Raw genomic sequence first — 288358 nt, forward strand, 5'->3', positions numbered from 1 at the left:
TGTTCGCTGAGGGGACACAGGGTTACTGACTTGAAGACAATTCAGTTTCGGCCTTGTTTACATTGAACAGTCTGCAACATGTAGATGGAGGGAGTTAATAAGCAGTTGGATGAACCTATAGGACACTAGACTTGTGAGACATCAATGTTTGATGGGAGTTGAAGTTTTGAAACCAGGGGTCTGGAAGAGATCCTAGAGGGACTCCAACCTAAGGTCACGGGAGGAGGGGCTGAGAGGTGGACAGAGAGGACTGTGATGTCACAGGCAGGAGGGAGGGCCAGCGGGATCGTGGCGATACTGGTGCCCTCCTGTGGCTCTGTTGTGGGGGCAAGGAACTAGATGGCAATACAGTAAGGAATAAGGAGCAGGGAGTGTAGACATCTTGAGGGGGGTGTACTCAAGAGAGAGTGGCTTTATTTTTCAGATGAGGGACCTGAATTTGTTTAGATGCTGTTTGAAGTTTACAGTCAGAAGGGCTGTCCATAGAGGAAGAAGAGAGCCTCCGGGGAGGTGGAGGGAAGGGTTAGGGCAAGCAAGGTCCGGGTGGTCTGTGTGCCCCCATGTTGAGCACCAAGGGGCCAGGACAGAGGATCTTTGGCGGCGCTGAGGTGGGTGGCCCTTGATCTGGAGGCCCCAGTCCCCTAAGCTTTTTCTCCATTGTGAGGTCTAAGGAGAAGGGTGTTGGACTCATCTAGAGTGAGGTCCTGGAAGACAGATGTGATTTTGAGAGTAGAACAAGAGTGGTTGAAGTGAGGGAGCATGCAATTTAAGCTGGATAGGAAAACGAGAGGCCAAAGGGGATTGATGGAGAGAAAATGGAAACACGGATGGACTAAGGCTGAGGAAGTCCCTTGGGTGTAATGGGTGTGGTCGCCAGGAGGTTGAGAGGTTAAGACAAGGGGGTGCAATGTCTGGACTCCCCATGTCAGGAAGAAGTTCTGCCTGTGGGATGGTGTGGCTGAAATAGAGAAGGGTCTTTGGGGCTGAGGTCAAGGGGCAGAGAGCATCCAGAAGCCACCTAGGATGGTGTGGCAGCTGGGCGGGGGCAGGCCTGCCTAGAAGAGCAGGAATCAGGAGGGAAGTAGACACAGGCTTGGGAACCAGGGAGGCTGGTGACCCTGACCTTGAAGAGTGAGAAAATGAACAGCCTGCACCAGAGGGCTGTGAGGAACTGAGTCCCAGGGAGCGCCAGGTGCCTATTTCTGCAGAGGTGACAGCCTGGGGAGGAGGGACGTTTACCAGGGCAGCAGTGCAATGGGAGAAGGCAGAAGAGGGGCTGTCTGGGTTGAGGAATTGAGATGAGCAGCCTGGGTGGCTGAGAATGCAAGACACAAAGTTCTGCAGGACCCCGAGCGGCAGCCAGAGCCAGGGAGGAGCCGTCAGTGCTGCATTTTTCCTGCTCCAGGGGAGAGAATGACTTCACTTAGAAGCAGTTGCTGCTTTTTCTAGAACAAACACCCGAGGAGAGAGTCTGTTTTATGAATGAAGTAAGGCTTTAAAAGCAATGCTCTTTCCTGCCTTCCACTCAGTTTCCATTTCTATGTATATAGTTTCCCTTCCCCTTCTCTAAATGAATGACCTGGAAAAGAATGTACATAACTGGGAGGGCCCTAGGGCCTACACTTCTCGAGGAAAATGAGGCTCATAGAGGTTATTTTTTTGTTTTTGTTTTTGTTTTTTTGGTACTGGGGGTGGAACCCAGGGGCTTTTCTACCTCTGGTCTACACTCCCCAACCTATTTTATACTTTATTTGGAAACAGGGTCTAAGTTGCTGAGGCTGGCTTCGAACCTGTGTGATCCTCCTGTCTCAGCCTCCTAAGTACTGGGATTACAAGTGTACACCACCACGCCCGGCCTTCACAGAGATATTTAACCCAGCTCACAAAGCGAATAACAGGGTAGAGAGTAGAACCTATGTCCTGACCCTCAGCCCCAGGCTCTTACAGTGTTCTGAGTGGTGTTCAGTTAAGGGTGTTCATCCATGGGCCAGGGCATCGCCCTCCCACACAAGATCTCCAGGCCCCTCCAGACCATGAAGGCCTGGAACCCCAGTGAGGCCTGGTCAGGTGGTAACACAGTCCACAGCTGTACTCAGGGGAGGGCCTGGCAGGAAAGAACCTTCTCCCTCAGCACCCGGAATGGCATTAAGACGTGACAGCAGGCTTTATGTGCATGGAGTACAGACCCTTGTACTCCGTATTGATTATTTTTGGTACTGAGGACTGAATCCAGGGGCATTCTACCTCTGAGTTACAACCCCAGCTCTTTTTATTTTTTGTTATGAAACAGGGTCTCTCTAGGTTGCTAAGTTCACTATTTGGTGAGGCTGTCCTCAAACCTGTGACCCTCTTGTCCCAGCATCTCAAATACTGGGATTACAGGCATGTACCACCAAGCCTGGCTGGAACACCATAGCAAACTGTGTGCACGTGCACTAGGGATTGAACCCAGGGCCTCACACATGCTAAGCACATGCTGTACTTCTGTGCTGCAGCCCCAGTCCACTGAATTGATTTATCACTGCTTGCTGGGCGAGTTTGGCCCCTATGCTGGGATTTGCTCAGGGAACATGGTATGTATACAGCTGTCATTGGGACTGCAACTAAAAAACAGCTCACCTAGCCAAGTTTGTTATCTATAGATAAAGATTTTCAAGGTAAGCACTTTCCCCAGAAGAGCCCCCCCCATATATATAACCAACAACCCCCCCCCCAAAAAAAGACCTCTCTCCAGTTGCTGGCTTGTTTGAAAACTGCTTTAGTGGGAGAGCCAAGATTCTTTATTTGATGAGGTCAGATCAGTCTTTATAATGCGATTGGCCCTGGGAGAGGTCGGCTGAGGAGGACATGCTAATCTGCAGTCACTACCAAAAGCTTGTATTTGGTAGAAGAGTGACTTCCTGCCCTTACAAGAAGAGGCTCTGTTTAGTGCCTTTTGAGAATTATTTGTGTTGCGATGAGACCAACCCCAGTAGCCAGCTGTGGTGGGGGGAAGGAGATCCTTCACTGTAACCCCAGCGTGGAGCAGGCCTGTGCCAGACCAGCCACTCTCCTCACCGGCAGCAGCTGCACAGAGCTCTCCTTTCTCCTCTGCTTTTGCTTCAGTTTTTTCTCTCCCAAAAATATACCCACCCACCCAGCCAGGTGTGGTGGTGCATGCCTGTAATCCTTGTGTTTGGGAGGCTGAGACAGGACGATTGTAGGTTCTAGGACAGCCTCAGCTACTTAGACTTTCAGCAACCTAGCAGACCCTGTTTCATAACAACAACAAAAAAAAGGGCTGGGGATGTAGTTTGGAGGTAGAACCCGCCTAGGTTCAATCCCCATCACACACACCCCCAGAAACAAAAAAAATGTACCTACCTTTCTTAACTCTACCCTGCCTACCTCCCCACATTCTTCTGCATTTTAAGGCTTAGCTGACACCCCCCCCCCCCACACACACACAATTTGGTACCTTATGTATCTTGATTGTACTAACAATGCTGGAATCATTGCTGAGTGGAGTAAACAGGAAAGTTATTCCTCCACTACATGCAGAGTGGCCTAGTGTAACTGAAGGAGCACAGGATCAAGGATGCCAGCTGAGCCGAGCATGGTGGCGCACGCTTGTAACCCCTGCACTTGGGAGGCTGAGACAGGAGGATCGCACAGGTTTGAAGCCAGCCTCAGCTACTTAGTGAGGCTCTCAGCAACTTAGTGAGACCCTGTTTCCAAATAAAATAAAATAGGTCTGGGAGTGTAGCTCGGAGGTAGAAACTCTCTGGGTTCCACCCCCAGTACCACACACACAAAAAAAGGATGCCAGCTAAGGCATGATGTAATGCAGACAGACCAACTTAAGAAGTTCTGCCACTAAAGAGGCGATAAAGCCTGGAAAGCCACGGTGGTGCCGATGAGCTGACAGCATCACACCTCCAAGGGACCAGTGGAGTTCAGAGTGACCTCTTGAGACCTGTGGGCTGCACTGAGGCAGTGGGCGGGTGGCTTGGGATGTCCTGAGCGGTCACCTTTCCATGCTAAAGAACCTGTGAACATGGGCAGGACAGAGCAGGTGGAGGTGAATTCTGGCTGATAAGACCCTGATCGCTGAGTTTTTAGTGCCCACTTAATGTTTTGTGCCTGGGGAATGCCTGCGTCACTTTGCCCTGCCTCAACCTTGCTTATTAGGCAGAGGTGGAGCTAAGCGACTGGGGGAAGGGGGTCAATTTATGGGGTCTGAAAAGTGAAGAAGCCAATAGACTGCTATCAAGGCAGCAAGTAGTCAGCACAAGTTCTTGAGCAAGGCATTCTGGGATTTCAGTCATTTTATTTTTAAATTGTTTTGTGGCACTGGTGATTGAACCCAGGAGCACTTTACTACTGAGCCACACTCTCAGCCCTTTACTCTTTTAATTTATTATTTTTTGCATACTATTCGCATAAATATTATTTATATAATAATTATTAATATTTTATTAATATATTACACTATTATATAATTATAATGATATATAATATATTTAATTATATAATTATAAATAATTATATATTATAATCATATAATATAATATATTAATAATTTAATATAATTATTAATATTTTTATTATTTGTTGTCCCCCAAATGGTTGAAACACGAGGAAATAGGTAAGTACTTTCAAGCCAGGTGTGGTGGCACATGATTGTAATCCCAATACTTTTGGAGGCTGAGGCAGGAGGACAGCAAGCCTCAGCTACTTAGTGAGAGCCTCCTCAACTTAGTGAGACCTTGTTTCAAAATAAAGAATAAAAAATAGTTCTGGATATGTAGCTCAGAGGTTGGATACCCCTGGGTTCAATCCTCAGTATCACAAATAAATAAGCCAGGCGTAGTGGTGCACACTTATAATCCCAGCATTTGGGAGGCTGAGACAGGAGGATCATGGTTCATGGACAGCCTCAGCTACTTAGTGAGGCCCTTTGCAACTCAGTGAGACCCTGTTTCAAAATAAAGAATAAAAAATAGGGCTGGTGGTGTAGCTCGAAGGTAGAGTGCCCCTGGGTTCCATCCCCAGTACCAACCAGAAAAAAAAAAAAAAAAAAGAAAGAAAGAAGTAGAATGACCCTGGGTTCAATTCCCCAGTATTAAAAAAAAAAAAAAAAAAAAAAAAAAAAAAAGGTCAGAGACACAAATGTTACTTGTCTCATTTTTGGTAATCACTGATCAAAGTTAGGAATGGCAGAGTTTTCCGCTATACAGGCCACTTTCTTCCCTTTGTAATAAGTCATAAATGGAGAAATACTTGAGACAATTTATTTTCAATAAATAGCATCCAGCTGGGTGTGGTGGCCAACACCTATAATCCTAGTACTTGGAAGGCTGAAACAGGAAGATCAGAGGTTTGAGGCCAGCTTTAGCAACTTAGTGAAACTCTCAGAAACCTAGTGGGATCCTGTTCCAAATAAGAAATAAAAAGGACTAGGGGTGTAGTCAGAGGTAGAATGCCCTAGAGTTCAATCCCTAGTAACACACAAAGACAGACAGACAGACAGACAGACACACACACACACACACACACACACACACACACACACACAGCATCCAGTGGCATCTATTGGTGATCTTTTCCCAAATATTTGTTAATACTCGGGAAATGGTTATTTTCCAATTCTATCATTCCCTCTTTGCAGCTTCCGCTCCCTCCCCTTAAGGTTCCCAAACTGCCCTAACAGGAGCTATAGCAGCCGCAAAGAACTTGTTAGGCCAGTGCTTTCTCTTTCTCCAGGCAGGCAGCTAGCCTGCGTTCCCGCGCCCCCTAGTGGTAAGATGTGGGGTGTGCCTAATTAGTCTCCAGGGGAATGTAATGAGGGTTTGCCACACTTCCAGGCCAAGGCCTTAGGAGTAAGGAGTGTACCCCTCCACGCCTTCCCCTCACTAGTCACAGCCCACGGCCACTGGGGCTTGGCCATGAAGATGACAGTGCTACGGCGAGCGTCAATACATGATGCCACAGGGGAGAGCAGGCCCGCTGCCTGTTTGGGTTAAATAAGGTTTACGTGGAAGTGGCAGCTTTCACTCATTCGCAAGTTACCTGTAGCTGCTTTCACACAGAAAGTGGCAGAGAAGCTAGACAGAGGCTGGTATACAAAACCCAAGATATTTTCTTTCTGGCCATTTACAGAAAGTTTACCAACCCTTGCTCTAGTATAGAAGGCACTTCATAGATGAGAAATGTTAACTCTCACTAAATGACCCCTTTACTTCCACCATCAAACGTATTTAAGACACATCTATGTTGAAAACACCTGACACTACTTCAGCCAATTTCCTGACTGCCAAATTTCAAAATACATGATCTAGAAATGTATAGATACACCAATATAGTCCACCTTTTCCCCACTAGTCTACCTTGTACATTGGAGCCAGATGAAAAAAAAATTTTTTTTTTGGTACTGGGGTTCCTGGAAGCCCTCCTACCTCTGAACTACACTCCCAGACCTATACTTTTTTATTTTTGGAAAAAGGGTCTCTTAAGCCAGCGCGGCTGGCTTTGAACCTGCGCGATCCCCCTGTCTCCGCCTCCCAAGTGTGGGGATTACAAACGTGCGCCACCCGGCGACAGATGCATTTTTTAAAACACTACCATAGCCAGGTGCAGCGGCCTGTACCTGCAATCCCAGCAACTTGGAAGGCTGAGGCAGAAGAATTGCAAATTCAAGGCTACCCTGGACAACTTAGCAAACCCTGCCTCAAAAAATAAAGGGCTGTGCCAGGCATAGTGGTGCGCACTTGTGGCCCCAGCATTTGAGAGGCTGAGACAGGAGGATCACAGTTCGTGGACAGCCTCAGCTACTTAGTGAAGCAAATAGGTAAGAACTTTATAACAACTGGCTTTGCACTTTTGTAAATGACAGTGTTATCAAAAAAGGGAAGGCAAAGGGCCTCTCCTGTATCAAAGGATGGTAAAAAGACATGACAGCAAAATTCCAGATGTGATTCTTACCTGGTCCTGAATTGGGGGAAAACACATTTAAGTGAAATTTGGAGGCCACCTAGAGAAATTTGACTATATTGGATATATTAGGATATAATATGCCAATTGTTAAATTTCTTAGCAATTTGGCATAATAATGGGATTACAGTTATGTAGGATAATGTTTTTAGAAATACATTAGGGGAGGGGTGTATTCATTCGAGTCACCCCTCCATGCCAGTCTGGTATGGAGCTGTACCTATCCTCTGTATTTCTATCTTTCTAATAAACTTCTTTTTTTTAAAAAAAGAAATACATTAGGGGTGAGGTGTCATGTTTCAGCACAACCAAGAAAACACATATGTACACATATGTACTTGTATATAAACTAAGGAAATACGGCACACTGATTAAAATAGTGAATCTAGGTGAAGAGTATATGAATTCTGATTCTACTTTCCAACAGGACAGAGATAGCCAAGGCTAATAATAAGCCTAATGCCTAAAAAAAAAAGTCAAGGTAGTTCAGTGGTTGAGCCCTTGCCTACCATGCTCAAAGCCCTGAGTTTAATCTTTACCACTGCCAAAGAAACCCCCCAAAACTTATTAAATGGCATCATCAACTCTGAACTTTTAGACTTGTATACTGAGAACTGCAAAACATTGCTGAATGAAATGCTAAATAAATGGTGAGAACCCTGTCATGGATCAGAACTTAATGGTGTTAAGGTGGCAGTATTCCACAAATTAATCTACAGACTCAATGCAATCCCTGTCAAACTTTAGCTGGCCTTTTAGTAGAAAATGACAAGATCTTATAATTCAACATGGAAATACAAAAGACCCGGAATATCCAAAATCATCTTGAAAAGGAATAAACACACACCTCCTGACTACAGTAACCAAGACACAGAAGCTGTGTGCGGTGGTTTACGCTTGTAATCCCCAGCATTTGGGAGGCTGAGACAGGAGGATCACGGTTCGCAGGCAGCCTCAGCTACTTAGTGAGGCCCTTTATAACTCAGTGAGACCCTGTTTCAAAAAAAAAAAAAATAGGTCTGGAAGGTCTGGGGGCATAGCTCAGAGGTAGAATGCCCCTGAGTTCCACCCCCAGGAGGACCGCAAACAAACAAAGCATTGGGATACAGATAGCTGGGCATGGTGGCACATGCCTGTAATCCCAGTACTTGGGAGGTTGTGACAGCAAGACTAGGTTTGAGGCCAGTCTCATCAACTTAGCAAGACCTGTTTCAAAACAAAAAATAAGTTGGGCGTGGTGGGACACACTTGTAATCCTAGTATTTGGGAGGCGGAGGCAGGAGGATCACAGGTTTGAGGCCAGCTTCAGCTACTTAGTGAGGTCCTCTGCAACTTAGTGAGACCCTGTTTCAAAATAAAGAATAAAAAATCGGTCTGGCGTAGTAGCTCAGAGGTAGAATGCCCCTAGGTTCCATCCCCAGTACCACACACACACATAAAATTAAAATAGAGCTGGGTATGGTGGCACATGACTGTAATCCCAGTGCTTGGGATGGTGAGACAGAAAGGATTGCAGGTTCAAAGCCAGACTTGGCAACTCAGCTAGACTCTCAGCAGCTTAGACCTTATTTCCAAATAGGAAAATTGGGCTGAGGGTATAATTTGGAGGTAGACTGCCTCTAAGTTCAATACCCAGCACCAAAAAATAAAGTAAAATAAAAGGGTTGGAGGTGTAGCTCAGAGATACAACACCCCTGACTGCGTGCATGTGTGCATACACAAATTGAGATCCAGAAATAAACGCCTACATTTACAGTGGATGCTCTCCCTCCCCTGGTGGTTTGGAGATGGAACCCAGGTGGTGGGGGCTAAGCTCCAGCTCCAGCTCTTTTTATCTTTTATTTCAAGACAGGGTCTCACAGGCTGGGCGTTGTGGCGCACTTTTGTAATCCCAGCATTCGGGAGGTGGAGACTGGAGGATCAGGGTTCGCGGACAGCCTCAGCTACTTGGTCAGGCCCTTTGCAACTCAGTGAGACCCGGTTTCAAAAAATAAAAAGACTAAGTAAGGTGTGGTGGCACACACTTGTAACCCCAGCATTCAGGAAGCTGAGACAGGAGGATCCAGGTTCGCAGCCAGCCTCAGCTACTTAGGCCCTTTGCAACTTAGTGAGACCCAGTTTCCAAATAAAGAATAAAAAACAGGGATGGAGGTATAGCTTAGAGGTAGAATGCCCCTAGGTGCCATCCCCAGTACCGCAAAAAAAAAAAAAAAAAAAAAAAAAAAAGAGTCTCACTAAGGTGCCCAGGCTGCCCTCTAATTTGTCATTTTCTTGCCTCAGCCTCCTGGGTAGCTGGGATTAAGGACATGAGCCACCATGCCTGGTCAGTTTTAAAAATTTTTCTTAAACTGGGCATGGCGGCAGACACTTGTAATCCTACCTCCGAGTTATACCCTCAGCCCAATTTTCCTATTTGGAAATAGGGTCTCACTAAGCTGCTGAGAGTCTCAAGCTTATGTCCAGCTTCAGCAACTTAGTGAGGTCCTGCATCAAGATAAAAATCAAAATAGAGCTCAGAGGCAAAATGCCTCTGGGTTCTATCCTCATCACTACAAAAATAACTTTTTAAAATGTTTTTATTACTTAGAAAAGAGAGACTGAAAATAGATTGCCTATGGTTAAACATCTCTTTGATTCTTGGGAAAGCATGACATATATAAAAAAGGTTATGTGTGTGTGTGTGTGAAATACACAAAATTTAAATATATAGTTTGGTGGCATTAAGTATACCAATTGTTGTCTTTTTTTTTTTTTTTTTTGGTGGTACTGGGGGCAGAACCTAGAGGCTTTCTACCTCCAGGCTACACTTCCAGACCTATTTTTATTTGGAAATAGGGTCTCACTCAGTTGCTGAGAGCCTCACTAAGTAGCTGGGGCTGGCTTTGAACCTGTGCGATCCTCCTGTCTCAGCCTCCCAAGTGTGGGGATTATAAGCGTGCGCCACCATGCCCGGCCCAATTGTTGTATAAACACCCCAACTACAAACCTTGGAACGTTTCCATCACCTCAAACTAAAATTCTATACCCATTAAACAGTAACCCCCAACCACCAGCCCCTGGTGTCCACTGATCTATTTTTTTTTTTGCACTAATCCAATTTTTCTTTCCTTCCTTCCTTCCTTCCTTCCTTCCTTCCTTCCTCCCTCCCTCCCTCCCTCCCTCCCTCCCTCCCTCCCTTCCTTCTGTACTGGGGTTCCTGGAAGCCCTTCTACCTCCGGGATACACTCCCATGGGCTACACTCCCAGACCTATTTTTTAACTTTTTTTATGTGGAAACAGGGTCTCAAGCCAGCGAGGCTGGCTCCGAACCAGCGCGATCCTACTGTCTCCGCCTCCCAAGCGTGGGGATTACAAGCGTGCGCCACCATGCCCGGCTATTCTTTATTTTTGAAACAGGGTCTCATTAAGTAGCTGAGGCTGGCCACAAACCTGTGATTCTCATGTCTTAGCCTCCTGAGTAATGGGATAAGTGTGTGCCATCATGCCTGTTTTTCATCATTCTATTTTGCACCTCTGAATGTGACTGTTTTTGGTACCTCACATAGGAAGGATCATATTTGTTCTTGTGTGTCTGGCTTATTTTACTTAATGTCTACAAGTTTCATCTATGTTATTTCACATATCAGTTTCCATTTAAAGCACAAGTAATATTCCACTGTATGTGTGTATCTCACTTTATTTACGTATTCCTTGATGGACATTTGGGTTGTCTTCACCCTTTGGCTATTATGAACAATGCTATGAAAATCAGTGTACAAATATATTTTAAGTCATTGTTTTCAACTTTTTAATGTAAATATTCAAATGGTATTGCTAGATCAAATGGTAATTCTGTTTAATTTTTTTTTTAGGAAACTGGCATACTCTTTTCCATAGCAGCTGCACCATTATACATTCCCACCAGCAATGCATAAGGGTTCCAATTTCTCCACATCCTTGCCAACATTTGTACAATATTTAAATTTAAAAAAATCTTTTGCTTTAAATGTATTTTTGCCAGAACTTTGTAGTTGCAGAGTCAGGCTAATTCTAATTACAGAATATGTCTACCATATAATCTAAGTGGAAAATCTTCATTGGCAAAGCAAGCAGTCAAAACAGATTTCCCTTCTGTTGGAAAAAGCCTTCATTTTATGTGATTCTACAGAAACCATCTTACTTCTTGATTTTAAGGTAGATAGAGAGCTGTGCCATGAATTTGCTGCCTGGGTGAAATAGAATACTGCCAGTTTCAGTATTTTTTTCTAATGCTCTCTTTGCTTTACTTTCAAAGGGTTCTCTTAGGACTGATGTACTAATTGACCTGCGATATGAAAGAGGTGAGGCCCTGGGTGTGGTGGCACAGCTCTGTAACCCCAGTACTCGGGAGGCCGAGACAGACTCGCAAGCTCCCAGCCGACCTCCGCAAGTTAGTGAGGCCCTGTTTCCAAATAACAACTAAAATAAGGCTAGGGGGTGTAGCTCAGAGGTAGAATACCCCTAGGTTCAACCCCCAGTACCATAAAACAACAGCAGCAGCAGCAGCAACGGCAACAACAACGGCAAAGTCTTTTTCTTTTCAGTGCTGGGGATTAAACCGGGGACTCAGGTGTGGAAGGCAAGTGCTCTAGCACTGAGCTGTGCTCCCAGTTTGTTTTTATATCAAGATCTTACGTTGTGCCACGGGAGAATTGAGATAAAAGAAACTAGTGAAATCACTTTACAAAAACCATACCTGCCCATGTATTTCCCAAAAGTTTTCATTTATCCCGAGGGGCATGTGTATCTTAGTTTAGAGAATGCTGCTTGAATTGACTTCATTTTCCTCTACCAGACATCATTGCTGCTGTTCCATGCAGTCTGGGTTTGCTCAGTTTACGCCACATGCTCATCCATGTCTTTGTTCACTACTCTTGCACTGGAAATCTGCCTTTATTTCTTCTTCAAGTAAAGTAATTCCTTTTTTTTGTGGTACAGGGGATGGAACCCAGGGGCATTCTACTCCCAAGCTACATCCCCAGCCCTATTTTTTATTCTTTATTTTATATCTCAAGCTGTCTTAATTTCCAGCTCAATGCAAATTTTGCAATCTATTATTATGTTTTTATTTTATTGTAAATGTAATATTTTGCCAGGCGTGGTGGCACACGCTTATAATCCCAGTACTTGGGAGGCTGAGGCAGGAGGATCCAGGTTAGTAGCCAGCCTCAGCTACTTAGTGAGGCTTTCTATAACTTAGTGAGACCCTGTTCCCAAATACATAATAATACTAATTAATAATAATAATAATAATAATAAAAACAGGGCTGGGTTGTAGCTTGGAGGTAGAGTGCCCTGGGTTCAACCCCCAGTACCTAAAAAAAAAAAAAGTATTTTAGGTAACATACTACAGTGGAAAGCAAAATATATATTTTTTTGTGGTATTGAGAGTAGAACCCAGACCTGTATTTTATACTTTATATTTGCATGTGTGTATATACATATGTGTGTGTGTGTGTGTGTGTGTGTGTGTGTGTGTGTGTGTGTGAGTATAGCCCGGAGGTAGAAAAGCCCCTGGGTTCCACCCACCCCTAGTACCACAAAGAAAGAAAAGAAGAAAGAAAGAAAGAAAGACCAGGCGTGGTGGTGCACGCTTGTAATCCCTGAGCTTGGGAGGTGGAGACAGATGAGACCCATGTTTTGAGGACTTGCAGGAAGATGGCGACCAAGAAAAGCAGCATTTACAAGTCCTGCTAACACTCAATCTCTATTGCCACAAAATCAGTGCTTTTCATAGCCAGAAAACACTATCAGCAGAGATGTAAACATAAGGGACAGAGAAAAAGAAGACTAGAAGAACAACCAGAGACCAGAAAAGAAACCAGCTTTCATTGTGGTGGTGGACACTGCGCTGGCGCCATCATGGCTCCAGAGAGGAAAGGTAAACAAGGAGTTGAAGTGAGCAGCTACGGACCATTTGGGTATAATTCATCAGTTCTTTCACCGCAAAGAATGTCTAAAACTCCCAGTGGCCAAACTCATCACGCCTTCCAGGGACTCAGAACGGAGCTCAAAACCAGAAAAGAAATACGCCAGCCTCACGGCCGAGGGTGTAGCAGTGGCGCCATATTGCCAGCAGTGGTGGCAAGTTCACCACGCCTGCGAAAGCTCCAGATCAGCACGCACAATAACTGTAAGTGAAATTATGGAACCTAAAGGACAAATCCCAGCATTGCACCCCCAGGGACTTGTGCAGCTTTGATAATCTCCCTGGGTCTGAGACTTTGCAGTCCAACCCAGTGAAGGAGTAGTGGTGGCAAAGATACCACACCCTAGTTGCAGCTCCCCATGGGAAAACGCCCAGCCCGGCACCTCCACGGTTTTAACTTTGCCTTACAACCCAGTAAAGGAGTAGTGGCTGCTGAGATTACCACAAACTCGAGATCCAGAGTATCCTAAGTGAAGTCGTGGTGACCTGGGGAAGAACCCAGAGAAGGCACACACTTCTGAAATCATGGGAAAGAGGAACAACAATAGAGCAATGAACGCCCATTACCCCACAATATCAGAACCTGATAACACAGAAATTCAGAGATCTCCAGAAGATCAAATCAGGAATATAACTGTAGAAATAATAAAGGACCTTCGAAAAGAATTTCTTTGAGAGAGTTTAAAAGAAATAAAGGAGCCGGGCATGGAGCCACACGCTTGTGATCCCTGCACTTGGGAGGCTGAGACAGGAGGATGGCACAGGTTCGAAGCCAGCCTCAGCTACTTAGTGAGGCTCTCAGCAACTTAGTGAGACCCTGTTTCCAAGTAAAATATAAAATAGGTCTGGTAGTATAGCCTGGAGGTAGAAAGCCTCAGGGTTCCACCCCCAGTACCACCAATAAAATAAAATAAAATAAAGCACTCAAAACTGCAATACAGAATAAAAAAAAATAAAGGATGCAATCACTGAAGTAAAGGCATCAATTCAAACTATAAACAATTGATTAGATCACATGGAGAGTAGAATCTCACTCCTAGAATATGATCACTCCAAAAACAAATACATAATTTCTAACTTAGAAAAAAAAATCTGACAGCAGGAATGACATTGAAGAAATATGGGCCCATTTTAAGAGAGCTAACCTAAGAATAACTGGAATAGAGGAGGGAAAAGGTGGTGAAACCAAATGGATCAATAATCGCTTCAAAGAAGTAATAGCAGAAAAATTTCCAAACATAGAGCAAGAGGTTGATACACACGTCCAGGAAACTTATAGAACTCCCTTTAGACAGGATCAGAGAAGAGGATCCCCACACCACATAATTGTCAAAATGACCAATGTAGAAGCCAAGGAAAGAATCTTAAAGGCAACAAAAACAAAAGGCCAAGTGACATTCAGAAGAAAACCAATTAGAATTACTTCAGACTTCCCAAACCAAGTCATGAAAGCCAGAAGGGCATGGAGTAACATATTCCAAACTCTGAAAGAAAACAACTTCCAGCCAAAAATTTCCTCCCCAGCAAAACTATCTATCAAATTAGATGGGAAAATAAAAGGCTTCCATGACAAACAGAAACTGAAGGAATTTATGTCTTGAAAACCAGTGCTAGAGAATATACTCAAAGAGATTAACTACAGAACCAAAGAAACAAGATTTTCTATCCAGCAGACAACTAAGCAAAGAAGAACAAACAGTATTTCAAACAGAAATAAAATCTTAACATGTTAGGAATTAAAAATTATCTCTCAATAATCACACTGAATGTAAATGGTATCAATTCCCCAATAAAAAGACATAAAGTGGCAAAATGGATTAAAAACCAGAACCCATCCATCTGCTGCTTACAAGAAACACACTTTATAAGTAAAGAGAGTAACAAACTCAAGGTAAAGGGCTGGAGCAAGGTACATGTTAAGTAGCCATCCTAACAAATGTGAAGTAGTATTTTGCTATAGTTTTTATTTGTATTTCCTTAATGATTAATTATATTATGATAATGATGAGTGATATTCATGTGTTTATTGGTCATATAAAAATCTTTGGAGATTCATTATTTTAGTCTTTTACCTATTTCTAAATTGTATTGTTTGCTTTTATTGTTGCTAATTTTTAGGATTTCTATTTGGAATATTAATATACCTTCAGATATAGCATTTGGAAATATTTATCCCATTATATCAGTAACTTTTAATTCTGTTTACATTGTCTTTGGATGTATAATTCTGTTTACTTTGTCTTTGGATGTATAATTTAAAAAATTTTTTTATGAAGTTTGTTTGTTTATTCTTTTGTTCCCTGTGCCTTTGGAATCCTATCCAAGATATCACTGCCAATTAAAAAAAAAAAAAAAAAAAAAAAAGACCCATGTTTCCAGCTAAAGTATAAAATAGGTCTGGGAGTGTAGCCCGGAGGTAGAAGGGTTTCATCTCTAGTACCACTAAAAAAAAAAAAAAAAAAAAAGAAAAAAAGAAAAAAGAAAAAGAAAGAAAGAAAGAATAAAAAATAGGGGGTAGAGGTATAGAGAAACAAATGCCATCTATAAATCCAAGAGTAATATTGCTTTGTCCAGCCTCAGGGAAAGTAATCTGAAATTAGGCAGTTTGGTTTCAGGTCTGAATGAGACACCATTGAGCTGGGACTTCTTCCTTAGCTGAAAATGTCTATGGGAAGGCTAGGGGAAGGATGCAGAAAGGAAAAGGAGGGAGAGGTCATGTCACTTGGCCAGTCTGCTTTACCCAAAGAAATCTATTATTATTTAAGGTATTAGATTTCAATATATTGGGATAAGATTTCACATGAAAATACTGGATTTTTTGCCTCAAAAGAAAAAAAAGTTTGAAAACTAAAGGATTAAGACTCTGAAAAGACTTCCAGATTGTATATATTTAAATTACAATGTTTTTGATATGGGTTAACTTTCCATATGTTTTTGGCAATCTTAGGTTTCTGAAAAGATTTAAAAAACAATGAGCTTCCTTCAACATAAAGTGGAAATATAAATAGCAAATGTCTCAGAACTTTGCAAAATCAGGGCACAAACTGTAATAAAGAGAAAACAAATGAAAGAAATAGAAATAAAACAGATGACACATCTTTCTCAAATGTCACATTTAATGTTTTCACCACTGTACTTCAAATCTACATTGTACAAAGTGATCAGAAAGTGTGCCACGGTAATTGACCAACCTCTGAGATTGTACCTTTCACACCAGTGTCTTCTCAGGCTCTTTTGATACTAAACACGTTTCTCATTCAAGTGAATTGAAATGCTTCAGTTGGGTTGATTCTCAGGAGCCTCATAAAAAAAAACAAAGATATTGCACCATCTTTGTTTAGTAATTCAATGTTTGTTTCTTTCACAGCAAATAATTACTTCATTGAAGTTAAAACTTCCAAACATAACTTATTAATAGTCTTCAAATTCAGCTCAGATCACTCAGGATGAAAATACTCTGCTAAATACAGATAACTTACAATAACTTTAACAGTTAATTGTCCATAACACACACCAAGGTTTTTCCTAGACCAATTTTAAGACAATCCATTAATATTCCTTGTACAGGTGAAAAACAATCTTCAATTTTCTTGTCTTTTTATTTTTAATATAAAAGTTGGAAGGGACATTCAAGTTTCAAGTCTCCACATTGAACTTAAAAAAAAATAATCATCATCAGCATGTGGAGGTAAACAAGCCAAGTTGTATAACTCCAGGAGGTAGAGGCCTTCAATTTGTATTCATATATACATATGCACAGAAGAATTCAGTGTTCCAACAGAAAAAAGAATTTGTCAAAAAGTAATAAGTTATTTACTACTGTGACATTTCAAGACTCCCACAGCTTTGCCTAAGGACACAAACACATTTGACATAATTCCCTATGTGCCTTTTTTTTGTGGCTTTAAATGTTTTAAGATTTTGTTTTTGTCTTTATTTATTTTCACTGTCCAGTGCAGGAAAAGTCTCACAAAATTTCACAGACCTAAAATGTGCAAGCTAATTCTCTCTCTATACAGCATTGTTGGGATTCTTTTGAAATTAGCCCAGAAATGAATTATTTACACACATGAAAGATGCATGCTTGGGGTTCTTTTATGTAAGAAAGAGCAGAAAAACTTCTAATAAAAATAGATTAAATATATATATATATATTTATACTGGGTAAGGAAAACAAAAGTTTAGTCTCTCCTAGTCACAAACTCATTCTCTCTACCCACAAAATTGGTTTTTAGACAGCACACATCACCATCACAGCTCTAATGAGAAGCTAATTATAGGGCTTGATCATTAGGTGGCATGCCCCTCCCCCCTTCCCCTCCCCCAGGTGCAGCCACGATCAGCTCACGTGGCTCCATGATTGGTCGCAGGCAAGGTTTGTAGATTTTTTAGTTTTAGAAAATCACAAATCTTTAGGAATGGCTCAAATATCAAAATGTATGACTGTCCTGTGTGTGTGTGTGTGTGTGTGTGTGTGTGTGTGTGTGTTGAATGTATGTGAACAATCTCACTTCATTAAAAAAAAAAAACAAAATAAAAAACCCCAAACTCCAAATTTGGTTCAATTCTCTTTTGTTCTGAGGTGAGCCATAACAGCTGCACTAAATTCATAAAACATGTGCAACTCTGGGTAAAATATTTTTTTCTTCTAAAAGCACAACCACTTTACAAGATTAAAAGTCTAGTAACATTTCTAAATATTATTCATATCATACAAGTAGTGGTTGTTAATTTAAAACTTCATTAGTAAAATTACAGTACAAGCATGATTAACCTCCAGAATTGCAAATCCCAGACTCCAGTGGAAAGCTACATTACACCTTCAGTAGTACATTATCTTCCACTGTCACTCCCACACCAGAGGAGACGGGGGCATCTCAGACGGCTGAGCAACAGTGGAACTGGAAGAAAACGGAGACATGGTAAAATTAGACGTAACAACACAACGGGCAAAAAGACAACTCACTACTGCCTGTTTTCCTCGTTCCCTTTAAAAAGACTTGCAAGAAGCCGGGCGTGGTGGCGCACGCTTATAATCCCTGCGCTTGGGAGGCTGAGACAGGAGGATCACGCAGATTCGAAGCCAGCCTCAGGTACTTAGTGAGGCTCTCAGCAACTTAGTGAGACCCTGTTTCAAAAACAAAATATAAAATAGGGCTGGGAGTATAGCCCGGAGGTAGAAAGCCTTGGGTTCCACCCCCAGTACCACAAAAAAAAAAAAAAAAAAAAAAGACTTGCAAGGCCCATTTCTAGATTTTTATTCGTTTCTTTAATATCTCTAAAGTTGAATTTGTTCCAAATTATTCATTTAAGGATCTGCTATCTATAGTGATGTGATCTGGTATACTGGCTAACACATGGGCTTGAAAACATGTTATTTACTAGCTGTGTGGCACTGAGCAAGTTCCTTAATCTTCCCTCCTTTGGAGCAGGTTCATGCTGCCTACCTCAAAGGATACTGTGATGAATAACTGAGATAATGTATGTAAAGTGTTTTTCATGTTGCCTACATAATGTAAACGGTGGCTATTGCTAAGTAATGTCTATACTCAGTAAAAAAAAAAAAAAAACCAACCTTAAAAGATGCAGGGTTATTAGTTAAAAGTAACCTTTCAGCCAGGCATGGTGGCACTTCCTTGTAATCCTAGCACTTGGGTTTGTGGTCGGCCTTGGCGATTTAGTGAGGTCTTCCACATCTTAGTGAACTTAGATTCTATTTCAAAATAAAAAATAAAATAGGTCCAGGAGTGCACCCCAAAAAAAAAAAAAAAGTAGCCTTTCAAAAAATAAAGTACCACAAAAAATAAAATAGTGTCTTTAGCCAGGTGTGGTGGCACAACACACTTGCAATCCCAGTACTTGGGAGGCTGAGAAAGGAGGACCACAGGTTTGCGGCCATCCTCGGCTGTTTAGTGAGGCCCTTTGCAACTTAGTTAGACCCTGTTTCAAAATAAAGAATACAAAATAGGGCTGGGGTGTAGTTTGGAGGTAGAATGCCCTGGGTTCCATTCCTCTTAAGCATTCTTTTTATCAAATATTAATTAGTATGATAATCATTCAGCATTTGTTATTTGCAGATCTGTTATCAGTTGCTTCCCACTTCTAAGGTTACTAATTAGATTATAAGTGTGTGTGTGTGTGTGTGTGTGTGTGTGTGTGTGTTCACTTTTCCAGGGCCCAGGATGACAATGACTTGTATTAAAGGTTGCTGAAACACCAATTTGACTAGTCGCTGACTCTTAGGGGAAAACATTAAAACAACGTAATTTGAAACCACAGAGAAGTAAAAAAAAATGCAAATTAATGCTTTTCTGCAGAAGAAATAGATGGAAGAAATACTTGATTTTACAGACTTAAAAAAATTCTGATTTTTGGTTCAACAAATCCAAACAATTTCAGTACCATGTAGGAAAGGAAGAAAGAAGAGGGAGAAAGGCAGATGGGGACAGGGCGGCTACATGGTCTTCCAGCTCCCAGCCCACCCTTTGTCCTGCTTGTGAGCAGTACTGGAAGTAGACCCTGTTCCCTGTTCTTGGCTACCCGGCTCAATGTTAGCCATTGTCAATAGAGGGCACTATAGGGGCACTGCCAGGCTGAAGCATTAGGAAGCAGGTTCCCTTCCAGTTTCTGGTGTGTGTCTTTTTCCATGGGGAAGGCTCAGCTTTGGTCTACCCAAACTTTCTAGCAAGTCTCTCTGAGATCCCTCAGGCCTCTTCGGTGACACAGTTTTGCCTAACCTTTTGGCACATCTCTTCACCACTGTCATCTGTGTTCTCATGGCGGCCGTACCCTCTTCAGAGAGGGCCTTGGGTGGAGGGGCCTCTTCTGAGTTCTTAAGTTCTTCCTTATTTTCACTCTCCTTTGGCTTACAGGAAGTAGCTGTTTTCTACATTTTGCTACTTTAGGAGCTTTCAGAACTGTGTTTTATACTTTTGGTAGTTACCCATCATTTTCTTAGTTAACAGTTCTTGTTATTACATTTTCCCCATTTAGACTGCTGGAGAGCTTTCTTTCTCCCAACTGATCCTGGTGAATATAAAGCGTTAGGGAAGGATTAAGAGAAGGACAAAGGGACAGAAGCTCACCAGAACCAAAGTAGGGCTATAGCTCTCCACAAACTGTCCTGGCTTCTCATCTAAACAGGCCACATAGCCGTCCACCTCTAAAAAATACTCTCCTTGTAGTCATGACTAAGGGGTGGGAATGGCAGTGGGACTGAGACGACCACGTCTAACTCCACGCCAAGGGCTGCCATCCAGCTGCTGCAGTAAAACCTCCACGCACGTGCCCAGGAAACTGCCACGGTACCACAGTGAACTGGCACCAGGGCAACAAGGGGCAGGTTAAAGTTCATAACAGAAACTTCTGTTGGCCCCTTTTATCTGTTATTTTGATAAAAACAGAAATAGGCTGAATAACAAAATTGCAATGGTGTCCTTTTCATTGTGACAATAATGTTAGAGTTACATACAGACTGTTACCTAATAAAGCTCTTAAAAGCAGCAGACTGAGGGTTGATGCAGAGAGGCACTCTGTTTCCTTTCTGCTGTTCCAAAATGAACTGGTGAATAATTTCTGTGGAGAAACAAACAAACAATCCATTGCCAATTTGTGGGTCTGGGAACAGTGACATCCAGTCAGCATCGCAACAGAACTTCTTACTGGTTTCCTTAAATGAGACAAAGATATCATCTATCAAGCAGAATCTACGTGAACTTTCCTGAAACCAAAATGATAGTTGCCGCACAGCACAGGCAAGAAGCCCATGGTAGCTTGTGCAGACTGGAAACTCTATCAGTGGGGAGGGTAAAGTGGTCTAAAAATTTGAGACTCCCAATGGCTGGTGTTACAGGTGAACTGTTCTAAATTGCTGTAATTATTGCCTTCTTGAAGATTGCTTATAACACATAATCTGGGCTGGGCATGGTGGGGCACACTTGTAATCCTAGTCCTTGGGAGGCTGAGGCAGGAGGATCGTAGACTGGCAGCCAGCCTCAGCAATTTAGTGAGGCTCTCAACAACTCGGTGAGACCCTGTTTCAAAACAAAGAATAAAAAAAAAAATAGGGCTGGGGGTGTAGCTCAGAGGTAGAATGCCCTGGTACTGGGGAAAAAAAAGTCATTTGAGAGTGTCTCAGTTTTGCCCCTTCTCCAGCATGGCACTCTGTCTCCACGCCCTACTCGCTTCCTCTGTCTGCTTGTAATAAAAATTTGCTCAAGTGTTGCAAAAAAACAAAAAAAGTAATTTGGTGTTTAGGAACATCGTTTTGGGCTGGTTACTTGAGAATCTTACCCTCTCTTCTAATATTTCCTAGAGCTATTCAGAATTTTGGTTATTATTGCCTTCACTCCAATAGAAGATCATGCCAGGTAATTTTATGAGTAAATTATTAAAATTTCTCCACCATTGAAGGAATAATTCCTTTGGTGAGTTTTTGTTTTTATTTTTTGCATCACTGAGGGTTGAATCCAATTCCTTGTGCATGCTAGGCAAGTGCTTTATTATCGAGTTACATCCCCAGCCGTGTTAGCGGACTTTTATCCTTTTTTAAAAAAATTTCCTTTTGAGGTACTAGAGATGGAACCCAGGGGCATTCGACCTCTGAGCTACACCCCTAGCCTATTTTTTATTCTTTAGTTTTTTGAAACACGGTCTCACTGAATTGCAAAGGGCCTCATTAAATAGTTGAGGCTGTCACCGGGCGTGGTGGCGCACGCTTATAATCCCCGTGCTTGGGAGGCAGAGACAGGAGGATGGTGAAGGTTCAAAGCCAGCCGTGCGCACTGGCTTAGGATACCCTGTTTCCAAATAAAAATGTAAAAATAGGTCTGGGACTGTAGCTTGGAGGTAGAAGGGCTTCCAGGAACCCCAGTACCACCAAAAAAAAAAAAAAAAAAAAAGTTGAGGCTGTCTACAAACCGTGATCCTCCAGTCTCAGCCTCCCAAATGCTGGGATTACAATTGTGTGCCACCACCCTGGCTGACTTTCATTCTTTTAAAAAACTTTGTAGGTTACATGTGGTGGCACATACTTGTAATCCCAGTACTTGGGAAGTTGAGACAGGAGGATCAAAAGTTCTAATCCAGCCTCAGCAATTTAGTTTCCAATTAAAAAAAAAGAGGACAAAAAATAGGGCTGGGGTGTAGCTTGGAAGTTCAGTGCCCCTGGGTTCCATCCCCAGTACTGCAAACAAACAAACAAACAAACAAACAAACAAACACACACACACACAGGGCAAGGAGTGTAGCTCCTGGAAGAATGCCCCCTAGGAACTACCCCCAGCACCAAAAAACAAAACCCCCCAAAGCCAAAGCCAAAACCAAACCAAAACAACAACATCAGCAAATCCAAAGCAAACAAAAACACATTTTATATAAAAAGAAACTTGCTGGTTGTGGTGGCACATACCTGTAATTCCAGTACTTGGGTGAATGAGACAAGAGGGTCACAGGTTCAAGGACAGCCTCAGCAAGTAGTGAGACTCTCATCAACCTACTGAGACCCTATTTCAAAATAAAAAGATAGCCGGGCGTGGTGGCGCACGCTTGTAATCCCTGCGCTTGGGAGGCAGAGACAGGAGGATCGCGCAGGTTCGAAGCCAGCCGCGCACGCTGGCTTAGGAGACCCTGTTTCCAAATAAAAATGTAAAAATAGGTCTGGGAGTGTAGCCCGGAGGTAGAAGGGCTTCCAGGAACCCCAGTACCACATAAAAAAATAAAAAAATAAAAATAAAAAGATAAGCCGGGCATGGTGGTGCATGCTTGTAATCCCAGCATTCAAGCATTCAGGAGGCTGAAGGATCACGGTTCGCGGACAGCCTCAGCTACTTAGTGAGGCCCTCCACAACTTAGTGAGACCCTGTTTCAAAATAAAGATTAAAAAAAAAAATAGGGCAGGGAATGTAGCTCAGAGGTCGAATGCCCCTGGGTTCCATCCCCAGACCCGCAAAAAAAAAAAAAAAAAAAAAAAAAAAAGATGTATCTCAGAAACAGAATACCCCTGGGTCAATCCCCAGTAACACACACACACACACACACACACACACACACACACGCACGCACATACGCAAATTCCAACAAGTTTCATTTAATGGAAATGGCACTGAGTTTATACAAAGTAAATATATTTTGAGTGACAGTCATTAACATTTTGAAAATAAAAGCAGAATGTTCATTCATTCCTCTTGTTTCCCTTCCCCAGATGTAGGCTTTTTGCAATACACATAATTTCCTTAGCAATACATTCCCTGGACAAATAGATGCATACAAGCTTGTAAAATAAACACATGGAGGAGCTCATGTCAGCATGCAGATCCTGGGTTTCTGTCTACATAATGTAAAATGTTACTAGTCATCTTGCATGATCAAAGGCCAAAAGGACACTTACCTTTAACCTGTCGGACAGAACTGAGGTTCTTCTCAAAAGTGTCGTCAAATTTGGGATTGGTGACAGGCTCGAAGTCACTGGTATAAACTCTTCCGGTAGATGTGGAAAAGCAACATTTACACATACACGTGTGGTATCTTAGTCGCCCTTCATCTAGGTAGGGATGGGCTAAGGCATCCTTAGCGGAGATTCTTTTTGACTGAAATCAAATTTAGAGAGCAGCACACATCAATGCTACAGACAAATACGACTGCCCATACAAAACCTCTCACAAGAGAGTTACTACTTTACACGGCTTATACTTTTTTTTTTTTTTTTTTTTTTTTGGTGGTACTGGGGTTTCTGGAAGCCCTTCTACCTCCGGGCTACACTCCCAGACCTATTTTTACATTTTTATTTGGAAACAGGGTCTCCTAAGCCAGCGCGCGCGGCTGGCTTCGAACCTGCGCGATCCTCCTGTCTCTGCCTCCCAAGCGCGGGGATTACAAGCGTGCGCCACCACGCCCGGCTATACTTTTTTTTTAATTTTAAATTTTTTTTTGCAGTACTGGGGATGGAATCCAGGGGCATTCTACCTTCGAGCTATAACCTGAGCCCTATTTTTTATTCATTATTTTGAAGCAGGGTCTCACTGAGTTGCAAAGGGCCTTTACTAAGTAGCTCGGGCTGTCCTCGAACCGCGATCCTCCCAGGGTCGCATCCTCCCAAATGCTGGGCTTACAAACATATGCCATCACGCCTGGCTACAGCTTATACTTAATATTCAAAACATTCTGTGCAAAGAGGAATACTTAAGAGGAGGGGGTCATAGCAGTAGATGAAGCATACGACCTAGGACAACAAACTACTGTTATCATCTATTACCATAAAATGCTTAGAAATGCCTTTCTGGAGCCTGGTGTAGTGGTACACATCTGTAATCCCAGCTTCTTAGGAAGGGTGAGGTAAAAGAATCACAAGTTCAAGGCCAGCCTGGGCAATTTAGTGAAGTTCTATTTGAAATAAAAAATCAAAGCGCTCAGTGGTAGAGAACCCCTTGCTTTAATCCCTGGGTATAGCAAAAACAAACAAGAAAACCCAAAAAGTACCTTTCTGCTAAAATACTATAAAGTTTCTACCTTAAATGTATGTATGCAAGCTGGGCGTGGCAGGGCATGCCAGTACATTTAAATATGTACGCTTTGAAGGGGATAAGTACTGGAGATTAAACCTAGGACCCTGTGCATGCTATGCAGGTTCCCATCACTGAGCTGCACCCCCAGTCTTCTATTTATTTTTGAGACAGTATCTCACCATGCCCATGCTGGCCTCAAAACAGAGGTCCTCCTCCCTTACCTCCCAAGCAGCTGGGTGTGCACCACTGAGCCTGGCTAACCTTTATACTTTTTTCTTTTGGTACTGGTGATTGAACTCAGAGATACACTCCCAGTCCTTTTTATTTTTTGTTTTGAAACAGGGTCTCAGTAGGTAGCTGAAGGTCTCTGTATGTTGCCAAGGCCAATTTCAAACCTGAGATGCTCTGGTTTCAGTCTCCCAGGTACTGGGATTACTGGTGTGTGCCACCATGCTGGTTTGTCCATAAACTTTTAAACTCATTTTTCCATTAAAAAATTGTTGCTCCTCAGTGAACATATCTATATTAGTGAAAGTGGGATTTTTGGTATTTAAGGACAGACTCGATGGTAGAACAAAACAGACGCTTTGTCCTACTTCCAGTGTGACCAAGCAGGTCACATAACACAATTTTAAAAGGAATATCATTATGCACCCAAATACAAGAAAAACCCTGGGTCATTCTGACTGGTTTTGGTCTCCCAAACAATACAATGTGAACTATTTCCCATAAATCTGGATTGCCCAAAATGTTTTTATCTATGATTTTTTTTGCTATGCTGATACCCTAAGAGGCATGCCTTGACCTCTCAAGATAAATGCAAAAGCTGATGCTTATCCAACATGAAAAACACAAACTTGATAATTTTTTTCTTCTTTTCTTTCAATATCGGTGTATTTGGTGACCTAGCCCATCTGAAGCCTGACTCACATTTTTAGTAATGTGGGCTTTCTTTCTTTCTTTTTTTGGTCCTGTGAATCGAACACAGGGGTATTCCCACCTTTGAGTTACACCTCCAGCCCTATTTTATTTTTATTTGAAACAGAGTCTCAACTGGGTTGATGAGAGTATCACTACTTGCTGAGAGGCTGTCCTCAAACCTACAATCTTCCCTCATCAGCCTCCCAAGTACTGGGATTACAGGTATGCACCACCACACACAGCGCTTTCTTTTCTTTTTCTAAAAAGTCTGACTTTTCCTTTGACAGCTATTCTTAGAGATATAGATACTGGGATAGAGGTTTACTGTTTGGACCCAAAGAAACAAGTAGGTGGACAGCCCATGCTGTGGGCTGAGCTGCTCTGGTCTTCACTGTCCCCTCCCTTCTCCCTGATCCGTTTCTCCTGAAAGATGGAGAACTCTGGCTTTGGCACACTAACTGTGGCTACTGGCCAGCTGTGTGTGGCAGAGCTGCCGCCCTTGCACACCGGATGGCAGTGATTGAATCTGGGTTTTAACTCTATCATCTGACCAGTAGGTCTTTTCTGTCAGGTGGCAGATGGCAGACACTGGGTCTGTAGCTGGCATCAGCAGTTGGAATCTAGTTCCCATGTTAGTCTTTTTTGTCTGCAGATTCTTTTATTCCGGACACTTGAGAATGTAGGGTTGAAAAGGTTTTGGTATTTCCCTGAGCTACTGATAGCAGGCTCTGTGTGTTGTACATGTACCAAAAGAGGGCTCTTCTTACCTAAGACAAACCTTTGGACAAAATGTAAATCAAATCCCTGGCACGCAACCATCAACTTCCATTACTCCAAAAACATTCGTTTTTTTTTTTTTTTTTTTTTAGGACTTCTTAAATATGGCTAAAGAAAGGAGACTGTCATTTTATAAGGAGTATTAACATTGACATAAAACAACTGTCCTGCTAAATTGATAAAATCACAAAATTACCTAGTTTTCAACATGGTGTTATTCTGAAGGACTTAATGGTATTTAATTACTTCTCTGTTTGTATTAGAGTTAGAACCTGGGAGTATTCTACCTCAGAATGTCCCCAGCCTTCTGTTTCCTTCTTTCCTTCTTTCTTTCATCTATTCATTTATTTATTTGCAGCACTGGAGATTAAACCCAGGGGCATTTTACCTCCAAGCTATACCCCCAGCCCTATTTTTTATTCTTTATTTTGTTACAGGGTCTCATTAAATTTCAGAGGGCTTCACTAAGTACCTGAGGCTGGCCATGAACCTGAGATCCTCCTGTCTCGGCCTCCCAAGTACTAGGATTACAAGTGTGTGGCACCACACCTGGCTTCTTTATTTATCTATTTATTTATTTATTTATTTACTTACTTACTTACTTATTTAATTTTGTGGTACTAAGACTGAGCCCTGGGTTCTACCTCTAAGCTATACCCCCAGCCCTATTTTTTATTCTGTATTTTGAAATAGGGTTTCACTGAGTTGCAAAGGACCTCACTAAGTCGCTGAGGCTGGCCTCGTACCATGATCTTCCTGTTTCAGCCTCCCAAATGCTGGGATTAAAGTATGCAACACCATGTCTGGCTTGTAAATATAAAACATGTTTTTTTTTGGGGGGGGTGCTGGGGATGGAACCCAGGGGCATTCAACCTCCGAGTTAACCCCCTGTCCTATCTTTTATTCTTTATTTTAAAACAGGGTCTCACTAAGTTATGAGGGGCTGAGGCTGTCTGCAAACTGTGACCCTCCGGTCTCTGCCTCCCAAATGCTGGGATTACAAGCATGTTCCACCCGCCCAGCTAAATATAAAACATTTCTAAGTAAACAAATCAATGTACTCTGTATACTTATGTAGGAAAGTATATACCCTGAGATCTCTTAAAGTCAAATAGAGTAGCTGGTCATAGTGGCGCACACTTGTAATCCCAGTACTTGGGAGGCTGAGACAGAAAGATCACAGGCTCTCAGTCAGCCTCAGCTATTTAGTGAGTTCCTCTGCAACTTAGTGAGATCCCATTTCAAAATAAAGAATAAAAAATAGTGCAGGGGGTGCAGCTTGAAAGTAGAATGCCCCTGGGTTCCATCCCCAGTACTGCAAAAAAAGAAAAAAAAATCAAATGGAGTAAACTATTTCAACTGGCTTTTATGTGTGTGGAAGGAGGGTACTGGGGATGGAACCCAGGGGCATTTGCCTCTGAGCTATACCCTCAGCACTTTTTATTTTTTAATTTTGAAACAGAGTCTCACTAGGTTGCAGAGACCCTTGCTAAATTGCCAAGGATGGCTGCAAACTCAAGATCCTCCTGTCTTAGCTGCCCATTCCCAACTGGCCTTTAAAAATAATATTAACAAGCCGAGCATGGTAGCACATGCTTGTAATCCCAGCACTTGGGAGGCTGAGACAGGAAGATCACAGGTTTGTGGCCAGCCTCAGCTGTTTAGTGAGGCCCTCCACAACTTAGTGAGACCCTGGTTTCAAAAAACTAAAGAATAAAAAATAGGGCTGAAGGTGTAGCTCAGAGGCAGAATGCACTTGGGTTCCTTCCCTAGTACTGAAAACAAACGACGACGACAACAACAACAACAACAACAACAACAACAACAACAACAACAACAGTATTAACAGCCCAGTACTTGGGAGGCTGAGACCGGAGGACTACAGGTTTTTGGCCACCATCAGCTATTTAGTGAGGCCTGCTACAACTTAGTAAGAATTGTTTCAAAATATAGAATAAAAAATAGGGTCGGTGGTTTAGCTCTGAGGTAGAATGTCCCTGGGTTCCGCCCTGTTTACCCCGGTAATTTTTGTTATGCTGATGTCTGAAGATACTATGACCTTTGTAGATTGGGTAGTCATGTGAGAAAGCTGCTCTTTTCTCACCAGAAACAGACCAATGTAATCTCAGTAACTGGTAATTGTGTGTGTGTGTGTGTGTGTGTGTGTGTGTGTGTGTGTGTGTGTTTTACTCTTTAAATACCTGCTATATTTTATATTTAGTGACTTCTTTGTGTTCTTGTCAAAGAAATTTTTCATTTCTAAATTTTTCCTTTTTTTCCTTCAGTACTGAGGATTGGACCCAGGGGCAATCTAGCTTTGAGCTACAACCCAGCCCTATTTTTTTTTTTTTTTTTTTTTTTGTGGTACTGGGGATGGAACCCAGGACCATTCTACCTCTGAGTGACACTCTCAGCCCTATTTTTTATTCTTTATTTTGAAACAGGGTCTCACTAAGTTGCAAGGGGTCTCACTAAGTACTGAGGCTGTCCACAAACTGTGATCCTCTTGTCTCAGCCTCCCAAATGCTGGTATTACAAGAGCCACTATGCCCAGCATGGCCCTATTTTTTATTCTTTATTTTGAAACAGGGTCTTACTAAGTTGCGGAGGGCCTCATTAAATAGCTGAGACTGGCCGTGAACCTGCGATCCTCCTATCTTACCCTCCCAAGTGCTGGGATTACAAGCGTGCGCCACCAGGTCTGGCGAATTTTTCCATTTTCAAGTCGTCTTTGACAATAATTACTGGCACAAATATGAGTACTAAATATTCATATTTAGTAACATTCTACCTCTGAGCTATACCCCCAGAAACATTCTACCTCTGAGCTATACCCCCAGTCCTATTTTATTTTTATTTTTTTGAAATGGTTTCACTACGTTATGGAGGGCCTCATGAGGTTGCCAAGGCTGTCCTTGAACCTGCAATCCTTCGGTCTCAGCCCCCCAGGTACTGGGGTTACAGGTGTGTGCCACTCACTCCTCTCAGCTATGAGTAATAGATATTCTTTTGAATGAATGACTAAATAAAGAGTTGAACTAGCCGGGCGAGGTGGTGCACTTGTAATCCCAGCATTTGGGAGGCTAGGACTGGAGGATCGCGGTTCGCGGACAGCCTCAGCTACTTAGGGAGGCCCTTCACAATTCACTGAGACCCTGTTTCAAAAATAAAAAGACTAAAAACTAGGGGGTGCAGCTCGAAGGTACAATGCCGTGGGTTCCATTCCTAGTACAAAAAAAAAAAAAAAAGTGAGAACTTATGGTGCAATTTGCAATATATTCCAGAAGACTCAAGTCCAGAAAGCTCCAATCTTTTTTTTTTTTTTTTTTGGTGGTACTTGGGGTGGAACCCAGAGGCTTTCTACCTCCAGGCTATACTCCCAGACCTATTTTATATTTTATTTGGAAACAGGGTCTCACTAAGTTGCTGAGAGCCTCACTAAGTAGCTGAGGCTGGCTTCGAACCTGCGTGATCCTCCTGTCTCAGCCTCCCAAGCGCGGGGATTACAAGCGTGCGCCACCACGCCCGGCTCAGAAAGCTCCAATCTTGACAACACAAAAGAATAAACATTTCTTTACACAATACAATGGGCACTTTTTTTGTTGTTCTGGGTATCTTAAATTTTGTTCTCCTGATTAGTTTTAGTGTCAAATTCCTTTTACAAATATTGAGGTAAATAAGAACGGCACAATTCCTCATCTCTTCATTAAGTGTCGTAAGCATAAATAATCGAACTCTATGATGAGTGAACATGATAAACATGGAATCGGGGACTGAGGTTTATCATTTGAAGGATCATTATTTACACTGCAAAACTATTAAGAAAAAGATGTCTTAGAACATGTGTAGTTTTAGTTCATTTTAAAAATACGAAAACAGATACTACTTACTGGATCAAAGACCAACATCCTGCAAAGGAGATGAACAGCTTCATGTGTAGCCTGGCTAGACAAGGTATAGAGTACAGGAAGAGATGGCTGTGAAAAAAATAAATTCAAATATTTAAGTGAGTCTTTGTATATGTAGATATGGAATACAGCCAATTTATAAAAAGGTGAGGTCAGCTCAAAAGACGATGTGCAGGGCCAGGTGACACACGCTTGTGACCCTAGTACTTGGGAGGTGGAGGCAGGAGGGTCGCAGATTAGAGGCCAGTCTCAGCTGCTTAGTGAGGCCCTCTGTGACACAGTGAAACCCCTTTTCAAAATAAAGAATCTAAAATAGAGCTGAGGGTGTAGCTCAGAGGTAGAATGCTCCTGGGTTCACTCTCCAGTACTGGAAAAAAAAAAAAAGTCGATATGCACAAATAAGTCAAGTAAGTCTAAACTCAGAGAACAAGTATTCCCCTATCAACTAGTCTATTTCAAAGACAATCATGCCTGACTCCAAGAAGCATATTTCATACTGCATAATGACTCACTGTAGGCCAGAGCACAAAAGAGCCTATGAACAATAGACATTGCTCCTATAAATATGCTAGTTCCTGTTAGTCTTGCGTATTAAGTGCTTTGGTAAGAAGATCAAACATGCCTAGGGGTGAGGGAGAAAGAGAATGAAAAATCTGGCCACATGGAAAGTTAAGCATGTAAAGTGTGCAAATTAAGTGTGTGTGTGTGTGATACTATGAATTGAACCCAACTGTATTCTACCTTTGAGCTATATTATCAGACCTATTTTATTTTAGTTTTTGTTATACTGGGGATGAAACCCAGAGGCTTTCTACCTCCAGGCTACACTCCCAGACCTATTTTATACTTTATTTGGAAACAGGGTCTCACTAAATTGCTGAGAGCCTCACTAAGTAGCTGAGGCTGGCCTCGAACCTGTGTGATCCTCTTGTCCCAGCCTCCCAAGTACTTGGGTTTACAAGTGTGCACCACAATGCCCGGCTCTTGTTTTATTTTTTTTATGGCGCTTGGGACTGAAACCAGAGGTATTCTACCTCCAGGCTATAACCTCAGCTCAATTTATTTTTTATTTGGAAACAGGGTCTTGCTAAGTTGCTGAGGGCCTTGCTAAGTTGTTAGGGCTGATTTTGAATATGTGATTCTCCTGTCTCAACCTCCCAAGTACTGGGATTATAGGCGTGCACCACCATGGCTGGCCTTATCTTTTCTTCTTCGTTTTTCTTTTTGCAGTGCTGGGAATCAAACCTAGGCCTCACACATAGTACTCTACCACTAAGCCATAACCCCATCAGCATTTTATTTTGAAATAGGGTCTCACTAAGTTAACATGCAATGTCCCTGAACCTGTGATCCTCCTGTCTTAACCTCCCAAGTACTGGGATTACAGGCATGTGCCACTATGCCCAGTGCCTTCAGTACTCACTTTTGTCTTACAAGGGGCAGGCATATTCACTATATATAACTGGCCCTCTTTAACAGAGGCAGGGAGATAGATTTGATAATCTGCGAGGTCACAGAGCCTCTAAACCTTCTATGTCACTAATGGGAGTGTCAGGGACAGAGCACGTGAATAATATCATTGCTTTGTTTCTCATACAAGTCAACCCCCCCCCAACTGGGGGTGGAACCTAGGGGCATTTTACCTGTGAGCTACACCCCCAGAACTATTTTTTATTCTTTATTTTGAAACAGGACCTCACTAAGTTGCAGAGGGCCTCACTAAGTAGCTGAGGCTGGCCTCGAACTTGTGATCCCCCTGTCTCAGCCTCCCAAATGCTGGGATCACAAGCATGCGCCACCATGCCTGGCACAAGTCAATTCATTATCTCTAACATAAGTAAGCTAGGAAGAATTAAGGAAGGTGACAGAAAATGTTGAGATACCTTTAAATTCTAAATTCCTGGTTTAATTATTGCAGACATTATTTATAAAATGTTGATGTATTTAATTTTATTTCTGGTATTAGGGATTAACCCAGAAATATTCTACTTCTGAGCTACACTGCCAGCCTTATATTTTATTTTGAAATAGGGTAGCCTTGAACAAAACCAAACAAAATAAAACACAAAAAACAAAGCTCACTATAGGATATTCACTTTCACTATGTTTTGGGAAGTGAAGACTCCTAGAGCCACAAACTATGTTTTATTTGAATCTGATATTTTCCAATTAGCTCTAAATACTTTTTTTTTTTGGTGGTACTGGGGTTCCTGGAAACCCTTCTACCTCCAGGCTACACTCCCAGACCTATTTTATACTTTTTATTTGGAAACAGAGTCTCTTAAAGCCAGCGCGGCAGCCGAGCATGGTGGCACAGGCTTGTAATCCCTGAGTTTGGGAGGCTGAGACAGGAGGATCGCACAGGTTTGAAGCCAGCCTCGGCTACTTAGTGAGACCCTGTTTCCAAATAAAATATAAAATAGGTCTGGGAGTGTAGCCCGGAGGTAGAAAGCCTCTGGGTTCCACCCCTAGTACCACCAAAAAAAAAAAAAAAAAAAAAAAAAAAAAAAAAAAAAAAAAAGGCCATTGCGGCTGGCTTTGAAAATGCGTGATCCTGTCTCTGCCTCCCAAGCGCAGGGATTACAAGCGTGTGCCACCACGCCCGGCTCTAAATACTTTTTATATTTTCTGCTTCTTAAAGCTTTTAGGAAATAATCTCAGACTAGAGCAGCCTTAGTTGGTATTCCTATTTTGTATAATGTCCAGACTGCCTCATTATGATTATATATTAATTCTAGGTTTATACAGAAACCTCAAAATAGATTTCAAAATAGAAGTTTTAATTTACAACTTAATTTACATGGTTTCTCCATAATTTTTTTATTGTACAAAATGACATAATTTGCTATTTTTTTTTTTTTTTTTTTTTGGTGGTACTGGGGGTGGAACCCAGGGGCTTTTTTAACCCCTGGGCTATACTCCCAGACCTATTTATTTTACACTTTATTTGGCAACAGGGCCTCACTAAGTAGCTGAGGCTGGCTCTGAACCTCTGCCATCCTCCTGTCTCAGCCTCCCAAGCACCGCCACGCCCGGCAATAATTTGCTATTCTTTAAAAAAACTTTTTTTTTTTTTTTTTTTTTTTTTGGTACTGGAGATGGAACCCAAGATCTTTCTCTATTTCTGAGCTATACTACCAGCCTTTTTTTTTTTTTTGGTGGTACTGGGGATTGAACCCAGAGGCATTTGACCTTTGAGCTACAGCCTCAGACCGATTTTATTTCTTATTTGGAAAAAGGGTCTTGCTACGTGATGAGTCTCACTACTTGCTGAGGCTGTTCTTCAACCTGGGATCCCCCCATCTCAGCCTCCCAAGTACTGGGTGTACCACCAGTACCCAGCTCTTTATTTGAAACAGGGTCTTGCTAAATTCCAGAGGCTGGTCTTGATGAACCTGTAATCTTTGTGTCTCAGCCTCCCAAGTACTTGGATTTATAGGTGTACACCACCACGCCTGGGCTCCTTTTCACTGGCGTATGCAGGTAGGTTGGCAGCCAAATTCCAGACAATTCGTTTTTGATGTGTGTGTGTTACTGGGAATGGAACACAGGGGCATTCACCTCTGAGCTACATTCCCCAGCCCTGTTTTATTTATTCTGAAACAGGGCCTCACTACGTTGCTGAGGCTGACTGCAAACCTATGATCCTTCTGTTTCAGCCTCCCAAGTACTGAGATTTTAAGTGTGAGCCACACCTAGCTCTCATCTTGTTTTTACGGTAGAAGTATGTTATAGTTTAGCAAAGGAACTACTGATAAAATTCCTGGAAGGTATAGATTTAAATTCTAACTTTGCTATCATTGCAATTGGGTAAGTTACTCCAGCCTTGAATTTCTCACCTATTAAGCAAACTGTTCCAGTATCACAGCTAATCACCTAACACCCACCAAGATGAACAAGCCCTCTCTGGTGGGTAAGGAAGAGAGACAAGCAGTCCCAGACACTACTGAGTCCTCAGTGAGACTCGAGGACAACTGAAAATGGGATGGGGGGTGTGTGAGAAAAATCAAGTTAGTGGATTAAGACTACCTGAAATTCCACCCCAAAATTTCATCTTCTGTGCAGAAGTATACCTCAACAAAAACACTATGAATAAGGCTCAGTATCATTTTATCCTAGAACAGTCATATCAGAATCAAGACTTCTTCAGAAAAATACCTATTAATAATTGAGTTCCTAGCTTGGCTCCACACGAAAAATGAGTACTAAAGGTGCTGTGTTTCTAACTCTTTTTTTCCCCCTCTAATTCAACCATCACGCACCCCTGTAATCCCATTACTCGAGAGGCTGAGATAGGAGGAAGGCAGATTTGAGGTTGGTATGCAATAATTTGGTAAGAGCCTACTTCAAAACACATACCCACACAAAAATAGAGGTGAGAGTACAGCTTAGAGTAAGATCACCCCTGGATTCAATCTTCAGTAAAACACACACACCAAAACAAAACAAAGCAAAAACAAAAAACAAAACAAAACAAAAACAAAAAACAAAACCTAGTCGAGGCCAGGATATCAGCAAAAGACAATTTCTTGTAAGAGTAAAAAAAAAAAAAATCATTTTGAAGAGGTGAAAAAATAGAATGCTTAGAAATATGTCCTAAAGAGCTGGGCGTGGTGGTGCACGCTTGTAATCCCAGCGCTTGGGAGGCTGAGACAGGAGGATCCTACAAGTTCAAAGCCAGCCTCATCTATTTAGTGAGGCTCTCAAACTTAGTGAGACACTGTTTCCAAATAAAGTGTAAAACAGGTCTGGGAGTATAGCCCAGAGGTAGAAAAGCTTCTGGGTTCTACCCACAGTACCACAAATTAAAAAAAAAAAAAAAAAGAAAGAAAAAAAAGAAAAAAGAAATATGTCCTAAATAACGCATTTGGAAATAAGAGCCTGCCAATTCTCCTAACATTCACATATGTGAACTCCCCCCCAAAAAGTACCGGTCCATTTTCTGTTTGTTCCGAAAGTTTCTAAGTCACTCAAGCAATGGAGGAGTGAGTGGGTGCCAGCGCTGAGTCACGGGGACAGGAATGGTTATAAAGAATGATCTTTTAGCCCAGGGTGGTGATGCACGCCTGTAATCTGAGTACCTGGGAGGCTGAGACAGGAGGATCACAGGTTCTCATTCAGCCATGAAGGACCTACTAAGTGAGATCCTGTTTCAAAATAAAAAAATAAAAAGCAGGGCTGCGTATGTAGCTTAGGGGTAGAATGCCCCTAGGTTCAATCCCTACAAAAAACAAAAGACAGAACCCTGCTCTTCTAATGACTATGATTCACTGTCAGTGAAGCAAAGATGAGCTTCTGCACCTGGATGAAAGGCTCTAAGTGCTATCGGTCTTTATAAGCTAAGTGAAGAGTGTGGGTCGCTTTAGTACCCAGATTCCTAAAGTGTAAGGGACACTGCTCCTGGGGAGGGTATGCTGGAACTATCCAGGGGAGAGTAGTACCAATGGGAGACACTGAAAAAAAAAAAAAAAAAAAAAAGACATTCAAATGGGGGAGGTGGCACACCTGTAACCCCAGCCACTTAGGAGGATGAGGCAGGATTTCAAGTTTGATGACAGTCTGGGAATACAGTGAGACACTGTCTCAAAACAACAACAACGGCCAGATAATGTGGTGCACGCTTGTAATCCCAGCATTTGGGAGGCTGAGAAAGGAGGATCTTGGTTTGCAGACAGCCTCACCTACTTAGTGAGGCCTTTTGCAACTCAGTGAGACCCTGTTTCAAAATAAAATAGGGCTAGGGGTGTAGCTTTGAGGTAGACTGCCCCTGGGTTCCATCCCCAGTACGGCAAAAGTAAAAAAAACCATTAACAAATCCCCCAGAAAAAAAAAAAACCAAACCCAAACACAAAAACCCAAACTAACAAGCAAACAAAAACAAAACAAAACAAAAAACTGGGAGTGGTGACAGAGGCCTGTAATCCCAGCCCTTGAGAGGCTAAAACAAGGATAGCAGGCTTGAGGCCAGTCTCAGCTACTGGTATAAAAATCAATTAATAAATGTAGATCAAAAACAATTTCCAGTTCTGGCCGGGCCGAGGAGGTAGTTGTCTACTTTGAAGGACACTGGCTGCGGAATTTGTGGCTACAGCAAGATTGAAATTATGGCAGGTCCAGAAAATGATGCCCAATTCCAGTTCACTGGCATTAAAAAACATTTCAACTCTTATACTCTCACAAGAAGAACGAACTGTGTACTGGCCACACATGGAGGCATTGCTTTGCTTGTCTTATACTTTAAGTTGCGGTTTAAAAAAACTCCAGCTGTGAAAGCAACATAAATGATTCCAAAGCGTCTGAACATATCTGTTAAGTTCCCATGCCTGGAGAAGCTAACATCAACTCATCATGTAATATTCAATTTGTACAATAAATTATGAACCTGGAAAAACAAAACAAAACGAAAAACCAATTTCCATACTAAATGAAGATGCAGCCAGGTAATGTATGCAAGGTTAATCTGTGTTAATGGTAGGTACAGTCCACACTATACAAATCTATCTGGAATAGTGTTCAAAGACTATGAACATCTGCTTAAGGAGACTATTTCCAGCACTGGTTAAAAAGCATCTAAAGATAAAACTTTAAAGTCTGGGTAAAGTATATCCATCTAGCCTTTGAGCAGAAATGATCCTCTAATTTTCACCCTAGCAGTTTTCTCTTCAAAGTTAAGACATTCTGATACCAACACTAGCCAGGGCTACCACTAATTTTTTTTTTTTTTCAGTACTAGGGATGGAACCCAGGGGCTTTCCACCTCCAAGCTATATTCCCAGCCCTATTTTTTTTTCTTTATTTTGAAACAGGCTCTCACTAAGTTGCAAAGGGCCTCACTAAGTAGTAGCTGAGGCTAGCCTCGAACCGTGATCCTCCTGTTTCAGCCTTCCAAATGCTGGGATTACAAGTGTGCACCAACATGCCAGGCTTACCACTAATTTTTATTGTGGTTCTCCCTTAAGGCCATCAGGTAACTCAGAAATAAATAAAACATCAAGCCCTAAGATTCATTACTGTTAAGAGGCTAATTCAGGTAAAGATATGTGAGAAAGGGAGAACACTTGCCTAGAATGTGTGAGGCTCTGGGTCAATTACTAGTAACACACACACACATGTGCGCGCGCACACACACCCCACACAGTGTAAGAAATAACTCTTAAACATGCCAACCTCGTAGACAAGGGAAAACAGATCCAAGTGCCAAATAACCCCTTACGAGACTCAGCTTAAGGTTTGACAAATTCCCAGTTTGTCCTATGGACCTCAACATCAAGAACCACAAGTTGAGAGGCTGAGACTGGAGGATCGCGGTTCGCGGACAGCCTCAGCTACTTAGTGAGACCCGGTTTCAAAATAAAAAAAGAATAAAAAATACGGCAGGGGGTGTAGCTCGGAAGTCGAATGCCCTTGGGTTCCATCCCCAGACACCCCCCCCCAAAAAAAAGAACCACAAGTTGAAAATTTAATAGGTCATTTTGTATCAAAAGGTCAATTATGAAGTACCTAGAATTTTTCAATTAAAAGAATATATTCTCTAGGTTCTGGTATGACCCAGAGAGTGTTGACCATTTTTTTTTTTTTGTACTGTGGGGTTTTATCTCCCCCCCAAACTGGTTTTATTTGATGTACCCACATCTTAAGTTTATCAACAAAGAAAAAATATCTGCCGGGCGTGGTGTCGCATGCTTGTAATCCCTGCGCTTGGGAGGCTGAGACAGGAGAATCACACAGGTTTGAAGCCAACCCCAGCTACTTAGTGAGGCTCTCAGCAACTTAGTGAGACCCTTTTTCTCAATAAAGTATAAAAATAGATCTGGGAGTATAGCCTGGAGGTAGAAAAGCCCCTGGGTTCCACCTCCAGTACCACAAAACAAAACAAAAAGCAAAGAAAAAAATCAAGAAAAAAACCATGGAATTTAAAGTTTTTCCTTCCCCCACCTTTTGTTTGAGAAAACAATTTACCATTTTTTTTTAAAAAATAATGTATTTACAATTTTTATTCAATTGGAAGCTTTGGTGTTTTTTTTTAACAATTCTAGATTTTGAAATTTCTAAGAGAAAAAGGACTAGCTTGCAAGAATGTTCAAAGGAGCACACAGTGACTTGCTGCAGTAAGTTATGCATTTGAGCTGTTCTGGGTAGAGGTCAGGAACTTCTCATGAAGTCCTGCTCTCTCAGCTTCTGTTTAGCAACTCTGACACAGAGGACTGACTAGCATGCAACTATCAGTGATAGCTGGAACTCCTCTGCAGATGAAAACGAGGCACTGGTATCCAAACTGGCCCTCACCACACTGCATTACTCGCTATCTTTACTGGGTAAGATTTACCTCTTCAGGTCAGTAAAAAGGAAATTTATTTTGCTACTTCTAAGGATTTATTTACCATGAGGTACTGACAAATTAGCTTAATGTTCTTGATGCTGGCCAATAAATAGAATGCAGTGGATCTTGTTAGTTCCTTCTACAATATAGAACCTTCTTCTAGATTAAAATTGCTACGCTCTTCTCTGAGTGTTGGACCCTCATATTACATTATAGTTCTAATCTAAATACCACAGAAAGATGTAACTATCAGGAGGCATACATCTTTCTTTACTAGTCTGGACTGGTCTTAGACAAGAATACATTTATCTAACTGCTATTTATTTGTTTAGTTTTTGTTCTTAGTGAGACTCTGTTTCAAAAAAAAGATATAAAAATAAAGTTGCTGAGGCTAGCCTTGAACCTGTGATCCTCCTGTCTCAGCCTCCCAAGTACTGGGTTACAGGCATTTGCCACCACGCCTGGCTCTCAAGGCCTTTCAGTCCTGTGAATATACATGGCTAGAGTCACATTAGAATTAGAGAAAGAACTGCAAGAGGAGACAAGACCTTAATCAAATGGTTGGCTGGCAACTGAGGACTGTGAAACTCAGTCTGTCATTTGGTACCCTCAATCAGATTATTTAAAAGCCCAGGAAAACTAGTTGCCAGCTGTCCTGTTCAAGTCTTATCTGTCTGTTTCAGTTTGCTGTCCCTAGGAAAAGTATTCCTTAAGAATATCATTAAGCTGTTTTGTCCAAAAGAGATTAGGAAAGTGCTTATAAGAAGTGCTGCTTAAATCAAGAGAGCAGAGATAAAAACCATGTTGTCTTTCTCAGCAGCAGTGATTTTGCTGGTCACAATAATGATTACTACAAGTCTGTCAATCTCTCTTCATATTTCTTTTCTAAAAACGTTCACATCTAATTTTATTAGTAGCATGAATATAATAGCAACACCTTCACATTCCTGATTAAAATAAGGGGTGGGGAGAATTGTGGCCTGTATTTGGAAACAACTTTTTTTTTTTTGGTACTGGGGATTGAACCCAGGAGCAGTCTACCTTTGTGCTTTACCCCCAGACCTTTTTTTTTTTTTTTTTTAATTTCGAAACAGGGTATCACTAAATTGCTGACAGCCTAAGTTGCTGAGGCTAGCTTCAAGCCGGTGATCCTTCTGTCTCAGCCTCCCAAGGACTGGGATTACAAGCATGCACCATCATGCCTGGCTGGAGATGACATCTTGATCTACATGAACTTAGGTCAAAGCTCTGCCCTTAATAATGCTGCTTCCTATATGTATAAAAAACTACAAGACACAAAGTCAGGAATCATTTATTAGCAAAAATGCTATAAAATGTATACTTTTTTTCCTTTTTAGATTGTGTGTGTGTGTGTGTGTGTGTGTGTGTGTGTGTGTGTGTGTGTTCCTAGGGATTGGACCCATGGGAATTCTACCGCCTAGCTACATCCCCAGCCCAATTTTTTATTCTTTATTTTGAAACAGGGTCTCACTAAGTTGTGGAGGGGCTCACGAAGTAGCTGAGGCTGGCCGCGAATCTAGATCCTCTGTCTCAGCCTCCCAAGTACTGGATTACAAGTGTGTACCACATGCCTGGCTTCCCCTTCTAGTTTTGGGAATAATCATTATTTTATTCAGCTTGGTAAATTTTGAACACTTTCTTATTTAGAGCTCATAGATACATATATACATACATATATCTGTAAGCAATACTGCTGCTTAAAAATTCTCAATACACTGTTCTTTTGGAATAGAAATTCTGCTCATACGAATAGTTACCATATACAGTGTTCAAGTACAGAGCTCCCCCTTTTACCTGTTTATGAGGACCCCTGAGTATGTGTGCCTTAGCGCCTTCACAAGCCGTCCTCATTGCTTCCAGTGATGGTGTGCCCAAGAGGTCTGTGATCAAATCCAACTACAAGGAAACATGAAATACGGTGGAGAGTAAGACTATGGAAACAACCTTTATATAAGAGTCTTAGATTTGTGGAATATGAGGAAAATTTGAGGAAAAAAACCTTAAAGCAAGTACTAAGTTAGCTGACAAGAGCCCCCTCTTTCACTTTCTGGTCTATTAAAACAGATATTTATTAGAAATCCACATGACAAAAATATAAAAAAATGTTTTGGTAAGCATGCCATTCTAAAGCTAGAGCCATTTTGGAGTTTGCATCTACATGGCCTTTTGGTCTTGATACTAAAGCATTTATGATCCTTATAAAAAATTGAACTGTTCTCTGTGTGTGTGTGTGTGTGTGTGTGTGTGTGTGTGTGTGTGTGGTACTGGGGATTGAATCCAGGGGTGTTCTACTTTTGACCTACACCTCCAGCTCTATTTTTTGTTTGGAAACAGGGTCTCACTAAGTTGCTGGGCTGGTCTTGAACCTGTGATCCTCCTGTCTCAGCCTCCCAATGCCCGCCTGAACTGTCCTTCTGGTGGTGACTAATTACTGTTGTTTCAAATAGTTGATTAATGGATTCTATGCTTCAAATGGATTCAAGCTCATTAAAGAGCTAATCTACAAATCAGACATGTGTGACTTAATACTCAAGACATTTATATCTGAAATGAAAGCTAATCTCCTAATGTTTGGGCCAGCACATACCCTTTACATGCTAGTCATGCCAGAAATCTCTTACACTGGTAGAAAACTATGCTACTTAGAAAACTATGATACTGCATAAAAACATTTAGCTAACTGGGCACAATAAAAGAAACTAATAAATTGGTCTTCTTTCAAACAAACTTTTTTTGTGTGTGTGTGGTACTAGGGGTGGAACTCAGAGGCTTTCTACCTCCGGGCTATACTCCCAGACCTTTTTTATATTTTATTTGGAAACAGGGTCTCACTAAGTTGCTGAGAGCCTAAGTAGCTGAGGCTGGCTTTGAACCTGTGCGATCCTCCTGTCTCAGCCTCCCAAGCGCGGGGATTACAAGCGTGCGCCACCACGCCCAGCATCAAACAAACTTTTATAGATAACAAATTCCCTAATTTTCTGAAGTGCTACATGGTTTTCTAATTTCATAAACTAATTAACTATAAAATTTCATTCAGAGTTCTCCAGGATGGGAAATTCTTATCCAGAGAACAATAGTTTTTTCTGCACTTATCTAAACCGTGGGGAGCTATCAGATCACTGCCATCTAGGATAATGGTGATATCTGAGAAGCTTGCCTTCCACAGAAGTAAAGATCGCCACACAAAGCTTTCTGGGAAAAGTGTGGAGGTGACACTTTTGGGTCTCTAACAACCACTCTCAAGGCAGAAGGAAATGACTGGGTTATGGAATCACTTAGAAAGTTGTCTAAAATGGGTCGGATCCATGGATGGGAAACATTTTTATGAAAATTACTGGTAGTTCAATATTTAGGGTACTTCTTTCTCAAAGATATAGAGAAGATGCAACAAAAATAACTATTTCCATATACAAGTTAGGCTCGCTCTTTATTTTACATCTTGATTTTCACCCCAAACACACTGCCGATATTTAAATAGATATGAATTCTCCACTAGTTGCTATGTTAGACTGGCAGGTGTAAGTCTTATTATTTCTCTAGAAAATGAGATATCTGAATCCCATTTCAGTTGCTTCACTTTTTTTCCCTTTCTGGTACTGGGGACTAAACTCAAGGGCATTCTGCCTCTGAGCTACACCCCAAACCCAGACATATGAAACAGGATCTCACTAAGTTGCCCAAGCTGGCCTTGAACCTGTGATCTTCCTCCTTCCCTCTCTCGGTACTAGGGACTGGATGCAGGAACATCCTAGCTCATGTGTGTATATGTGTGTTTTACAGAGGATGGAACCCAGAGGCATTCTACTCTAAGTTATACCCCCAGCCTAATTTTATTTATTTGGAAACTGGGTCTCACTAAGTTGCCAAGTCTGGTTATTTATTTATTTTGCTGTACTGGGGATTAAACCCAGGAGCATTCTACCTCCGAGGTAAACCCCTAGCCCCATTTTTTATTCTTTATTTGGAAACAGGGTCTCACTGTGTTGCAAAGGACTTCACTAAGTATCAGCTGAGGCTGTCTCCTAGAACCGTGATCCTCTGGTCTCACCCTCCCAAATGCTGGGATTACAAGTGTGTTCCATCATGCCCGGACCCAGCCCTATTTTTTTTTTATTCTTTATTTTAAAACAGGATCTCACTAAGTTTCAGAAGGCTTCCCTAAGTTGCTGAGGCTGGTCATGAACTGTGATTCTCCTATCTTAGTCACCCAAGTACTGGGATTACAAGCATGTTCCACCAAGTCCGGCTCCCAGGCTAGTTTTGAACCTGTGATCCTCCTGTCTCAGTCTCCCAAGTACTAGGATTATAGTGTCTGCCACCACGCCCAGCTAGCATTTTACCTCTGAGCTACACCCTGGCCTTTTTTATTTACATATTTTTAAATTTTGTAATAAGGTCTTACAAATTGCTGAAGGTCTCACTAGGTTGCTGAGGCTGAGATGGATACAGAAGGATTCTTAAACCTGTGATCCTCCTGCATCCATCTCCCATATACTGGGATTACAGGTGTGTGCCACCACACCCAGCTTTCACATGTCTTTACATGCTCTTTTATTTTTATTTTTATATTTTTGTGGGTCTGGGGATGGAACCCAGGAGCATTCTACTTCCGAGCTACACCCCCTGCCCTATTTTTTATTCTTTATTTTGAAACAGGGTCTCACTGAGGTCCAAAGAGCCTCACTAAGTAGCTGAGGCTGTCCTTAAACCGTGATCCTCCAGTCTCAGCCTCCAGAATGCTGGGATTACAAGTGTGTGGCACCACCCTGGCTTACATGCTCTTTTTAACATCAACCCAAGATCTTTGTTCATTTTGCAGTATTTGAACAACTCTTTATTATTGTTCTTTATTATAACTATTGTTTTAATTTTTTTTTTTTTTTTTTGGTACTGGGGATTGAATCTAGAGGCATTCTACCTTCGAGCTACACCCCGAGCTCAATTTTATTTTATTTTGTGGCACTGGGGATTGAACCCAGGGGCATTCTACCTCCGAGTTATACTCTCAGCCCTATTTTACATTTTTTATTTTATTTTATTTTATTTTTTTTTTTGGTGGTACTGGGGTTCCTGGAAGCCCTTCTACCTCCGGGCTACACTCCCAGACCTATTTTTGCATTTTTATTTGGAAACAGGGTCTCCTAAGCCAGCGCGCGGGGCTAGCTTCGAACCTACGCGATCCTCCTGTCTCTGCCTCCCAAGCGCGGGGATTACAAGCGTGCGCCACCATGCCCGGCTTACATTTTTTATTTTAAAACAGAACCTCACTAAGTAGTGGAGGCTGGCTGAGAACCTTTGATCCTCCTGTCTTAGCCTCTCAAATACTGGGATTACGAGTGAGTCCCACCATGCCCAGCCCGATTTTATTTCTTCTTTGGAAACAGGGTCTTGTTAGATTGATGCAGTGTCACTACTTACTTGAGGTTGTCCTTGTACCTGCAAACCCACACACCAACTCCCCAAATTAAACTTAAAAGAGGATCAGAAAGGTTAAGTAACTTGCCCAAGAGGTAACTGACAGTAAATGTTAGAGCTGGACTTTGAACACAGCAATCTGATTCCACAGCCTAGGGCTATTGCTGTTATACCATTTTCATGAAAATAATATTGTTAAAACTTGTGAATAAAAAATACTTAAGATAATGCCAGGATTGGTGGTGCATGCTTATAATCCCAGTACCTGGGAAGCTGAGACAGGAGGATTGCAGATTCAAGGACAGCCTCAGTAAGCAGTGAGACTCTTATTACCTAGACAGACTCTGTTTCAAAATAAAAAAATAAAATAGGGCTAGTGATATAGCTCAGAGGTAGAATGCCTCCGGTATAGGCCAAGAAAATATGCATATTAGTAGGTCAGCATATAGACAAAGTAATGCTTGCTTTTCCTTCCTTCCTTCCTTCCTTCCTTCCTTCCTTCCTTCCTTCCTTCCTTCCTTCCGTTAAATCCAGGGCCTCACTCATGCTAAGAATATACTCTACTATGAAGCTATATCCCTAGCCACAAATCAATCCTCCTTCCCTCTCTCCCTTCTCTCCTGATGGGGATTGAACACAGAAGGCATTCTACCTCTGAGCTATACACTCAGCCCTTTAAAACAAACAAAAAAAAATTTTATTTTGAAACAGAGTCTCACTAGGTTGCTGAGGGTCTCACTAAGTTGCAGAGACTGGCCTCAAAACTGCAATTGTCCTGTCTGGACCTTCCAAGCACTGGGATTAAAGGCCTACCTCACCTCGCCAGGTGGATTTTTTTTCTTTTTCATTTTTTGTTATTAGGAATTGAATCCAAGGGTATTCTACCTCTGAGCTACATCCCCAAATCCCCCTTTTTTTGAAAAAGGGTCTTGCCAGGCGTGGTGGCGCACGCTTGTAATCCCCGCGCTTGGGAGGCGGAGACAGGAGGATCGCGCAGGTTCGAAGCCAGCCGCGCTGGCTTAAGAGACCCTGTTTTAAACCGGGCGTGGTGGCGCACGCTTGTAATCCCAGCATTTGGGAAGCTGAGACCGGAGGATCGCGGTTCGCCGACAGCCTCAGCTACTTAGTAAGGCCTTCTGCAATTCAGTGAGACCCTGTTTCAAAAATAAAGCATAAAAAAATGGGGCAGGGGGTGTAGCTCGGAGGTTAAATGCCTCTGGGTTCCATCCCCAAACCCACAAAAAAAAAAAAAAAAAAAAAAAGAGACCCTGTTTCCAAATAAAAAGTACAAAATAGGTCTGGGAGTGTAGCCCGGAGGCAGAAGGGCTTCCAGGAACCCCAGCACCACACACGCACAAAGAGGGTCTTGATTAATTGCTAGAGTGGCTTTACCCTGTGCTCCTTTTGTATCAGCATCCCAGATACCAGGATTACAGGGGTGTGCCACCAACGCCAGTCAGATTTAAAGGAATCACTAAAATCTATATTCTAAGAGCAGAGTGTAAGTACATAATGTCAGCAAATGCATTTTCAAGTCTGAGTTATTCGGCTAAAAAGAACAGAAGCCCTCTAATAACTGAAAAATATACCTGTTCAAATTGTTACCGCAGTCTGCTGTTATATGCAGGCATACATGTACTAAAGTCAACAGTTCCTCTAACAGGCTCAGAAGTTACAAAATGAATATCCTGCAATCTTCAATTTTACAACTTTCTCAATTTTAAGTGAATCTGAATTTGCTAAAAGCAAATTAGACAATACAATGAATAAGCCCAGATGTGTGCAAGATGTTTTCCCCCTCAATTCTGTAACAGAACTGAAAGCTACTAAAACCTTAAAACAAAAGCATACCTGCTGAATGGGACTCTGTGCCTGAAACAGTATTCTTCGTCCTAGTAGTTCTGCAAAGATACATCCAACAGACCAGATGTCAATAGCATTGCTGTAATGACGGCTGCCCATCAGGATCTCTGGAGCCCGATAATACTGAGTAACAACTTCCTGAGTCATATGACGGGATTCATCTAATTCTTCTACTCTGGCCAGTCCAAAATCACAAATCTAAAAAGAAAAGATAATCAAACAGTATCAGTAGATAGATATTTACACCTGGAAGAACAAAAGATAAAACATAAAACCCCTTGATCCTTGAATTTTGTACAGTTTTTAATGACATGAAGTATAATTGTGTCAATATACAAACTGGTCTTTTTTTGTGGTGCTGGGGATTGAGCCCAGGATGTTCTACCTCCAAGCAACACCCCCAGCCCTATTTTTTATTCTTTATTTTGAAACAGGATCTCACTGAGTTGCAAAGGGCGTCACTAAGTAGTAGCTGAGGCTGTCCTCAAACCTTGATCTTCCTGTCTCAGCCTCCCAAATGCTGGGATTATAAGCGTGCACCACTACACCTGTTTTACAATCTGGTCTTTATCAGAAAAAGGAAAGAAGTCTCAAACTTCAATATTTTATATTATAGTGCATCCTAGCCAGGTGTGGTGATGCACACTTGCAATCCCAGTACTTGGGAGTTCAAGACAGGAAGATTACAGGTTCAAAGCCAGCCTTGCCAACTAAGCAAGGCTCTCAGAACCCTAGTGAGATCCTGTTCCCAAATAAAGAAATAAAATCGGGCTGAGAGTGTAGCTTGGAGGCAGAATGCCTCTGGGTTCAACCCTTGGTGCCCCCCAAAAAAGATGCATCTTAAAAATAGTCTCTTCTTGCCGGGCGTGATGGCACACACTTGTAATCCCAGCACTCAGGAGGCTGAGACCAGAGGATGGCGGTTCATGGACAGCCTCTGCAACTCAGTGAGACCTGGTTTCAAAATAAAGAATAAAAAATAGGGCAGGGGGTATAGCTTGGAGGGCGAATGCCCCTGGGTTCCATCCCCAGACCTGCCAAAAAAAAAAAAAAAAAAAAAAAAAGGTCTCTTCTTTAATCTGTTTTCAACTGATAAACAAAAACAAATTAGAATATAAACATGGCTAAAAGCCTATTTGTAGTTTTAATATAGAAACCAAACTATTTTAAAGACAGGCTTATAGGGGAAGGTATGATTAAAAAAAAGGTATATTGTGAAGATTTTCTGAACTGAGACTATATCTACCATCTTTACAGAGATATCTTTGGGTTCAATCCCCAATAATAATAATAATAAAAAAAAAAGTCAGACAGACTGGTTACATTCTATACAGACCTAGAAATAAATCTTTTCTTTCTATTCCTATTAAACTGAAAAGCAGGCTGAGGTCATAAGCTAGTGGTTCATGTATCACAGCAGGGCCAGGGTAGCAATAACTACTTATCTCCAAGTATTTAGCTTTTCTTGACACTGGGGAACCAACACTAGGAAGATGAGATTTGACAGTAATGAACATGCGAGCTCTGTATTTTCACTGATTAACCTTACAAGTCAACAGTAGAAGTGGTGAATTAACACTTTTAGTGTTTTCCAAGTTGAGTTGTCAGAATAAGATTTTACTTGAAAAGAGGTTCTGGCACTTTTATTTTCCTTCCCGGTACATGTGATTGAACCATGGGACATTCTGCCTCTGAGCTAAACATCCAGCCCTATTTTATTTTTTATTTTGAAACAGGGTTTCTCTAAGTTGTTGAAGCTGGCCTTGAACTTACCATCCTCCTCTCTCAGACTTCTCAAGTACTGGGATTACGGGCGTGTTCCACCATGCCCAGCTCTGGCAGATTTTTTTTTTTTTTCCCCCCAGAATTGGGGATTGAACTCAGGGGCATTCTACCTCCAAGCTATACCTCCAGCCCTATATTTTATATTTTGAAACAGGTCTCACTAAGTTGTGGAAGGCCTCACTAAGTAGCTGAGGATGGCCATGAACCTGCAACTTCCTGTTTTAGCCTCCCAAGTACTGGGATTACAAGTATGTGGCATCATGCCCAACTCTGGTAGGTTTTTGTTTTGTTTTGGTGGCACTGGTGATGGAACCCTTCTACTCTGGGCTACACTCCCAGACCTATTTTATATTTTATTTGGAAACAGGGTCTCTTAAGCCAGCAAGGCTGGCATTGAACCTGTGCGATCCTCCTGTCTCCGCCTCCCAAGTGCGGGGATTACAAGTGTGTGCCACCACGCCCGGCATCTGGTAGGTTTTTAAAAGTTTGAAAACCATGAATTTAGTAGCTGGAAATGGTGGCGCACAATTGTAATCCCAGTACTTGGGAGGCTGAGATAGGAGGACTACAGGTTCAAGAACAGCTTCAGAAAAAGAAAACAGGGAGTCTCTTATTAACCTAGAGAGACCCTGTTTCAAAATAAATATAAAAAGTAGGGTGAGAAGCCGGGGATGGTGGTATACACCTGTAACCGTTTCCAAACCCAGCCTTTGGGAGGCCGAGACAGAAGAAATGCGGTTCTTGGGCAGCTTCAGTACTTAGTGAGGCCCATGCAACTCAGTGAGACCCGGTTTAAAAAAAAAGAACAGCCGGGCGTGGCGGCGCACGCTTGTCATCCCCGTGCTTGGGAGGCAGAGACAGGAGGATCGCACAGGTTTGAAGCCAGCCTCGCTGGCTTAAGAGACCCTGTTTCCAAATAAGAAAATATATAAAATAGGTCTGGGAGTGAGGCCCGGAGGTGGCAGGGTTTCCAGGAACTCCAGTACCACCACCACCACCCCAAAAAAAAAAAAAAAAAAAAAAAAAAAAGAATAAAAAATAGGGCTGGGGATGCTCGAAGGTAGAATGGGTTTAATTCCCCAGTGTCATGGGAGGGAGGACAAAAGAAAATAAAACCATGGCTTTAAAGAAAGCAAAATTTACTTCTATTTTTTTGGCATCCTTTTTTGACTTAAATTAACTGTGTCCAATCACATAAAATGAATGCATATGTGCAAATGAGGATGTGTCACAGTATACCGCCAACATTTTTTTAAAACTTAAAGAGCAAGGAAAAAATATTCCAGACAACACAGAAAAATTATATAACAACAAAGTCTGAATTTATCACCTCTTTCCCAAAGGCTAGTGTTGAAATAATACATACTATTTTAAAAACTCTATTATTTGGCCACGGCTTTTTAGGACAACTTTTAAAACAAAACAAAATAAAAAAAATAACCTATTTGCAACTTATTAATTTATTTAATCCTTATTTGTATTTTATTTTTTTGTGGTAATGGGGATTGAACCCTGGACCATTCTACTTCTGAATGAGCAACATCCCTAGCCCTATCTTATTTATTTGGAAATAGGGTCTCCACTAGGTTGATGAGAGTCTCACTGCCTCCTGAGGCTGTCTTCAAACCTGTGATCCTCCTGTCTCAGCCTCTGAAGTACTGGGATTACAGGCATACACCACCACACCCAGCTCTTATTTATATTTTATTTTTTTATTTTTTGGTGGTGCTGGGGATTGAACAAAGGGTCATTCTACCTCTAAGTTACACCCCCAGCCTGATTTTTTATTGTTTATTTTGAAACAGGGTATCACTAAGTTGTGGATGGCCTCACTAAGTAGCTGAGGCTGTCTGTGAACACAGTTCCTCCTGTCTCAGCCTCCCAAGTACTGGGATTACAAGCATGCTGCACCATGCCTGGCTCTTATTTGCATTTTAGAATAAACAAACACATACAACCAACCACTCAACAAAAAAATGTCTTCTATAATTAACAAATCTCTTGTTAAAAACATCAATCTGATTCCAAGTCTTTTTTACCAACTGAAAAACAATCGGAATTCAAGTTAAGAAACTTATAATGATCAAAACACTAAAATAGAACTGAGAACCAGATTTGGTGGTACATGCTTGTAATCCCAATACTTGGGAGGTTGAGAAAGGAGGATTGTGGGTTCTCAGCCAGCCTCAGCTACTTAGTAAGGCTCTCAAAACTTAGCAAGACCCTGTTTCAAAATAAAAAATAAAAGATAGGGCTGGGGGTATAGTTTTTAGGTAGAATGCCCCTGGGTTCAATCCCCAGTACTACAAAAAACAAACAAACAAAAAACCAAATAAAAAAACAAAACAAAACAAAAAACCGAAAATTCCAGCAAAATTACCCAACTTGTGATTAATAGAAAACAAATATATTGAAGATATGAATGGAAGCCAGGCCTGGTAGTACACACAGGTAATCTCAGCTACTTGGGAGGTTGAGGCAGGAGGATCACAAGTTCAAAGCCAACTTGGGCAATTTAGTGAGACAATCTCAAAATAAAATAAAAAAGGGCCAGAATGGTGGTGCATGCTTATAATACTAGTATTTGGGAGGCTGACACAAGAGGATTGTGTTCAAGGATAGCTTCAGCTACTTAGTGAGGCCCTTTGCAGCTTATTGAGATCCCGTTTCAAAATAAAGTATAAAAAATCCGACTGGGGATGCAGTTCGGAGATAGCATGCCCCTGGGTTCCATCCCCAGTACTGAAAAAAAAAAAAAAAAGAAAAGAAAAAAAGGCTTTGGAATGTAGTTTGCTGTAAGAACACCATCGATTCATCCCCAGTATTGTAAAAATAAGCCAATTTATTAAAATAAATTAAAAAAGGGTTGGTCGTGGTGATGCACACTTATAATCCCAGCATTCAGGAGGTGGAGACTGGAGGATTGTGGTTCACAGACTGCCTCAGCTACTTGGTGAGGCCCTTCCCAACTCAGTGAGACCCTGCCTCCCAACAAAAAAAAGATGCTGGGGATGGGGATGTAGCTCAGAGGTATAGGGCCCCTGGGCTCCATCCCTGGTACCACAAAGCAAACAAACAAATAAATAAAAAGGAGACTAACATAAAAAGGTTTTATTATAATTATCTTCAATAAGCTGGGTGTGATGGCTCATGCCTTCATTCCCACTAACTTGGAGGACAAGAGAGGAGGACTTCATGTTTGAGGACAATATCAACAACTTAGTGAGGTCTTAAGATAAAAATAAAAAGGCTGGGTATGTAGCTCAGTCATAGAATTCTCCTAGGTTCAATCTCCAGTACTACAACAACAAAAAAATAATCTTCAATGAATTTATATGTTTGAGAATAGAGAATTAGTGTCTATTGTCTTGCATTCTTTTCTGGCTTTTTTTTTTTTAAATCATGTGTGCTGCTGAAGCACTTTCTCTGGCTTCTCTGGAGCAGAGTGAAATTTCAATTGGTTCTGAAGTGTGTCATGTATTCATAATAACATTTTCCTTGATTTACCCACTCATTTAGTCAGAGGTTGTAATACCATAATAGACAATTTGCAAAATAAGACTACAAGCAGTAAAAGGCACCAGGTATTACAGGTTCTATACAAAATCCTCTGTGAAGTCTTCCAACCAAAAAATCCAAATAAGAGGCTACCTTAAATTGTAATAAGATGCCGGGCGTGGTGGCGCATGCTTGTAATCCCCGTGCTTGGGAGGCAGAGACAAGAGGATCGTGCAGGTTCGAAGCCAGCTGCGCGCGCTGGCTTAGGAGACCCTGTTTCCAAATAAAAATGTAAAAATAGGTCTGGGAGTGTAGCCTGGAGGTAGAAGGGCTTCCAGGAACCCCAGTACCATAAAAAAAAAAAAATTGTAATAAGACTGATATTTTGGAATAAACAGGACAAAGAATTCCTAAGTAGAAAGTTTTCTTTTTAAATAAAATGGGTTATAGGTTACCAAATCTATTTAAAAAGTTAAAAGTTGTAGGAAGAGGAATGCATAGAAGAAATATTTTAGTAAACTCTGGGGCAATTAATTTATCTGTGGAGACAAAAGAATGAACTATAATATCAGCCACTTTCAAGGAAAATATAAAAAACAAGTTTTTATCTCTCTAACTTGTTAAAATAAGATCAGAGCTCTTCAAGGCTATCATGAAGAATTTTCATCATAATCAGTATAACCCACTGGCTTTTAAAGAGAATTGGCTCACAGTTCAAAGAAAGCACTCCAAAATTTATTTATACATTTAATTTTAATGCTTAGTTTAGCTGCCAACAACTTTAATAATAGTAGCCTTGATTACTTTTTTTTGTATGTGTGTAGTCCTGGGGACTGAACCTAGCAGCATTCTACCTCCGAGCTACACTCCCAGACCTGTTTTATTCTTAAAACAGGGTCTAAGTTGATGAGAGTCTCACTACTTTACTGAGGCTATCCTTGAACCTGTTATCCTTCTGTCTCAGCCTCCCAAGTACTGGGATTCCAGGCATATACCACCATGTTTGGCTTTGATTACTTTTAAAGTAGGCAACATGTAAAAAATAGTTCTTTTCCATTTTGAATATATCATTTGAAAAAGTAAGAATAATTAATATAGACTGAAGCACATATAATACTGTAATAACTCATGAAATAAACTTTTTATTTGCTTACATAGATATGACAACTCTGTAGGAATACCCTTATCTCTAATTTATATGGTAAGGAAAAATAGGAGCCGGGTGTGGTGGCACACACTTGCAATCCCAGTACTTGGGAGGCTGAGACAGGAGAATCGCAGGTTCACGGCCAGCCTCAGCTACTTAGTGAGACCCTGTTTCAAAATAAAGAATAAAAATTAGGCTAGGGGTGTAGCTCGGAGGTAGAATGCCCTGGGTTCAATCCCCAGCACCACACAACCACCCCCCCAAAAAAAAAACAAACACCAGACTTCTCATTATTCAGGAGTTCTACAAATATCTGTATTAGAAGTAGGAAAATTTACCAACGTGAACTTTGCTACTTGTGAGCCATTCTAACAATGAACGGTGGGAGGTGGTGCCAGAAAAAAAGCAGAGCTGAAACTGATGACTTGAGGCTTGGGGATTACTAAGTATACTTAACCCTGTACCCATTTGTTTTCAGGAGAATAACTGAAGAATGGTTATGACACATTGTGGGAAAGCACTGACAGATGCATAATACCTTTTTCTGGTCTAACATTCCACTTTTAAGTGTTTTGGCTTCTGACTTTGCTACCTTAGTCAAATAGCATATAGAAATGTTAGCTGTAAAAAAAAAATGTAGATGGAGTCATCCTAAAGACCATACTTCATTCTCATATAAATAGAAGCTAATTAAGTCTTAAAATATTTCTTCAGATATATACCTCTTTTTTTTTTTTTTCAGTACTGGGGATTGAACCCAGGGGATTTCTACCTCCAAGCGATGCCTCCAGCCCTATTTTTTATTCTTTGTTTTGAAACAGGGTCTCACTGAGTTGCAAAGGGCCTAAGTTGCTGAGGCTGTCCATGAACCATGATCCTTCTGTCTCAGCCTCCCAAATGCTGGGATTACAAGAATGCACAATCATGCCCAGCAATATATACTTTCTTAATCACAAAAGAATCTGAAAAGATGTCAGCTTCTTTATTCTTTTTAGTCACATTATAATTCTAATTTTACTATGTTCAAAACACAGGTAAAATATCATGTAAAAATCATGAGCCAGAACTGTAAGTTAGTTATTATGGCCATCACTGGTGATATTGCTAGAGAAAACATGGTTCTTTCAATTTTGGAAAAGTAATGGATCGTGAACCTATCTTAAGCCTGACATTCTGATTTTTCTCAGATCTTTAAATAAGCTGAAAAAAAAAAATACCTTTAGAACACAGTTGCTGTTCACAAGGAGATTCCCCGGCTTAATGTCTCGATGTAAAATGCCAGCTGAATGGAGATATTTCAAACCTGAAATAACAAACAGATTTAATTGCAGATTTTTAATTCCTTTTATGCAACCCATGATCTGGGGGAAAAATGTAGAAGGAAACAGAGAAGAGGATTTAAAATTGTTCCCTAAATAACTACATAATGAATATTATTAAAAGCCTGACTTGTACCCCATCACAAAACTAATTTTGCTACAGTAAAATAAAATGTGGTGAAAGATATGCATATTCCAGTGTTATGTAGATTTAGGTATAGATAAGCTTCTCAGACACTGAAGTTAGGACTAACCATACCAAAACCCTTGAATTGCTAATACGTGTGGCCATTGGATTTTTGGTACTGACACTCTTAACCAGTGATTTTTAATTGGCTCCAACAAAATAATCAACAGAGTCTTTCTCAGGACAGATTTTTCACTGATATGACAAAATTCAAGAACTTGTGCAGGTTTGTGAGTAGTAGTCTCTACCACTGAGAATCAAGATGGTAGTTAAGTACATTTTAAAAATAATGTTGACATATTGAAGGATTGGGGCTTTATCACTGCTAAAAGTCACAGTCTCGAGGTTGAGTCCTGTTTGAAAAAAAATGTAGCATATCGTATTTTTATAAGCTTAAAAAGAGCCAATAATCTTCATTTCTTCCTGCCACAGAATAGTAACAATTCACTGTAGGTGAACTTTCTGGTTTTAATATTGCTTATGTGTTTTAATTCTTTTGGCACCGCCTTTCAATCTCTTTAAAGAATCTCTTAATTCTATGAAAAAAGTATATTTTATTAGGTAAGAAAGCTGTTTCAGCTTTAAACAATTCTCAACTTGTAACAGAAAATTCTGAAGGACACACCTGATGGCCAGATGAGGTATCCATCACGCTGGCCTAAATGGTTTCCTAGTCAAGTCCATGCTCTTAATGAGCCTGTCTGGAGCCATTTAGCTGGCGGTTTCCACTGGTCTCCTCCATCTGCTTTGTTTTTAAGGGTCATTTTGTTTCTCTAGAGTTACATTCAGTATGCCAGACAAAACTCTGATGGGCCCATCTACTGTGGGCTTACAAGATGGCCATCTCCCACAGGGGACACAGTCACTTTTTAATTTAGCCAACTGATGCCACATACTCGTCTGTAGAGAACAGAGGCTGTTTAAGTGAGTATGTGACAAACCTCTCTGCTATGTACCTTCCTAGATTAACCCACTCAATTGCCCAGTGGATTTCACAGGGCCTTGTCTTCCATCATGAAAACAAAAACTCTTCTGCCACCTTAGAAGCCTCTTATTTAACATCAAATATGAAAATAACGAACCGGACCCTGGTCCAAAGAAAAAGGTCATCAAGGAAGAAGCAAGCCTTGGAAGACCAGATTAAAGTTCAAATAAATACAAAATGTTTTATTTATACCATGATACTGCCTTTTTCTTCATAAAGAAAAATCTTACCTCGCAAAATTTGATAAAGAAAAACTTTGACATGATCTGAGCTGAGTGGTTGAGGAGAGACGATAATTTTATGTAGGTCACTCTGCATCAATTCTGTGACAACATATCTTGAGGTTTTAAGTTAAAGAAAGTTAAAAAAATTCAGCCCCCATCCCCTTAAGGTAGTCATCGGATCTAAAGGGTAACTTCCATTCTTAAGGCTGGAAAATTTTAAGGAAACAAAGCTTCTAGACAACATGATAGAGGTGAGAATTATAGCTTTCATAAAACACTGCAAAATTAAGATTTCACATGTTTAAAATTTAGCAGAAGTAAACAACCAAATTATTTCCTCTGTGTGTGTGTGTGTGTGTGTGTGTGTGTGTGAGAGAGAGAGAGAGAGAGAGAGAGAGAGAGAGAGAGAGAGACAGACAGACAGACAGACAGACAGACACAGACAGACAGACAGACTGACTGACTGACTGACTGACTAGGGGTTGAATCAGGCAGTCTACCTGAGTTATATCCCCAACTTTTTTTTTTTTTTTTTTTTTGGTGGTACTGGGGTGGAACCCAGGGGCCTTCTACCTCCGGGCTACACTCCCAGACCTACTCTATATTTTATTTGGAAACAGGGTCTCTTAAACCAGCTGAGGCTGGCTTCGAACCTGCGCGATCCTCCTGTCTCAGCCTCCCAAGCTCAGGATTACAAGTGTGCGTCACCATGCCCGGCTTATCCCCAACTCTTTTTATCCTTTGTTTTGAAATAGAGTCTTACTAGGTTGCTCTGAGTCTCATTACTTACTGAGGCTCTCATCAAACCTGTCATCCTCCTGTCAAAGCCTCCCAAGTACTGGGATTACAAGTGCCCACCCAGCCAAATAATTTTCTTATTAAAAAGCATTATAAAAGAGAAAACCAAAGGCAAACATTTTAAATAACAACCAGGCTAGGGAAAGCATGAAGACCATTGTCAAGGTTTACTCAGAAATGTAACTGAGGGGTTTGATGATCTTATTCTACGCCACTAAGAGAAAAAGATAACAACTCATCCATCAAATATGGCTTAAATTACTTTATAAAGTATGGTTCTCCCAAACATGTGTTAGCTCAAATTCAACTCTCTCCACAATCTGAACAACTTAATTCTTTAATTATTTAGCTTTGTTATAAGCCCTCTTTGTAAATGTCTTTTAACGCTTTGTACTCTGATGTATCCTCAGGGTTTTATTCAGTTAACACATAGCAGATGATCACAGGCTGGAGACTGGGGAGCCACAGAGATGTGGAATGCAACTGGCACAAAGCACATGGATGTCACAGACACTGAGGAATCATCTTCTGCTCTATCTAGAATAGAGCAGATTCAGGTCCTACCCTGCCTGCAGTTCACAACTCATTAAAAGTTTGGATGAGTTGGGCAGGGCGGCACACACCTGTAACCTGTAACTTAGGAGGCTGAGATAGAAGGATCATGGGTTTGAGACCAGCCTCCAGTAACTTAGTGAGGCTCTCAGCAACTTACTGAGACACTGTTTCAAAATAAAAAATAAAATAGGGCTGGAAGCGTAGCTCAGTTAGAATGCCTACATGAAATTTATGACTCAACTATAATCTTCCCTAAGATAATTTCCAAGTTTTTAGCAAAAGCAAGTAGAAAAGGGGACAACTTGGGAGCTAGGAGAATTAATGATTGGATTTCACACAGTTAAAAACTCCTTCCTGAAGACAAATTTTTTTTCAAATGGCTTTAGGATACCAAACTTCTTTCTTTCTTCCTCATTGGCTGACAGTCTCTTTGTTCTCCTTTCCTCTCCAACCATTTACTGTGGAGCTCCCCCAGGGCTTGGTCCCCACTATTCTCTACCTGCACTCCCCTCCTGGGCATGATCAAGTCCCACTCCTTGAAATCACATCAATGTCCTGCTGGCTTCACACCTGCAATCCACCTGTCGCAGCCTCCTGAGCGCTGGGCTTACAGGCATGTGCCAGCCTGGCTTCAGGCCTGGCTTGAATTCACTGACATTTTAGAAGAACAATAGAAAGGAGTGGTAGTAAACACTTACGGTCTTATTAACAACTGTGTTTTCAGGTTAAAAACCATTTACACATGTTTCTTGGCCACATATATTTATGAGCATGAGAGCTAGAAAAAGAGGAAAGTGAGAGTGTGGGCACAATTTTTCTATTCTTTGCTCAAAAAAAAATTTTTTTTTTTTTTTTGGTACTGGGGTTTAACCCAGGGGCATTCTACCTCTGAGCTATACGCCCAGCCCTAATTTTTATTATTCTTTATTTTGAAACAGCGTCTCACTGAGTTGCTGAGAGCCTCGTTAAGTAGCTGAAGCTGGCTGTGAACTTGTAATCCTCCTGTCTCAGCCTTCCTAGTACTGAGATTATAGGCATGCACCACCATGCCTGACCCTCTTTGCTCAAATTTTCTACTGGGGTATAATTGTTACTTGTAGGGCTGCTTCCCACATTAAGGATCTTAACCCATTTGATACAAACACTTTTTCTTATTTAAAAAATTTTTTTCTTTTCTTTTTTTTTCGTGGTACTGGGGATTAAGCTCAGGACATAATACCTCTGAGCTACCCTCCCCCACAGCCCTATTTATTTTTTATTTTAAAACAAGGTTTCACTAAGTTGCTGAGTCTGGCCTTGGACCTTTGATAACTGTCTCAGCCTCCCAAGTACTGGTATTACAGGTGTGTGCCACCAGGCCCTACTTCACACTAAGAAATCTTCATCACAAGATAAAGATAAACAAATCATTCCTATTTGTACCATTACATTTTTTTCTGGTACTCAGAGACATTCTACCTCTGAGCTACACTCCTAGCCCTATTTTTATTCTTTATTTTGAAACAGGGAGGGTCTCACTGAGCTGCAAAGAACCTCACTAAGTAGCTGAGGCTGTCCGCGAACCCCGATCCTCCTGTCTCAGCCTCCCAAATACTGGGATTACAAGTGTGCACCACCACATCTGGTTTACACCATTAATTCTTAATCTGAAGTCCCAATATCCTTGTGTTGTTTTTGGTCCAGAAATCTCAAGGTACAAGATTTAGGAACATCGTATAGGGAAAAATAAATAAAACCACATACAAAAATAAAAAAATCAAACAGAAAACTTCACAACTGCCATTACTATATAAAGTGTTGTTTTGTACTTCCCAGCCTCCAGAACTCTAAGAAATAAATTTCTGTTGTTTATAAGCTACCAAGTTTCTGGTATTTTCTTATAGCAGCCCAAATGGACAAGGACAGTTGTCAACTTGAGGTTTCATTAAAGAAAGAGAGTAAGAAGCATTCATCTGTAGAGAGTGTCAGTCATGTTTGCTGAGTGCACTGACAATGTTTTGCTACTGCCAGCACTGAAAAGTTCCTGCATGGAAGTGAAGAGCGGTTCAGTTCTACTCTGCCTCACATTCCCACAAAACTGGCAGCCAAGCTGTGATCCCAGAACCTTCACTGTTAGGAGTGACAGTCGGTACGCATGCAAGCAAGCAGGAGAGAGAAAACATCCTAATTTTCGAGCCATCAGGTTGAATTGGTAGTGCAGGCACTTGGGAAATCTTGCTTTGACTTATAAAAGGAACAAACTGAAACAAAAACCAAAAATAGAGAGTAACTCTAAATTAATTGTCACCTGCTTTCTTCTAACAATGACTACATTTTCAAAGAAAAGGGAAAAAGGAAAACACTGTCTACAATAGGTACTACTTCAACCAGATATCTTATAACTAATTATTCTTTTCAGAAAAAAAATTTTAAAACTCCAGCATTTCCTTTAACATTATAAAATATATCAGGTCAGAATGTTGTTCACCCTAGACCAAATGGATTTCAACTGACAAACTGGACTATTTTTTGACCAACACCAATTTCACATGGTTCAACTTAACAGAGAGAAAAGCATTATTAGATATAAAAAAATTTGAAAACTCAAGCTTATAGAGAATGATTATATAAGTCAATTCTTTCATACTAAGGCCATATACAATTATGAATTTCTCACAAAATACAAACTATCAGGTATTTACTCTGCTAAACATAAATCATACCATGTCATTGTCTTCAGGATCCATGAACTTGAAAAAACTTTTATCCTACCTTCTATTATAATATTTAGAAAGAAGAGTATTGCCGGGCATGGTGGCACACACTTGTAATCCCTGTACTTGGGAGGCAGAGACAGGAGGATCCAGGTTCATGGACAGCCTCAGCTACTTAGTGAGGCCCTTTGCAACTCAGTGAGACCCTGTTTCAAAATAAAGAATAAAAAACAGGCTGGGGCATAGCTCGGAGGTAGAATGCCCCTGGGTTCCAAACCCAGTAATACCCTCCAAAAATAATAATAAAAAATAAAAATAAAATAACTAAAATAGAATAGGATAAAATAAAATAGGGCCAGGGGCATGGTGTAACTCGGAGCTAAAATGCCCCTGGGTTCAATTCCAATAAAATAAATAAATAAATAAACAAACATAAACAAACAAATAAACAAGCAAGCAAGCAAGCAAGCAAGCTACTTTTATATCTTTGCTTCTTGAAAAGATGACAAGTTGGGTTAAAAAGAACCAGGACCAGGTTAATAAGCACTAATTAAACAAAAAAGTCTCGAGCAAAAACATATCGAATTACTACCTTTATCATTTTCTGTTTTCCTTTCTGCAGAAATGCTTTCCCTTCCTTTAGTAGCTTCTAAACAAAAGAAAGTCTAAAATAATTTAAATACAAGATTTGTTTTTAACAGTGACTACAACAGCCACTTTGCAAAGAGTAAGTTTTGTCATGCTTTAGTTTAGCAGAGCAAATCCTTAGTGGTAACACATTTTTCACTCCACAAATAGTTTTTTCATCCAGAGAAAACAACCAGGCCAACCTTTTACAATTTTTCTTAATAAAATATAATTCCTGAATTTGAATATTTAACTCTATATTTGCAAAAATTTAGAGGCAACACATACTACTTTATGATAAGGTTTCTGCTTTGCTCCAGCAGAAATCCTCTGAAGTCTCAATCCCCAGCATAATGTCTCCCAGATGTCTCAACTAGTTGCCATGCCAACTATAGCAGCTTAAATTAAATGAGGGCCTGAAAAGGCACCTGCATCACTTCAGGTCTGTTGCGCATTAAATAAAGCTCTCTTGACATGGACTCAGAGGTGCCATTAACTTGAACAGCATCTATCTGATTATTGTTTCTGAGTAATTTAATGAGGGTCTCCATGTAAGAGTAAAAACAGGGTGCTCTTTCCCTGTCCTAGTCTTGCTAAATGGGACAGCCTCTCCAACAGCTGGTATGCCTACTGAGTCAAGGACTTTGTTAGGGTGTTTAACGTTACGATTAGGTGAAGATAGACTACAGAACCAAAGTTAGGGCTTTCAGGAGAATATTAGCAGATTAACCATTATCTCTATTAAAACTCATCATTAAAAATATGATCATTGAAAAACACTGTGCACGGTATGCCAACCTCAAAGTGATTTGAACAGCCCTGCTATAAAATAAATTGCTGCTGATTGCAGCAATTAGTTAAGTAGCTCCATGAAATATGAATTTCAAAATGTACTGATTTGCTTCAGAAAAATGAATGATGCAAATGAACAATTACAAATGTACTGAGGAAGGGGTGTAGTCACTCTGATGCCTCGGGTGCTCCAGAAAACAAAACACTGTCTCTGTGTTGCTTTAGAGATAACTTAGAAGAACGTTAACATTCCAAGTTTCTTTACTGCCTTCTCAAATATTAGTTACTGGAGAACACCACTTAACGGAAATACAAAGGCGGATAGAGAGGGTATATGCCCATCAAGCTGCTTCCCATAGGAGCTTGCCATTCCCATTTCTTACCCAAACATCATCACAGTATGAGATTACTTTGAAATAAAGGACAGTTGAAATCTGTACTTTTAATTATGGGCTATGAGAAAACGAAGAGACAGTGTGTTAATTTTTTAAAGCTATGGTGTGCTTCTTTATAAATCATCTAATTTAATCCTTACCATACCTTAATCTGTAACTATTCCTATTTATGAGTTGAACACACTGAGGTTGGGAGAGGTTCACATGCTTGACACAGCATTTGGATTCAAACCTAGTTTGTAATGATTCAGAAGCCTGACCCTCTGCTTTTCCAGGGAAGGAACGTTACACTGATAGGCCAAATGACAATATCCCCTTTGCCAATAACTGAAAAATACAAAGATTAAAAAATTCTAAGATGCTTGGGAAAGGGCTAAATGAGTGAGGTGTGCATGTATACCTCTACCGTCTTGTATTCCATTCAGATGTATGACTATAATAAGCCACTTAAAAAAATTTAACGCGCTTGGGAGGCTGAAACAGGAGGATCACACAGGTTCGAAGCCAGCCTCAGCTACTTAGTGAGGCGCTCTGTAACTTAGTGAGACCCTGTTTCCAAATAAAATATAAAATAGGTCTGGGAGTAGCCCGGAGGTAGAAAGCTTCTGGGTTCCACCCCCACTACCACAAAAAACAAAACAAAACAAAACAAACAACAAAAAAGTGAGACTCAAGTTTTTCTTTCTTTCTTTTTTAAATTTTACTATCTCTTTTTGCCTCTCTTTCTACCTCCTGAGTATTCACTTCCTTCAAGACTTATTCCTTTTACCCTTCTTTACTCAACTTATTAAATATGTTTCACAATTCAAGAGACACTTTCCCTGCGTGTATGAATCAAATATGGTTACTAGTGTGTGTCCATGTCTGTATAAAAGGAGTAAAGGACTTTAGGATAGTGTGTGTGTGTGTGTGTGTGTGTGTGTGTGTGTGTGTGTGTGTGTGTGTGTGTTAGGACAGAGAGCTGGGATATAGCCCTTGATAGAAAAATGGGATTTTTTTTTTTTTAATTAGAGATTATTGGAAACAGAGGACAGATATTTTTTTTTAAACTGGGGATGGAACCCTTCTACCTCCAGGCTACACTCCCAGACCTATTTTATATTTTATTTGGAAACAGGGTCTCTTAAGCCAGAGAGGCTGGCTTCAAACCTGCGCGATCCTCCTGTCTCTGCCTCCCAAGCGTGGGGATTACAAGCATGTGCCACCATGCCTGGCAGGACAGGCCTTTAGATGGGAGATCAAAGTTTGGGAATCAGCCGGGTGTGGTGGTGCACACTTGTAATCCCAGTACTTGAGAAGCTGACACAGGAGAATTGAGCAGGTTCAAAGCCAGCCTCAGCCAGTTAGTGAGACCGTTTCCAAATAAAAATAAAAAATAGGTCTGGGAGTATAGCCTGAAGTTAGAAAGCCTCTGGGTTCTATCTCTAGCACCATTAAAAAAAAAAAAAAAAAAAAGTTTGGGAATCATTAGATAGAAATAACAATTTTAACTTCCTATTAAATTTGCCACAGTGTGTAGGGATTGAACTCAGGCATTCTACCCCTGAGTTACACCCTCAGTCTTATTTTTTATTTTGAAGCAGGCTCTCACAAAGCTGTAGAGGGCCTCATGAGGTTGCTGAAGCTGGCTACAAATCTGTGATTCTCCTGTCTCAGCCTCCCAAGTACTGGGATTATAAGCATGTGCCACTACCCCTGGTCACAGACAGAATATTAATTTTGCTTTTGGTTACAATGATAGGATATTGATTTAGCTTTTGTTTTTCTTTGCAAAAGACATTTTTTCTTGTATTTATTTTTTCTATTAATTAAAAAATATGGATGCAATGTGTGGTGGTACATGCCTATAATCCTAGTACTTGGAAAGCTGAAATGGGAAGATAGCAGGTTTGAGGCTAGACTCAGTAAATTAGTGAGACCCACAACAACCTACTGACACCCTGTTTCAAAATAAAAATAATAAGGGCTGGGAGTATACCTCAGAGGAAGAATGGCCTTGGGTTCAATCCCAAGTACAAAATTTATAAATATTAAAATTATTCAAACACATAGTCATTAATAGGTTATAAATTCAACCTTAATGATAGTATGACATGACACTGTTCAGAATAATGCAAATCAGTGCCAACAGCTGAGTTGTTAGTGCAAATATAAGCAGGTCATCCTGCTAGACTCCCATGAAGGTTGCTCAGGAAGAAAATGTCTTTGTGGAAGACAGGAAAAAGCCTGAAAGGCAGAGAAAAAAAGAGGGTGTTTAGAATTATAGATTTGTACAATTTTCTCTGATGCAAAAAGATTATAGGCAAGAAGGGAAAACTAATCTAGAGCCCGGCAGCCAAGTATACCACAATGTTAAGTCTCCCATGACCTCCTACTCTAATTAAAACAAATCTGAACTAGGATCAATATGCGTCTAACCTACCTCTATGATGCTGAATCTATTCTAGGAAGTAATTTAAAAGAATGCAGGATAATCAGCCTCACGCCAGAAATCTTGACTACCCCAACTGTCGAAGATAACGCTGCAGAAAAAGCTACACAATCGCCACAGAAACAGCTTTACATACAATTCAGACCTTCAATTCTGAGTAAGATGATTGAGTACTTTTCTGTTTTTAGGAAGTCATGATTACTCAAGTAGTCTCAGAGGCTGCAGGACTGATGCCAGCAACATCTTTGTTTAACCATCATCATTAGCATCAATAAATACTGCCTGGGTACCAAGTGGGTGTAGAGAGCATGCCACACTCAATGACAAGACAGAGGAAAAAAAGAGATGAATGCAAAGCAACAGTCAAGGGGTTAGAAAAAAGACTGACATTAATATATAAAAATCAGGTAGAGAGGACAAAAAGGAAGCAAAATGATTTTAGTGTACATGGACACAGAGCTTGACTGAAAAATAGCTAATATTTATTCCAAGTTTTTTTTCTTTTTCTTTTCTTTTCTTCTTTTTTTTTTTTTTGGCAGAACTGGGGATTGACCCAGGGGTTCAACTACATCCCCAGCCCTATTTTTTATTCTTTATTTTTGAAACAGGGTCTCACTGAGTTGTGGAGGGCCTCACTAAGTAGCTGAAGCTGGCAGCAAACCTGCTATCCTCCTGTCTCACCCTCCCAAGTTCGAGAATCACAAGTGTGGGCCACCATGCCTAGCTTTTTCTAAGTTTTCTATGTGTTAGGCATTAGCTGTAAATACATTTTGCTTCATTTATTCCTAATGACTTTAATAAGTCGTATTATGATCCCCACTATACAAAGGAGCAGAGGTTTAGAAAGGTGAAGAAGCTAGTCAACGGTCATGTTAGCATGAAACAGAGATGGTACAAGATCCCAGTTCTTGTTCTCACCCTGTCCTTCAAAAGATGAAATAGTTAGGTATACTGTGCAGCTTTAGGTGAATAAACAGCCTGTGGCTGTGAACACAGGCCAGCAGGGAAAGATAAAGCAACACTATATACCAGAAGAGGTTTTTAAAAAATGGAACTAGCCTTCACCCTGGGCAATGGTTTTTTGTTTTTTGTTTTTTTTTTTTTTGCGGGTCTGGAGATGGAACCCAGGGGTATTCGACCTCTGAGCTACACCCCCTGCCCTACTTTTTATTCTTTATTTTGAAACAGGTTCTCACTGAGTTACAGAGGGCCTCACTAAGTAGCTGAGGCTGGCTGTGAACTGTGATCCTCAGGTCTCACCCTCCCGAATGCTGGGATTACAAGCGTGTGCCACCACGCCCGGCTTGGACAGTGTTTGTTTGTTTGTTTGTTTGTTTGTTTTTGATCTGGTTGGTATAGAATCTGTTAAAGTTTCAGAAAAGTTTACCTTTGCTTAGGTCATAAGTTCCTTATGTGATTGCTACCTGTAACATCCTTTATTTGGAAATTTGAGATTTAAAAGTACCAGGGTCAGCCTGGTGTGTGGCACACGCTTGTAATCCCAGCATTTGGGAGGCTGCGACAGGAGGATCAGGGTTTGTGGTCAGCCTTGGCTACTTAGTGAGGCCCTTTGCAACTTAGTGAGACCCTGTTTCAAAATAAAGAATAAAAAATAGGGCTGGGGTATAGCTTGGAGGTAGAATGCCCTGGGTTCCACCCCAGTACCGCACACGTGCACACGCACAAGTACCAGAGTCTAGCCAGTTTAAGGGCACAGTGTAGAGCTGAACTTCTGAGTTATTGTACAACATTTTTTTTTCATGCTGTCATTTGTACTATGTTTTGGTTACATATTGTTGTTTAACCTGAAAGTCTTCTTTGCAAACTCAAAATCTGTGAGTGTGGTACCAATTCCAGGTATCACATTACTATCAGTAGCCATACTTATATTTTCTTGTAAAATGCTCTTGAATTAATAAAATATTAGCATAAAAAGATAAAGTAAACCTCAGAAATCTAAAACCACAGGAAAAGGTTTAAGGAGAAGTACTAGGATTGTTTTTTTGGGTTGTTGTTTTTTTGTGTGTTTGTACTGGGGATTTAACCCAGGGGCATTCTATTTCTGAGCTACACACTCAGTCCTACTTTATTTTTTATATTAAAAGAGTATCTCACTAAGTTGCTGAGGCTGGCCTCAAACCTGCAATCCTACCTCAGCTTCCCAAGTACTGAAATAAAGATGAAAATAATTGCTCCAAGAAATGTTTTTTTTTTTTTTTTAAACACATGAGGAGTCAAATGATTTGGCAGTGGGAGTGTCCCGTGGGCTTTGGAATAAAAACAATCATGATTATAATCTTGACTCTGCCATCTCCTAGCTTGATAACATTAGGCAAGTTAACTTCTCTGAGTTTGTTTCTGCATTCACAGAACTGGCACAATGCACTGGATTACTGCCAGGATTTAGATGTATGAATTTAGAATCACATATAAATACCTGGCACAGTGGGAACAGGGGTCAGGTAGCTATCATCATCTTTATAGGAAGAAGGAAGGGTACTGAGTTTATGAAACATCAAACGGGAAAAGAAAACATCAGTGTGGCAGGTGCTTTGCTAAAAGTCCCTCAGACATCAATGTATTTATTCTGTGCAACCTCCTTATGAGGAGAGTATTATCTTCGTTATCACTAACAAAACTGAAGGACAGGGAGGAGTATCAAATCACTTTTTCAAGGTCTAAAGGCTAGGAAGCATAGGGGCATTAGGATTTGAACTCAGGCCTACCTAAAATCAAAGTCCATGACCTTTGCCAAATGTATGACTATGCTCTTATTTCTTCCAACATACTTCTTCTCTCTTGGTGGAGAAAAATTATAAATAAAAAATTATAAATAAAATGAGAAACTGCTGGGCATGGTGGCGCACGCCTGTAATCCCCGTGCTTGGGAGGCTGAGACAGGAGGATCTGCAGGTTTGAAGCCAGCCTCAGCTGGCTTAAAAGACTCTGTTTCCAAATAAAATATAAAATAAGTCTGGGAGTGTAGCCCAGAGGTAGAATGCCCCTGGATTCCATCCCGTACCACAAAAGAGAGAGAGAGAGAGAGAGAGAGAGAGAGAGAGAGCACTCAGACAAGCTCCTTTAAGCCAATGGGATCTCAAGAGGAATGATCAAGCAATCTCAAAAGGAAACAACCACTGAAAGAAAACTAGCCACTTTTTTATTATGCAGCCCATGCGGGTTTGTTTTTTACACTGAAAAACCTTATGTCCATGACAGTCACATTCCTTCAGAGTTCACTCACAGAAGGACAAAAAGCCCTTTCTTAGAGCAAGAGAAGTTTTCCAGAGGATGTATAATTTTTGAGAAGTATCTAGATGGTTGGTTCTGGATGGACTGGAAACTCAAGGGAACAATTAAAAGTTGTAATATCTGCCGGGCGCGGTGGCGCACGCTTGTAATCCCCGCGCTTGGGAGGTGGAGACAGGAGGATCGAGCAGGTTCAAAGCCAGCCACACTGGCGTAAGAGACCCTGTTCCCAAAAATAAAAAGTATAAAATAGGTCTGGGAGTATAGCCTGGAGGTAGAAGGGCTTTCAGGAACCCCAGTACCACAAAAAAAAAAAAAAAAAAAAAAGTTGTAATATCTGCAGTTCTTTGAGATCCTCTACACACGGGATACCTGGTTTTGAGAAAGTTTCTACTAACCTGAAGAGTTTCTCAGCCTTGAGCTCAGAGTGGTAAAAATGAGCTATCAGATTAGTACCTTGTAAGTGATTAATATTCTACATATTTAACAAACAGAAAAAAATACACAAATCTCAAAAATTTGTTTACTCATGCAAGTCATATTTCTTTTGGAGAAATGACATTTCAACCTGATCCTATTTTCTACAATCTGGTTCTCTTTTCACCTCTAAGTGATATATCAATAAGAGAAAAAGATTGCTAATTAAACATGTAATTATTAAACCTACAGCCAACTGTGTAATTAACATGCACAAACTATGTAGAAAGCAAAGAAATATAATAAGCAGTACCTAAATACATTGTACTCTGGCCAAAATAACAATTTGTGCTAGTGTGTTATGGGTCTATTAAGTTTCCTGAGATACTGCTCTCAAATTAGAGTTAAGAGCAGGAGACTCAGCTGGTTTGTCAAGTGGTTAAAAGCCCCACTGATTCTCTATATTCACCAATTAAGGCAAATCTGATATACTTAATGCCTTCTGAAACCTCTAGGCTTCCATGTAACACATGCCTCCTGGTGTCTAGTAACTTAAAAAAATAGAAATAAAGTCAGAACTGTGGGGCATGACAGAAAAGATCAAATAAATACAGTCCCATGAGCATCCTTAAACCTCACACCTGAATTAAATATGTCAAGTGGCTAATAATCAGAAGGTTAACCAGAAGGTTAAGCAGTCCAGGAGGATGATAATGGAGTTCTGAGGCTTTTCAGAAGCTCAAATTAGGTGTGGCTTTGTAGTTATTCAATATTATCCTCTAATAGCTAAGAGCCCTGACAGCATTTCATTCCCACCAGCTGCGACATTTTAGAGATGTATTTATTTTTTTTAATAGAGAGGTGAAAAGATTATAGTCAAGCTTTAGATTTTTTTTTTTTTTTTGGCTTCACCTGGAACACAGGTGTTCCAAAGAGCTGGTGTGAATAAGTTGTTCCAACTATAGTAACTCTCTTCAAAGCAGAGTGAAAAAAAATTCCAACTGAGTTGGAACCTTAAACAGCTTTTATTTAAAACAATCTTAGGATTTGCAATACATGAATGCTGAGGTAATCTTTAGGCAGACAGGAAGGGCTTTCAAAGAAACTAAAAGAGGAGATGTGATGACTACGACTACTATGGGATATAGGAAAGGAGAGTGGTTCTTGAGATTTCAGGCTAAAAGAGGAAATTAGGCCACAAATTTCTCTCTCTCTCTCTCTGTCTCTCTTTCTTTCTCTCTTCTCTCTCTCCTCCCCTCCCTCCCTCCCTCTCGGTACTGGGATTTGAGCCCAGGGGCATTCTACCTTTGAATCACACCCCCAGTCCTGTTTTGTTATTAATTAATTAATTAATTAATCAATCTACGGTACTGGGGATGAAACCCAGGGGCATTCTACCTCCAAGCTACACCCCGGGCCTATTTTTTATTCTTTATTTTTAAATAGGGTCTACGTTGCAAAGGGCCTCACTAAGTAGCTGAGGCTGGTCACAGATGGCGATCCTCCTGTCTTAGCCTCCCAAATGCTGGGATTACAAGTGTGTGTCACCACATCTGGCTTTTATTCTTTATTTTGGAACAGGGTCTCATTAAGTTGTGGAGGGCCTCACCAAGTAGCTGAGGCTATAGGCCACAAACTTCTAATTAATAAGATGGTGTGGCAAAGGAAATGAAGAAAAGGTATACTGCAGATGTAGTCTAGATGGAGGGCTTAGGGATGTTAATGATTTGTACATTAAATATGCCTTTTGTTAGGAAGAGGTTCATAGGAATTCTTCCTGTTTTCTTTAAGCTTCAAGCTTCATGTTTACCTCTTTTATGAGGCCTTTCCTTTCCTTACTACAATTTTTTTTTGTGTGTGTGTGTATGCTACTGGGGATGGAACCCAGGGGCATTCTACTTTTGAGCCATACCCCCAGCTCTATTTTTTATTCTTTATTTATTTTTTGGTGGTACTGGGGTTCCTGGAAGCCCTTATATCTCCGGGCTACACTCCCAAACCTATTTTTACATTTTTATTTGGAAACAGGGTCTCCTAAGCCAGCGCGCGCGGCTGGCTTCGAACCTGCGCGATCCTCCAGTCTCTGCCTCCCAAGCGCGGGGATTACAAGCGTGCGCCACCACGCCCGGCCTTTTTATTCTTTATTTTGAAACGGTCTCACTGAGTTGCAGAGGGCATCACTAAATAGCTGAGGTTGTCTACGAACTGTGATCCTCCTGTCTCAGCCTCCTAAATGCTGGGATTACCATGCCAGGCTCACTACTTTTTTTTTTTGTGGTATTGGGAATGAAACCCAAGGGCCTTCTACCTTTGGGCTAAACCCCCAGGTCTCTTTTATTTTATTATTTATTATTTATTGCGAGTCTGGGGATGGAACCCGGGAGCATTTAACCTCCGAGCTATACCCCCTGCTCTAGTTTTTTTACTCTTTAACTTGAAACTGGGTGTCACTAGGTTGCAGAGGGCCTCACTAAGTAGCTGAGGCTGTCCATGAACCATAATCCTCCGGTCTCAGCCTCCCAAATGCTGGGATTACAAGCGTGCGCCACCACGCCCGGCTCTATTTTATTTTTTATTGAAAACAGGATCTCGCTAAGTTGCTGAGAACCTCATGAAGTTATGGAGGCTAGCTCTGAACCCGTGATCCTCCTGTCTCAGTCTCCCAATTAATGGGATTACAAGTGTGTGCCACCACGCTCTTACTACTTTTATAGCAGTTACTGAGGGTTCATTAAGTACTATTCTATAACATTATTATTCTAATTTTATTAATGGGAGAATTGAAGCACAAGGAGGTTAAAAAACTTTCCCAAGACCATAAAGGCAGTAAGAAAGCCAGATGCACGCTTGTAATCCTAGTACTTGGGAGGCTGAGACAGGAGGATCAGGGATTCATGGTCAGCTTCAGCTACTGAGTGAGGCCCTCTACAACTTAGTGAGACCGAGTTTCAAAATAAAGGATAAAAAATGGGGCTGGGGGTGTAGCTCAGAGGTAGAATGCCTCTGGGTTCAATCCCAAGTTCTGCAAAAAATAAAATAAAGGTAGTAAGTGGCAAATCTGGGATCAAATTTAGGTAATCTGGTTCAAGACTACATTCTTTGTCACTACAATCAATTTTCTATTACCTCAAGCTAGCAGAATGCTGCCTAAATAGGCCCTAATTCAATCATAAAAATTTTGAAATAAGCACAGGATGAAGGTCTTGTTCCTGTTTTATAATATAAGTCATGAAATTCAAGACTTCTGCTCTCACGAAGCTGAACCAAAGGATGATGAGAGTGTGGCAGATAAAAAGGATAAAGGTATTAATTTTAGAGATTGCTGTTAATTATACTTTATTATCAAGAACATCTATTGGAGGAACTACCACGGCTTTGTATGGTGAATAAAGGGAGACATGTGAGCCGGGCGTGGTGGCACACGCTTGTAATCCCCGTGCTTGGGAGGCGGAGACAGGAGGATTGTGCAGGTGCTGGCTTAAGAGACCCTGTTTCCAAATATATATATTTTAAAAAAGTATAAAGTAGGTCTGGGAGTGTAGCCCGGAGGTAGAAGGCCTTCCAGGAACCCCAGTACCACAAAAAAAAAAAAAAAAAAGAAAGAAAAAGAAAAAGAAAAAAAAAACAGAAAAGAAAGAAAAAGAAAGGGAGACTATGGAAATATGGGGCGAAGGTCAATTTTCTACATTCCCATGTTCAGCCTGCCAACCTAATCAATGATTGAGATTTTTTTCAACTTTCATACTAAAGAGAAAAAATAAAAATGATTCATTACACAGCATTTAGAGAATCAATAAGAACTGAGAGTTTATAAACTATTGGAAATAAATGTTAACTATTTATTGATAAGGTGTTAATAAAGCACTGCTAAGTAAGCATTTCAGTAATAGAGAGCTAATTATTCTGGACAGCTCAAGTTTGGCAGATGCCTGAAAAGCTGTGACACTGCCTTATATAACAAATTACCTATCACATTAAAAACTCACCATCTAGATTTCAAAATTACAGCAGGATGGCTTGCCTGTTCAACCAAAGTGAAGAACACACTTAATGTTCTATGTGTAATGAGCTACTTACTGATGTATGAAAGACTATTAATGCTGTATTAAAAGCTTTCAGGTAACAAAATAAGGGTATTTAACTGATTTAGCTGGGTTGGGAGAAGAAATAGAGAATTTGTTGTATCGAATCACTTTTTTTTTGTGGGTCTAGGGATGGAATCCAGGGGCATTCAACCTCTGAGCTACACCCCCTGCCCTATTTTTTATTCTTTACTTTGAAACAGGGCCTCACTAAGTAGCTGAGGCTGTCCTCGAATCGTGATCTTCCGGTCTCAGCTTCTCGAATGCTGGGATTACAAGCGTTCGCCACCACGCCCAGCTTCAAATGACTTTCTACGAATAAATATGAACAGAAAGCTTTGAAAACTCAATTTTAATCCCTAAACACTCTTTGCCAATTTCAGATAATAGAAACTAATCATTCTTTCCCATTTCATATTAGACAGAAACCAACACTAAGCCAGATTATAAAAAATAAATCTTACAATATTAAATATTTATCTAGTAACTGTCCCTATCGCTCAACAGTTCTGCAATCTCTTTTTAAAGAGCCTTCATCTTAATGTGATCTTAATGTGATGTATGTTGAAATGAATATGAGTCAGATGACTTTTCCAAAGGACATCTTAAATTCTTAGTTTTCTGCATACTATAGTTTATTAAAGCCTTAAGCCATGGATTCTCTCATATAGTAGGTACAAGAATGAAAATGAAAACATGCTTAAACTACTTTAAACATAAAATTCCGATTCTGAAATCTCATCATTCCTAGTCAAAAGAGGAAAATTCCACAGCCTAAACATACATGGCTTAATAAAATCTCTTAACATTTTTTCTCCTATAATCAGGTTCACAGGGAAGAAAATTTTAACCTAGATCTGAAAGATAAAATTGTCTGATCTGAAATAAGTGTAGGCATTAAATAGTATGGATAAGGAGAATCTGGTTTGTGACTAGTGTTGATTTCAGACAACACTTTCCACATGAAAGAAAAACAGCAGTATGTCAGCGAGAGAACAAATGGTCAGCTCTAAATCGCATCATCTTCTTTCCAACAGAAAGCACGGACGCCTTTGTAAGTAGAAAGGAAATCAGTGTGTGCTTCAATTAGAATCACTGACCTTTTCTGAAGCATGCCTGTGCTTCTCTATAGAAATCAATGGAATAAAAGGTCATTTTGTTAAAATGTTTGAACACGACAATCTCTTTCCCAGGCAAAGGCAAATTCCTTTTCTTTAAAAAAGCTAACTTTCTGTATAGAATGTCAAAAATTAAAACCACCTCAACTGCAATTTTAAACTAACGCAAAACAATTCCATCACAAAAAAGAAAAGAAAAAAAGCTGCAAACTATCATTCTAATCTGTTATAGTAAGAAGGCTGTCAGAGGAGTCCTTGCTATTCAGACTATAAACATGTATGTATAAAACAAGAAGAACATCTTAGAGGAGATGAGGTTACTTCAAGCCTGAGCTCTTTTTCTTCACTAAGTGCACTGGAGAAGGCAAAGGCAAGCTTTGTGTCTGGCAAATGCTGACGGCAGAGCCTGGTGACCACTCATCTTTCACCTTTACAACCCTCCAAAACAAATGCACAGACAAATCTAGATCAGGAGCTAAGTTTACATTTGTAAAACTGGACAAATGATGTCATTAGATGTCAATAAAATAGCCAAGGATTAGAAGCTAAAATGACTGAAATAGAAATTGTTTTTCTGAATAAAAAAGTTTTGAAGATGGGCATGGTGGTTCACGCTTGTAATCCCCACGCTTGGGAGGTGGAGACAGGAGGATCGCACGGGTAAGAAGCCAGCCTTGCTGGTTTAAGAGACCCTGTTTCCAAATAAAAATATAAAATAGGTCTGGGAGTGTAGCCTGGAGGTAGAAGGGTTTCCAGGAACCCCAGTACCACCAAAACAACAACAAAAGACACACACACACACACACACACACACACACACACACACACACACACACACTTGAAGCCAAGCATGGTGGTGCACGCTTGTAATCTCAGATTACAGGAGGGAGGCTGAGACAGGAAGATTGCAGGTTTGCGGCCTGCCTCAGCAACTTAAGCCTTTTCCAACTCAATGAGATCCTGTTTCAAAGTAAGAAATAATATAGGGCTAGGGGTGTAGCAAGGAGGCAGAATGCCCCTGGGTTCAATCCCTGGTAACAAAAGAAGAAAAAAAGAAAAAAGAAAAGAAAAGAAAGGTAAACCTTTTTCTGTATTAGGAGCATTTCATTGCTACAATTTTTCCCCTCATTTGTTGAAAGAAAAGGCAAATTATTCAACTACCTTTTAATACATTTAGAATAAAGGCTGTACATATCAGTCATGTAAATTGCTCCTAATAAAATGAACACTGCTAACTCTTTAAAGCACATGAAGTGCTTATTCATATTGTAGTCAACCACTAAGCCAAGCATGGGAGGGGGTGATGGGGACAGTGTGGGGTGGGGACTTGGTGGGGGCTGGCTGGGTAATGTGTGCATTTATGTCTAGACAATTTTTTAACCTCATTATGATGTATAAATACAATATGCCAATAAAAATTTAAAAACAGAATATTGTTGGGTGTGGTGGCGCATATTGTAATCCTAGCATTAGGGAGGCTGAGACAAGAGGATCGCAGTTCACAGCTAAACTCATCAACTTAGTGAGGTCCTTTGCAACTCAGAGACCCTGTTTCAAAAAATAAAGATTAGGAATAGGGCTGAAAGCCAAGCATGGTGGTGCACACTTTTAATCACAGTATTTGAGAGGCTGAGACAGGAGGACTGTGCAGGTTTGAAGCCAGCCTCATCTACTTAGTGAGGCTCTCAGCAACTTAGTGAGACCCTGTTTCCAAATAAAACATAAAATAGGTCTGGGAGTATAGCCGGGAGGTAGAAAGTTCCTGGGTTCCACCTTCAGTAACACACACACACACACACACACACACACACACACACACACACACACACACACATACACACACACGAAAAAAATAAGAACGAACGAATGAACGAAAGAAAGAAAAGAAAAAAAAAAAAAGAAAAGATAGGGTTGGGGGTATAGCTCGGGGGTTCTATGCCCCTGAGTTCCATCCCTAGTACTGAAAGAAAAAAAAATTAACACTTTTTCCCAAAGACAATGAGACCTCAAATAAGATCCTGGTGCCCTTAACAGGTCCCAGAAACTTACTTCTTTGTATAGACAATTTAGTTTCAAATGCTGTTCTAATAGAATTAGAGCATCTACTCCAGTCTGACTTATTGTAAAAGTGTATAAATAATGTCATTAAAACCCAAGAGCAAGCTGGGTGTGGAAACACACATTTGTAATCCTAGTACTTGGGAGGCTGAGGCAGGAGGCTCCCAGGTTCACAGCCAGCCTCAGCTACTTAGTGAGGTCCTTTGCAACTCAGTGAGACCCTGTTTTCAAACTGAGAATAAAAATAGGACGGGGGATGTAGCTTAGAGGTAGAATGCCTCTGGGTTCAAACCCTAGCTCTGAAAACAAAACAAAACAAAATAAAAAATCTAAGAGCAGACTGCCATCAGTGGTATAAACAAGCACAACAGCGCTCTGAAGGAAGAGCAGGTCTCTCTCTACATAGCAATCTACAGGCGCTTCCTTATCCATCCAGTGCCACCCATCACCAGTGTCATTCATTTTTGCTTAGAGGTGTGTGTGTGTGTGTGTGTGTGTGTGTGTGTGTGTGTGTGTGCGCGCGTGTGTGCGCGCATTCTATCTCTGAGCTACACCTGTAGCCCGATTTTCTTATTCCTTATTTTGAAACAGGGTCTCACTGAGTTGCAGAGGGCTTCACGAAGCAGCTGAGGCTGGCTGTGAACTTGGATCCTTCTGTTTCAGCCTCCCAAGTCCTAGGATTACAAGCGTGCCACCATGCCCGGCCGTTTAGATTTTAAAATACACACTTGTTAAAAAGGAATCATTCGGAAGGGCAAAGAGGAATCAAACTACATAGAAAATAAAAATGTAAGAGTAAATCTAAGAGAGGTATATCAAAGAAGTCTGTTTCTGAGTACTTTTTACGGCAGTTGAAGAAGAGATGGAATAAAATGATGGCGATCAATTTAGCAGAATCTGCCTCTTCTGTCTAAATATGACTCAACATACTGCTTAATCCATTTGTTTCATAGTACACACTTCTTAAATTTTACAGAATATTTTATTGTGCTCTTAATTGTCATCTATTAGTATTGTTTCACATTGATACTTAATCAGAACAACCATGAAACAAGGACTACATGGACTCATAAATAGGAGTAAATTTGGCTTAAAATTTGCAGAAAAATAAGAACGTGACTAAAAATACAGAAAATATATCCTAGTAATATGGAACTATTCGTGTATGGATTGATATAGGAAGGACTACAGAAAATGTTTTTATTCTATGACAATTTTAAGTTGCAGAGAAGTCTTTCATGCTTTCTTTTAGAGAAGAGGAGAAAAGGAAGGGCAGGTCAATTTTTTATCTGTAGGAAAGTTTGTTTGATAATCTCTCGTAAAATGGATTACTCTGGTATTATAATTATTTGAAAACTATTACCTATCTGTCTTATTAAGCCAGGAGATGGCAATGGTTATTATATTTTATACTACTTACTACTTGTGGATACAACTTTGCTGATGTAAAGTTTGAAAGTTAGGGTATACAATAAACATTATCATAAAAAGAACATTTAAGCCAAATGTGGTGGCATACTCTTGTGATCCCAGTAATTGGGAGGCGGAGACAGGAGGATCACAGGTTCATGGCCAGCCTCAGCTAGTTAGTGAGACCCTCTGCAACTTAGTGAGACCATGTTTCAAACTAAAGAATAAAACACAGGGCTGGGGGTGTAGCTTGGAGGCAGAGTGCCCCTGGATTCAATCCCCAGTATGTGTGTGTATGTATGTATGTGTGTGTGTGTATGTATGTGTGTGTGTGTATGTATGTGTGTGTGTGTATGTATGTGTGTGTATATATATATATATATATATATATGAAGATGCCAAGCATCGTTCTTTTTTTCTTTTACAACTGTCTGTGCACAATAATTCCTGCCTTTCAGCCCCAAAAGTCAGGTCCTTGTTAGTGTTTGGTTTTAATCTTTTTCAATTATGACAAAATATACCCAACACCAAAATTTACCACCTGATCATTTTAAGCATACAATTCAATGGCAGTAAGTATATTCACAGTGTTGTACAACCTCTACTACTATTTCTAGAACTTTTTCATTATCCTAAACAGAAACTTATTAACTTTTTCAAGTATACTTTTTTTTTTTTTTTTTTTTTTGCAATACTGTGGATTGAATCCAGGGGCATTCTACCTCTAAGCTGCGCCTCCAGCTTTATTTTTGTAGGAAAGCATTAGGAGGAAGCAGAGCATACAGGGTTACAAGCCCTGCTAGACTAGATAACATAGATTTAGATCACAGCTCTGAAATTTCTAAATGACCTCAGGCAGTTATTTACCACCCCAAACTATAGTTTCTTCATCTTAAAATAGAGAAATGAGCAAAAGTATTTAGGACAGAGCCTACATATCAAAAAATTTTTATGAGGAGCCGGGCGTAGTGCCGCACGCTTGTAATCCCAGCATTCGGGAGGCTGAAACTGGAGGATAGTGGTTCGCGGACAGCCTCAGCTATTTAGTGAGGCCCTCTGCAACTCAGTGAGACCCGGTTTCAAAATAAAGAATAAAAAATAGGGTAGGGGGTGGTGTAGCTTGGAGGCTGAATGCCCCTGGGCTCCAGCCCCAGACCTGCCAAAAAAAAAAAAAAAAAAAAAGGATTATTCATTTTGTAACTACCATAGAAATTAGTCTAAATGCTTGGCTGGGTAAATCAGCACTGCTGACCAGATACTGACAAAGTGGCAGTCAAGTAAGTAGTTGAGCTGTTCCTTGATTGTTCTACCAACTCTTCCCTAATTTTACCTTTCTCTGCATTTCTGTCCTAGGTGTCAGAGGTACAAAGAATGAAAATTTGGGGGTTTATATTTAAATCATCACATTCTTTTCAAATAGTCCCAACTTGGAACTAAAATGGGAAAGAGTAAACAAGATCACACTCCCAGTGTTTTCAATGATACCTTGGTTCTCTTTTTTTAATCAAACTTTTCAACCTGTATCAGTAGTCATATTTACATGACTATATCTTACATTAGATTATGGGCCTGTAGGACAGAGACTATATAGCTGGGTAATTTATCCAATATTTATTTAATACCTACTATACATCAGGCACTCTTCTGGGAATACAAAGTGCTAGGAATGCAATGGTGAACAAAATAAGACAAAAATTCCTGGCTATGGGAACACAACTGATGCGTATATATGTATGTATGTATGTATGTATGTATGTATGTATGTATTTTTGTACTGAGGATGGAACCCAGAGACATTTCACATCTCCAAGTTATACCTCCAACCTGATTTAATTTCTTATTTAAAAACAGGGTCTCACTAAGTTGTGGAGGGCCTTGCTACATTGCCGAGGCTGGCTTCGAACCTGCGGTTCTCCTGTTTCAGCTTCCCAGTACGGAGATTACAAGTGAGCATGACCGTGCCTGGCTAATACTTATGTTTATGGAATAAATAAAAAGAAATTACAATATGAGAGTCTTAAAAACTCTCAAGATGTAGACTTTCAGTTCTTGCTGGTACTGTTATAGTAGAAAGGGATCACTTATATGCATTTCATTTGTTTGTTCTTAGATGTTCATTGACTCTAAGATTATCTAAGGGTTACAGAGTCGTTTCATAGAATGAAAGACTCTAACTGGCTGAAATTGACAAGTGGGCTTCCTTGCTATCGTTAAGACCTTGCCTGCACTACCCACATTTATGGTCCAAAGAGGGACACTTAAAATGAAGGAAATTACTTATTTTATTTTTGGTGGTACTGGGGATTGAAAAATTGGGCTGGGGGTGTAGCTTGGAGGTAGAATGCCTCTGGATTCAATCCTGAGTGCCACAAAAAAAAAAAAAAAAAAAAAAAAAAAGAAAAAGAAACAAGCCTTTCCCAAAACAAACCATTCCCCCACCCCCCAATTTAGCAAGCATGTGGTGTTTTCTGGGAAGGGGCCCCTTGATGTGTACTATGCAGAATTCAGAATCCTGGCTGGTCTGGTGGCATGGTGACGCATACCTGTAATCCCATTACTTGGGAGGCGGAAACAAAGGGATGGCAGGTTCGAGGCCCTTAGCAAACTAGTTACACTTTGTTTCTGAATATTTTAAAAAGGGTTGGGGGTATAACTTGGAGGTAGAATGCCTTGGGTTCAATCTCCAGTACAAAACAAAACAAAACACACACACAAAAACCCCCCCAAAACCCAGAATCCTGGCTGAAGCAAAATAAATGTCATTTTCCAATCAAATAATTAATACTGCTTTCTCTTAGATTAAATTTCAGTAGATTCAAAGTAGTTAAGTGCCAAACTTATTTCATACATATTTCCTAATATAAATGCAAAAGTACAAATGAAATATGTAATCCTTTAAAAGCTAACATGTCAACTCAGAAAAATCCAGAATATTTACAATTATTAAAGAATATACTTTCTAGATTGATATATTAGATTAAAAACTATGAAAACTAAAGCTAGAAAACACAGGTCATGGTTTTCTAGAAAAGAAAGCTTAGCACTCTTTCCAAATCCCTTATATGTACTTCATCTGTTGCATCCTGTAGGCAGATTCATAAATGGTTAAAATCCAGAAATTCCTATTCTTAGTTCCTTGAAGGAATTATCTAAAAAGGCATGGTATAGCCGAGCGTGGTGGTGCAAGTTTGTAATCCCAGTGCTTGGGAGGTGGAGATAGGAGGATCGCATAGGTTCAAAGCCAGCCTCAACTGGTTTAAGAGACCCTGTTTGCAAATAAAAAATATAAAATAGGAGCCGGGCATGGTGGCGCACGCTTGTAATCCCCGCGCTTGGGAGGCAGAGACAGGAGGATTGTGCAGGTTCAAAGCCAGCTGTGCTGGCTTAAGAGATCCTGTTTCCAAAAATAAAAAAAAGTATAAAATAGGTCTGGGAGTGTAGCCCGGAGGGCTTCCAGGAACCCCACCCCAGTACCACCAAAAAAAAAAAAAAAAAAAAAAAAAAAGGACCCTGTTTCCAGCCAGGCGTAATGGCGCACGCTTGTCATCCCCGCACTTGGGAGGCGGAGACAGGAGGATCGCGCAGGTTCAAAGCCAGCCTCTCTGGCCTAAGAGACCCTGTTTCCAAATTAAAAAAAAAAAAAATTATATATATATATATATATATATATATATATATATATATATATATATATTAGGTCTGGGAGGGTTTCCCGGAACCCCAGTACCACCAAAAAAAAAAAAATGTATGTGTGTGTGTGTGTGTGTATGTATATATAATAGGTCTAGGAGTGTAGCCCAGAGGTAGAAGGGTTCCATCCCCAGTACCACCAATAAATAAATAAATAAAATAAAAAGGCATGGTATGTCAAATCCCAAGCTAAGGTTGAGTTAAGAGAACCACAGGTCTGAGGCCAGTACACATTAACTTAGCTATACCCTGCTTCAAAATAAAAAATAAATAGGAGTGGGGGTAAGTTCAGTTGTAGAATACTCTGGGATGCAATTCCTAGTATCATACCTACACATACAAGCTACATTTCTGGTAGACACTGATATAATAATTTTTCACTGCAGTTTCAGCAGTTTCAGTCTCTCTTGGGTGGTGGTGTTTTTTTTTTTAAATGTAGTTTTGGTGTCTCTTGGGAAGTAGATATATATTAACTATATAATGCGATGTGTTCTTACTGTATACTTGATTACATCAAAGGCTCACTTTAGAACTCAGATTTTCTGAAATGATATTAACTATTCAATAGGGTCTAAGATACCTTCTGGTTTTAAATGTTTATATATTAAACTTGAATATGCAATATAACATTACAATTTTTAAAATCTTAGAATAAAGTATGAACCAGGTGTGATGGTACATGCTGTAATCCCAGTACTTGGGAGGCTAAGACAGGAGGAGAGTAGGTTCACAGCTACATCAGCAACTTAGTGAGGCCCTCCATAACTTAGTGAGACCCACTTTCAAAATAACAAATAAGGTTGAGGTATAGCTTGGAGGTGAAGTATCCCTGGGTTTAATCCCCAGTACAAAAAAAAAAAAAAAAGAACAAAAGAAAAGAAAAACAACCAACAATGATATGGTACAATATGTACAGTGGTATTACTTAAGTATTACAAAAATATATATATTTTTGACTGTATATACTGACCCCTTCAACTAAATATTAAAACTGTTAGATACATAGCAATAAACTCAAAACTTGCCTGAAACAACATAGCATCAAATAAGCCTCAAAAATGGTTTCTTTTTTTTTTTGGTACTGGGGATGAAACCCAGGGGCATTGTACCTCCGAGCTATACCCCCAGCCCTATTTTTTTTTGAAACAGGGTCTCACTGAGTTGCAAAGGGCCTCACTAAGTATCTGAGGCCATCTACAAACTGTGATCCTCCGGTCTCTGCCTCCCAAATGCTGGGATTACAAGTGTGAAAAATAGTTCTTAAAAGGACAATTCTTTTTGAGCCAGATGTGGTGGCGCACACTTTAATCCCAGCATTTGCAAGGCTGAGACAGGAGGATTGCAGTTTGCAGCCAGCCTCAGCTACTTAGGCCCTTTGCAAATCAGTGAGATCCGGTTTCAAAATAAAGAATAAGCTGGGCATGGTGGCGCACGCTTGTCATCCCAGCATTCGGGAGGCTGAGACCAGAGGATCGCGGTTTGTGGACAGCCTCAGCTACTTAGTGAGGCCCTTGGCAACTCAGTGAGACCTGGTTTCAAAATAAAGAATAAAAAATAGGGCTCGGGGTGTAGCTCGGAGGTTGAATGGCCCTGGGTTCCATCCTCAGACCCACCAAAAAAAAAAAAAAGAAAAAAAGAATAAAAAATAGGGCTGGCAGCTGAGCGTGGTGGTGCAAGCTTGTAATCCCTGTGCTTGGGAGGCTGAGACAGGAGGATTGCACAGGTTTGAAACCAGCCTCAACTACTGAGTGAAGCTCTCAGCAACTTAGTGAGACCCTGTTTCCAAATAAAATATAAAAAAACCGGGCGTGGTGGCACACACTTGTAATCCCAGCATTTGGGAGGCTGAGACCCAGTTCGCGGACAGCCTCAGCTACTTAGTGAGACCCTCAGCAACTCAGTGAGACTGGTTTCAAAATAAAAAATACGGCAGGAGGTGTAGCTTGGAGGTCGAATGCCCCTGGGTTCCATCTCCAGACCCGCAAAAATAAATAAATAAATAAATAAATAAATAAAATATAAAATAGGTCTGGGAGTATAATCCAGAGGTAGAAAGCCTCTGGGTTCCACCCCCAGTACCACCAAAAAAAAAAAAAAAAAAAAAGGGCTGGTAGTGTAGCTCAGAGGAAGAATGGAAGAATGTCCCTGGGTTCCATCCCCAGTACCGCAAAACAAACAAACAAGCAATAAAAAATAAAAAAAAAACAAGGACAACTCTTATCTTTATTATCCTATATGCTATGCCAAACCATTCCCTCCTAAAAAGGCTTTATAATCCTGTGGCAACTATAGGTAGAAGTAATACCACCGTACATATGATACCTTATCTTTGTTTTTTTTTTTTTTTCTTTTTGGTTTCCAGTAGGAAAAAAAAGGAAAAAAAAAAAAAACAACCCAACAATGATATGGTACCATGTGTACAGTGGTATTTAGGTATTATGACAAATATATTTGTGACTCTACATACTGACCCCTTCTCTTTATAATCCTGTGGCAGCTAAAGGTAGAATTCCTCTTTATGCTAAAAACATCCAGTCTTTCCAAATGACATATCTGCTGGAAAATGCCTTTTTTTCCCTGAGTGTGAGTCTACATATAAGTGAAAATTACAAGACAGAAAACTTAATATTGAGGTTGCAATTTGAAAAATTTTTCCATCTGTAGCAAGCTAATTGCTGTAAGAGTAACATGTTAGCTTTTTAATCTAAAGCTAAAAAAAAGTGATATGGCGAGACAAAAATACAAAATAAAATATTTAAATAAATGGTGTACTAGAAGGTTCCATGAATATTTTATGACAAAGGCTCTTGAACATTCATGAGCAATGCCAAGGAAGAGGAATTTCATAGAAACATTTTGCTAACAAATAAAATGGGCTAAAGTTGGCTATCAACAGCTACTACACCACCAATGTTACTCACTGTGGCGCACGCTTGTAATCCCCACACTTGGGAGGCTGAGACAGGAGGATCGCGCAGGTTCGAAGCCAGCCTCAGCTGCTTAGTGAGGCTCTCAGCAACTTGGTGAGACCCTGTTTCCAAAAAAAAATAAAATGGGTCTGGGAGTGTAGCCCGGAGGTAGAAAGCCTCTGGGTTCCACCCCCAGTACCACCAAAAAAATAAAATAAAGTAAAAAAAACAAACCCTAACCATGTTAACTTTTCCTCTGTTCTGAAAGAGTGAAATAATGATGAATCAAGGCTCTCCCAAATGCAGTTAAATTATCAGTAATAAGTGATTGAGAACTACCTTATAGAAGCATGCACATTTTTTTTCTTTTTAAAGGAATGACAAATTCGTGCACACAAAATTAATGTTTGATATAAACAACCTGTACTTAAATTATAACATAACCAAAATAGGTATAATGAATTAGATAAGTGCTCAATAAAGAGAACCTAAATATATTTGGTAATTATTTAGTGTACTCATATTCACCAAGGACCTTAAATGTAAACATTCTTTTCACATGGGTAGCCTATGTACAATAACTCAGCAGATATGGGTTAACCAATCCCTGTTCATTCACAAGTTCTCAGGACTGGCCTCTAGGAAATAACCTTTGAGCCACTGGAATATCTGCCCAAAATATGTGTCTTAGTACATGAGGGGCTTTGGCCATGACAAATAGTTTAGGCTAACAATATGGTTTATGGTGAACACCTGCTTTTGTTTGCCTGCTCCTTGGGCTATGGCATATTTGTCTGACCTCTGGGTTGGGGTGCGGGGAAGATTGAGTGGCTATTGTCAGTCCCATGGGTACTCTATTCGTATGTAACTGACCCTCAACATAATCTCTGAACACCAAGGATCAGGTATCTTCTCTGGTGTAACACTTACCCATGTTGTCATACATTATTGCTGGGAGAACTAAACTCTGGTGTCTGTACAATTCTACTGGAAAAGGACAAGGGGAATCTCATGCCAGGCCCTATCAATCTTTTTCCTCTGCTGACTTTAATAAGTAAACTTTTTTGCTGTAATAAACTATAAGTAGGAGAATAATAGTTTTCCCAGGTCATCTGAGTCATTCTAGTGAATCATCAAACCTGAGGGAACCCCTGAGATACAATAACAGTACAATTCATATTGATTGCAATAAATCAATATGATTGATGGAGGATGCAACTCAGGAAAGCATACTAGGCAAGCATTCTACCACTAAGCCACATCTTTGGCCCTAAAATTCACATATACATATACATATATATATATATATATATATATATATATATATATATATATATATATATTCCCCCCCCTCCCCGGGGTCTGGGGATGGAACCCAGAGCATTCAACCTCCGAGCTACACCCCCTGCCCTATTTTTTTTTTTTTTTTAAAAACAGGGTCTCACTGCCAGGTGTGGTGGCGCATGCTTGTAATCCCTGCGCTTGGGAGGCAGAGACAGGAGGATCGCGCAGGTTCGAAGCCAGCTGCGCACGCTGGCTTGGGAGACCCTATTTCCAAATAAAAATGCAAAAAATAGGTCTGGGAGTGTAGCCCGGAGGTAGAAGGGCTTCCAGGAACCCCAGTGCCACCAAAATAAATAAATAATAATAATAAATAAATAAACAGGGTCTCACTAAGTTGCGGAGGGCCTCACTAAGTAGCTGAGGCTGTCCACGAACCGCGATCCTCTGGTCTCAGTCTCCCGAATGCTGGGATTACAAGTGTGCGTGGCTCTAAATTCATAATTAATAAAGCGAATTTCTTTAATTTCAAGGTTTGGTTTCAGCAACTCATTTTCAAAGAGGCAGAAATAAAGCCACACACAAGGAATGCCTTTTAGTATGTAGATTTCCTTCCCACAAACCACGTAAAGAAGGTAGATCCAGGGCAAGTGTAGGAAGGTATTTTTGGTGAATAAAAGAAGTACTGCCCACTACCACCAACACCTTCCTGTCCTTCAATGAAACCCAAGTGACTATGAATTCTATGAAATGGAAAAATTAACACTTTTTCGTCAGCTGTCACTGCTGACCTATACTCGAGAAAAAAAAGAATCTGTTCAATTCTTCTACCTTTAGGTTAATTTTGAACTTTAAAAGAAAGCAGTAGGGGTTTGTTCAAACTATGTGACTTGCTTGAAAGTATCAGATAAATTAGATACTCTTTTCAGCCAGGAACTCATCGAGGTATGGTTCCTTCCTGGAAAAAGTGTAGGGTTAGGGTACTTGAATTTTACTGCTGGAAAAATCCATAAGGAATTTATGGATTAAAATATCATCAAGGAGTATAGCACTCAAGAGTTTTGGTTTATCAGGGCTGGGGATATAGCTCAGTGTTAGAGCACTTGCCGAGCCCGTGTGAGGCTCTGGGTACAATCTTTAGCATTGAAAGAAAATTAAATACATAGAAGAGTTTTTTGGGTTTTTTTGTAGTACTGGGGATTGAACCCAGGGGCATTCTACCCCAGAGCTACACCCCCAGCCCTATAAAAGTTTTGCTTTATCAGATCAAAACACCCCAGCAGTGTGGATCAGTGAGAATTCTAGCACCTTATAAGGTCTCCCAGTTCTCTTGCCAGTTTAGCTGTTCTCTTTCTTTTAGGGAAGCTTTTAATTGTTCCCAGTTTCTAAGGAAATGATAAGAGATCATTGTCTAGTGTGGAATTACCTGTGCATGTCACCTGTGTAAGAATGAGACTTTTCATTTATTTTTCTGCTGAATCAGAAAATACTGGTTTAATATAGTAAATATTAGTAAAAAATAAAATTAAAATATTAGTAAAAACTAAAAGCCAATCATATTAATTTCTATTTTGAAAAACAGGCCTAAAGTATTAACAAAAAGTCTAGTCTGAATAAACTGCACTTTTATGAGCTCACCAAATTTAATGATTTAGCATTCTGGACCTTTCACTGAAAGTTTTATCATGCTAAATGCAGAATGAAAATTGACACTTTGCTTAGGAATGTCAGATGGGCTAATCCATGTCTCAATTTTTTCATGTATAGTCTCAGGAGCTATTATCATGCATTATTTTATTTTATTTTTATTTTTGTGGTACTGGGGTTCCTAGAAGCCCTTCTACCTCTGGGCTACACTCTCAGACCTATTTTTTATATTTTTATTTGGAAACAGTGTCCTGTTTCCAAATAAAAATATAAACCTGTGCGATCCTCCCGTCTCTGCCTCCCAAGCGTGGGGATTACAAGCGTGCACCACCACGCCCGGCTTATCATGTATTATTTTATAGTTCATTATTATGCATGATACCTAACATACTACTTTTAGACATTAACAGTAGAAATATGAGATTGTTAAAGCCTCTAACCTGAGAGAATCATATATATATAGGGTTTGAACACAAGGCTATATCGTCAGACTGCCTAGATGTGAAACTCAATCCCAGTTCTTTCTAGTTCTATGAGCTTATTCAACTTTCTTACCTTTGGGCCTCAATTTCCTCTTCTATAAAGTGGGAATAAACACATACCTTCTCAAGAGAGCTGTTAGAGGGATTAAATAAACTCTTATATATACAGAACTTAGAATTTGACTGGTGTCTAATAAAAATATGCAAGTAACGGTGACTTATTATCACCACTACCATCACCATTATTTGTGAAACACAGGATATTTAACGTACTCAGCTCATTAATTTTCACCTTACCCAAAGTGTTATGAGAAAGGGCAGTATTACTCTTTTAACTCTTTGCTTTAATGGGTTCCACTATAACATGGCTGTCACTGGTTTCATTTAAAATGAAATGGTAATTATCTGATAATACTATGTGAGGATTAAATTAGACATCTATTCAGATGTCTGTTCTATGGTATCACCATACAGGACATGCATATAGTACTGAGTGAGCTCTGCCAGATACGTGGGATTTCAAAATTACCTGGTTCCAGGAACTCAACCACTTCTGGAAGGATGAGATTTAATACAATTCGAGGCATGAATCACAAATGGTTCTAGAAGAACAAATGAGCTTAAAAAAAATTGTACCCTTCTTTCACATTCCCTGGTTAGGATACATTTCTTCAAAATAGTCAATGTGTGGAGGTTGGAGTATGTCAAGGGCAGAGAGTACCTGAGAAAAGGGGAAAAAAAGTCAAATTTAGAGAACTAAAATGAAAACAAAATTCAATGTATATGCAAGTACATACTATTAACTTTTTAATGCTTTTAAGCAGTTACAATTGCCCACTGAAATTAACTAAATTCATCAGTTAAAAAACACTGCTCTAAGCATTAAGATGGATCTGTAACTTGCCACCTAAAAGACAATTCTAGTTAAATCAAAATGAAAGACACAACTGGGTCATAATACCACACGCTACCCAAATCCCTACCCAGAACAGTGTTGGAAAGAAATGCCGTGTGTGTGTGTGTGTGTGTGTGTGTGTGTGTGTGTGTGTGTGTGTGTGTATTTTTTTTGGGTGGTACTGGAGAGTATACCCAGAGGCATTCTACCCTTGAATTACAACCCCAGCCTGATTTTATTTGGAAACAGGGTCTTGCTAGGTTGATGAGAGTCTCATTACTTGTTGAGGTTCTCCTCAAACTTGTTTCGCAGCCTCCCAAATACTGTGATTACAGGCATAAACCACCATACTTATCAAAATGCCATATTTTGTATTTTTTCTTTTTCTTTTTTTAGTACAGGAGACTGAACCCAGAGGAATTCTTTTTTTTACATTTTAATTTTTATTTTATTTTTTATTTTTTTACTGGTGCATTGTACCAGAGGTATTCTACCTCTAAGTTATACTCCCAACCCAATTTTATTTCTCACTTGAAAACAAGGTCTCACTAAGATGTAAAGGGCTTTGCTTAAGTCAAGGAGACTGGCTTTGAACTTATGATCTTCAGGTCTCACCCTCCCAAGTACTGTGATTAAAAGCATGTGCTACTACACCCAGCAAAATTACATATTTTTAACAATGAGTGTTGCTCAAAGAGCATGTAGAATTGTACCTACCATTCTTTCTACCATATCTACCATTCATTCCTTTATTATTCTGTTTAACACTGTTTACTATTTACCTTTTTTTTTTTTTTTTTGGTGGTACTGGGGTTCCTGGAAACCCTTTCATCTCCAGGCTACACTCCCAGACCTATTTTTATATTTTATTTGGAAACAGGATCTCTTAAGCCAGCAAAGCTGGCTTTGAACCAGCGCGATTCTCCTGTCTCCGCCTCCCAAGCGCAGGGATTATAAGCGTGCACCACCACGCCCGGCAACACTGTTTACTATTTATATTCTACCTCACAGGCACTGTGGTAAGCTTCTGGGTTACAGAAATGAACAAAACATTATCATCCTTGCTTTTGTAACCACAAAAGAGGTAAGCATGAAACAAGTAGACAAATAGTTACACAAAATAGAATTATGACATCTATTAGTATGAAAGAAAAATGAAAAGGGAGTAGGGAGAAAAGCTCGCCTGAAGTTAACACTAGGCTAGGATTTGAAGGATGAGCAGACGTTGGTCAGTCAACCAGCAGGCAATGTGAGGACACCAGGGCAGCTTTCAGACAGCAGGCGAATGGACACAGTGAACAGGAGGAGAGTAGACTAGTATAAAGTGGAAGAGGAAAGCAGGGATACATCACACAAAGTCTCTTTAAATCATATTAAATACTGCAGGATTTTATTCTAAGGACAGGGGAAGAAATCATGAGTGAGGGAAAAAAAAAAAGATGTTAAAGCACCTGAAATTCAAGTCCTTCGTAAAAGCAGCACACTACCAGTGTAACAGGACAAATGGCTTACATCCCTGCCAGCTGTCTAGTTATTCTTTTAAGTCCCATATTTGATGTCATACTTAAAAGATTTGGATCTATGTTGATAATGAGAAGTACCAAGATCATAGGACATAGAAGAAATCAACAGAAAATCGTATAGTACATGTTCAGATTTTCTAATCTATTTTTTGGTACTGGGGATTGAACCCAGGAGCATTCTACCTCTGAGCTACCCCCACCCCAGTCCTACTTTTTCTTTTTTCTTTTGAAACAGGGTCTCACTAAGTTGTGGAAGGCCTCATTAAGAAGCAGAGGCTGTTCGCGAACCACAAACCTCCTTTGTCAGCCTCCCAAGTACTGGAATTATAAGCATGCACCACCACACCTGGCTCCAGCTCAAATTTTCTAATCTTTACCTTAGTTTTTTAAGGAAAAAAATTTATTTTACTGTGGGATTTCAAACATATTTAAAAAAACAGGCAGAATAATATAGAAGATATTCACATAATCAATACCTGACCTTTATATATATGGTCATTCTTGCTTTATTTATAGTCTCTATTTCCTCTATAAATATGAAGCATATATCACACATTTTTCAATTAAGTAAACATAAAAACTTAAAACTGTAATTGTCAAATCAAAACATTTAAATGAGTGATGTGTACATGTATGCCTCTACCATCTTGTACTCTCTTAAGATGTGTAACTACAGCTGGGAGTGGTGGCTCACGCTTGTAATCCCAGTACTTGGGAGGCTGAGACAGGATCGTGGTTGGCAGCCAGTCTCAGCTACTTAGGGAGGCCCTCTGCAACTTAACAAGACCCCATTTCAAAATAAAGAATAATGGCCGGGCGTAGTGGTGCACGCTTGTAATCCCCGCGCTTGGGAGGCTGAGACAGGAGGATCGCGCAGGTTCAAAGCCAGCAGCGCTGGCTTAAGAGACCCTGTTTCCAAATAAAAAAAGTATATAAAAAAAATAGGTCTGGAGTGTAATCCGAGGTAGAAGGGTTCCCAGGAATCCCAGTATCACCAAAAAAAAATAAAAAAAATAAAAAAAAATAAAAAATAATAATAAAGAGTAAAAAAAATCAGGCTGTGGGTGTAGCTCAGAAGTAGAATGCCCCCTGGGTTTGATCCTCAGCACCATAAACAACAACAACAAAAAGGGTGTATGATTATAATGTATCAGTTTTTTTTAAAGCATATGCTTGAAAAAAACATCTAAAAATTTAATATTTTAAATTTTAATTTAACGTCGGGCGTGGTGTCACACGCTTGTAATCCCAGCGCTTGGGAGGCTGAGACAGGAGGATTGCACAGGTTTGAAGCCAGCCTCAGCTACTTAGTGAGGCTCTCAGAAACTTAGTGAGACCCTGTTTCCAAATAAAATATAAACATAGGTATGGGAGTATAGCCAGGAGGTAGAAAGCCCCTGGGTTCCACCCCCAGTACCACCAAAAAAAAAAAAAATTATATATATATATATATTCATTTATTTACTTATTTGCAGGGTTGGGAATTGAACCCAGGGCCTAGCATGTGATGTTTTTAATATAATCAAATATTAAGTAAATTTTAATTTTATTATTTAAATAAAGCCTCAATCAGACGCTAAATAAGATTTATATATTATGAGTGATTAACTTATACCTTTTAAGTTTTAATCTAATTTTTCCTCCATTTCTTTCCTTTTGCAATGTACTTATATAAGAAAACTCATCTTTTTTTGGGGGGGGTTGGTACTGGGGTTCCTGGAAACCCTTCTATCTCCGGGCTACACTCCCAGACCTATTTTTTTTTATATATATACTTACTTGAAAATCGGGTCTCTTAAACCAGTGAGGCTGGCTTTGAACCTGCATGATCCTTCTGTTTCCGTCTCCCAAACGTGGGGATTACAAGTGTGTGTCACCACGCCTGGCCTAAACTCAATTATTTTTAATGTTATTCTTTTTTCCAGCCAAGTATATATCACTTTAAATTTTATTTTATTTTTGTGTGTGGCACTGGGGATTGAACCTAGGGGCATTCTACCTCCAAGCTACATTCTCATCCTTATTTTTACTTAGTTTGGTTATTTATTTATTTATTTTATTTACTTTGGTACTGAGGATGGAACCTAGGGGGTTTCTACCTCTGGGATATACTACCAGACCTATTTTATATTTTATTTGGAATCATGGTCTCACTAAGTTGCTGAGAGCCTCTCTAAATAGCTGAGGCTGGCTTCGAACCGCAATCCTCCTGTCTCAGCCTCCCCAGTGCTGGTATTACAAGCATGTGCCATCACACCCAGTTTTCATTTTTATTTTGAAACAGGGTCCTGCTAGGTTGTTGAAACTTGCACTGTTGCCGGGCGTGGTGGCGCACGCTTGTAATCCCTGCGCTTGGGAGGCAGAGACTGGAGGATTGCGCAGGTTCGAAGCTAGCCCCGCGCGCTGGCTTAGGAGACCCTGTTTCCAAATAAAACTGCAAAAATAGGTCTGGGAGTGTAGCCCGGAGGTAGAAGGGCTTCCAGGAACCGCAGTACCACCAAAAAAAAAAAAAAAAAAAAAAAAAGAAAGAAACTTGCACTGTTTGCTGAGGCTGTCCTTGAACCTGCTATCCTCCTATCTCAGCTTCCCAAGTACTGGGATTAAAAGTATATGTCACCATGCCTGGCTCACTTTAAAATTTTAAATTAAAATTTACTGTTGATGACGCACACTTGTAATCCCAGTACTTAGGGAGGCTTAGACGGGAGGCTCACAGGTTTGAAGCCAATTTAGTGAGGCCCTCCATAACTTAGTGAGACCCTGTTTCCAAATAAGAAATACAACTGGGCTGGGGGTTTAGCTCAGAGGTAGAATGCCTCTGGGTTAAATCCCAGTGCCACAAATATAAATAAATAAATTATTATTATTGTATTAAACTAAAACCACCTTTAGTGAAAAGGTATTACTCACTTTAGAAATAGTTAAATATATGTTTCTAAAATAGTTTAGATGATTTCATAAGGAATATCTACATCTCCTTTGGAATTAAAATGTTTATACTTGGAAATTTTTTTGTATTTAGAAAACAATAGATTTTCTAGTTTCTTCAGCGAAAAAAATCTCATCATATACAAATAACTTTTTCATTTCTGTATTTTATAAAACCTGTAATTAGCCAGTATTACAAATTCACATAATTTGTGATAGAAAAAAGTTTCTTTCTCATTACATGATAGAAAAAAATTTTAACCTGCATATTTAAAGCTTGAAAAAGGCAATTAGAAATTAGTGTTTTACTTGACATCTTTCGGACTCTGAACTCTGAATCTGAACAACATACATCCTGTCTTGGGGGAAAACAGAATTCAGTGAGTGACAGTGTCCATTAGACGAAGCTATTTTACACTTCAAATCTATCTGCTATAATTAGAGGTTATCTAGAGGAAAGTGACAGCCATACACTTTAAACCTTGACAGAGAAGAATGAGGCTTTCTTACTCCATATGTGAAAAGGCTTTTGTAGAAAACCCATGTAAGACAGAGTTAGACATTTGCACTACAGCTTTTGGCTATGCTTGTAAGCTTCGGAGGTATAATGTTTTAAACTCTATCTAGAGCTTTTTCTATGCCTGTTGTTTTATGCCTATTCCTTTTACTCTAAAATGTTATTAGAGGATGGCAGGCCACAGTATTTCTAGGTGGTAAAACAGTATATAAACCAGCAGAAATGATCCAGAAAGCTCGAAGTAACATAAATGAGTAAGTGAGAAGGAGTAATAGAGTTTCAAGCTCCAAACTTCATGTCTGACTCCCCATTTAGAAAGCTGGGGTTTCTCTATAACCTCACGATTATTTGAGGGAATAAATTATGGGAGATTAGCCTTATGATGTAAATCGAAAGACTCTTATAAAGACTTTGGCTTGTAAAGAGTCAAAGCATCCCCAAATACCACAAACTTTTCAAAGGATCTCAAACACAAAGAAAGCCGACTTATCCAATTGAAAAATGAATTAAAGTCACATCTTAAGTGATGCTCATTACTAAATAGTATCTCTGCACATTTCTCAATTCTTTTAAGAACTGGACAAAAGCTCATTATGTTAGCTGTTTTTTAGGATTTTAATTTCCATGAGTGACTGCATGATGAACAAATTGCTTAGTTTCAGTCATCCCTTTATCAGTAAAGCAATTAACTGCCATGTGTAATGTCAGTTCCAAATATAAAGACCAGAAATTTAACTGTTCATTCATAGAACAAACATTTAATGAGTTTCTCTTCTGCCAATGATTTAAAGACAAGAATAAGGTACTTATAAAGAAGCTAGTTTAAAATGAAATCCTGTTTAACAAAGGATCTGCCTCTATCCTCTGACCTCTTAATAGGTTCTAAGTTCTTTACTTTTTTTGCTTGATTCAGAATTCAGAGTCCAAAAGATGTCAAGTGATATTCTTTATAAGCTACACAATTATTACTTTTTTATAGAGTTGTAACATTAAGTACACAAACCCTAAGAATATAACTTGAAAAATTTTTGTACACACACATGTCCATTAAGTACTACCCAGATCAATAAATTAAGCATTTCAACACCCTATAAAGCCCCCTTGCAACAAAGAGGAGGAAGAGGAGGGAGGGAAAGGGGAAGAAGGAGGAAGAAGGAGAGAAAAGAAATCCCCTGACACTAGGTTCAGTGGTGCAAGTTTATAATCCTAGTACTTTGGTGGCTGACGCAGAAAGATTTTAAGACCAGTCTGGGCAACTTTGTGAACCCTATCTCAAAATAAAAAATAAAAAGGGCTTGGGGGGGGGTAGCTCAGTGGTAGAGCACCCCTGGGTTTAATCCCCAGTGAGGGAGGAAAAAAGTCCCCCTTTCCTTTGTACTAGTGTGTGTGTGTGTGTGTGTGTGTGTGTTTTAGTTACTGGGAATTGAACCCAGAGGCATTCTACCTCTGAGCTACATCCCCAGAACAATTTTATTTCTTATTTGGAAACAGGAAACAGGGTCTCACTAGGTTGCTGAGAGCTTTACTAAATTGCTAAGGCTGGCCTTGAACCTGCGATCCTCCTGTCTCAGCCTCCCAAGTATTAGGATTACAAGCGTGCGCCACCATGCCTGGCTCTACTCTCGCTTTTGTCACCATAGATTCATTCTGCCTGTTCTTGGGCCTTTACACAAATTGAATCATAAAAAGAGAAATCTTAACTGGGTGTGATGGTGCCAGTCTGTAACCCCAACACTCGGAAGGCTGAGACAAGAGGACCACGGGTTCGAGGCCAGACTCAGCAAATTAGTAAGACACTCAGTAATTTAGCAAGATGCTGTCTCAAAATAACAAGTAAAATGCTGGGCATGGTGGTGCGCACTTGTAATTCCCTGTACTTGGGAGGCGGAGACAGGAAGATCCGGATTTGTGGCCAACCTCAGCTACTTAGTGAGGCCCTCTGCAACTTAAAAGACCGTTTCAAAATAAAGAATAAAAAATAGTCTGGGGGTATAGCTCAGAGGTAGAATGCTCCTGGGTTCAATCCCCAGTAGAAAGAGAGAAAAAAAAAAAGTCAAAACTGCTGGTGGGCGTTAGCTCAGAAGTTGAATGTCCCTGGGTTCAACCTCCACTACCAAATTAAGAAAAAAGAGAAGAGTATGAATTAGGTCTTTCATGTATGGCTTCTTTCATACTGGTATACCTGTGAGGTTTATTCATGTTGCTATGTGACCCAGTGGTACATCGTTTTTATTGATGTGTAGTATGCCATTATAGGAATGGAATATTCCAATACACTTAACTAGAGTACTGTTGGTAGACATTTACATTGTGTTTTGTTTTGTTTTTTGTTTTGGTGGTACTGGGGGTGGAACCCAGGGGCCTTTCTATCTCCAGGCTATATTTCCAGACCTGGAAATATATACTTTATTTGGAAACAGGTTCTCACTAAGCTGCTGAGCGCCTCGCTAAGTAGCTGAGGCTGGCTTCGAACCTATGCGATCCTCCTGTCTCAGCCTCCCAAGTGCGGGGATTACAAGCCACCATGCCCAGCCTTGTTTTTTTATTTCTAGCTATTATTGTTATTATTTGTGGTTCTGGGTTTGAACCCAGGGGCATCTACCACCAAGCTCCACCCCCAAACCTATTTTTTATTTTGAAACAGGGTTTCACTAAATTGCCGAGGGCCTTACTAAGTAGCTGAGGCTGGCTGCAAACCTGCAATTCTCCTTTCTCAGCCACCCAAATACTGGAATTTCAAGTGTGTGCCAACATGCCCAGCTATTTCTATTTATTACTGAAGCTGCTATAAACATTCTTGTACATGTCTTTTGATGGATATAAGTATTCATTTCTCGAGTACTTAACAACTCAAGGGGTTCAATGGCTGAGTCAATGAGGTTAGTGAGTCATTTAACTTTGATGAAAATTGCCAATCTTCCCAAGTGGTTTTACAAATTTCTACTCTCATTGCAACACATGAGTTTCAGTTGATCAACAACCTTGGCTAACACTTCGTATGTCAGTCTATAATTTCAGCCTTTCTGGTGGGTATATGGTGACATCCATCTCATTATAGTTTTTCTTTTGTGGTAATGGGGATGGAACCTCTCTGGGTTTTGAGCTACACCCCCAGTTATAATTTTTTAGTCTATTTTTTGAAATGGGGTTTCACTGATTTACGAAGGGTCTCGTTAAATAGCTGAGGCTATCTGCGAACTGCCATCAACTCGTCTCCGCCTCTTGAATGCTAGGATTACAAGCAGGTGTCACCACACTAAGCTCATTATAGTTTTAATTGGCATTTTTCTAGTGATTATAGACTGTAAACACTATCAAATCTCATTATTATTATTATTATTATTATTATTATTATTATTATTATTATTATTAGCGGGTTTGGGGATAGAACCCAGGGGCATTTGACCTCTGAGCTACACCCCCTGCCCTATTTTTTTATTCTTTATTTTGAAACAGGGTCTCACTAAGTTGTGGAGGGCCTCACTAAGTAGCTGAGGCTGTCTGCAAACCTCCAGTCTCAGCCTCCCGAATGCTGGGATTGCAAACTTGCGCCACCACGTCCGGCATATGTCATTATTTTTATAAAATAAGTCTTTTTTTTTTTTTGTGGTACTGGGGTTCCTGGAAGCTTGTCTACCTCCAGGCTACACTCCCAACAGGGTCTCTTAAGCCAGCGAGGGAGGATAACAAGTTCAAGGTCAGCCTGGGCAACTTAGCAAGATCATGTCTCAAAATTAGGGTATTGGAGATGCTGTTCAGTGATCAGTAATAAGGCCTAGCACTCATATGGCCCTGAGTTCAATCCCCTGCAAAGTAAAACAAACAAACAAACAAAAACACCTTTTTTATTGTGGTACTGGGGATTGAATTTTTTATTGGGTACTGTGGCATTCTACCTCCAAGCCACACCCTGAGCCCTATTTTATTCTTTATTTTGAAACAGGGTCTCACTAAGTCACGGAGGGCCTCACCAAATAACTACGGCTGGCTGTGAACCTGCGATCCTTTTGTTTCAGATCAGACTATACAAAGAAATATGAACAATCCTCCTTTACCTCATTCTACCTTTGCTAGAACACTCTAGAATGGGTGAAAGCACCCAAAAGAAAGATGGCTGAGATCATTACTCTAGACCCTGCATTTTTTTCCCAGTCAATTTCATTCACTCTTCAATAGACTGATCATGTGCTGTACTTGTAGTGCTGCTGCCCAAAGATAAGAAGCCCAAGACTTATATTATGGGTCTCTTGGCAGGAATCAATTGATCTTATGGGGACTCTAAATGGGCCTTAAAGGATAAGTAAAAGTCTACAATGACATAAAATAATGTGCAGGTACTTTTTTGTGTGTGTGTGGTACTGGGGATTAAATCCAGAAGCAGTCTACCAACGAGCCATACTCCAGCCCTTTTTTGTGTTTTTGAGACAGGGTCTTACTAAGTTGCTGAGGCTGGTCTCGAACTTGCTATCTTTCTTTCTTTTTTTTTCTTCTTAGTGGTACTGGGGTTTCTGGAAGCCCTTCTACCCTTCTACCTCCGGGCTACATTCCCTGACCTATTTTATATTTTTATTTGGAAACAGGGTCTCTTAAGCCAGCATGGCCGGCTTTGAACCTGCGCGATCCTCCTGTCTCTGCCTCCCCAGCGCAGGGATTACAAGCGTGCGCCACCACGCCTGGCTAAACTTGCTATCTTTCTGTCTCAGCCTTTTAAGCACTGGGATTACAGGCATGTGCCACCATGTCCAGATGTGTATATGCACATTTTAAAAGAAAGGGTTCGTAGCTTTCGTTACATCCTCAGAGGAGTACAGATTTTTAAAAACCTCAACCATCATTTCTATGTTGATCATATAACAACTATGCATATGTACACACAAGTGTATAGATGGCGAAGCCTTTCAGAAAGAAAGTTCTGCCAGATTTTAAAGAAGTTCAGATTCCAACTAGACATTTGATGTGCCTAAACACCAAGCTTTGAATACTTAAATCCACTTGTTTCCCTGAGTTACTGCATCAAGGAAAGACTATCTTTTAAGATGGTGAGGCAGCTACTCAGATGTGTGTGCGCGCGTGCGCACGTGTTTGTGTGTGTGTTTCAGTCAGATCACGTGAAATCAATGTATTTGATACTTTGAAGATTTCTTTCAAAAGAAAATCCAAAGACTTGCAGGGCTTTGTAGTTGTTCTCTGACACATAAAAAGCCATCCAAATTAAAATCAGACCTTCCTACAATGACCAGGCTAATCTTTCTAAATGTCATTTTTAATATGACATTCCTTTCTTCTTCTTCTATTCAATTAAATCTTATTCTCAAAAGATTCATCTTAAGGGTTACCTTCCTATTTGAAGCATCTTTGAATTTTTAGGTCCACAACAGTTTTTATCTTGTCCTTAATATTATGGTACTTGGCTACCATCACTCAACTGATAAGTTTTAAGAATTACTGACACGTGGGCTTCAATCTCAGAGGCTCCAATTTAGTAGGTTTGAAGTGAGATCCATGAATATCTATTTTAAGGCTTTGTAGTAGTTTTCTTTATTTTTTAAAATTGTGGTATTGGGGGATTGAACCCAGGGGCATTTTACCTCTGAGCTATACCCGCAGCCCTATTTTTACTTTTATTTTTTAACAGGGTCTTACTAAGTTGCTGAGGCTGACCTTAAACTTGTGATCCTCTTGTTTCAGCCTCCCAAGTACTGGGATGACAGGCATGAGCCACCACGCCTGGCTCTGCAGTAATTCTAACATACAAACCTATTTGGTGGGCCAGCCCTCTGGTAAGTATGCAAAACAGACTGTACATACAGGCAGGCCTCCCGTAGTGTCTTGTCATCGTTTTATCATATTAAAGACAGAGACTCCAGAAGCTAATGTAGTTTAGGCACATAGGATGCATACAATACATGTTTACTAATGAACATGGGCACTGGAGCCAGATGGATCTGCACTCTACTCTGTGCCAGGCTGACCTTAGAGATATTAACTCTAAGCTTCTGGTTCCTCTGTAGAGTTGACAAGCCCCATTTGACAAGATTTAAAGGAATAAATGAGTTAATGTACGTACAGTATTTAGCATACTGCCTAAACAAACAGCAGCATGTGTTAATACCTGGTCTACTCCTTCAAAAGGACAATGTCTTAAATTGGTTTGTTTTGTTGTTGCTGCTGCTTTGTATCCTCTGTATGACCCAGCACTATTGCTCTTTCCACAGGACACAAATACATTTGTTCTCTAAACTACATCAAAAGCCAGTTGCCTCTTAAAATTGACATTCCACACATACCAGCCTTGAGATGCTTTTGGGGGACAAATATCAATAATAGCAGAAATTCATTATGTATAAAATAGTGCCATGCCATCATTATCTCCAATTATCCGTCTCATTTTTAAACATTCCTATAGGTATCACAGGCTCTCTTCTTATGACAGAGCTTAGGAACTCCAAAAGGTGGTTGTGTGTATGTGTATGTATTTTTAACTAATTTATTTTAATTCCTTTTTGTGGTACTGGGGATTGAACTCAGGGGAATTATATCTCCAAGTTACACCCCAGCCCTATTTTATTTTTATATTTATTTATATATTTTTTATTTATATTTCAAATATTTATGTATTATTTATTTATTTGCAGGTCTGGGGATGGAACCCAGAGGCATCTGACCTCCAAGCTACACCCCCTGCCCATTTTTTATTTTGAAACAGGGTCTTACTGAGTTGCAGAGGGCCTCACTAAGGCTGTCTGTGATCCGCGATCCTCCAGTCTCAACCTCCCAAATGCTGGGATTACAAGCATGCGCCACCACGCCTGGCTCTTATTTTTATTTTTAAAACAAGGTCTCCTAGGTTGATAAGAACCTCACTACTTGCTGAGGCTGACCCTGAACCTTTGATCCTCCTGTCTCAGCCTCCCAAGTACTAGGATTAAAGGTGTGCACCACCACATCTGGCTGGCATAACTTTTTTGTTTTTTTTGGTAGTTGTGGGGATTGAACCCAGGACCTTTCACATGCTAGACAAATGCTTTACTACTGAGCATTTGGAAAATATCTCCAGTCCTTTAAAATTTTAATCTCTATAATTATATACAGTTATTTTTGTTTTGTTTTGTTTTTTTTTTTTTTGCAGTACTGGGATGGAACCCAGGGACATTCTACCTCCAAACAACACCTCCAATCCCTATTTTTTTATTCTTTATTTTGAAACAGGATCTCACTGAGTTGCTAAGAGCCTAAGGAGCTGAGGCTGCCTGTGAACCATGATTTTCCTGTCTCAGCCTCCCATCACTGGGATTACAAGCTTGCACCACCATGCCTGGCTTATTTCTGCTTTTACCATGACCATTTTGCAAATGTTTTAGAAAACTTAGCCCTTGAAAAAGTTAAGGTCCAAAGCTAGTGTGTGGTGGTACAGGTTTGTAATCCCAGTATTTGGGAGGCTGAGACAGGAGGATTGCAGGAGCAAGGATAGCTTCAGCAATGTTATGAGACTCTCAACAACCTAGGTAGATCTTATTTCAAAATAAAAATAAAATAGCGCTGGCAATGTAGCTCAGAGGTAGAATGCCCCTGGGTTCAATCCCCAGTGCCAAAAAAAAAAAAAAGAAAGAAAAAAGAAAAGGAAAGGAAAACAAAAGAAAACAACACAAAAGAAAAGAAGAGAAAGGAAAAGAAGAGAAGCATGGTAGCACATGCTTGTAATTCCCCAGTACTTGGGAGGCTGAGACAGGAGGGTCACGGTTCGCGGACAGCCTTGGCTACTTAGCGAGGTCCTTCACAACTTAGTAAAACCTTGTTTCAAAATAAAAAAATATAAAAATAGGGCTGGGAGTGTAGTTCGGAGGCAGAATGCCACTGGGTTCCATCCCCAGTACCGTGCAAAATAAGTAATATAATATTTTCTACTTCTGCGCTACACTCCCAGCCCCTTTTCGTTTGTTTTGAAACACGGTCTTGGTAGGTTACTGAGAGTCTTGCTAAGTTGCTGAGGCTGGTCTCCAACCTGTGATATCACTGTTTCAGCCTCCCAAGTAATGGGAGACAGGTGTATGCACCACACCCAACAAATTGTATATTTTCATTGGTGTGATTTTCATAAGTTCAGTTTATAATCTTTTCTTACAGTGTTTACTGGTCTTTGGAAGTTAATTTGTTACTCTATAGGAATGAATCATGAGCAAAGATATGATCTAGCAGCTTTTATTATATCACCCATTTGTGTGTGTGTGTGTGTGTGTGTGTGTGTGTGTGTGTGTGTGGTACTGGGATTTCTGGAAGCCCTTCTACCTCCGGGCTACACTCCCAGACCTATTTTTTATATTTTTATTTGGAAACAGGGTCTCCTAAGCCAGCGCGGCTGGCTTCGAACCTGCGCGATCCTCCTGTCTCCGCCTCCCAAGCGCGGGGATTACAAGCGTGCGCCACCACTCCCGGCTTATCACCCATATTTTATAAAAGCCAAGATTGGTCTGAAGATAATAAACCACTAAAATTCTTAGTAAGTCAATTTCTGAAACCACCTTTGAAATATTTCTTCATCATGGGCACTTTTACTTAAGTCTTTGGTATTATACATAAGGCTTGTACTCTTTGATACTGGAGTGGTACCAACGCAAATCCAAGAAATAACTAAGCACGTAGTAGTCATCATTTTAAATCACACATATAAAATCTGAGGACCAGTCATAAAATACTAACTAGAATGTCATGTACCACTGCATCTGACACATACCAAACTTTTAATTCAGTATTAGTAGAAGAGAAGCTATCTCTCAAAGCAGAATGAGTCTACGTGTCCATAAGTCATTACATTTCTAAACACAGCCATAAATAAACTAACATTTATTACCTAAGGGCTGTACAGTTTTCATAGAAGAAGCTATTTTCCTACAATCTCTAATTTAACCTCTTATTTTAAAAAAAAAAAGGATAAAAATAAAGCACTTATAATCAGGGACCAGCTGGGCGTGTTGGCGCACGCTTGTAATCCTTGTGCTTGGGAGGCAGAGACAGGAGAATCACACAGGTTTAAAGTCAGCCTTGCTGGATTAAGAGACACTGTTTCCAAATAAAAATAATATAAAATAGGTCTGGGAGTGTAGCCTAGAGGTAGAAGGGTTTCCAGGAACCCCAGTAACACCAAAATAATAATAATAATAAAAATAATAAAAAATCAGGGACCAATTATTCCCACTTAAATCACTTACTAGGTATTACACTCTCTTCTTGTGTTCAATATTTGTATTATTCCTCAGCTAACCATGAATATTTCCTCTGCATCAATTTATATTTGTCTGTCAGTCAATAAATCTTAGAATTCACTTAAACCTGATTAGTGGTCAATCACAAAGAGTCTAAATTGTATCAAATTTCCAAGCCCCTTAATAAAAACCTTGGCAGTAGTTTCTAAATCTATTTTTTTCTGTAAGTACAGGCTCCTTTACTATAGGATTGAAATATATTTTATAGCTTATATTCTTAGAATTAAAAATAATTCAGACTGACAAATGCAGAGTACATATCACAATGCTGAGGCTAACATGACACTTAATAGGTGTAATGTTTTATAACTTGCATTTAGGCTTGTGTATATCATACAATTGGAAGGGTCATTTTCTTTTCTTTTTTGTGGTACTAGGGATTGAACCCAGAGGTATTCTACCTTCAAGCTACCCCCCAGCCTGATTTTATTTCTTATCTGGAAACAAGGTCTCATGAGGTTGATAAGAGTCTCACTACTTGCTGAGACTGTCCTCGAACCTGCTCCTGTCAGCCTCCCAAGTACTGGGATTACAGGTAGGCACCACCACACCTGGCTGGCTGGCTGGCTGGCTGGCTGGCTGGCTGGCTGGCTGGCTTCCTTCTTTTTTGGTGATGGGGATGGAACCCAGAGGCATTCTACCTCCAGGCTACAACCATAGCCCTATATTATTTTTTTACCTTGAAACTGTGTCTAAGTGGCAGATGGCCTCACTTAGTTGCTGAGGCTACCTGTGAATCTCCAAACCTATCTCAGCCTCCCAAGTACTGGGATTACACATGTACGCCATCACACCCGATGGGAAGTGTAATTTTCAAACCTTCAAATAAAATTCTGGTGAAATGAGCTCCCCAAGTGATTCTAATAATCCACCAAGGCTAGAAATTACTGATCTCAACAGTGAAAAATTAATGACAGTGATAAGAGTTTATAGCCGGGTGTGGTGGCGCACGTTTGTCATCCCAGCACCTGGGAGGCTGAGACGGGAGGACTGCAGTTCACGGACAGCCTCAGCTACCACTAAGTGAGGCCCTTTGCAACTCAGTGAGACCCTATTTTAAAATAAAGAATAGCCGGGCGTGGTGGCGCACGCTTGTAATCCCCGCGCTTGGGAGGCAGAGACAGGAGGATCGCGCAGGTTCGAAGCCAGCCACGTGCGCTGGCTTAGGAGACCCTGTTTCCAAATAAAAATGTAAAAACAGGTCTGGGAGTGTAGCCCGGAGGTAGAAGGGCTTCCAGGAACCTCAGTACCACCAAAAAAATAAAAATAAATAAAATAAAATAAAGAATAAAAAATAGGGCTGGGGTATAGCTCAGAAGTAGAAAACAAAACAAAAACAATAAAGACTATATATAAAAGCAAAGTAATGAAAGAATACACCTTAGAAACTGTTTGTAAGTCAGGTATGGTGATGCATGCCTGTAATCCCAGTACTTTGGAGACAGAGACAAGAGGATTGCAGGTTCGAGGATAGCCTTAGCAGGTAGTAAGATTCTCATTAACCTAGAAAGTTTTATGTTTCAAAAGAAAGGATAAAAAGAGTTGGTGGTATAATTCAGAGGTAGACTTCCCTGGACTGAATTCTCAGTGCCACACAAAAAATAAAAAGAAAGAAAAAAAAAGAGAGAGAGAAAAGAAACTGTGTTTGTGTGTCCCTTCCAAAAGGAACGTGTTAACTGAAAGCCTATCAATAGTATTCTGTAACCTCACTGATGTGCCTTACTGCTCTTCATGAGAGTTTCGGCATAAAACAGTAACTGATTTCTAAATTTTACTTGCATGTACCCCTTTTAATTCTCTTTTGCTCTTTACTATTTCAATGAAAGTAGGTTATGGAAACAGTTTCCCCAAACACCAATTTCACTTACATTATCATGTTTAAAAAAACACAACATCTTCAATTCCCGGAAGACTCTTTTGCAAGAGACCAGATTCTGGAAGACGTTGGGCATCTTTTTGAGTGCTACTCTCTTTCCATCTCTTGGATCTGTTACTGACCTAAAGAAACAATATTTGGGGGGAAAGAAAAAAGACATAGATATTAATTCCAAACTATGTTCTCCAATGATTCAGATTATGACAAGTATTTTTATCTTAAAGCACTCAGCAATAAATCCACATAATAATACTTATGTCATCAGTGAAAAAGATTAGAATACATGCGAAAAAAAAAAAAAGTTCAGTGACCCAAATCATATGTCATGCTGTTTTATTTTGTGTGTGTGTGTGGTCCTGGGGATAGAACCCAGTGGCATTCTACCTCTGAGCTTCATCCCCAGTCCTATTTTTAGTTCTTTATTTTGAAACAGGGTCTCACTAAATTGCAGAGGGCCTAAGTAGCCGAGGCTGGCTGTGAACCTGCGATCCTCCTGTCTCAACCTCCCAAATGCTGGGATTACAAGTGTACGCCACCACACCTGGATTGCTGTTTTATTTTAAAATTTTTATTGTATGTGTAGCACTGGGGTATGAACCCAGATGCATTCTACATTCAAGATATATCCCAGCCTGATTTTACTTCTTATTTGAAAACAGGTTCTCACTACGTTGATGAGAGTCTTACTACTTACTGAAGCTATCCTCTGACCTGTGAGCCTCCTGTCTCAGTCTCACAAGTACCGGGGATTACAGGTGTTTGCCATTACTTCCTGCTTGCAGTGCAGTTTTAAAAATCCCTGTCTAAGCCTGGCGTGGTGGCGTAGGCTTGTAATCCCCGTGCTTGGGAGGCGTAGACAGGAGGATCACGCAGGTTTGAAGCCAGCCGCACTTGCTTAAGAGACCCTGTTTCCAAAATAAAATATTAAAAAAATAGGTCTGGGAGTGTAGCCCCGAGGTATAAGGGTTTCTAGGTTACCACACACACACACACACACACACACACACACACACACACACACACACACCTGTCTAAATCCCTACAAACACCCTTGCTGAGAAGTCACTTAATATATCTGAAGCAGAATAAGTATTAGTGGTAAAGTTATTTTAGAGATGAGAAGGAAAAAAAGGCGAAAGCATAGTATATTAATCATGGTCAAGTCAAATTAGTTATGTCTAGTACTACAAAAAATAATTTTATGTTTTAAGAATCATATTCAAGATGAAAGATATATCCAAATGTAATTTAAATATTGTGGCTTCTAACACAGGTGAACACCTTTTAGTAGTATGGATTTTGGTACCAGCACTAGCTGAACAACATTTCCCTCCTTAAGGGATTCCAAAAGCTACCACTTAAAGAGTTCTTCTAAGGAGGGGACCAGTATTTTAAACATAAGAGAAATATAATATAGGAAATTTGTTACAGAGGGAGTTAGAAGTCTAATGAAAAATAAAAGGAGCAGATACTGAGCTATTATAGAGATAGTACACACAAAATGCAACTACCACACTAAGAACTAGGAAACAAAAGGGAAAAGGTGTGGTAGTTTATGTTTAAAATACTAGTGTGTTTTCAATTTTTCTGGCTTTGTGGGGGGAGTACTGGGGATTGAACCAATGGGCCTTCTACCTCTGAGCTACACACCAGCCCAACTTCTTGTTCTTTATTTTGAAACAGGTTTTCACAAAGTTGCAGAGAGCCTCATCTCACTAAGTAGCTGAGGCTGGCCACGAACCTGTGATCAGCCTCTCAAGTACTGAGATTACAAGTATATACCACCACGCCCAGCTTATTTTTCTGACTGAACTCAATTGATATATATTAAATCAAATAGTCAAACAAATCAATAAATCAGGCAAACTGGACAGCTGGCCATTTGGTAATTGATATTTCATGAACTAACCTAGAATCTTTTATTTTCTGTCCTCATATACTTTGACTGGCTCTTCAAAGATTTTAGTCCTTTCAGAATTATTTATCTAAGCTGGGCGTGGTGGCACACGCTTGTAATCCCTGCGCTTAGGAGGCAGAGACAGGAGGATCGCGCAGGTTCTAAGCCAGCCGTGCACGCTGGTTTAGGAGACCCTGTTTCCAAATAAAAAATGTAAAATGGGAGTGTAGCCTGGAGGTAGAAGGGCTTCCAGGAACCCCAGTACCATCAAAAAAAAAAAAAAAAAAAAAAAAGAATTATTTATCTAGATTCCTTTTGGTCACTCCCAGGTTTCATTATCTTTCAGATTTTGTTTTAATTATCCAAATATGTTGGGTATCCCTTCTAGATTTGAGTCATTTTCAAATCTGATCCATGTGTCTTAAATGCCTTTATCCAAGTCATTAATTAAGGTTTGGAATAGGACTGAGAAAATCTCAGCAGCAGACCTGACACTAGAAACCATCTATGAGACAGGCATCCAATCATTAATCTTGGGTATGGTTATTCAATTAATTACTCATTTAATTAACTCCAACCAATTCCTTCATCTTGTCTACAAGGAAATCAGACAGCCATCAAATTGTTTTCCTGAAAAGAAGGCATTCTTGTTAACTACCTGTATACAAAACAGATCCCACACCAAACTTCTCTGAACTAACTTTTGTGATCACTACTTCCTAAATGTTGATGAAACAAGTTTTTGTTGTTGTTGTGTGGTTGTATTCAGGATTGAACCCAAGGGTATTCTACCTCCAAGCTATACCCCTAGCCCTTTTTTATTTTTTATTTTTAAAATTTTGAAGCAGGGTCTTGCTAAGTTTCTGAGGCTGGCCTCAAACCTGAAATTCTCCTGTTTCAGCCTCCCAAGGACTGGGATTACAGTCATGTGCTACCACGTGTGTGTGTGTGTGTGTGTGTGTGTGTGTGTGTGTGTGTGTGTATTACTAGGAACTGAACCCAGGATGGTTCTACCACTGAGCTATACCTCCCCACTCTTAATTTTTTATTTTGAAATAAGATTTTGCTAAATTACCACACACTGGCCTCAAATCTGTGATCAGCTTACCAAATACTGGGAATACAGGCCTGTGCCACTTCACCTGGTTATGAAACTCTTTTATTATATTTTATTTTGTGGTACTGTGGATGGAACGCAGGGGTTTTTCTAGCTCTGGACTATACTCCCAAACCTTTTTTTTTTTTTAACTTTATTTGGGAACAATAAATAAAGCCAGCTGAGGCTGGCTGTGAACCTGTGCGATCCTCCTGTCTCAGCCTCCTCAGCACTGGGATTACAAGCATGAACCACCACGCCTGGCTCACGCAACTCTTAAATGATGTATTCTAGCATTTAAAAAAAAACATAAGTCCGGGTGTGGTGGCACACACTTATAATCCCTGCGTTTGGGAGGCAGAGACAGGAGGATCACTCAGGTTCAAAGCCAGCCTTGCTGGCTTGAGACCCTGTTTCCAAATTTAAAAAAATATATAAAATAGGTCTGGGAGTGTAGCCCAGAGGTAGAAGGGTTTCCAGGAACCCCAGTACCACCAAAAACAAATAAACAAACAAAAACATAAGGTCCCCTCTTTCTTTTTTTCACTGAAAAGTTGGTAAAACAATTAAGATATATATATATATATATATATATATATGTGTGTGTGTGTGTGTGTGTGTGTGTGTGTGTGTGTGTGTGTGTGGTACTAGGGGTGGAATCCAGGGGCTTTCTACCTCTGGGCTACACTCCCAGACCTATTTTATACTTTATATACTTTATATTTTATACTTTATTTGGAACAGGGTCTAAGTCGCTGAGAGCCTCACTAAGCAGCCAAGGCTGGCTTTGAACCTGTGTGATCCTCCTGTCTCAGCCTCCCAAGTGCTGGGATTACAAACATGCGCCACCATGCCCGGCTTAAGTTCTATCATTTCTGAGTTTTCAGTAGCTTGAAATATAACTCAGTTACGCCAGGAGACTTAATAGAGAGACTGTTGTTTAAAAAAATAACTAAAATCCACAATGCTCCTTAAAATCCACATAAAGTAGGAAAGCAAGATAGGGAAAATACTGAATATGTTAGACTATTAGTTGAAAGTCTCTCTCTTTCTGGTTCAATTCACTACATCTGTATCAAGTTACTAGAGACAAAAATGTCAATGAAATACAAAGAAAAGAAGAATCGAGACCACATTATGGTATCCAATTGTAAAGTCTCCTTAGTCTTCTTTAACCTAGAACAGTCAGCATGTCTTTATAACAGTGCTTTTGAAGACGACAGGCCTGTTACTTTGTAGACTGTCCCTCTATTTGGGTCTGTCTGATGCTCGGTCATGATAGATTCCGATTATGCATTTTTGACAGGAACTACACGAACGCACTGTCTTCTCAGGGCAGCAAAGAGGCACATGATGTCAATACGCCCCACTACTAGTGATAAACTGTCCTGTCGCTTGAGGTGTCTGTCCGGTTTCTCCCCTGTAAAACTGTTACTTCCCTATTCTGTAGCTTTGGAAACATCCTGTTCCTCATCAAACTTTGACTACCTTTAGGATCCATTCATGGTTTCTGCCTGACCTACTTATTATAAGTGACAAATGGTACTTTAATAACTCTAACACCTCTAACAGCCCAGCAAATAAGTATTAAGTTCAAAAAATGAGTAAATTAGGCGGATGTGGTGGCGCATGCCCAGGACTTGGGAGGCTGAGACAGGAGAATCCCAGGTTCCTGGCCAGCCTCAGCTACTTAGTGAGACCCTGTTTCAAAATAAAGAATAAAATCAGGCTGGGTGTGTAGCTCAGAGTCAGAATGCCCCTGGGCTCAATCCGCAGTACCAAACAAACAAACAGATGGTTAGCAAAATGACAAAGTGCTCTCCCTAAAGACCTCATACAATACTTCTTCCTAATTTCTGGCCTGTTCTTGCCAGTCCCTCTATCCTGGTGCTCAAAGACAAACACATTCCTGGAAATACTTGACACTAGCTCGAGGTTAGCACTGTGCCTTATAATGTTTTAAGGTAAAATTCATAAAGCTGCCTTTTATTTGATTATTCATGCGAAAGTCAGTCATGCCTGTGGCTGGTAACAGTGTAACTCTAATGAATGTGAATGCCGGCGCAGTAATTTCATGCCACGTTGAGTTTGTTCTCTCTTAACTTGAGGTAGCAGATGCTTTAGTTCAGCACAAACAGTACCACAGAGCAAAGATAAGTGTGGACACATGCTATAAGGGATTTCTTTTGTTTCCTTTGTTATTCAAAGACTTGTGCTTAGTTCTCTGCTGTAGCAGCTCGGATCGTTCCAATGCACTTGTCAGTGAAGCTCCAGCTGTAGAGATGGTGAACAGCATTAGGGCAGCCCTGCTCATTTCAGGAAAAGGGGCCTCCGTGCACCTGTAACCCACGCACGGGTCAGCCTTCCTCTTTGCTAAGCATCACGTGGCCCAAATATACATCTGTTATTCCATCTGATTACATTCTTAAAAGTTATGCTAGTAGGGATTTACTTCCCAAGTTTTAAATCAACATTTTATTTTTCAAACACTACATTTAAAGTTTTAAGGGCTGGGAGAAGGAATTCTTTATAGCTGCCCAGAATGTACCAATCTTCTCTGTACTTTGAGTACTTGTTCAACTGGGTTTTGAAAACACCAGAAGACTTCACATGTTCTCCAGAGAGATAAGAGCTTGTCAATAAAGTATAGTAACTGAATGGGAAGCTTTTTAGAGCTTTTGTGGGCATTTTGTCACAAAATTTTCTTAATCCCAGAAGACTGACCACTGTCACAAATCTGCTTAATCACTGACAAACAGAAAAAGTTGGAATGAAACAAGAGTGAAATTTACTACTGGGGGACACTTTTCCAGGCACCAAAAGGTCACTTAAAGCATCTTTAAACTATTGCTTAAAACTGGTTGGTATGCCAGGTGTGGTGGCACATGCTTGTAATCCCTGCATTTGGGAGGCTGAGACAGGAGGATTGCGCAGGTTCGAAGCCAGCCTCAGCTACTTAGTGAGGCTCTCAGCAAGTTAGCGAGACCCTGTTTCCAAATAAAATATAAAATAGGTCTGGGAGTGTAGCCCGTAGGTAGAAGCCTCTGGGTTCCATCCCCAGTACCACACACACACACACACACACACACACACACACACACACACACACTGGTTGGTAAGAATCTCCAAGAATCTGTAAGTTTCTCACTTATTTTTATGTGAAGAATCTTTTCACTACATGTTTTTAACAGTTTTCAAGTTCATGTTTGATGCAGGTTTTTAGTTATTCAAAACAAATAATTTATAGGAAGACTGCTTCAACTTAGATTAAGAAAATCAGGTTCTTCTTATTCTATTCACGTCAAGTTGTTATCAGCAATACCCTATTTTTTGCTATATATACTACAATTACTATGTCAACTGTACCAAACAGTATATATCTCAGTAACAGAATCTCCTAGACTTTAAATATTTAGATTATGGCTTTCATTTTCATTTTGAAATTCACTTCCTCAGAAGTTATTTTACTTGTACTTAGATTAATATGCTTAAGAAAAAAAAAGGAAACTATGAAGCAAAATTTTTGACAACAAATAAGTCTAGAAAATATATCCTGGTTGTACCTTAGTCCTTGTTATATATTCAAGAATATACAAAAACTTAAGGAATAAAATAAGGAACAAATAATTTATTTTTATGTCTCTGCTTTTTCTAACCAGAATTTTAAGAGGCTATAGTTTATATATACTCTGCCACAATTTATTGAGCTACATATAATATTCTGAAGAACAACCCCTTCTAAAACTGCCTGCCCCATCCAAAAAGACAACTAATAATTTTTTAAAAAGGATTTATTTTCTAAATTTATATCATTTGTTCCATCAGCTGAGATTTTTTTCTGATTTTTTGAGTATCCAAATTTGATATTTGTTACTGTATCATAAGTGTTCTTTTTTTCCAAGATATATAAAATAAACAACCACTTGTTACTTTATATTACAAGGAAAAAAGGACTTATACAGTAATTAAACCAAGACTATGGTGAGAAAGCTTTCTTTTTCCATATCTTCCTAATACTGTTTATCAGAAGAATCAAAACATCTATATTTATTTTATTCCCCTTCACCCCAGTGCTGGGGATCGAATGCAGGGCTTTGCACATACTAGGCAAGCACTGCCACTGAGCCATACCCCCAGCCAAAACATCTATATTTAACTGAAAGAATTGAGTCTGAACTTAAACATCCTTTAATTCTATGCTTAAATAAATGGCAAGGAGTCGTTTGGTCTGCAGTAAAATACTCAAGGTTAGTAAGAAGGGGCAAGGAATAAGCAAGCCACTAACACCAGACCTTAATATTTACTTTCAAATACTTATTTATAGTAAGACAGATCCCTTCAATTCCCTACCAATAAATGAAAATGCCAGATAAGTGAAAATATAACTGAAAACCATTTTCCCCCTGGTACTAGGGATGGAAGCCAGGGGCATTCATTCTTTCTCCGAGCTAAACCCCAGCCCTAGTTTTTGTTCTTTATTTTGAAACAGGTCTCTGTGAGTTGCAAAGGGCCTCTCTAAGTAGCTGAGACTGTCTGCAAACCGTGATCCTCTGGTTTCAGCCTCCCAAATGCCGGGATTACAAGTGTGCGCCACCACGCCTGGCTGAAACCATTTTATGTTGATTCCTGTGGTCCTGGGAAGATTTGATTGCTCTTCAGACCATGAATTAATTAATTTTATCCATAATGCATCTGCTGTGGAGATATAAAGACTCTCCCTCCTCAGTCAGTCAGATATCTCTGTAAGGATCTGACCTGCCCACAAGAAAGTGACCACCCTGTCTTTTCAATGAGGATCTCCTCATGTTAGAGGGTGAATATGATATAGCCCAGTGTGCCAAGTCGAGCAAGTTTTCATGGCCGACTAGCCACAGTCCTCTTTTAGAAACAGACCTATGAATATTGCATGGGGAGGAAAACCAGTTGCAATGAAGGAGAGGTTTCTGTGCAAAGCCACAAAGGAAAATCATTCACATCTCTCTCTTGCATTTTAATAACTTTGGGCAAGAAGTGGTCACAAAGGGTAACTAAAACTAAAACTACGTCACACAAAAATACACTTGTTTTAATTCCAAATGACTTACTGAAAGTTGTGTTTAGTAATAGAAATACTGAAGAATATAAAGATTAAAACAGTTTAAGAAGGGCAATTTTGTTGTGTATTAGATTTCTTCCAAAGACAAAAGATACCACATGAAAGAAAAGAACAGTTTTATCTACACTGTGGGTTTATAACAATGTGGCTCTGCAGACATCAAAAACTAATGTGGGCCAAGGATAGAGTTCAGTGGTAAAGAACATGCCTAGGCATGAGGTCCTGGGGTCAGTACCCAGAACCAAAAAAAAGAAAAGGAAAATGTTAATAAATTTAGAAAGAAAGTTCACACCATCAGAAACTTTGTTCTTGTCATAAGAAGTACCTTATAATTTAATATTTTAATGACGAAGATCATTGTTTTGGGGGAGTACTGGAAGCTGAACCCAGAGACATTCTACCTCTCTCAGATCTATACTCCGGCCTCCACTTTATTTCTTATTTTGAAATAGGGTCTTGCTAAGTTGCTGAGGCAGACCTGGAACCTGCAATCCTCCTATCTCACATCAACCTTTAGAGATGCTGTTTCCAAGTAAAATAAAATAGGGCTGGGGATGTAAACTCTGAGGTAGATGGCCTCTTGGTTCAATCTCCACTGTCACAAAAATTAGTTAATTTAAAAAGAAGAGTCTGCAGAGCAGTAGCAATAGGAATACTGTGCCACGTATTAAGCTACTATCTCTCAATTTCAAACTCATCCAGCTAAACCACGACTATAATATTGGGGCTAAACTCTGCAAACCACTTTGGTTTGGCCACTTGGCTCCATAGGCTCTGCCAAAACAGGTTTCAAAGGAAACTTGCAAGGTAGGAAGAAGAGACATGTTCCCAGGGGCTTCCCATTTCTTTTTTCTGCAAGTCTACCTAAGCAATACAGCTTTACTCTCAGCACTGGTGGAGGCTTCTACTTTGCAGTTTTTCCTAACTCCTACAGATCTGCTCTCACTGCATCTTCCACCACAAACAGCAACAGTACTGAGCCAGGATCCTCTCCTCAGCTAGATTTTTGCTACAGGGGGTTCAAAGTTTTAATAATTCTAAATTCTTACCTATTTCCACCTTGAATATAAGGTGGAAAATGATACCTCTGTGGTATCTTAATGTTTACTTCTTGACTTTTAAATTACCTGGTTGACACTTTAGAGTTAATTAGTACATTTTTGTATTAAAACTGTTTAAATAGTTGGTTGTGCTTTCTTTCTCTTATTTGGATCCAGGCAGATCGTATTTTAATGTATGGTACTGGAACCATCAGCTATCTCTAAGGAAAAACAAAATGAACCCTCACACTACTTCATACTATACACACAAATTCCAAGTGGGTTGTAGATATAAATGTGAAAAGCAAAATCACCCAACTCTTAGAAGATAACATACAGGATACTATCTTCATGGCACTGGGGTAGAGGAAAGATTTCTTTCATATGACCACAAAAAAATAAGAATCATACTGGATAAATCAAGAACTTCTTTTTGTATCTATACATCATTAAGAAAAAAAGATACCAGTCACATAGAAGATGTTTACAACACTTATAAGGAAAAAAGGGCTTTAACCCAGTTGAATATATAGAGAGACGTATGAATCAGTTTTTAAATTGTTCTGACCCTGAGCTGGGCATGGTGGTGCACTCTTGTAATCCCAGCACTTGGGAGGCCAAGACAGGAGGATTGCACAGGTTCGAAGCCAGCCTCAGCTACTAAGTGAGGCTCTCAACAACTTAGTGAGACCCTGTTTCCAAATAAAATATAAAATAGGTCTGGGTGTATAGCCCAGAGGTAGAAAAGCCCCCGAGATCCATCCCAGTACCACAAAAATAAATACATAAATAAATAAAATTGTTTGACCCTTAATTTTAATCCTTGGTATATACACTTTAATTCATACAAGTGTGTTCCTAGTCCCAATATTTGTAATACCCTTTAAACTGGAAACAACTCAAATATCCATGAACAGTAGTGATATGGATAAACAAATTATTATATATTCATACAATGGAATCTCTATAGCAATTAAAATGAACCACTGCTATATGCAAGACATACATAAATCTCAAAAAAAAAATATATATATATATTTGTGGTACTAGGGATGCAACTCAGGGGCATTCTACCTCTGAGCTACACCTCCAGCCCTATTTTTTATCCTTTACAGGGTCTCACTGAGGCAAAGGGCCTCACTAAGTAGCTGAGGCTGTCCATGAACCTGTGATCCTCCTGTCTCAGTCTCCCAAATGCTGAGATTACAAGTGTGCCCATCATGCCTGGCTTCAAACATAACTTTGAAGAAATCAATCACAACGCATACATACTACAAAACTTAATTTCCATTCCAAATTTTACTTTATGGACGTACACTTAAGAGAGAGAAATTCTTAAGAAAGTAGTTACCATAAAAGTTAGAATAGTGGTTATCTTTGGGACTGGGGATGGGGGCAGAGGGGACTTCTGGGTACCTATGATGTCCTACTTTTCACCTGAATGGTGGTTACAAAGCCATGCACCGATAAGTCACTGAGCTGTACATTTTATTTTGTGCATGTTTTTGTATGTGTACTATTATATAACTAAAAAGGCTTTTTACATTTTTACATATATTGTTTTTCTTTCTTTTTTTTTTTGTGGTACTGAGGATGGAACCCAGGGGTATTCTACCTCCGAGCTACAGCCCCAGCCCTATTTTCCCAGCCCCATTTTTTGGTCTTTATTTTGAAACAGGATCTCCCTTACTTGCAAATGCCCTCACTTAGTGGCTGAGGCTGTCGGCGAACTGCAATCCTCCTGTCTCAGCCTCCCAAATGCTGGGATTACAAGTGTGCACCACCACACCTAGCTCTGTATTTTTACATATTATTTATTTATTTGCAGTACTGGGGGGGAGGGTGAAACCCAGGGGCATTCTACCTCCGAGCTATACCTCCAGCCCTATTATTTATTTATTTATTATTTATTTATTTTGCGGGTCTGGGGATGGAACCCAGGGGCATTCGACCTTCGAGCCACACCCCCGCCCTATTTTTTATTCTTTTTTTTTTTTTTTGGTGGTACTGGGGATGGAACCCTTCTACCTTCAGGTTACACTCCCAGACCTATTTTATATTTTATTTGGAAACAGGGTCTCTTAAGCCAGCAAGGCTGGCTTCGAACCTGAGCGATCCTCCTGTTTCTACCTTCCAAGTGTGGGGATTACAAGCGGTGTGCCACCACGCCCAGCTTTATTCTTTCTTTATTTTTATTTATTTATTTATTTTGGTGGTACTGGGGTTCCTGGAAGCCCTTCTACCTCCGGGCTACACTCCCAGACCTATTTTATATTTTTTATTTAGAAACAGGGTCTCCTAAGCCAGCGCGCGCGGCTGGCTTCGAACCTGCGCGATCCTCCTGTCTCCGCCTCCCAAGCGCGGGGATTACAAACGTGCGCCACCACGCCCGGCTTATTCTTTATTTTTTAACAGGGTCTCACTAAGTTGCAGAGGGCATCACTAAGTAGCTGAGGCTGTCTGTGAACCGCAAACCTCTGGTCCCAACCACGATCCTCAGGTCTCAGCCTCCCGAATGCTGGGATTACAAGCATGCGCCACCATGCCCGGCTTAATCTTCATTTTGAAACAGGGTCTAAATTGCAGAGAGCTTTACTAAGTAGTTGAGGCTGGCCTCAACCACTATTCTCTGTCTCAGTCTCCCGAATACTGGGATTACAAGCGTGCGCCACCACCTCCAGTTTATATATATTTTTGTTTGTTTTTTGTGGTACTGAATATGGAACCCAGGTGATTCTAACTGAGTGACACCCCCAGCCCTATTTTTTATTCTTTATTTTGAAACAAGGTCTCATCGAGTTGCAAAGGGCCTCACTAAGTAGCTGAGGCTGTCATGGAACTGTGATCCTCCTGTCTCAGCCTCCCAAATGCTGGGATTACAAGGGTGCAATACCACGCCCCAGCTCTAAAAAAGATTTATCTTTTTTTTTCTATTTATTTATTATTATTATTATTATTATTTTTTTTTTTTTTTTTTTTTTTTTTTGCGGGTCTGGGGATGGAACCCAGGGGCATTCGACCTCCGAGCTACACTCCCTTCACTACTTTTTATTCTTTATTTTCAAACAGGGTCTAAATTGCGGAGGACCTAAGTAGCTGAGGCTTCCGCGAACTGCGATCCTCCGGTCTCAGCCTCCAGAATGCTGGACAAGCATGCGCCACCATGGCTGGCTAGCTAAAACGAGCTTTACCAAAAGCAAACTGACCTCTTTAAAATTACTTATTGTAGCAGAGCATATGCTAGTGGTGCTTGCTTGTAATCCCAGCATTTGGGAGGAGGAGACCAGAGGATCATGATTCACAGACAGCCTCAGTTACTTAGTGAGGCCCTTTGCAAACTCAATGAGACCTTGTTTCAAAAATAAAAAGGACTAAAAAATAGGGCTGGGGGTGTAGCTCGGCGGTACACTGCCCCCTGGGTTCTATCCCAGGTGATAGAAGAAGAAAGAAGAAAAAGAAGGAGGAGGAGGAGGAGGAAGAGGAGGAAGAGGAGGAAGAGGAGGAGGAAAAGAAGAAAAGCAAACTGCCCAGCTTACTTTTCTTGCATAAAAGCAATTAGGCTGAAACTACCCATTGAGTTTTTTTTTGTTGTTTTTTTTTTTTTTGGCGGTACTGCAAATTGAACCCAGAGACATTCTACCTCCGAGCTACACCCCTAGCCCTATTTTTTAGTCGTTTTATTTTTGAAACGGTCTCACTGCAAAGGGCCTCGCTAAGTAGCTGAGGCTGTCCACGAATCATGGTCCTCTGGTCTCTGCCTCCCAAATGCTGGGATTACAAATGAGCGCCACCAGCTGTGCTCCAATGAGCAATTTTTATTTATCTTTTTTGGTGGTACTGGGGTTCCTGGAAACCCTTCTACCTTCGGACTACACTCCCAGACCTATTTTATATTTTTTAAAATTTGGAAACAGGGTCTCTTAAGCCAGCATGGCGGGATCCCTGCGGGATCCTCCTGTCTCCGCCTCCCAAGCGCAGGGATTACAAGTGTGCACCACCACACCTGGTGAACAATTTTTAAAGAGGTCAATTCTTTTTCTTCTTTTCCACATGTATATGTATGCATCTATATCAGCTCAATAGATCTTTGCTACTTTCACTGTGGTTCATTCTGTAGAAAGGAGTATGCTATAATATCTTTTTTATGTTTGAGTAGAATTTCAAAGGAATTTGCTTGCTTAAAAAATAAACATCTTCTCCATTATTACGCAAGAACACACTATTAAGAAGCATTCCACCGTGGAGTGCTGTCAGCAGAATTTAGGATCCCAGCCCCACCCTTAATCTAATCTGTCTCTCAACTTCTTCCATTGTGAAACAAAATGCTGAAGCAGCTACAATATATAGATGTGCTTCAGGTTTTTAATTAGTTACCCCATTAAAAATAACCAAACCAAAAATATTACAAACACAAAATAAGAGGCAAGACTTCCAGCTGTGGGAAACTGAAGAGGTCAGCAAATCCTCTCCCCCCAAACAACTATAAAACCAGACAAGAGGATAAAAAACAAACATTTCAGGCCTCCTGAAAAATGAGCAAAGTAAAATGCCAAGTGAAGAAGTGTTTATGAACACTGCGGAAACCTGACTAAGAACAGTGGGCGTCAGGAGCATCACTGCCCAGTGCTGCCTGTTACCCACCCTCCAGCCCCAGCACTGGGCCATGGGTCAGCTCCGCCTCAACAGTCTGGCAATGGAACAGCCCGGCAATGGAAACCAGAAGCTTCACTGTCCAAAGGATATAGGTAACCTCAAGTGGAGGGCAAAATATCTATGCCTAGTGGCGATGAGAATAAAAGCATCAGACTCCACAGGAAAACGACAGAGAAAGCCTATAGTTCTGCTAGCCCGAGACGACAAGCAGATTTACAGAAACCCAGAAATTTATTTTATTTATTTATTTAGGTGGTACTGGGGTTCCTGGAAGCCCTTCTACCTCCGGCTACACTCCCAGACCTATTTTATATTTTTTTTTATTTGGAAACAGGGTCTCTTAAGACAGTGAGGCTGGCTCTGAACCAGCGCAATCCTCATATCTTCGCCTCCCAAGCGTGGGGATTACAAGTGTGCGCCACCACGCCCGGCACAGAAACCCAGAAATTTAAATCGGATAACCGAGCCGAGCCAGGCGTGGTGGCGCACGCTTGTAATCCTCGTGCTTGGGAGGCTGAGACAGGAGGATCGCCCCGGTTCGAAGCCAGCCTCAGCTATTTATGAGGCTCTCAGCAACGTAGTGAGACCCTGTTTGCAAATAAAATATAAAATGGATCTGGGAGGATAGCCCGGAGGTAGAAAGCCTCTGGGTTCCACCCCCAGTACCACCAAAAAATAAAAAATAAAAAATAAAAAATAAAGAGTATATCCTGGAAATGAGACTTAGTGAAACCGGCCACAACTTAGTGAGACCTTGTTTCAAAATAAAGAATACCTTATATGAAATAGTAAAAGAATTCCTTTGGTCTGAAAGGAAATGATCTTAGAGGGTAACTTAAATCCACATGAAAAAGGTTTTAAAACACTAATAACGGTAGATAGGCAGATAAATAGAGGGACGGATGTAGTTTTTGTTTTTGAGCACATGTTAAATATACATGACAATAAGAGCACAGAGGGAGAAGGCACTGAGCTGAACTGGAGAAAGGTTGAATGTTATTGGAATTACAAGAGTGTTAATTTGAAACATTCTTCAGACTTTAAGAAGCACCCCTACAGCAATCAATAAGAAAAAAAAAAAAAAGAATTAATCAGCAGGTGAAGGCTTGGGGCAGAGCATGTACTTAGCATGTACAAAGCCTTGGGTTCGATCCCCAGTATTAGAAAAACAAATACAGATACCTAAAAACGGAACCCTAAAACATGAAGCAAAACTTGCCAGAAATGAAAATATAAAGAGACAATTGAGAAAGTATATCTGGAAATTTTAATATACCACTCTGAAAGTTAGAACGAGACAGAAATTAAGGATAGAAAAAGTTTAAATAACATCATCAACCAACCTGACCTATCTCGTATTTAGAGATCACTCTATCCAATAACAAGAATCTTTTCTAGGAAAAGACTAAATGCTAGACCCAAAACCAAGTGTCATCAAAGTATGTTTTTTAGCCTACAACAGAATGAGATTACAAGTAATAAAAAGAAATTCTGGGAATCTCCAAATATTAGGACATTAAACAATATGTTTCTAAATAACACAGAGGTCAAAAAGTCCAGCCAGGCATGGTGGTACACACCTAAAATCCCAGTATTGGGAGGTTTCGAGAAAAAGAATGCAGGTTTGAGGACAGCCGCAGAAATGTAGCAAGACCCCTTAGCAACTTAGCAAGATCCTGTTAAAAACAAATAAATAAATAAAAGAGGGGAGGGAGGTTGAGGATATAGCTCTAAGGCAGAAAGACCCTGGGTTCAATCTCCATTACCACAAATGAAGAAAAAAACCACCCAATATATTAAACTTTGCAGTTAAGGAAGTACTTAGAGGAAAAACTTATATCTTTAAATAGCTATATGTATAGAAAATAAAGGCTTCAGATCAGTAATACGTAAGATTCTACCTAAAGAAACTAGAAAAAGAACAAAAACCTAAAGTAGAGGGGAAAAAAAGAGAACTGAAATTAAAAAAATCAAGAAAATCAATGAGGTCGAATGTGGTTCTTTACAAAGATTTTAAAAATACTAATAAACTTTTAGCTAGATTGCTTAAGAGAAATAGCACAAATTAATGAAATTGAAAAGAGATCATTACTGACCCTACACAAAAGAACTAAAGGATGGTTAAGAGCAACTTTGTGCCAAAAATCAGAAAACTCAGATAAAACGGAAAATTCCTAGAGAAAAATTACTAAAAATTATTTAAGAAATAGGAAATCTGAGTAACCTATAATAAGAAATTGAATCTGCAAGTTAAAATATCTCCTCAAAAAAACACATCAAGTCCAGATGGCTTCATTTAGTGAATTATATTAAACATTTTAGGAAGAAGTAATACCAATTTTTGACCAACTCTCAGAAAAATAAGAGACCACTGCTAACAGATTCTTGGAAGCCAAAGTAAGACAATGATATCAAAGAGAATAAAACAACAGTTCTGTATACCTCATGAGCACAAATGGAAAAATCCTCAAAAAGTAGGAAAACCTCCTACAACATAAAAAAGTAGTCGTCTCCAACTTATGATACTTTAACTTACTAATTCTAGATTTTACCACAGTAAAAAGCAGTAAGTATTCAGGGGCAACTGTATTATGTTTTCTAGGTTAAATATGTTTTTATTTATAGACAACCCCATCATAAGTTTAAAAGCATCTGTTTATATCTTAATCAAAGTGGGTCTTATGGCAAGAATACAAAAGTGGTTTAACATCTGAAAAACCAAGGTAATATATAATTGCTAACAAAATAAATAACTAAAATTATAATTGATCTCAACACTCAGTGCATGGTTTTAAAACCCCTTTTTACTTTTTCTTTTGAAATAGGGTCTCACTCGGTTGCTGAGAGTCTCACTAAGTTGTTAAGGCTGTCCTAGAAACTGTGATCCTCCTGTCTCAGTATACCAAATACTGGGATTAGAGGTATATGCCATCATGCCCAGCATGGCAGAACCACTTTGGAAAACAGTTTGAATCTTTATAAAAGTTAAAAATAAACTTACATGACCAAGCAACACAAGGGAAATGAAAATACATACACACACAAAATCTTGTATGTGAATATTCATAAAAGCCAAAAGCTAGAAAGTCAAATCCATCAACTTGCAAATGCATAAACAACTAGAATACATCTCTACATAATGAAACAAATTACTACTTACTAACACATGGATAAACCCCAAAACATTATGCTAAATGAGAGAAGCTAGACATAAAAGACCACATAATGTATGATACCATTTATGTAAATTTTTTTAGAAAAAAAAATAAAATTGCGGCATTTCAGTTGTTGCCAGGGGTTAGGAGTAAAAACTGTTAATTGGCAAGTTTTGAGGATGATGAAAATATTCTAAAAGTGGGTTGTAGTAATGGTTGCCCAACAATATAAATTTACTAAAGGTCACTGACCCATTATGATGGGTCAATTTTATGGTCTGTCAGTTATGTCTCAATAAAACAGTTAAAACAAAAACAAATCATCACCACATAATACCAAGTGTTTACAATACTCCAGTCCCTACTATGATTTTATTTTGCACATTTCTCCCCTTACTCTTTAATTTTTAATTAAATTTTTATTGGTTCATTATAATTACACAATAGTGGGACTCATTATGACATATTTGTACATGCAAATAATTTGGTTAATTTCATTCCTGGCCTCTTTAATATTTTACCAGCTTTTCCATTCAACCAAAGATACCACTTACTTATTAAATATATACGGAAATCTCATTTAATCAAACAAATACAATTTTTCTCTCCTTAATTTCTTTTTTTTTTTTTTTTGGGTGGTACTGGGGTTCCTGGAAGCCCTTCTACCTCCGGGTTACACTCCCAGACCTATTTTATAGGTTTTTTATTTGGAAACAGGGTCTCTTAAGCCAGCGCAGCTGACTTCAAACCTGCCTGATCCTCCTGTCTCGGCCTCCCAAGCACGGGGATTACAAGCATGCGCCACCACGCCCGGCTCTCTCCTTAAATTTCAATAAATGTAACTCTAATTCATTTGGAAATTTCTATTATGTATAGAATGAGGAATTAGTATATAATATAAACTCTGAACCATTTATTTGGAAGTGCTATTTTGTTCTAAGGTTTGCTAGTTTAATTTTCAACCAATACTTATCCAATAAGCTTATGAACCCCTAGTCTGGGGATGCTGAGCAGTGTACAGTGCTTGCCTAGCATGCCTAAGGCCCTGGGGTCACTCTGGGGATGGAGTAATGACTAACCCGTGAGCACAAAGACTCTATTACTGTGTATAGCTTGGTATTGTCCAGGGTCTAGCAGAGTATCCATCTCCAGACAACTTCTGGACTAAATCCCACTTGGTTGTGGTGAATATTTGTTTTAAATACTAACCCCCCCCCACCTCCCGTGGTGCTAGGGTTTGATTTCAGGGGCATTCTATCTCCAGGCTACACTCCCAGCCCTATTTTATTTTGTATTTTAAACACAGTCTTGCTAAATTGCCAACAGGCTCACTAAGTTGATGAGGGTGGCTTCCAACCTACGATTCTCCTGTTTCAGTCTCTCAAATTGGGATTACAGATGTGCACCACCATCTCTGGGTGAAAACCCTTTAATATGTGTTTTATTTAATTATTTTTAAGAGTTTTTTCATTTTGTTCAACAACAAGATTGCTTTTAATTTTATGCATCAGCCTTAGCAGGCACTATATTTTATTTACCTCATAAATTTATTTCTGTGGTTATTAGCTATTTACAAGATATAGATCTTACATGTTGAAAAATACTCACCAGTGATTCCACTAAATTTTCTTGCATAGCCGGGCATGGTGCTGCACACTTGTAATCCTAGTATTTGGAATGGTAAGACAGGAGAATTATAAGGTTCTTGGCTAGCCTCAGTTACTTAAGGAGGCCCTCTAAAATTTAGTGAGACTCTTTCAAAACTAAGAATAAAAAATAGGGCTAAGGATATAGCTCAGAGGTAGAATGTCCCTGGGGGGTCAACCCCAAGTGCCACACATAAATAATAATAGATAAAGAAGGGCTGAGGATGTAGCTCAGTGGTAGAGTGCTTGCCTAGCATGTAACTCAGTACCACCCTCCAAAAGAAGGGGGAAAAAAATTCTGTTTCCTATTAAAACTAGTTTATTCAAAGTATCTACTTAATATGGTATTAAAATTTTTTGTAATCTAATTTCTAATTGTTTATTTTAAAATGACATTTCATTAGTTCTTATCTTAATTTTGTCTTATTTTGGTCTTTTCTTAGGTCCTTTTGAGACTAACTAGGCCATTTTATTTACCCTGTTAAAATAGGCACAGAAGAGTTAAGCAAAATTTAAACTTTATCTGCTGGACTTATGAGCTGGATAAATTAGTGATAGAGGTTTTCCTATCTTTCAAACAATACTGCTTTTTATAATACTGCGTTTATTTCTCTTTTCATTTAGCTCAAAACTTACTGTTTTGGTATATATTCCTAATCTTATTGTACTACAATCTGAGAATGCTTATGTAAAATTTATGTTGAATGTAATTAGTAAAAAAAAAAAAAATTGTGTGTATTCACACACGTGCATCTAAAGCAAAGCCTATGTGCCTACTATTTCCATTTCACTTTCTCAACAATTTACCTTATGTTATTGTGAGCAATTAATTTTTGGTTTATTTGAATAGAAATTTGCACCGTGAGATATATATTACCTCCTACTTGAGTGTTCTGGTATATAGTTCTTGCACTTAGCAGTTCTTTTCTCTCCTTATTTTCCTGTTATCTGGAACACATCTGCTTGGCATATAAAGCATAGTGCTTAAGACATATTCCAATTTTACAAAATAAAAAATTTTAGGGGGGCCTGGGGATGGAACCCAGGGGCATTCAACCTCCGAGCTACACCCCCTGCCCTATTTTTTATTCTTTATTTTGAAACCAGGTCTCACTGAGTTGCAGAGGTCCTCTCTAAGTAGCTGAGGCTGTCCATGAACCGTGATCCTCCGGTCTCAGCCTCCCAAATGCTGGGATTAGAAGCGTGCACCACCAGGCCCGGCTTACAAAATAAATTTTAAGATAATTTTTTTTTGCAGTAATAGGAATGAAACCCAGGGACATTGTACCTCTGAGCTACACCCCCTTTAGTCTTTTTATTTTTGAAACAGGGTCTCACTGAGTTGCGAAGGGCCTCGCTGTCCCCGAACAGAGATCTTTTAGTCTCAGCCTCTGGAATGCTAGAAATACAAGCATGCGCCACCACACCCGGCCAAGATAAGTATTTTATGTATTTTCATTACACATAAATTGAAAATGATTTTAAGATGCTAACATGCAGGGAAACACTATTTGTTCATATGAATTAAGCAAACTATACAACAGAATTATTTAGTTGACAGTAACTTGTGAATATACAAAAATATTCTAAAAACTGGGCACGGTGGCACACACTTAGAAACCCATTACTTGGGGAGGCTGAGACTAGAGGATTTTAGGTTCATGGCCAGCCTCTGCATCTTGTGAGGCCCTCCACAACTTAGTGAGACCCTGTTTCAAAATAAAGAATAAAAAATTGGGCTGGAGGTGTAGCTCGAAGGTAGAATGCCCCTGGGTTCAACCCCCAGTACCACACACACACAAACAAAACTAAAAAAATGAAACCAATGTGGTTAGAGATACATTCACGGTCTGATTTACTTCTTATTTAATGGAAGCAGGGTTCGCTATGTTGATGAAAGTCCCACTGCTTGCTGAGGCCGTCCTCGAATCTATTATACTCCTGTCTCAGCCTCCCAAGTACTGGTATTATAGGCATGCACCACCACACCTTCATTACTCCTAATGTTAATTATGGCATATATAGGGCAATAAGGAAACTTAAATCATCTACAAGAGTAGCAAACACTGAAAATAAGTGTATTTTTTAAAATGTGTTATTCTGAAACAGGGCTCTAGCCCTGTCCCTGGGCACTGAAGCCTGCTGGCGTGAGGCAGGGAGCAGAATGGTTTTGAATGAGCAGGGGATCATAATTAGCTAACACCAGCTACTGCAGACCTACCTGGGGAAACCAGGGTGGGCTTAAAGCTGCTTGTAACAAGGCCTTTCTTCTGTGCCTACCCTATGGGGGAATAATCAGATCTTCTTTATAGCTCACTCTTTAAGAAAAGGATGGAGGGAGATCTCACTACTCAAACACCTGGCAGAGGATTATCTGATGTCTGAAACCTTTTCCCCAGATCCCTTTTTTTTAAAAAATAGGAAATGACATCTGTAACCCTTTGAAGAGTCCATATTTTCTCCCATTTGAAAAGCCAGTTACCTGGAGGAGATGAAAACACATTTCCAGGTTTAGATCTGAAGCATAATAGCTCTTGGATCGAACAATTACAAATTATTTTATTGCCAGTTAAAAATACATAGATTAGTTGCAACTATAAACTATAAAATCCAGTGAATAGGGATGCATTTGCTTCTGCCACAGCTCATTAGCCATGTTAGAGAAGCCACCTGTTGTATCCCACAGCTAGAATTTCAGGTGTAGATTACGTGGTAGGAGGATTTTAAATCCTCCTTTGGGATACCAATTCAACAGACAGCCTCAGGTGAAAAGAGGTACTTATATTCTTTCCCTTCAACTATGATAGAAACCTTGAATAAAGATTAAGACTCAAGATAGCAATCAGTAAGTCACATAGATGTAGCGGAATACAGGAAAGTGGGCAAGGCCTGGCAACTTACCGAGGAACTGAGCACTAAACAGAAAACCACCTGAAGAATAATGAAGGCTAGCAAGCCAAGCAGAACGGAAAATGATAATCAGTGGTGTAACAGTTTTACTAGTGGGAGTCTGGGGAAGGTGGTCATGAGAAAGCCATAAAATGAATTTAGAACTGACTGACATCAGTTTGTTCTCAGCCTCTTTCTTTTACTATTTATACACAAAATACCATGGAGGGAGGGGTGCTGCTGGACTTACAGTGTTTCATGTAAAAGCAATTTGCTGAATGCAGTAGCACGTATCTATAATTCCAGCACAGGCTGGGAAACAGGAGGGTCCCAAGTTTGAATTCGCCCTTGGCAATTTAGCAAGATTGTTTCAAAATAAAAAATAAAAGAGTCAGTGGTGTAGTTCAGTGGTAGGGTATCCCTGGGTTTAATTCCCAGTCTGTGTGTGTGTGTGTGTGTGTGTGTGTGTGTGTGTGTGTGTGTGTCTCACGCACACACACCCATTACTACCCCCTCTAACCAAATAACAAGTTATTTCCATGTGGATTGATTTCTGAAATTCTCCTGAGAGTCCTGCTTTGCTTGTTGTCAGGTTCACCTCAGAAAAGTTAAAACTAATCATCAGAGTGATGAGGACAAGAAATGTCAATGTGCCTGCCATAAAAAAATCTATTTGAAAACTACCACTTGCAACATCCAATAATTAAAATCCAGCCCTTTTCTTTCATTGATGGATGGCCCTACTTTATAAGTTAAAATAATTTTTATATATAGCAAATTTTATTAGGTTACAAATCGCTTAGAGAAACAAACCAGAGAATGAAAATCAGCCAAGATCTAATTGAGAAAGAGGCTAGAAAGCAGTTTTACATATTTCTCTTTCCAAGACTATCTCCAAATCCCTGTTCTACTCTTAGACAACGTATTAGTAGTACTGGATGATGTAAACATCAGAAAGGAAATATATTTATTATTAGGCAAACGGTCAATAGGGAATCTCAAGTTGAAAAAAGGAATTCTAAAACATTTCATTCATTGCCGGGCGTGATGGCGCACGCTTATAATCCCCGCGCTTGGGAGGCAGAGACAGGAGGATCGCGCTGATTCAAAGCCAGACCCTATTTCCAAAAAAAAAAAAAAAAAAAAAAAAATATATATATATATATATATATATATATATATATATATATAATAGGTCTGGGAGTGTAGCCTGGAGGTAGAAGGGTTTCCAGGAACCCCAGTACCACCAATAAATAAATAAATAAATAAATAAATAATAAACAAACAAACATTTTATTCATTAAATAGCATTTACAACCAATAATAAAATAGAATTTGTATGTACAACAAAATGATAAATGTGTTGGTCAAATATAAGCAGGCAAAATGGTCAGGTAAATTTTTCAAAGAACTTAATCTTGAAACTATTTCTCTGGGAACTTTAGCTTAAATTTTTCACAATCTGTTTCTTGGGAAGGGAGATTGAACTCAGGGGCATTCTACCTCCAAGTTACACCAAGTCAGTCTTATTTTATTTTGAAAGTGTTTCATTAAATTGCTAAGTGCCTCCTTAAATTGCAGAGGCTGGCTTTGAACCTGCCATCCTCCTGTTTCAGCCTCCCAAATACTGGGATTATGTGTGCATTACCTCTCTTGGCTTCAAGTTATAAATCTTAACCAGATTTTTAACTATAGAGAGAGCACCTGATAAATTTACGATATTAGATTTTTGCTTATTTTTAAAAGTATTTTCCAGGGGCCGGGATGTAGCTCACTGGCAAAGTGCCTGCTTTGCAGGTGCAGTGCTCTGGGTTTGATCCCCAGTTCCAAAGAGACAAAAAAAAAGAGCCAGGCATGGTGGCGCACGCTTGTAATCCCTGCGCTTGGGAGGCTGACACAGGAGGATCGCACAGGTTCAAAGCCAGTCTCAGCTACTTAGTGAGGCTCTCAGCAACTTAGTGAGACCCCGTTTCCAAATAAAATATAAAATGGGTCTGGGAGGATAGCCTGGAGGTAGAACACCTCTGGGTTCCACCCCCAGTACCACCAAAAAAGACAAAAAAAGAACCCCTTTTAAAAAAATATATTCATCCAGATTTTGGTTTCAAAAAAAGTCCACCACTCACAATATTAATTTTCTACCACCATGGTAACCAGATAAAATTTAAAATTTAGCATAATCCAAAAGTTATCTCATCTCTAAATAAACAAAAATTCTTTTAATGTAACCTTTAAGATCCTAAATATGTAATGACTACTTGAAGCAGCTCTTCATAAAACTTTACATATATGTAAGGGCCTCACTAAGTTGCAGAGGGCCTCACTAAGTAGGTGAGGCTGTCCGCGAACCGTGATCCTCCGGTCTCAGCCTCCCGAATGCTGGGATTACAAGCGTGGGCCACCACGCCCAGCTTGAACATGTCTTTCTTGTATTTCCAAAAATAGACATTTTGGAAAGTGGTACAGCAATGCTTATAAAATTAAGCACATTAACATATGAACTCTACTCCTAGGTTTCTACCCAAGAACTATAGAAATATAGACAGCAGAGACTTGTACACAAATGCTTACGGCAGCATGATTCATAATGGCCACAAACTTAGCATAAAAGTTAAATGGATAAGCTAATTTTAGTACATCTATATTATAGAATACAGCTCAATAATACAAATGAATGCAACATTAGTTTAAAACATCATGAATGAATTTCAAAACATTATGGCAAATAAAAGAAGCCAAACCTAAAGGACTATGGCATTAGAGGATTTCATTTATATGAGAAGACAAATAAGTCTATACAGAAGTGACATTTGTCTAGAAAAGACTAGAGTGACAGAAATTAGATCTATGGTTGTCTGGGGATGCTGGTAGGAGAGGTGACCAGCTGCAAAGGACTGGGAAGAAACTTTGTAGAATGAGAGGTGCACACATTCTACATTTTGGTAGTGGTGGTGGTTTCAGAATTGTATAAAATTACAAAAATTAGTAAAAATGTTCACTTAAAATGGGTGAATTTCGCCAGGCGTGGTGGCACAGAATTGTAATCCCCGCGCTTGGGAGGCGGAGATAGGAGGATCGTGCAGGTTCGAAGCCAGCCTTGCTGGCTTAAGAGACCCTGTTTCCAAATTTAAAAACATATATAAAATAGGTCTGGGAGTGTAGCCCAGAGGTAGAAGGGTTTCCAGGAACCCCAGTACCACCAAAAAAAGGGGGAGGCAGTGAATTTTATCAACCTAGCAAGATCCTGTTTCCAAGGGTTCAATCCCCAGTGCCACAAACACATGCACACAAAAGGGTGAATTTTATTGTTTATAAACACATTAGTGTTTTAAAAACCCACACAATCAAAACACAAAAAAGTTCCATAGTACTTTAAAAAATCATGAGTCATTATTTTTCTCACAGACTTAGAAAAATTATTCTAATAATAAAAGATGTTAGTACATTTCTGGAGAGTAATTTGGCACTGTTATTCCTAAATCCTAGGGTGGGGGGGGTGGCAGCTGGGATTACATGCCTGTAATCCTTGTACTTGGGAAGCTGAGACAGGAGGACTACAGGTTCACAGCCAGCCTCAGCAACTTAGCAAGGCTCTCAGCAACCTAGTGAGACGGTTTCCAAATGAGGAAAAAAAAAAAAAAATCAGGCTTGAGGAGTATCTTTGAGGTGGACTGTCTCTGGGCTCAATCCCCACTACTGAAAAAAAAAAAAAAAAAAAAAAAGAAAGAAAAAAGAAAAAAATATGTGGCTTTTTTTGACTTGGCAATTCTAATTCTGGGACTCTACTACAGAAACAATCATAATAAATAAGACTTTGTACAAGAATGGTATTAGAAAACTTTTCATAATTATTGAAAAATAGCTGAGGAAAAAACTTATATGTCTCAAGTAGGTGAATGGTTAAATAACAAAATATCCATTGAAGTAAAATGATGGAATATGGCCAATTATGAATAACACTATAATTTTTATATTTCCAAAATAAAAATATAAGTATTCTTTTTTTAAAAAATTTATTGATGTGCCGGGTGTGGTGGCGCACACTTGTAATCCCTGCTCTTTGGAGGAGACAGGAGGATCTCGCAGATTCGAAGTCAGCCTCGCTGGCTTAAGAGACCGTTTCTAAATTTTAAAAAAATGACTGATGTATTGTAGTCATACATCTTGTAAATATTCTTATATCTGAACATTGTGCAGTTACCTTCAGAGATTATACAATAAAAATAAGCTCTATGTTGGTGCCTCACTAAGTTAAATTATATCTTAAACTAAAATGAAATACAAGCAATTGGCTCTTCACAATTTTTTGTATAGCTACTTTCAGAAGTTATACAATAAAAATAACCTGTACATTGGTACCTTATTTTTAAGTTGAATTATACCCCAACCAAATGGAAATACAAGCAATTGGCTGAAGCAAAGTTCCCTCAGGGAAGAATAGATCTTACTAACATTAAGTCTGGCTAGTAGTGGTGCGCAGTGCTTTAACATACATGACAGGGCTAGACGACACAAAGCATGAAAACCACGGAAAGGACCCGGGTGGATCAGTGTTCAGACCTCACAGTGCCTCACATATTCTACAAGGCAACTGCTGGCAGAGGAATGTGTCTCTTCTTTTAAAACAGAAAGTAAATGACTCTTTATTTGCCGATAGTAAGGGATTTCTTAAACTGTTGCCCTGACAATGGATTTGTAAAAGTAGATTTTTGTTAGCGGCTCATTACTTTGTTGAGGAAGGTGAAGATGTTTCAAAATTCCTCTTTTACCTTTCTCTCTATAAATGAACGTCAGAGTGAGGAACTAGAGAAGTGTCTTCAAGATCGACATGGGCTCCACTGGTTTTTATCAGTGGCCTATTATAAGATGCTTTTTTGATTAGGTGTCAGGATTCCACTATTAACGGTTCTTGCACCTTCTTGTCCAAATGCAAAGAGATGACAGACCTTTCTCTTCCTTCACTGCTTCTTTGTTTATATCCCTTTTGGTCTAGAGATCTGTGGCTATATCGAAGGAGTATTTAAAAAAAAAGAAAATTTCATTTTTAAAATCTCAAGTCCTTTCTCCAGTGTATGAGCTTGGCCCCTTTGTCAAAGATCAACTGACTAAAGCAGAGCGTGGTGGCGCACGCTTGTAATCCCAGCGCTTGGAGGATCACAGGTTGGTGGGCAGCCTCAGCTACTTAGTAAGGCCCTCTGCAACTCAGTGAGACCTTGTTTCAAAATAAAGAATAAAAATAGGGCTGGGGGTGTCACTCAGAGGTAGAACACCGAGTTAAATCTCCAGTACCGCAAAAAAAAAAAAAAAAAAAAAAGATCAACTGACTGTAAGTGTGTGGATTTGTTTCTGTATCTTCTTCTGTTCTGTTCCATTGTTCTGTATGCCTGTTGTTGTGCCAATACCATGGTGTTTTAACTACTATTGCTCTGTAGTATAATTTGAAGTCAAAGATTGTGATGCCTCCTGCATGGTTCTTATTGCTGAGAATTGCTTTGGCTATTCTGGGTCTTTTCTTTCTCCATATAAAATTCATGACTGATTTTTCTAGGCCTATGTGGAATGTCATTGGTATTTTGATAGAAATTGCATTGAATCTGTAGATCACTTTTAGCAGAATGTCCATTTTGATGATATTTATTCTGCCTATCCAGGAGCAAGGGAGATCTTTCCATCTTCCAAGGTCTTTTTTCTTTCTTTATTGTTTTATAGTTTTCATTGTAGAAAAGACCGACTTTTCAACAAATGCTGCTGGGTGAATTGGCTATCCATTTGTAGAAAGATGGAACTAAATCATAGGAATGCATAGGAATCAACTCAAACGGAACAAAGACTTGAAAATTAGAACAGAGACTGTGAAGCTATTAGAGGAGGGCATAGGCTCAACACTCCAACATATAGGGACAGGTAGGAACTTTCTCAACAAGACCTCCAAAGTGCAGGGAATTAAGAATTAACAAGTGGGGTGGCATCAAACTAAAAAGTTTCTGCTCATCAAAGGAAACCATCAAGAACCTAAAGAGAAAGCCTACAGAATGGGAAAAGATCTTTACCAGCCACCACTCTGATAGAGGGCTAATATCCAGAATATACAAAGAGCTCAAAAGACTCTACACTAGCAAAACAAACAACCCAATCAAGAAATGGGGGACTGAATTGAATAGACACTTCACAAAAGAAGAGATACAAAAGGCCAACAGATACATGAAAAAATGTTCCACATCATTAGTCATCAGGGAGATGCAAATAAAAACTACTCTGAGATACCATCTAATTCCAATCAGAGTTGCAAGATTTTGGTCGCCTACATTTTTTCAACTTAATTAAGATAAATTAGGCTAAAAGCAAACTTTTTTCTCATATGTAAAATATAACTTTATATTGTACGATCAAGGACTTAATGTATTTTGTTACTCTATTGAAAAAATAAATCCCTATTTTAGTGAGTCAGTATAAAGTTCAGAATGCTGTTTAAACTAGATTTAAAGCTGGGGATGGGGGCACACACTTGTAATCCCAATACTTGGGAGGCTAAAACAAAAGGATCCCAGGTTCCAAACTTAGTGAGATTTTGTTTCAAAATAAAGAACAAAAAATGGGGCTGGGAGTGTAGCTCAGAGGTAGCATGTCCCTGTGTTCAATCCCCAGTACTTTACCAAACCAAACAAACATACAAAAAAATAGATTTGAGCCTCAGTAGTGGTGCACGCTTGTGATCCCACTGTTTGAGAGGCTTAGCCAGGAAGATTGCAGGTTTGAGGACAGCCTCAAGAAGTAGTGAGATGCTTATCAATCTACTAAGACCCTGTGTCCAAATAAAATTAAAATAGGGCTGAGGGTGTAGCTCAGGGGAAGAATGCCTCTGGGTTCAATCCCGAGTGCCATAAAAAAAAAAAAAAAAAGATTTGTCTTAGGTTAGTTACCATTCTTTTGCAACATTTTCAAAAATACATTTTTTGTGTGTGGTACTGGGGTTCCTGGAAACCCTTCTACCTCCAGGCTACACTCCCAGACCTATTTTTTTATATTTTTATTTGGAAACAGGGTCTCGTAAGCCAGCTAGGCTGGCTTCGAACCTGCACGATCCTCCTGTCTCCACCTCCCAAGTGCGGGGATTACAAGTGTGTGCCACCACGCCTGGCTAAATATATTAACCTCGAAAAGAATGTCTATACTGACAATTTCTTGAATGTCACTATTTAAAAAGCTATCATCAAAAATGTACAATTACACTTCATTTATGACAGTAGGTCCTTGCATCAGGAAGTAAGACCTGTATGAAGAAAAGCAAGGGAAATTCTGGAACAGTTAAATTCCCCATTCTGATTTTCTGATTTTAAGGTAAGTGCTAAGTTTAGACACAAAACCAAGATAAAGAGACAGGAACATACTTGGGGGAAAGATGGCTTTTCTATTTGAGAGAGTTATTTTAGAAAAATCCTAGAATACTCACAGTGAGTTGTTAGTATGCCATCTGGCTGTACTGTTGATGTAACTAACAATTTTTCTTTTTTGGAGGGTACTGGGGAATTGATCCCAGGGGCATTCTACCTCCAAGGTACACTGCCAACCCTTTTCATTTTATTTTGAAACAGGGTCTTGCAGAGGCCAGCCTTGAACCTTCCATCCTCCTATCTCAACCTCCTAAGTACCACCATGCCTAGATTAATTGTAACTTTTAATGACTGATACAGATTTTCCTTTGCAAAATTCAGACACATTAAAAGTTACGCCAGGGCACAGCCAGGACAGTGGTTCGTGGACAGCCTCAGCTACTACTTAGCGAGGCTCCTTGCAACTCAGTGAGACAAATAGAGTAAACAATAGGCTGGAGATGTATATCTGAGGTAGAATGCTCCTGGGTTCCATCCCCAGTGCTGCAAAAACAACAACAACAACAACAACAACAACACACACACACATACAAACAACAACAACAACAACAACAATAAAAAAACACCAGAGCAATCCTGGGGCAGTATGTGTCTGCCCTAATGGAATAATCATTTCTAATATACATATTTTAATTTCAGAAATCTGGAATAGGATAGTCTACATTCTGATTAAGAAGTGAACTTTACTGAAGATTAGAATGTGTAGTCGTTAACACTACAATCCTGATCACTAGGACCCTTGCCTCTACAAGTGAGACATAGATAGAGAGATGCATCTTTCTCCATGAGATCTATGCTTCTTCCACAACCATGTGATTGTAGTCTGAAAAGGAAAAAGAAAGTAATGCAATTCCATCACGTGTAGCAGCTGTGGATCTAAATGAGTAATAGAATGAACCTGATAACACGGCATTGCAGAATTTTCAGCAAGCTCTTCCCTAGCATCCAGGGTATAGTTTGGGGGCCAGTGCAACTGCTGAGGGGAAAGATGGAACTAGGGAAGAGGCAATAATAGTATAGTCAACACTTCCCCGTCTTCTGTCACGAAGACAATCCTTTTGTGGCCCTCACAGTAACATTTCCATTTGTAGTTATTACTCGTATTTGTGTCTTCCCAATCAGTGTTCCTTCCCATCTTATTTTTCTGGTAAGCAGATCACATCTGTCCCCCTTACCCATAACCCAAAAGGCTTAGGAACTCTGAAAATTGGACCTGAGAGAGGCCCCTTTCCTCTTTGGTTAAATAAAAGATATAAGGATATAAAATAAGAACTGCTTTGGTACTGGTATCTGGAGAAAACTATTCAAGAAAATAAAATTTTCAGAGAAAGAAGGACAAAAGAGTCTTGATAATACTCAAATATATCTAAGGCCATCTCCACCCCCCCATGCACACATGCATGCATGCATGGTGCAGTACTGGGGATTGAATCCAGGGGCTTTCTACCTCTGATCTACCCCCTCCCCAGACCTATTTTACTTTTTATTTTGAAATAAGGTCTTACTAAGTTGCTGAGGCTGGCCACAAACTTGCAATCATCCTGTCTCAGGCTCCCAAGTACTAGGATCACAAACATAAACCACCATGCCTGGCTCAATTCTATTTCTATCCATTTTGAAGTCTCTTTCTGTGAGCCAACAAATCCTCTTTTGTGAAGGTTTGAGTTGATCTTTTATAATCCAAGAATCCCCACTTTATACCTTCCATTACTAAATGTTCATTTTCACTGTACAAAAAAATATTAACTTTTTGTCCTCCTTCCCATTCCTTCACAGATTGTAAATAATGTTACCTGCCTCTCCAGTAAACAAATCCCTATGAGATGACACTGTTTAAAACAATCCTTTCAGCCAGGTGTGGTGGTTCATGCTAGTAATCCCAGTACTTGGGAGGCTGAGGCAGGAGGATCCCAGGTTCCCCAACAGCCTTAGCAACTTGTGAGGCCCTCTGCAACTTAGTGAGACCTTGTTTCAAAATAAAGAATAAAACAGGGATGGGGTTATAGCTTGGAGGTAAAATGCCCCTGGGTTCAATCTCCAGTACCACAAATAGTAGTAATAATAATAATAATGAGAAAATAAATAAAACAGTTCTTTTGAAGAGAGACCCAGTATCCCATAGTCCCCTTCAAAGGCACACCCCAATTGGACTAAAACCTCTCACTATGCGCCAGCTATTGAAAGTTTCACCACTTTCTTTTTCTTCTTTCTTTCTTTCTTTTTTTAGTTTTGCAGGTCTGGAGATGGAACCCAGAGGCATTCGACCTCTGAGCTACATCCCCTGCCCTATTTTTATTCTTTATTTTGAAACAGGCTCCCACTAAGGTGCAGAGGGCCTCACTAAGTAGCTGAGGCTGTCCGCGAAACGCGATCCTGCTGTCTCAGCCTCCGGAATACTGTGATTACGAGCGTGCCCACCACGCCCGGCTCCACCACTTTCTAACAGCATCACTTTCTAAACGCTGTCCACGCCTTTAACACATGGTCCTTTGGGGGATGCTCCAGATCCAGGCTATAACATGGTATTTTGAAATGTGAATCATTTCTGTTTGTTCTTGGTATCTAGAAATGGTGTGTGTGTGTGTGTGTGTGTGTGTGTGTGTGTGTGTGTGTGTGTGTGTGTGGATTGAACCCAGAGGCATTCTACCTCTGAGCTACACCCCCAGCCCTATTTTTTGTTCTTTATTTTGAAACAGGGTCTTGCTAAGTTTCGGAGGACCTCACTAAGCAGCTGAGGCTGTGGCGGCAAACTTACGATCCTACTGTCTCAGGCTTCTAAATACTAGGATTACAAGCATGTGCCACCAGCTTGGCTTAAATTTTGCATTTTGATTTGTGTCTCTAGCAACCTCCTTAATTGTTCTTGCTTTAATGGTTTTAATAAACAAGCAAAATTATTGTAAAAAAAATCCTTTCTAGACATTTAATCTTCTGATGACTGACCTTATGCTACCTACTACCATGGATGCACATCAGTAGCTTCTCTGTCAAGAACATTCCCCCTCTCCCAATATTACACGTCCCTTTCTGGTATACGAGCCTTGGACTTTGACAACAAAAGGCAAGTGGTTATGGCTGGGTTAATAATGCCCTTATAAACATATCTATGATCGTTTATTTTAAAGACTCAAAAACTGGAAGCCTATTGAAATGTGTTCCTAGGAGAGAAATTTTAGGTCCCCATGGCAAAAATAATCACACATTAACTCATTACCTACTTGGGTATTTTGTTTTTGTTTTGGGGTGTTTTTGCTCAGATATTTGAAGAAATAATAGAACAGTTTCCTTTTTAAATCGTAGGAAGTTCTGAAAATATAAGACTTTTTTGAGGTACTGGGGATGGAACCCAGGGGTATTCTACCTCTGAGCTGTACCCCCAGCCCTATTTTTTATTTTTATTTCGAAACAGGGTCTCACTGAGTTGCAAAGGGCCTTACTAAGTATTAGCTGAGGCTGTCCTCGAACTGTGATTCTCCTGTCTCAGCCTCCCAAATGCTGGAATTGCAAGCGTACACCACCAAACCCAGCTAAAAACACTTTTCAGAGCTTAATTTCACCTCATATAAGTAAAAACAAGTCATTTTACTTGTTCAGAAGTTATTGAGCCAGGTGTGGTGGCGCATGCTTGTAATCCCAGCATTTGGGAGGCTGAGACCGGAGGATCACTGTTCGCAGACAGCCTCAGCTACTTAGTGAGGCCTTTTGCAACTCAGTGAGACCCGGTTTCAAAATAAAAAGAATAAAAAATAGGGCAGAGGGTGTAGCTCTGAGGTCAAATGCCCCTGGGTTCCATCCCCAGACCCGCAAAAAAAAAAAAAAAAAAAAAAAAAAAGAAGTTATTGAGTACCATCTGATAAGAATATAATTGTACTGGCTAAACTATGAGTCACTCATATTTTAGTAAAAATGTTGTGCCTCTTTCTGTTGAGTATTAAGCAATCCTCATTTTTTTGCAATCTTCCTTGACTTCCTCTTTTTAGAGATGTTAGATTGAAATTCTAATATGTTATGATGCAGGCGGCCATATCCTGATTTAGGCATTTTGACAATAGGATAAGGCCTGATATAATGTTCATCAATTATTAACACTAAGCAGAAACCATTAGTGAGTCCAGCACAATGCCAATACATTAGCTGAACGAATAAAATAAATGAATAGAAAGAGCCTTTGATATGCAATTTTTATAGGAAGAACTGTTACCTTTATTTTCCAAACCAGAAAACGGATGCAAAAGTTAACCAACTTGCCCTGAGTAACAGAGGATAAGTGGGACTGGATTAAAGTCTGCTAGACTCTATGTGTTCTTCGTACTACATACCAGGCTTTCTCTTAACTATGAAAGTCTATGAAGCAACAGTTACAAAGCTTTTCCTCCATACTTTCCGAGGACCCTTTGACCACAATTACTTTCCACAGAATTCTTCTTTTGGAGATTGCTCTCCTGGTATGCCCATGGAGTAAGTCAAGGGGAATATGCAATGAGGACATGGAGGGAGAGTTAATGGGGACTGCCCACAAGGCTCTACTTTTGGAAATCCTATTATATATAGATCAGCCTACTTCAGGAGCACTCGATTTGGGTTTAATTAAGTATGTGTGCATTTCAGAGCCAGAACTATATTTAAGAAGCCCATTGTATATTTCTTTCCAGGATCTGGTCACAAGTATATTCAAAGAAACCAAAGCCCTTTGTTTCATTAATAAATGTCCCTCCCTCCTCAACCTACCCTGTCAGTTATTATTCATTAGTTAGGAGGATGCATTTCTCTTATCTGGTTAAGAGAAACTTTTTAGAAAATAAGCCACTCAGTCTCTTAGATGTTTCTAAATGAGTCCAGAACCCTGTGTTTTGTTTTACTATCATCCCCACCACTTGTTACAGAATAGGTATTTGTTGAAAGGGAAGGGGTTTACTAACCTAAACCTGGTTAATAGGCAAGGAATTTTGTAAAATACAGTGAGCTGAAATTGGGGTTGGAAGTCTTACTAAGGTAAAGAAAAATCCTACTATATGTTCCAAAATATTTATGTTGGTAATGGGAACAAAATATTGCCAAGCTATGGCTTTCCAAAACAAAAACAAGAATCATCAAAAGGGAAGAATGACCACACACCAAGTAAATGTTCTAGATCAGTTTTTATTTGTTGCAAAGAAATGTGTGTATTCACAAGTTTTCCAAAACTGCTAATATATTAAATGTTACATTCTGATGGCCTACATTCTTTTTGGAAGACAAAATTGTTGACATGTTTCTATTCCCTCTTCCTAATTTTTTTTTTTTTTTTTTTTTTTTTTTTTTTTTTTTTTTTTTTTTTTTAGTACTGAGGACAGAACCCACGGGCACTATACCTCCAAGCTATATCCCCAGACTTATTTTTATTTTTTAGTTCTCTTTAAAAAACATTTTTTTTTTCAATACTGGGGATGGAACCCAGGGACATTCTACCTCTAAGCTATACCCCCTGCCCTATTTTTCATTCTTTATTTTGAAACAGGGTCTCACTGAGTTGAGAAGGGCCTCACTAAGTAGCTGAGGCTGTCTGTGAACCACAATCTTCCCGAATGTCTCAGCCTCCCAAATGCTGGGATTACAAGCCTGCACCACCACACCCGGCTTCTAACCAATCTCAAAGCAGTAAAACTAAGAGCATGAAACCAAAGAAAAGTTAATGCTGACAGAGGGACATTTTAACTTCTTCCCATTAGGGATGAGAAGAAATGGCTGCAGCCCAAGTGCTACATGCCACTGACCCAAAAAAGTGATGCCCTTTGATAACACATTTATGAAAAACCTGTATATTGTCAGCACTAATGATTTTTGAGTCTTTCTGGTTCAACAAGGTGTGCTCACTTGGCAACATTTCAGAAGATGAGAAAATGATATTAAGGATAAAGAAGTAAGACTGGTTGTCAAAAGGGGGAAAAATCAGATACCAGTATAACTTTTTTCTTTTTGGAAGATATGTAACAAGCACATTACCAAAAAGAAGGGTAAAACATTGACCAGTATGATCGGTTTTACTTGGATTAAATGCAGAGAAACCTGTATTATGTCTTCTGAGATACTGATGAGGCTCTCTTAACAGGAAAGAGAATGACCCCACAGACAGAGAGCTTCACTGGAGTCTCATTTTAGAGAATACAGTAGCCCCATGCCCTCCCACCTTCTCTCTGGCTTTACTTGTCTAGGTAATAGTTAACCACGGTGAACTGCAGTCTGAAAATATTACGTGGAGAAAGAATTACAGAAGAAATCAATTCATAAATTTTAAACTGCCCTCCAGTCTGAGTAGCATGATGGAATCCCAGACCTTCCTACCCATCTCTCCTGGGATATGACTCATCCCTTTGTTCAGTATATCCATGCTGTATACATTACTCATCCATTAGACAATTAGTAGCCACTTGGTCTGTCAAGGTATCATAGTGCTAGTGTTCAAGTAACACTTATTTTATTTAATAATGACTCTCAAAGCACAAGAGTAATGATGGAAAGGGGACAGGGCATAAACATGGAAGAATTGACTGACTCTGTTACTATGTGGCAACACTATTAAACATATAAGGAAAAAACACTATACAGGGTTCAATACCATGCATGTTTCAGGCCCAAAAATGGGAGGAGGTATCAGTAGAGAGACTACTGTACTATGGAAATTCAGCTTGCTACTTTTTCTTCTTTCTTTCCTTCTTTCTTTCTTTCTTTCTTTCTTTCTTTCTTTTTCTCCTTTTTTATTTTTATTTTTATTTTTTTTTGTGGGGATGGAACTCAGAGTCTTTCTACTTCCAGGCTACATCCCAGCCCTATTTTATACTTTATTTGGAAACAGGGTCTCACTAAGTTGCTGAGAGCCTCGCTAAGTAGCTGGGGCTGGCTTTGAACCTGCGTGATCCTCCTGTCTCAGTCTCCCAAATGCGGGGATTACAAGTGTGTGCAAGTGTGTGCCACCACGCCTGGTTTACTTTTTTTTCTTTCTAATCTCTCTCTCTCTCTCTCTCTCTCTCTCTCTCTCTCTCTCTCTCTCTCTGTACTAGGGATTAAACACAAGGGCATTCTACCTCCAAGCTACTCCCCAGCCCTACATTTTATTCTTTATTTTTGTAACAGGGTCTCACTAAATTGAAGAGGGCCTCACTAAAGTAGTTCTAGCTGGCCATCAACCTGTAATCCTTCTGTCTTGGCCTCCCAGGGATTACAGGTGTGCAACAACACGTCCAGCTTCAGGTCACTACTTTTTAAGGAAATCTATCTTTCATCTATGGAAATAACTTTTACTTGATAGATTGCTGAAATGTAACTAATTATGTGGATGCCATTCATATGGGAGGGACTATTTTATATATAATAAAATGAAGCCAGAGAGGCTATAAAAACTATACTGACTTTTTACATATCATATACATATATGTCTACATATATATGTATATATACTAGGCACATAGGTAAACATAGAACTTAGAATCCTATACTCATTGCCCAGATAAAATGTTTACCAGGTCCATTCAGATACATTTCATTAAAACACTAAATGTTATCAGTGTATCTAAAGACTGCCTTCCCTTGATTGTCTCCCACCCAAGTTAGCCATTATCCTGGCTCTGGGGTGAATTCTTGATATTCATGATTTAAAATTTTGATACATGACAATATCCATGGAAACATATAATTGTTTTACTTTTATTTAAAATTTTTAAACTGGGCATGGTGGTGCACACTTGTAATCCAGTATTTGGGAGGCTGAGACAGGAGGATTGCAGGGTTAAGGCCAGCTTCAGCAAATAGTGAAACTCTCATTAACCTAGCAAGACCTTGTTTCAAAATAAGAATAAAATTGAGCTGGGGTGTAGCTCAGAGATAGAATGCCCCTAGGTTCAATCCCCAGTGCCACTAGAGAGGCAGACAGATATTTTTAAAAATGGCATCCCACTGGCCTAGGGTTTTATACATGCCTTTTCTCACATTAATCACAGTATCAAAAGGAAGAAGTGGAAATTATACACTGTTAGTGGAGATATAAAGTGGTAAAAGTACTTTGGAAAACAGTTTCACTTAAAAAATTATCCACACACCTACCATATCACCCATTGTTTTACTCCTAGGTGAAGTGAAAACATGCCCATGCAAAGACTTAGACATGAGTGTCCAGAGTAGCTTTATTTGTAATAGGCCCAAACTAGAAATGACTCAAATATCCATCTATAAGTGAATAAATTAAAAGCAAGCAAGCAAACACAACTGTGGTAAAGCCCTACAATAACTTACTACTAAGCAATAAAAAAAATGACTCTTGATTCATTGGACAACATGGATGCATCTTAAACTGAATGCAACACATCTTAAGATAAAAAGTTCATTCTACATAATTCCATTTACATAAAACTAAAAAATGAAAACTAGTGACAAAGATGGGGGCAAGACAGGAGGAAGAATGGAAAAGAAAGATTTAAAGAGAGTAGAATTTTTTGTGGTGATGTATTTAGCATTTTGAGTGTGGCGATGGGTTTCATGTGTATATATATCAAGCAACAAACTGTACAATTTAATATGTACAGTCTGCTATATGTCAATGTATTACTTTATGTGTGTGTGTGGTACTGAGATACACCCCCAGCCTATTTTTTATTCTTTATTTTGAAACAGGGTCTTACTAAGTTGTGGAGGGCCTCACTAAGTAGCTGAGACTGGCCATAGTACATGAATCTGTGCTCCTCCTGTCTCAGCCTCCCAAGTGCCAGGATTACAAGCATACACCACCATACCCAGCTTAAACATTACTTTAATAAAGTTGTTTAAATAACCTTAGCTAGTTTTCATTAGTGACAATGATGGTATTGGTATTCTGAGTGATGTGTAAGTACTGTGGTAAGAAACAAATGAGTACTTATGGGAAATTCTAACATTTCTAGCACCACTGAAAATTAAGATTTCCAATATGTGAGAAAGGAGATACAAGATCAGAAATTTATTTTCTTTCTTTCTTTCTTTCTTTCTTTCTTTCTTTCTTTCTTTCTTTCTTTCTTTCTTTTTGTGGTACTGGGACTAGAACCTGGGGCGTTCTACCTCCAAGTGACACTTCCAGCCCTATTTTTTTTTTAAATCTTTATTTTTGAAACAGGGTCTCACTGAGATGCAAGGACCTCAATAAGGAACTGAGGCTAGCCATGAACCGTGATCCCCCTGTCTCTGCTTGTCAAATGCTGAGATTGCAAGTGTTCACCACCACACCTGGCTCAAGATCAGAATTTTAACAATTAACTTGAATTTGAAATATCAGTATGAACTGATATAATTTTATCTTAAAAAGGTCTACCCACTCAAAAAGACTAGAAACAACTGATACAAAAGCAATGAGCACCTTTAGTACCAAGGAGACCTTGGAGGGAGAACTGACTGATTCCAGGTCTGTGGTAGGAAATGTGTAAGATGAGCCTGGAGTATTTTGTCACATCTAGCTTACTAGATTACTAGGATATGTCAAAAAGGCTCAGGGGACCAATGGATAAGATAGAATAATTTACACACCAATAAGAATAATTTTAGCATAATAATATCAAATATGCTTAAATCCATAAGTTAATAGTACATTAATAGCCAGGCGTGGTGATGCACCCTTGTAATTCCAGCATTTGGGAGGCTGAGACAGAAGATCATGTTCACAGACAGCCTCAGCTACTTAATGAGACCCTCCACAACTTAGTGAGACCCTGTTTCAAAATAAAGAATAAAAAATAGCTGGGTGTGGTGGTACATCGCGCAGGTTCGAAGCCAGCCTTGCTGGCTTAAGAGACCCTGTTTCCAAATAAAAATATACAATAGGTCTGGGAGTGTAGCCCGGAGGTAGAAGGGCTTCCAGGAACCCCAGTAACACCAAAAAAAAAAAAAAAAATAGGGCTGGGTGTGTAGTTCAGAGGTAGAATGCCCCTGGGTTCATCCCCAGACACACACAAAAAAAGTACATTAGTTGGTCATTATTGGAGATGTAATTGAACTAAATCCATATATATATATATATATATATATATATATATATATATATATATAATCTTTTTTTTAAAACAGGGTCTCACTAAATTGCAAAGGGCCTCACCAAGTAGCTGAGGCTGTCCGCAAACTGCGATCCTCTGTTCTCCACCTCCCGAATACTGGGATTACAAGCCTGCGCCACCATGTCCGACTCTCAATCTTTGATTCTCTCGAAAAATCAAGTAGCCTGGCATGGTGGTACATGCTTGTAATCCCAGCATTTGAGAGGCTGAGACCAGACGATCACAAACTGATTCATTATTTTGGAAATGGATAAAGTGAGCAAATTATATATTTATTCTACCTCTTATACAAACTATACCTATCCACAAATAATCAAATAGGATATGAAGTTTCACTTTACAGAATTATCTAAGCTAATACATAAGGAATGATAAGATTAGGATGTTGACATTTTTCAAGCACTAATGAATTAATGGATCTGGGTACTAATCCAACACTTACTAATATCATGAAAAGAGAGATAACCCAATATTATGTGCCCCTTGATTAAGTACTGCCTAGTGATGAAGTGCTGTCAACACACCAACAACAACAAAACAACAACAGAAAAACAAACAAAAAATACACGTGATCAGCCCTCAGATCCAACTACCAAGGAACAGTGAGATACTGTACCACACAGATGCAACCAGTAAAATCCAAAATATGTTAACTCTTATTAAAAAATCCTCTGCGCTGCTCAAAATTAAATTCCAAGGGGGAACCACTCCCTGGATGTAGGCATTCTCAAAGTTCTTTGTATTTCTAACCTTTCTCCCTTGGTGAACACATTCACTGCATTAGGCCCTACACTGTGTGACTAATTACTAAAGATCTCAAGTTAACACCACAGAGATAACATGTCTAAAAACTAATCTTGTCATAAGTTATAGATTCATACTTCTAAAAGGAATTTTAGAGATTATCCAATCTAAACATCTACCTAATAAACTCATCTAAAGAAAACTTTCTTCTTAAAAAAACTTTAAACAAAACAAAAAATGAATAAAATCCAAGTTTCCTATCCTAACATTCAAAATCCAATCTCTTTCTAGTTCTCTTTTCTTCTCCTCTACATATATTCTGTTCCACTGCTGCACTAGACAACTGCTTTTTTTCCCAAGAATACCTACCTTCCCTTAACTAATCTGTTTCCCTACCATAAATATTCATATTGATGAGACCATGAATGATTTTTTCTGCCTTAAATTCCTCTATGGCATTATAATGGTGAATGATTAGCATTTCTATAGTATCTCTGTGATGGACGCTGGCTAAAACACACTAAAGGACCAAGAGAGCACCACATCTATCTTTCCAAATTCAATTCAAACACCTATACAGCTCCAATCAACTTTTGACCCACATTTCCCAAATCCTTTCTCATTTGGTACATACAGGCTACCTATGTAAAGGTTAAGAAACTAAATCATATAAATTTATTTATTGTTTATTTATTTATTTATTTATGGTCCTGGGGGTGGAACCCAGGGGCTTTTCTACCTCCAGGCTACACTCCTAGATCTATTTTATATTTTATTTGAAAACAGGGTCTCACTAAGTTGCCGAGGGCCTCACCAAGTTGTTGAGGCTGGCTTCAAACCTGCGATCCTCCTGTGTCAGACTCCCAAATACTGGGATAACAAGCATGCACCACCACGCCCAGCTTGTAAATTTATTTTAAAGTTATAAATTCTGTGCATGATAGAAATAGGGTAGTAACTGTCACAAAAATGTAAGGGGCTTAGCTTTTTTCTTTTTTTTTTTTTGGTGGTGGTACTGGGGATTGAACCTCAGGGCATTCTACCTCTGAGCTAATCCTCCAGTCCCTTCTATTTTTTAGTTTGAAACAGTGTCTATGTTGCTGAGAGTCTAGGCTGCTGAGACTGTGCTGGAACCTGTGATCCTCCTACTCATCCTCCCAGATGTGTGCTACAACACCTGGATAACTTTTCTGTCTCTGTGAAAACTCATTTACTTTACCAACCTAATAGTAAGTGGCTTACCCATAATCCTGAAAAATATTATTCTGCTTGCAGTATACTTAATATCAAATGAACTCCCATTTTTAAATGAGATATTAAGTACAACTAGGGTTTTCTAGCTTCATTAGAATTCAAATTTGCATACTTAATAAAAAGTAACAAAATAGCAAAATTGTATTTTCATACATTGGTGACTATAAACCAGCTAATTGTTGGTGAGAAGAAATCAGAACATTCTTAGGCAAAGATTTCTAGTTGCTATGTAATAGTATATTCTCCCCCTTTCCTCAGAAATAGAACTGAAACTTTTTCAAAGCCGTTGTGCATTCAATTAAAATATTATATTTTCCTTCTCTTCTACAGCTATTATGGCAGTGTGATTCAATTTTGTCCAATGAAGTATAAACAGAATTGTGTGTGATTTCTAGGGAGGATGCTTAAAAGGAAACTAGTAACATGTTTTTCTTTGCCTCCTAGAAGGGTAACTGGGTGACTAGGGAAATGCATGAAAAAGAAAACTTTGTAAACCTTTCTGTATCTTTAGAATTTTGAACCACATAAATGTCTTAAAGCATATTAAGAACATAAACACTTAAACTATAGTTATTTTAAACCCATTACTGGTTTAGTGAAGAAAAATAGCAATTTCCATATTTAGAGAACATTACAAGAGTAACTTGCTGTGTATGCCAAGTACATTGACTCAACTAACTACTTAATATACCCACACCACAACAAGAAAGTGCTTTTTAAGGTTTCAGTACTCGGGTAAATATTCCAGTACTCTGCATCTTATGTTATTAATTTAATTTAATTTTATTTTGCGGTACTGAAGGTGGAACCCAGGGGCATTCTACCTCCAAGTGATACTCCCAGCCCTGTTTTATTTTTTTTTTTTTTTTATTTTGAAGCAGGGTCTCACTGAGTTGCAAAGGGCTGAGGCTAAGTAGCTGAGGCTGTCCTTGAACTGTGATCCTCCTGTCTCAGCCTCCCGAATGCCGGAATTACAAGAGCTGAGGTGTAGCTCAGAAGTAGAATAACCCTGGGTTGACCAGTGCTGGGGCCTCCAAGGCCAGGATAAGAGCCTGCCGAGGGGTTAGGCCGGTGCTGGGGCCAGTGAAGCCGGCATTGCAGCCTGCCATGAGGCATGGCCGGTGCTGGGACCACCGAGGCCAGTATCGGAGCCGGCCGAGGGGTTAGGACGGTGCTGGGGCCAGCGAGGCAGGCATCGGAGCCTGCCATAAGGCAAGGCCGGTACTGGGGCCTCTGAGGCCAGGATAAGAGCCTGCTGAGGGGTTAGGCCGGTGCTGGGGCCAGCGAGGCCGGCATCAGAGCCTGCCGTGAGGCATGGCCGGTGCTGGGGCCTCCGAGGCCAGGATTGGAGCCTGCTGAGGGGTTAGGCCAGTGCTGGGGCCAGTGAGGCCGGCACCGGAGCCTGCCATGAGGCAAGGCCGGTACTGGGGCCTCCGAGGCCGGGATTGGAGCCTGCCGAGGGGTGAGGCCGATGCTGGGGCCAGCGAGGACGGCATTGGAGCCTGCCGTGAGGCAAGGCCTGTGCTGAGGCCTCCGAGGCCGGGATTGGAGCCTGCCTTGAGGCAAGGCCGGTACTGGGACCTCCGAGGCCAGGATAAGAGCCTGCCGAGGGGTTAGGCCGGTGCTGGGGCCAGCGAGGCCGGCATTGGAGCCTGCCGTGAGGCAAGGCTGGTACTGGGACCTCTGAGGCCGGGATAAGAGCCTGCCGAGGGGTTAGGCCGGTGCTGAGGCCAGCGAGGTCGGCATCGGAGCCTGCCGTGAGGCAAGGCCAGCATCGGAGCCTGCCATGAGACATGGCCAGTGCTGGGGCCTCCCAGGCCGGGAACGGAACCTGCCGAGGGGTTAGGCCGGTGCTGGGGCCAACGAGGCCGGCATTGGAGCCTGCCGTGAGGCTAGGGCGGTGCTGGGGCCTCCGAGGTCGGAATTGGAATCCTGCCAAGGGGTTAGACCGGTGCAGGGGCCAATGGCCAGCATCGGAGCCTGGCGTGAGGCAAGTTCACTCCTGTGGCCTCCAAAGCCGGAACCAAAGCCAGCTTAGGGGTTAGACCGGTGCAGGGGCCAGCGAGACCAGAACTGGGGCCTCCCATGAGGCAAGGCCGCTGCTTGAGCCAGCGAGGTCTGGATCAGTCCACTGAGTAGCCAGGCCACTACTGGGACCATCAAGAGTGGGATCGGTACTTACAACGCAGCATGCACAGAGAAATATCGCAGAAAATATAAATCAGACACTTCTCTTAATCAGCAATAACTAGGAGGAAAAGGGCAACAGGAAGAGGTTGAGCTATAGAAAGGGCCCTATAGTGAAGCAACTAATGTGACCAATCAGAGGGTATGTAATACTGGAGGACGGAGCCTCTTTAAAACGCAGGAGGTACATAAACAAATGTATCAAAGTAAATCACCAAAGAAGCTAGCGATGGAGGGAGGGGGAGGGAAAGGGATGGGGGCTGGAGGAGGGCTAATTGGATGATGTGTGCTTGTATATCCTCTCAAGTCTTGTACTCCAATGTGATTGATATATGACTACAATGCACCAATTTAAAAAATAAATTAATAAAAAAAAGAACAACCCTGGGTTAATCCCAATAACACACACACACACACACACACACACACACACACACACACATACACAATCAATCAATCAATCAATGGTACAGAACTCAGTCTGTCAATAAACCAGAACCCAGACGATTTAGAAGCCTGGAGGATCTTGTGCCTACTATCCCCTCTTTTTGGACAGGCACCCAGGACTGCCTCTTTCTCTCTTCTTTTTCTAATAAGATACTGGGTATTGATCCACCCGTGGACATCCTACCTCTGGGTTATACCCCTCAGCCCTTTTTAAACATTTTTATTTTGAAACAGAGTCTCTATTAGGCATGGTCACATAAACAAAAGGAACCCAATCTCTCGAGCCAGGCGTGTGCCACCATGCTTTGTAGTTCAGTACTTGGGAGGCTGAGACAGGAGGATAGTGGGTTCTTGGACAGCCTCAAACAGTGAGGCCCTCTGCAAATTAGTAAGACCTTGTTTCAAAATAAAGAACAAAAAAGCAGGCTGGGGGGTATAGCTCAGATGCAGAATGCCCCTGAATTCTATCCTAGAACCACAAAACAAAACAAAACACCCTCTCAATTCAGTAAGTAAAAAAATAAAATTAGATTCTAGAGATTAAGCTATTTTACTGGTATGCACTAATTTCAAAAACAAATGGAAGACTTAATACAGCAAATATTCCATGTGCTGAGGAGCGGAAGACATGGTCTGGGAACAACACTGTGGGAAAAGGCAGATAAAAGTTTCCTCTGCATATTCGTAAACCATGCGACTATTACTCCAAATAAACTTTTATGATCAACACTAACACTTTGGGGGGATGGCACTGGGGTCCTGGAAGCCCTTCTACCTCCGGGCTACTCTCCCAGACCTATTTTATTTTTTTTATATTTATTTATTTATTTATTTATTTATTTATTTATTTATTTATTTATTTATTTTGGTGGCACTGGGGTTCCTGGAAGCCCTTCTACCTCCGGGCTACACTCCCAGACCTATTTTATTATTTATTTATTTATTTATTTATTTATTTATTTATTTATTTATTTTGGTGGCACTGGGGTTCCTGGAAGCCCTTCTGCCTCCAGGCTACACTCCCAGACCTATTTTATACTTTTTTATTTTTGGAAACAGGGTCTCCTAAGCCAGCGCGCGTGGCTGGCTTCGAACCTGCGCGATCCTCCGGTCTCCGCCTCCCAAGCACGAGGATTACAAGCGTGCGCCACCACGCCCGACTAACACTAACATTTTTAAAAAGGGCCACAAATGGAAACCTTGACATTAAACTAACCCGTTAAACCAATTCTAACGGCTAAAAATTCCCTCCTTAATGACAATTTAGGTATAACTTTAAGGATAAATGAGAAAATTGAAAAAATTCTAAGTAGTGCACCTGCATATGTTATATTGCTTAGTCATTACAAATATGTTATTTCTTCAGTGTTTACATTTCAAAGCTTTTACAGCCCAAAGCACTCTCCTCAATTCAAAAACTGACAGGTTTTAAGGATCACAAATAAACTTCTTTGGACCATCAACTTTAGAGGTCAACATTAAATTCTGCTCTTCAATTTCAGCTCACATCCGAAATGATTCTACAATAAGAGCCACAGGAAACACAGGATTATGCGCCCCTGTGCACCCCAACTGCCCTTTTTCTCAGTTTTCTATTCAAAAGCACAGAAAGGCATCCCGATTTCAGAAAAGGAAGTCATAAAAGAGGGACAAACATGTTAGCAGAAACTCATACATAGGCATCTGGGGCTTGCAAAGATGCATTTCGCTAGTGTTTTATTGCAATTCAGGTAACTCTAATGAATTTTATATATTATGCAGACACACACACATTTTTTTAAATGGACAATACTGTTTAAAAGTACAAGTATTTTCTTTGGCCAGGTTTGTGAGAACAAGTCAGTCTTACATATTTCTTTAGGCTGATTTGCCTGGGGAAAATAGGATTTGCTTGGAGATGTCAATATCAGATGCAAACCTGATCATGGGTAACTTTCAAATCATTATAAAACCACAGTATATTCATCATCCACCCAGGCAAAGGATTACCAAGAAGCTTCAGGGGGAAAAAAAAAAGATATACTTCCATTCAATTTTGCCCCACAATGGAAGATTTTCCTCCAGTTCTTTTTAGTTTGTTTTTGTAGTTATATTTTGGGGAATGGTAAGTGGACATTGTAATTTCCAAAAGTAATTTAATGTTGTATCATAATTACCACCATCCCTAAGAACATATAACCATTATCACTGCCTAAAAGAAAATATATTATCTCAAGGAACCAAGCTCCTTGAAATAAAAGGCACACAATTAAAGGCACCGACAACTTACTCCAGAGAAATGTTTGGTGTTTGTTTGGGGTGTGTGTGTGTGTGTGTGTGTGTGTGTGTGTGTGTTAATAAAGATTGGACCCAGGGGAATTCTATCTCCTAGCTACATCCTCCAGCCCCTACTTTATTTTACTTTATTATTTGTGGGGGGGGGGTACTGGGGATGGAACTCAGGGGCATTCTACCTCCAACTTTTTTTTTTCTTTATTTTGAAAACAGGGTCTCATTGAATTGCAGAGGGCCTTACTAAGCAGTAACTGAGGCTAAGAACCGTGATCTTCCTGTCTTAGCTTCCCAAATGCTGGGATTATAAGCGTGCAACACCGTGCCCGGCTACTTTATTTTTTATTTTGAAACAGGATCTCACTAAGTTGCAGAGAGCCTTGCTAAGTTGCTGAGGCTGGCCACAAACCTGTGATCCTCTTGTCTCAGCCTCCCAAGTAGTGAGATTATAGGCTTGTGCCACCAAGCCCTACTAAAAAAAAATTTTGGAAGCAACTAGTGTTAACATTTTGGGTGTTTGGTTTTCTGTTTCAACAAACTTTCAAAATATTTGACAAGACGATGCACTGTGCTGTTTTGCCAATCTCTCTGCCGAAAAACTGGAAACAAGTCAAAGAACTCAAGGGGCTACACATGCCACACTTGACACTGGTCCCTCCTGCGTTTCACTAAAGTGCTGCTCCACTTCACTAGCAGAATGAATTTACCCTGTGCTATGTTCCCATAATAACCAGTTTCTCCCAGCTCGGTAAAATGGGAAATAACTATCTCGTTGACTGTCATAGTTTTAGCCTTCGGTGGCCAGGGCTGGTGGTAGTTAAGAAATCATTTTTACAATTTGATGAAAATTAATGGATTTCCTTCTGAAAATGGGACATTTACAGACACAAACATGCACAAAATATTGCACAGTTATTGCAACTTGCAGTTTTGCTGCTGAAGACGCTAACCTGCAGGTTAAAAATTCACAATACTGGGGAAAGTAGATATCCACATGCAAAAGAAAAAAAAAAAGTTGGTTACTTACCTATACCACACACAGAAATAAACTCAAAATGGACGAAAGACCTAAATGTAAATCCTGAAACAACAGAGCTCCTAGGGGAAAAAAAAAAAACCTAGGGGAAAGCCTCACAACATTGGACTTGGCAATGATTTCTTGGATATGATGCCAAAAGTACTGGCAACAAACACAAAAAATACATCAAATTAAAAACTTCTGTTCAGTAAAGAAAATGACAGAATGAAAACACAATCTACAAAATTAAAAAAATATATCTAAAAACCATAAAGGGTATAGTCTAGAATATGTAAAAAATAAGAGGCTACCTTCCAGAACACATGAAATATTCTTGCTAGGTATAGTTGTGCACGCTTGTAATCCCAGTGCTTGAGAGGCGGACAGTGGAGGATTGCAGGTTCAAGGCCAGCCTCAGCTACTTAGTGAGGCTCTTCACACCTTAGTGAGATCCAGCGTTTGGGAGGCTGAGACAGGAGGAACACAGTTCACCGACAGCCTCAGCTACTTAGGCCCTTTGCAACTCAGTGAGACCCTGTTTCAAAATAAAGAATAAAATGTAGGGCTGGGGGTGTAGCTCAGAGGTAGAATCCTCCTGGGTTCCACCCCCAGTACTGCAAAATAAATAAATAAATAAATAAATAAATAGCTGGTGGTATAGCTCAGTAGTAGAATGTTCCTGGATTCAACCCTCAGTTCTGGAAAAAAAAAAAAAAAAGGCTTGAATAAACATTTTCCAAAAGAGATATATGAACTGGGCCTGGTGGCGCATGCTTGTAATCCCAATACTTGGGAAGCTGAGACAGGAGGATCACTGGTTTATGGACAGCCTCAGCAATCAGTGAGACTTTCATCAACCTAGTGAGACCCTGTTTGAAAATAAAAATAAAATAGGGCTAGAGGTGTAACATGGAGGTAGAATACCCCTGGGCTCAATCTCTAATACCACACACACACACACACACACACACACACACACACACACACACAGATATGCAAATGGTCAAGCACGTGAAAAGATGTCAACATCACTAATTATCAGAGAAATGCTACTCAAAACGACACTGAAGTATCACTTCACATATATTAAGATGGCCACTATCAAAAAGCCAAAATAACAAATATTAGCAAGAATATGAAGAAATTGGAACCCTTGTATATTAATGATCAAAATGTAAAAAGTCCAGTGATTTTTTTATAATGGTCAAGAGATGACCATTATCAAGAGAGGAATGAAGAAAAATACACACACACATACACACGTACACTAGAACATTATTCAGCCTTTAAAAAGATGGAAATCCTGTCATTGCTACAATATGGATGAACCTTAAGAATACCAGGATAAGTAAAATATTCCTGTCAAGAAGATACATACTGCATAACTCTATTTACATGACTTGTTCATGAAATAGGAAGTAGAATGTGTTTACCAGGGGACAGACGGGAGGAGGATATTGGAGCTGTTGTTCAATGGATAGAGTTTTAATTTTCCAAGATGAAAAAGTTCTAGAGAGAGCCAGGCATGATGGTAGGCACCTGTAATCTGAGTGCTTTAGAGATGAAGGATTGACCAGGCTCAACAATTTAGCTAGACTTTCAGCAATTTAGTAAAACTTTGTTTCAAAATAAAAAATAAAATGGAACTGGGTAGTTCAGTGATAGAATATTCCTGGGTTCAATCTCCAGTATCTTAAAAAAAAAAAAGAGTTCTAGAGATCTATACAATAATGTGCATATAGTTAACACTACTATACCATACTTAAAAATAAGGTTAAGGTAGCCAGGTGCCATGTTGCATGCCTAGAATCCCAGTATTTGTGAGGCTGAGAACAAAGAACCACAGGTTTGAGGCCAGCAATAAACAGTAATTCAGTGAGGCCCTTTTGCAAAATAAAAAAGGACTAAAGGTGTAGCTTAGAGGTAGAACACTCCCAAATTCAATTCTCAGAAACATACATGTGCGCATGTGCACACACACACACACACACACACACACACACACACGTGCACGTGCACAGCTAAGGTAATAAATTTTTATGTCATTCATATTTTACCATTACAAATACACGCATGCACACTGAATATCCCATGTCCAAAATACTTAGGGCCAGAAGTGTTTAAAATATCAGAGTATTTTAGATTTTGGAATATATCTATATATAGATAGATAGTTTTTTTTTTTTTTTGCAGTATTGGGAATGGAACTCAAGGGCATTCTATCTCTGAGCCACACCCCCAGCCCTATTTTTTATTCTTTATTTTGAAACAGGATCTCACTAAGTTGTAGAGGGCCTCACTAAGTAGCTGAAGCTGTCCGTGAACCATGAATTCTCCGTTTTCAGCCTCCTGAATACTGGAATATTTACATAAACTTTACCAGTTGAGCATTTTTATTCCAGTCATCTGAAACCTTTTGAGAGTCATGCCAGCACTCAAAAAGTTTCAGATTTCAGAGCATTTTGGATTTTATGTCTTTGGATTCAGGATGTTCAACATGTGACAGAATCCATAAGAGTACAGAAGGGAAGAAAAAGAAAAAAAACTAGAGAGGGAGACCAAGATATTTTTAGGGGTCCTTTGATGCGACAAACAATTTAGGAAATAGGGTAGGGAGGATGCTACAAATCAAATGTTTAATGGCTACTCTGAGTTTGGTTCTGTACCAGGCACATTATATGTATCATCTTGTTTAATCTTCCAGTAAGTCTGGGAGTAAATGCAAAACTGAAATGGAAAGTGGATGAAACTGGCAATAAGACAAATTATGAGAACTGGCATAAGTAAATAGGGAGTATTAGGGATACCAGAGGGACTCCAGATACTAGAGGGGAAACCTTAGCAAAGCCAGAAAGGAAGGGTAGGGGAGGAAGAAGGGTGAGGTTGATTAATGGAGGAGCTACAGCTGAATATGTGCCTAAGTGTGAATGCAGCACGGTCAACCTGGACACTCACTGATGGAAGGGGAGGAATGGGAAGGGGGGTAGGGCATCAAGTACTGTGTGAAGGTATGCCATTGTCAATATGATCCACATTATGATGTAAAACTATAGTGTAGCAATAAAATAAAAATAAAAATATAAAAAAGTAAAGAAGCCAAACTGAAAAGGCCACATACCACATAATTCCAACAATGCAGCATCTGGAAACCACACAACCTATGGAAGCAGTGAAAACCGCAGTGCAGTGGTTTCCCTGGGTTTGGGGGGAAGGAGAGGTGAGTATGTGGGGCACAGAGAATTTTTAGGGAGATGAAACTATTATGTTTGATACTTTAAGGGTAGATATATGTCATTATATTTCTGTTAAGACCCACAGAATGTACAACATAGAGCAAACCCTAACGTAAACTATGGACTGTGGGTATCGATGCTCTATCAGTGTTGGCCCATCAATTGTAACAAATGCACACACTAGAACAAGATGTTGGCTGCGAGGGCTATACGTGTGAGGCAAGAGGGAGATGGATGGGAACTCCATACTTGTAGAAAAGTTTCGTTGTGAACCATAAGCTAATCTAAAAAGGGGGGAAAAGCATTAATTCTTTTTAAAATGACAATAATATCTATTTTAAATATAATCAAGGGAGATTATTATTTTATACTTGTTTTCATTTTAATGCTTGAGGCATTAAAAAAAAAGGCATGCCAGTTCAAGAAATCTAACTAAAATTTAATCTTCTCCTATTGGACATGCAAAAATTTAAATTCCCTTTCAGCTGCCTTTACACACCCACAAAGAAATCACGTATGCTGCAAAAATGTCCAGCTATACAGTACTTCCTGGATTAAAGCAGTACACTAAGTTGTAATTCTGGCTGATTAAATGAATAGAGGCATGAACAACCTGCATCTGATACGGCTCCCTCCCTTCCATTTGTACCCAAAACCTGAAACTCAAAGCCACCAGTCAGTCATCAGTCATATGTCATCGGAAATGCTCTAACACTGGAATGAAACCCATCATTACAGGTTAATGTAGGTTATGAACAATGCTCTTGCTGCCACTTTTTTTCTTATTCTTTTCAGTGTAGAAATAACAAAAGTATACTGTAAAGTAGAACATCCCTGTAAGAACTGTTTCAAGAATTCCAACTATAACATGCTTGAGAAAGAAGTGGAACTTTCTGTAAATCAGTACTTTTTATAGAGAATCAATCTTCTTTCAAGCTTATAGAAGAGGCTCATCATAGTACCATAAGGTAAGGTTAATTCACATTTATAAACACATGAAAATCTGGTGTTGGTGTGTCACTTCTAATACGAATAAATTATAATACATCACTGGCAAGAAGCAGCTGAAGGGCTGGGCGTGGTGGCGCACACTTGCAATCCCAGTACTTGGGAAGCGGAGACAAGAGGAACACAGGTTGGCAGCTAGTCTCAGCTACTTAGGAGGCCTTCCACACCTTAGTAAGACCCTCTTTCAAAAAATAAAAAAGAAGAAGGGGCACAACTTGGAGGTATAATACCCCTGAGTTTAATCTCCAGTATAAAAGAAAAAAAGGAGCAGCTGAAATTCCCAAATATTTCCTATTAATTAAGCTCCGCATTAATGCAATTTTTGGCATTTGCTACATTGAAATGCTTCGACCTAGTTTTATTTCTAGATTAATGTTTTAGATTAACCAATAGTACCAGATGCTTTAGTGCACTTAGAAATAGTTAAAACCTAAGCATTCCAAGATAGCCAATTCCCAGGAATGACTTTTTATCCCCAAGGGCTGGCAAACAAGGGAAGGAAAAAGAAAACAAGGCAAGGAGGTTTGTACTGAGGATAAAAAAGAGAAGTGCAAAGCAAAGAAAGGCCATGGTATGGATAAGATAAAACACTAAGAAGAGGAAGTAATAAAAAAGACCTGGTAATAACACAACATCTAAACTCGCATGATTTTATTTGTACCTGACTGAACGTAATTTTCACTCTTTCAATGTTACTTCAGAGACAGAACAGATAGGGAGAGATCAAAAAACAGTGAGGTAAATACAGCTATGTTCACTTTGGACTCAGAAGACAAGTGTCTGAATAAAACATCTGTAACAATGGTGGCTAACCCTCTCCACTCCATTCTTTCCATTTCGCTATTTTATAAACCATAGGTTCTATCATTACTTTTGTATCATTATATTATTGTTATTGTTGTTATTGTTGTTGTTATTTGTGGGTCAGGAGGTAGAATCCTGGGGCATTCGACCTTTGAGCTGTGCCCCTGCACTATTTTTTATTCCTTATTGAAACAGGGTCTCCCAAAGTACAGAAGGTCTCAGTAAGTAGCTGAGGCTGTCTGTGAACCACGATCCTCTAGTCTCAGCCTCCTGAATGCTGGGATTACAAGCATGCACCACCACACCCGGCTATTTAATTATTTAATTACATAGATGTACAGAAATGGAGGTAGTCTTCCACCTTCTCCATTCTTAGGCAAAACACTAGGAATGTTTTTCTGTTAGAAAAAATATATAGCTCTCTCATATTATTTCAGCTTATCAGTAGTAATTGCTCTAAACTTTTGGATGTTTGCATATCCCCAAAATTCTTATGTTGAAATCATAAGCACCAATGTTACAGTACTAGGTAATGGGGTCTTGGGAAGGTGACTAGGTCATGAATATAAATTCTCAAAATGACATGTGTGAACCTATAAAAAAGGCCCCAGAGAGTTGCCTTTCCCCTTATGCCATGTGTAACACATGTTAAAATGGAAAAATGGTAAAATTTGCCAACCAAGAAACAGGCTCTCACCAGAAAGTAAATCTGCCAGTGCCTTGATCTTGGACTTTGAACAGCCTCCAGAACTGTAAGAAAGAAATTTCTATTGTTTATAAGCTACCCAGGCTATGGTATATGGTATATGGTATATGGTATATGGTATATGGCATATGGTATATGAAGCAGCCTAATCAACTAATATAGTAACTTTTTTTTTTTGGTGGTACTGGGGTTCCTGGAAGCCCTTCTACATCTGGGCTACACTCCCAGACCTATTTTTGCATTTTTATTTAGAAACAGGGTCTCCTAAACCAGCGCGCACGGCTGGCTTCGAACCTGCGCGATCCTCCTGTCTCTGCCTCCCAAGCGCGGGGATTACAAGCGTGCGCCACCACGCCCGGCTAAGATAATAACTTTTAAAACCAAATTTTTATTTTATTATTATTATTGTTGTTGTTGTTGTTGCAGAATTGAGGATTGAACCCAGGGGCATTCTACCTCTGAGCTATACTTCCAGTCCTACATTATATTCTTTATTTTGAAACAGGTTCTCACTAAGTTGTAAAGGGCCTCACCACTAAGCAGTTGAGGCTGGCCATAACCCTGCAATCCTCCTGTCTCATCCTCCCAAGTTCTGGGATTTACAAGCATGTGCCCCCACGCTTGGCTGGCTTAATTATTTTTTAAAAAAATTCAGTGTCTCTAAATAAATTAGAAATAACTTGGAAGAGTTCACAATCCTTTTTTTTTTTTTTTTTTTTTGGTGGTACTGGGGTTCCTGGAAGCCCTTCTACCTCCGGGCTACACTCCCAGACCTATGTTTACATTTTTATTTGGAAACAGGGTCTCCTAAGCCAGCGCGCGCGGCTGGCTTCGAACCTGCGTGATCCTTCTGTCTCTGCCTCCCAAGCGCGGGGATTACAAGAGTGCGCCACCACGCCCGGCCACAATCCTTTTTAACCCATTATAGTTAGATATGAAATGTCCCATAAAGAGCTCATTTATAATTATTGTTGTTGTTGTTATTATTATCATTATTACTGATGTAATTGAGTCATGAGGGCTGCAATCCCAGTAGTGGCTAAACTTATTACAATGGATTTATCTGGGATGTGGCCTGGCTGGTGGGTGTGGCTAGAGGGGTGGGTCCCTGGGGCTGTGGCCTTAGAGATTATTTGTGGTTCCTCCTCCCCAGCTCACTCCCTTGCCTCTAGCCTCCTTGACTGAGGAGCATAGCTCAGGTGCTCCCCCCCCACTCCTCCCCCATCTCCACACCCTAAGATCTGCAGTCCCCCACCTCACGTGGACTGAACCTGAAACCACAAGAAAACAAATCTTCTTTCCTCTCAGTTGCATGGTTAATCTTTTAGATTACAGTGGTGAGAATGCCCACCAGAACGGTCCCAAATATTCTCCTCTCTCAAAACATCTCCCCTCATTTAAGGCACACAGGAAAAAGGAGGAAAAAGCTGGACTTTTACTTCACTAGTTTCAATTTGCTGTTTTCATTATATGGGAAAATGTTGTTAAAACATAGATTTTGTTTGTTGATGTTTTTAGCTTTTATTTATATCCCACCCCAATCTAAAACAGATGGAAAGTAGCTAAGAAAGCAGTGTAAGATTCAGGAGAGAAGAGGGAGGGAGGGAAAGAGGAAAGAGGTGTCAGGGAGGAGGAAAAAGGAGTAGAAATGAAGGAAGGTGGTCTGTGCCCAAAACATACACTAGAAATGTCCTTAAGAGTAGAGAATACACATTTAGCTCCTGACTTTACAGCAGCCAAAACAAAAGAGGAAAACTTAACACTGGATTTTAGGTTGTAGCATTTTACGCTCAAATGCCCAATTCTGGAAAACAAGACAAGGAAGTCTGGGGGATCAATAGTTAATGTCAAAATTCCAAAGAGATTCAAGAATGTAAAACAGATAAACCTGAGGCACAAACTGTACACAGAGATGCTGTCTAAGCAATGCTAAGAAGTTGCCATACAAGTTGTTCCTGCCTAATTAATAATTCATACATGCCTTCAAGGGAATAGCCCCTCAAATAACAGGCGTGGGGCAATGTTACTTTATTTCCTCCTAGTCATTACTTGCATTTGATTGAGAATTTCTGGCAACTGCAAACACAACCTGCGCACTGGTGTACCTTTAACAAAAGTAGTTGCTAGTTTCACACAGATCACCTGGGAGAAAAGGTTTCTATTGGAGTAACAGCTGCTTCAGTAGTCTGTATCAGTTTAATATTTCTGAATATTTAAAATTGATTTGCCTCCCAGATCATAGTAAACTCTTAGTCTAATACAGCCAATATTCTTATGAGCAATATAAAATTACACCCCATTTCATTAACTGTAAAATATTACCAATGGTAAATATGCTATTATATTATATACCACCACCAAAAAGGAAAAACACTATGTATTACAGTATGGGATAGGAATGATTGTAAGAAACTTCCTGGGACTGAAGATGTTAAAACAAAAAGTGCCTATTATAAAAAGTAAAATATGGAGCCGGGCGTGGTAGCACACACTTGTAATACCCGCGCTTGGGAGGCTGAGACAGGAGGATCGCGCAGGTTCGAAGCCAGCCTCAGCTACTTAGTGACGCTCTCAGCAACTTAGTGAGATCCTGTTTCCAAGTAAAATATAAAATAGGTCTGGGAATGTAGCCCAGAGGTAGAAAGCCCCTGGGTTCCATCCCCGGTACCACACAAAAAAAAAAAAAAAAAAAAGAAAAAAAATTAAATAGTAACACAAAGGCAAAAACTCCCCTTGTTTCAGACACAAAATGCCTAATTTTATAATGAGTTAAGATTTAGAATTGAGCTATAAATCTCCATTGACTCCAAAGTTATTCCATTCAGACCCTGTGGAGTCTGTAAGACAGAAAACACTTTAATCATACATTAATGCCCAAGCAATTTACCAAACAGCAAATAAAAGTATTTTCAACATACTAAATAAGCTTTAATACCTTTAAAAGTTATTTTCTGAAAACAGCAAATTAATTTATAATAGTCCTAGCTAGAAGCTTAAAATTTCAAGAGCTGGTTATAAAGATTTTTGAGAACTCAATTCAACAAACCCTAGAGAATGATCATTATATCCTAGAGACACAGAAATAAACAAAATCTTGCCTCTAACTTTGTATCTACATGGAGACCTCTCCTTTAGGAAAATATACATTACAGAGTATGGAAATAAACATAAGAAATTAATAATTTTGTCTGGAGGTGTAAGTGGGGGTGGGAATTGAACCAGGAAGGGAGAATACCTACAAAAGTAGCATACGGGAATTGAAAACGGAGGACGTGCCTATCACAGTTAAAGCGGGGAAAGGACATTCTAAGCTTAGAGACAGGACTAAATATGGACTTTATTTTTCCCCTTATGACATATCTTGACACATTTCAAAAACAGCTTAGAGGTAACTCGCAAGGATGAAATGAACATAAAATGCAAGTAAATTAGGTTGAAAAATATACCTAAAGATGCTGGATATTTTAAAACATTTGGTTAACCTTGTAAGAAATTCCTGAAGGGAAGAATAAGAAGAAAATATAAATTCACAGGAGTATGAATCTCACACCTGATAGCCAGTTTTCCCTGGAGTTATTAGCCAATCCTTAGTAGGCTAAAGTATAGGTTTTAATGAGCTACTTGCTGAGATGTCAGGAAACCACCTGGGGCCCCTAGCAGGGAGACAGATTGTATTAACAACCCCTTTATAAATATGCCAGGACTCTCCCCCAAAGTCTGCACCTTTAGTGGCAGAAATAGGAACATAAAAGTCATTCTGTAGAGGGAGATAATGGAAATAAGAATCTCTACTGACCTTGGTTTGGGTAGAACAGTAAAACAGAAGCATATCTCACCATGAACTCAAGGCCACAAGTTTGTACCCTAATGGGGCCAAAATTCAACCTACTTGTTTGGCCTGGAACTTTTCAACCAAGCAAAAATCAAAGAAAATGGTTAGGTAAGCAAATATCTCAACAGATTTTTTTGTAGAAATTGACAAACTAATTTCTTAATAATATGAATATTAAGTTTAAGGAAAACAGGAAAAACACTCTTGAATGAGAATTTAAAAAACTGGAGGAATTGCACTGATTTCAAGAATTACTTTAACTTCAGTGGTTCTCCATGAAGGGTGATTTCTGTGCCCCACAGGACACTATGGTATGATTGTATATATTTAAAACTTAAGAACAGCTGGGTGTGATAGCATCTATCTGAAATCCTAGTATTTAGTAGGTGAGTGAGGCAGGAGGATCATGGGCTCCAGGCCAGTGTGCAATAACTTAGTGAGGCCCTTTGTTTATCTTTTTTAATTTTATAAAATATAAAGCCGAGCATGGTGGTGCACGCTTGTAATCCCCACGCTTGGGAGGCAGAAACAGGAGGATCGCACAGGTTTGAAGCCAGTCGTGCTGGCTTAAGAGACCCTGTTTCCAAATAAAAATATAAAATAGGTCTGGGAGTGTAGCCCAGAGGTAGAAGGGCTTCCAGGAACCCCAGTACCACCAAAAAAAAAAAAAATATATATATATATATATATGTGTGTGTGTGTGTGTGTGTGTGTGTGTGTGTGTATGTGTATATACATACACACACACACACACACACACACACACACACACTATAGAACAAGCAAAACTAATAAAAGATATAAACAAAAAAAGTGATTGCCAAGTATGGGGGAAGGAGGATGCATGGTGGATCATCCATGAACTTCCTAAGGGTAATGAAATCTTGACTGAAGTCTGGCTGAAACCTGATAAAATGTTCTGTATCTTGACTGGGATGGTGTTATGTCAAAACTCATCAAAATGAATCTGTACCTTCTATGGCATGTAAATTGCAACTATAATTTGAAAATAATTTTTAAAAAGAAAAATGACATTTTTAAAGAGGTAAACAATCTTATGGAGAAAGTTTTGGATATAAGAAAAGCACATATTTTGAAGGTTCACTATAAAAGAAAGATATAACTTCTAAACTTATATGTACCTAATAAGAGCTTCAAAATAAAGTAACAATTGATAAAAGGAGAAAATATAACTCATCAGACAGAAATTTTAACAATATATCAATAGAAAGATTACACAGGAAAAAACATAATTATATTATATTTGTGTGTGTGTGTGTGTGTGTGTGTGAGAGAGAGAGAGAGAGAGAGAGAGAGAGAGAGAGAGAGAGAGAGAGAGAGAAGGAGAGAGAGAGATACTGGGGATGGAACCCAGGGGCCTTCTACCTCCGGGCTACACCCCCAGACCTATTTTATTTTTTATTTGGAAACGGGGCCTTGCTACATTACTGAGAATCTCACTAAGTTGCTGAGGTTGACTTTGAACTTGCGATCCTCCTGTCTAAGTCTTCCAAGTACTGGGATTACAAGTGTGTGCCACCATCCCTGGCTCTAGAAAACCATATTTAATTTTATAAAGCATATACTGTTTAATACAATTAGGAAACTTTACCTAGTAGGCATATACAAAAGACTATACTAAACTGCAGGATAAACATACATTTTAAATACAACCAAGTATTTATAAAAATTGATCACATAGAAAGTCATAAGGTAAATTTCAACAAATTCCAAGAAAATGGTTATTAATCATGCAGACCATATATTCTAATCACAACAAAATTATCACAAGGTAGTAACCTGAAAACTACTACCACTCCAGAAAATTTAAGAGGTGCTTCAATTTAATCTATAGATTAAAGAAGAAATGACATACATGTAAATATGCCAAACAAATTTCTGCAAAGTTCAAAGGCAAAAGTGCAAAGTTTAAAGGCAAATAAATCAATGGAGAAAGGCCAAGGTTTCAACAAATGGGGATGAAGCAATTGGATATCCACATGTTTTAGAGTTTTTAGATATAAGACAGCATGATATATAAAAAAAGACAGCCCTCACCAAAATTAAAATATCTGTATTGCAAAAGACACTAATAAGATCATTTTCTTAAATTACAGAATAGGATCTGCTTATCACATATCTGAAAGAGAATTTATAAAAATCTTTCAAAAGTTAATATTGGGCTGGGGCTGTTGCTCAGTGACAGAGTGCCTCACCTGTGTGAGGCCGAGTTTAATCCCTAGCATTGTGAACAAAATGAAATCCTAATATTAAGAAAACACACAACATAACTTAAAAATGGGTAAAGACTTGAATAGATATCTTACCAAAAATGATACCTACATAACTAATAAGCACTTTAAAAGATGCTCAATATCTTTATTCATTAAGGAAATGCAAAACTTTGAGACAGCACTACATACACATTAAGATGACTATAATTGTAAAGAAAAAAAATAATACTAAATGCTGATAAAGATTCAGAGCAACTAAAACTCTCATACTTGGCTGCGAGAAATTGTGATCACTTTGGAAAACAGTTTGGGAGTTTCTTATAAACTTAAAATAATTAAACAAAGACATTAAACTCCTAGATATTTACTCAGGAGAAATGAAAATTTATGTCCACATAAAGACCTGTCAGTAAGTCGGGTGTGGTGGCGCATGCTTGTAATCCCAGCATTTGGGAGGCTGAGACAGGAGGATCATCGTTCACGGACAGCTTCGTCTAATTAATGAGGCCCTCCACAACTCAGTGAGACCCTGTCTCAAATTAAATAATAAAAAATAGGGCTGGGGGTGTAGCTTGGAGGTAGAATGCCCTTGGGTTCCATCCCCAGTACCAAAAAAAAAAAAGGACCTGTAAATAAATGCTCGTTCCAATTTATCTGTCATTAGCCTAAGAGTAGAAACAACCAAAACATTGTTGGAGAGATTTTAAGTTACAATACATAAATACAATGGAAACAAACTACTGATACATGCAACACAGGTCATAAGGACTGAAATGTGCCCTCTGGGTTTGGTATGTAACTCCTAGTTAACAGGTCATTGATTATTTGTCAAAGCCATATGAGCTACAAGGTGTATGTAGAAATGACTGCGGAGTGGACTGTGAATAATACACAGACAGTGAGTAAAGACTCCTCTTTCAAGGAACTTGGCTATGAACGTTAAGAAGCTAGGTTGGTATTCTACAAGATAATGAAGGCTGAATTTAGGGATAAGCCTTGGGTAAATTTATCAGGTAGAGAGAGGCAAAGGTTGAAAACTGAAAAGGGATGGACCAAAGTCCTTGGAAAAACCAGAAGGGAACAGGATCCAGAGACAGAAAAGCAGGAGAAAGCTAAATATATTAATATAAATTTATGAGAATGAAGCAGAAAGTTATCCAGTTCTCGAATTGTTTAGCTTTATTTTCTCTATGAAATAGCAGGTGAAGTCATCTGTACACAGTGAGGAGGAGGCAGAGGAGGAAATTGAAGAGAGTGGTAGAAGTCTGAAATAGCCAAATGAGCAATGGAGAAAGAACTGCCTTGAGACAAGTGGTGAGATTTGCTAGAGAACATAATATATCTAGCAAAGGTTATAAATCATGAACCCTGACAAATTACTATAAGAGTTTTTGAACGTCTGGAGAGGTGCCTCATGCAAGTTATGGAAAGAGGGGCATATATTTATTCATCACTGCTAACCTCTAATAAAGTTTGGTTCCACAATAGAAGTAGCTCTGACCTGGACTGCTATGGCTACCTTCTCCCAGCTTCTAGGTCTGTTCCTACTCCAAACCAGTCTCCTTAGGACTGCCTGAGCCACCTGTTAAGAGAAATCTGAACATGTGGTCATCTATTTAAATGCATGTTAACAGCTTCTTAAATGCGTATAAAATCTGAAGGTATTCATATAGCAAACAAGGCCTTTCATAATCTAACCTTTTATTCTCCTATCTCAGCAATCACTTTCTCATCCTATACTCTAGTCATAATGAATTAATCCCAGGTCCTCACACATCCTGTGAACTCTTGTGTGCCCATGACTTTATATATGAACATTCTATCTGCTTGAGATGTACTTATTTTTCTCTGCCAACTCTTTCATCATCAAAGTTTAACACAGATGTTACTCCCCTAATTAGGCCTACTACAAAAAGACCCACTATATAAGCAAAGGATATCAATCATTATATAATGTGAAAAGTGCCCCCTTGGAACTATACAAACTGAGGTTTTGAATGTCTCGTCATATCGTCCCACAGTAAGCACCTGTGTGTATTTCTGTGTATCTGATTGAAATCTGTTCACAAATATTCAAGTAGAAGTTTATTCCAGGTAGCACTGTGTCAGAGAAGCTTTCTTGGCCTCACACATTAGACAAAACACCCTAATAACTGTTTTATCCATAAAAGAGAGATGATAAGTGCCAATAGATAACAGTAAAATTACTGATATTAAATGTTCACTATGTACAAGACACTCATTTTATAAGCATTATCACATTTAATTTTTACAAGAACCTGAGATAGGTACCATTATAATCTCTATGTTATAGAAAACAGAGACACAAAGCTTTTGCAACTTGCCTAAAATCTCACACTAAGCAGCAGAGTGTGAGTCTAGGTAAATTATTTCTAAGACACTGTGCACGTAAAATAATCTATTTCCCATCAGCCTTTCCTGCTTAACACCATATTGATTTTGTTCCCAGTATATCTTCAGTGCTCAAGCCAAGTACACAGGTCTTCAAAAAATATGTTTGCTAACCCAAAGATGCCACCAAATTCAAACCTTTACATTTATCCTTCAACCGTTTCTTTGGTTTTTTTTTTAAATGGTCTTGTTTAATTACTGTGTGCTGGCCTGGCCTGGAACCTGACATCCTCCTATCTCAGCCTCCCAGGTACTTGGATTACAGGTATGCACTGTGCTGGGCTCTGATCTGCAATTTGATAAGCCTTCTGTTATCCAAATTATTAATAAAATGTTACAAATGCCTATGTTTAGGTTCAGAAAATTGGTTTTGACATCTTCAAGTAAGACAATCACCCAACTAAGTAAATGAAATCATGCTATTTAAACTACAAGGCTAAATACACACACACACACACACACACACACACACACACACACACACACTTTGGTAGGGTTTTCTATAAAATGTGATTTTTATCTAAGCTTTTCACAAGGTTTGCAATTTTTCAACAGGTAAGTCAACACTCTTCACATTTCATTCAGTTTAATGATTTCTTAGTTTCCAAATTTACTTCTTAGGGTTTCACATTTTGTCCTAATTTCTTTCTGCTAACAACACTTCCATTTGTCATAAAGCTCCTAAGAAGAAAGTGTATTAAATAAAATATTCCATATTACTAACTTAACTTTTATAAGGATAAGGGAATAAAACTTCCACAAGTTTCAGTCTACAAACATCACCTTTTGAGACAGGAATTAAGTTCTTCATAAAATACAAACAAATACAGACATCATAAAAGAACTCTAAGACTGTATAATTAATTATTCCCCCATTATTCTGGAGAGCCTTTCAGTGAATACTTTTTAGGAAATAGGAAGTTTAATAAAAATGTATTGATAAAACCTAAACCTTGAGAAATAAGATGAGAAATGAGAGAAGGGGGGGGAATGTTAATATAAAAATCTTATTTATTTATTTATTTATTTATTTTTATTTATTTATTTATTTTGCGGTACTCGGGATTGGACCCAGGAGTATTCTAACCTCTGAGCTACAACCACAGCCCTACTTTTAATTCTTTCTTTATTTTTTTTTTTTCAGTATTGGGAACTGAATGCAGGGGCATTCTACCTCCAACCTACACACCCAACCCTACTTTTTATTCTTTATTTTGAAGCATGGTCTCACTAAGTTGTGGAGGGTCTCACCAAGTAGCTGAGGCTGGCTGTGAACCTGCGATCCTCTTGTCTCATCCTCCAAAGTACTGGGATTACAAGCATGCTTAACCATGCTTGGCTCATCCTCACTTTTAAATTATTTTTTCTCTCTGATGCCATAGTAAACTTTATAACAAGTATACTACTACCAGACATTAATAATATTCACACAATTTAATATGGGAGTAAGTTATTCTAGTTATCAAACTGACAATGTAACAAATAAACAGATAAGGGGTAACTGTCTAAAGATAAAAATAGCTGTCAATCTCTCTTCATTTAGTATTTTTTAAGTTATTTATCTCACGGTTTGTGTGACTCATACTGTAACACACATGACTTTAATATTAAAACTTTCCCTCATTATCCAAAGGCAACTATAATGTATTTTAGTAAATTTAAGTATGTTTACTTAAAACTCTACACAATTCCTGGTTTGGATTTTTTTTGAAATCTATAATTTCCTCAGACTCTCTAAATGTTATAGGAGGTTCAATAATAGTATTCAGATTCAGTAAAAGAACTAAGCAAAAGAAAATGGACAAAAATTAGTATTAGATGCACAACCTTTTGACCATGGGGGCAATGAAAATTCAGAAGTCACTAAATTATGACTATGAATTCACCATTCTTTGAATTATTAAAAAATACCAATAACCTATCAATAATTGTTTTATTCTCCCCACACTTTCCCCAAGTTTTAACATCCTATTCTTATTTATGAAGTTTTATTGATTGATTGATTGATTGATTGATTTTGTGGTACTGAAGATGGAACTGAGAGGCCTTTTACCTCCAGGCTACACCCTCAGACCTATTTTTTTATTTTATTTGGAAACAGGGTCTCACTAAGTTGCTGAGAGCCTCACTAAGCTGCTGAGGCTGGCTTCGAACCTGTGGGATCCTCCTGTCTCAGCCTCCCAAGCGCTGGGATTACAAGTGTGCACCACCACGCCTAGCTATGCAGTTTCAATTTGAGCAATCCAATATATCCTCTGCTATTAAGTAAATATCTTTAATTCCTAAACCATTACTCTGGTGTACTAGATCAAATGATCTATTTATGTGTCTTCTACCTTAACAACTACAAAACTTTTAAGGAAATAAAGTTACATTCCTAGCTTTAAGAAACAACAGACCCTAATTAGGACTCTCATCAGTGGTATTTAGGATATATGCAGAGACCATGAAGTATGTGTTTCAACTGAGATCCCCCCAAATCATATAACTTATATAACGCTCCAATCAAGTGAGGAACTTAAGTGATATTGAGCGCTAATTTCACCACTAGCTGTGTTGAATCATAACTAAGGCAGCAGAAAGAAAAAATGGTCTGAGTCATTCAAGACCATTTTTTAAAAACTTTGCTTCTCACCATACACATGCCTTTAGTTCCAGCCTCAGTAACTTAGTGAGACTTTCTCTCAAATCTAAAAATAAAAAGAGCTAGAGAGATCATTCAGTGGTAGAGCACCCCAGATTCAATTCCCAGGACTGGGGAGAAAAAAAAAAAACTTGCTTCTAACTAAGAATATAAACTCCTTTAAAAAATATCTCATAGAATTTCAGACAGCAAAACAATAAAACTGGAAAAACTAGTACTTCAACCTCCAACTCTCAACAACTTGGATCACCCAGGAAATCTATTTACAACTAACTGGTCCTACCAACCATGCTGGCGTGGTGGCACACACTTGTAATCCCAGCATTTGAGAGGCTGAGACAGGAGGATCATGGTTCGTGGACAGCCTCAGCTACTTAGTGAGGCCCTCTGCAAGTCTATGAGACCCTGTTTCAAAATAAAGAATAAAAAATAGGGCTGGGAGTGTAGCTCAGAGGTACAATGCCCCTGGGTTCCATCCCAGTATCACACACACACACACACACAAAAGAAGATTCCAGAATACTTAAAAACATAAATAGAAAGTCAATAGTGGCCTACAGCTGGGAGAATTGCAGGCAATGAAGAGGCGATTTACTAACAGGGATGAGGTTTTATGAAGGGATGATGACAATCTTCAAAAACTAAATCTTACCCTGTGACTATACTAAAAACTATTAAATTGTACATTCTAGATTGATGCATTGATGTGTAAATTATATCTTAAGTGCAATTTTTTTTTTTAAAAAAAGCAAGTAATTGTAAACACAAAAATCTAAGATAGTGAGCCGGGCGTGGTGGCGCATGCTTATAATCCCAGTACACAGGAGGATCGTGCAGGTTCGAAGCCAGCCTCAGTTACTTAGTGAGGCTCTCAGCAGCTTAGTGAGACCCTGCTTCCAAATAAAATATAAAATAGGTATGGGAACGCAGCCCAGAGGTAAAAAGCCTCTGGGTTCCTTTCCCAGTACCACTACCACCACAACAAAAAGCCTAAGATAGTGGTTTCTTCTTGGCAAGAGGTAGAATGGGCAGAGAGCTGGGTCACAGAGGTTTAAGGGCACAACACTTAATAGTGATGGTTACACTCTATATCTTAGGCTGGCTAGTATGTTTGAGATAACCTTTTTATTCTCCTTCAGTACCTCTGTCAAATATTTTATACATATAGCTCAGCATTACATTTGCTTGTTTGAGCCTGGGTTGAAGTCCTATTCTGCCAATTATTAGCTGTGCTGCCTTAGACCTCTCTGAGCTGTAGTTTCCTCCTCTAAAAACAGGGACACTATCATATACCTTTAGGGTTATTTGTAACAAACTTATAGGGTTTCTTTAATGTAGAGGTTATTAATTATAAAATTCAAAGTGAAAATCCACTGTAATCCCATCTCACTAAAATTATCGATAGATATCCTTTTAGATTTTGGAAACATCTAAGTAGCACTTTTTTTCATCATGGAGGGACAATCCTTAATACTGACTTTCACTTAAAATATAGGGCTCTAGCCGGGCATGGTGGCGCACGCTTGTAATCCCTGCGCTTGGGAGGCAGAGACAGGAGGATCACGCAGGTTCAAAGCCAGTCCCACGCACTGGCTTAGGAGACCCTGTTTCCAAATAAAAATATAAAAAATAGGTCTGGGAGTGTAGCCCAGAGGTAGAAGGGCTTCCAGGAACCCCAGTACCAACAGCAACAACAACAACAACAAAAATATATATATATAGGGCTCTATCAAAGGTACTCCCATTATTTATAGACATTTAGATTGCTTTCAATCTGGAAGGATTATAAATAATATTAAATGAACATTTCATAATTTCATAAATACATCTTTGTATCTAAGTGCAATGATTTACTCAGTTAAAGGGTGTGTGCATTTAATTTTGAGAAACTGCTCTCCCATCAAGAGTCCACCCTCTATACTATCATCAAAATTTTGAGATTGTATATTTCGGATCATTTAATTTTTTAATATTTTCTATGTCTTCGATTAAGTGTCATTCTCTGGCTTTGCCTCATTTCTTTCTTCTTTCTTCTTTTTTTTTCCCCTGCAGTGCTGGGGATTGAACCCAGGGGCATTGTACTTCCAAGCTACACCCCCAGCCTAGATTTTAGTCTTTTTATTTTTGAAACAGGGTCTCACTGAATTACGAAGGGCTTCACTAAGTAGCTGAGGCTGTCCGCAAACCGCGATCCTCCGGTCTCAGCCTCCCAAATGCTGGGATTACAAGTGTGCACCACCACGCTTGGCTTTGCTCATTTCTTATTTACTCACCTTTATTTCCTACTGATTGTTGTTGCTGCTGCTGTTTTGTGGTACTGGGAACTTTTGTGGTACTTTTTTCCCCCTACTTTTTTTTTTTTTTTGTGGTACTGGGGTTCCTGGAAGCCCTTCTACCTCCGGGCTACACTCCCAGACCTATTTTTATATTTTGAAACAGGGTCTCTTAAGCCAACGTGGCTGGCTTCTAACCTGCAAGATCCTCTTGTCTCCGCCTCCCAAGCGCAGGGATTACAAGCATGCGCCACCACGCCTGGCACCCTACTGTTTTTAAGAACACTTCAAATAATAAAGATATTAAGTTTTGCTTTTCATATATGTTGCCTTTTCCCCATTTAGGTTTTTTTAATGATGTATTTAATCAAACATACATCTTAAATTTCTTCACAGATAAATCTGATGTTCTTTTCTTGCTTCAAAGTCAAACTAGCAGGCTCTCTCCCTTCAATATTATAATAATAGTTATCAATATTTTGGGGGGGGAAGGACTTTTGTTTTACATTAAAATTGTTTTCTTCCTTCCTTCCTTCCTTTTTTTTTTTTCTTGGTCTTTTCTATTTATTTGTGATTCTGGGGATTGAACCCAGAGACTATTCTGCCTCCAAGCTACATCCCTATCTCTATTTTCTTTTTTTCCTTGGAAACAGGGTCTTGCAAAGTTGCTGAGGGCTTCCTAAGTTGCTGAGGCTGGCTTCAAACCTGTGATCCTCCTGTCTCAGCTTCCCAAGTACTGATATTACAAGTTGTGCCACTTTGCCCAGCTATATTTAAATCTTCAATTAACTTGGACTTGATTTTTGTACATAATGAAATGCTAGCAAAATATCCAAAGTACAAAAAAAAATGGTATGCTAAAACTGGTTCATACTGTTCAAGAGAGACTATTACAAGCTGGGTGTGGTGGCACACCCTTGTAATCCCAGAATTTGGGAAACTAAGACAGGAGGATAACTGTTCGAGGACAGCCTCAGCTACTAAATGAGGCCCTTTGCAATTTAGTGAGACCCTGTTTCAAAATAAAGAATAAAAAATAGGGCTGGGGAGGGGGGGCGTAGCTCAGTGGTCGAATGCCCCTGGGTTTCACTCTCAATACCAGAAAAAAAAAGACACTTACATTTTGGGGAATTTTGCAAGTGAATTGTGAAACATCATAGAAAACTGTTTCATAAAGTTGAGAGTAAATTATACTTACACAATAGTAATAAATACTCAGAAATCATCACTCTACTTGTTTGTGTGTGTGCGCGCACACGTGCATGTGCATGTGTGTGGTGCTGGGGACTGAACTCAGAGGCATTCTACCTCCGAGCTACACCCCTAGCCAAAGTTTTTATTCTTTTTTTTGGTGGTACTGGGGGTGGAACCCAGAGGCTTTCTACCTCTGGGCTATACTCCCAGACCTATTTTATACTTTATTTGGAAACAGGGTCTCACTAAGTTGCTGAGAGCCTCACTAAATAGCTGAGGCTGGCTTTGAACCTGTGCAATCCTCCTGTCTCAGCCTCCCAAGCGCTGGGATTACAAGCGTGCGCCATCACACCCGACTTATTCTTTATTTTGAAACAGGGTCTAAGTTGTAGACGGCCTCACTAAGTAGCTGAGGCTAGCGGCGAACCTGGATCCCCTAGTTTTAGCCTCTCAAGTACTGGGATTACAAGCATGTGCCACTATGCCTGGTTATCACTCTATTTTAATTTGACTTACACTTTTATGGTTATTTAACATCTATTTTACCTGTATGGGGAAAAAAACTGTAAAATGGTATGCTACCAAATACCCTTTTCCAAATCGGTAGCCTGAAATTGACTATTACAGTATTTGTAGCATAGGGATGAAGGAAGGAAGATGGCCAGGGAATCAGCAAACTCTAGAAATTAGTGTATTTTTAAAAAAATTTTCAGAGACCCTGTTGCTAAACAAATACAGCACACTACTGGAATAAGCCATTCATTCTTTACTAATTTTAAAGAGGCTCTCTATCACATTATCAAACTGCCATCACTTTTTAAGTTTACAAAACAGTATAATGCGCTCCTAATTAAACATATTTTTCCCATGCTACATCATTTTCTGCCTGTTAGGTATAGTTGTGTTTTGTTTGTTTGTTTTATGGTACTAGGAATTGAATCTATGGCCTTGAGAATGGGACTCAAATATTCTATTACTGAGCTACATCCCTACCCCCCACTCACTGGCCTTTTTTAGACACAGTCCCACAAAATTGCCCACTCTGGTCTGGAACTTATAATCCTTTTGCCTCCCCCTCCTAAGTAGCTGGGATTTCAGGAGTGCACCACCACGCTCAGTTTGCCTTGGATGTTTTCATGTATTAGATGAGACTTTACACACAGCTTTTATTAACTGGATCTTTCTTTTCTAATTTGAGATCATAGCACTGCAATGAAAAGGGTATTTTTCCTCAACAATCCAATAGCATTCTCTATGTAAATTATAGAAAGCAGTCATATATGAATAAAGGACTATTTCTTTTCAAAATAAAAGACTGCTTCTGGAGTTGTAGTTGAGTACCACATGCTATTTTCAGATTAGGGGGTCTTACTTTTTTTTTGGGGGGGGGGTTCCTGGAAACCCTTCTACCTCCGGGCTACACTCCCAGACCCATTTTTATATTTTTATTTGGAAACAGGGTCTCTTAAGACAGCGAGACTGGCTTCGAACCTGCACGATCCTCCTGTCTCCACCTCCCGAGTGCAGGGATAACAAGTGTGCGCCACTACACCCGGCTGGGGGGTCTAGGCCAGCACAACGGAACATGCCTGTAATCCCAGTAACTTGGGAGCCTATGGCAGAAGGATCATAAATTGGAAGATAACCTGGGTAACTTAGGGAGACCCTGTCTCAAAATAAAATAAAAAGGACAGGAGATATGTAGCTCAGGGGTAGAGAACCTCGGGGGTCCATCCCCAGTACTGCAAAATAAATAAATAAATCCAAGCACAAGTAAAGAAAACCACTACCACAAGGCTGTCTAAAAACCAGTCTAAGTATTCCCTCAAATCTTTCCACTTCCACTGCTTGAGGAAGTAGGGATCTTGAAATATACAAGCGATGGTACTCTTCTTTGATAGTTGCCAATCACACACAGACTTTGTGTTGGAAACATTCAACTCAACAACAAATACTTAACACTCAGGCTGCAACTGTGAGGCTCCAAAGAAGCAAATTTGACATGACCCCAACCTATGACACTAATCATTTTCAGTAAGTCAGCGGGTAGGGAATGTGCCACGACAATTTATAAGCACTTGTTTCACTAGCATGAAAGAGGAAAAAAGACAGAGACTGACTTTGATTCACCTTCTAAAAAGCATCTACCTTAAGAAAAAGAAGAAAATCAAGGTATAAAAACTAGTCATCTAAAGTTTGCCCACCTATACAGACAAGTTAATATATGTTGGTAACTAGACTGTCAGTACCTTCCCAGTCAAACATTAATTATAGTGTCCCTATTATAATGTTTTTCCTGCTGAGAAACTATAAGTGATTTATTTGCAGATACTGGTATCAATTGCATCAAGTAAACCAGTAACTGTGGTCTATATATTTTCTTACCTATCATAGTCACTTATATTTGAATTCCAACTACCTCACTCTAGGCATTTACATTATGAAACTATGTTGTACAATAGCTGAATTGACAACAGAACCACTCTTTTTGCAACTGTGAAAGGCTTGCTATTAGCTGGGTGTGATGGCACATGCTTGTAAACCTATCATTTGGGAGGCTGAGACAGGAGGATAGCCTCAGCTAATTAGTGAGGCCCTCTGCAACTCAGTGAGACCCTATTTCAAAATAAAGGGCTGCGCGGGCGTAGCTTGGAGGTATAATGCCCCTGGGTTCCATTCCCAGTACCAAAAAAAAAAAAAAAAGCTTGCTAAAATCAGATGATTTCTAGTGAATGTAAAACCTATATGGTAGCCTAAGGGGCAAATAGCAGCTGCCCTTTTCATACACATATTTGTGGCTTGATATACAGAATGATCATTTTAATCATTTTCAATACTTTACACTTAAAAATCTATTTCTTAAGGCTTTGTACCATATATAGAAATAACCATTACCCTTTGGGAAACAATGGCTCATTTAGTGAAGTTTAACAAAGGAATTATTTGGTACTGAAAAATACAGAGCAGTGATTGGGTGACACAAATCATCAGTTCATGTGACTATATTAGGATAATTTACTTAAAAAAACTATACTAACTTAAAATTTAGCTTCTGCAGTATAATAACAAAAACCAAAATTGTGAAACTGGGTCCTAACATTTTAATTTTAACATCTTAATTCCTAACTTAAGATAAAGAAAAACTTTGCAGAATGAAATATTTCTACTCTGCCTAAAGCTTATTAGTTTTTACTAGTACATGTTTCTGTTACACATTAGATTCAAACTGATTTTTTTTCCCTCCTGTGATTGAACCCAAGGGCATTCTACCTCTGAGCTACATCCCCAGTCTTTTTTTTTTTTTTTTTTTTTTTTTGGCAGTACTGGTCATGGAACCCAGGGGCATTCTACCTCCGAACTATACTCTCAGCCCTATTTTTTAGTCTTTTTATTTTTTAAAATAGGGTTTTACTGAGTTGCAAAGGGCCTTGCTAAGTAGCTGAGGCTGTGTGTGAACCATGATCCTCCTGTCCCAGCCTCCCGAAGGCTGGAATTACAAGTATATGCCACCACACCCAGCCCCAGTCCAATTTTTTATTCTTTTATTTTTGAAACATGGTCTCACTAAGTTGCAGAGGGCCTCACTAAGTAGCTGAGGTTGACTGCAAACTCAGCTCCTCCTGTCTCAGTCTCCCAAGTACTTACTTGGATTACAAGATTGTGCCACCATGCCTAGCTGCTTTATACTGATTGGGGCATTTTACCTCTGAGCTACACCCCCATCCTATTTTTTTTTTTTTTAAATTTTGAAACAGGGCCTTGCTAAATTGCTGAGTTGCTGAAGCTGGCCTCAAACCTTCAATTATCCTGTCTCAGTTTCCTGAGCACTGGGATTTATAGGTTTGTGCCACTGTGCCTGCTTAAATATTGTCTTAAATATTTAAAAAATAGCCTTCCAAAATAGTCAAAAGGTGTAAAAACCTGCAGTTCCTTTTCTAGTTGGATAGCATACAAAAGTTATAACATGTTTAATTTTGAAACGGTGAACTCTGACTAGATATTAACATTGTAAATCTAAATTTAACCCTAACTTAATCTCAAATTCTGAAGAAATAACCCCAAAGTAGATAAAGCAAAAGTCACAAAATGCTAATCTAGAACAACACCATATAGCTATATCATTATATACCTCTTTTAAATTTTCTGAGGCTTAAATTCTTTCGAAAAACAAATGAGAGTGGCGCACGCTTGTAATCCCCGCGCTTGGGAGGCGGAGACAGGAGGATCGCTCAGGTTCGAAGTCAGCCGCGCTGGCTTAAGAGACCCTGTTTCCAAATAAAAAGATATAAAATAGGTCTGGGAGTGTAGCCCGGAGGTAGAAGGGCTTCCAGGAACCCCAGTACCACAAAAACAAACAAAACAGAACAAAACAAAACAAATGAGTAGAGCTATTACATAATTTCATTCATTTATTTATTTATTTTTAGTACTAGGGAATGAACCGAGGGGCATTCTACCCCCGAGTTACACTCTAGCCCTTTTGATTTTTAATTTTAAAACAGGGTCTCACTTAACTGCTGAATGTGGCCTCCAACCTGCAGTACCAGGATTACAGGAGTGTGCCACCACGTTGGGTCAGTCACCTAAAGCCTATAGTTTGTGACATTATAAGAAAAAGAACTTGGAGTCGCTGGCACACCCAAACCACTAATAGAGTATTTTAAATATTCTGGATTTTTTTCAGATGCATTCTTACTGGGTTCATTGTAAGGTGTTTATTTTTTATTAATTTTGTTATACTTTTATAAGAAGACTTCCTCCTTTTTCAAGGGATATTTATTTAGGTAAGTATTACTGGTAAAGCAGCAAAAGAGCAAAGGCTCAGCTTTCAACTAGCTGTGTAACCCTGAACAAATCTCTTAGCTTCTCTGGGTTTCAATCCTTCCATTTATAAAATGAGGCAGTTGGACTAGATGCATTCTAAAGTATCTTCCAATATTATAGTTTCTTGCAAGTTCAACTCTAAGCTTCTGAAAATGAGAAAGCCCTCAAAATAAATGGCCAAAATCTACCTTCATAATGTCAATAAAACAAACAGGATACAATATTATAAATACACTGCGAAGCTGGGTGTGGTGGCACACGTTTGTAATCCCAGCATTTGGGAGGCTGAGACAGGAGGATCTCGGTTTGCCAACAGCCTCAGCAACTTAATGAGGCCCTTTGCAACTCAGTGAGACCCTGTTTCAAAATGAAGAATAAAAAATAGGGCTGGGGTATAACTCGGAGGTAGAATGTCCCTGGGTTCCATCCCCAGTACCGAAAAATAAATAAATAAATAAATAAATAAATAAATAAATAAATACAGTATGATCTATTTTGATCTATTTTTCCTTTCTGTATTTTTCAAGTGTTCTACAATAAACATTCTTTTTTTTTTTTTTTTTTTGGTGGACTGGGGTTCCTGGAAGCCCTTCTACCTCCAGGCTACACTCCCAGACCTATTTTTACATTTTTATTTAGAAACAGGGTCTCCTAAGCCAGCGAGCGTGGCTGGCTTCGAACCTGCGCGATCCTCCTGTCTCTGCCTCCCAAGCGCCGGGATTACAAGCGTGTGCCACCACGCCCGGCCTGACTCTGTATTTTTAAAGTACCCTATAATATATTTATTACTTTGATAATAGGGTAAGGAAATTAAAACAGGCAAATCCTCCTTTTTTTTTTTCAGTACTGTGGATGGAACCCAGGGGTACTGTACCTCTGAGCTATACCCTAGCCATTTATTATTTATTTATTTGTTTGTTTGTTTGTGGTTCTGGGGTTCCTGAAAACCCTTTTACCTCCAGGCTACACTCCCAGACCTATTTTATACTTTTTTATTTGAAAACAGGGTCTCTTAAGCCCGCGCAATCCTCCTGTCTCCGCCTCCCAAGCGCAGGGATTACAAGCGTGCGCCACCACACCTGGCTCCTAGCCTTATTTTTTAATTTTTTTTTTAAATTTTTGAAACAGGGTCTCACTGTATTGCAAAGGGCCTGGCTAAGTAGCTGAGGCTGTCTGTGAATCAAGATCCTCCCATCTCTGCCTCACTAATGCTGGGACTACAAGCGTGCGCCACCATACTCAGCCAAATATTCTTTTTATGTGTGTAAGGAAATTTATATTTGGAAAGCATTCTAGAACTAGAATTGATTTTTTAAAAATGGATAAAAATTGGTAGTTAACATTTACCTAGTCCCAGGTACAGTTCTAAGACTTTACATATATATTACACATAATTTTTACGCTTAATTTTTACAACAACCCCACTATTAGATAAAAAATAGGGCTGGGGGTATAACTTGGAAGTAGAATGTTTTACACATGAAGACCATAAGACACACAGAGGTAAAAGAATCTGCCTACAGCTAATGAGGAGCATGGCCAGGATTCTTAACTTCTAAAACATACTGTCCCTTTGTACTTAAATGCCGTGCTTCTCAGGTCATGCTTTAACTGTGTTTGCTCTGAAAAGTTCTTCTAAACTACTTTCCTTTCTTTCTTTCTTTCTTTTCTTTCTTTCTTTCCTTTTTTGGGGTGTGTGTGCGCGCGGGCGCGGCACTGGGGATTGAACCCAAGGACATTCTACCTCCAAGCTTCATCCTGTCCATTTCATTTTTATTTTGAAACAGGGTTTCATTTCACTCCTGTCTCAGCCTCCCAAGTACTGGGATTACAAGTGTGTGCCACCATGCCTAGCTTAAACTATTTTTCTTAAATTCAAGAGAAATAATATGTAAATATGTAATTGGGATAAAAAGACCAAACTTTTACTTGAATAAAATTATGCTTCATTTCCAAGTCATTACTTCATATACTTACATGGAGGAGTATAATTTAATCACCATACATATGAGTTAACAGATATTATAACATATGAGGAATTAAGTAACATTAATTACTAAGTTGGATACTGAAATGTCTTAATAAAGAAAAGTGTTTCATTAATTGGTATTATTTGTCCTCATGACTCTTCTGAAAAAAGTAACTAAAACCAACTGTTATTTTTCCAAAAATTTTATTTTATTAAAATGTTTTAAAAATTGATTTGGCTCCCCCCCTTTTTGTACTGGGAAATTGAACCCATGGGCATTCTATATCTGAACTCTATCCTCAGCCCTTTTTATTTTTTAGTTTGAAATAGGGTCTTGCTAAATTGTAGAGAGTGGCCTTTAACCTGCAGTCTAAGCCTTCCAAAAACTGGGATTACAGGCATGCACCTGTGCGTGGCTTAGTTTAGGGTTTTAAAAGAATACACATCAATCTTTACTTTGAACTGTGGCTGTAGTACACACCCAGTTAACTTCATAATAATCCTAATTACTATAATCTGCAGAACTTGGAAAAATGAACACAAAAGTCAACCAATTAAATATGGTTAAAGGTTTTCACATGATTCTCTGAGGCAATTCAAACCTAAACCAAGTATACATGTGCCTCTTTTTCTGCACAGTACCCATATTACTTGCCAATTTTTATGGCTTCTGAATTACTTTTAATAAAGCTCAATTTCCCCCACATATTGGTAATTTGGTATTACTAAATTTCCTGCCCCGTTGGAATAAATATAAAAATCAATAGTTTCCTATTTAAAAAATTAGACAAGAGATGGAGGTGGAGAAGTGAGAAAAAAAAGTCTTTGCACCAGACTGCCTGTTAACTTAGAAGTGCAATGCGACAATCACCTGATAATTACACCCTGTGGGTACTTCTGTACAGGCAGGATGATACAGTGAAACAGTCACCTGGTTTATTTCAATTTACTTACACAATTTGCAAATTTGTAGCTCGATGCCACGGTACATTAAGAAAATTAGCATGTAAGAAAAAGCTCCTGCTTATGTAAATTGGAGGGTGATTTTTATCTATGCAGACAGGGGAAGAAGAAAAAAAAGCTGCAATCTGGGTCAAATGACTAATTTTATCTATTTGTTCAAAATGTCTCTCTTCACCTCTTTTCTGTAGCTCAAAGCAAGAATTTAAGGTCAAGGAATGGATAAACAAAAAGTTTCAGTGTTGTTTATTCCTTTGTAAGGAGTCAGATGCCTGACATCACTGAGCTTTATATTATTATATTGAAAATAAGACTTGAGAACCTTATCTGGATAATAATACCACAACACTAAAAGAATAAAGAAAAGAAATCAATGTGAGATATCTGCTCTAATTGAAAAGGAAAGCAAACATGGCAAGGATCAGGCACCAATTTTACCTTTTGCTACTTTGCACAAACAAGGCTTCAGTAAAGAAAAGGAAAATAACCAAGTAAGTCAAGGCACACAGGAGAACTTTATTCTAGTTTCCTTTATAAGTGGACCTGAATGCACTGTCTCGGTCACTGACAACTGCCTTCCTAGCCCTCACTGCTGGTACTCAGCCCTTCTACTTAAACTCCATATCCAGGTCCAGAGGTGGACCAGATTGCTACAAAAGTAATTCTATCTCCATCAACAGTGACTGGTTCAAAAATGAGTATATAATCCAATAAAGGCCAGCTAGACTGTAGAACTGTGCTGGTCAATAAGGTAGGCAGTACATGTGACTAGCCCAAACTAAGACATGTTATAAGTTTTAAAATACAACTGCTAACCAGGGTTAGTGGTACAAGCTGGTGATCCTAGTACTGGAGAGGCTGGGACCAATAGCCTCAGCAATTCAGTGAGGCCAACTGCAACTTAGTGAGACACTGCTTCAAAATAAAAAATAAAGTAAGGCTGGGGGTGTAGCTCAGAGGTTGAACATCCCTGGGTTTAATCCCAAGGAAAACACACACACACACACACACACACACACACACACACACACACACACTTTTAACAGAGCTCAGTGATGCATGCCTGTTGTAATTTCAGCTACTCCTGAGTCTGAGGCAGGAGAATCACAAGTGTGAAGCCAGCCTGAATAACTTAGCAAGATACTATCTCAAAATAAAATTTAAAGAGGACTGAGGATGTAGCTCAGTGGTAGAGTGCCTAGCCTGAGAAAAACCTTGGGTCTAATACCCAGTAGCAAAAATAAAACAAAACAAGGCAAAGAAAAACTGGACTTTTGCAGACTTAGTATAAAAAATATAAAATATATCATTAATTTATTGTAATAATAGGTCAAAATGACAATATGTTACATATGCCTTAAATAAATATATTACTAAAGTTAACTTCATCTGTTGCTTGTGTGTGTGTGTGTGTGTGTGTGTGTGTGTGTGTGTGTGTGGTACTGGGGTTCCTTCTACCGCAGGCTTCACTCCCAGACCTATTTTATATTTTTAATTTGGAGACAGGGTCTAAGCCAGCGAGGCTGGCTTCGAACCTGCACAATCCTCCTGTCTCCACCTCCCAAGTGCAAGGATTACAAGCGTGCGCCACCTTGCTCGGCCTGTTGCTTTTTTAACTGTGGTTACTAGAAAATGTAAACTCATACATGTGACTCTCATTATTTATTTACTAGGTAGTGCTGATCTGCTGAGGGCTTCTATAAAAGTGATGCTTTCCTCATTTAGAGGATTTAGAAAGTCACTCCCTCTCTGAACATTATATGCCTTAAACTGCTACTCTTAAAGCTCTGTCAAGGGTCTTTTTCTGGGAGGTCCATTTGCAAACTAATAAGCCCTTTAAACAATGTCAGAATTTTTAAAAGACTCCTGGCACAAAATATTTTTAATTGACTTGCAAATTAAATAAGCACTTGCCCTTAAAATCATCTCACCTGACTACACCCCCTAAAAAGACAAACTACAAGATACTCAACATTGGATTTTATTTAAGCCAGGTATGGTGGCACACATTTAAAGGTTTAAAAATTAGAGCCAGGGATGTAAATCTGGGGTAGAGCACTTGCCTGGTATATACAAGGCCCCATGCCCCATGCTTATTCCCCAGCACTGTAAGATAATAATAAAGTAAAATAAATAAGAACTTAAAAACCACGCCAAATATTTTAGCAAACAAGCAAATATAGGATTTGGGGTGTTGCCCAGTAACAAACAGATTCAATCCCCAAAAGGAAAGGAAAGTAAGAAAAAAGGAAAGAAGCCGGGTGTGGCAGTACACGCTTACAATCCCAAGACTTGGGAGGCTGAGACAAGAGGATTGCAGGCTGGCAGCCAGCCTCAGCTACTTAGTGAGGCCCTCCACAGCTTAGTGATACCCTATTTCAGAATAAGGAATAAAAAATAGGGCTGGGGGTGTAGCTCAGAGATAGAATGCCCCCATGTTCAATCCCCAGTAACACACACACACACACACACACACACACACACACACACACACAATGATAAAGTACTATCAGGAAAATAGTAGCATCAAATTTACAAGTAGAAAAAACGAATTATCCATTTGTAAATAAGCAGGTTCCATCAACAATTGAACCCCAATGTGTATAATCCTCATTAATCAATAATCAATCATTAATAGTAGAAGTCTCTTGAACAAATGAACATTTAAAATCTTATCTCAGCCAGGCGTGATGGCGCATGCTTGTAAACCCAACATTTGGGAGGCTGAGATAGGAGGATAGCGGTTCTCAGACAGCCTCCACTACTACTTAATGAAGCCCTTTGCAACTCAGACCCTGTTTCAAAATAAAGACAAAAAATAGGGCTGGAGGTGTAGCTCAGAGGTAGAATGCCCCTGGGTTCCATCCCCAGTACCACAAATAAAATAAAATCTGATCTCAAATTTGAAAACTATTTAAGTTATAAAAAATAGGGCTGGGTGTAGCTCAGAGATAGAATGCCCCTAGGTTCAATCCCCAGTAACACACACACACACACACACACACACACACACACACACACGATAAAGTACTATCAGGAAAACAGTAGCATCAAATTTACAAGTAGAAAAAACTGATTGTCCTAGAACAGGGTGACTTTTACCTCATTCTTCATGTGTGTGTGTGTGTTTGTGTGTATGTGTGTATTGCTGGGGATTGAACTCACAGATATTCTACCAATGAGCTACACTCCCAGCCTTTTGTATTTTGTATTTTAAAACAGGGTCTTATTATGTTACACAGGCTGGCCTCAAATCTGCAATCTTACTGTTTCAGCCTCCCAAATACTGGGATTACAGGCAGGCACCACCGTGCCTGGTTTATTCTTCCTTTTAAACAATTGTATAAGTTATTCAACAGAAGAGAGAAAATTGTCTTGAGGTCACTAGCAGAATTTATATGCCCACAAATAATGCCACTATGTCTTACAAATATTAATGCCATTTTCTAATAGGATCTTGGAAAACCCAGGCTTTTATAAATGAGCAAACCAAACTTCAGAAAGTTTAAATAAAGTATACCAAGGTCATAGATTTGTTGGTAGCAAGGCTGGAAGCAGAACCCTATCTCCTAACTAGCTTAGGTTAGCACCCTATTATCCTATCATTAAAACATAGTAATAAATTCTTCCCATGGAAATGGTAGCTTGAACATAATAAACATAAAGTTATCTGGTTTATTAAACTAGGAATAAAAACTCAAGATTTGGAAACGTTTTATTGATAATAAAAACAAAGTGCTGAGTTGTGTAGGTGTGGCTCCCTGGCACTTGTCTAGCCTGCACAAGATAGTTCATTCTCCAGCAACACACACACACACTGCTGTTAATACTTAAAGCATTCTTTAGAATCAAACACATATACTTAAAAGGGGAAAAACACTAGTATTCTCTCAAATGCCTTCAATGACCTATTCAATAAATGCAATGGCCTTTTCTCCACTCTCATTATAACTTTTTTTTTTTTTTTGGTGATAATGGGGGTGGAACTCAGGGGCCTTCTACCTCCGGGCTATACTCCCAGACCTATTTTATACTTTATTTGGAAACAGGGTCTCACTAAGTAGCTGAGGCTGGCTTTGAACCTGTGCAATCCTCCTGTCTCAGCCTCCCAAGCACGGGGATTACAAGCGTGCATCACCTCGCCCGGCTCATTTTGACTTTTTATCTGCATCAAAGATCACTCCCATCCTCCTAACAATCTTCTGCTATACTGGGTTGTCATTCACTGTGGACACATGTTCCTAATTCGGCATGCTTTAGTCTGAACTCCTGTAACTATTTCCACCTATAGAGGGCAGAACATTCCCTAAGGCTCAGACAGACTATGCTCCCTTTATTTACACAGTCAAAGCAGAATTAAATCCAAGACACTCTTACTTAAAAACTTTCAATAGTTGCTATTTGCAGGGTTTCAACCTTCTCTCATTCTCAATCTCCTAAGGAGTCTTTTAATACATTTTTTATTTTTGTTTTTTGCAATGCTGTGGATGGAACCCAAGGGTTCCGAGTTACACCCAACCCTATTTTTTTCTTTATTTTGAAACAGGGTCTCACTGAGTTGCAAAGGGCCTCACTAAGTAGCCGAGGCTGGCCGCGAACCACGATCCTTCTGTCCTAGCCTCCCAAATGCTGGGATTACAAGCGTGCCTAGCAAGATGTTTTTCATTAATCATTCCCTTCATGAAATTTAACACTATAGATGTACTATATATCTCTTTGTGCTGTATGTATATGAGTCCTTTACTTAGGAAAGTAAGTCTTGTCCTCCCATCCCCACTCTGTAAGGGTAGAGCCTCAAGACTCAACCCTTCAACATGACACTCAGCCTCTTCATGATCTAGCTCCAGCTGACATGTCCTACCACCCCAACTTCTGCCTGTGGTTTCCTACACATGGAGAGGATCCTAGCATGACCTTTCCCACTGGTTAACTCTCTCATTCAAAAAACTCTAGAAAGGTAAAAGGTATGAGGAAAAATAGCAGTATTAAATTTACATATCAGAAGAAAGTGATTGCCTGTTTGCAAACAGGCAGGTTCTCCTCCACAACTCAAGAATTGCCTATTCTAGGGAGCATCTACAGAAATCCTTTCTCTATGCTCCCATAATATCCAGGGACTATTGCCATTGCTGCATTTACGGCACTGAATTATAATTACCATCTACAAATCATCTCCCCCACTAGAGAGATCAATTTTCTTTAATCCCTATCTGTGCCTGGTAAAGAGTCAACAAATACTAAATTTACATGAACAAGTGAAAATAATATATCCTCAGATTTTTACTTAATTTTAAAACTTAGTTTCAATTCTTTACTATGACTATGGATTTCCTGAGAGTAAGGATGTTACTTTTCTGTAAACTCCTTCAAGGCAAGATCATGACCTAAACATCCCAACAGCTCAGTACCAAGCACAACAGGGATAATACAGATTTTTTTTTTTTTTTGTAGTATTGGGGATGGAACCCAGGGGCATTCTACCTCTGAGCTACACCCCCGGTCCTAATTTTAGTTTTGATTTTTTTTTTTTAATATTTTTTGAAACAGGGTCTTACTGAGTTGCAAATGGCCTCACTAAGTAGCTGAGGCTGTCTGCAAACTGTGATCCTCCAGGATTACAAGCATGCGCCACCACGCCCCGTAACAGCCGGATCTTGATAGAGCTTTGCAAAATTATTCACAGAACAAATTTTCCTCATTTACTGCCTACAAGTGTGCTGATCCACAGCAGGTTGACAATAAAAATACATGGACTAGTGAATTCAAAAGTCAAAAGCTTCTGCTGAGCTGGATGTGCTGGTGCACAACTATAATCCTGGTATCTGGGAGGCTGAAACAGGAGGATCACGGATTCAAAACCAGCCTCAGCAACTAAGTGAGACCCTGTTTCAAAAAAAGCTTTTGTTGTCTAATAGTAGATATAATTCAAGTAGCCAACTACTAACTCAAAATGCAGTTGTGAAACTGGGTTTAAAGGGCACCATTATCAATGGCAGACATTCCTGCACGTCCCACCTCTACTCACACCACTAAAACTAATTGTTAAAGTTCAATCTCACCATAGTTCCCTTAGAAGTCATCTTTCCCTAAAATCAGAGTGCCAGAATTCTTGCTATTATTTCTTGGCTAAGTATGTCAGAACCACCAATGAGATCTACCATGACTTGTCACATGTTCATTGACAGTATTAAACTCTTGCCGCAGGCAGTCTCTGTGTTACCCCCAAGCAAAAACAGGATCAAATTGACAAGCTATCTTAGGAAATCATTGTTGATCTGCATTAGATGACCCAGTCAACAAGTAATTCACTGTAATGTTACAGATGCGTACGGAATCATAACTAAAACCCAACTATAATCTTCTAATGAAACAGCATCTACCTAAACAGCTTCATTCCATTTATTGGTAAATGACAAACGGTAAGTCTTCTTTGACCTTGACAATTTCCATTAAAAAAAAAAAACAAAGTCAGCATATTGAGGGGGAAAAACAGTATATAAACAGTTGGTTCTTGAATTGCTAGGACATCAATAAATCTAATAACCACCAAGAATAGTCACTTAATTATACTACAGAAGTCAGTGGAAACTCTGATTTTCCAAGTTGTGAAGATAATGAAACATTCCAGAACTCCAGTAAAGGACTTTTTATGTTAAAGAAAAACATTTCTATAGCTGCCCATGCTTTAAGGGTAAAAACCCCAGAATTTAGACGCAAACAAATCCAGCTAATGCATTTTACAAATACTATCCTTCTGGCATAACAGATGAAAGGGAACTGCATCTATCCCCATTTCTCTTACCAGATTTGAGGACATTTAATTTTGAGAGATAATGTTTTAGCTTCTTTGAAAAGGCAATGTTTCTGAAATGCTTTTTTTAATTTTTTTTCAGTACTGGGGATGGAACACAGGGGCATTCTACCTCTGAGCTACACCCCAAGCCCTATTTTTTATTCTTTATTTTGAATCAGGGTCTCATTGAGTTGCAAAGGGCCTCACTAAGTAGCGGAGGCTGCCCGGGAACCGTGATCCTCCTGTCTCACCCTCCCGAATGATTGGTTTACAAGTAGGCACCACCACATATGGTTTCTGAAATGCCTTTTTAAAATAAAACATTTGTCTTTTTATTTTATTTTTTTTTTAGTACTGTGGAAACAGGATCTTGCTAACTTGCTTAGGTTGGCCTCCAATCTGTGATCCTCTTGCCTTGGCCTCCCATGGGATTACAGGTGTGTGCCACCATGCCCAGTCTGTCTTTTTTTTTTCTAAGCTGATATTCAGTAGTATAACATGAAATTTCTCCCTAGGAATAAAGTAAGTTTCTCTTGTTGTGTTGTAATTTTTTTTTTTTTGGGGGGGTAGTACGGGTTGAATCCAGGGACTTTTTAATCTGAGCTATAAGCCTAGCCCTATTTTATTTTTTTATTTTGAAATGGTCTAAACTGCAGAGAGTCATTACTAAGTTGCTAAGTAAGTGTCTCTGTCTCCCAAATGCTAGAATTACAAGCATGTACCACTACATTCAGATGGTTTTTTTCTCATTTTTTAATATAATTTGGATAATCTTGTCAGGAGCCTAAATCCAAAATGATTCTTAATGTTATAGTCTATAAAGTTTCAATAATCAAAAAACTGGTGCAGCCCAGCACAGTGGCACATACTTATAATCCCAGCAAGGCCTTTCACAACTCAGTGAGACCCTGTTTCAAAAAAATAAAAAGACTAGGGCTGGGATGTAGCTCAGTGGCAAAGTGCTTGCTTGGCAAACCCTGGGTTCAATCCCCAGACCAAAAAGCAAAAAGCAAAAAAAAAAAAACCCTTTAAAAAATAAAAAGACTAAAAGCCAGGTGGTGCATGCTTGTAATCCCAGCATTCAGGAAGCTGAGACCAGAGGATCGAGGTTCACAACAGCCTCAGCTTACTAAGGCCCTTCGCAACTCAGAGACCCAGCTTCAAAAACAAAAAAAGCTAAAAACAGGGCTGGGGGTGTTGCTCAGTCCATCCCCAGTACCACTAAATTAATTAATTAAAATTAAAAGGCTAAAAAAAAAGGGCTGGGGGTATAGCTCTGAGGTACAATGACCCTGGATTCCCCAGTACTACTAAATTAATTAATTAAAATTAAAAGGCTAAAAAAAAAGGGCTGGGGGTATAGCTCTGAGGTACAATGACCCTGGATTCCATCCCCAATTCCGCAAAAAAAAAGAAAAGAAACTGGTGCAGTATCATTAAATTGTGTTACTTTTATTCTCTCTCTTCTTTAACTTTATGAACATTAACCTGCTTTTTTTTTTTTTTTTTTTTTTTTTGGTTCCAGGGATTGAACCCAGAGGTATTTTTGAACCCTCCAAGCTGCACCCCCAGCCCAATTTTAGTTCTTATTTGGAAGCAGGGTCTCACTGGGTTGCTAAGAGCCTCACTAAATTGCAGAAGCTGGCTCTGAACCTACAATCCTCCTGTCTCAGCCTCCCAAGTACTGAGGTGACAAGTGTGTGCCACCACATCGGGCTAAACCTGAAGATTCTAAAGTAAGTTTATGTATAGGTGAAATTAACAACATAGATTTCAACGTTTCTAGTTTCACTCAGCTGCTTTGTTATGACTAGAAGGGCAATCATTCCCTTTTTATGGTGTAGGCTCTGCTTCTTAAAGCTCTTTTCACAAAACCGACACCCCATCCCACCCAAAGAATCTAGCTGTGGCTGTTAATCCTGGCTGATGCACTACAGATTCTCAAGCTGTAAAACACAATAACACAATGCATTTTAGTATACTACTCTGTCTTATGCAACCAACTCAAAGGATTTTCCCCAAACATATCCCCAAACCTCTCCTATTTTTTCCCCTCAATTTACGGTTTGCTGTTTACCGAGTAAAAGGACCAGAGACAACATCAGGAAAAAAGTGAGGGCACTCTGGTTTTCACAAAATGAGCAAGCTAGACAATCTCTGCCATGCAGAGATTTACACTGAATAATTTTTCATTAAATCACACATATTTCCCCCACCTCCCTGGGATCTTCTTTAGCAATTCACACTTTCTCATCCAAACACAAGTAAAATGAAGTTTCACTAAAGCTATACTTTTAACAACACAATGTCCTTTACTTGCTACATTCTGAAAAGAAAAAATTTATTTCCTTCCCAGTATGCAAATCTTCAATACTTTCTATAAGAGTACAGATGATCTGACTATAACACCTACCACCAAACCCATACTAACAAATATTTTTTCTTTGTAATTAACTGAGAAAACAGGACAGACTATTTGCTTCTTGGCTCTGAATCAGACCTTTATCTCCCTGGCATATAACACAACTGAGGGGACACTCTATGGTATTTAAAGTCATGTCTCCAAAAATAGTCGGTATGTTGATTTCACCTGGTAAATATAACAATCTGTGAAGGCACTTTCATGCACATTAACACAATAGTTTGATTTTTCTACCAACAATAACTATAATAAAAAAACAGCTAACATTTATTGAGAGTTTACTGTGTGCTAGATAGTGTAATCATTGGTTTATAAGGATTACCTCATTTAATCCTCATACCAATCCTGAGATAAGCACTATCATTATCCCCATTTTATAAAAGAGGAACAGAAAGAGTAAATAATTTATCAAGATCACAAGAGTAACTAAATATCACTATCGTGAAGCTTAAGTTTTGAAAGATAGATAAAAGTAACTGCAGAAGGTATTAAAATAATAAAATTCAAAGCTCTCCAATTATACTTGAAATGCAAAGACAACAGACCAAGTGAATCCCTGGATCTTTGATCTTTTAATTAATCAGACAAGTCAAAACCAAAACTCTACTTTTATAAGGGAGAAGCTTTTCCCAGACTCACTTTTATCAAGGCAGCATGTCCCATTAATCCAATCTATATTTTATATTGCCAATGTCAAAAACTGCCGGAGTTTAGCAGTTTTCAAACTGCTCTCATGTGGTCAACTTACTCCAACTCCTAAATGTATACATTTCGTGAGCCCCTGAAGCTCTCAGTCCCAAAGTTGTCATATCTTTAAAGCACAGCATTTTTCTCTGGTAAACATGAACTACAGACAAGAATGTACATTTATAAAATCTTTACCAAATGACTGAGGTTACTGCTTGTAGATTGTTTTGTGTTTGCATTATGAATATGTCCATTTGGGCATCTGGAAGCCTTGACATCTGATGATGAAGGCATAATTATATATGTTTTGATAACCCAGAAGCAATACTATTATTGGTAATGAATGTATATCAGGCTACCCATGATCATATTACCAGGTAAACTGGAACCCTTATTTGAGATAAAACATAGCAGACAGTTAATGAAACCTTAATTGAACTGTCAAAGCACCACCTTTACCAGCAAGCTAATGGGTAATTCACTACTTTGACACAACTGTCCAATACTGGTAAGTTATTCCACTAGTTAAATTCAACAGAAAGATAAATCAAGCCAGGCAGACTAAGCTGTTCCATAATAAATCTGAATGGTAAAATGGTGCATCATTTCTACAAACATCTCTCCTTGTCTACATGGAAGAATATCCCTCAAAATTGCATGTCACCTTTTCAGCGGTTAGTACCCCTGGGTACATGGTTCAGAAAAAGAAATGAGAGCAGATATAATTCAATGTAATATACTATGCCAGAAGAATACTTGCAAAATGAACTAATGAAAATATGTTTGAACTGAAGTGGATCTTATAATACCCGGGTTGTTAAGTGGTGTGTTGAATCAAATGATGTATCACTGGAAGAATATTGTTATGTTTCATTTTGAGAAAATAATTGTTTCAAAAAATAAAAGAGAAAATAATTGTTTCAGACTCCTAAAATATTTTTTGAATTAAAAAGAAAAATCCTGTTTCGGTTAGTTACAAAGTAAAAAGCCTCATTAATATCTTGAGTTTCAGTGCAAATTCACTGCAGTTTGTTTTTCAGTCTCTAATTTTAAATCTTAAGTCATATAACACAGTTAAATTCCAACTATAATAAGCAATTATATAGCAAGTTATCAGCATGTAAATACAAAAATAGAAAAGCATTTGCATACTAAAAACACACACCTGGAACTCTTATACTATTCACCCAAAACAGCTGATCAAAAACACTCTATGTGGGGAAACTAAAAAAACTTGGTTAAAAAACAAAGAAGGACGAACCATCTGAGGATACAGCCATGTGAGGATACAGTCAGCCAGCGGCTGTCTTCAAGCCAAGAGGAGGAGCCTCAGAAGAAACCAACCCTGCAGACACCCTCATCTTGGATTTCCAACCTCCAGAACTATGAGAAACACATTTCTGTTGTTTAAGCCAAAACAAAGAAGGATCTGCCTAGGAGGCCAACTAATCAAGCAATAAAGATATTCTAGCACTGTGATAGGTGATGCAGAGAAAAAGAAGTACGTCAGTAGATAGCCCTTACCCTCAAGGGTCTTACAAATTAGTCAGAGAGACAAGACAAACATGGAACATATGGTATACACCAGAAGACAGTGCATAGGGGCAAACTTCAAGTCCATGGTACAAACTCCATAGGTAGCAGAAGGGATCAATCAAGGAAACTCTAAAATAGATTCAAATCAAACACATCTGAATTTTCAGATATGAGTGATACACAGTACCCACTACCAGAACGTTTATATTGTGAGATGTTACAGCACTCCTGTTCTTTACTACCCTCAACCTTTTTAAAAATCTTTTCCCCTACCACAAAGTTTAAGTTAAAACTTCAAGTCACATTCAAGAATGCTGAAACCCATTTCCCTTTCATTATCCCTCGTTCTTAGCATTATATGCAAAGCACTAAAACGAAGGCAAATTCTCAAAGTTAGTAAAGCAATGACAAAATTTAAAGCAAGGAGCAATCTTTTTCTGTCTCCCTTCTTCACCTTCCACAGCTTCAAAATCCTCAAGGGTTAGACAAGGAATAGAAGTTCACAGTGAAATCCCTTGAGGATCAGCTATGGAAGGGGAAGAGGAAGGCAGGAATCAGCAAGTCCCTGAGCAGAGTGACTGAAGAGGTACCATTATTGGCTACACTTTCCCACTAGGAATCAATCCCACACCTTGGAGAAGGGAGAATGCAGCAGCAACCTCCTTGGAGACTAGCTTAAAGAAACTGAACTCTGCTAGCTAAAAAAGAAGAACAATCAGATCATTTAATTGCCTGCAATATAAATTCTGAAATATAAGTAAAGATAGAAAGTTATAATGCAAATGATACTCATCAACTTTAGCCCCAGCAACAAGGATGAAAGGAGATATTTACCAGTCTAGTTCCACAGTTCATTTCCCTGTGGCTATGGGCGCTTTTCCAGACATTAACAAGAATATATTTTTGAAGTAACACTGAAATATCAATTCACCTATCCACACCAGAATCATAATCCTTGAAAAAGTTAATTCTATTTTTGATAAGAATAAATATTTTATTATAAACGACTAATCTTCCTAAGGGCAAACAGACCAAAATGCTGCATTTTTAAAACCCCGAGATTTTAAAAACTATCCCAGCACTAGCAAAAGTAAAGCAGTTTCATTTGTTTAAAAAGCATACTTTCTACAACAGCAACTGACCAAGGGATAAAAGCAACCCAAGAGTCACTAAGTGACACTAAAACATTACGCCAAATGTGGGCCACTGCATAGCTACAGTCTACTAACCTCATTTGTGGTACTCATGTGTGATGCTATATTTAATGCATTCTTATCAGAAGGCTAAAGCTACATACTTCCCAACTGTAGCTTTATAGTTTAAAATAAACCACTCAAGCAAATGATTTTAACTGGTTCAACTATAAAACCTATTCTCCTTCTGGGAATCAAGCTCACAAAATAAGGCATGAAAAGATGGAAAAAGTAGGAAAGGATTTATCCAAAATATATCCTAATGACAAAACTATTACAGGGTTTGGGTCAGTCATTGACATTTGCTGCAATTGGGCAAATGATCCAAACTAAACCAAACACATAAGAGGTGACCAAGGTCTTTGTAGGACTTAGTATTTCATACACTTGTCCACTGAGTGTCAGTAGTTTGTTCATTATATGAGCGGTAAGGTTAGGTGGTCAGTAAACTTAAATGTATTACTCATGAGAAGATGTTCCACCAAAATACGAAGACTCAAAAGTCCAGGCCTATATAGCCTAGGGCCTACATAGCCAAGGTGTGAGGCCTCTTTACCACACAAGTGAGGGTGGCTTCCTATAGTTGAGTTGAGAAGCTTGTTCCACTTTGGTCAACATAGAGAAAACCATAAAGAATGACTCGCCTGGTCAAGACGAGAAGCCACAAGTTGTGTTTTTCTTTTGATACTCACCAGACAACACCAAAGGCTCCATATCCAATAGGTCTATCCGGCTCAATATCCAGCTGCTGTTGTGGATGGTGCGAGTGTTGATGGTGGTGAGCCTTAACTGTAGCAGCTGCGGCAGCCTGTACCTGAGCTGGGGCTGCTGCAGCCGGTCCAGGAGCCTGACCCGGTGCCGGTGATGGGAAATATGGCTGTTGTTGCCCAGGGTTTAACATGGCTGCAGCGGCAGCCGCTGCTGCGGCTGCTGCAGCAGCCGAAGAGGTATGCTGCTGTACAGGGTGTACAGCAGCAGCCGACCCCGGATGAAGATGGTGTTGAGGATGGTGGTGGTGGTGAAGGTGAGGAGGAGGAAGGTGTGGAAGGTGGTGATGATGGTGGTGGTGGTGACCTGCTGCTGCTGCAGATGTACCGCCATTGTAAGCCGCCATCATTTTTGCGTTGGCTCTTGCGCCACAAAGAGACATTCAAAAAAATGCCCTTTGATTGGAAAGCGAACTGGGTCAAGCTGTCATTTGGCCATTTAAAAATGAAGAAAAACCACTCACTCCACCTCAAAAAACATAGAGCGTAACTGGCTTTATGTCTTCATCAGTCAATCCAAACAAGTTAGAGGATCTTGGTGTTTAATTTTTTTGGTGAGTGTGTGTGGAAAGGTGTGGGTTGATTAAAAAAAAGAAGAAGAAAAAAAAGAAAAAGAAAAAAAAGAAAAGAAAAAGGAAAAAAGGACCCCCTTCCCCCCAGGATTCCTGCCACAAGTGGTACTAAAACTCCATCCTTAATTTGGGGGAGGTTCTAACTTTGAATATGGGAATAAAGGCCAAACCTCCCGACCCCCTGAACTCCACACAAGAAAAGGATCAGGTAACACACCACCCTTAGAATCTTTTAAGAGGGTTGACTCATCTACCCCTTCCATTCCCACATCCTTTTCTAAACACCTACCACCTCCTCAAAAATACAATTAAAAAAAATCCCAACCACTCTAAATTAAAAAGACAGGGGGAAACTTTCTGGGAAATCAGCTTCCAGCTTCCCCCCCCCCTCGAACTCTTCAGGCCTTTCTACATCTCCCCCTATTCCTAGTCTGGTTGACCTGATTTTGGGGGTGGGGGGGAAGAGTACCAAACTTTCCTGGGCAGAATGAGCCAGAGAAGATGGTTGAAGGAATAGAGTGAGAAGAGGAGCGATAGGCAGGGCAGGGAGGAGAAAAGAGAACCAGGGCAAAAGTAAAGGTAAGGAGGTGCAAGGAGGAATGAAAGAGAGGTGGACAGCACCCGGACGCCCAGGCAGAGGGAACCGCCTCGGGAGGCGGTTAGGGACCCGGGGCCGAAGAATGGGAGCCCCGGGAGGCGGGTGGGGTACAGTCGGAAGCGGACTGACTCCTGCCCCCGCCGCCGGCTGCTTCAGCTGAGGGTTGGGGGGGAGAGCGGGTGGGTCCCCCCGCGCGACGGCCCCTGCAGGGCTCAAGGCTGCTCCGTCTCCCCCCCTCCCCCCCACCCGGCTTCGGTCCCCGCGGCTGCTTTCTGCTCAGCCGCCGCGGCCGCTTTCTCTTCAGCCGCCGCCTCCTCAGCCGCTGCCGGTGCCGCCGCGGCCGGACTCACCTCCCCTAGCAAAGCCGGATAGAGCGGAGCCAGCGGCGGACACGCGCAACCAGCCGCCGAGGCCCCGCCCCCGCCTCACACTGACCGGCTGCCCTGGCCAATCCACGCCCACCTGTCCGTGTCTGCCTCCAATCCTGGGCCTGGAGCTTCAGACAGGCGCACTGTTCGACCAGTGGCAACAGGGTGTGGGTCTCCTGGGGAAATCCCGCCCCCGATCCGAGATGGGCAGATAAAGAGACCAATCAAAAGACAGTATTTGACCTGATCGACAAAAGTAAAAGCCAATTAAAAATCGAAGATCTCTGTGACATTTTTTTTCGCCTCTCTTCTCTTTTCTTTTTCTTCTTTTATTTTTTTGGCAGGAGCAGGAAGCTGCGTGCTAATCCCGCCTGCAAAGGCTGGGATAGAGGGGCGGAATAAAAGAGCCAATCATGAGCCAGGAACAAAGAACAGAACAACCAATCCTGGAGTTGAAGATAAAGTGGGCTGGAACCGAAGCCAGATAGACATATAATTTGACAAATGAAAAAAAGATTTATCTAAGTCCCGCCTTTCAGATATCCTATAGGTCAAAATTATGGAGCATTTGCTGTCATATCTGAGATGAACTCCCCGAGGGGCGGGGCCAAGTGAGGGTGTGGTCTACAAATGGGCGGGGCCATGACGAGGAGGGCGGGGTCTAAATCATCACTGGTCCATTGATGGTATACAACTAATTACTACCCTTTGGGGAGGCATAGAAAAATGGAGAAAAAAGGCCATGTTGAAATTTCGAAACTAAAGATCCATTCAGCAGAAAAAAGACCTTCACGGGATACTTAGAACAGTTCATAGCCTATGGCTGGTCCTTCATAGTTCATCTTGACGTTGACTAAAAAAGTGTTATCTCCAGAATTCAGAACTCCTTTTCAATAGAATGTAAAGCTGGTGATATAAAGTAAAACAAACAAACAAAAAAAAAAACATAAAATAATCACATAGGAATTTTCTAATGAAGTAAGTTCTGGACATTAAAATTTTATTAGAATAGCATCATTCTTTCACATTATTTCACTTATTTGAATTTACTCTTCTAAAATATGAAATAACAGGCATACAAAAACAACTTCTTCTCCCCTTATTTCTCCTTTTCCACCTTCTTTAACTCCTCCTTGTTTGTGTTGAAGCTCAAACTCAGGGCTTTGTACATGCTAAGCACACTTAACTACACCTCCAACCCGAATCTTATTTATTCTTACTAAAACTACTTAGAAACTTGGAGGTCAGTGTGTGTGTGTGTGTGTGTGTGTGTGTGTGTGTGTGTGTGTGTACTGAGGATGGAGCCCAGGGCTTTCTACCCTCCAGTTACATTCCCAGACCTATTTTATATTTTATTTGAAAATAGGGTCTCACTAGGTTGATGAGAGCCTCACTAAGTAGCTGAGGCTGGCTTCGAACCTGCGTGATCCTCCTGTCTCAGCCTCCTAAGCACTGGGATTACAAGTGTGCGCCACCACACCCAGCTTTGGAGGTCATCTTTGATTCCTCCTTTTCCTATGTTTCCCCTTCCAATCATCCAGTCTTAAATGTTTCTTTCTGCCTTCTTTCTTTTTTCTCTTTGTGTGTGTGTGAGGGGGGCACTGGGGACTGAACCCAGTGGCATTCTACCTCCAAGCTATACCCCCAGCCGGCCATGGTGGCCTACATTTGTAATCTCAGTATTTGGGAGGCTGAGACATAAGGAACAGAGGTTTGCAGCCAGCCCCAGCTACTTGGTGAGACCCTCTGCAATTTCTTTTGAGACTTTGTTTCAAAATAAAGAATATAAATAGGGCTCAGAGAATAGCTTGGAGGTAGAATGCCCAGTACCACAATAAATAAATAAATAAATAAATAAATAAATAAATAAATAAATAAATAAATAAATGAAAAGAAACGGAAACAGGGCCTTGCTGAGGCTGGCCTTGAAACTATGATCCTCCTGTCTCAGCCTCCCAAGTACTGGGATTATAAGCCTGTCCTTAAACACTTCTAAACATTTCCCCACTCCACCTCTGTCTCCCGCAGCATTACCCAAATTTATACCACCAATGTCTTTAATAACAATACCCAGCCTACAGATTGCTTTTCTTTAAACCATCCTCTGCTGAGGGCATAATAACCTTTTGAACTCTCGTCATTTGGGAAAGACGTTGGTGTTGAGGACACTTGACTATCATAGCTTTCACTGCTTTGATCACGCCTCAGATATGAGCTGTCCAGCCAAGACTCTGCAATTTCATATTGTTGAAGCATGTATTGTCCCTTGAGGGTTTCACCTCTCTATAAGTTTACTATAGTTGAAGCAAGAAAGAAAGCATATGCACATTTCTACAGATATTATGATTCCGTGAAAGAGTCTGAGAAGAGGAAGAAGGCTAGCATCTTTCAGAGTGCAAAGTGATTTAGAAATGTATAGAATTTCTTTGGGTTGCATTCCATAGAAGTTTGTTGCTGGCCGGTGTTCCTGAACTATGAAATGGGAACATATGGGGTAAAGAACAGATTCTCATATAATGCACCAATAAAAAATAATAAATAAATAAATAAAATTTAAAAAAAAGAACAGATTCTCTTGATAAATAAGCAATAAATAAATGAGAAGAATACATTCACCCCTTCTTATCAGAGGTTTTTCCTCCCGCTGATTTCAGTTACTGATGGTCAACTACTGCCCCAAAATTTCAAATAGAAAATTCCAAGCCGGGTGTGGTGGAGCACGCTTGTAATCCCCGCACTTGGGAGGCTGAGACAGGAGGATCGCGCAGGTTCGAAGCCAGCCTCAGCTACTTAGTGAGGCTCTCAGCAACTTAGTGAGACCCTGTTTCCAAATAAAATATAAGAAAGGTCTGGGAGTATAGCCCAGAGGTAGAAAAGCGACTGAATGCCACCCCCAGTACCACAAAAAAAAAGAAAGAAAATCCCAGAAATAATTTATAAATTTTGAGTTGTGCATCATTCTGAGGAGCAGGATAAAATCTTGAGCCGTGTCCTCCTGCTGGGATATAAATCATCCTTTGATCCAGCCGATCTACACTGTATAAACTACTCACTATATATCAGCTAATCAACTGAGTTTCTATCAACTAGCATAGCATCAGAGTGCTTGTGTTCCAGTAGCCCTTACATAGTAGTTACCACTGACGGCCTCACAGTGCCTTCGTCCTTCTTCTCGGTCCATCTCATCATGTAAGCACCACATCATGTCACATCGTCATGAGAAAAGGATGTGCACAGTACAATGACTTTGGCGGTTGGTGCTGGGAATTTTTTTTGGTACTGGGGATGGAACCTGGAAACATTCTACCTCTGAGCTACACCCCCAGCCCTATTTTTTAATCTTTATCTTGAAACAGGCTCTAAGTTGCAAAGGGCCTCACTAACTGAGGCTGTCCTCAAAACCAGATCCTCCTGTCTCAGCCTCCCAAATGTTGGGATTACAAGCCAGGGTGCTGGGAATTTAACGCAGGGGAGTTCTATCTCTGAGCTACAACCCCAGTCCTTTTTATTTTTTATTTCAAAACAGAATTTAGTTAAGTTGCTGAGGGCCTCGCTAAATTGCTGAGGCTGGCTTCAAACCTGCAAACCTGTGTCAACCTCCCAAATACTAGGAATATAATTTATTTTGAGAATAGGAGAGACCACACTAACATAACTCTTATTATAGAGTACACCATACAGATTGAGCATCCTTAATCCAAAAGTCCAAAATTGGAAATATTCCAAAATCCAAAATCTTTTGAAGACCAACATGATCCCACAAGTGGAAAATTCCACCACTGAGCTCATGTGAGAGGTCACAGTCAAAACACAGACACACTAAAACCATTTTATAAGATTACCTTAATGCTAGCATATAAGGTTTATAGGAAATATAAATGAATTTTGTGCGCAGAGTTGAATCCCATCCCCAAGATATCTCAATGTGTGTGCGTGTGCGTGTGTGTGTGTGTGTGTGTGTGTGTGTGTGTGTGTAAATAATCCAAAATCTTGAAAATAAGAAATCTGAAACACTGGTTCCATGCATTTTGGACAAAGAATATTCAAACTGTTTTTTGTTTGGGTTTTGGTACTGGAGGTTGAAATCAGAGGCATTCTACCTTTGAGCTATACTCCTAGCCCTTTTTATTTTATTATATATATTTTTTGAAACAGGGTCTTGCCAGGTGTAATGGCACACACTTGTAATCCCAGCACTTGGGAGGCTGAGACAGGAGGATCGCACAGGTTTGAAGCCAGCCTCAGCTACTTAGTGAGACCCTGTTTCCAAATAAAATAGAAAATAGATTGGGGGTATAGCCTGGAGTTAGATGGTCCCTGGGTTCCATCCCCAGTACCACACACAAAAAAGAAAGAATGAATGAAAGAAAGAAAGAAAGAAAGAGAGAGAGAGAGAGAGAGAGAGAGAGAGAGAGAGAGAGAGAGAGAGAGAGGTGGGGAGGAAAGAATTAGAGTATTGTGAAATTGCTGAGGGACCTCACTAAATTGCTGAAGCTGGCCTCAAGCTTCAGCAATTTTGGGAGTATAGCCCGGAGGATGGAGATGAGAGAGAAGGTCTTTGAAGAGGGGAGGAACCATGTCCTGCCGAGCTACTTAGGCTTATTGACTTTATTCAAGGGTAGAGACACAGATATGTATACTATTGCCCAAGACCTTCAATGGATGCCTGAAACCACAGATTGTACCTAACCTTATCTATACTATTTTTCTTATTCATGTATTCATATGTTGAAAACGAATTTATAAATAACACAGCAAAATATTAGCAACAATAACTAATTATAAAATATGACACTAACAGTTTGAATATTGCCAGGCATGATGACACACACCTGAATTCAGTACTTGGGAGGCAGAGACAGGAGGATCGCGCAGGTTCGAAGCCAGCCTCAGATACTTAGTGAGGCTCTCAGCAACTTAGTGAGACCCTGTTTCCAAATAAAAATATAAAATAGGTCACCGGGCGTGGTGGCGCACGCTTGTAATCCCCGCGCTTGGGAGGCTGAGACAGGAGGATCGCGCAGGTTCGAAGCCAGCCACGCGTGCTGGCTTAGGAGACCCTGTTTCCAAATAAAAATGTAAAAAATAGGTCTGGGAGTGTAGCCCGGAGGTAGAAGGGCTTCCAGAAACCCCAGTACCACCACCACAAAAAAAAATATATATATATATATATATATATAGTCTGGAAGTATAGCCCGGAGGTAGAAAAGCCCCTGGGTTTCATCCCCAGTACCACACACAATCTTTTTTTTTTTTTTTTACTTTTTCTTCCTAGAAAGCTTTCACTACTCCTGTTCTAGACTATGTGTCTCTCAGATATCTTCATGGTGCCTCCCTCCTAGTACTGAAGAATCTATATGATTACTGCTTATTGATCTTGACCAATACAGAGAGCTCAGCATCTGGTTCAGTGTGGTGTGCGTTCCTAAGATCGTACCTAGAAAGGGGAAGACGGCACAGATTTGCAGAGTTACTGAGTGCTGGAGAAGCGGGTACAAATCCAAGGCTGTCCTGTAGCGGCTCCATGACTCAGACAATTTAACCTTTATCAGTTTCAGTTGCCTGAAATCAATAATTTCAGCACTGAAATAAAGTGCTCACCAAGTTTATAGGAGGATTAAATGAGGGGACATATTTAAAAGTGCTTGGCAAAGGGTCAAAGCTCAGTGCGCATTGATTATCTTCTCCCCTCACACTCATGTACTGTTTGGAATGCCCTTCCAGTCTCCCACTGCAGGTCCGTCTCCTTAAAGTGCAGTCCTCTAGAAGTTGCTTATACACGCAAATTCTCAAGTTCTACCCCAGACCTACTAAATCAGAACTGAGGTGAGAAAGGGGAGCAGGAATCTGCTTAACACCCCTCCAAACGATTCTTAGGTTAAAGTTCGAGAAGTCTTGCCTAGAAAAGGGGGCTTAATCATCTTAACTTTTACCTTTAGCACCTGTTATAGTACCTAGCATATAGAAAGTGCTCTGTACATATAAAATAAATTAATCTAATTTACCCAAAAGCATTGTACATTAACAGTATTTATTCCCACCAGGCATGATGATTCATTTTCATTATCCCAGTAGTTGGGAGGTTGAGGAGGATTACAGGTTTGAGGTCAACCTCAACAAATGGGTGAAATTATCAGTAACTTTGCAAGACTCTGTAATGTAAAAACTAAACTGCGGGGGGCGGGGCGGGGGGAGTGCACACCTGTTATCCCAGTACTTGGGAGGCTGAGATGGGAGGCTGGAGGTTTGAAACCAGCTTCGGCAAATCAACCATGCCCTTGGCCTGGTTGGTTTAATATCTAGTGCCAAAACAAAATAGGGCTGGAGGTCTAGCTCAGAGGTAGACTGCCTCTGGGTTCAATTCCCAGTACTAAAAAAGAAAAGAAAACAGTTATTTATATCCTCCACAAACATATATTGGGCACCAATTATATCTAGGCATGATACTAGCCTCATCTATGGGAGAGATGAGATACTCTTATTAAAGTCTCTATCCTTTAGAAGCTCTAAGTCTGTTTGGAGCAAAAATTTCCAAAATGGGATATGCACATTCCACGGGGTACACAGCGACACAGAAATTAGTGTAACTTCTAGCTGGGCATGGATAGAAGATTAGTAAAGCTTCTTTTTCTTTCTTTCTTTTTTTTTTTTTTTTTTTTTTTTTGATGGTACTGGGAATTGAACCCAGAGGCTATACTCCAGTCCTATTTTATACTTTATTTGGAAACAGGGTCTCACTAAGTTGCTGAGAGCCTCACTAAGTAGCTGAAGCTGGGTTCGAACCTGTGCATTCCTCCTGTCTCAGCCTCCCAAGTGCGGGGACTACAAGTGTGCGCCACCACGCTCGCTCTTGTGTGTGTGTGTGTGTGTGTGTGTGTGTGTGTGTGTGTGTGTGTGTGTGTGTTGCTGGGGATGGAACCTTCTACCCCCGGGCTATACTCCCAAACCTATTTTCTATTTGAAAACAGGGTCTTACTAAGTTGCCAAGATCCTCACCAAGCAGCTGAAGCTGACCTCAAATCTGTGCAATCCTCCTGTCTCAGCCTCCCAAGTACTGGGACTACAAGCGTGCACCACCATGCCTGGCTATTTTTATTTCATTTTAAATGCCTATTTTGTTAGTGTTTGATAATGTACATATTACAGAGTACTATACTATACATGTATACAATTTCTTGTGTGTGTGTGTGTTATTTTAAATTGAACCAGAGACATTCTACCTCCAAGCTACACCCACCGCCCCCAGTCCAATTTTATTTCTTATTTGGAAACAAGGTCTTGCTAGGTTGCTGAAAGCCTTGCTAAATTTTCAAGGCTTGTTTAGAACCTTGTGATCCTCCTGTCTCAGCCTCCCAGGTACTGATATTACAGGCATGCACCACCACACCCACCCATGCTTATAATTTCTAAATAAATGTATATATTCATAAGTTGAGGAGTAGTGCCCTCATTACAAATAATACTGGAAAATCTAGTTTATTGACCATTTAATGTTCATGGTTTGGATCAGAGCTGCCCTATAGAAATATGAAAGCCATATAAGAAATTTTAAATTTCCTACTTTTTATTTATTTATTGCGATACTGGGGATGAGACTCAGGGATATTGTATCTCCAAGATACACCCCCAGCCCTATTTTTTAATCCTTTTATTTTTGAAACAGGGTCTCAATGAGTTGCAAAGGGCCTCACTAAGTAACTGAGGCTGTCTGCCGATAGTGATCCTCTGCTCTCTACCTCCCGAATGCTGGGATTATTAAATTTCCTAATATATATATATATATATATATATATATATATATATATATATATATATTTTATTTAATCCAATATACCTAAAATATGGATATGAAAATATGAAGGAAATGTAAAAAATAATACACACACATATGATCCCATTCTTTAAAATCTGAGGTGTGCTTTGCATTTACATACAGTATTACTCAGTCGAATGAACAGCTCTGTCTCCTCAGTCATAGTTGCCACATTTCAAGCGCTCACTGACCATCTATGGCTTGTGGCTACTGTGTTAGCACAGATGTAGATCATGATCATGGGTTTGAATCTTGGCTTTGCCTCTTACTGCGTTTGTGACCTTGGGCAAGTTATTTAACCTATCTTACTGTGAATGTCCTTGCCTGTGAAATAGGGAGAATCCCTGACTTCCCCAGCTGTAATGATTCAAAGAGACAATTGGGGTAGCACATATCCCAGGGCCTGCTGGCTTCTCACCAGTGGCAGTAGGTCGGCCGGTTATCATTTGTATTACAATCCAGGGCCAAGTGTCCCAAGTGTTAGATGAGAAATACACTTTGGGCAAGGCTCATTCACCTGGGGTCCCTGCCCCCTTAAACATCTCACCAGTCCAATATCTGGCCTTTTCCATCCTGCTCCATTTCAGGAGCCGAGCATGATGAACAAGAAGTCGGAAGTGACTCAGCAGGATAGCACTTGGAGCCTAAAAAAGCAAGCAGGACATCAGAATGCATAAGCAGGAATATAATGTGCAGGAAGTGGGAGGTGATCTTCCCTTTCTTCCAAGAACTGGCTCTCCCCGTGAGTTGTCTGCAGGCTCTTTGTAGAACTTGGGCCAGGCCCAGGAGGAATAAAGGGCGACAAAGGAACACCTCATATTCAACAGTGCTGTGTGTTCAACGTGAGTTATTGCGCGTGATAAATCACCAATACATGCCATTTTGCAAATGAAGAAACAGGCTCAGGAAGTCAAGGTAACCCGTAGAAACTCACAGGGCTGGTGAGTGACAGAGCTAGGCTTCCCTGTGCCCATCTGGGCTTCCCTGTGCCCATCTATTCTTCCTTTGTACCTGGCAGGTGGAGGAAATGGTCAGGAAGCGATGGTGTGCAATAATGGGGTCTGGAGAAGAACAGGAAGAAAAAAAAAAGCAGCACACAGTATAAGTGTTTTTCTCCTCACCTCTATGTATTGTTTACATGTCAGTTTTTTTCAGGTGTCTCCATTTCTAGGGTTCTTCTCTTTGGGAAGTTGACTGGTGGGGAATGGGATGTGCCATATTTCTTTACTTATTTTTGTAGTATTAGAGATTGAACCCAGGGGCATTCAGTCTCTAAACTATACCCCCAGCCCTTTTAATTTTTTTCCCAAACAGGGTAAAAAAACAACCCTAGGTTGCTGAGGGTCTCACTACGTTGCTGAGGCTGTCCTTAAACCTGAGGTCCTCCTGTCGTAACTTTCCAAGTACTGGGATCAATAGGCATGCGCCATGACGCCTGGCAAGATGTGATACTTTTTAAATTAAATTAAATTAATTAATTAACTTATTTACTTATTGCAGTACTGGGTATGGAACCCCGGGGCATTCTACCTCTGAGCTACACCCCCAGCCCTATTTTTATTCTTTATTTTGAAAGAGGGCCTCACTAAGTAGCTGAGGTTGTCAGAGAACTGGGATCCTCCTGCCTCAACCTCCCAAATGTTGGCATTACGAGCATGCGCCACCATGCCTGGCTCAGATGCGATATTTAAATATGAGTAAACCAGCCAGGCGTGGTGGCGCACGCTTGTAATCCCCGCGCTTGGGAGGCGGAGACAGGAGGATCGCACAGGTTCGGAGCCAGCCTCGCTAGCTTAAGAGACCCTGTTTCCAAATAAAAAAGTATAAAAATAGGTCTGGGAGTGTAGCCCGGAGGTAGAAGGGTTTCCAGGAACCCCAGTACCACAAAAAAAAAAAAAAAAGCATAAACTGGGAGATGTTTCTCCCATTTGCCCTCATCCATTTTCCAGTCCCTCAGGCTCTCTGTTGGCCTTATGACAGAGCATTAAGCTGTCAATACCAAAATAAAGCTGAAGTCTTGATACACAGGAGTGTGAGGGAGACTTCAGACCTTGGAGGAATTTGATAGTGTTGTAGTAAAGAAGACATGTTCAAAATCTGCTACAAGAAGGCCCAGTAAGAGAAGCCACAGCAACCTGCTGGGCCCTGGGAGAGGCCTGGTAGGTCTGAGTTCACGTGCTCCTGGAGCTTCTTTCCTGGCAGCTGGGCATTCACCCATCTCAACAATGCAGCCTCTGAGTCCTGGGAGAGCTCCCTTTGGGCGTATCTGAAAACTTTGGCCCATCTTTCCCCTCTCCATCTTTCAGCCCCTGAGTAGAATATTCATCCCAACTCCACACCCCGGGACCAAACCTTGGCCCTGACCCGTGTCCTTGACCTTGTGAGTTAGGCAACACCCCAAACTTTCCTTTTTCCCAGGTGAATCAGTGATGAGCATTTTATCTTGATGTTAGGTTTTTTTTAAAAAGTAAAATAAATAAATAAATAAAATCATCATTAAAAACATATTATGAGCCGGGCGTGGTGGCACACACTTGTAATCCCAGCATTCGGGAGGTGGAGACCAGAGGATCACTGTTCGAGGACAGCCTCAGCCACTTGGTGAGACCCTTCACAACTTAGTGAGACCCTGTTTCCAAATAAATTATAAAATAGGACCGGGGGTATAGCTCGGAGGTACAATGCCCCTGGGTTCCATTCCCACTACTGCAAAAAATAAATAAATAAATAAATAAATAAATAAATAAGGAACCATCACGCTTAAAGTTTGTAGGTACCCTTTATTACTTTGACTTCCTTAAGTCTTGATAAGTGAAAGTGCAACTCAGCTGGGTGTGGTGGTGCACACTTGTAATCCTAGTACTTGGAAGGCTAAGATAGGAGGATCACAGGTTCAGGTTCACGGTCAGCCTCAGCTCCTTAATGAGGCCCTCTGCAACTTACTGTTTCAAAAATAAAAAAATAAAATAGGGCTGAGGATGTTGAGTTCAGAGGTAGAATACTCCTGGGTTCAATCCTCAGTACTGAAAATAGAAAAAGAAAAAAAAGAAAGTGCAATTCACATGAATTAGATAGAGCGATTCAGGAGAAGTTTCATAATGTTATACAGGGTTTGTCCTGTGGATCTGTTGCCAGCTTGGACCCCAAATACAAGATGTTTTTCATCAAAGGGGCACTAATGAGCCAGTTACAGTGGCGCTTGTCTGTAAAGCCAGCTACTTGGAAGGCTGAGTCAAGAGAATCACAAGTTTGAGGACAACATGAGAAATTTAGCAAGGCCATGTTTCAAAGGAAAAACCGAAAAAGGCTGGGGATGCAGTTCAGCAAGAGAGGCCCTGGGTTCAATCCCCAGTACCATAAAATGAAACAAAACAAACAAACAAAAAACACCTGACACCTGGCTTTAGTGATATGCTGACAAAGTTTAAGGGTTGGATGTTTAGAAAAAGCCCTGATGGTAGCTGATATGTGAGGGTGTAAAAGGTTCTGCCGTGGTTGATTTCAAGCTACCAGGAGGCCATCACTAAAGGCAGGGTTGAAAACAGGTATACACAGAAGCAATGGCGGCTTCAGCACATCACTACCTGATACTCCTCTCCCTCCACTTCATAGGTATGGGGTGTGACCTAGACATCAGGATTTGAAAAGCTTCTCGGTAGATTCTAACGTGCAGCCAAGTTGGAAACCACTGGGCTAAGGGGCCATATAATAAGGTTCCAGCAGCAAAAAGTGGGCCACTTGATTGCCTTCCAGTGACAGCTGGGTTATAATCCTTGCCTCCTCCAGTTGGTACATTTTCTCCTCGTCACAAGCCTCCGCAGGAAATGCAATCATCAGCATAAGGTTGCTTGGTGGGCATGGAGGCAGAGCACTGGGCTAGGGAAGGGAGGCTGGTGGGAGATTCAGAGCCAGGACCATTGTGCCAATATAATCCAACTAGAAAGTCCTAAGGGTGCTGGAAGTGTTGAGTTTCTGCTCCAAAACAACATCCAAGAGGGTATTGTGTGGCTTCAGGTCCCTGTACAGGATGCCTCTTTTGTGGAAACTGCACACTACACTCACAGTCTGCTGGAACACTTCCAGGTCTCCTCCTCCAAGCTACTGAACTCCCTAACATGGTGCAGCAGTGTCCCTCACAACCCCCAACCCTGCTCACATGCTCCTTCACCAGGTAGGTGAAGTTGGCTATGTCTGTCATCTCAAACAGCTGGATGATGTTCAGGTACTCCACTGCCCTCATAATGGCAATTTCAGATCGAACCAAGGAGTTGTCCCTGAAAAAAGACAAGTTCTTCACAGCCACTTCGGGCCTGGTGAGGATATGGTGGGCCAGTTTGACCTGGCCAAAATCACCCTTGCTAATGTCTCTTAGGACCATATAATTGTCAATGAGAACATCTTCACAGGGAGAGTGGGCTGTGAAGCCTGGCCTCTGTACTGTCTCTCCTAGCACTGTCCATAGATAGCTGCAATAGCAACTAATGATGCTATCTAAAACAAAACAAAACAAAACAAGCTGGGTATGGTGGTGCATGCTTCTAATCTCAGTACTTGGGAGGATGAGACAGGAGGATCACATGTTCGTGGCCAGACTCAGCTACTTAGTGAGGCCCTCTGCAACCTAGTGAGAGCCTGCTTCAAAATAAAGAATAAAAAATAGGGCCAGGCATGGTGACACAGGCTTGTAGCACTTGGGAGGCTGAGACAGGAAGATTGTATAGGTTCAAAGCCAGCCTCAGCTACTTACTGAGGCTCTCAGCACTTAGTGAGACCCTGTTTCTAAATAAAATATAAAATAGGGGGTATAGCCTGGAGTTAGACGGTCCCTGGGTTCCATCCCTAGTACCTCAAAAAGAAAAAAGAAAAAATAGGGCTGAGGGTGTAGCTCGAAGGTAGAATGCCCCTGGGTTAAATTCTTAGCTCACCCTTTAAAAAAAACTTAAAAAGTTCATAAACAAAAGTGCAGCAAAATAACAAACCCAAACAAACACATATACAAAACCACAAAGCCAAAAGCCCAAACCAACAAATCAGATCCAAAGCTACCAGTCTACCAAAAGTAATAACTATCTTGGAGTCCAATAGGTCATCAACAAGAGCTCCCAATACTAATGGATAAGACCCCAGCAGCAGCAAGGGCATTAGATAGCCACTGCTGGAGACTCCCTCACAGCGGCTTTTTGTGGGGTCACATGGCTGGGTATGGCCCACTATGGCCATCTCATTTTGGGGCCTCTAAGACTTTTCCACTTTAATATGAAGAATAAGAAGACTCTAGAAATTTTTTCCACTTTGATGGGTTATGGAGGCTGATGTTTATTTGGTTATAAATTAAAATTTGTGGGATGCTTCAATGTTTTCTTCATTTCAAACAAAAAAAATCTAATAACTTTTTGCTTTTAAAAATTTCATCATAAGCTGGGCATGTGGCACACGCTTGTAATCCCCGCGCTTGGGAGGCGGAGACAGGAGGATCGCGCAGGTTCAAAGCCAGCCTTGCTGGCTTAAGAGACCCTGTTTCCAAATTAAAAAAATATAAAAATAGGTCTGGAAGTGTAACCCAGAGGTAGAAGGGTTTCCAGGAACCCCAGTTCCACACACACACACACACACACACACAATTCATCATAAGCTGGGCGTGGTGGCACACATGTATAATCCCAGCATTTGGGAAGCTGAGACAGGAGGATTGCAGTTCAAGGACATCCTCAGCTTCTTAGTGAGGTTCTCTGCAACTCAGTGAGACCCTGTTTCAAAATAAAGAATAAAAAAATAGAGCTAGGGGTGTATCTCTGAGGTAGAATGTCCCTGGGTTCCATCCCCAGTACTGTAAAAACAAAAAACAAAACAAAACAAAAACATCATATCAACACTCAAGGCATTCGGTTTCTTTATCTTTCTACTTTAAATGATTGATGTCAAAAGAATGGTGTCACATCACTCACATCATGATAACAAAATGCTCCGTGTCCTAAGACATCATCTATAGGGCTAAGTAAAAGGAAGCTTTCATCCTAATTGCCCCATTAGGTCCTTGTCGCATTTATTTCATTTAATTATTTAAAGTGATGCACATAGCACTTGGTTTATTTCCTCCTGCATTCCTCGCAGCAGCCTTTCCTCTCTATCTGTAAATGTTACATTGATTTTGTATCCTGCTACTTTGCTGAATTTGTTAATCAGCTCTAGTAGTCTTTTGGTTGAGTTCTTTTTTGGTCTTCTAAATAGGATTGTGCCATCTGCAAATATAAATTTAGGTCCATTTGAATTCCTTTAATATCCATCTCTTTGCCTGATTCCTCTGGCAAGAGTCTCAATGACTATATTGAAAAGGAGTGGTGATAGTAGGCATCCTTGTCTTGTTTCTGATTTTTGTGGTACTGGGGGTGGAACCCAGGGAGTTTTCTACCTCCGTGCTATACTCCCAGACCTATTTTATACTTTATTTGGAAACAGGGTCTCACTGAGTTGCTGAGAGCCTCACTAAGTAGCTGAGGTTGGCTTTGAACCTGTGTGTCCTCCAGTCTCAGCCTCCCAAGTGCTGGGATTACAAGCATGTGCCACCATGCCCAGCATTGTTTTTTATTTTAAAGGGAACTCCCACAGTTTTTTCCCATTCAGTATGATGTTGGCTTTGAGTTTATTATATATTGCCTTAATGATGTTGAGGTACATTATTTCTATTCTGATTTTCTGCAGTGTTTTTAACATGAATGGGTGATGGATTTTGTTAAATGCTTTTTTAGCCTATTGAGATAATCATGTGATTTTTGTTCTTAGTTTTATTTATGTGGTGAATAACATGTATTGACTTGCATATGTTGAACCAACCTTGCATTCCTGGGAAGAAACCAATTTGGTCATGGTGTACAATTTTCTTGATGTGGTTTTGAATGCACAAGGCTAGTATTTTGTTTAGAATTTTTGCATCTATGTTCATCAATGGTATTGATCTATTAGTTTCTCTTCTTGAGGGAGCTTTATTTGGTTTTGGTTTTAAGTTGATACTGGTCTCATAGAAGGAGTTTGGAAGGGTCCCATTTCTTTTGATTGCACAGAATAATTTGTGAAGTATTTGGTCTAGGTTTTTCTGTAAGGTTTGTAGAATTAAGCTGGGAATATGTCTGTATCTGGGCTTTTCTTTTATGGAAGGCTTTTTAATTGCTGTTTTTATCTCTTTGTTTGCTATTGGTTGGTTTAGGTTTCCTATAGCTTCTTGGTTCAATTTAGGTAGGTTGTATGTCTAGAAATCTGTCAATTTTTTTCATATTTTTCAGTTTATTAGACTATAAATTTTCAAAATAGTTTCTGATGATCCTCTGAATTTCTCCACTGTCCATGGTGATGTCTTCTTTTTCATTTCTGATTTTAATAATTTGGGTTGATTCTCTTTTTCTTTTGGTTACTTTGGTTCTTTTGGTTTCTTTTGGTCAATCTTGTTAATCTTTTCAAAAAAGCATTTTTTTGCCGGGCGTGGTGGTGCACTCTTGTAATCCCCGTGCTTGGGAGGCAGAGACAGGAGGATCCCGCAGGTTCGAAGTCAGCCGTTCGCGCTGGCTTAGGAGACCTTGTTTCCAAATAAAAATGTAAAAATAGGTCTGGGAGTGTAGCCCGGAGGCAGAAGGGCTTCCAGGAACCCCAGTACACCAAAAAAAAAAAAAAAGGGTAAAAAAAAGCATCTTTTTGTCTTGTTGCTTCTTTGTATTTTTTCTTCTCTGTTTCATTGATGTCTGCTCTAAGTTTAATTATCTCCTGCCTGCTTCTGCTTTTGAGATTAGACTGTTCCTGTTTTTTCAGGTCCTTGAGGTATGCCTTTAGGTTATTTGTTTGGTAACTTTCTGTATTTCTTATGTGGACACTCTGCTATAAATTTTCCTCTTAAAACTGCCTTCAAAGTGTCCTGTAGATTTTTGGTATGTCATGTCTCTATTTTTAATTTTAAGAATTTTTATTTCTCCTCCTATTTCTTCTCTTATCCAGTCCTCATTTAAGAGTGTATCATTCAGTCTCCATATAATTTCTTTTGGTCTTCTTGTTGATTTCTACTTTAATTCCATTATGATCTGAAAAGAGGCAGGGAATTATATTACATTTTAAAAATTTACTAGTACTTGCTTTGTGGCCCAAAATGTAGTCTATATTGGAAGGTTCCATGAGCAGCTGAAAAGAATGTATATTCAGCTCTTGTTGGTTGAAATATTCTGTATATGTCTTTTAGATACATTTGGTTTATATTGCTCTTTAGGTCTGAAGAGTCTTTACTTACCTTTTGCCTGGAAGATTGATCTAGTGGTGTAGTGGTGTGTTAAAGTCTCTTCATATTATTGTATTTGGGTCTTTTTGACACCTGATGTCCTGAAGAGTTTGTTTTATAAAAGTGCGTGAATCCATGAAACTGCAGAGCTCTGACTTGCAGCCTCTGTAGCCACTGAGCTTAACCTCAGCAGGGCCAGAGATTGCTGTGTTCCAAGCTTGTGGCCTGGCTCACTGGGCTTTGATGGCCCAGGGACACCACTGCTGATCTACTGGCTATAATCATGTGGAGCATTGTCAGTCGCTGGCATGCAAGCATGCCATGCACAAACACTGCTGGTGAAGAGTTGAGTTCCCAGCCTGTAGCTGTGATCATGTGAGCCCCTGATTCCCCTGGACTCCCTGCTTTCAGGGCCCAAAACAATGGCAAGGAGAGATTGTACTGTTCTGATCCTGGCCTTGTATGGCTCAGTTATTTAGCCCTAGGGACATTGCTGCTGCTCTGCCAGCTGTGATTACATGATCCCCCTTTTTTAATGGTACTGAGGATGGAACCCGGGGGCATGCTACCTCAGAGCTACACCCCCAGCCCTATATTTATTTATTTATTTATTTATTTATTTATTTATTTATTTTTGTGGTACTGGGGATGGAACTCAGGGGCAGTGTGCCTCCGAGCTACACCTCAGACTTATTTTGTATTACTTTTTCATTTTTGAAACAGGGTCTCACTGAGTTGCAAAGGGCCTCACTAAGTAGCTGAGGTTGTCTGAAAACCACAATTCCCATCTCAGCCTCCCAAATGCTGGGATTACAAACGTGCTCCACCATGCCCAGCCCTCCCAGCCCTATTTTTAACTGTTTAATTTGAAACAGAGTCTCACTGAGTTGTAAAGGGACTCACTAAGTAGCTGAGGTTGTCTGCAAACCATGATCCTCCTGTCTCAGCCCCCCAAATGCTGGGATTACAAGTGTGCGCCACCACACCCAGCTCACATGATTCCTTGTGGTTTCTGGCTTTGGTGCTAGCACCTAACATAGCAGGTATGAATTTATAGCTTTCCAACCCTGCAACTCAGCTGGCTGAATTATTTCACCCCACATACACCAGGGCTGATAGTCCTGTGGTGGTCACTAAAAACCCTGCAAGAGTGCTGCGAACTGCTGACTTCAAGTTCTTCCTGCTGGAATGTTCCCTAGGGGTTATCTGCAAATTCAGTTTCCTCCGCTCCCACCTCTGCAGGGGTGATCTGCAAACTCTCAGACCCTGCAGGTCTATTTGTTGCCATGAAGTCCCTGCGGCCATCTGTGCAGGGCAGGCTCCCACTGGGATGGTTTGTTAACCCACATCTTAATGGGCACCACTCAGGTCCCTCCAAGACAGAGATAAGTTCAGCTGCAGATGAAGGATTTTCCTATGTGGTCTAGCTGGGCCGTCTGGGGAGTCTTGAGGTATCTGAGTGTGGAGAGAAGAATGTGGATGCTTTCGATGATGGCCCGTAGTCACTGGCTCGACAAGGTTCTGCTGCTTCTTTGCTGGAGTTTGTCTCTGATCACCTCAGGTCTGAGCTGCTGCCAGCTCTCTGCTCTTATTTCTTTTTTTGAAATATGGTCTCTTCTATTTTTTGGGTATGAAATGTTCCTTTATGTGGTTTTGATATGATGACGATAATTTATTCTTCTTACTTGTTATAATAAGTTAGCAAACTTAATCTACTACATAGGGCCAATTCTTTTTTTTTTTTAGGTACTGAGGAATTAAACCCAAGGTCATTCTACCTCCAAATGATACCTCCTTGAAACACAAGTTGCTGCGAGTCTTGCTAAGTTGCTGAGGCTGGCTTCAAACCTGCCTCTTCTGACTCAGTCTCCCAAGTACTGAGATTACAGGCATGTGCCAAATACCATAGCGCCAGTTTTTAAAAGGTTATGAAAGCTAACTAAGGGAACATCACAATGCCTAGATTTGTGTCGTGGTAACAGCTTGACTATGTACATTATTACTTAGGGCAACTGTGGACTTGTTTAGAAATTGGAAGCATCAGATTTCCAGCCTTTCTCCTACAACTAGGGAATGTCGACTCCCTTGACAGAGAACTACAGGGAACTGGGTGGGTGCACAGGGCCAGTGCTGCTCTAAAGAGCTGAGGCCAGCCTCACCTGATCTGAAAAAATATAATGATCAATTCCCTGGCGCTAAACATGTGGATATGTTGAGTGAGTTGAAAAAAATAAGGAAAAATACCAAGATAGAGAGCCCACATCAATGTATTGACTATTTGTAGGGAAGCTGGGGTTTGTGGGAAGCCTGGTATAGGGCAGTGTAGGACATAGAGATGGAGTCATGAGTAAGAAGAAACTCAACTCATGCAGCTGAGGCTTAACCTCCATTAAGTCTCCATTTTCATAGCTGCTAAGTAAAAAGGATCACTCTGCCTTTGCTCCTCTGATTGCAGACAATGAGAATGGATAGGAGAGCATTTTGCAAACTACAGCAATCCAGACGTTTAAGAAAAGACTCTTGTACTTTGTGGATGATCGAGAAGACAGTATTTCTAGACACATGACATCGCTCCAGGCAATCCCTTCACTGAGAGGTGATGATGGAAATATACATGGCCTGTAGGCTACATTCTGTCAGAACAAGTTATCACCAAATAAATCTGGACACTCCTATTTTTAATGTCATGTTCCCAAACCTAGTAACTAGGCAGAGAGGCTCTGTTCTGGTGAGATGCTGGATGCAAAGTGAATTCGAAGGCTCACGAAAGGGCAGCCAGGGGTTGTGTCGGCAGCTCATGCCTTCACATTCTCAGTAAATGTCTCAGGACATACTCAGGATGCAGGATGTTGCTGATATAAATTCAGAAGATAGTTCATCTGAAGAGCTATTGTAGCTCTATAAAATTTTCAACCAATAATGCATAATTTTACTGCCCAAAGGTCCATGTTGTTAGAATATATTCAGATCATAACCTATTATTATTATTATTATTATTATTATTATTATTATTATTATTATTTGGTGGTACTGGGGTTCCTGGAAGCCCTTCTACCTCCAGGCTATACTCCCAGACCTATTTTATATTTTTGAAACAGGGTGTCTTAAACCAGCGCAGCTGGCTATGAACCTGTGTGATTCTCCTGTCTCCGCCTCCCAAGTGTGGGGATTACAAGCGTGTACCACCACGCCCGGCTCATAACCAATCATTTAATGATACCAGTAATCATGGATTGAGTGCTACCTACCCAGGGGAACTATTTTAACTGCTTTAATATATTATCTCATTGAATCCTGCCAGCAAGCCCCCAAGGTAGGTACTATCACTATCTTCATTTCTGTTTTATAGGTGCTTAGAATAGAATAACATTCTAAAATGTTTCATGACTGTCATTCTTATGCCAGGCACAGTGTTTGGTTCTGGAAACACAGGCTAAACAAGGCATGGAGTCTGCTCTAAGGTTTGACACATGCTAAACAAGCGCTCTACCACTAAGGTACATCCCTATCCCCATTGTCTTCACTTTTTCTGATGAGGAAATTGAAGCACAGAACTAAGTCTATTATCCAAGGTCATGCTTTTAATGAGTGGCAGAAATTGGATTTGGACAAGGCAGCTTTACCCCATGTTTAACCTCTACTACACTTCTATATTTGTTAAGCAATATTCTATTCTAAGCACTGGGCAAGTAAGGAACAGAGATTAATAAGATGAGATCTATGCCCTCAAAATATTTCAGTCTAGTGGGGAAGAAGGAGATATGGATAATTATAACCTGATGTAGTATGCACTAAAATAGGCATATTTATCCCTCTAACTCTGATTTACTTTTCTCCAAACCATCCTTTACTGCCATTTAGCAAAATATATATTTATTTGCTAATTTTTCATCTGTGTCCCTCCATAATTCCATGATGGCAGGGTCTTTGATTTTCCCCCACTGCATATCTCAGTATCTAGAGTAGTAGCCAGCAAGCAAATATATTTAGAAGACACCTTCAAGGAACAAGAGTGGAAATTAAGTAAAAATGAAGGCAAAATGTCACCAAATATTATAAAATTCTTCTTTGGCAATCAGAACTGAAAGAATTCTCATGGACTGGGGAGTGCTGGAAAGCTCCAGGGAGAAGGAAGGACACCGGGTAGTAGAGCCACCCTTGACGTGTCCTGGAGTTATGCCAGATGTATGTGTCCCCCTACCTCAGCCCCTGCAGCCGTATGAAGCTGGTTGCTGTTTTCCACAAATGGACATACTTCACAATTCTACTCCCCTTCCCACAGGGCACCCCCTGTGCCCCCCGACCTTCCCCTTCTTTCAGCTTCACTGTTTCAGCTTTTCCTTCAAAACGCAGATCAGCTGTCGCTTCATTGCCATGCCCTACCTTTGCGCTCCCACTAGTGCTAAAGAGTGCTAAAAGTGCTCTGCCAGTGTTGAAAACACTGTTTGATCATCTCTGGCCCTCCACCAAAGGCACTTGAGAGCAGACTCCATGTCTTATTTAGCCTGTGTTTCCAGAACCAAACACTGTGCCTGGCATAAGAATGATAGTCGTGAAACGTTTTAGAATGTTATTCTATTCTAAGCACTGGGCAAGTAAGAAACAGAGACTAATAAAACAAGATCTATGCCCTCAAAACATTGCAGTCTAGTGGGGAAGAAGCCTTCTCTGTCTGTCTGTCTGTCTGTCTGTCTGTCTGTCTGTCTGTCTCTCTCCTTCTCTTTCTCTCTCTCTCCTCTTATGGCAGTGATTGTCTTCTAATTCCAGTACCCTGTCACTAAGCTTATGAAAGTTATTAAAGTGTTCCATATAAAGTTGGTCAACCAAGCAAGGAGTGGTGGCACGTGACGGTCATCCTAATAACTGGGAGGCTGAGTCAGAATTGCAAGTTTGAGGCCAGTCTCAACAATTTAGCAAGACATTGTTTCAAAATAATAACTAGGATGTGAGACTACCTTGCACCAATAAAAGTATATAATACAACCATGAAAATAAAAAGAACAATACTATGGGAGTACTTGTGATACCAAGTAGGAAGATATGTTACAGAGCTATGCAAAACTACAAAATAAACTGGGTATAGTGGCACATGCTTGTAATTCCAGTACCTGGGAGGTTGAGACAGGAGGATTGCAGGTTTGAGAACAGCCTTAGCAAAGAGCGAAGCTCTCATTTACCTAGCAAGACCCTGTTTCAAAATAGAAATACTTTAAAAATAGTGCTGGGGGGAATAGTGCTCAGAAGAAGAATGCCCTGAAGTTCAATCCTCAGTGCCACACACACACACACACACACACACACACACACACACACACACACACACCTATAGAGTAAAATGGTGTGCCGATTCTGCGGGAATAAACAAGCAATCAATGAAGCAGAATAGAAAGTCTATAACAAATAGAAGTACAATTATTATTTCATGAAAGTGACATTTTCCAATCAATTGGGAAATGATGGATCATTCAGAAAATTCTGGGACAAATTGTTTAATGATCTGGAATGAAAAGAAAGCTTAAATCCCTTTATCATACCATATAAAAAGATAAATAACGATGATTTTGATAATAACTCTTATTAGCCTCAACAAGTAACAGGATTCTTATCAACCTAGTAAGAACTTGCTTCAAAATCAAAGTAAAATGGGGCTGGAATGTAGCTTGGAGGTAGAATGCCCCTGGATTTAATCCCCAGCACCCTCCCCCAAAATAATCCATATTATTATTTATTATGTACCAGGCATGATGCTATGTGTGTCAAGGCATTATTAACTTGAACATCATGACAATTCTCTGAGGGCTATTGATTTTATTTTATTTTGGAGTACTGGAAATTGAACCCAGTGGATTTTACTTCTGAGTTATACCCGAGCCCTTTTTTATTCTTTATTTTGAAACAGGTTCTCACTAGGTTGATAAGAGTCTTGTTACTTGTTGAGGGCCTCACAAGTAGCTGAAGCTGGCCACAAATTTGCAATTCTCCTGCTTTAGCCTCCCAAGCATGTGCCACCATGCTTGGCGAAAAAAAATATTTCTAAACATAATAAAAAATGTCAGAAACAGAAAAGGAACTAATTCTCATATTTAAATATATAAATATTTTAAGATTTATGATAAACTAAAAACAAATTAAGGCTAAAAGTATTTGTACTTACATAATAAAGTCTGTAGTCTTAACTTATGCAGAAATTTTACAAAACACACACAAAAAAAAACTAAAAAATGAGCAGAGAATACAAATGAAGTTGTCTGAATTGTCAATAAAATTCACTTCAAAAGTTTAAACATAAGTGGTAATCAAAGAAACACGCATTTGAATGATATTTAGATTCCATTTTTTTCTTAGCCAAATGGTCAAATAAAAAATAATGCTAAAATCTAGTGTTGGTTATGTTATAGGAAAATAAACCATTTATGAACACCGCTGCTAGGACTATAAATTTTATAACCATTTTTGGAAAGTAATTTGTTAATATATCATAAAAGCATTAAAATAACTTTTGACCTCCAAATTCCATATCCTAATATAATAGAAACAGGTGCAAAGGTTGAATACTCATTGTTGCATTCTTTGTTAAAATGAAAAACTGGAACAAACAAAATGCCCAGGAATAGGGAATTGGTTATATAAATTATGAAATAACTACATACTGGGATAATGTGCAGCTTTAGAGGAAGTTGTAGAGAAGTAGATTTTAAACTCTTATTCCAATTATTCCTTAGAAACTCCCAAGGGCCCTATTGAAAGGTATTGTACCCACTGGGCTGTGGCTCCCATCCTTTGCTTCACCTAGGACAGCTTCCTCCTGTCTGTCCTCTATATACCAGTTCTGAGTCATAATCCATTAAAGGATGATGGTGATGGTGTTCCAATAATATTACAAAACTACCGTTGTAGAAAAATATGTCTAAAGCTACTAACTGGCTTTTAATATGTATATATATGTATATATACATATGTGTATATGTGTATATATATATTTATATACATACATATTGTTTTTGGTGGTACTGGGGGTGGAACCCAGGGGCTTTCTACCTCCAGGCTATACTCCCAGACCTATTTTATACTTTATTTGGAAACAGGGTCTCACTAAGTTGCTGAGAGCCTCACTAAGTAGCTGAAGCTGGCCTCGAACCTGTGCAATCCTCCTGTCTCAGCCGCCCAAGCATAGAGATTACAAGCGTGCGCCACCACACCCAGCTGTACTTTATATATATTTTTTGTGGCGCTGGGAATTGAATCCAGGGACATTCTACCTCTGAGTTATTCCCCCAGCCGGATTTTATTCTTTAGTTGGAAACAAGGTCTCGCTAAGTTGCTGAGGCTGACTTTGAACCTGTGAGCCTCCTGTTCCAGCCTCCCAAGTACTGGAATTATAGGTGTGTGCCACCACACCAGCTACTGACTGACTTTTAAATAAATTGCTAAGTTTCACTGGGCCTCAATTTCCTGATCTATAAAAAGGAGAAAAACAGCTATGGTCTTTGGCCAATGAGCATTCTAGGAGGCTAAACCTCCACTCCAGATATCCAGCGACTTGACTAGGCTGGGTCCATACACTTCCCTCCCAAAGGCTTCTTCTTGGAGGACATTGCAGCTCTTTCCATCAGAGCTTCTGTGATGATCCGGGGGGCCAGTGGTTTGCAAAGGACAACATCTCAAATATATCTTTTGCTGGATGGATAGATAGGTAGGCAGGCCTCAAAGACAAATCCAGCCAGGGGTCCGTATGGGGGTGACAGGCCTGTGATGCATCACCATTGCATTGGCCCTAATTGCAGCCTTCTTCTTACTTAAAAATAATCTTACATTTATTAAAAAAAAAAAGTTTCAGGTTGGGTATGGTAGTGCGCAGCTATAATCCCAGTCCTTGGGAGGCTGAGGCCAGAGGATCACAGGTTTAAAGCCAGTCTCAGTAGCTTAGCAAGGCTTTCAGCAGTTAAGCAAGACCCTGTTTCCAAATAAAAACATAAAATAGGACTAGGGGTGTAGCTCAGAGGTAGAATGTTCCTGTTTCAACCCCCAGCACTACAAAAATAAATAAAGAAATGTTGCTATGATAATATAGAATTCTCTGACACCCCTCATTCTGTTTCTCCTATTGATAACTTCTTATGTTTCTAGGGTACTTTTGTCCAAAATTAAAGAACTAACTTTAGTACATTACTACCAACTAGACTCCACACTCTTTCATACTTCTCACTTATTTTCTTTCTTTCTTTCTTTTCTTTTTTTTTTTTTTTTTTGCATTACTGTGGACGGAACGCAGAGGCATTCTCCCTCCGAGCAACACCCCCCATGCCCTATTTTCTAGTCTTTATTTTGAAACCGGGTCTCACTGAGTTGCAGAGGGCCTCACTAAGTAGCTGAGGATGTCTGCGAACCGCGATCATCTAGTCTCAGCCTCCCGAATGCTGGGATGACAAGCGTGCACCACCACACCCGGCTTCCCAGTTCTTTTCAAACATCCCTTTTCTGTCCCAGGGTCCAGCACACTGTATTCCTCTTAGCTGCTGTGTCATTTTAGCTCTCTCTGGTTTTTCTCAGACTTGATTTTTAAAGACTTTAAGGGTGTTGAGCGGTGCTGGTCAGATTTAACGTCCCTAGGTTTGGGTCTGTCTGCTATTTTTCTCATGGTTAGACTGGGGCTATGGGTTTTTAATGGAAAAGTCACAGAAGTAAACTGCTATTCTCACCACATCATATTGTGGGAACATGCTACCAAATGACTTCTCTCTGTTGGCGCTGATTTTGATCACCTGGGCAAGGTACTTCCTGCCAGGTTTCTCCCCTGTAAAGTTACTCTCCACTCCCACCTTTATACTGCACTCTTTGGAAGCGAGTCACTGAGCACAGCCCACACTCAGGACGGGAGGGGACTGTCTGTGTCCTTTGGACATAATCATCTGCTGCTTCCTGCCTTGCAAAAATAGCATCCAGTTTTGGAGCCACCACACTCTAAGATGTGGATTTCTGGACCTTTTAGGGTGGTGATATTTAGAAGCCTTTATGAACACTGATGAGATATAGAGAGCCTGTAGTGCTCCTCTGAAGTTAATGATGAGAGGTGGGGAGAAAAGTCACATAGGCAGACTTTCAGCACTTGTCTAATGATTCTTCCCCATCTGAATCCAGCTTTTTCTAAAGCTCCACATTAAGACTGATCCTAGCCGGGTGTGGTGGCGCACGCTTGTAATCCCCGCGCTTGGGAGATGGAGACAGGGAGGATTGCGCAGGTTCAAAGCCAGCCCGCGCACGCTGGCTTAGGAGACCCTGTTTCCAAATAAAAATGTAAAATAGGTCTGGGAGTGTAGCCTGGAGGTAGAAGGGCTTTCAGGAACCCCAGTACCACCACCAAAAAAAAAAAAAAAAAAAAAAAAGACTGATCCTAGTTGATTATTGACTTTACATTCCCTCTCTCTCTCTCTCTCTCTCTCTCTCTCTCTCTCTCTCTCTCTCTCTCTCTTTTCTTTTTTGGAACTTGGGATTGAACCCAAGGGCGTTCTACCTCCAAGCTACACCTCCAGCCCTTGTTTTATTTTATTTTTTTTTATTTTGAAACAGGTTCTCCTAAATTGCTGAGGCTGGCTTTGAACCTGTGATCCTCCTGTTTTAGCCTCCCACCTATTGGGATTTTAGACATGTGCCACTGTGCCTGGCTTTTACTGTCATTTAAACTTGGTGAAACATTCAAAAGAGCAAGAAGACAGAGATGGATCAACAGGTTTTGATTCATGAACCAATTTTTACTAATCAGCAGGGACCACCTGAATAGTTCTTTAGGTTGTGAGAGACTCAGCCTTAAGCCAGGAACTTTGAGATCAGGGCCAGGTCAGTGTGTGTGTGTGTGTGTGTGTGTGTGTGTGTGTGTGTGTGTTGGGAATTGAACCCAGGGCTTCATGCATGCTAGGCAAGAAACTAGGTGCAGTTTAATGTCCATATCATTACCCTTCTGCATGGATACTTGAACCTATGATTTGCTATTCATTGGGAAAACACAATAGTTTTTTGGTTAAACTATAGTAAATGGTTCCCACCTTCCTTCTTCCTTGCTCCTCCCATTTCTTTTCTTTTTGCCTTTTCCCCTTTCTACCTCCTTTAATTATTTGTTTTATGGCTGCCTGATCTCAGAAAAGCCCCGTTGAAATCATAAACTCTTAGACACGAAGCCCAGATCCTCTTGTTTTGCCCCCACCAAAATGTATACAGTAGACTCGGTAAATGTTTATTGCCTAATGGATTTTTTTTAACTTGAAAGTACTCATTTGCTCAATTGCAAGTTTCCAAGGCTTTATTTATGCTGGCACAGCTAGCACCTTTTTTTTTTTTTTTTGAAAAATGACTTTGATATATATTCACTTAAAAAAATTAATGTACCCATCTCATCTGTTCTCTTTGGCTGCGTGGACAAGCTCAGACTCCAAAGCATGTGACCCTAGCACTGAAAAAAAATACAATGATGCTTTAGTTGCTGTGCTGACACATTTGTTGTTAGCATGACATGAGATGATGTAGTGCCTTTTACATGGTGCCAGGCACATGGTTAGCCTACCTCTGAGCTCTGGACCATTTTATTTTCTATTTTGAAACAGGGTTTTACTAAGTTTCTGAGTACCTCACTAAACTGCTGAGACTGGCTGTGAACCTGTTATCCTGTCTCAGCCCCTCAAATACTAGGATTATAGGCGTGTGCCACCATTTTTTTGAGTACTGAGGATTGAACCCAGGGGCATTATACCTCTGAGCTATACCTCCAGCCCTATTTTATTTTTTATTTTGAAATAGGGTCTTACTAAGTTGCTGAAGCTGGGCTCCAATCAATGATCCTCCTGTCTCAGTGTCACAGTTTTGGGATTACAGGTGAGTACCACCACGCCTGGCTGGTTTCTTTTTTTTTTTTTTCTTGTTTTTTTTTTTAACTCACGTTTTCCATCAGTTGTTTTTTTTTTTTTTTTGGCTGTAAGCATAAGCAATTTTATTATTGCAAAGACAGAACGATAAGACAGAACTTAGATTAAAGCACTACATCATGAAGAGAGTGACATAGTGGAATGACTTGAAAATAAGTCACTCTTTCATCAGTTTTAATATATTTGCCTGTTATTTACATAGTGTCCCGTGGGATTCTATCTAGGATTCTTTCTTTCTATCTCATTTTAGTGGACACCTGATGTGCACAGCACATACACCGGGCTGTCAGTTGGCACCTGTATAAAGCTACAGGCAGACCCTGAAAACAGCCGTCAATACAGGAACTTCCACTCCCCGACACAGCAACATGAGAACTTTACAGTATCCCAAAGGTACAACCCTATCCCTGGATACATCGCCAATTGCACAGTCCAGCAAGAGTGAGCCAACTTAACCCTTAAAACACCTTAATGAATTCCTGACAGTTTGACTGGGCTGAGTCATGACATCTTTCAAGAACTTGACATGTCTAGATTAATCAGGGCTTGTTCCTATATGAATATATTAAATACACCAAGTCCACAAATTATCCTCCCCCAGCCGGGCGTGGTGGCCACACTTGTAATCCCCGCGCTTGGGCAGCAGAGACAGGAGGATCATGCAGGTTTGAAGCCAGCCGCGCGTACTGGTTTAGGAGACCCTGTTTCCAAATAAAAATGTAAAAATAGGTCTGGGAGCGTAGCCTGGAGGTAGAAGGGTTTCCAGGAACCCCAGTACCACCAAACAACAACAACAACAACAACAACACCAAATTATCCTCCTCCAACAGTATGAACATCTTTGATTGTTTTTTAAATATTATATTATTTTAATATTATTATATTATTTTGCATGTGTATATTTTAATGGATATTTCATGTATACATTCCATGAATTGGGAGCCACAGTATTCCGAAAGTAACCCAAATCGCTGGATCATTCTCAATTCAACGGTCCTCAGTAAGGATAGAGGCAGGATATTATGGGAATGGAAAGGGCAGTGAATCACACTTGCCTAGGGGAGCCAGGAACCGTGGCACATACCTGCAATCCCAGTACTTGGGACACTTTGACAAGAGGATGGTAACTTAGATCTTGTTTCAAATTTAAAAAAAAATATTTTTTAAAGACTGGGGGTAGCCGGGCGTGGTGGCGCACGCTTGTAATCCCCGCGCTTGGGAGGCAGAGACAGGAGGATCGCGCAGGTTCGAAGCCAGCCGCAGGCGCTGGCTTAGGAGACCCTGTTTCCAAATAAAAATGTAAAAATAGGTCTGGGAGTGTAGCCCGGAGGTAGAAGGGCTTCCAGGAACCCCAGTACCACCAAAAAAAAAAAAAAAAGACTGGGGGTGTTGGCCACATGCTTATAATCCCAGATACTTCTTCATTAGGCAGGTCTTTGACAGTATTTTGCTTTGGAACTACCCACCCTGGTTGAGGCTTTCTTTCTCAGGAAAGGCATTCAGCCCCCAGAGTTCCAACTCCTAGGGAGTCGGGGAAAAGACAACTGGCAGAAGTAGGAGCGACGATATCTGTCACTTGCTGACTGATTGTATTCCTTTAACTACTCGTTTGCAGTAGCGAAGAGTGATACTAAAGGACTTTAGAAAGTGAAAGGGAGATTGAGTTCACAATCACTTTTATCAATCAAAAGTGGTAAAGATGCAGGCTGCAAGCCTGGCGTGGTGGCGCACACCTGTAATCCCAGTACTTGGGAGGCTGAGAAAGTTCAAAGCCAACCTCAGAAACTTAGTGACCCTATTTCGAAATAAAAAATAAAATAGGGCTGGGGTGTAGCTCAGAGGTAGAATGCCCCTGGGTTCAATCCACAGTACCCCCACCCCACCCCCATACACAGATTCAGGTTAAATGTTGTATGTATGTATGTATGTATTTTGGCACTGGGAACCCAGGGGCATTCTACCTCTGAGCTATACCCCCAGCCCTTCTAGTTGGTGTTGTGTGTGTGTGTGTGTGTGTGTGTGTGTGTGTGTGTGTGTATCTGGGGATGGAATTCAGGGGCATTCGATCTCTGAGCTACACCCTGCCCTATTTTTATTCTTTATTTTGAAACAGGGTCTCACTAAGTTGCAGAGGGCCTCACTAAGTAGCTGAGGTTGTCCACAAACCACGATCTTCCGGTCTCAACCTCCTGAATGCTGGGATTACAAGCATGCGCCACCACGCCTGGCTCTAGTTTTTTATGTTTGTGTGTGTGTGTGTGTGTGTGTGTGTGTGTGTGTGTGGGTCTGGGGATGGAACCCAGGGGCATTTGATCTCCGAGCTACACCCCCTGCCCTATTTTTTATTCTTTATTTTGAAACCGGGTCTCACTGAGTTGCAGAGGGCCTCACTAAGTAGCGGAGGCTGTCCGCGAACCGTGATCCTCCAGGTCTCAGCCTCCCGAATGCTGGGATTACAAGCGTGCGCCACCATGCCTGGCTTAGTTTTTTATATTTTTAAGCAGAGTCTTGCCAAGTTGCTGAGAGCCTCACTGAGTTGTTTAGGCTGGCTTCCAACCAGTGATCTTCCTGTCTCAGCCTCTCAAGTACTGGGATTATAGGCATGAACCACCATATCTGGCTTGAATGGTCTTTACAAATTATCAAATTCCCCACTCATTTGGATTCTGGGTTGGTGAGATAAGCAGGTGCACTGCCAACTTTAAATTACTCCAGTTGCACATGGTGGTGCTTGTCAGTGAAGATGATCCCTTTCATGGGATATATTGAGTCTAAGAGGAAATGAAACTGGTATTACTATTGGCATTCTAGCAGTGCTGAGTTAGCCACTTGACTACTCAAGTCTGGACAACAATCATATATGAGTGTTTTTTAGCAGTAGGATTTTAAGTCTGTTAGCATGTTAGAAAGATGTTTTATGACAATTGACCAAGGTCTGTTTGGGGAGAGTAAGAACTGGCTCCGTCCCAGCCCTTATTTCTCCAAGCAAAGACCATCCTAAGAGCTTCACCTTGATAGGTAGCCAAAGCAGCACAGCCTGGAGTGATTAAGTGCTTTCCATTTGCAGCTTCTAACTAACTCCTTTGGGAGATGTTCCAGCTGTGGCAGTGTGCCCTCAAGCCAAACAAACATCAGGAAGGGGTTGTTTTCTGCTAAGTTTGGTTCTTGACAGAGTTTGCAAACTGGCCATGTGAGGTCTACAGAAATCTTTGGTTGGGCTCAAACAAAAGATAGTTTTTACATTTTAGTTTGAGCCAATATTTATGTATGTATGTATGTATGTATTTATTTATTTACTGTACTGGGGATTGAATCCAGGGGCATTCTACCTTCGAGCTACACCTCCAGCCCTATTTTTCATTTTTTAATTTTGAAACAGGGTCTCACTAAGTTTCTGAGAGCCTCACTAAGAAGCTGAGGCTGGCTGAGAACCTGTGATCCTCCTTGGTCTCAGAGGAAATGGTTGCTGTTAACCCCAATAAGTTCATGTTTAGGCTCACTGGATAGTCCTAATATGCAGGTTTCAACTGAGATGAGTGTTTTGGGGTTTGAGGTATGCCATCACTCCTGATTGAGAGCCACAGTCATAACCAGTTTCTAAGCGTTGTGTGATCACTCCCAAGGTGATTCTATTTCCTCCTTCAGAACTGTGCATTTGCTCTGAGTCCATGTGAGTTGGTTTGTAACTAAATGCAGAAGGGTGATCCCTTGCTGGGCATAGTGGCACGCTTGTAATCTCAGTACTTGGGAGGCTGAGACAGGAGGATTGTGGTTCGCGGACAGCCTCAGCTACTTAGTACGGCCCTCTGCAACTTAGTGAGACCCTGTTTCAAAATAAAGAATAAAAATAGGGCAGGGGGTGTAGCTCAGAGGTAGAATGCCCCTGGGTTCAATCCCCAGCAACACACACACACACACACACACACACACACACACACACACACACACACATTGCTGAAGGAAATGGTTCCCAAATCTGTCTGTGCCTCAGAACAGAACAGAACAGAACAGAACAGAACAGAACAGAACAGAACAGAACAGGTCATCTAGAAATCTTTAAGAATTCAGGTTCCTGGGCATACCTGCTGAATGCAAGTCTTTGTGGCTGGGGTTTGGTTACTTGTATTCCTCACATGCCCACCAAGTGATTTTTAATACAAGCAGCCTAGCACCAGTCTGCTTCTCAGATGTTTGAGAGGCACTGGCTCACAGATGTGGAGGATGTTCCGGAACCTTCCACATTCATCCTGGACCCAGCAGCGCCATGCCTCACTTTAAGTCTCTGCTATGCCCTCAGGGCTTTTTCACTGTCCAAAGCTACAGACCGTGGCTTACCACCACCAGCTGGTATTAAGACTGACTAAGGCAGCACACACCAGTAATCCTAGTATTTGGGAGGCTGAAACAGGAGTACTGCAGGTTTGAGACCAGCCTCTGCAAGTTGCGAGACTCTCATCAACCTAGTGAGACCTTGTTTAAAAATAAAAATAAAATGGGGTTGGGGGTGTAGCTTGGAGGTAGAATGCCCCCTGGTCCAATCCCCAGTACCACAAAAGAAAAAAAGAACCTGACCAGAGTTTGAATTTTGGCTGTGCCATTTGTAAACCGAGTGGTGACCCCTATCAATCCTTAGCTCCCCCACCTGGGAAGAAGCATGGTAATACCTACCCCCAGCGATGCTGTGATGACTCCTTGAGATATGTGGAAAGCCTCTGGCGGAGAGACATGGTCGTCCTGCTGTAAGTGCTGGCTGTCTTTCTCAACCTCCCAGAAGTTTCATATTCTCAGGATTCTCATCTGGGACTCATTCACAGGCGCCCTAACGCCAGACAGCTGATGTCAGTTCAGGATCCAAGTAAAGAAGAAAGATCCCAATTTAAGCATCTCTGAAGATGACTTGCTGCTTAACATTTAGTTCTTAATCTGTCAAAATGTAAGAACCTGCTGAAATTATTAATGTAGGGATGCTTCCACTCACTTCTCTTAAACAAAAACTAAAACGACTTCCCATGGCAACAGTTATTATTTTCCATCTTCCAGAGTCCAAGCCTGTCTCTGGGGGAGAAGAAAGAGGAGAATTATTTAAGCTACATATTCTCAAAGTGAGACTAGAAACCAAGGCCTCCAAAACGTGTCCTCAACTCTTGATGGTTCGTGAAAAGCGGAGGCAGTTGCCTGAGTACTTTCTTAAGATGTGAGACTCAAAATAAAAAATTAAAATAGGGCTGGGTGTGTATCTCAGAGGTAGAATGTCCCCCTGGGTTCAATCCCCAGCAGCATGTGTGTGTGTGTGTGTGTGTGTGTGTGTGTGTGTGCATACACACTAAAATAAAACAAATAAAAATGCGGTGTCAAGAAAAGCAAGAAAGGTAGGGAAGTCTTGATCAGAACTATGGGCAGAAGCCAGGTTCTGGAATTAGATTTAAGGAAAAAAACGGGGAAGGAGCTGTCCACGCCTCTGGTGCTGACCACCCCGGCAGGATACCACTGTGATCACACAGGCAGAGGTAGTATCATGCAATCTTGGGTTCAGAGGACAGGCTTACCAAACAAGGGTGTAAATTCCTAGACGAGAGTGAGGCTATTCTTATATCAGGATGGAAGGATTTGAACCAGGTAAGGCCACCCAAGCCTGCTATCCTTGCTCTGCCCATGTGAAGGCTGACTCACAGACACCAACAGGGGTGGGGGATTTCACACTGCAGGAATTTCACAAAAGGTATGGAATTTGAAACCGACACTTACTTAGCATCCAATTGCTTCTTTTAGGCTTGTACTTCCATCATTCATTGTAATTTTAAAAGACATGCATCAGCATCCTCATTTTATATTGGGGAAACTAAGAGCTCAGGAAGGTTAGGTAAACGTACTCAACTGTCACCCTCCTTGAGCTTCAGCCTCTGTATCTGAAATCTGTCTATTCCAAACTCGAATCCTGTCATTATGTGAAATTTACCTAGGGCTGAAGCTAAGACCTGGGCAGAACCATATGTATGGCCTGGAAAGGAGAGTGGCCCTGGAAAATCAGACTCAGGATGTAACTATTCAGGCCAGAATCTGAAAGCACCATGTTAGCCCCATTGCCTCTTTTCTAAGAAAGGCATTTGATGAAAATAATGCTCTCCTTCTTTCTCAACCAGGACCCTATCACTTGTAGTTACTAATAATATGCTTTTCAATGTAAACAAATCTGCCAGTGAAGGAAGGTGATCTCAATTCTAACATCCTTTCCCCAGTATGGATCACCAGGGCATTTGCAATGTTCCCAAAGAACTCATTTCTCACTCGACCTTTCCTTTTGTCTTCTTGGTCTCAGCCATTTAACTGAACCAAGCTGTAAATCTGAGACCCTTATTGGTCACCTCCCCACTCTTGTTCACCTAACTCCCCCGGCCGGTGGGACCTCCGTGTATCACTGCAGTTCTTGAATTTCTCTCATTTCTACTCTCACTGCCCTGGCTCAGGTCACCATGTCCTGCCTAGACTTGCAGCAGACTTTTAACTGGTCCTCTCCCACTCTGTTCTGTTTCCCACAAGACTGTCAAAGTCGTCCAAAATGCAAAGCTGACTGCGCTATTCTCCTGCATTTAATGTAGTAAACAGAGTGGTTAAGAGTGAGAGCCCTGGAGCCACACTGGCTGTGCTTGAATCCTAGCTCTTCTAATTACTGTTTATCCCTGCGTAGGTTATTTAACTTTTCTATAACTTAATCTCTGTAAATGTGGACAATTCTTTTTTTTTTTTTTTTTTTTTTTTTGCAGTACTGGGGTTTGAACCCATGGGCCTTCTACCTCCAAGCTACACTCCCTGCCCAATTTTTTATTCCCAGGTATCACTAAGTTACAGAGGGCCTCACTAAGTAGCTAAGGCTGGCTGCGAACCTTCAATTCTCCTGTCTCAGCCTCCCAAGTACTCAGATGACAAGCATACACAACCCAGCCCAGTTTAAATGTGGATAATTCTGATGGTACCACCTTCAGGAGTTGTCACTGAGGACTAAGTTAACCAGTACCGGCCACTCCCTCATTTCTCTGGTCTCTCTTCCATCAAAACTCCTTGGAAGAATTGTCTATACTCATTGTCTTAAAAATTTTCTTTCTTTTTTGTATTAAAATTATTCTTATTATTGTAAAGCTCAAATACATACAGAAGAGAAAATGGTTTAACATATCTCATATGCTCATCACCCAATTTTCAATAATTATCAGTTCATTGTCAATCTTGTTTTATCTCCTATTCATTCTCTTGGATTATTTTGCAACAAATGCAAGACATGATTTCACTGGTACCTCTAAAAGATAGGAACTCTACATTCAAGAAAACTGACAATACCATATCCAAAAATTATGGTGATTTTTTTGTGGTACTAAGAATTGAACCCAGGGGCATTCCACCTCTAAGATACACCCACAGCCATTTAAATTTTTTATTTAAAAACAGGGTCTTGCCGGGCGTGGTGGCACACGCTTGTAATCCTAGCATTCGGGAAGCTGAGACCCAGAGGATCGCGGTTCGCGGACAGCCTCAGCTACTTAGTGAGGCCCTCTGCAACTCCGTGAGACCCGGTTTCAAAATAAAGAATAAATAAAAAAACAAACAAACAGGGTCTCTGTCAGGCACATGCCTGTAATCTCAGTATTGGGAGGCTGAGACAGGAGGATTGTAGGTTCGAGGCTAACTTCAGCAAGTATTGAGATTCCCAACATAGAAATATCCTGTTTCAAAATAAAAATAAAATAGGTCTAGGGGGGTAGCTCAGAGATAGAATGGCTCTGAGTTCAATCTCCGGTACCAAAACAAGCAAAAACAAATCAACCCAGGATCTCACTAAGTTACCATGCACTGGCCTCAAATCTGTGATTCATCCTTCTTCACAAAGTAGCCAAAGCGATCCTTTGAAAATATGTCAGATCAGATCATAACACTTCTCTCCTCAAAACCCTCCGAAGGCTCCCATCAGACTCAGTCCTTACGGTGGCCTACAAGGCCTTATATGACCTGCACCTGGCTCCTTCCTGACCTCATTCCTGCCAGCCTCCCTCCTCTGTGTCAGGCTAGCCACACTGGCCCCTTCAAAAAGGCAAGCATGCTCTTGACTCAGGGCCTTTGCATTCACTCTTTTACCTACCTGGAACAGTCTTCCTCTGCTCTTAGACTACTATCATATTTTTATCCCAGTTCATACATTGTCCCCACGCTCCAAATTTATAACTTAGCAACTGCCTTGAAGTCATTGCTCAGAAGTCATCTTGTCGATGAGTCCATTCCTGACCCCCCTTTAAAAAATGTCATGTTGCCACACCCGTGGTGGCGCCCCCTTGTAATCCCAGCACTTGGGAGGCGGAGACAGGAGGATCATGTAGGTTTGAAGCCAGCTGTGCTGGCTTAAGAGACACTGTTTCCAAATTTAAAAAGTATAAAAATTGGTCTGAGAGTGTAGCCCAGAGGTAAAAGGGTTTCCAGGAACCCCTGTACCACCAAAAAATAATAAAAAATTAAAAAATAATAGTAAAAAAAAAAAAAAAAAAAACGGCATGTTCAGGGCCGGGCGTGGTGGCACATGCTTGTAATCCCAGCACTTGGGAGGCTGAGACAGGAGGATCGCACAGGTTCGAAGCCAGCCTCAGCTACTGAGTGATGCCTTCCGCAACTTAGTGAGAGCCTGTTTCCAAATAAAGTATAAAATAGGTCTGGGAGTATAGCCCGGAGGTAGAAAGCCTCTGGGTTCCACCCCCAGTACCACAGACACACAAAATAATCTCATGTTCAGCCAGGTATGGTGGTGCACGCTTGTAATCCCAGCATTTGGGAGGTGGAGACCGGAGGATCGCGGTTCACGGACAGCTTCAGCGCCTTAGTGAGGCCCTTTCCGACTCAGTGAGACCCTGTTTCAAAAAATAAAAAGACTTAAAAATAGGGCTGGGGGTGTATCTCAGAGGTAGAATGTCCCTGGGTTCCACCCCCAGTTCTGCAGAAAAAAAAAAAAAAATAAAAAATAAATTAAAAAAAATTTTAAATGTCATGTTTAGGCCAGGGGTACAGAGCTTGCCTAGCAGGTGTGAGGCTCTGGGTATGATCCTTAAACACACGCACATGCACACATGCACATATATACACACCCCTTCTCCAGTCCCACTAAGCCCTCTTCTTGCACCATTTTCCTTCATTATACTTATTACCATTGAATGTATCATGTATTTGCCCCATTCATTTTGTTGGCTTGCTCCCCCCACTTGAATGGAAGCTGCAAGACCGCAGGGTGTTTTCGTTTTTTCTCTGCTGTACTCTAGAATCAAGAGGGGACTCTCGCTTGTAGTGGTACTCCGGGGACAGCTTCAAAGGCATGGAACCAGTGCAGTTGCATGTTGCATGGGGCTCACTTTCAAAAGGGGGCCCCTGCATCTGGAGTTCAATGCTCTGTGGTTACCACCTTGAAATTCTTAAGAATTTTATATTTGAACCTGTGTTTTACAAGTGAATTCTGTTAAGACAATGGAGTATGCACTGTGTTTTTAAATTTTTTTCCCCAAAATTCACATGTGATCTGCCTCTTCCATTCTCCACTTCGAGATGAGTTCCTATCTACCTGCTCCCAAGCCTTTCCCAGTAACCACTGCCACCTTGGGCCTGAGAGAAGCCTTAGGCATGGACCAGGGATGGGTCAGAATCAGGCATCTGGGTGCCTTATGGTCTGTGTCTCAGGGTGGGGCACTGGTTACCTATGAGTGTCTGTACTGGCCCTGCCAGTATCTCTGTACTCCAGGAATAGAACATTAAATGGCCAAAAAAAAAAAAAATACTATGATTCAAGGAGACAGAGATTGAGAAAACATGTGAGAAGCTCTCTCTTCTTTTGAACAAGGGGTCTGTTATGTTCAGAGTACAATGAAAATTTTCCCTGCACATCGTGTAGCCGACCCTGCAGTGTTCAATAAATGTTTGTGGGATGAATGAATGAATAATATATATAAAGCTCTTAGAAGTATCTGGCATGTGGTAAGCATTCAATAAAAGTTAGCCATTATCAGCTATGGCTTTATTAATGGCCACTTCTTACTTTGAGTTTAATACTTAAGTGATATCCAACTATGATTTTCTCCTCACTTTGTGCTATTTCTGGCAGATGTGTCTTTACTTATCATCTTTTCTGTTGGGAATTCTCTTCTCTTTTCCTCTTCTCTGCTTTCATTTCCATGGCTACCACTCAACTCAGCCATCCCACTCCAGGAAGTCTATCCTGATGCCTCCTGGGTCAGACCTTCCCTTCTGGACTCCCTTATCTTTCATCTTCTTCCTCCATCAGGCAAAATTCTTACAAGATGTGTTTTGTGACTGAGCTCTATACAAGGGCCTGGGGCTTCATCTGATGGATTTTGGAATGTGGCTGGGCCTCCAACCAATCCAGGTACCCATTTTACCAAGAGTGAACTCAATCCCTAAGCTTGTGGCCCTTGAGTTCAGCAGTCGCTCATCCTCGGCCTTACCCCTTATGAGGAGCCAGGTTCGTTGCTCTGTCTTAGTCTCCAGGGTCTCAGTAGGACAGGGACTTGCCAGCTATTGGGATCTAAATACCCCTCCTAGTTGTGTAAATGGACAGTTCTGGCATCATGATACAGTCTGTTAGCATTGGAACCCATGCATTTAACCTCTCTGAGCCTCCCTGTCCTTACCTGTGAAATGGGAGCAAAAGTGTCTATCTGGCAAGAATGTCGAGAAATTTAAATGAAGAATGCCAGCTGAGTGTCGTGGCGCACGCTTGTAATCCCAGCATTCGGGAGGCTGAGACTGGAGGATCACAGTTCCCGGACAGCCTCAGTTACTTAGCAAGGCCCTTTGCAACTCAGTGAGACCCTATTTCAAAAATAAAAAAGAATAAGCCGGACATGGTGACGCACGCTTGTAATCCCAGCAATTGGGAGGCGGAGACAGGAGGATCGCGCTGTTTCGAAGCCAGCCTCGCTGGCTTAAGAGACCCTGTTTCCAAATAAAAACATAAAATAGGTCTGGGAGTATAGCCCGGAGGTAGAAGGGTTTCCAGGAACCCCAGTACCACCAAAAAAATAAATAAATAAAAATAAAAATAAAAAAGACTAAAATGTAGGGCTGTGGGTATAGCTCAAAGGTAGAATGCCTCTGGGCTCCATCCCCAGTACCACAAAATAAAAAATAAAATAAAATAAAGAACGCAGGCTGTAGGGACTGGGGAGATAGTTCAGTGGTGGAACACTTGCCTGGCATGCTCTGGGTTCATTCCCCAGCGCCTATGGTTGGAGAAAGAATGTCAATCCACAGTAGGAGCTCAGAATGTTTGATCCCCCTCCATGCTGCTGTGAACAACTTTGAGCTGCTCTAGCTCCCCCCAGTCGGACACACTGGTTCTGTCTCACTGTTAGTCACCATCTCCCCAGTAGGCCCCTCCTGGCCTCAGAGAGGGAAGAAGAAATCATTGTTTTGGTTCAAGTGTGATAAACAGTGATTGACAGGCCTGGAAAAGAAGCTGTTGAATAAGGAGAAAAAAGCCTCTAATTATTCCCCTTAACCTGTCTGTTATCCTGTCTGTTCAATTCATTCTCTGACAACTGCCTTACCCCCTGCTTTGGCTGTTTAGGAATAAATTATTTTGAAGGAATATGTTTTCAAATAAATTTGTTAAGGCTAAAATGTTGACATCTGGGAAATTCCATATATTCTGAATCTGAGCCCTTCCATGCTGGAGAATCATGATGGTAACTAGTGGGGGGGGGGTCTCAAGTCCGTGGTACGGGGCTAGCTTCTGGTCCTATCTCCATTGCAATTAGCTTTGTGGACCTCAGGCAATGCCTGGCCCTGGAGTCACAGCTCCTTCATCTGTAAAACAGCCATACTCTGCCGACCTCTTGGAACAACAGATGCAGAAGCATTTGGAAATGGAAAGAATTATTACTTTTATGGTACTCAAAATACTGATCAACTCAGTGAGGCAATGAGCTTGTCTTGCTAGTTCCTGCCCTTGGAGCTCAGCCTCTGACCTTGACCCCGTAGGCAGTGTCCTCTGCATCAGTCCTCTCATCTCCGTGGTGAGGACAGTCAGTGAACTCCTGGGGACTCATCTGGCACTGGAGTGGAGGTGGGAGGTAGAGGAAGGCTCTTAGGAGGAGGGAGATGGGTGAGGAGTCTAGAGTTTTACTCATAGGTCGGGGGTCATTACCATGGTTATTGGTACTGCCCCCACATCACTTGCTCGTCCTTCCCTATGATTACTGGGAGCCCATAGTTACCCTGATGGTCACTGTCAGTAGCCTTGGTGTGTTTTAATCCATGGAGCAGATGATGAACCCGTTGTGGTCTGCATAAAGCCCCAGTGGCTGTAGGTAAGGGGAGAAACCTGAACCCGGAGGAGGCAGGCACTACTACCTAATCTTACAGCTTCTTGGAGTTAGGTTGAGAGCTGCTCAGCTCCCTTTAAGAAGAGATCTGAGCATTTGACTATAACATTAATAATGGGCATTTTGAGCTTTTTCTATGTGTCAGGCAGATGCCATCCAGGGGGCTTTTCGGCCCCCTTCTGATATAGATAAAATTGACGGCTCCTCATTCCACCAACTCCGTAGCCTATAGAAGTGTAAACTCCCCTCTCCCTGCCCCAGCCCCCAGATGTCTGTGGTTGGGAAGGTGTGCTCCCAGGACCAAATCTCCCTTGGCTTCTCAGTCCTCCTGGGGGTGGGGGGGCTCCCTTTTGTACCGGATCACTCCAGACAGGAAATTCAGCAGACCTCTTCTACCACCATCCACTGGGTATGGATTGGGGGAGGGATAAAAGGGGGTCACATGGTACAGTTAGAATTGCCCTTTCCCTCTTCTCGCTCTCCTTCTTTTCTTTCCATCTCTACCCCTCAGCCCATTCCCGTCTCCTCCTCTCCTGACCCTGGCTTGCTTTGAGACATTTATGATTACCCTATCTCTAGTTAGGAGAAGTCATTGCTCGGTGCCCTGTGGTATCCTATATTGAATCCTAGAAACAGAAAAAGGACATAAGTGGAAAAAACAGATGAAATCTAAGTTAAAATCTATAGTTTAGTGGGTAGAACTGTACCATGGAATACCTCACTTTTGACAAACGAGAACCATATTAACATTGGGAGAAACTGAGTGAAGAATACACAGGAATTCTCTGGACTACCTTTGCAACTTTTCTGTAACCCCCAAATTCCTCCAAGATAAAAGCTATGTTCTGGAGAAGTACCTCCCTTCCCTGATGATACCCTTGTAGACTACAATGGGCTCTTACCCGCTTCTCGCAGCTGCGCCTTCTGCCCAAGCACCTTCTCAGGATGGTTTCCCAGAAAAGGCAGTTCCTTTTTAATAGAATATCTGGTTCCAGTCACTAACATAATGTAGTTTTCTCTCCTGAGCTTCAAGTATTATCTCACTTAATCTGCACAGACGCCCCGCAGCAAGTACTATTACTCCTAATTTCCCCAAGTCTGGAAATTGAGGCTCACAGTAGTTAAGTGTTGCCACACAGTCAGCAGTGAAGTCAGAATTTGAATTCAGATTTTGATTCTAAAACCCATGTTCTCAACTGCTGTGCTAGCCTTCCTTCCTGTTCTTTTGGCAGGGGTCGTATTCCAACATCAGCACACAACTTCCTTATCTACTAGTCAAGTCATCCTGCCAATCATCATGCTAACTCATGCATCCCATCCATCCGTCCACTCATTCATTTAACAAACATTCATCGAGCATAGCACCCTGTGTGCTGGCTGTGTCCCCGGTTTTAGGGTTTCAGAAACAAGTAAGACATGGTTCCTGCCTTTAAGGGCTTTGGTGAATGAGACAGGAAAACAATTTTGGTGCATTTTGACAAGTCCAACTATCAAAAGGTGGGTGCCATGAAGGAAGGAGTCACCCTAGAACCTGGGTTCCAGGAAAGGCTTTTGGGAGGAAGAAAGGCCTGCTTTGCATCTCTAAGGACAAACAGGCATTTTCCAGGAGGAATCAGAAATAGAGCGCTGCAGGCCAAGGGCACAGTGGGAGAGAGGCACAGAGCTGTGAAAGAACAGCCAGGAGGTGTCAGGAACACAGGGTGCATGGGGGGAGGGCCATGGAGGTGAAGTCAGAGTAGTATTGGGGTCAGGTTGTGGGGACCGCGAGGTCATGTTGGGGACATCTGACTTTATCCTATAGGTGATGATGGAGGGACAGGGTTAATTTTTTTTTTTTTTTTTTTTTTTTTTGGTATTGGGGATGAAAACCAGGGACATTCTACCTTCGAGCATCACCCCCAGCCCTATTTTTTATTCTTTATTTTGAAACGGGGTCTCACTGAGTTGCATAAGGCCTCCCTAAGTAGTAGCTGAGGCTGTCCTTGAACCGTGACCCTCCTGTCTCAGTCTCCCAAATGCTGTGATTACAAGCGTGGGCCACCATGCCCAGCAAGGGTTGAGTTTTAAGGAAGAGAGTGGCGTGGTTGGATTTGGTGGTCTGGCTGCTGGGAGTGGAAGGATTAAAGGGGCAAGTCTGGGGGCAGAAGACAGGTCTGGATGCTACAGTAAACTAGGTGAGACACTATAGTGTCCTCAGCTGGGAAAGTGGCAATGGAGATGAAGAGGGAATGAATATAGAAGTGAAGAAAGGTCACTTCAAGCCGGGCATGGTGGTACACGCTTGCAATCCCAGTACTTGGGAGGCTGATACAGGAGGATCAAAGTTTCAAGGCCAACCTTAACAACACCCTCAGCAACTTAGTGAGATCCTGATTTAAAAATGTAAAAAAATTGCCAGGCTTGGTGGCACATGCTCGTAATCCTAGCATTTGGGAGGTTGAGAAAGGAGAATCGCAGTTTGTGGACAGCCTCAGCTAGTATTTAGTGAGACCCTTTGCAACTCAGTGAGATACTGTTTTAAAATAAAGGAAAAAAAATAGTGCTAGGGGTGTAACTTGGAGGCAGAATGCCTCTGGGTTCCATCCCCAGTATCGAAAACAAAACAAAACAAAACAAAAAACTGGAAGCCAGGCGTGGTGGCACATGCTTGTAATTCCAGCATTTGAAGGCTGAGACAGGAGGATCGTGGTTCGAGGGCAGCCTCAGCTACTTAGTGAGGCCCTTTGCAACTCAGTGAGACCCTGTTTCAAAATAACGAATAATGCTGTGTGTACTTTTGTAATCCTAGCACTTGGGAGGCTGAGACAGGAGAATCGCACAGGTTCGAAGCCAGCCTCAGCTACTGAGTGAGACCCTGTTTCCAAATGAAGTATAAAACAGGTCTGGGAGTATAGCCCAGAGGCAGAAAAGCCCCTGGGTTTCACCCCTAGTACCACACACACACGCAAAATAAATAAAGAATAAAAATGAGAACTGGGGTGCCTCTCAGAGGTAGACTGCCCCTGGGTCCCCCAGATGCTGCTTGGCTCCTTCTTCACTCAGCTGAGGTCTCTGCCCAGATATCACCTACCAGACAGTTTTTCTTTGCACTCTCACCACACAATCCCTTTACTTTTATTTTTTTCTTCATAGCACCTAGCCACCTGGCATATTACATATTTATGTGTTTTGCTTACCATTTCTCTTCTCATGGAATAGCTCCCGGTAAGCAGGTGCCTTATCCATTCTGCACCCTGCTGTGTCCCCAGTGCCTAGAGCAGTACCTGGCACACTGTGGGTACTTGGTAACCATTTGTTGACATCCTTCTTGAACAGGAGAGTTGGCGGGATGGGTAATTCTTTGGATACAGAATATAAGGCATAAAAAGTCTTTGAGGGATTAAAGGTTTCTAAAGCAGAGTTGGTTACTGAATAACTTACGTAGTTATTACCGCACACGTTTGTCCCCTGGCCCAGCTCATTTTGGGTACTATTAGGTATCACTACACGTTTTGTTCCATGAAAACCTCATTAGTACAACGTTTCTGGCTCTTGAGGAGCAAAGTATGGTACGAGATCTGCCCTGGGCTAGACAGGGAATTGTACTCCCAGAGGACATTTAGCTTCCTGGCCTAGTGGGAATGGAGCAGGGTGAGGCCGCAAGCTGCTGTGCCTACTGAGCACTTGCCGTGCTAAGGATCGGTGGCCAGAGGAAGCATTTGGGTGTGTGTCCATGCTGTGGGCACCTGTTAGTCTGGAGACTCTCTCTATGACAGGTTTATGGGAGAGGAGGAGGCAGGACATGAAAGGGAGCGGAGGTCATGGTCAGATGCATGAAGTTCAACACAGAGAGGCTGGGTCATCTGCTGGGGCTCACCTTCTCAGAAGAGACCAAAAGAAGAGGAGAAAGAAGGTGAGTTACCTTTCCAGGCTGCTACAATTGAGTCCCATCACCAGGAGGGGGGAGAATGTGGGACTTCAAACAACAAAAATCCATTCTCTCACACTTCTGGTGGTTGGAAGCGCAAAACTAAAAGGTCCACAGAGCATTTGTCCCTCTAGGACTCTGGGCAAAATCTTTCCTTGTCTCTTCCCAGCTTGTGGAAGCTAAGGTTGCTGATGATCGTCTTTGCTGCCCTAATTGAGGAAACCCAAGGAGCAGCAAGGAATGAGGTCAGTACAGAGGAAGGCGCAGAGCTGAGAGATGGGAGGAGTAAGAGTCGCTCAGAGACATCATTGGGGCCCTAAATCCAGCTGTACCTGAAGCTTTCTCTCACCCAAACCCTGCCTTGTTCTGCATTATATGAACCAACAAATCTTCTTATCAAATGAAGCTAGCTCGAGTTGGTCTTTTGTTATTTACAAACTCACGATTAAATAGCACATCGATAACACCATACTTTAAAAATTCTGCTCCTCTTGAAGAAACTTAAATGAGTCTGTAATTCACATTCACAAGTCCTAACTGAAAGAAGGAGAAAGGCACTTAATTCCTTATTTCATAAACAAAAAAAACCTGAGGTCATAGAATAGTCTTCAGGTCATGTCATGAGTCAATGTTAGAACTAGTATGTAAACCCAAAAAATGGATTCAAAGAACAGAAATCTGAGTTGGTTTTTTTCCCTTTCATTAAATTTTCTCAAAAAATTCCAGAAGTTCTGAACAATGATTAGGATAAAACATGTGTGTCCCAGCTCCACAACCCATTTACCAAATTGTTGAAACTCTGTCCCTCAGCTTCAGCTTCTGTAAAGTGGGGCAATAGCTTTACCTACCTCACAGAACTGCAGTACAGATTGAGGTCTTTTGATATATGTAGATATTATAGAGAGATGCAGATAGAAATATACACAATGCATAGTACAGTGTCTGGCACATAGAAAACACTCAATAAAGGTTAGTTATTATTATAATAATTATCACCACTACCATCATCATTATCATTAAACTCCTGGGCTTAAGCCCAAAACCATCAATCTGAGCCCATACTCCCTGTCGCTAGCAGGACAGCTGCACTTGCCATCAGTTTATTCTCCAAAGGCTCGGGATTTGGCTGTTGCTGGCAGAGCATTTTAATGTGGCTCAGTGTTTTCATTTCTGTCATTTTGTTGTACCTGCCCCCCGAAGGCAGCTGAAGCGGAGAAATCCTCGAGAAAAAGAATTGAATATGCTGGGATGCCGCCCCCTTGTTATTCTTGATGTTTAAGCTCTTGTTTGGGGTAAAAGGTGGAGACTTAGAATCTGGTGGGTCAAAGCAGATTGTGGCCCCTGGAGGTGACAGATTGGACAGGCTGGGTCAGCAGGGGACGAGGGCAATACTGGGGGGCTTGGCACCAGCGGCCAGGGCGGCGATGCATTGAGGAAGCAGTGGTTTTTGAATGCATAAAACAGCATGACAATCAGTCATCAATTACAGCCACAGATATTCAGAAGCCAGCTTAGCAAACTCTAAAGATTATTTTAACTACATACACCAGACAGCCAGGCTGCCTCCTCTGGCAGCTCTGTCAATCTCAGCAAATCTGAGTTGGAGCCATGAAAGGAGAGAGCAGGGGAGTCGGTGGGCCAGGAGCGCATCCCTGTTTAGATTAGGTACACCTACCCAGGAAATATACTCCCATGGCCAATGAAAACTTTCTTTCTTCTGGGCATGGTAACACACACCTGTAATCCCAGTATTTGGGAAGCTGAGACAGGAGGATCCCAGCCTCAACAATTTAGCGAGACTTTGTTTCAAAATAAATAATAAAATAGGGCTGGGGATATAGCTCAGAGGTAGGATGCCCTTGGGTTCAATTCCCAGTATTGCAAAAATAATAATAATAATAATAAAGCTTCTTCCCTTTTTCTTTTTGAATTGGTAAATATATATATATATATATATATATATATATATATATATATATATATATATTACCTAACAGTGAGATTCACTGTGACATATTTGTACATGCACATAACATAATTTTGTCAATTTCACTCACTAATACCACCTCTTTCCCTCTTCCCCTCCCTCCCCAGGCCCTCTTCCTCTGTTCTGGTGGTTTCCCTTCTTTTTTCATGAGATTCTCCCCATTTTTTTCTTTCCTTTTTTCTCTCTAGGCTTTCACATATGAGAGAAGACATATGACCCTTGACTTTCTGAGCCTGGTAATTTCACTTAATTAAGGTAAAGCTCTCAAATTCCATTGTCCTGCAATTGACATGCTTTCATTCTTCTTTGTGGCAAAGCAAAACACCATTGGGTGTATACATCAGGTTTTCAATCTATTCATTTGCTGGCAGACACCTCCTTCTCCGCCAGCAGCATCGTTCAGGTTTCTACCTGCGCCTGCCCTTCACCGATGAGAGAAGTTTCTCCGTTTCTAAACCACTGGCACTGTCTCTTGCTTTTAGTTCTGCTCTTGGAATTTAAAGATGACCTTCAGCCTCTCTTTTTGACCTTTAGTGGTTTCAAGCCTGCATCCGCAGTCTGTCTGCATAGGCTAACACCCTACCCGGCTGGACTCTCACCACGCGCAGATCTTTCCTGACTCTTTCCCACTGGACAACCTCCCTTCTTACCCCTTGCTTTGACTCCTCCTGGATCAGGGTGAGGGAGGGTGGGGAGTGCTTCTGACCCTGGCTTCTAACGGCCTGTTTCACAGTTGACATTTCCCCTGCTTTGTCCTCCCACTTTGCTTTGCTCCCTGCTATCAAATAACATTTTCTTACCATTTACTGACTGAAGGGGATTTGGCACCAATGGATCTCCATAAGAACTGATTCAAGGAATGTTAATTGTATTCCTTCTGTATAACACACCAGCATCGGCATGACCCTGCCCGTGGATCTGAATAAAAACCGACTCAAGGATAACTCACACATGAACTGCATCCCTTCTGGTAATACACCAGCATGACCCTCAAGAACTAACTTCATTCATTCATTCATTCATTCATTCATTCATTCATTCATCTATTTACTTATTGGTGCTGGGGAGTGAACCCAGGGGCTTTCTGCCTTCAAGCTATACCCCGAGCCGACTTTATTTTTTATTTGGAAACAGGCTCTCACCAAGTTGTTGACAGTCTCACAAAGTTGCTGAGGCTGTCTTCGAACCTGAGATTCTCTTGTCTCAGCCTAGGATTACAGGCATGTGCCACCATGCCTGGCAAGAGCTAACTCTTTTTTTTTTTTTTTTGCGGGTCTGGGGATGAAACCCAGGGGCATTCAACCTCCGAGCTACACCCCCTGCCCTATTTTTTATTCTATATTTTGAAACCAGGTCTCACTGAGTTGCAGAGGGCCTCACTAAGTAGCTGAGGCTGTCTGCGAATCACGATCCTCCAGGTCTCAGCCTCCCGAATGCTGGGATTACAAGCGTGCGCCACCACGCCCGGCAGGAGCTAACTCTTAAAAAGGACTTGATTTTCTTTGTTCACCAAGAATCCAGGGCTTGTTCCTAAACGTTTAAGTTCACTGGTTTCTTTTTCTGATTTGCTAGCAAATCTATACATTTTTTCCCCCTTCTTCGCAAAGACTTGTCCCAATTATTTGATTTGACAAACTGGGGCAGACACCAGGATTGGGTAACACTCTCTTTCCTGAAGAGTCTGATTCAGTAGGGCTGGGTGAAGACCAAGTGTCTGACTTGGAGCAGGTTCCCTAGGGTACTGGTGTAGGTGGCCTGAGGATCATGTGTGCAGACACCCTGCTTCACAGGTCCCATGGATATTCTCTTCCGTATCTCCATTACTTCTACTAGAACCCTCTTCTCTTTAGTTGTGACCTTTCAGGTCATGCAGAAGAATGAATTCAGTTTGCAGAGAATTGGGAAATATATTGTTTTCAAGAAGTAAAAAGGCCAAACAGGAGGAAATAATGTGACATTTCAAGTTCATTAATAAAAAGATTTTAGGTGGATATTATAGATAGGTTTTTGCCACTATTATCTTTTCCATCTCTTTTTTTATTTAGTTTCTTCTGTTCCATCAAAATTATTATCCCATGATGAAGAGCAGAAACCACAGGTGCCACTCTGGGCCTTATGTTCATTGCTACTTCACAACTAACAGTATCACTAGTCTTGCCCTCGGTTCTACAGGTCTTCACTGTCATTATGCTTTGAAACCCTTGAGCTACCTACATTATACAGATGAGACAGGATAATAACGTGGGTTTCACTACAGGGTCATAACACACTTTATTTTGTAATTATTATTATTATTTTATTATTATTTTTTTTTTTTTGGTGGTACTGGGGTTCCTGGAAGCCCTTCTACCTCTGGGCTACACTCCCAGACCTATTTCATATTTTTTTATTTGGAAACAGGGTCTCTTAAGCCAGCACGGCTGGCTTCGAACCTGCGTGATCCTCCTGTCTCCGCCTCCCAAGCGCGGCACATTATTTTTTATTTGTTAATTAATTAATTAATTTTTGTGGTACTGGGGATGGAACCCAAGGGCATTCTACCTCCAAGCTACACCCCTAGCCTTTTAAAATTTTTATTTTGAAACAGATTCTCACTAGGTTGATGAGCACCTCGCCACTTGCTGAGGCTGTCCTCAAACCTGAAATCCTCCTGTCTCAGCCTCTCAAGTACTGGGATTGTAGGTGTGCGCCACCACGTCTGGCTCATAACACATTTCAAATGAAAAAAAGTTAAGCTGTGTTAGATATAGTCTGAAGCAAATATATTAGAAAAGCCACCATGTCAACAACAGTTAATTAAAGGCCATTCTATTGTGAGGAAGAAAGAGGAGACCCTTGCTTCAGGCAAAGAAAGAAGGGAAAATGGTAGTTTTCTGCCAGTTAGCATAGTTTAGTGCATTTCTGTTCCATGTGGTTGAGGTTCTGTAGCATTAGGGCTATGAGTCCTGATGACTTGTAAGAGTCAACTATCATGTTTGATTCTTACAGCCTCTCATAGTGTAATTAATTAATTCAGCAATATTTATTATCCTCTTTCCATGTGCCAAATGATCTGCCAGACTTTGTGTTTGTTTGTTTTTGCTTTTTTTTTGTGTGTGTGTGTGTGTGGGGGAGGTACTAGAGATTGAACCTAGAGGCATCCTACCTCTATGCTGCACCCCCAGCCCTATTTTATTTTTTATCTTGAAACAGGTAAGTTGTGGAGGGTCTGGTTGAATTTGCTGAGGCTGGCTGAGAACCTGTGATCCTCCTGCCTCAGGCTCCCAAGTGCTGTGTTTATAGGTGTGTGCCACCACACCTGTCTTTGTGCTAGGCTTTTAATGTATAGAATAAGTCCAAGAGGACCTTGTTGCCATGGATCTCAGTCTAGGGGTTCACATGATGGATAGAAACAAAGGATGAGAGAAGCCGAGTGACCTGCCTAGACTTGCAAATCAAGTAGTGGAAAAGAGGCACTTGGCTCCTGCCAAGATCCCCATTCTTTCTTCTCCAAAAGACTCCATTACTGAGATCAGGATCTTTCTCTCTCTCTTAAGTGGGCGGTGGTTGTGGTGATGGTGGTGGTACTGAGGATTGAATCCAGGGTTTTTCTACCTCTGAGCCACACTCCCAGCCCTATTTTATTCTTTTTTTTTTTTTTTTTTATGGTACTGGGAATGGACCCAGGGGCATTCTACCTCCAAGCTACACCCTCAGCCCTATTTTTTAATTCTTTATTTTGAGACAGGGTCTCACTGAGTCGCAAAGTGCCTTACTGAGTAGCTGAGGCTGACCTGGAGCCTCCCGTCTCAGCCTCCCAAATGCTAGGATTACGAGCATGTGCTACCATGCCCGGCTATTTTTTTTTAAATTTTGAAATAGGGTCTCACTAAGTTGCTGAGGCTGGCCTTGAACCTGCAGTCCTCCTGTCTCAGTTTCCAAGGTCCTGGAATTACAGGCATATAGCACCATTTTTGACATCTTGAGATGCACATACTGGGCCAAGGAATTTAAGTGGCTGTGATGGAGTCACGGGTCCTGACCCCCTTCTCTCCCACCCCACTCCACCAAATGATTTGCATTTCCTGCTCTTCATGTCGCTGTTAATCCCCTTCCTTAGATGACTAATGATCCATTTCTAGCGAATAAAGAAGTGACAGGATGGCATTTCTGAGATTAGGTTATAAAAAGATTATGGCTTGTACCTCAAATGTGCTCTTTCTCATTCTCTCTTCTCTTGTGCTGGGGGAAGCAAGCTGTTCTGTTGTGAACAGCTCTTTGAAGAGGCTCATGAAGGCCCTAGCCGGGCTGGCGGTGCACGCTTACGATCCCAGCATTCGGGAGGCTGAGACCCGAGGATGGTGGATAGTCTCCGCTACTTGGTGAGGCCCTCCGCAACTTAATGAGACCCTATTTCAAAATAAAGAATAAAAAAAAAAATAGGGCAGGGGATGTAGCTTGGAGGTCGGATGCCCCTGGGTTCCATCCCCAGACCCGCAAAAAGTAAAAAATAAAAATAGAAAAATAAAGGTGCCTAGAGCAATAGCCCACAAGAACCTGAAGTCTGCCAGCAATCATATGAGTGAGCCGGGAAGTGGATCCTATAGCTCCAGCTGCATCTTCAGATGAGAGCACATCCCTGGCCAACAGGCTGACTTGTAGTCAGACTCTAGAGAACCTGACTCAGAGGTCCCCAGCTAGCCACATCCAGATTCCTGACCTACAGGAACAGAGAGATGAAGACTTTGTGTTGTTGTTTGTTTTAAACTGCTTAATTTTGGAGTCACTGTTACACAGAGGTAGCTAACACTGCGTGTGTGTGTGTGTGTGTGTGTGTGTGTGTGTTTGTGTGTGTGTGTATTTTTTTTTTTTTGTAGTACTGGGGATGGAACCCTTCTACCTCTGGGCTACACTCCCCTGGGCTTATATTTTAGTGTTCTCTTTCATTGTGGCTTCTCCAAGGGCTCATTCAGCTTGGTGATAGTTAGAACTTGGAGGCTGGAGTGTGTCCAGGGCAATGGAGTTGAAGGAGAGTGTCCAGAGCAGCAGATCGTTGTTCTATGATGACCTCATACCCCAGAGAATGCCTGTGGAGAAACCCAGGCCTGGAGAATAAAGCCCCTCTGTCATGCAAATCCAGCTGGGCTGGACGAAGACTCAGTGCCAAGCTGGAGCTGAAAGTGTTAAAAAAAAGAAAAAGAAAAAGACTGTGGACTAGACTTCCTTCCCTTCAAGCACTTCAGGGCAGGGCTGGGGCTCCCAGCAGGTCACAGGGGACAGGAGGAACGGTCAGAGGGATCTGGGGCAGCAGTGCTGAGGTTGGAAGCTGTCATCAGAGTCCAAAAGTCCAGGTTCTGCTACTTACTAGTTGTGTGACCTTGAACAAATTTTTTAACCTCTCTCAATAATATTTGCTTTGTAATGATACCCACTTCGAAGGGTTATTTCGAAGGTTAACTGGGACAATGTAGGAAGCACTTGAATCAGAATGCAGGAGACTGTTTGATATTACCTTTATTCATGGAAGGGGCCCAAGTTGGAGGTTCTGCCTACATTATTTGTGCTGGAGTCTGAGTAGCTGGAAGGGGTCAGCAGGGCCCTCCAAAGCAGGGCTGTGGAAAGCAATTTGGAGAAGCCCTCTCTAAAATAAGCACACGAATAGGCTGGTAGACAGATCAGAGACCACCTCGAAAGAGGATTAGAACATCAGAGAACTTATCTGAAAAGCCCTATTGTCTACAGAACACAGACGAAACTTTCAGATATAGCTCAACCCTCATTTGACGTAAAGAAGCTCTTACAGATGGCTCATTCAAAGAAGTCAATGAACAGAAATAGGCAAAGGTTTTCGTGCAGAAGTCATGACTCATGGTCCTCCAGAGAATTCATACAGAAGCAAAACCCAGGAGGGTGACTTTACACCTCAGTGATGTCAGCAATTTCACACTGAGGAGAAAGTCTCAGTCTAATGAGTTGGAAAACCAGATAATATCAGAAAGGAAGTGATGCTTCAGAAATAATATGAAGTTTTTTTTAGAAGATTACAGAAAAAATTATAAAGGATAGACATGATTGATCACAGTCAGGTGTAAATAGTTTAAAAGATGAATAAATTAAATAATAAGGACATGTACGACTACTTCCCAAGGCTTGCAAGGATTATGCTTCTGAATCTGTTATATTTTGGAAGTTATTTTGGAATGTGTTGACGTTGTGTATATAACTCTAACATAGTTCTGAAGATGAAATGTAGCACACAAGGCCATACAGGGTATACAATATGATGAGGTTGCCTGTATATGATCAATCCCTAAAGGTTTTGAAACATTAGTAGATAGAAGCAGGAAAAGTGATCATTTAAAATTTGCAGAACATTTTCTATATCTAAATTTACTTATTTACAATACTGGGGATTGAACCCAGGAGTGTTCTACCTCTGAGCTGCATTCCCAGCCCTATTTTATTTTTTATTTTGAAACAGGGGTTGGCCTCGAAACTATAGTCCTCCCGTCTCAGCCTCCTAAGTACTGGAATTACAGACATGCTCTACCATGCTAATTTTATATCTAAATTTAGATACCTAATCTACCTTTGGTGAAGATTCCACTTTAAGGAAAATCTCAGAATGGCCCTTTAATTACCCAGGAGTAAAAGATTACACTCAGTTATTATTCTTTAAGGAAATGGTGACATCTTTGTTAAACTGACTATAGATATCGATCAAGTAAATTATGACTCTGCAAAGGCATTGTTTGTTGAGCATTTACCAGAGGTCATAAGAACCTCTAGGGACGCTCATTAGGCCAACATGTGAGCCCCTCCTGGAGGTACGGTTCACTAGGCCTGGGGTACAATCTTGGAACCCATAGGTGTAGCAGAAGCCTGCCCACTGGCTGGTTCCTATGATGTGGCAAGTCTGGGAAATAGTGTTTTACAAGATTTATGTCAATTGTTACTATTACCCTCCTAAACAGGTACCATTATTATCTCTATTTTACAGGGAGGCTGAGACAGGTGGATTGGAGGTTCAGGGACAGCCTCAGCAAGTAGCGAGACTCAGTAAGACCTCAAAACCTCTTAGACAGCAAGACCCTGTTTTGAAACAAAAAGATAAAATCGGTCTAGGGGTGTAGCTTGGAGGTAGACTGCCTCTGAGTTCAATACCCAGTCCCACAAAAAGTCTAAATAAATAAGTCAATGGGATTCCATCATATACTTATAGACTGGCCAAGACGTTGACACTTGGGCTACAAAATTGGGTTTTAAATGTGTTTAGACCTCAAGCCAGGTGTGGTGGCATGTATTTTTAATCCCAGTACTTGGGAGGCTGAGACAGGAGGATCCCAGGTTCACGGCCAGCCTCAGCAGCTTAGTAAGGCTCTTAGCAACTTAGTGAGATCTTGTTTCAAAATAAAGAATAAACAATAGAGCTGGGGATGTAGGTCAGAGGTAGAATGCTACTAATGTGTTTAGACCTCATTTTGTTCCTTAGGGAGGTGTATAATGCAGGGCCCAGCCTATAGGAAAGACTCTCTCTAAAGATCTTTTGAACTGAACAGAGAAATTTGAGCTTTGCGGGTCCCTTCTTTCAGTGTCCCCTTCTTTTATATTCCATAGCTCAGCTTTATTTCTGGCAAGGGCCGAGATTCCTAGGCCTTTGTGTTTGCTCTTCTTACCTCATTTATTGTTCATGAAGTAGGTGGAGAGATGGGATGATGACTCACTGAGTGATTTGTGAGGTACTGAGCTAAGCACTGACTCACACACATGCACACACACATGCACACACACATGCACACGTACGTACATGCACAGGTAGGTGCTCACGGACCTATCCTATTTAACCCTCACTTTTATTACCTTGTGAGGAAAATGGGACCTTCCCTTTTTTTTCCTTTCTTTTCTTTCCTTTCTCTTCCTTTCTTTTGCTTTCCTTTCTCTTTGTTCCTTTTCTTCTTTTTGTGAGTACTGAGGATTGAAACCAAGGGCATCTACCTCTGTGCTACATCCCCAGCCCTATTTTATTTTTTTTACTTATTTTTTTTTAAGCAGGGTGTCACTGAGTTGTAGAGAGCCTTGCTACATTGCTGAGGCTGGACTCAAACCTCTGATCCTCCTGTCTCAGACTCCCAAGTAGTGGGATTACATGTATGTGCCACTATGCCTGTCCACCCAGACCAGTTTGAAAGCCAAAGTCTTTAGATCTAAAGACAAGAATGGCCACTTATAGTAAAATGGAAACCTCTCTGTGAAATTGTGACTAAGGTGTTGAGACTCCCCTACCCACCCCCTACCTCCAAAGTCATTGAAGGTGACCAGGGAGGCATCCCTAGGCAGAGTGTAATTGAAACGTGGAAACCAAGTATTTCCTTTTATTCTTTTGGGAAGAATGTAGGTGGTTGTCCTGATAAAATGGAAAAGGAGACCCAAAGAATGTAGCAATGCCCAGACACCGACAGGCGTGGAGGGAGGCTGAACAGATGGAAGCTCTCTCGCTCTCTGGCAAGGCATGGGAGGATGACAAGAGGGCCACAAGCCACAGGAGACCATGGTTGAGACAGACTAAGCACACCGTCTTCCTCAGACCCCGGGCAGCTCAGCTCAGTGTGGGAGCACTGGCCCCAAGCCAACATGACTACCCGGTCTGCCCCGGCCCTTCAGGGTTTTATGCTCCCGTTTCTCTGTTCTCAGACACTCCGGCTCCTGGGAAATTGGTCATCAATGTGTCAGTTAACCAGGCCTCAGAACTTCCCTGAATATGAGCAGATTCTGGATTATGGTGAATTGGTGAGGGAACATGTCCCTTAGGTGAGCCCCCTGGCAGTCCTGGGAACGCCCCCTGGATCTCTGATCCCAGGGCACACTTTTTTTCACCATAAAGAGAGTGTCATTTTATCCATTTTGTCAGCAAACTTGTGTGTGTGCGTGTGTGTGTGTGTGTGTGTGTGTGTGTGTGTGTATTAGTTACTGGGGATTGAATCCAGAGATATTCTACCTCTAAACTATACTTCCAGTTCTTTTTAAATTTTGAAATGGTCTCACTAGGTTGCTGAGAATTTCACTAAACTGCTGAGGCTGGCCTTGAACCTGTGCTCCTCCTATCTTAGCCTCCCAAGTACTGGGATGACAGGTGTGCACCACCATGCCCAGCTTCAGAGATTTATACTTGATTTATAATGCTTGGCCAAGGTCATTCAAGCAAACCTTTTTCTTCTGGCCCTAAAGCCCACACATATCAACTCCCGACTCTCCCTCTAGAGATTTGCCTTCTGATTCTCCTCCTCCCCCTGCGCTCCTTCCTCTCTGGCCTTCTCCTGGGCAGCAGCGGCAAGCTGGCAGTTTCTCACCAGGAAATCCTATCGGGGCCAAGGCTACATCATGGGAACCACTGAGCTGTTGCTTCTGTCTCCTACATCTCCCTTGCTGAGGCCCAGGAGCCCTAACGACCTGCCTCTGGGGTCCCACCCGCCTCACCAGGACCACATCCCCTTCTCCAGGTGTCTTACAAGGTAGGCCTTGTTACTTCACACAGCAGAAGGTGTGGGAGGCTAAGATGGCGGCTGTCTCTAGTGGGCTGAGTCTTCAGGGGAGCAGACTACCCGAGTGGCCTCCGGTCAGTGCTCTTCGCTGAGAGAGGCCCTTGGAGGCAGTAGCCTGGCGGGCTTGTGCCTGCCTTTGGGAATGTGAGCGAATATACTGTTCAAGTTCTAAGAACAGGCTGAATGTTCATCAGACAATACTTATGACTCTGGCTTTCCTGTCATTATCCCATTTCCTTCTCATAACAACCCCTCTCCTGAAGACCCGATATCTCAGAAAAGGTAAGTAACTTGCCCAAGGCCACATAGACAGCAAGTGGTGGAAAGGGGGCAGGACCCAGATTTGTCTGATTCTCTTTCTACCCTGGCCCAGAAGTCCCTAGGCATGAATCGTCCTCCCCCCAGTTGGGAATACAGGAGCTGCATGTGCTTCTAGATGGACTGCGCCTGTCCATGACCCTGTGGACCCTCTCTTAGAAAGACCAACTTGAAAGAACTTAGAAGCCACCTGGTCCATGAAAGCTAAGCCGTGCCTGCTCACAACCTCATCATTCCTCCACAAGCACCAAACCACCAAGGGAATCAACTGTTACTCTGATTCCAAAGAGGCTGCCATCCCAGACCAGAAAGGTGAATGCACACTGTCCAGCTCTTCTCCTTCGGCTCACAAAGGAGTCAGTGTAACGTGCCGGATGCCTGGGTTTCTAGTTGTTTCTCCTGCCGGTGACTTGCCGCAGAGACTCAGTTACTTGTTTTGGCCTCAGTTTCCTCTTGTTTTCTTGTGTGATCAGCAGAGCTGCTTCTAAAACCGGTATGACAAACTTTGTATGTCCTTTTATTTCCCTATCCCCACCCAGCACCCAGAGTGGCATCCGACACATCACAGGCATGCAGTGAAAGTTCATTGTGTGAATGGATGAGCCAGTGGCCATTCAGATGTGGCCAGGGCTCAAGGGTCCCTGCGGCCCTGTTCCCTTAGGCCTCCCTTTCCTTGGTCTTAAAAAGGTCCCTTACTCTGCACCCGAGGTCATCAGCCAGGACAAAGGAGGCAACTTTGGCACAGATGTCTTCTGCTTAAGGGAAGTCCATTGTGTGAAGACCTACAGTTATGGGAACAATAAATTATGATGATGGTGGTCCTTTTAAACAGACATCTGTGAGGAAAGATAAGCAAGACCTTACCGTTAAAGGCCTATGATCATGGGCAGGGCCTGGGGAACACTGTTAAGAAGGCAAACAATGAAGACCTGTCGCAGAAGATGGAAAACTGTTTCTTACAGTCATAATTATGCTTTAAATAAAATAAAACGAATATTTTGGTATGTTTCCTTCTAGTTGTCTTTCTTTGCATATCTTTTGGGGTAGAAATCCCAGTGCATCTACGTGTGTGTGTGTGTGTGTGTGTGTGTGTGTGTGTGTGTGTGTGTTACTGGGAATGGCATCCAGGGACATTCTACCTTCGAACTATACCCCCAGCCCAAGTGTGCACCACCACGCTGTGCTATTTGTTCGTTCATTTACTGACTTACTCACTCACTTACTTCCTTAGTAATACTGGGGATGGAACTCAGGGCATTCTACCTCCAGGTTACATCCCCAGACCTGTTTTTTTAAATTTTGAAACAGGGTCTCATTAAGTTGCTGAGGACCTTACTAAGTTGCTGAGGCTGGCTTCAAACCTTATATCCTCCTGTCTCAGCCTCTCAAGTACTGGGATTACAGTCATGCACCACTATGCCTAGCTCATGTACTTCTTTCTTAGGGTTCATCTAATTCCAAAGAAAGGGGAGTATTACTGCCCGATAGTTTCTACACATCTCTTCTTTGGGCTAGTTTTAGGTTCCATCTTCAGACTGTCATCCTCTGTCAATGTTTCCTTTAAAACTAACTACATTCTTGAGTACGATTTTTATAGTGTGGAGAGATCCTGTGGGAACCTATCAGCATCGGCGGAACAAATTCACAGGGAAACTGGATTTGATTCCCAGAAATCTTTAGTACCACCATCCTCTCTCTGCAGGAGCATATTTCCTGGTAAAGTGAGAATTCCCAGGGCAAGAGCCAAGTGTCCTGGGGGTGGCTCTAGCCCTTTGGGCAGGAGCACAGAGCAGCCGCTGCAGCTTCCCCTCCCGCTGACAGTGTCTGTAAATCCATTTCCGTCTTGTAATTACGTCTCATGTAGTAATTAGCCCCTTCATATCAATGAAGCAAAATTTCCATGTGTAATGGAGTGAAGCCCCAGCGTATGAGACGAATTGAAATGCAGGGTTGGCAGGCAGACGCCTCTGAGGATCTCTGGGGACGGGGAGAACTGTGCTCCCTCGGCTTGCAGAGACCTACTGTGCGCTGGGCGTGGCGCTCGGCTCCACATACTCCTGGCGCTGGGCCCTCCTCCCCGGCATCTTCACGGTTCTTTCCCTGTCCAACGCCCGCTTCTGCACAAGCCCTCAGGTGGAAATTAGAAAGCGTGAGGGGTGCATAGAGGAACACAGGACCTGCCACCGACTTCACCAAGGGGAGGAGAGGGAAGGGAGGAGGCGCCCGGGAACCAGCTGAGGTTAGCGCTCCTCAGGCCTGCTGCTTCCTGGTATCTTCCCTGGCTACTGTCTCTTTTCAGCCCGAGTGTGCACAGCTATGTGTGGAACCGGCACAGGTCCCGCAAGGCGCTTCAGCAGCCCAGGAGCCCAGAAGCCAGCACAGGGACCCATCTCTGGGAACACATTTGGGTTAGCCCTGCAGCCCTTGGGAGGGCAAGGGTGGCGGCACCCAGAGGGTGGGTGCAGGCTCACACCTTAGTCACAGGTAACAAAGAGCTCACCTCCCCCCCTTTTATCTCAGTCTTCTCCATCCCTCTTTTTTCTTTTTGCTTTTTATCCTTTCCTTCGCAGGTAATTTCCCCTATAATTGGGCTGTGTTTGGGGGTAGCTTGATGGAGGATGGGGTGGAGTGTACAGTGTAGACACAACCTGTTGGGAGGCCTAAGAAAAGAGAACATTGCTTAGCCTTGAGCAACCTATTTAGGTACTTTAGATTACTGATCCCTAAAACTGGCCCAATAATTGCTGTCTAGAAAACTCTCTAGAGTTTGATTCCCAGAAATCTGTAGTACCACCATCCTCTCTCTATAGAGCGTATTTCCTGGTAAAGTGTGTGTGTGTGTGTGTGTGTGTGTGTTACTGGGGATTGAACTCAGGAGACTTATACCCCCAGCCCTATTTTATTTTCTTATTTTGAAGTAGGATCTCACTGAGTTGCTGAGGGTCTGGCTTAGTTGCTGAAACTGACCTCGAACCTGCAATCTTCCTGTCTCAGCCTCCCAAGTACTGGGATTACAGGCGTGCGCCACCACACCCAGCCATATAATTGCATGTTAATTTTTTCTGAGCTCATTCCAACTTTAAGCTGCACGTAATCCACTTAATATAAGATATGTCTTTAGGAATATATGACCACCACATAGAATAGTAAGTAGTTACTACTTATCAATCACTTACTCTATGCCAGACCCTACTTAGACTTTGCACATACACTCTAATTCTAATATTTATTTATTTATTTATTTATTTATTTATTTATTTATTTATTGGTGGTGCTGGGGTTCCTGGAAGCCCTTCTACCTCCGGGCTACACTCCCAGACCCATTTTTACATTTTTATTTGGAAAAAGGGTCTCCTAAGCCAGCGCGCGCGGCTGGCTTCGAACCTGCGCAGTCCTCCTGTCTCTGCCTCCCAAGCGCGGGGATTACAAGCGTGCGCCACCACGCCCGGCTCTAATATTTATTTTTAATTAATTAATTTATTATTGCGGTTCTGGGGATGGAACCCTGGGGCATTCAACCTCCGAGCTGTACCCTCTGCCCTATTTTTTATTCTTTATTTTTGAAACAGGGTCTCACTAAGTTGTGGAGGGCCTCACTAAGTAGCTGAGGCTGTCTGCGAACTGCGATCCTTAGGTCTCAGCCTCCCAAATGCTGGGATTACAAGTGTGTGCCACCACGCCCGGCTAATTCTAATATTTAATCCTAGGAACTCTCTAAGGTAGGTATTATTAGTTTCATTTTGCAGACAAATAAACTAAGACTCTGGATTAAAATAACTGCCCCAAACCTGAGTGGAAATGGGCCCGAATGATTATGTTGTGTCCAGGAATCTGGGCTTTTCCTGACATCCACATGGCAGAATTTCTTTTGGACTCAGATGCAAATACTGTCCCCTCTCTCCAGGCTGACTCCCACCTCCCAAGCCTCATTGCGTCGCTGGTACAAAGTGAGGTCATACTTGAAAGGAGAAAGGCTTTGGGAGCATGTTATGAGTTTCCTCTTTGCAGAGCTCCCAGGGCATTTCCCAAGCCTTCTCTGACACCCAAGGGAGCGCCTCAGCCAAGGCTTCTGGCCCAAGGTGGGCGCCGGGGCACCTGGGTGGCTGCCCGCAGAGGCCTTCCTCCTGTGTTGCTAAAACACGGAACCTTTCTGCTTTTCCCTTTACTCCTTCCTTCCTGACCTGGTGTCCTCCTTCTCTCTGCAAACAGAATTCCAGAAGGGTTCATTATCCACCCACTGTCTCAGCCTCCCAAGTACTGGAATTGCAAGCAAGCAAACCTCCTTGTAAAGGAAGTCCCACATTCTCTGATTTGCCAGTTCAGAGAGTGAGAATGGAGTTGGCGTAGCTGTGGGCAGCATGCAGCGTGAGCGCAAGGTTCCCGCGCCAGGGGCCAAAGCCTGGCACTGCCACCTGACTGCGCCACTCAATCTCTCGGGACTTCCGTTTCCTCCTCGTTTTTTTTTTTTTTTTTTAAAGGAGATGCTAATGACACTTGTCTTATAAAGTTGTCAGTAGTGCTAAATGAATTAATTTGTAAAAAGGACATGCTGCATATAAATTAAGTGCTCAGGAGCTCTCTTTTCTACCCCATGTCAGAGAGTTCACTCAGTGCTTTGTGCACACAAGTCTCATTTAGATGGCACATCAATTCTACGAAGTAGATGACATTCTTATCCCATTTTACAGATGAGGAAACCGAGGGTCAGGCAGAACCACAGTCGAGAGCTAGGATTCAACCAGGAGCGACTGACTTCAGCTGATGCTCTATATTGCTTCGCCGCACTGTCCCTTAAAAACTTCCCTGTAGCCAGGTATGGTGGTATGAGCCCGTAATCTCAGTATTGGGGAGGTTGAGACATTAGAATCACAGGTACAAGGCCAGCTTCAGCAATTTAGCAAGACCCTCTAGGACTTAGGAAGACCCTGTTTCAAAATTAAAAATAAAAAGGAGTTGGGGCAGGGGTGTTAGCTCAGAGGTAGAATGCCCTGGATTCAATTCCAAGTATCCCATAAACAAACAAGCAAGCAAACTTCTTTGTAAAGAAAGTCCCACATGTGCTCCTCATTCCCTCCTCCTCCTCCTCCTCCTCCTCCTCCTCCTCCTCCTCCTCCTCCTCTTCCTCCTCCTCCTCCTCCTCCTTCTCTTTTGTTTGTTTTTGTGGTACTGGGGATGGAACCCAGGGGCTTTCTACCTCTGGGCTATACTCTCAGACCTATTTTTTATATTTTACTTGGCAACAGGGTCTCACAAGTCACCGAAAGCATCACCAAGTAGCTGAGGCTGACTTTGAACCTATGTGATCCTCCTGTCTCAGCCTCCCAAGTACTGGGCTCCTCATCCCTTTCTGAGGCTTCCTAAGGAAACCCCCTGAAACCTGAGGGTGGCCGCAGTTGGCTCTCGTCACTTGATGAGGGTGGGGGTAGTGTGGGTCTGGATGACCTTGTGGTGAGCTGAACACTGGGATTGACAGGGCCCTCTCCAAGTAATATTGGTGCCACGGTCCCCAAAATGTCTTATAAAGAGTCCCCTTCTTCCGAGATGTCAGGCAGAGTCAAGATAAGGTTTGAAGGGACTTAGGGAGTAAGAACAGACAGGGTAAAAATAAACTTTCACATTAATCCATTATCCTAATGATCGTCCTAAAGATAAGCTTGATCAGATATGAGCATTGCTGAGATTGATTTGCCTAAAATAAGAACCTCATTTGCATTTTTCTGATTTTCCTCTACTTCATTTAGCCACATTAAGAGACAGCTGCAGCTCTTGCCAAGGACAAACATTTAAAATATATGGATATTGCCTACATGTATTTATGGAGCATAGGATCCTCCCCACCCACCTGTGTGTATTGTAATCTAGAGGAGAGGGGGGCAGTCTGAGGAACTTCAAGGTCATTCCTCTGGCTTTCTAATGCAGAGTTAGCTTTTTCAGCTTCCCCTTGATCACATTTTTTGGAGGGGTGCTGGGGACTGAATCCATGGACAGTCTACCTCTGAGTCACAACCTCGGCCCTTTTTATTTTCCATTTTGAGACAAGGTCATGCTAAGTTGCTGAGGCTGTCCTTATGTCTCAGCCCCTCAAGTACAAGGATTACAGGTGTGTACCGCTATACCCAGCTTAATCATGTTTTAAGATGTATATATTGGTGGAGTTAAAGAATATGCCTTGGTGGGCTAGGGATATGGCTCAGTGATGGAGCACTAGCCTGGCATGAGCAAGGCCCTGGGTTCAATCCTTAGTACTTCAGAGAAAGGAGAAGGAGAAAGGAGAAAAAAAGAAAGAGAGAGAAAAAGAGATTGATTAAAGTTCTTTATGTAAAACCACAGTACAGTTTTGATTTGGGTAGTATAATATTATAGCAGTATTTTTAATAAAACATGCTATATTACTTCAATTTTTCTGCTTTTATTTTGCTTTTTCTGCAATCCAAAATGCTTGACTTCTCACTCAGAGAGAGAAAGAAAAACAATGGTAAGAATATGTCTGGGTGAAGTGGGTTGGAGAAGTCTGAAGTCTGTAGTCTGAATAGAAGATTTAATTTCATATCTCTCTTTTCATTAACTATTAACATCAACCCCGAGAGGGAGCTAGGGCTTTAAAGACAAGACAAATGTGGCCCAGGGAGGTTAGGGTACATGGCTTGGGTTATTTTGCCTTGTCAATATTGGCCAAAATCCTTTGACTCCCAGGCCTGGGTCTCAAACCTGCTGACTTTCTAGCCAGGGTTCTCTGCTATTGGGTCCTGATGCCTGGGGGCAGCTCTGAGAAGAACCAGTTCTCTTAGAGGGGAAGATTTAGTATTAGTCACACAAGAAGAGATGTCTTCCATCCAGTTGGCTTCCAAAGCCCCTCATGGGGCTTTAAAAGTGTCTGTGAGCTAATGAGTAGCATTTGTGTGTGTTTCTTGGCAGAGATGACCATGGGCCATAAAGCCCCATGAGGCCAAAGCTTCAGAGAAATCCCACTGGCCACATTCCTGTCTTCAACCAGAGGACCATTCTGCTCTATGACCAGCCCTTTTAATTTGATCTGATGATTCACTTTTGGAATGGAAAGAACATGGGCTGGGGAATCAAACAGTCACGGGCCAAGACTATTATGGTCTTGCCATTAATATCAGCTAGTGCTCATAAGGGGGCTCTCTGCGCAGAATTTAACTTCAGATACTGAATACATTGCCCATCATAGTATTTCATATAATCCTGTAATATTCAAGAGGTAGATAATTAACACTATTGTCCCCATTCCATTAATAAGAAAATAGATTCATAGAGTCAGAGGGTAAAATAACTTACCCGAAGTAGATAGGCTTACTCCCTATGATTCCAAATAATTTTTGAAGGTTAGCTTTAAAAATTTGGTAATATATTCACTTGGCTAAAAATGTTAAAGATATAAAAAAGAAAACAGTGAAATGTCTCTCCTAGCTCTATCCTCCAGGACTAAATTTTTCCAGGTACAAGTATTCTCTTGCAGAGATTTGTTATATATAGAAGCAAAATAGGCAGGTATATCATAATTTCTATTCTTTTTGTTAGGTCTAGGTACATAAATTCTATTTTATTGAAGATATGAGGTTAAAGTTCTTTATGTAAGACCATTTGGGTAGTATAATATTAAAGCAGTATTTTTTTAAGTCAAACATGCTGTATTACTCCAATTTTCCTGCCTTTGCCTTTTCTTTTTCTGCAATCCAAAATGCTTGACTTCGCAGTTATGCTCCTCACCTGGTGAAGTCCTGGACACCCTCAGGATGCAGCAGGGGCACAGTGTCTTCTAGAGAAAGCTTCCTCCACTACCCCTCTCTGCTTTAAAGATTGGTCACTTCCTTCTGTGTATTGCCACAGTTTCTACCCTATACAATAGTTATTATTATTATAACAAATATTACTATTATTTTTTCAGTGCTGGGATCAAACTGAGGGCCTCGTGCATGTTGGGGAAGTGCTCTACCACTGAGCCACACTCCCAGCCCCTATAATCACTTTTTATTTTTTATAATTATTTTTCAAATGAACTATATTCCAAATACCCTGAAATGTCCCAAAAATACATCCATTGTATATTTTTTTGGTGAGAATCTGGTCTTTTTATTTTAAGTGATAGCGTATTAAAACACTATTGTGTAGATTGTTGTCTAAAATCTTTTTATTAAAGAAAACATTCATTATATATGTATATGTGTGTGTCACACACACACACACACACACACACATACACGTAGAGAAAATAGTGTGAACCTCATATAGCCATCGGCCCACATCTCCTGTTATCCCCACAGGGTCAAGATTGTTGTATCTATGCTCCCCTTTCTTACTTTGTGCCTCTGCCCCTGATTATTTCAAAGCAAATCCCAGACATCATACATCGTACAATTTCATCTATAAATTCTCCAGCATGTATTTCTAAAAGAAAATTCCTTTTTTTAAAAAAACCAGAGCCACAACATCCATCTCATGCAAAATAAATAAATAAATAAATAAAAAAAGAATTATTGCAAGCTGTGTGGAGCACACACCTGTAATCCTAGTACTTGGGAGGCTGAGACAGGATCGCAGTTCTGAGGCCACCCTGAGCAACTTAGTAAGACCCTTACCAACTAAGCAAGACCCTTACCAACTTAGCAAGACCCTGTTTCAAAATAAAAGGTAAAAAGGACTGGGAGTGTAGCTTGGAGGTGAAATGCCCCAAGGTTCAATAACCAGTACCAAAAAAAAAAAAAAAAAGCAACAATTCTGTGTGTGTGTGTGTGTGTGTGTGTGTGTGTGTGTGTGTGTGTTTCACTGGGATTGAACTCAGAGCCTTGCACATGCAGGGCAAGCACTTTACCACTGAGCTACACCCTCAAGACTCCCTTTATATTTGGAGATGAGATCTTGCTAAGTTGCCCAGGCTGGCTTCTAATTTGCAATCTTCCTGTCTCAGCCTTCTAAGGATCTGGGATTACACATATGCACCACTACTCCTGCTTAAACAATTCTTAAACATCCTAAATTATACAGTCAACGTTCACATTTCCCTGATTGTTTCTCTCCCAGAGCCACTGCTTTGTTTGGCTCAAAATTCAAGCACTTGGTTCAATTCCACTTGGTTGATTCTCATGCTTCTTATCACCTCACAGTACTCTTGGAGAGCGTTTTGCACCAGAACACGAAGAACGACTTTATTCTTTTTCCCACTGCAGTGTCCTTTGTGTGGATGTACTACAGTCCACTCAGCCAGTCTTCCGCGGGTGGACATCTAGGTCAGTCCTAATCTTTTGCTATTGCAAACAATGCTGCATTGAGTAGCCTTGTAAGTGCGTCATTTTTGCTCATGTAGGAGTGTGTCTGCTAGATAAATTCTTGAAAGTGGGATTTCAGGGTGACAGGATATGTATAATTGCAATTTCAAATATTATCGCTGGATTGATAGTCTGTCTTAGGGATTGCGCCCAAGTAATAGTTCTAACAGTCATGTAGAAAAGAACCGTTCCCTCTGTATCCTCCTCAGAAGCCCCATCCATCTCAGGCCTATGTGCTGATGGTTCCCTTTTCCTGGAATTTTCTATTGCACATCGTTCATCTAATGAACTCCTGTTCTATCTATCTATCTATCTATCTATCTATCCATCTAACATCTCTATTTTTTGTATCATGGATGAAACCCAAGGACATTCTGCCTCTGAGTTATACCCTCAGCCCTTTTTATTATTATTATTATTATTATTATTATTATTATTATTATTATTATTATTATTTGGTGGTACTGGGGTTCCTGGAAGCCCTTCTACCTCTGGGCTACACTCCCAGACCTATTTTATACTTTTTAATTTTTTTTGAAACAGGGTCTCTTAAGCCAGCACGGCTGGCTTCGAACCAGCACAATCCTCCTGTCTCTGCCTCCCAAGCGCGGGGATTACAAGCGTGCGCCACCACGCCCGGCCCTTTTTATTATTTTATTATTTTATTTTATTTTATTTTATTTTATTTTATTTTGTGGTACTGGGGGTGGAACCCAGAGGCTTTTCTGCCTCCGGGGATGCCCTCAGACCTATTTTATACTTTATTTGGAAACAGGGTCTCACTAAGTTGCTGAGAGCCTCACTCAGTAGCTGAGGCTGGCTTCCAACCTGCGTGATCCTCCTGTCTCAGCCTCCCAAGCGCGGGGATTACAAGCGTGCGCCAGCGCCACCACACCTGGCTTATTTTTTGTTTTGAAACAGATTCTCACTAGGTTGCTGAAAGTCTTGATACACTGCTGAGGCTGACCTCCTGCAATCCTCCTGTCTCCATCTTCCAAGTAGTGAGACTACAGGTGTGCGTCACCACGCCCAGCTTGCACTTTAAGGCTCAAAGGCCCCAACAGAGCACAAGTCACACTGGTTGCTCTCTGTTGACTCCTCTCTTCCCCACTGCCCTGGAGGGTGGAGATAAAGGCAAGCAGTACGAGGCCTACACAGACTGGTCCAGAGAGGTGCTGACAAGGTTTAGACATAATCCCTGGGTCTTGTTCCAGGGGAGTTCAGAGACTTCTGTTCATTTTCCTTGAGTGGAGCAAGTCTGAGTTATGGGCACCTCCCTTACTTTTTCTTTTGTTGTGGCACCAGGCAGTGAACCCAGGGAAATTCTACCTCCGAGCTACTCTCCTAGCTGTATGTATGTATGTATGTATGTATGTATGTATGTATGTATGTGTGTATGTACTTATTTATTTGTGGCACTGGGGATTGAACCCAGAGGCATTCTTATCCCCGAGTTACACCCCTAGCCCCATTTTATTTTTATTTTGAAACAGGGTCTCACTAAGTTGCTGAGGCTGTCCTAGAGCCTGCGATCTTCCTGTCTCAGCCTCCCAAGTACTGAAAGTACAAGCATGTGCCACCATGCCCATTAAAAAAAAAAAAAATTGAAGCAAGTTCTCACTAACTTGCCGAGGGCCTTGCTAAATTGCCGAGGCTGGCTTGAAACCTGCAACCTCCTGTCTCAGCCTCCCAAGTACGGGGATTACGGATGTTAGCCACTATGCTTGGTTCATCACTTACTTTTGGAACTCTGTAGCCCCCAAGTATCGAAACCCAGAAAACAGACATACAAACAAACAAAAACCCAGTTGTTGCCAGGCATGGCCCGGCACACCTGCAATTCCAGTGTTTGGGAAACTGAAACACAAGGATCCCAGGTTTGAGGCTAGCATGTGGTAACTTAGAGAGACGGTTTCAAAATAAAAACAAAATAGAGCTGAAATAATGTAGCTCAGAGGTAGAAGAGTCCTAGGTTCAATCCCCACTGACACAGAAACCAATAAACAAAACCAGCGCCACACTGCCCCTAAGCCTGCAGCAGCTGGAGGTCTGGTCACCCTAGGCCAGTACTCTGTGGATTCAAAGTGTTTTCTAGGCCTGGGGTTGTCGCTCAGTGGTGGAGCACTCGCCTGGCTGTGTGAGACCCTGGGTTCAATCCCCAGCATGGCAAAAAAAAAAAAAAAAAAAAAAAAAAAAAAAAAAAAAAATTGGGGGCAAAATCAAATTGTTTTCTATTCAATCTGGGCTGGAAGACCTTGCTTTTTGTTGTTTAAAAATCTCTGTGCTCTCCCCACCCCACAAAAGGAACTGTCATCCTCCAAAGTATTATTGTCTGGAAGGGCAGGAGCAGAATGAGGCTCCACAAAAGAGCGTTAGGCGGGCAGGAGGTAGTAATCCTGATGCTGGGGGGCGGGGGGGGGCAGCAGATGGCTCCCCAGGCAGCCTTGAAAGCCAGGATTAAAAAGTAATTTTCAGCACGCTGAAAATGGGACTGCAGATTTGGGTCACTGCAATTAACTCTTTCCCCACTGTAGGCAGGGGCCTTGAAGCTGAGAAAGGTATCCTACCTAGGGAAGAACCTCTTGTCTTCCCCTCCCTGGGCCGCCGCCTCCTCCTCCTCCTCCTCCTCCTCCTCCTCCTCCTCCTCCTCCTCCTCCTCTCCTTTTTATTTTTGTGTGATACTAGGGATTGAACCCATAAGGTGACCTACCTCCAAACAATACTCCCAGCCCTTTTTAAATTTTTTATTTTTTGGTTTTGAAACAAAGTCTCTTTAAGTTGCCAAGGGTCTCATTAAATTGCTGAGGCTGGCCTAGAACCTGCTATCTTCCTGTCTCTCAGTCTCACAAGTACTAGGTACATGCTACCATGCCCAGCTGGAGGTCTCTTCTTCAGGGTGGAGCTGAGGTCCTCAGGTCAGCCTCTCCCTGGAAACAGGCTTCCTGCTTCTCCACTGCAGGTGGAGTCTGTCAACAGGGAGCCCCAAAACTTAGGAGGTGGTTTACCTTAAGGGTTGAATTGTTATATCTGAGTCCTAAAGTGGCAGCTTATCCTTTTATTAAAGATACCTCAGAGATGGTTGTGGTGGTGCACTATTATCTCAGGCTATTATCAGGAGGCTGAGACAGGAGGATCACAAGACCAGCTTGGGCAAATTATTGAGACCTTGTCCCAAAATGAGAGAGAGAGAGAGAGAGAGAGAGAGAGAGAGAGAGAGAGAGAGAGAGAGAGAGAGAGAGAGAGAGAGAAAGGAAAAAGGGTAGGGAGATGCAGCATGTGAGAAGTCCCAGGGTGCACATCTGTGATCCCAGTACTTGGGAGGCTGAGGCAGGAGGATTGCAAGTTTGAGGATAGCTCTTTACCAAGTAGTGAGACTCTCATCAACATGGTCATACCTGTTTCAAAATGAAAATAAAATAGGGCTGGGGTGTAGACACACACACACACACACACACACACACACACACACACACACACACACACTAGCTCAGGCAGTTGCCCCACGAAAGAGGAAGTGCTGTCTTACCAATTATTTCCTGCCCTATAGATTCTGCACTTCTTTCTCAAAACAGGATCTTTTAATGTCTGATTGTTTCCTCTCCTGACTTCTGAATAAGAATTTCTGTATCTCAAAGCAATGAATTGCTTTCCTTGAGCAATGTTTGTTGTTGTTGTTTGTTTGTTTGCATTCTTGAACCATGTAATTGCAACTAAATGAATTTTCCTTTTCACTTTGGTTGCCAGGAAACTCAGAGCCAAATCCACAAACTAATTCCATGATATCCACGAATGCATGCTATTTTTCCACCCATCTTGCTATTCTTTTCTAATTTATATACTCACTTGGCCCTGACCGTATTTTTTGTTTATATTGTACCATATTGTTGAATGTATGTCCTGTATGTTGTATCTTGCAACTAGGAAGAGTATAAATAAATAAATGCAGAAATACTTTGTGCATTGATTCATCCATTCCACTTTTAAAATCAGCACCTGTTAGATGCTTAATAATGTAATAGACTAGTAGATAGCATAAATAAAGTGCATTTAAACATTTATTACTCATTATATGCCAGATATTATGCATAGGACCCTTTATATAATTTATTTTATTTTCAGGTAGAGTCTCACTATGTTGTCCAGATAGGCCTCAGACTTGTGATCTTCTTGCCTCAGCCTCCCGAGTGGTGGGGCAGGGGGGGGATTATAGGTTTAAAACTTTATAGGATTATAGGATTATTAAAACTATACCTGTTTTAACTTATGTCCAACAACAATTCTATAACATAAATAATTAAATAAGTTAGAATACACAGAACATTTAGTCCAGTACCTGGTACATAGCAAGTACTAAATAAATAGCTCACCCTTCCTTCCTTCCTTCCTTCCTTCCTTCCTTCCTTCCTTCCTTCCTTCCTTTTATCTTTCCTTCCTTCTTCTTCCCTCTCTCCCTCTCTCCCTCCTTCCCTCCCTCCAGAAAGAATCTGGATTGCACCCAGGGGTGCTGGACCACTGAGCTCTATCCCCAGCCCCTTTTATTTTTTACTTTGAGACAGTCTTGCTAAACAGCCCAGGCTGGCCTCAAACTTGCCATGCTCCTGCCTCACCTCTCAAGTCACTGACATTTCAGGTGTGTCCCACCACACTCTGTGGTAGCTATTCTTATTAGACATCACTATCCCATTTTGAAAAGAGAAAAATACAGTTCTGAAAGGTTACATACATTGTTGTGAGAGTTTAATGAAAAAAGGAAGAAAGAAAGAAGAAAGAAAGAAAGAAAGGGCGGGACAGACAGCAGGCGCAGCAGGCATTTGTTGTCTTTTCGACTACTCAGAATCTGTTGCTCTGTTTTCCCTTCAGTAACGAGCTGCTTCTCCCTGGAAAGGCCCCCTGCTCCTGTGCAGTCCTGCACCCTGGGCCAGGCTTCCTTCCTCATCCTCGGCCTAAGTGAAGGGAGCACCTTTACCTTGACCATAGCAATCGGTTCAGGGCCGCGACTCGTGACCCGCACTGGTCCACAGTGAAGCCCAGGATCTGTGGGGTTATCGGGAAGAGTCTTGTGTTCCCTTACCACTGGGCGGGAGCCTGACTGTGATTAGAGTGTAGGAAGCCATCGCCCACCTGAGTAGAAATCTTGGAGCCAAAAGAGAAAGTGGAGACTAGAGAGGAAGAGAGCAAAAGCGGGTCTTGAGCCAGGTGTGTTGGCACACCCCTGGAATCCCAGTATCTGGGAGGCTGAGACAGGAGGTTCGCAGGTTCAAGGACAGCCTCAGCAACATAGCAAGATTTTCTGTAATCTAGCAATACCCTGTTTCAAAATTTAAAAAATAGAAAGGGTTAGGGGATTTGACTTGGAGGTAGATTGCCTCAGGTTCAATCCCCAGTACAACAACAACAACAACAACAACAACAACAACAACAAGTGGGTCTTGAGAACATCACACAGGCCCTCTGGTCCAGCCATGCCAGAAGCTGAGGTAGTAATAATCTCTCTCTCTCTCTCTGCTTTATCCTGTTTGAGTTGGACTTCAGTCACTAGTAAAGAAGATTCTTATAGAAGGCTCTCAACACGTTTTCACTCCTCTTCTCTTCCATTTAATGAACTTGCCCAGCGTCAGAGCTGGTGAGCGGTAGCATCAATATTTGAACGCAGTGCTGGCTCCAGAGCCCGTGCACATCATGTTCCCTGCTTAGAGGAGCTTGCACTCAGCTGGGGTGCCAGACAGAGACAAATGAAACAGGTGGATGTGGAGTCGAGTCGGGGACAGCTGAGCCATTATGTAAAAGCTGTGGGCACAGTGCTTCAGGAGCACCTTATCCTGCACCGTCCTCCCCAGAACACGGGATAGGTCTGGGAGAAACACAAATGCCGACCCACTGCCACGCCAGCCGGCTCTGTGTGCTTCTCTGCCAGGAGCTGATGCTTCCACTGCTCATGGAAAGGAGAAAGCTTGCTGGGCATGGTGGTGCCTACACGGCATCCTGGTGCTTGGGAGGCTGAAACAGGAGAATCACAGGTTCCAGACTAGTTTCAGTAATTTAGTGAGAGACACACTCAGTAACTCAGTGAGGACCTATTTCAAAATAATAAAGTGCTGAGGGTGTAGCTTGGAGGTACTGGGTTCAATCCCTAGGACCAAAATAATAGGAAGGAAGGGTCTTCCCCAGAGCAGAGGTGGGATGAAACCAAGGCATACCCATGGCTCTCGACCCCAGCTCACTATTTGATCTCTGGCTGGAGTGTTTTCCCTCCTGAGATACATGGCCCTTCCTTCCTTCCTTCCTTCCTGTACTGGGGGTTGAACCCAGGGACATTCTACCTCTGAGCTCACCCCAGGCCTATTTCATTTTATTTGGAAACAGGGTCCCACTAAGTTGCTGAGAGCCTTACTAAGTTACAAGGGCCTTGCTAAGTTACTGAGGCTGGCTGCGGCGAACCTGTGATCTTCCTGTCTCAGCTTCCCAAATGTCGGGATTACGGGCATGTGCCACTAAGTCCACCTCTGAGATGGGCTTTCTCACTCCAAAGTGAAGATGAAGTTTGACAAATGCAGTAGGTGCCGATGAGAGCGCATTAGGTTGTTAACTCAGTAGGTTGGCACTGGATAGCGCCCCCTGGGCAACTTCAGGACTGGGTCTCTCCCCTCTGGCATATCAGGGAACCTTGAAGGTTTTTGTGAAGAAGTCCAGTCTTAAGCCATCTCCACTGCTCTAGAAAGAACCTCTGCTTCTCCAGCTTAAGGCCTGGCTGAGATGGGAAAATCACAGGTTCGAGGACAGCCTCAGCAACGTAGCAAGACTCTCGGCAACCTAGTGAGACGCCGTTTCAAAACAAAAATACAAAGGGCTGAGGGTGTAGCTCAGAGGTAGAATAACCCTGGGTTCAATTCCCAGTATAACAAACACAAACAAAATGACAACAACAACAACAACAACTGGCTCTTCAGAAAAATGTAAATAACTGATGTGTACTTATAAACATTTATACATTTCACAGATAGAAAGGATGCTGTTATGGACTGAATGTTTGTGTTCCTCTCCCATTACAAAAGTCGTATATTGAAGCCCTAACCTCCAGTGTGGTGGCCTTCAGGATGGAGACTTCAAGGAAGTAATTAAAGTTCAATGAGGTTATAAAAGTGAAGTCTTGACACAATAGGATTAGTGTCCTTAAAAGAAGAAACACCAGAGAAAAAAGATCATGTGAGGATACAGGAGGAAGAAGACCCATCTCCAGGCCAGGAAAAACCCCCTGCCAGGAACAAGGTTGGCTAAAACTTGATCTCAGACTTCCAGCTTCCAGGACCATAAGAAAATAAATTTCTGGTGTTCAAGCTATCCAATCAATGGGTATTTGTTATGGCAATCGAAGCTGACTGATACAGTGGTGGCACATACGACCTGCAAATAAGAATAATGTGCACAGCGTTTTATTGTAAATTCCACATAGCCGGTTGAGTCTCGCAATGTGTTTGTTGACCTGCACTTAAACTCTTGGAGCCAAACTGCCATTTCAGTTCTACCAGGATTTGACAAAAATCACACTATGAAAATATGATACCCAATTCTGTAACCAAAAAGTGCTCATGTCCTTAATAAATGAGTATGATTCTAACACGAAAGTCAGTTATTTCCAAGAAGCAAGATGGAAGAGAACCAATGAACAGGCATAGCAGACCTTCATTTGTCAATGGCATTGTGACTTCTTGCTGAATCACGTGGAAGTTTTTGAATGCTGGACAAATATTTCATCGATATTTTTGTACTAGCCACCATGTAACAGTTATAGATACAATATATCTTTAAATTTAATCTGAATTATTATTATTATTATTATTATTATTATATTAATTATTTGTACTGGGGATTGAACCAGGAGGAATTCTACTTCTGAGCTACACACCCAGCCCTCTTAATTTTTGAAACAGAGTCTCACGAAGTTGCTGAAGCTGCCCTCAAATCCTTTTCTCAGCTTCCCAAATACTGGGATTGCAAGTTGTGTGCCACTGTGTCTGGCTTTAATCTACATTATTTGCATTCTTCTTGGTTGTTTTCTTAAGTTCATATGATCAACAATTTCCATGGTGTTAATACTTCTACTCTGGCTGCTTCCAATCTACCAATAACAAGTCACTAAAAGTAGAGTTTGTTAATGTGCAATAGCACATTCTGTAGTATTTTCATGAGATAGATACTATAGATGTAAATAACCTTGAGAGAACAGATGATACCAAAATGTAGTAAAATAACTAGGAAATGATGACTTACAATTATTTATCTTTGTTTTAACCCATTTAATTTTAATGATAACTATATTTAATAACCAGTTTGCAAAATTCCTAAAAATTTAATAATTGCCTCTTGTGAGCTGTTAGACAGCTTCCTCCAACACTCCACTGCCAAAGATTGTTGTTCCAGACTCAAACCAAGCCTGGTAAACAGATCAATTGATCATCATACTAATACCTAATGAACTTTTAAGGCCAGTTCTTCTTCCCTAAGTGATATCATTAACTATATGGCCGAGGGAATAATTTTAAGCTAGTATGGATCTCCTAGGCCAATCTTCCCTCCTTCCTTCCTTCCTTCCTCCCTCCCTCCCTCCCTCCCTCCCTCCCTCCCTCCCTCTCTCTCTCTCTCTTTGCTGTAGATACTGGAGATTGAACCCAGTGGTGCTCTATCTCTGAACTACACCCCCAATCGTGTTTTATATTTTGAAACAGGGTCTTGCTAGGTTGATGAGAGTTTCACAACTTTCTGAGACTGACTGTCCTCAAACCTGTGATCCTCCTGTCTCAGCCTCCCAAATACTGGGATTATAGGCACGCTCCAGTGTTTCTTAAGTGGGGTTCCTGTGCCAACAGCCTCACCATAACCTCAGACTTTGTACAAATGCAAACTTGGGGGCCCACTGCCAGCCTGCTGAATCAGAGCCTCTGAGGATAGGCCCCGGCAATCTGTTTCTGATGTGTCTGGTGATGTTCAGTGTGTTGCTGATGCAGCCTCCTCTGATGCTCCTTTCTGAGGACTACAGTTTGAAGAGTTCTGCTTTTTTTGGTGTGTCCCACATTGTTCTTGCTCCCTGCTGTGGGTGATGGAGTGTCAACTTTAATATTCAGAACCCTGTTACTACTTCCAGGTGTGCTCAAAGCGCAGTGGTTAGGAAAGAGTTCTCGTCAACCCGTCCCTGTGCGAGGCTTCTCCCACCCCCGCCAGGCCTTGCGGAGCGGTGCTCCAGTACAGGAGCTCCTTGCAGTCTCGCTGACCCTTGGGCTTGCCTGACACGAGCTCTGTGGGTATCTCCTGCACTGTGAACACAGCAGGGGCGGTTTAAATTGCTTTTAGTCAGCAGAGGGGCTTCCTGCTTGGATAAGAGCTCAGTGTAGATGCTCCGGTTTTTCTATCCTGTGACCTGGACTCTGATACAAAGCAAAGTATTCTTCCTTCGCTGTAAATGAGCTGAAATCATAGAAATCCCAGGTCAAATGGGCTTAAACAACAAGTCATTTTGTTATTTTTCATGGTCCTTCTTTATTTTTTTTCCCCTGTGGTGCTGGGGATCAAACTGAGGGCTTTGCACGTGCTAGGCAAGTGCCCTACCGCTGAGCTATGCCTCCGGTCCTTTATTATTCTCTGTAACTAAAGTCGATGAGCTTTGGGTGGTTGGGTTAGAGCTCAGCAATCATATTCAGACCCCAGTTGTTTTAAACTTTCCCTATGCTGTCCATCCTCAGGCTGTTGGCAAGATGGTTACAGTGGTTCCAGCCATCATGACTAGAGTACGAAGTAGAGAGTAGGGAGAAGGGTATTTTTTCCCCTCCTTACTGGAGATTGAATTTAGGGGTGCCCTTGCCACTGAATTATATACTCAGCCCTTTTAAAAATATGTTTTTGTGGTACTAGGGTCATTGAACCCAGGGGTATTCTACCTCTAAGCTATACCTCGAGCCCTATTTTATATTTATTTTTGAAACAGGGTCTGAGTTGCTGAGGCTGCCTTCAAATCTGTAATCCTCCTGTCTCAGCCTCCCAAGTACTGGGATTACAGGTGTACACCACTACACTTGGCAAAAACTTATTTTACAACCAGGCATGGTGGCGCACGCTTGTAATCCCAGCATTTGGGAGGCTGAGACAGGAGGATCATGGTTTGCAGCCAGCCTCAGCTACTAAGTGAGGCCCTTTGCAACTCAGTGACACCCTGCTTCATAATAAAGAATAAAAAATAGGGCTGGGGGTGTAGCTCGGAGGTAGAATGCCCCTGGGTTCCATTCCCAGTACCCCCCCCCAAAAAAAATACCCCAAACATTTTGAGGTGGGGTTTTCCTAAGTTGCCCAGGCTGGCTTCAAACTTGCAATCCTCCTGATTTCCAAGTGGCTGAGATTACAGAGCAGAGCTTCTTACTTGGTCTCCATGCACAAAGTCAGGGAGCCATGAATCTGAGCAGGGAAAAAGGATTACATCAGTAACCTCTAATGGGAAGTTAGTGTTTCCTTCCATTATGAATGCAAGCAACAGCTACAGTGGTAGGAGTGGGCTGTGACTTCTCCACCAAGAGACATGACATACATTTCCATTTAACGTTACAACTGTGAATATGTAATGACATATAACTTATACTAACCCCCCCTTGAAATTATGATGATTATTAGCCCCATCACTGGATCTTGTTATCAGATGTGTCAGTAAAGTTTTACATGTTATTATATTATATATATATATATATATATATATATATATATTTTTTTTTTTAAAGTTCATAAATGTAGCCGGGCGTGGTGGTGCACGCTTGTAATCCCCGCGCTTGGGAGGCGGAGACAGGAGGATCCCGCAGGTTCGAAGCCAGCCGCGCTGGCTTAAGAGACCCTGTTTCCAAAAATAAAAAAAGTATAAAATAGGTCTGGGAGTGTAGCCCGGAGGTAGAAGGGCTTCCAGGAATCCCAGTACCACCGCCATAAAAGTTCATAAATGTTAGCATTATATTTGTTTGTATGTAACTTATTTTATGCATTTAAAAATTTCATTCTAAGAAGAAAGCTATAGAATTCAGCTGACTGCCAGAGGGATCTTGGTATCATCATCATCAACAACAAAAGGTTAAGAATCTCTGATGTGGAGGAAGGAGAGTCTGTCTTCCTCCCTTGGTACTCACCTAAGAGATGAGAAACATCGTATCTCATCAGCCAGAACTGGGTCACATGACATTCTTGAGCCAATCATTGTGGAAGGAAAGTGAATTTGTGAAGGAAAATGAAAGCTCCCCGCTCCACAGAGGGGAGGATCAGTTTTTCCTGAGGCAGTGGGGCTACTTAGGGAGGGTGGCTACCAGAAGAAATTGGAGTTCTGTTAGGAAAGGGCAAAGAAATGCTGGGGAGGCAGTCCCTTGGGCGCGCTGTGGGTCCGGTTTGTCAGGGGTCTGCACTGCCTCCTACCACGTTTCAAGAGGATGAAGCTGAGACAGCCAGTGACACCGGCAAGTTTTATGTGTATACTTGGGAACAGTAGGGAGGCAGAAGGGGCTTTTTACCCTTCCAGAAAATTCCCCAAACAAATCTATGAATGAGTTGAGTCTTGGAGAAGGAATAGAACTTGGCTAGGAGAAAGAAGATGGAAAATGGTTCCAGAATGTGGAAATAGTATGTGCAAAGGCCAGAGGCATGAAAGAGCAGGGTGTGTTGTAGAACTGCAGGTGGTTTACTATTTGGGAAGAGAGAGGGCATGGCAAGAAAAGGAATTGGGGAGGTGTCCTGGGGCACCAACATGAAGGATTTGGGTCCCAACATGGGTTAAAATTGTATCTAGGTGAACACAGGCAGTTCCTGAGGGGTCTTCAGCAGAGCGGTGACGTACTGCCGTATGGTGAGGACACAGAGGGGAGCAGGAATGTCTCGGAGACTACCTAGGAGATTGTTGTCACATCAGGGGAGAAAAAGCTGGGAGCAGAGGGGCTGGAGAAGAGAGGTGGCCTGGATGGGACTGAGGAGATACTGGGTAGCGCACGGGAGTGTTGGCGAGGAAAATGCATACCTCCAGATTGCCCGCACGCTGTGACTTAGGCCAGCAGTAGATGATGGGACCATTCATAATCTCATTAGGAGATAGGAGGAAATGCAGTTTGGGACCAGGAGGGGTCAGAGCAGATGATGTGATCATGGGTTCAGAAGTTGAGAAATTGGACTCTGGGTGTGATTTAGTGGTCGAGCACATCCAAGCATGCACAAAGCCCTGGCTTCAATTCCCAGCACAGCAAACAGTAACAACAACTACAATGATTCAGAATTAGATTATGATATGACTTTGACTCCTTTCTGCTTTGGTATTCTCCTCTCTCTTCCCTCTCTCTCTCTCTCTCCTCTCTCTCTCCTCTCTTTGTCTCTGTCTCTCTGTCTCTGTCTCTCTCTCTCTCTCTGTCTCTCTCTCGTGGTACTGGGGATTAGACTCAAGGATATTCTACCTCTGAGATACACCCCAGACCTTTTATTTTTTATTTTGAAACAGATTTTTTATATTTTATTTTTATTAAGTTGCTGAGGGCCTTGCTAAATTGCTAAGGCTGGCTTTGAATCTGCAATCCTCCTGTCTCAGCCACCCAAGTACTGGGATTACAGGTGTGTATCATCAAGCCTGGCTTCCCATTTCTTGTATGTTTCCTGAAACCTTGAGACGTCCACAACTTTTCTATGAGAACCATGAGCCTGGATCTGAGAGCTCCAAGATCTCTATGGAAATAGAAGACGTGATAGAGAAGGGATGGTACCCTGTGATATAATTTTTGATTTAGTGCTCCAAAGAGTCACACTAAGACAATAAAACCACTAATTCTGTCTCCTAGCATATCAGGAAATGGAAGCTTTGCAGAAAAACCAAGTAGTATTATAATTATAGGCTTTTAAGTAAGTATCAGGGGTGATATTTAGCGCCAAACAATGAGGTGTTGAAGACCTTATTGTTTTTTGTCCTGTTCATGGAGTGGAATCAGACTCAGCAGAATTCAGGGACTTTTAAATAGATTTGTAAGTGACTCTGAGCCAAGGTGCCTGCCACTTACAGAGTAAATTATCAAGGCAATAAGAGGCTGGAACTTCAGCCTGGGGAAATGGTTAATTACCGTGCCCTCTAGTTATTGTGTTAGTCCTATGCTTAATGTAGAGTGTAGCATTCCAAGAGATGGGCTATAAATTTCTTGGCAGGGGGAACCTATTCCGGAATGGGATGGAAGCCGGAAAGACAAGCAGTCATCGATGCCAATGTTAATTATCAATTGTGAGAAATATGGGTTTTTTGCCCTTTTTTTTTTTTTGTTTGGTACTGGGGATCAAACCCTGGGGCATTCTATCTCCAAGCTACACCTCCGGCCCTTTTCATTTATTTTTACATTTATTTATTTATTTATTTATTTATTTATTTATTTATTTATTTTTGGTGGTTCTGGGGTTCCTGGAAGCCCTTCTACCTCCGGGATACACTCCCAGACCTATTTTATATTTTTGAAACAGGGTCTCTTACGCCAGCGCGGCTGGCTTCGAACCTGCGCTATCCTCCTGTCTCCGCCTCCCAAGCGCAGGGATTACAAGCGTGCGCCACCACACCCGGCCTACATATCTTTATTTATTTATTTATTTGTTTATTTATTTATTTATTTATTTATTTTGGTGGTACTGGGGTTCCTGGAAGCCCTTCTACCTCCGGGCTACACTCCCAGACCTATTTTTTATACTTTTTTATTTGGAAACAGGGTCTCTTAAGCCAGCTTGCGCGGCTGGCTTCGAACCTGCGCAATCCTCCTGTCTCTGCCTCCCAAGTGCGGGGATTACAAGCGTGCGCCACCACGCCCGGCTATTTTTTAAGCAGGGTTTTGCTAAGTTGCTGAGGCTGGCCTTGAACCTCTGATCACCCTGTCTCAGTCTCCCACGTACTGGGATTACAAGCATATGCCACTGCACCCAGTTTAATATAGATCTTTTTCAGGCAGTGTTGTCTGACAGAACCCTTCCATTTTGGCCTTTTCTTGTGTTCTCAATTCTCTCCCCTCCATTTGCACATACACGAGTATATTCATCAACAAACTATACACACAATGTGGGCACATTCTACACGGTCTCTGGCTGGCATTGTTTTAGGTGGATGCACGCACACAGGGATCTTAGCTATGGACAATGTTAACCCAGGTGCTTTAAAAAGAGGATCCCCAAGCCGGGCATGGTGGCACACGCTTGTAATCCCAGCATTTGGGAGACCGAGATGGGATAATCAGGGTTCAAGGACAGCCTCAGCTACTTAGTGAGGACCTTTGCAACTCATTGAGACCCTGTTTCAAAATAAAGAATAAAAAATAGGGCAGGGGGTATGACTCAGAGGTAGAATGCCCCTGGGTTTCATCCCTAGTACCGCAAAAATAGGACTGGGGGTGTAGCTCAGAGATAGAATGCCCCTGGGTTCCACCCCAGTACCAAACACACACACACACACACACACACACACACACACACACACACACACACTCACACTCACACAAAAGGAAGATGCCCAAGCTGGATGCAATAGTACACACCTATCATCCCAGTGACTCGGGAGGCTGAGGCAGGAGGATGGCAAATTTGAGACTAGCCTGGGCAACTTAGTGAGACTCTATCTCAAAATAAAACAATAAAAAGGGCTGGGGTGTTGTTCAGTGGCAGAGTGTCCCTGAGTTCAATTCCTAGTACCCACCCCCTACCAAAAAAATAAATAAAGAAGATGCAGGCTTCAGAAAGCATATTGCATAACCAGAAGTTGTGTTGGTTTCACTAGCCCTTCAGCCTCAGCCTGCCTTGCCCTGGGCCCTTTGCATCTGTTCTATTCTTGATCTCTTGTCCTGGGCCTTATGCTTCACAGAACGTCCCAGTCACGCCGGCCCTGTTCCTAGGTGCTGACAGGCGAAGGCTGGTAGTGATCACGTGACTCTGGCTGTTGGGGGTGGAGGTGGCTGCTGCTGCTTGCTTGGGTGTTACCTGGGTGGGTGGGGTGGTGTTGAGACAGGTGGGCTCTTTCACACACCATGCACTTGCGAGGGTGTTTTGTGCTGGGAGCTGTTTGTTCCTTCGCCCTGCAATCTGTTGGCTGCCTCTGCTGAACAGAGGCCGATTCCCTAGCAGATGTTTCTGCTCAAGGGCTGCCTTAGAAATCACTTCCCCTTGCAGCCGGGCTTGTCACCCAGCCCTTTCTCCATCCAGTGTGTCCAGCGGGCCGCCAGAGCCTGGGAGCCATCGCAACAGGGCTGCCACTAGGTGCTCAGCGAGGCAGGAAGTGTCCGAAGGCTAAGGTTCAGGTAGAGGATGGTCAGGTCAGGCTGGCCGGCACCTGGCTCCTGGGCCCAGGGCTCAGAGAGGCAGCCGGAGGGCACTGCCGGGGGTAAGTGTGAGCTCTCATGCAGGGGCCACGCTCTGCTCCTCCAGCCTTGTGGCACACGTGTGGCGTGGAGGGCTTTTGCTAGAAGGCTGGTGATCTGCACGTGAACTCAGCCTGAGGGGCAGGGCCGGAGACAACAGAACACCCCGTTCTCAAAGTCTGCCTCCAAGAAACAAGGGTTCTGGGATTAAATCAACTGGAGAAACATTGAGTTAAGAAAGGGAAACCGATTTCTATCCTGAAAGACCTCAAATATATAATTGGTCTGAGTGTCTATCTTTAGGCAGGGATTCGAGTATAAATGTTTCTCATACCTTTTGGACAGTGGGACCCTTTCTTGGTATAAACAGCTTTTGGAGGAAGAGATCCATAGGACACATTCTAGGAAAGCGCTACCCCACGCTTTCCTTACCTAGGAAGGCCACGCGACCAAGCCGGGGCTTGGATCTTGGTGCTGGGATGCTGGATTTTGAATTTGGCTGTTTATAGGGTTCCTTTAGGCCTTTAACTTTGGTGTTCCCTGCAACACTGGTCAATACGTGTGTCACAGAGGGACCCAGACCTCTTGCTATTAAAAGAAGACATTAGTACTCAAGCTGAGATTGCACACTTGACTTCAGGCTGAGCGGGTCCGCCTGGAGTGGCCATGGATGCTGGCGCGAGTAACCCCAGCCTTGAACAATGGCAGGGCGAGGGGAGGGCGCAGTGTGGCACTGAGTGAAAGGGGGCAGTGTGCCCTGGTAGGGAGGAGCTAGAATCTACAGCTGGATAAACTTGTTCACATATGGGTTCAACAACTCATCAGATGTGAAGCCCAGACAAGTTTTTAAACCATTCTGAGGCTCGGTTTCTAAGTCTATAAAATGCAGTTCATAATAGCATCTACCTCCCAGGGTATTTGTGAAAGATAAACGAGATAATGCACATTGATCAACATATGACCTGCTGCAAATCAGGGGCCAGTTCTGATACAGAAACAAAGATATATCCATGGAGAGAAGGGACCAGAGGACAAACACGCACTGCTGTACACTGATGGACAGGGACAAGTGGACAGGGGGACGGGGGAGTGCTGCGGTCTGAATACCTGCTTCTGCTCCCAATTCATTTGTTGCAAACCTAACCCTCAAGGTGATGGTATCAGGAGCCAGGCTTTGGGGAGGAGATTAGTTCATGGAGGCAGAGCCCTCAGGAGTGGGATTAGTGCCTTATAAAACAGGCTCAAGAGCGATTCCTTCCCCCTTCCACCATGAGAAAAGGTGCCACGAACCAGGAAACGAACCCAGATAACGTATCTGCTGCCACCTTGATCTTGGATTTCCCAGCCCCCAGAACTATAGGTTACAAATTCTTGTTGTTTAAAGGCTACCCCGTCTATGGTATTTTGTTTTAGCAGTCCAGATGGGCTAAGATAATAGAGGGTGGGTGGGTTGAAGAGAGGAGAGAGGCATAATACGGAACACATTTTCTGCTTCTGCAGCTTGGTCCATGCTGGCTTCAACTTTGCTCTCAGTGGACTGTGCCATGGGAGAAAACTGCTAACACATGCAGTAAACTTTAACCTGTGCCATTTGGAGTCTGGACACCCGACATGCAGGGTGGTTCTGTAACTGGGCTAGGGGGCTGGGGCCTGGGGGAGGGATCCCGGCCACTGGAGAGCCTGGCATTAACACCGCGGAGGGACAGAAAAGGTCACTGGCATTTTGGGATGCCTGAAACCTAGTGAACCGAGCAATGCAATCACCAATTCACCCTCTGGCTACAGAGTTCCTCTCGGGAGGTGATTCATATCCTAATGGCGGGAGGACAGGACATAATGAGCAGTTCCTTCTTCTCACTCTCTGGGTTTGGTGCGGCCTCCAGGCCAGGCACAGGAAATTTGAGAAAATGATTTAAGGATTCGAGGTGAGGCCTGAGGCAGTTTGTGCCTCATGAAGGGAAATGGGAGACAGCTGGCTTGTGAGTTATTAAGGCCACACCTGGCCAGTTTCAAAGCACACCGGTCTTGAAGTTGAGGTGAGGGGCTGGGAGGGCTGTTCAGAATGGTCTTCAGAGTAAGATACCGCAAGCCTTGGAAAGGGTTCTTTCTGGGTGTGAAGGATGTAGACTGAGGCCATATTTAAATCAAACCAGAAATAGCATCAATAGCCAACTTCCAATGTTACAAGTCTTTTCAGGTACTAAATCACTGATTCTCCCAGCCCCGTGTGGTAGGCTTCCTCATTAGATCCATTTTGCAAACGGGGAAGCTGAGCTAAGGACAGGTTGAGTAGCTTGTTAGAGGTCCTGTATGTTTTAAGAGCCAGGATTTGCACCCAGGCGGTATCACTCCAGAGCTTGGGGGCGGAACCACTGTGCTATCTCGGGATTTGGAGGAAGTGGGATTCTGTGGTGGGCAAGGGGAAAGAGCTACGGAAGGAGCGGGAGCCCTCACTTGCTTGGGGCTGTGGTGGGCGGCAGGCTCAGGAGTGAGTTCAGGCCAGTGCCAATGGCCTGGAGTTCAAAGTCTTGCAGACAGAAGTGAAGTCACAGAGGCAGCCCGGGCACATTTGACTAGCAAGTTGCTCTGTGGTGTTTTCTGGGGCTGGCCGCCTCAGCGCAGTGCAAGATGCGTGGTGGAGGCGAGGTGATCACCTCCGGGCCTGTGACTGTCCCACGTGCTTCAGGAGCAAGAAGATTCTGATTCCTAGGAAGGAGAAGAACGATGCTTATAGTGAAAAGAGCACTGGCTTTAGAGCTACACGAGCTTGGCTGAGCTTGAAACCTTGCTCTTTCATATGGGATTACAGTGCACCAATAAAAAATTAAAAACAGCTGGGCGTGGTGGCGCACGCTTGTAATCCCAGCATTTGGGAGGCTGAGACAGGAGGATCGCGGTTCGCAGACAGCCTCAGCTACTTAGTGAGGCCCTTTGCAACTCAGATCCTGTTTCAAAATAAAGAATAAAGAATAGGGCTGGGGGTGTAGCTCAGAGGCAGAATGCCCCTGGTTCCACCCCGGGTACTGCAAAAAATAAAGAAATAAAAATTTAAAAAATTTTAAAAACAATCTGGGTGTGGTGACACACGCTTGTAATCCCAGCATTTGGGAGGCTAAGAATGGAGGATTGTAGTTTGCAAACAGCCTCAGCTACTTAGTGAGCCCCTCCAGAACTTAGTGAGACCCTGTTTCAAAATAAAGAATAAAAAATAGGGCAGGGGAGTGTAGTTCAGAGGTCAAATGCCTCTGGGTTCCATCCCCAGATCCGGAAAAAAAAAAAAAATCCTGCCGGGCGTGGTGGTGCACACTTGTAATCCCTGCCCTTGGGAGGCCGAGACAGGAGGCACGCAGGTTCGAAGCCAGCCTCGCTGGCTTAAGAGACCCTGTTTCCAAATTTAAAAAATATATAAAATAGGTCTGGGAGTGTAACCCAGAGGTAGAAGGGGTTCCAGGAACCCCAGTACCAGCAAAAAAAAAACAAAAAAAAACAAAAACAAAAACCCACAAATCTTGCTCTAAATCTATTTATTTATTTAAATTTATTTATTTATTTATTATTTTTTTCTGGTCTGGGGATGGAACCCAGACACATTTGACCTCCGAGCTACACCCCCTACTCATTTTTTATTCTTTATTTGGAAACAGGGTCTCACTGAATTGCGGAGGGCCTAAGTAGCTGAGGCTGTCTGCGAATCGCGATCCTCCAGTCTCAGCCTCCCAAATGCTGGGATTACAAAAGTGTGCCACCACGCCCGGCCTATTTATTTATTTTGACACTGGGGATGGAAACCAGGGGCATTCTACCTCCAAGCTACACCCCCAGCCCTATTTTTATTCTTTATTTTGAAACAGGGCCTCTCTAAGTAGCTGAGGCAATCTCTGAACCACGATCCTCCTGTCTCAGCCTCCCAAATGCTGGGATTACAAGCATGCGCCACCACGCCCGGCTTCTAAATCCCTTTAGCTCTGTGACTTTGGGAAAATTATTTAAATTCTCTGAGTTCAGCTTCCTTGATGTAAAACATGGAATATGATATGTACCTCACAGCATTATTCTTATGAGGATTAAATGAGACGGCAGATGCACTTTAGACACTGCCCAGGATCTCTGCAGGTGTTTAGTCTGTGTGAATTCCTCTCCTCTCCCTGCTTGCTTTCTCCTTTTATCCTGGAAAAACATAATCTTCTAGGGTGAAAAAAAGAGAAGGAGCAGGAAGAAGGTGGGTAGCCACATGGCCTGTGGTCCTCCTTGAATGCCTATGGAGAGGAAGGCTGTTTCTGATCCCGGGCGTGCTTGGAGAGCCCACAGGTGCAGAGAGAAGCCTGCCAGCCCTGCCTGGCCACGCTCTGTGGCCTCCATCAGCATGGTATCGGTTCTGCCTCAGGAACCAGGACAGGGCTGAGGCGGGCCTGAAGGGACAACTGGGAGCCAGGCAGGGAGCTGTACCCTCGAGAAGGCTGAGACCAGAGGAGGTATCCCGAAGCCCTGACCAGACAGGGAGGACAAGACGGTCAACCCCAGCTGGCAAGCAAGGCCGGTCCATCCGCAGGGGCCCAGGCACAGTGGAGTCCTGGGCCAGGCTCACAGCTGCTCTGACCCTTTTGGGGAAAAGCAAACCGCATGGACTGTCCTCTGCACACCAGAAAAGGAAAAAGCTACATAGAGGAAATGGGTGGTGCATGCTCTTCTATTCTTTCCCTCATTCCACTTGTGTCTGTTGAACACCTCTTGCCTCCTCATGGGTCTCAATCTATTGGCTACTTACACTGGACCCACCTCACAAACAGTGCACCTGCCAGCAGTGTGGCCTTGGTCAAGTCACTCAACTTCCTCGAACCTCAGCGTCTACAGCTACGTGATGGGTCAAGGCACCTGCTTGGCGTGTAGCAAGCACACAGTGAATATTCTTTCTTCCCCATCTTCTCCTCCTTTCCAAATGTCTGCTGAGAGAGGGAGCATCTGAGTCTGCCAGCACTCATTTGCATGTGATTTGTATAAATGTGGGATGTCTTTTAAACCGAGAGGTGGAAATGCTGCCAGAGGCTCGCTTTTGTCTCCACTCTTCTGCTAACCATGCCTGTTTCAGTTCCCCATTGCTGCAGAAAAGAAACATTCCCTAAAATGTGTGGCCTGAAACTACAGCAACCGCTGTGATCTTTATCCCGCGGTTGTGCGGGTGGACTGGGGTTGACTAGGTGGTCATCGCTCAGAACCTCTTGGGCGCTTGTGATCAGAAGTTTGCTGGAACTGGAGTCAGTTCCAAGGCTTCCTCCCTCGTGTGATTGACATGAATGCTGGCTGTTGGCTAGGAGTCCCCCAGACACCTCCACCCACACGTGGCCTCTCCATGTGGTCTGGGTTTCCTCACAGCATGGCAGCTGGTCTCCAAGAATAAGCATTCCCAGAGAACCATGTGGAAGCAAAAATATTGCTTCCGCCAGAGTCACAGATCTGCCTGGCTTCAGGTGGAGGAAAAGGAGATCGCATCTCTCGATAGGAAAACCATCCATGTCACATTGTAAGAACCTTGATGTGGGAGATCTTGTCGCAGTAATTGTAGACAATACAATCTGCCACACTGCCCAACCAAGATCACAAGATCTTCTAAATGGAAGGTTGTGGCTCGGCTCCTAGGGCCGAAGTTGGTATGGAAAAGCAGGTCTCTGGAGAGGATGCTTTAGGCCTAAGGAGGGGAAGGAGAATTCAGTCACTGCCAAGGTAGTTCTCAAAATTCTGGGGTTCTAGAATTGGATTAGATTCTCTCAGAGGGCAATGGGTAGAAGAATAGGGAAGGAGCCAGGTGTGATGGTGCATGCCTGTAATCCTAGTACTTTGGAGGCTGAGACAGGAGTTTCGCAGGTTCGAGACCAGCCTCGGCTACTTAGTGAGGCCCTGTTTCAAAATGAAAAAGAAAAAGGCCTTGGAAGTAGAAAACCCCTGGGTTTAGTTCCCAGTATGAACATCAACAAAACAAAACAAACAAAACAAAAACCAAAAGGGGGGGGGGGAGAACAACAGAGCCTGGCATGATGGGAATCTGTTAGAAAAGAGTATCTAGCTTTTCTCTGGTGAGGTTCTGATGTTCTTCCAGGGAACCCACTTAAGACACTTGCGGAGGCCCTGGGAGCTCAGAGGATGGAGGACAGTGCTTGGGTCAGAGGTTAGTAGGCCCTGATGATGGTGCCATGTATGAGAGGCTTTGGCCTTTTCCCTGCACCCCTGTTCACCCCAAAGTGAATGGCCAGTCCTGAGCATCAGGACGTGGGAGGCTGGCCTCCTCGCTGGTATGCCGGGGACAGGCCCACCTGCTGCAAAAACAGAAATCATCACCCGTGCCCACCATTCCACCCATCCCTAAAAACTAAATACATGTGAGAGTGAGTTTGGAGTTAATCTTTTAAAAAGCAAGTCTCTAGGTGGAAACTGAATGGAGTCAATGGAAATGCACACGATCACAAGAAAAGGAGCTCTCCCGCCTCCGCCCCCCAGCGAACGAGGCAGAGATTAATCTATTGAAATCAAGCGGATAAATTATACATGGATGGGAACTGGCTCAGGGATAAGGTGTCTGATAGGGTGCTGATGGAAATGAAAAGGAGGCTTGAAAGATCAATTCTGCTTTTGAATCGGCTCCAAGTCCCATCAATGGCCCTGGGCCTGGCTGGCAGAAAACACTCTGACTTATCAAATTGGAAAATACCCCCTCTCCCTAAACCTTTGAAACATGCACCTTCAAAGCAATTGCTAATGTTTTGGATGATATTTCTGTGCGTCACCAGGAATAATAAAAAGGTAATAAAAGTTTGGAGGCCCATATATCTGCTGCCTTGATGGCTGAGATAAATCAAACTTACCTCTTCAAAGGGATAGACGGGAAGTTTTATGGCGTGCCTGTTGTCTGCCAAGGCAAGAGGGGTGGGCCTAAGTTGGGGCCTAGTCCAGCCATCACTTAGTGACCCTCATCCTGTCCTTTAGCCATTCTCAACTAGTGCTTTTCCATCCATGGATGCCCTAATAAATCCTCCTATCCATTTGACGAGCTGGATGTGTGCCTCTTATGTGGCAGGAACTGTGTTATGCACATATTTGCTGTTTGATACATATAACTACTACAAAGATGAGTAAAGCAAACATCTATCATCAGGATGTTCTGAGTCAGAGAAGCACAGACAGACACATTGCAAAACCACCCTGTTAGTTTAAACTAAGAGTGGTCAAAGGGTTTGAAGATGGACAGGTTTATAAAGGAACAGAGATTGTTTTGCCTGACAAAGAGGATTACTCCCTGCTTCAAAATATGCCCTCAGAGAATATTTAAGATGCCCTCTGCTGAGAAAGTATGGAGAAGAAATGAGCTTGCGTCGCAGCAGAAGCCACTTAGGCGAGATGGGAAAATTTGGCCACGCCAAAATTGCATTGTGGGTGGACCAGTGTGAGAGTGATGGCCGATGTAGCTCTAGGAGGTCAGAGGCCTTCTCTCTATCCCAGGGAATTCACAGGGCCCGGCTCGTGGGAGGCCCTCCACATATTTTTCTTTAACAAATGAATAAACAAATAGTCCATTACCTGTTGTTATTTCAGGATAGAAAATATTCCACCTGCTTGTATGACCAGGGTACAAAACTACATAGCAACCTGGCAGGGGAAAGATGTGTCTCTTCCTTGCTGAGATGTTGTTTATACTCATTTGAACGGAACGGCTCACTCCTTTTTAAAACAGGTGTTATGGAGGGTGTAATTTGCATACATCGGAAGGAACAGCTCAGCGATGTTTTTAGGTTGGTGCACACCCAGGTGAGTGCCCCCAGATCGAAATCGAGGACACGGTCAGCTCCTGAAGCCTCCCCATGACCTTCATCACCCCTCAGAGGAACCACTACTTTAGTTTCTTTGCTAACTTCTTTCTGTAGACTCAACTGCCATGTTTCCATCCTGTATGAAAAGGAAAAAAAATATTATCTCAGGAAAAAACAATTAACAGCTCGGTTTTGCCTTGCTCACAATGGAACACAGAACTCATGGACATCAGTTCAGAGAGTGGCTTAGCACATTCAAGTCCAGGCACTCCACCTTTTCAGGAAGTAGGACTTCTTAACACCAAGTTCTTCCAAATTTGAGAGTAGCAATTTTAGTGTGTGTGTGTGTGTGTGTGTGTGTGTGTGTGTGTGTGAGAGAGAGAGAGAGAGAGAGAGAGAGAGAGAGAGAGAGAGAGAGAGATTGCATTCTGCCTCCAAGCTATACCCTCAGCCCCCTCTTTTGAAACAGAGTCTTCCTAGGTTGCTGAGAGTTTTACTAAGTTGCTGAGGATGGTCTTGCCTGGTTTTTAGTATCTTTTGCTTTAAAAAAAAATAATAGCTGGGTGTGGTGCCACGTTCCTGTAATCCCAGTACTTGGAAGGCCAAGACAGGAGGCTCATAGTTTTGAGGCCAGCCTCAGCAATTTAGTGAGACCCTCAGGTACTTAGCAAAACCCTATTTCAAAAATAAAAAGCCAGGTATGGTGATGCATGTTTGTAATCCCAGTACTTGGGAGTCTAAATAGGAAGATCACAGGTTTGCAGCCAGCTTTAGCAATTTAGTAAGCCCCTCTGCAACTTAATGAGAGCCTATTTCAAAATAAAAAATAACAAAATAGGGCTGGGGGTATAGCTCAGAGGTAGAATGCCCCTGGGTTCAATGCCTAGTAACCCCTGCCCCCAATAGTAATAATGAGTAGTGGTTACCAGAGACTGGGGAGAGGGGGAATGGGGAGTTAGTGTTTAATGGGTACAAAGTTTCAGTCTGAAAGGATGTAAAACTTCTGAAGAAAGCAGGGCATGGTGGCCTACACTTGTAATCCCTGCGCTTGGGAGGCTGAGACAGGAGGATCGCACAGGTTCGAAGCCAGCCTCAGCTACTTAGTGAGGCTCTCAGCAACTTAGTGAGACCCTGTTTCCAAATAAAATACAAAATAGGTCTGGGAGTATAGCCCAGGGGTAGAAAAGCCCCTGGGTTCCACCCGCAGTACCACACACGCAAAAAAAAAAAAAAAAAAAAAAAATTCTGGAGAGGGACAGTGGTGATGGTTACCTAACAATGTGAATGCACTAATGCCGCTGGAAATGGTTAAGATTATAAATTTTGTTATCTACATGTTACCATGATAAGAAAAATAAAAAAGATCCAAAGTATTTAAAAATGACTAAAATGCGTATAAATTCAGTGACTGCCTTAAAATTAACATTTATGAGCCTGGGGTGGTGGCACATGCCTATAATCTCATTATTTGAGAGGCTGAAACAGGAGGATTACAGGTTCAAAACCAGCTGCAACAACGTAGCAAGGCCCCGTTTCAAAATAAAATAATTTAAGCCAGGCGTGGTGGCACATGCTTATAATCCTAGTACTTGGGAGGCTGAGACAGGAGGATTGCGGTTCGAGGATAGCCTCAGCTACTTAGTGAGGCCCTTTGCAACTCAGTGAGACCCTGTTTCAAAATAAAGAATAAAAAATTGGTTCGGGAGGCTGGGACCGGAGGATCGCGGTTCACAGACAGCCTCAGCTACTTAGTGAGGCCCTCTGCAACTTAATGAGACCCTGTTTCAAAATAAAGAATAAAAGCCGGGTGTGGTGGTGCACACTTGTAATCCCCGTGCTTGGGAGGCAGAGACAGGAGGATCCCGCAGGTTCAAAGCCAGCCGCGCGCGCTGGCTTAGGAGACCCTGTTTCCAAATAAAAATGTAAAAATAGGTCTGGGAGTGTAACCCGGAGGTAGAAGGGCTTCCAGGAACCCCAGTACCACCAAAAAGAAAAAAAGGTAAATAAATAAAAAAATAAAGAAAGAAAGAATAAAAAAATAGGGCAGGGGGTGTAGCTCGGAGGTCAAATGCCCCTGGGTTCTATCCCCAAACCTGAAAAAAAAAAAAAAAAAAAAATCGGGCTGGGATGTAGCTCATAGGTAGAATGCCCCTGAGTTCCATCCCCAGTACTGCAAAACTTTTTTTTTTTTTTTTTATTTAAAGGGACTGGGAGTGTAGCTCAGTGGTAGAACACCCCTGGGTTCAATGCTCAGTACCAAAACAAACAAAATAGAATTTATTAATACCCAATGATACTATGTTCATTTGAAAAAAATAATACTACATGTGAGCATGGGAGCTATTTTTCCTACCCACAGGTACTGTGAGGTGTGTGCAAAGGTTCCTAAACCTTAGCATGCTCATAAAACCCCTCCTCCCCCAGCATCTGATAGCCACAGATCAAGATGAACTGTGCATTCCAACACCATCATCCCTCCGTTGAACACCCTGTGGCTCAGATTGGGTAGTGACTTATCCAGGGTCATGCAGCCATCTGCCACAGAATTAGGGTGAGACTTCTGCCCAGGTCCCTGCAGAGAACACTCTGTGCTCCCACACACACTCTTAGGAGCCTCCCAAACACTTTAGCTAGATGTGGTGGCCAGCCTGGGGACTTTTTGCTCCTGCCCCATCCAGACAAAAAGTAGGATGTACAGCCCATGAGATGGGGCCTCCTGACTCCCTTGGGGACGTGGAGCTGGCCCAGGCTCATTCCTGTCATCCAGGCTGTGCCATGGCTCCTGTGAACAGGGACAGCTGCACCTGGAGGCGCGCTGCTCAGAGCTGGGAGGCCCGCTTCAGAATAGAGGCGCTGTCTGAGGCGGGAGTGGGTGCCTTGGCTATTTCCGCCAGAGCCGACAATAGGAATTCTTCTCTCGCACAAGCTGTGCAGAGCATTTCGCGTTGTCGGCTGTCCTGCCTCCGCCTTTCCCTTCCCCGGGCTTGGTGGCTGCCTCTGCTCCCCCACCCCCACCTCCCTGACACCAGTTAACGACTTCCAATTAATTCAGCACTATTTGGTTCCCTGGAGCCCTTGGGTTGGCCGCGGTGTTTCTCAGAGCACAGAGCAGCCCTCCTGGACTTTCTCAAAGGGGCGGACCCTGAGTGTGGGAGGACAAGGGCAGAATCCTGCCGAATCTGCCCAGCTGGGGACCAAGGAGCCCTTAGGTGCCAGATTCAAGCTGAGCTATAAGCACCCCAACACAGCACAGACTTCCTGGCACCCCCGCAGCCCTGCTTAAAAAATGATAGAAACCAGAGCATGGCAAGATACCCCCGAGGGAACATCAGGCCACCCTCGGGGTCCACCAATAGGGCCCAGCCTTGTGGGGCTGGGGAGGCCAGTTCTGCTGAGTGGGCCCCGGCTGATGCCCCTGGGAGACCCTGCAGGGGCTTGTGGGACAGAAGGCCCTTGCTGTGGCTGAGAGCTAGCAAAGCTCTATGGGAGAGGAAATCCTGAAGGGAACCAGGACCAGCCCAAGCAGAGTGGGGTCACAGAGGGGCGCTGGCCCCAGGGGGCAGATTAAAGCCCAGAACCAAGGAGGCAGGCCCAGCCACACTCAGCCTCAGACTGTACTGAGCCTGTACCTTTCCCACCAGAGGCCACCGTGACTGTGGCCTCTCTCATCTTTATTGTCTTTGATCATAAAGAGCAAGATAATAATCCTGTCCATGGATCGTGGGGGTGGAGCTGGGTGATGGAGGTTGCCAGTATGATGGCTGAGGGAAGCAGTTCAGCAGCAGGTGTCCTGGCTCCGCCTCCGTGTGACTCTGGGAAAGATGACTTCCTAAGCCTCAGGCTCCTCAGTTGTGACATGGGGATTACAGATCTGCCCGCATATGTATAGAAGTTATTATTACTTTTTTTGGTCCTAGAGATTGAACCCAGGGACATTCTACTTCCAAGTTACACCTCCATCCCCCTGTACCCCCTTTTTTTAGAAACAGGGATTTATTAAGTGGCAGAGACTGTCCTCAAGCCTAGGATCCTCCTTCTTAGCCTCCCAAGTACAGGGATTATACTTGTGAGTCACCACGCCCGGTTGTTGTTACTATTATTATTATTATATATATTTTTTGTGGGTCTGAGGATAGAACCCAGAGGCATTCTAACTCCGAGCTATACCCCCTATTTTTTATTCTTTATTTTGAAACAAAGGGTCTCACTAAGTTGCAGAGGGCCTCACTAAGTAGCTGAGGCTGTTCGAGAACCACGATCCTCCTGTCTCAGCCTCCCGAATGTTGAGATTACCAGCGTGCGCCATCACGCCCGGCTTGTTGTTACTATTATTAATGACATAGGTAGAGTCCCCAGGACTCTATCTGAAACAACAGGAAGGCTCTGAAACAGTTTTCTTTCTGATGACTTTAATACCGCATTTACAAAGCATGAATATTAGCCAGGCATGGTGTCCCACACCTGCAGTTTCAGCTATTAGGGAGACTAAGGCAGGAGGAACGCTCAAGGCCGGAAGTTCAAGGCCAGCCTGGGCAGCATAGTGAGATCCCATCTTAAAAAAAAAAAAAAATACTATTATTCCCTACCCATCTTGGTAAGACTTTTCCAAAACTCTTGTAAGCATTCTCCTCCCTCTCCCAGTGGGCATGGATGAGTCAGATGGAGAGTTGGTAGATAATTAGTTGAGTTTCACCTCTTTGCCTGGGACAGATCTGAGATATCTTCTACCCCATTGACTTCAAACTTTGTTGCACATTAGATCACTGGAAGCACATAAGAAACATCTTGAAGCCCAGGCCATGTCCCAGACCAATTAAGTCCAAACCTCTGCAGGTAGGACACAGCCACCCACATATTTGAGAGCTTCCAGGTGGCTGCAATGTTCACCAGGGGAGGAGCCTGTATTCCACACTGTCTCCTGCAGTTGCCTGGCAGGATTGAATTCCAGTTGCCCAGCGTAGTGACTGGTTTAATAATGCCCCTACTTGGGGTTCTTTGCTTTTCCGGCCTCACTTCCCCATTTGTTCACCAGTACTTCCTAGGACCACCTCCTAATAAACTTTAGATACTGAATCCTGATTTTAGGGGTCAAATGAAGTTGAGAGCGGGCAAGGTGAAGTTCCGTGCCTAAACCTCACAGCACAGACATGGCAGAAGCACCACGTGAGCTCTTTCTATGGACCCTGTGTTCCAATAGAAGAGATGGGTAATCTGAAAACTACGATATCAGACAAAAGAAAATGAAAGGCCAGATAGATCATCAAACAAATGCCAGGAGAACATTAAAACCACCAAGCAGCGGTTAAACGTGATTGGAGTCAGGAAGGTCTCCACAAAGTCTTTAATGAAAGAATCTTTTCTGCTTTGCAAATGAGACAGATTTCCCCAGGTGAAGTGGGTAAGGCTATTTCCAGTGCTAGACCCACAGGAGCAGAGGCCCTGAGGTGTAGCCCAGGATGGACTTGGGCGGAGGTGTGGTCAGCGGGCCTGTGGTGGGCCCGGGGCTGGAGGAGATAGAGGTGCAGGGCTTAGGTGGTTCCTGAAGACCGGGAAGCTCAACAACTCCCTGGCCCTGGAGTCCTTCCTCAGCCTCCCACACTGGGTCTCCTTCTAAGCCATGGCTGGGAAAGCGTCTTCTCTCTCAAATCTTTTACCCAGACTGTAAGCACAAGGAGCCAGCAATCAGAGCCATGTCTGGGCATGTGGCTGGGAGGGGGAGACAGAGGTCCATCGAGGTCTAGTTCTGCTGGTGAACCTAGACTGCTCATAAAGGAGAGCCGTCGGGGTGACAAAGTGTCAGAGTGGGGTGTCCACCTGACCTCGTCCGCTGCCTCCCCACACTAGCCCTAGTCCAAAGCCTGCTCCTGTGCAAGCGGGGAGCTCTGTTCCAGTGTCACTTCTTGGAGAAGCCCTTCCAGGCTCCCTTTGCCTTCCCCCATCTCCTCCACAAGCCTCTCTCCCGGGCCTCAGTTTCTGGCTATTGCACCAGCACGCCTGAGAGTCATCTGTGGTCGATTTCTGCTGCCATCCTCAGTCTGTTGGTTCCCCTCCAGGCAGGGTGAGTGTGGGAAGGACTCTGTCTCTGTCATGTATGTCTGTCCCCTCATATCCTAAACAGTGGGTGATTGAATGGGAAGGGCCTGCGTGACGCTGGGCGTGGAGGGAGGGAGAGCTGTCTCTGCTCCGCCGCGCTGCCTTGGGGACGGGAGCCGTGCTCAGGCGGCCAGGCTGGTCTAAATGAGCAGTTCTGAACAGTGACCAATCGATACAGACAGAGGAGCTAAATCAGGTTAGCACTCCTGCGTCAATGTTGTGCCATAAATGGCTTCACAGCAGCCCAAGGTCAAGGGTGCTGCTCTGCCCTGACTCCCATCCCCCACCACCCGCAAGGGCCTCATCACCAACCCCAGTACCCGGGAAGACGCGTCCCACACGCGCACGTGCTTGGGCTCTTCCTCTGCCCTCCCACCCCACGCACCAGCATGTCCTTTGATTTTGCATTTTATGCCTGGGCCCGAGATCTAAGGTGGTCACGCACATGCTGACATTTAAAGACTCAGTCTGGAAATCAATCAGTGGGGCCTGTCCTTCAGCGCCTGAGAGCCTACGTGTCTGAGCCAGGCCATGTCTGCCTCACACCCTATCGATCTGCGATGGTTGCTGTGGGCTGCCGACATTACCTGTGAGACCTGCCTTGGGAAAGACGAGAGGCGGCCTAGCGGAATGGGCAGGAGCCTCAGGAGCCCGAGTGCCCAGGTGGGAATCCTGGCCTTTGTCTTGTGCTGACTGTGTGACCTGGGCCGTTTGCTCAACCTCTGAGTCTCAGTAAATGGGGGGTGACTGTAGCATCTACACCACAGGACTACAGTCATAAAAGAATAAGCTGATAAGCATAAAGCAGGAAGAACATCTGGCCCATAGCATAGTATCAGTGCTAGCCATTGCCGAGGTCTTGATTCTGGGGACAGAAATGGTAGCCTGGCCGGGCGTGGTGGCGCACGCTCTTAATCCCTGCGCTTGGGAGGCTGAGACAGGAGGATCGCACAGGTTCAAAGCCAGCCTCAGCTACTTAGTGAGGCTCTCAGCAACCCAGTGAGACCCTGTTTCCAAATAAAGCATAAAATAGGTCTGGGAGTATAACCTGGAGGTAGAAAAGCCCCTGGGTTACAAAGAAAGAAAGAAAGAAAGAAAGAAAGAAAGAAAGAAAGAAAGAAAGAAAGAAAGAAAGAAAGGGTAGTCTGCTCCTAAGATTGTTATGTTATGAGGACAAAATGAAACAACTCACACATAATCCACTTGGCGTGGTGTAAACACTCAATAGGTATCAGCTCAGCACAACCGAAGGAGGCACAGTCTGGAGAATATAAGCCCAGGATAAGGATTCCCCGAAATAACAGTAGGCATTAGGCTAAGAAGAGGATCTAGTTTATCAATTCATGTGCTACCCAGCTTCTTGGGGAGATGCTCCCCAGCAGGATGACACGAGCCTTCTTGGGGCTGTTTTGTCTCCAGGAGCACGTCCAGTCTGCAGTGAGACAGAAGACCATCTGGATTGGGGGTCACGGGCCCTCATGTGACTCCCCAAGCCTGATTAGTGACCATGAGAGAAAGAAATCCGACCCAAGGAGCTCTGGGCTCTGGCTCTCAGATACAATGTCCTTTTTATATCTACCCTGTGTCTGGGGCCAGGAGCTGATCATATCCTGTTTGGATTGAGGACAAAGGGGACAGAGGGCCAGGAGGGAGAGGATTAAGAATTACCCAAGGCCCATAAACATGGTCAGGGACAAGCCTCAGAACTAGAATGCGACCGAAGTGTGCTTGGTGCCTGGGGACACGCTGCTGTGTTGGCAGGAGGGAGGGGGGCCCTCCCCACCCCATAACTGAGCTCCCGGCTGGAGTTGTGCATACACTGAGTGGAGCAGAAGCGTTGTATCCAAAGTCTGAGTCCAACAGCTAATACAAGAGGAGTGGGAATTTTAATTAAAAAAATTTTTTTTTCTGTAGTGCTGAGGATTGAACCCAGGGACATTCTACCTCTAAGCTATATCCCCAATCCTATTTTACTTATTTATTTATTTGTTTGTTTTATTTTGAAACAGAGTCTTGCTAAGCTGTAGAGACCCTCACTAAATCGCTGGGGCTGGCCTTGAACCTGTGATCCTCCTCTGAGCCTCCTAAGCACTGGGATTACAGTTTTGTGCCACTGTTGAGGCACAGACCAGCACCATCGGTGGAGTAAAGGGACTCCGGAGTCCACATACCTAGGTTCAAATCCTACTCCTGAGGGAGAAGGAGAAAACAGGAAAATCTGTCAGGGTTCACCCTGCCTCTGGGTTGCGGATACTCAGTCAGGAGAGGAGACTTGTGTTATGGGCCAAGGTTAGCATGGCCGTAACGCGTGGGCAGTGGCACAGATGCGCCATCCCCAGTCCCTCATTCTTTGCTCATCCTCAGATTGTAATATAATTGCCAGGGGCCTTGCCAGCAGACGCACATGCGGACAAGCCCCGCTTCTCTGCACAAGTGACAGGTTTTGGACCCTGTG

At 41.3% G+C, this 288358-nt stretch overlaps 2 protein-coding genes across 2 annotated transcripts; one reads left to right on the top strand and one right to left on the bottom strand.

The window, feature by feature from the left end:
• Positions 1-17765: 17765 nt before the first annotated feature.
• On the bottom strand, positions 17766-191129 carry NLK (nemo like kinase; the record flags this gene model as incomplete). Its single annotated transcript, XM_080712385.1, has 11 exons — positions 17766-17820; positions 20401-20494; positions 23307-23505; positions 30009-30095; positions 40162-40263; positions 45634-45843; positions 53293-53378; positions 54797-54903; positions 86090-86145; positions 102416-102545; positions 190672-191129. The coding sequence occupies 11 exons, from the start codon at positions 191127-191129 to the stop codon at positions 17766-17768; spliced, it is 1584 nt and encodes a 527-aa protein (XP_080568511.1).
• On the top strand, positions 36131-36307 carry LOC308275374 (ATP synthase membrane subunit K, mitochondrial-like; the record flags this gene model as incomplete). The annotated part of the gene is made up of 1 exon (XM_080713598.1): positions 36131-36307. One exon carries the CDS (start codon positions 36131-36133, stop codon positions 36305-36307), a length of 177 nt encoding a protein of 58 aa, XP_080569724.1.
• Positions 191130-288358: the final 97229 nt, after the last annotated feature.

This window comes from Muscardinus avellanarius (genome assembly GCF_963383645.1).
Source record: "Muscardinus avellanarius genome assembly, chromosome: 16".
In the NCBI taxonomy this organism is placed as follows: Eukaryota; Metazoa; Chordata; class Mammalia; order Rodentia; family Gliridae; genus Muscardinus; species Muscardinus avellanarius.